This window comes from Hirundo rustica, chromosome 6, assembly GCF_015227805.2.
Source record: "Hirundo rustica isolate bHirRus1 chromosome 6, bHirRus1.pri.v3, whole genome shotgun sequence".
Classification (NCBI taxonomy): domain Eukaryota; kingdom Metazoa; phylum Chordata; class Aves; order Passeriformes; family Hirundinidae; genus Hirundo; species Hirundo rustica.
Window position 1 is genome coordinate 40,844,151 of NC_053455.1, and position 288,358 is coordinate 41,132,508.

A 288,358-nucleotide genomic window follows, 5' to 3' on the forward strand; every position below is an offset into this window, starting at 1 on the left:
TTCATTGAAGTCATTTTAACAGAGGTAATTAAGGGGCCGCATTTCCCACGGGGAAACACGCACCTTCCTCGAACTGCAGGGAGGCCCTGGGCTCCTGCCCAAAGCAGCAAGCGCCTGTGTGTGCTGTGAGCGTTCGGTGGTGAGAAAGGAGTGATGTATCTGCAGGAGCCCATGGTACTGAGCAGATCACACAGGCTAACAGAGAAGCCTCCGGTCCACCAAGCTTTTCTTTCCCAGCTGTCCCTCCTACAGACATATGAGGTGAGAAAGAGAAGCCAGACCACAATGCTTGTGTAAGCTGTGTCTGAGCACCAGGATAGCATCCATCTGCTTATGGGACGGTCGGGGAGGAGGGAGAACATCCAGCTGAATGGAATGGGAACCTCCGTCTGGAAATGACAGCACGAAAGCCGGGGAATACTGGGAAGATTTAGGGAGGAACATATGGGTGCTGGATGTGTGGTTGTGAGACAGTATCACAGGGATAAAGTGGGAAGCCAGATTTCAAATATAACTGAAACAGTGTCAGGAAAAATAAGCTGGAAGAAATAATCTCTCTCGGTCTTTTCTGAGGGAAATGGCCCAGGAGGAGCCTCCTAGGGCTGTTTCTTTTTCACCCCCAACAAAAGGAGATCGTATGCCAATGCAATTGGTTTCCTCTGGGGAATCTAGATGGAGGTTTTTCCATTCCCAGTCAACACATAAAATATAATGGATCTAAATATATATAATGGACTCTAAACCTCAGGGATCCCAGGCAGACCTGACTGCTCTACCATCAGGAGCTGAATGCAGAGGAGGGCCCCACACAGACTTTGGGAAAAACATGTCCTCCGACCCACACTCACAATCCCATTGGCCTTGGGTACATGCAGACTGCTCTCCAGTGCCCTTATGTCCCTTGCTTCCTGCTGCAGTTAAGAGGGAGAGAGTTTGTGAGACACAGTCTCTGCTCTGCCTTGAATTTCTTTTTTAAGTCAATCAGTTTTCCCATAAGATCAGAGGTGAAGGCAATCACATCTTACCATGTGGTGATTTCACGAACAGATGTATATGTTTTTAGCATCAGGCAGATAACCAAAATAAATCAAGCCCTGACAACCTTGTGATTATATATTCATCTAAGAGCTCTTAAAGCCACCACAAGAAGCTTCTTTGTGTCTAACAACACCTCCCTGCATGAGGCTCCCTCTCGTTTGTGTGGTCTTGCATCCACTCCAGCATTTTCAGCATCTGTACAATGTTTCCCAGGGGAAAAGGAAGTGGACATGTGAGGGGGTGCCAGATGGGAGTTGGGGCACGTGTTCTTCTTACAGGTTGCCAGTTGTCCTCCCTTGGCAAGTGCCAGCACCTCTGGGCAGAGATACAATAAAACCTGCCTTCATAAATGTGCAGCAATGATGGTGCTGTGGAGCTGCTGCTCTTCACTGCTGCAGAAGATCACTGTGAGGGGCTCTCCTCACTGCTGGGGCTGCAGAAGATCACTGTGAGGGGCTCTCCTGACTGCTGGGGCTGCAGAAGATCACTGTGAGGGGCTCTCCTGACTCCCCCCCAACATCATCACTGACAGAGTGTGGGGTAAGGGAATGCAATGGGAACTGGGACAAGAGACAGAGCTGGGCCACAGTTGTTGTGAGAACAGGAGTGAGTTACAGGAGATGTCGGTGGAATGCGAAGACTCTTCCTGCAATTTGACCTACATTTGGTGTCTTTAGGGGCAGCTGATGCTCTTTTTGCCTGTTATTAAAAAAGGTTGCTATGGGAAATTCTGTAGCTTCTTAAAGGCAAAGCTGCAGAAGCAAAGCTGGGAGCCATGTGGGAGGAAACCCCATTCTGCTCCAGGGTGCACCTCCCCCTGCCCCTGGCAGGGCCCAGTTTCCCATGGGCTGCTGCTGTTCCCCAGAGGCAGGCCACTCCTCTCCTTGGCTCCCCCCTCTCTGTAGCTAACACTGAATCCTGAAATGCCCTGTCTACCAAAAATGACCCTTGATGTGCAGCAAAATGATCTCTCTTGCCCTCTCATGTCAGCTTTCCTACATGGTTATACAGCACATGGACCACTGCATGCAAACAGGGACCACAGCTCCTGGCCTCTGCCCTGCCTCTTTGCACACAAGCACGCATACACATGGAGAACAGCTCTTAAATTTATTTTTTAAATGCCATGAAAGAAATTTATTTTCATCCAGAAACTTTCTAGATTTAGTTTGTGTATCCAACCTTGTGCATTAGATGTGGTGAGGAAAACTCCAAACCCGTTTTCCACCCAAACTCTACTGAATGAAACATGGACCCCTCAGAATAAAACCCAACAAACCAACAACTAGAACACTGCACCAAAAGCCCCAAAGTCCAAGCAATTCTATCTTTGACCATAATGTGGTGAAAATGTGCAAGACTCTGGGAATATATCTAGCATGTGTTATTTATTGCCTGGAAGATGATACCAGAGGCATGAGATTCAATATTCATCTTCTGTTTGTAATTATTCTTTAGTTTAAGCATTTCAAGCACACAGCTAGTGAGAGAAAAAAAATGCCTATTGACCAGTTACACGTCTCCAGTCACAAACAGCAGTGTGTGGATAAAAAACAATATGAAAAGAAATGATGGGCTGAAAATTACTCAGCCAAACACTCATGTATAGTGCTCTTAGTCCCAGAAATGAGAATAGGTCTGAACTGGAGCTCCACTCCAGCATTCACGTGTTTTAGCCATCTGCCTTTGGGTTAAAGCATAGAAGCACAGACCCACAGCAGACATTAGGGGGCTTGTCTGCTCAGATGGATGACACCCTTGTGTTTATCTGTTTGCCGTTTATTACGGGTCATGTGCTGTGTGACTGGGTAAGAGCACTGTGGCTCCCTCACACTGCTTGCTGCATTCTTGGTTCAATGGGGATTTCCAGGTGGGGGGAGATATCACACTGACCAAGAGAGAAACTGAGTTTGCAGATGTGAAAGAAGGCATGGACATAGAGGAGTGGGGAGGAGGTGGGTGAGAGGATCTTCATCAGAGAGGCAGAGATTTTGCTAGAGAGGAAAATATGGGCAGTCTGCTGAGATGAGCAGAGAGAAGGTGCAGCACTCACACCTAGAAGAAGTCAACTTTCCTTGAAAACTGTAGGGAGATGATGTGGAGTTTGCTGCTACTTAATGCTACTTTACTTTATAAAGACTCTTTTTCTCTTTGCATTTCTCATTCCAGTGTCTGTCAGCATTGGTTTCTTGTACCTCCAGCAGTGCAGTGTTTGGATCAATGCAGTGGGAGAAGGTTATGGGACACTGAGTCCTTTCTGAGAAGATTAATCAAAGGTGATGCCTGACCTGCAGGATTGCTGGCTGGCTGGCAGCTGGTCCCTCCACTGTCCCCTGCTGTAGGAACGTGTGGCTTCCTGTTTCTTCTAACATGGAGACACATTGAGCTTATTGATGGAGTAGGTGGTGGGCTTGGGGTCGATGAACATTGCAGGACATTGCAAGGAGAGGAAAGAGAAGAGCTGGGTGTGTCAGCAGCACAATGAAAGAGAGGAACACTTTCTTGTCTTCTCTCTTCTGAGCTGCAAGAACACTCAAATACAAAAGCAAATGATTCTGGATAGAAACCTCATATTTATTTCCTCAGTATGGAAAGGAAGAAAATAACTTTATCCCCATAACTTTTTCCCATGAGGAAGACAATAACTTTATCCCAAGAGCTCCTAGAAAGAGCCCCTGGGGCACTATTTATGCAGCAACAATTTCTAGATCTTCACAGGAAGGGAAATATAGTACACTCAAATAAAAGTCTACACCCTAAATTGTTCCCTCCTGGGGAAAAAAAAAAAAAAAAGGCACATATGTGATGCTGAGCTGAAATGCTGGATGATGTTTCAGAAATCACTTGGAGGAGAGAGATGAGGGTTATTTACATTGATGCCTGCAACCTCACAATTCCCAGAAGGCCAGCAGCCTGCAGCTGGATTGCCTGCCTCAAAAATAAACCAAGTAACACTCGGGCAGACACACAAGAAGGTTTCCTTACTCTTCCTGCGTTTGTGGGTAAACATTAAGCAGTACAAGAAAGCAACATTCTCATATCCCAGGAAATGTCTGTGGATGTCAAGGGTCTAAATTATCAAGCATTAATATGTTCCATCTGAACATGCCACCTGAATGCTTGGCAGGCCTTATTTTATTTTGTGTGCTCGGAGCAGTCCCTGAAGCCCTGCCTCAGAGGCAGATATTTCTTCTGTTCGGTGTGCAAGTGGCACAGCAGAGGCTCTTTCTGCAGGAGCGCAGAGCTCACAGAGGGGTCCCCACAGTGCGCACTCCCAGTCCCACCTGAGCTCTTTCTCTGTGGCTGTTTTCTGCAGCACAGAGCAGGGCTGTCTTCCCAGCCCCACTCTTGACTCCCTGGCTTGGCTGTAGGACACACCAGCCTGGTGCAGACGAGGTGAGGGACAGCACAAAAGGGGAGGGTATGGGCTCCTGCTGGTTTGGGTTATTGAGTAACTGGAAGCGCAGCGGAGGCAGAATGTGCAGGGGAGACGCAAGGCTGTCACTGATTGGCACAGATGCATCCTCCAAACCTTGGCAGCTGAACAGGCTTGTGGGTGAACAGTCATGATGGAAGAGGATCTTCTACAGCATCTTCCAAATTAGTGAATCACTGCAGTGAAGGATTTTCTTTGACCGGCAGAACCTCTGGAGCTTTCGTGTTTGTTGTTTGGTGTTTGTCTCTTCCATCCTTAGCTTTTTTTAAAAAAAAGGATCTGCAGGAAATGAAGCTAATATTTCATTTTATCTGTCAGCTTATTCTACAAAGCAGTGTGTGAGAAGAATAAATGTGACTGGACCCTGACCTGCCTCACAAAAAGTCTGACCCTTTTCCTTCACAAACAGACACTTTTTGACATATTTATTTGGGGAAGAACATATACAGAGCCAGATGAGCCCAGGCAAAAGAATTCGTTCATGAGGAAGAAAAACAGCTAATATTCCCATTTCACCGAGGCTTTTGAATAAATAAATAGAGCAATTAATAATTAATAGATTTAAACTGGAACTCCTTACTCTAGGCAGAATTCCCCTTCAATGAGCTCTTTGCTCAAGCGCAATATAGGTCAGAAATGCGTAATCTGACGTGAAGATTTTAAAAAATAATAATTGTCGGTTGATTTTTCTCCCCTCCCAAAAGAAACCTTAACTGAAAGAGCCACGTGGAAAGTAGAAGTCTGTATTGTTCTCTGGATCTTGTCCAATGCTGGGGGAAGGGAGAAGCTAAAATATGGTCTGTGTCCTTCTCACACATCTTTGGTTCAATAGGCAGCAATAAAGGTATCCAGGGGAAGGCATCACAAGGCCTCCTGAGCCCTACTTTTTATAGGGCAGGGAGACAATCTGTAGGAGAGCTTCCTGAGCAGGGAAACCATAATACAGCTGGACTCACCACTAATCCCTTGCACAAACACAATCTACAAATTATCCACAGATATTTCTGTGCTCACTGCCTAAAATGATGGCTAACAGCTTCAGACTAACAATTGGGCAGACCTGGAGCATTCTTGTGAGAGAAATCAAAGCTACAACACATGAATGTCACGATTCAGTAGATTTTGAGGGCCCCTTGTTCATTGCTACCTCCTTCTGATGTATTTTTCTTCAATTTTTACTCTGGAGAGGGGACACTACAGTCTTAGGAGAAAAAAAAATCAGAACTGAGTCAGTAAAGGAGTTTGAATCATCAGTACTTGGATTTTGAGTGGGTTTTTTTTGTTTGTTTGTTTGGTTTTTCCCCTGTTTAGTTCTGGGTTTCTCTGCTTATCAGCTAAATTTCCATCCAAGCAATCTCTTCTGGCTGTACTTCATCCTTGGGTTTTGCTAGTGTCTACATGATGCTTCTACCCAAATTCTCCATCCACACTCAGTCCCCATCCTGTCCTGCTCTGCTGTCTGCTTCCTGTTTAGTTTCCCCAGGACTTCTGATGCTTCTGTTTATCCCACTTGCGCTGTCTGTCCTTTTTCTGCCCAAGTGCTTTTCTTGTCTGCTTCTTGCAGGTTTCCAGCTCTCTTGAGATATGTACACAACTGCTTTCCTGAGCTAAGCCAGGAGCCTTCATCTCCCCACAAACGTCCCCCACAAATCACATTTCTTTCTGTTTGGAAAAACAGCAAGTGAACGAAAAGACCAAACAACACAATGATGACAAAGCTTTCACTTTAGTCAGCAGAGATGAAAGGAGACTCAAAGCAACTTCTTGTAGAATCAGACAGGTAAATGGCAACAAAAGAAATTCAGTGCTATTATTTTCTTTATAAAACTCATTGCAGGAAGGTATTTCAAGTATTTGTATGCTGTAAAGGTTTCCACATTGGCTCTGTCAGACAGGAGAGATAGCAACACATCATGGCAGAGAGAGCTCAGAAAGGCCTTTTCGACCTTGGTCAGCAAAGCTAACTCTTGTAGACTGTGAAAGGAATGGAATGGAAGCATGTTCTGAAACATTTCTTGGACATACATGCTGAAACATATGTTTAAACAATGACCCAGAAATTGCCCCAGGGATGTTTCTTTTCTTTGAAGGAGGCTGTAAAACTGCTTTAATTTCATTAGGTATGGGGCATGAAGTAGCTCTCTGAACTTCATAAACTCTATTAGAGAAGTCAAATGGGCTAACATTTTGTAGAAGGCACCTTCTCCACCAATTTCTTGGCCAGGAGCGAGCCTTCATCAGTGTTTTCTCACCAGTCATGGCTGGGGCAGAGTTGATGGCCAGGATGAGCAGGGAGAGGGGACTGAGTCCTCTGAACATGCATCCACCCTCCAGACCAGGCAGGCTTGGGGGGCTGGTCCAGCTCCATCGTGGGAGTGACACACAAGTACCCTCAGACCGAGACAGCAAGGGGCAAATGATGGCAGGAGGGGACAACACACAATGGTGTTATGTTTTTCTCCAGCAGAGTGACTCATTCAGCCACGGCTGCCAGCCGGGGCTCATTAGTTGCTTTACCTATGGAGGAGGCAGAGTGATTTGCTGAGGAAATATTAATTGCATGAAAAGATAATTACGGAAAGGCAATTCACTTCATGAAATTACTGTTTTGAGAAGGTGGCAGCTCTAGTGCCGGGGCAAGTGGATAATGCAGGAAGCAGCGGGTGTTACAGTACACTGAGCAATTAAACACACGCTCCTGGCTGAGCTGTGTTCATAAACTGAGCAGCCTGTGAATCGCTCGCCCCAAGCACGCTCGAGACGTCAGCTCCATGACAGATTCACCGCCACATAAACACAGCCCCCGACACTGGCCTGCATCGGTGGAGAATTTGGCTTTCCAGCGGAGCCAGGGCTCTCTGGGGACCTGCTGCTTTGAGACAGGCTTGGCCCCAGGCCGGGCGACCCCTCTGCCCTCAGCTGCAGAGGCACAGGCAGCGTCTGGTGGTGCAGCAGCTGCAGGGGCCTGGGTGATCACGTACCCTGCGTGTCCTCCAGCCGGGCGTCCCCTCTCCTGCACGCAGTCTCTCGTCACGGCTGCTTGCAGGCAAGCCCCACTGCGGGGATGGGCACTGCCAAGTGCCCGGTTGGGATGTGGCTGACCAGGCTGGGATGGTGTCTCGGCAGAGCGTGGCTCAGTGTCTGCTGCAGACGGGCTCCCGCCCTGGCAGGAGGGTTTGAGCCCCACGGCTGATGAGATGCTCTGGTGGTGATGGGGAGAAGGTAACTGACGCTGACTGCAGTGCAGCCAGGGCTTCTGCCTGCTTTGGCGTTTGAACCCTATGCACAATCTTCAGAGGAAGAAACAAAGCAATTTTACCCGCTGAGGCCTTGCAGAGGGCAGCAATGCTCTCGTGTGCAGTGAGACTGGTCGTGGCAGTAACAGCCCTATTCCAGCAGCCTTTGTGCCAGGGACTCGAGTGACAAAGGGGCAGAATTACAGGGAACTGAAGTGAATTCAGGGTGGCACATCTGCTGGCTGGCTGCAAAATCCCAAATCCTATTGTATTGCTTCAGCCTTTGTGTCACATGTGAACAACTTGGGTTTCATTAGTAAAAATGTTCTCCTTGTACATGGAAGACAGGCTGTGAAGCTGCAGAGGAGCTGATTCAGTTGAGAATGTCCCAGCAGAACAATTGCTGCTATTTATAAAAAATGCACTCTTTGCAGTGTATAATTAGAAGCTTTGCCTTCCACACAAAAAATTGAGATAATGGTTCTGAAAGAAAGTGAAGGAAATCCAAACAGAACAATTTCTGTCCTGAAAATCACTTGTTAAAAACTCCTTCAGCTTTTCCCCACACTCTCATCTGGATATCTCATCACTCCATGTCCCAGCTAAATGACAAGTGCTCTGGGGATGTGGAAGCACCGCAGAATGTTTTGCAGCCAGGAAGGTAGCTCAGGCAGGTGGAAGTAAAACCTGTGGGTTTGTTACACCCTCATGCTCAAAGACCACTTTTGAAAGCCCCACCTGTTGATGACAGAGCTGCCTGGAACAGAGGAAGCTGCTATGGCTGGAGACCTGGACTTCCTAATTGGAGCAAAATGTATTTTCAAAATTTATTGTGCAAAGGCAAAGCCCAGCTGTTCCATTTTCTAGCTTTAACACAGAAATAGCTTTAATGGATAATTACATTTTAAAATTTAAAAATATTTTGTCTCCATAATGTTAACACATTTCATAGTATGGATTAAAAACATGACATTCATTCCTAACAAACTTTCAGAGGTTTGGTATAAGTGCACACAATTAAAGTGAATTACTAGCTAAAACCTTTTGAAAAGACAGCAAGGTAGTTCACAAAAATCAAAACACAACGAAATCAGAATGTTGCTCAAGAAACCCTTCTCAATCAGCACTTTTCTTAAAACTGATACAAGTATTCCCACAAAGTATCTTTGGTTTCATGAGGCAACACCTTCTGGTGTTGTGCTGTCCATCTACAGTTTGTCCATCCACATCTCAGTAGCATCCCAGTGAGTGCTGCCAGCCTTGCTGTGAGTGAAGAGCCTCCTCAGCAGTTGTCTGGCATTTTGGGAGATGTCTTGGCCCTGGAGCAAGGGAGGAAGGGAAGCCAAGGACCTGGTCAGAGAGCTCTCCTACCAGCACTGTGGCCTGGGCTGATGCAGGCAGGGTGGGGACAACCTGATGTGTAGAAGCAGATTTTAATTAAATCTTGTCATATGGCAAAACTCTTGGAGTCCAAACACCAACTGCTTCTCCATCTAGGCAGAGAGCAGCCCACCAGAGCATGTGAGATGTCAAGTGTAGGTGTGGGGATTGCTGAGTGCATTTGCTTGCCATATGAACTCTCTTTTTACAAATTATAAATTGATAATAATTATATTATTTCCATATATATATATATCATTGCTTTAAAGTCATATAAAAATTTGCTTTAAAAACAGTAAAGGGAATAATCACAGTCCCCTTGCAGAGCAGCTCTTTTTTACTCCTGTTTTGCAGAGAGATAAAATGAGGTGCTGCGGATCAACATAAATATCTGGTTTGGAGATCAGACAAATAGCTAGATGCAGAGCTAGAAATAGAAACCAGGAAACTTATTTTTCACTCTGTGCACAACAGTATCATCCATTCTCCTCCTATGGGAAAGGGAAACAATGAAATTATTATGGGAGTGCTGTGAGTATTTGGAAGGTTGGAAGGAAAGCATTTCCTCCCCACATTTAGCTCCGTGTTGGGTTCCCTTCTCTGTTGACCACAGTGAGCAGTATCAGACACTCAAGTCTTGTGTCCTAAGGAAATGTGTCACTTGCATTTCTGACTTACTGGGTGCCATGAATGCCTCACAGCTACAAGGCTAACTTTACTGAACCTTCCAAGCATCCTTTGGGTGAGAGATGGAAGATCTGGTTGCTCACCAGCTGGGGACAGTGTACTGAGCTAAGCAGTGGCACTCCCTCTCACAACAGCTTTCCTTGAAATCAGAACATCCACCACTGTTTGGAGACATGTTCACTCCTGACCCCGCAGCTACAGCCTCACAGCAAATGTGGTTACCACAAGATTCTTGGAAACTCTCCTAATTATGACCATCTTTGTTTTTAAAAACAGTCGTACCTAGTTACTTGACATATGGTTCAGAATACATGAATTTCTGTGCTCTGTACTTTGATGCTAGTAATTGTTCCTCAAAGTTCATTCCTTCCACCTCGGTTTGCTGAGCTCACAAGAACTTGATTAGGATCGAGAGATAAATGTTTAAAAAAATGCTTCCAGCAGTGTGGACTGAAATTTGGCAGGCTAAATCCTGTCCAGGATAGATACAGGCTGTAATGGCAGGTCAGTCTGGATATGGACCAGTTTTATCAAGCAGAAGGCACAGCCAGTGCAGCCTTCTCCTGCCTAGGACATAGCAAGCAACCCGCTCACAGGACGATGATTACAATGCAGCCTCTATCTGCAGATGGGCTGCTTCTGCAGCCTGGGACCTTTTTGTCAGCATGCTCATTTGACCAGAAGGAAGAGGTTGTGGATAAAACTGGGGAATCACCTATAACCTCCAGTATGACTTAATTTGTTCGATTTAACATGGATAATTCCTTAGGCATCTGGTGATCAATGGGACCTGCTTGGAGCTGGGCCCCTTAATGCTGTTCACTTTTCAAAGAAATGCAGTAATGGAGTAGAACAGGCAGCAATGAAACTCTGAAGGGCCCCAAAGTAGAGCTTCTTTTTCTCTTTCTTTCTTTAATTGCAAGGCTAATGTTCCATATAAATATCTAGCAGCTGGTTATTTGTGTATGTCACTTTGAAAGACTGGCTAAAGAACAAGAGAGAGTACAGCTGGGAGTCAAAAAAATCTTTCAGAGGAGATAAGGCACTTTGCCACCAGCATTTCATGGGAGGGGTATTCAGGCAGCAACATGATTTTAAAAGGTTAAATGCAGAGTTCATACAGAATTTAAATATTTATTAAACACATGTACCAGAGACAGTCACAAAGCACCAGGTTTAAGAGAGGACTCCTGAGATAAAAGGTAAAATACAGGTGGTATATAATGCGCTCTGGTTCCATAAGGAGAAATCAGTCAGACATTGCTAAATGGAAAAAAAAAAAAAAAAAAAAAAAGGCAGAAACCTCTGAAACCTCTGAAATAAGCAGAGCAGTAATTGCCTAATGTCAAAAAGACAAAGCACAGGGTTCTTTCCTTTATTCTCTTTATTATTTATAATTAACTTTTTGCTCAAACCTGCAGCCGTAACTGCTCCGGGTGCAGTCACCGTCTGGGAAGCTACCGGAGGCTGACATTTTAAAGGCAGAGGGGATCTAAGCTAGCCCCTGAAAAGCAGGGTCTCTGCCTCTGTAGACAGTTCCTCTGATTTCTCATGCAAATATATGGATAAATATCCAATTATCTGTATCTGACAGACAGGCATGTCTGTATGAATAGAAACATGCAGCTGCGTGCTCATCTCAGACTCGGTGCTTAAAGACAGTCTCCTGCCTCAAGGAAGTTGGCATTCAAGAGGAGAGATGTGTTAACTCTCAGACATCAGCTGAAAAGCCACGGAAGTTCAGGTGAGCCACCTCCGACAGAGCTGGCTTTCGTGGGCACAGGCGAGCAGAAGACCAGCTAATGGTCCAGCAGCACAGCACCGAGGAGCAGAGGGACGCGCACGGCTCATGTGGCACAGCAAGTTCATGTGCTGGGCTGCTGGGCACCAGTGCCAGTGGAGGCTGTGGGGCTCAGCAGGGAAAATAAGAAAGAAATGTGAAAATAAGCACAAGTAAAGACATGAAAGTGAATACTTGCAGAAGAAGAAAGTCTTGGTTAGACTCAGAAAGCAGGTTTTAGAAAGGGATCAGACACTGCAGATGAGAAACTCTGCGGGGACGTCAGTCAGAGGAACTCAGCCTTAATGTGAGACCCTTTTTTTATGCTCTTAAAAATAACACTAAATTTTGAACCCCAGATGATCTAATTAAGTATGTTCCTGTCATCTTACCTTAGTCTAAGTAATATGAAGTATATGTCTGTTGGTACTTGCCAGCAAGCTGGATATTTTGACATTTTTCTCATGGAAAATCTTGCCTCATCTCTTTCTCTCACCTCCGATATTTGTCCATTACCTAAATTCTATTTCGCTTAACTAAAGCGAGGATGGCGTATGATGCTTGTTATAGTAACTAATTTCTGGTAAACCACCACCCATATTCATATCACATTCTGTTTCTAGTGATTATAAACAATTTCCTCTATAATTTAGGGCTGCTTGCCTATTTATAGACCTACTAAAACAGTTAAAATTATCAAAGGGCCACCACTTGAGAGACAGAACATGATCAATTGCCAGCACCAGTGCCAGGGTGAGAAAAACCTGTGAGAAGACAGCTTGAAGGGGTGATATTGGATGGAGGGAGTTTCCCACCAGCCCTTTCCAAACAGGGGTTTTGCTATCCAGATGCGAGCCCCTGGCATAGCTGTTCCTTGGTGCCACAGGGCTTCCTTTCTCACTCTTCAGAGAGCTGTCTCTGAGGCTTGTTCTGCAGTGCAAGTGCCGCTGCTCTTATTCATTGTACAGGACTTCACTTTCAGGATGGCTGTGTTCAGCCCTTTCCCGTCAAATTCATGTCCTTTAAGTTATCTCCAAAATGGAGAAACTCTCAGTCATTTCCTAACCCCCTGGTGTCATTAACTCAGAAAGCTGAGTGGACTTAGAGCAGCCTAAGCTAATTTACAAGATCCATTTACTGGCAGGATTTCATTTCCTTTTGGATTTGTGAAACACAAAAAAAATTTTAAAGGCTTCCCCCTCCTGTTTTTCAAATGCTTGCCAAATGGTCCTGCAAACACATTGACATGGACGCTCTCAACACGGACAGTCTCTAACTGTGCAATTAATGACTCTCAAATACTTGCACTGTGGGAATGTGGGAGTGCTATTGTTTTTCTTCCCAGGCAAGCATGATGTCCACATCACTCAACACCCCCTTCCAAGGTTTTTGGAAAAGCTGTGAGAATGTGCCCTGCACAAATAGCTGCATGACATTTTTATCTAGACCAGATTTACTTTATGTGCTTTCTTCAAATATTTGTGGGAAATAGATAAATGCATCAGGAATGTATGGTAGGGAATGAACTTTTAGAGAAAAACAGTGTCACGGAGATATTGCAGCTCTTTCTGCTCCAGCCTGCCCCGCTTACCTCTGCAGTTCATCTCGGGGTTTTAAATGGTCTTGGACAAGGCCCCAGAATTCAGGTACTTTCTTCAATGAAAAATGAGGTGGACACCACTCACACATCTCACAGAAGAGCTGTTTTCCTTCTGTCTCGGTCTTTTCTGTGACTATGTGTGCCCTGCCAAGCATTTTCTTATTGCCTCCTCACCAGACCTAATGCAGACCAGTCTGACAGTCATTACCAGGGCTAACAATGCTGGGAGCTCCCACCTTTCCCTGTGCTTTCCTATGAAGGGAGGTGGAAAGGTGGATGTCTCCACAAGATCACCGTGAGGAAATGGGCATAACATGGTCCCACTCCCGTTTCCACTGACAGGAAAGGACATTCAGGTTGCTTGAGCAGAGGTATTTCATGCATGATGAGAAGTTCAAGGGAAAAATGGATTTATTTGTTCAACATTTTAAAGTATAAAGTTGAAAAGGCCAAAAATCAGAACTCATTTTGCCTGGTGAGCACGACTGTACCCAAGAAGTAGCAATACTTGCATCTCTGCCATGCTTTTGCCCATGTTGGTATGAATTCCAGATTTCTAGAAAAAGAGGTGAGGGATAGACCTGCCTAAAGGCCTTTTAATCTCTGATCTTTATTTTGAATGACCTTCTAGGCTAATTTTGACTCAAGAGATGCCATAAACTGGGAAGTCCTCCTCCTGATGGAGGTAATGAAAGTACAGTTTGTGTCAAGCAATACCAAACCGACTGCACTGAACAACTCTCAGACTTCTCTGGGAAACCAGAAACCTGTGGGTGAAAACAATTGATGCTTGACTTTTTGTTTTTTGTCAGAGCTAGCTTTCCAAATGTCAGTGCCACTCAGTTTGCCAGCAGTAGCACCAGTGTGCTAGAAGCTAAACTGGGGTACTGATTTGTACAGCAAAAGCTCAGAGTGGAAAACAAAAACCCTTTTAAACTGCATCATAATTTTATCCAACCTCAGGAACAACCAGGAAGTTTTCACAGTCAGAGTTCAACTGACACATCCAAAGTCCAACTTGAATTTGAGTTTTGCTTTCCAAAAAAAGGGTTGTGTTCAACAATGTGCCTGTTTGAGTAACCTCTGTAGGCAGGAAGTGAGAAGCTCACAGGTAAATGTTACAGAAAGCCCAAAGCCCTCTTTGCACAGCTATTCTTAGCAGAGACTTTATTGACCCAACATCATCTGTATTGCTTAAGATGCCAGTTCTGGTAAAAAGTGCTAGACTGACAACTGTGGGGACTCGAGGCTTGTTTACTCACTGAACCAAGAGAAAACAGCAGCAGGGAATACTTCCTTCCCAGCACTCCCTGCCAGCTTTATTCTTATTACCTAACTTTTGTGCTGAAGCAGTTTTTCAGAGCTCCAACCAGCAGCTCCTGCGGCTGAGCACTGTGAAAATGAACAACCTCTTCCATTCTAGCAAGCAGGACCAGGATAGTAAAGCACTTTTCACTCCCATGAGATTTCCAATGAAATGGCAGCCACGTTCTGTGGATTTTCACTGTCCTGACCAAGACCGGCAAACTCATTTTATGCAGGGTACAGTGTGAACACCTGACATCACCTAATTACTCACCATCTCCGGCCATCAAAACCCTGGTTTAGGAGGACCCTGACCTAAAGCTGTGATATGTCTGAGTAGTACATATGCTTTAGCCAAAAGAAGAGGAACAGCAGAAGGAAAATTAAAACAAGGGGATAATTAGTAGAAACAGTGCATTACTGGGACATCTGCTTGCCACAGGGGCAGCAGAAAAGACAAACTTGTGAAAATTGCCTCCAATGGTCAGGGTTGAAGTTGAAGAACCTGACAATATCTCAATTTGGGGGAGAACTCCAGTGAAAGGAGATGGCATCCCAATTTGGAGTCCATTCAGTTCAGCACCCAGAGACAAGTGCAGCCCTCCAGCACAGATCACTCTAATTGCATCCTATTTACAGTGTAATTGCCCTATAAACAGACACACACATACAGCATAAGATAATTTGGATCTGTAATTATGTGCAGTTAGCAACATTCATTGCTCCCTGCTCTACTTATCCCTAATGAATGGCCTGTGCAAACAGCAGGCTTGGTACTGGGACAAATTTAAGTGTGACACGGGCAAGGGTAGTGCCAGAGATCAGCACCATTTGTCACGGAGCGAGGAAATGGAGGAGTGTCAATGTCTAGCAGGAGCAATGAGCCAGGGGGTAGGGGGTCACAGGAACAGTGCATGACCAAAGGATTCAGAGGACTCAGACTCTGCTGTTGACCCAGAAATGTGGTTTCAGGAAAATAATTTGGGTGTCTTTATGCATCAATTTCAGCACCTACAAGGCAGGGCTGACCTCCTCATTTCTTTGAAATTGAGATGGGATACAGAAGAAATTTTTTATGAAAGAGCTGAAATATTCTGTTATTTTAACAATCCGCAAGGGATCCTTGTCTATTAGAGTCCAGTAAATAGTAAATGCTTTCAAATCTTAGTGGATGCAAAAACATTAGAGATATATGACTTAAAGTTGTTAGCGCCTGATGAGAGAGGCACTGGCTGAAGAGGCTCAGGAACATCCCCAAAGTCAGAAATTTTAGGACCAGACAAAACCAGCTGTGTCTGAGGTGTAGACCATAGGGGAACAGGGACATTCTCATCCCCTCAAGCTTGCGAAACAAAGAAATTTAATGCTGGGAAACTATATTCTTTGTGGCAAAGAAAGCTCTTCTGGGCCTGACAGATGGAGAAAATGGAGTTTTCTGTCCCTAGAAGCTATACTTCTGGGAAACAGAGCTGGGCCCTGAGGGAATCAAAATTGTCTGTGAGGCTCTCCAGCAGATCTGTCATTTGCTAAACAGTGAGATAATGGTGAAAAAATATCCATGTTCTAAAAAAATCTACTGCAAAGGGAAACCACCCAGCTGGGCTTCCACTCTGTGTGAATTCAGGCTGTGGTATTATCTGGGAGGATGCCTTCTGCTGGCAAATGTTAGCCAGTACCTGCTGGAAGAGGAAAAAAAGCAAAACATTTTTTCTGGCCCAGCTCTCCTGTGGAGGTGTAGCCTTTCAGGAGTGACTCAGCAGCTTAGCTTGGAATTGCTCTTTTGCTGCCCTCCATTTCTTCCTTGCATTCCAAGGAATGCAGATCATTTACTTTGGTCTCCCTAGGCTGATCCTCGAGGTGTTTGTTCTCTTTCCCTCCCAGAGGACCATGTCCCCCTCTGGACTGCCCCATGCCATCAGGGGCAGAGCTGGTGCAGCAGGGCTGTCTGGGGTGGCAGTACTCAGCCTTGGTACTCCTGCACCAAGAGGGTGCCCTGTGCAGGAGGCAGAAAAACCTTATATGCACCACTACTTTTGAGGACTTAAATATCTACGAATTAGGCATGAACTTCTGTTCTCTCTTGTTTGATTAAGGTTAGAAAATACCATCTCGGTGGGACTGGCATCCTTTCCCATATACAGCCTCTGGCAGCTAAGGCTTCTCCTTTTTTTTACTCAGCAGCCCAGTGCCCTTCCCACTGGGTGCCCTGATCTATCTTGTTTAATGAAATCTCCCATCTAATGGCAAAGTTCCCTGACAGAGGGACTTTCTAGGCCCCAGGAAATTTAAGAAAAAGCAGAAAAGAGGAATTTTTCCACCCACACAGAGCAGAGAGTGAGCCATGGATGGGTGAGCAGCAGACGGCTTTGGTGGCTTTGGAAGGCAGTAATGCATCTCCCTGGAGAAATGCAACTCCGACCTGCTCTGGGGGACCCATCCTCCCATTCCCTTTGAGGAAACTGCTTCTGGTCCCTGTTCTTTCTGGCATGTGCTTGTCTTTTTGGACCCCTGTTCCCACGAGATTACCTGCATTTTTCTTTGCTGTGCAGAGAAGGTTTCATTCAGCTATCAGCCTTGCCCTCCCATCACACCGCTCTTCTTCACGTTTCTGCTCTCTTAAGCCAGGAGAGCCCCATGGCCTCTGCTGCAGCCCTGGATCACCCCAGCAGGCTGCCCAGCCCCTGGAGCACAGCATCACAGCAGGCCAGGCTCCATGGTGCAGTCCTGGCAGCCCAGCAGCCTGCTGCCAGCTCTGCCTGTGCCAGGAGCCCTGCGCAGGGAGGCATTAGCCAGGCACGAGCCTGTCGACCTGCAGCAATGCAATGCTGGCTCTACTTCAGCTGGAGAGCGCAGCAGGGCCTGGCTCTGCATAATCACAGCAACCTAGGCACAGCCTCCAGGCTCAGCAAATGCTGTATTTAATGTGAATAACACAATTACAGGAGTGGCACTCACTGTAATTAGAAACAAAAAAGACTGCCTGCACCTTCAGTGTGTGTTACCACTAAGGAGCACTGTTTAGTTTCTTAACTTCTTTTAAGAAACTTTAGTTTCTTAATTTAAATTTTATTTAAATTATGCTTCCTGCCCTGGAGCATTTAAGAGCTTTTCAGAACCAGCAATGGGAGAAAAAATGAGGGGAAGAACTTGAAACAAATTCTGTGCTGGGCTCCAGGAGCGCTCTGGGACCAGATCCTTTTCACCTCACCAGCAGCCAGACTTCTGCCTGGACCTAGCAGGAACATGAAGAAGGGGTTTATTGAATGGCTGCCTAAAGGGCAAGATCCTTTTGGCAGCATGAGGAAGAGAAGCAGCCCATTCTTATGTCTGGCACTAGAGCAACAGATGAGCTCTACCATTAGAGTCAGAGAGAGACCTAAGATGATATTTTCAAGTCCCCTGTCATAGACAGCAGTTGCAGTAAGCCAGAGTCTTCTTTAAATTGCCAGTAGATACTGAACTGCCTCATGACAAACAGTTTTTGGCAGCGTGTGAACATTGAGAATGGATCATCTGGAAGCATCTGTGGGCTGCAGATGGGGCAAGTGTTTTGCTGAACTTCAGGAGACCTTATGATCTTGGCTGTGTGCACAGAAGGAGCAACAATTTCAGGGGCTTTTGCAAAACAGCACCCACAGTAACAAGCATTTTTTCTTGTTCTTTCCAGAGCTGCACAAGTCTTCCAGTGTATTAAGAACAAGGCTACCCTGTTAAGTCCTAACAACATCCATCAGGAAGGATGATACAATAGAGCATAGAATAAGGGGATGTAGGAGGAAAGGAGGGGCATGGGGAGATCATCTACATAATTTTAAATACAGGCAGATCAGATGTACTGAAGCAGCTCCTTACATCCAGGCAGATGCAACAGCTGAGCAGGTGATCAATGAGGCCTCGGCTTGGCTGTACTGAACATTCTGCCAAGGCGTGGGAAGAGACACAAATCAGCGAGCTGGGGTGGAGTTGCAAGGAGGCAACTTTAAAATTTAGTTCCATTTGTCAGCTTGCTGCTTGCTCAGCTTGGGCAATTACTCCCTGTCTGGGTTGCTCCAAGCATGGACAAGGGGATTGCAACCATTAATTTTGGAAGGCGCTTTTATAAAAAAAAAATGATCATTAAAATTATTTCTTGATTTTAAAAAGCTAATAAATTTCACAGTAGCTCATAATTGCACCATCAGCAAACGCATTAATCCTCATGTTCCTTGGAGAGGAGCAATGACAAAGATCAGTGAGCCAGGTAAGTTGAAAGAGAGATGAAAGAAATTAACATAATATAACATTGACCTCGAGGAAAGTAGAGGGAGAAATGTGCCATGGCAGGTTATAGTGCAAAAAGAAGGAGGAGAGAGAATGTGCTGGCTGAAGCAGCACAACAGGCCTTGGGAGAGCCATAGCAACAGAAACAGATTGAGGTGATAAAGCAAGAACTGCTTCACAGGGAGAGGTTTCTCAAGGCATAGAGATGACTGAACAGGACTGAACCAAGACCAGCCAAAGAAAATCTCTTTGGAGTCTGCTGGCACTTGCTTCAGAAAATAGACCAGTGGAGGTCAAAGCAGTCTCTTACCTCGATTCAAATGACCCTGGTTTTCTTGGAGCTGAAGCAGTTCTTAGGTCCAGCAATAGTTAGGACAGCATTAACAATCACACTGCTTGGCTCTAGCCCTAATGCCCACTGGAGTGCATATTGTATGATAAGATGTGGGGTCCTGCATGCCTGAGCTATTTTACTGTGCAGTTTCTTAGGCAAGTAATCTTATTAGACTGTGGCAGAAAAGATATGAAAAGGATAATTCATTTTATCACATTATTTTGAAACAGACTGCTGTTGATTTTGAAATAGACAATGTTTCCTCCTCTATATTTATAGAGTCTGAGTTTTTAAACCCAGAAGGCACAGGGCATTTCAGTCTGACCACCTGTTTTAGCAAGCTGGCCAGACTGTCTTACCAACGATATCAGTTTCAGGTGGGTAACCTCTGTTTAAGATCCAGCATCTCTGATTGCTTTCTTTTTCCCAGTCCTCAGTCCATTGCAAGAACAGCTCTAACATTCAGTTGCAGATTAGAGCCTGCTCAAGCTGTCAGGTGACAGGAAACCTTCTCTAAGCACGCCCAGGATTGCAGTAACAAAGTGCTCAGCAAACAATATTGTCATTGCAAGGCATTTTTCTGCTAAGATTGTTTCAACACTTTACTGATGATGCCATCCTTGTGATCTTGGTCAGGCATCATTTTGGGAAGGGGCTGGATGCCGTCCTGCTAACAGCACAGGAGCCTTCCACTTTCTGCTCTGAAGACTTCTACAGACTTTTTGTTCCCACCTCCATGTCCAAAGAGGATGAGGCATTTCGGTCTTGCAGGAGGCCAGTAAGAACTATATCACTGAAGTTTCTGAAAGGCTGGTCCATGGTGGGGAAAAGCCCATCCATCCATTCATCCACCAGGAACTCAGAGACAGGGTGAAATCTTGTTCCCCTCTGAAAAGGGAGGCAAAACTGCTCCCTGGTTTCAGTGGCACTTGCAAGATGCACAATCTTTGGTTTCAGACAGTGGTAAATCTGCCTCTCCCACGAGGACTAATGGGACGATCAATATAACCAGTGTAGATATTGAGGGCCAGAATATGTGCTGTTGGTAAATTGTAAAGGATAGGGTAAGAGTGGGCTTTAATTTTATTTGCTAGCAGACTTCACCACATGTTGTGTGAAATAGGATATTACTAATGCTGTTAATCTGCAGTGACAGCAATCTTTTTTTACTCTGTATGCTGACTGCTCACAATCACTAATCACTGGCGCTTGCTTTTCTTCAGTTCTTTCCTTTAATGAGCAATTAGCCTGTACAATGGTGGACCCATGGTGGATATAATTTTCAGGTGGATACCTATGCCATATCATTCAATTATTATAAAAGCTGCATTAACTGAGTTAAATTATTAAGAAATATTTCCTGGTGTATGGAGTGGCAGCTGTTCTGGGATGAGGGGAATTCTCCAGGCTCATAAAAAGCATATGAAAATGCAGCATAGGTCCTCATTGGAGAAATATCTTTGGCTGTCTCTCCTCAGCCTCTTAGATAGCTCTTAAGTTTGAAACATAATCTTAAGCCTACATGTGCCAGAATGGGGCGGGGCGGGGGGGGGGGGGGGGGGGCGCGGTGGGAAGCCTCAAAACTTGAATTCAGGTCTTGGACCCTGAGTTTTGTGAAGTGGTAGCACAGTAGTCCCCCACGTGCTGGCTGTCCATGTGTTGGCACATCGATATAAAAGGAGTCAGGTTTGTATCCTGATCTTGCTTTGTCCAAATTAAATCTAGACGAATAACCACAGCCATTTTGCCTTTCACAGAGTCAAACTAGATAGGATGGCCCTCTTCTTCTTCTTGCTGCCCCACTGTTCTGCGCATGCAACCAATAAATCTAGTGAATGAAATTGCTTGCAAGTATGGCAGTTCCACTCAGGACTAATTCAGATTCTGCAGAAATGTTGTAGAATAACTTTGTAGAACTTTTTTCTTCTGTGTGCTTTTAGCTTCATGCTTATATGAATGTATTCGATCTCTTTCTTACTCTTCAAATATATCAGAAAGACTAGGAGACATTAATGATGAGATAGATGGCAGGTCTAAACTGCATTATCAACACTGCCTTGTCATCTACCATCTGGGTAAAATAACATGTAAGAGAAATGGAAGTTTAAGTCAAAAAATCTGTTCAAAGGATTCAAGTTTTGCCTCTAGCTTTACAGACAAAGCTGTATGACAACAACTACAAAAAGCAGTTTATTTTCTCTCTTCAGAAACAGAGTTCAGTGAGATGCTCTGCAGGCAGTATGCCTGAATTTAGAATTCTGTGGAAACTCAGAGCAGTGAAAAAGACTCTCAAGGGTCCCTTTCTGTTCCCAAATCAATTGCTCAGCTCAAATGCTGAGACAGGCTACTGGATGCAATATGAATACATTGAATATATGGTGCCCAACTTCAGATTTTGAAGGTCTCAGAAGTTTCGGTTAGTGAGGAAAGATGTTGTCCTGCGCTAGAGGCACAAAGCATCACCTCCTCCTCTTGTCCTGCTAAATGCTTGTAGACACAGTTCAAGAGTCCTCATGATTCTGAAATCCTGGCTCGTTCATCAGCTGCCTTTGCCTGTGACAGCGCCAAAATGAAGCATGAGGGCTGCCACTGCTAAACCTATTTCCTCCCCCAGACCTTATATCTAGCTATAAATAGAGAACAATGCAAAGCACAATTTGCAGGGCATTTTCTTGGTTGCTTAGCGGGATGCCTTATATCTGAACAGATGAATACCACCCAGAGCATGATATTTTAGATAACTTTTGTTTACTTCTTCATTGTGCTGGAGGCCTGAATTGTGCTAAGCCTACTGAAGTGGTGGGCATTGACTATATCCTGCAGCTAAATTCTTCCATAAATTCTTGGGAGATGGGCTGGGCTGGCTATAGGTGTAACTGAGGCAAGTTTGACCTGAACCCTGGGCAGCACCCCACTTTTCTTCTGCTTAATTTTTAATAGTGTCCATTAGCTGCTTTCCATTCTCTGCTGAGAGAGGAGGCTGATCTGAATACAGGAAGGGTCACAAGAAATTTTAAACAGCCAGAAATCTGCTGGTGGAACTGTCTGTAGGCAAAGGTTTCTCTGTGGCAGCCAAACACAGAGCCCCTCTGCCAGTGGGACACACAGAGTCCCTGCTGCTGAATCAGTTCCGTCAGCTACCGGGGTGGGCAGGGAGGGAGGAAACCGGACGCAGTGGATTCACCCCGTTCACATCTTGAGATGTCACCAGTGGACTGGGACATTCTCATCTGTACACACCTGAGATATTTGCTTGGTGGTGGTATTTAAATGTCAGTCTCCTGGAATTTGATCCTCCTGAGTCCTACGGGAGGATGCAGTAGGCAGGATCCTCAACACAGGGCTACCCTGTTGAACACAGGAGCTGAAATTTTGAGATGAATGTACAACTTCTGTTGTGGTCATTTTAGGAGAGTGGTAAGTAATCCAGCACTGGAGCAGGTTGCGTTGAAATAGCTGTGAAATCTCCATCTCTGGAAATATTCACAGCTTGGCAGAACAAAGGGCAAGTAACCACATGAGTTTGCGCTGCTTTGGATGAGATGATCCTGAAAAGTACATTTCCTCCCAAATTATCTGCTGGCACTCTGATGTCATGTCAGGGTGACATGACTTTTGAAAAAACTGTGAATGTTCCCGACACAGGCTGGGCAAAATGTTAGAACATAGGCATCTAAATTTACATTTCTAGACTTTCAGTTAATAAAAGTCACCAAAAGTGCCGAATCCACTGATGTAGATGGGCTCTTTAAACAAAAAAAAAAGTTGCTACTTTTCACAGTTCACCTTGGCCTTTCCTTTGTTTTGTTTTTTCGTGTTTTTCTTGTAACTTAGTAGTGAAGAAATCCAATTTATTTACTAGATCTGACCATAAAGAAAATATTTTTGCAAAGGATCAAATGCAGAACTGTTTAAAGACTAAACAAACAAACAAACAAACAAAAAAAAAAAAAAGAAAAACAAAAAACCAAAAGCATAACACCACTTGCTCCCTCAAACACACCGCCAACAGCCAGGAATTTTTTCTACAGAAGCATCCAGACAGCCCAGTTCTTAAAGCATTTATCTTAGGCATGGGCAAGCCAGAGTTAAGATCTTTACTCTTTCTGGTTCATTAAGTGGTCAATGTTTTTAATTATGTTTGTTTTGGCTTAGGATAGAGTGGGTGCAACCTGAGATCTGCTAGTGGATCAGGGTCTGAGGACAGTTAGAGGAAAAAGCCTGCTTTGTTCTCTAGCTTTCATCCCAAATCATGCTGGCTTGAATTCTGTACCAGGCACAGTTGGAATGAAATGACAGATGTGAGCCCATAAGCCCCAGAACTGAAGAAAACTCAGTTACGCTGGTAATTCATTAGTCTCCCTTAGACAGGACCACAGGCTGACTAACAGAATTCCATTAACCGTGTAAGGGGCGGAGTCAAAACAACACAAAAGTGCAAACCTTCAACGGAGTTGAGCTATTTTAAGGTATTTTTCAATATTTTCAAAAAACATCCAACATTTTCCTTTGGGTCAGATTTTGACTGCTCTTTTTCTGCTCTGCTGCCAGTTGCACAGATGCACAGTCCTGTTTTCTGCTTCCATCTCTGCCGGGGAGGTGCAGCAGAGAGAGAGGCTGCCACTCTAATGACAGGTGACAAACACACAGCAGGTCCTTTTGCAATCCATCTGTGGATTAAAGCATAGGTTGGGTGACCTGCCTTACCAAGATTGTTGGGAACCTGTTAGAGCTACTGTAAGTGGAGCAGAAGAAGCACCATCCTTTTTTTTTAGCTTGAGGAACTCATTTTGGTACAGCCTGGAACACAACTCTGTGAGAGCATTACTTGAGAGTTTGCACAAGTACCTTTCCTTACAATGCTGAATTCCCCAAAAATAATGCAGTCATGAATAGAAACATACAAAGCATTAAATGTTTAGTGAAACCAAAAGAGAAAATTGGCAGGGAAAGAATTGTTCTTTTTAAACTTTTGAAAGAGCACTACAGGCAAGAGGGAGCAAACAGCAATATCACAGCCTAATAACAATGCTGCTTGAGGACTCCTTTAAAGTAATGAATATGTTTTTAATAAGCATATTTCCCCATTTTGGTATTTCTGACTTCACAAAGAGAAGTAGTTTCATACGTGGAGCATGGCTTGAGGATGCATCTGAAATGCCTGGGGTCTCTCCAGATGGGGAGATGTGGGTATGTAGAGGAACAGTCTGTTAGAAGGATTTAATCTGAATTGTCTCTCGAAGATTAAAAAAAAACAAAACACCAACCTAAAACAAATGAACAAACAGAAAAAAAACACAAAAAACCAGAAAAGCTGGCAATCTCCCAGCCCCCTCCCTGTTGTCTCCCTCCCCCAAAGAGATCTGCACAGCAAGTTCTACCCAAGAGTCTGCAAGACCCAGTCACTGAGCAGGGCAGGGCATCAGTGTCCTGGCTGTGCCTCCTGGATCACACCACAGGGTGTGGGGCTTTTCCTGTCCCAGCCCCTGTGCGAGGGCCACCAGCCCCTGGGACAGCCACAGGGAGTCTGCTGGCAGTGCCACAGTGGCACAGCGTGACAGTCCATCTGCCTAGGGCCTCTGACACCTCTCTCATGGATCTGTAATAAAATTAATCTTTCCTCTGCACTATTGGGTGAGGGAGACAATGGGGAGGGGTAGGCAGACTTCAGGTATGATTATCTCGTCTTCCCGTGCTTTCTGCCTTTTAGTAAATAAACCTAATAAGATGCTGGGCAGCAATTCAATCTGTCATGCTTCACACATCAGAATAATTCAGCCAGAAATAGAAAGCGTTCAACCCCCATTAGAGGCAGTGCCCTAAAGAACAGGCTGATTTCTCTGTTTTTTGGCTTGTAATTTATTTCACATCAATTATGCACTGCCAACAAAAGTAGCTTCATGCCAAGCTGTGATCTGCTCTTCTTTTAAAGAAATCCTAACCATTTTACTTCTTTTCAGACTGCTTCTTGGCAGATCCCTATTGACAACAAAATCTTAACTGTGAAGAAGTCACACATGGCACTTCATCCCCAGTGCTGCAAGGTAATTCCCTCTGTGGCATGAGGTTCTGAGCCAGCTCCCCCGAAGTCTTTTTCTCTCATTAAGAGGAATGAAAATTTTGCCTGGCCTCATTCTGATTGTCTCTGAGCAGGAACTAGATGCTTAGAGAAAAACATGACCACCCCTTGGCAGATCAGGGATCCAATCCTTGCAATTTAGGCTCATTAAAAAGAGGTGGCAGAGAGAGGAGCAGGGGTGCTGGCGCCATGGTCCGAACCACCCTGCTGGGAGCCGTATCTGCAGGTTCCATTGCTGGCTGGGAAGCTCCTCCAGGGGGAGAAGGGAAAAGAGATCCTTTTTGCATTGTAGGGCCATTCTACCCCTCTGCCTCTCTCACTGCATTTTCATGGTAATGGGTCTTCTTCAAATGAGAAGCCACACGTGGTTTTTTTTTGGTTTTTTTTTTTTTTTTTTTAATTACCAGATTATTTGGTCCATATTCCGTATTGCTTTGCTTCTTGCATTGCCATTAGCACAAAAAATGGAAACATTTTCTACCTAAATTGCACCTTGTGGAAAAGGCACAGATCAGAACTGCAGTAGAAGAGCAGGGCAGCCACCACTCACATTTATGCAGCATTCCTGAGCTGATGTTTCTGTAAAGCAGAGGTGAAGTACCAGAATGAACCAGGCCTACTGTTCAGCTCACTGCCCAGTGTGATGCTCTCTTGCCTCCCCTGGCTCTCATTGCAGTGTTATCCAAACTGGCATGAATCAGACCTGGAATTCACAGCCTGTGCCAGGAATTGCTCATTCCATGTCATTCAAAGTTTTGCTGAATTGGGCATTCTTTTCAGTCTGTTTTTTCAATCATTTGCAAACACACAAGGGGAACTAAAAAGGTTTTGTTTCTTTGGTGCCATGTCCCCATCATCTGTGCTGTTTTGAGAGCTTGTTGCGGGCACATGTGGAGGTCTTTGTTCTAGGGAGCCATTGGTAGCTGCTATCTTGGGAATCAAGAGAGAGGCAGGCAATAGCCCTCTGCCAGGGAGAAGGTTAAGGTTTTTTATATTCTTCCTGCATGATGCTGGAGCCTGAAGGGAAAGGCATATCACCAAGAGGTGCAGGTAAAAGCCATGCCTGCCCAAGACATCCTGGACTCTGATCCTAAAGAGGATCAAAGTGGGAGTGCTAATTAATTCAGTCATCGAGCTGGCTACCATTTCCATCATTAGCAAGGACAGGCAAGAGATCAGTCATTCTCAGTGTGGCTCTGCCCCAGGGGTGGGCTGGGCAAAATCAGTCCCCCGTGGCACTGCGGTGCCAGAAGTGTGAGTGCATTTGCCAAAGTGGATTCAGAGGGCCTGGCTTGCTGCATTCCAGTGTCTCTGCCCTCTGAAACAGGGGAGTCAGGCTGGGGAGAGGAGGTCTTGACTCTCCTGGTTGCTCTCTGGAGGGAACACAAAACCTCCCAAGTGTCTGGGATTTCCCAAGGGAAAGCAGACCCTGCAGGTACCTGCTGCTCTGGAGGGGATGGTGGCTGGGAGCAGGAGTCTGCTTGCCAGGAGGCACTGAGACTGCTCTGCTTTTGAAGGGTGTTATTTAATTACTTTGCTGCATAATGACATTACCTGTGTGTTGCCTTTGCTAATACATCCTTGCCGGCTGTAGGAGACAAAGGGATTCTTAATCACACCGCTGTGTCAGTTGAGGTATCAATATCTCACTGTGTTGTTTATGAACTATGGCAGTATTCCCTGTACATATATTTTTTTGCCATTTCACTTGCAGGAGGTTGTAAGTATTTCTCCTTTCTAACTTCTTACCTAATACTGTTTCTGCAGAGTGCTTCTGGGAGTTTTGCAAACAAAACTAGCTTGTAAAAACCATTATGAGCTCTTTTAATAGTCAGGGTGAGCTTGACTGAGCCCTCTCCCTGGTGCAACCAGACTGTGAGGTGCAGGACTGGGATGCAGAGCCAGCCAAGGTGCCTGAACTCACCCAGGGCTTCTCTTACCCGTGTACAAGTGCCGCTGTGGAGGGGAGATGCACCTGCATGCACACTAGTTCTCCAGTCTCCCCTAGATAGGTACATAAATATGCATATATAAACACTCTTTTGCTTCCAAGCAATTATTTTCAGAAAAATCTCCAAATCTTCTGGGTTTACAGGAAATCAGCTAGATCAAAACAATTTCCTCTGGTCTATTAATGCTGTTGTTACACTTCAGCTGTGACACTATGAGGTTTGCTTGTTTTCTTTAGAGCCCTGTCCTAAAAGCCCTGCCAGGAGCTCAGTGTGCAAGCAAGGTAACAATGCTGAAGTGCTCTTCCCAGCAGGCTGAGTAATATTTCCATGTCTACTTCTTGCAGAGAAGCCCTTTGCCACGTCTAAATATACTTACAGCCAGCGCTATGTCCTTCTTACCTTTTCTTTTTTTGTTCTGCTTGCTGGAAAAAAATGAGGAAAACTTGGGTGTTCTGTAATAGAATAAATTTTACGTTGTACAACCCCTCCTGAAAGTTTTTCACGGTGGGATAGAGAAAAAGCCAGGTTCCAGCAGACTGGGCTTTACTGACACAGCCAAGGGGTCTGTGGCTCATTCCAGTCTCCAGAACAGGCTTTCTGTGTGTCTGGGAGGACTGCACAGGCTCCCTGCAAAAGCCCTGCTGATACACAAACCCATCACAGAAGTACTCAGACAGGAGCGAGTAATGAAAGATGAAGCTGATGAGAACCCCTGAGCTGTGCAGGGCCCCCAAACACAGCTGAGGTGCTCCTGGGGATAGGAAAGCTGCAGGCAAGGCACTGCTTCGCCAGGTTGCAGCAACCCCGTCCCAGCTGATCCTGGCTGCAGGCATGGTGCTACAAATGGATGTGGTGGCTTAGGTAAGTCCTTGCCTTTTGCCCAGGCAGTGGTTTTATGGAGGTAGCTAGCACCCCAAAACCCACTCTCATTCACAAGTTCTTTAATAATGTCTGATGCCTTTATCATGTCTATTATAGAATGAATTACTTATTTAATACACAGAAAAGTAAGAGATATAAGTCTTAAAACAAACTAATACCACACAGGAGTAAGGACAAAAAGACACTACTAGTAGGTATATCCAGCAGGGTTAAAGGTACCTATTAATGTTACAGCTAGCAAAGAATTAATATAACTTAGGATTCAATGTATCTTATCATCTAAATATTGGTGAGGCACACATGGAGATCCTTTCCCTCAATCCCCATAGAAGTAATCACAGATTTGCATCCAAACTCCAGGGAGAGGTCTCCTACACTTTCAGGGTGCGTGTATAGAAGGCTTCTGCCTCTGTGATAAGTCGTGTGTCTTTTATAGTTTGTAAAACAGTGTCTCTTAGTCAGAATATTTTTTTTTATCTCTTTCCACACCAGCTCTCCAGACTAAGATGTTGATTCTCAGATGAGGCCTGAGCCCTTTTGGTGCCAGAGATGACCCTTTGCTGGGTCTTCTACCCAGGTTATCTCTTTATGAATCAACTGTCTGTGGTAGAGGGGTGTGGGGGTAAACATCCTGCCACACGTGGGAACCTGGAGACCTATGCAACACAACCTAATACTGTACTCACTTCCAAAATAGAGGAAAGCACTGGTCCCTCACATTATGCCTTCTGTTTAAAGACAAGCCAAAGGTCTTGCTGGATCAGGACTCCCGTCTCTGACTCAGTGACCAGGGACAAAAGCACCACCTTAAGCATCAGAGTATGTTTCCAAGAGGGGGAAGGCAGTGATTTCTGATGCAGATGGAAATCAGCCGCATCTTGAAGCACAATGATGGCCTTATCTCATAATTATTTCCTAGTGAGTATCATTTCACATGCAAATCCCAACCGTGCAAAAATTTAATCCTTTTAAAATTTCTGAATAAGTGACAGGGTCTATAATTTCCTGCTGTGGTGACACTGCAGTGTCATCAGGCAGTGTGGTGGTTTCAGCACTCGCTGGTGTCATCTGCACGCTGCAGGAAGCATTGCCAGGAGCTTTGGGCTCTGCTACAGGTACAGCCAAAGCTGCCAGGGTACTGGGCAAGCTGCTCTCTGCAGGTATTTACAGTCTATGGGGTGTTTATAAAACAAGATTTTCTCCAAAAAATCCCATTCAGGAGGCAAAATGCGGCTGCATAAATATAACCCAGGTGCCTGGGGAACTGAAAAGAGTCCCTGATAGGTGTCAGAGGAAGGCTAACGTGGGTCAGGCTGATAGGACCCAGCTGCCAGCCCATGCTAACCTTGGCTTAGCACGGGGCTGGCACAGAACCCTCTGCAGACATTCTGTATACTGTCCTTGTCGAGGCTGGGACTTCCTAGAGGAAAACTATTCATATCCTTCACTAATTGTCCCCATCCCTATTTGGGATGTTCTTGAAGAATTATTTGGGATGTTTTGGGGAGATCTACTTCTCATTCATTGCTTATATCATCACTCTCTTCCTTGTGTCACTGTGAAGCAGAAAAGGAGACAAAAAGAAATTTGGGTAGAAATATTAGTGGTCTTCAGAAGCCTCTAGCTGAGAGGCCCAAGCTGACAGCAGCCTGTGGGCCAAAGCCCATGCTTCTGCTGGGATGTCCTGGTGGTCTGCTGAGGATGTTGTGGAGAGAGAAGTAAATAAAGGCGCCCTTCAAGGAGCTGTTTGCAGCTTTCTGTCCACTATCAAGGAGAAGAATTCAAAAGTTGTAATAAACTTTAAATAGGTTTCGTATTTAGACAACCCAGTGCCTCAAACCTGTCTTCCACACATCAGAATTTTCATGTGTTGAGTACCACCTGTCTCTAGATGTTTGTGTTCTTTTGGCTGATAATTCACATGTTGGTTCATTGTCAAATATGTGCGTGTGTGTGTGTGTATATATATATATGACTCTGTTATATACATGTATTTAATATATACAGCTCACAATTGCACTCTGGGCTCACTGGGAAAGGTGAGAATAGGCAAATACCTGAGGAGAACTGCTTTCTCTGACTGGAATGGGAGCCTGCCCCGAGCTGGCAGCCTTCAACTGTGATCTATCAGTATCAAATTCTTCACCAACTTGCTTTCACGTAATTAAAGCACAAGTGGTGCTAGTTCCAATATTGAAAGCAAAAAAAAAAAAAAAAATCTCATCTCTGTCTCCCAGGAGACTCCTATAAATGAAGCAACCCATCCTGCAAAGGCTTTCCCAGTGACAAACAGAGCGTGCCTAATGCTGAATCGAAACCAAAACATACAGATTGACAAGAAAGAGTATCTTGGACTGGGGACAGGAATACAAAAACACAGAAAGCAAAGCACAGAGACCAGGCAAGGAAGGAGCAGAGCCAAGAGGCAAGTTAATTTGAGAGACATGAGCTGCACCAGGCTGGATGTCTTCTTGCACAGCACCATGACTGCTGGAGTTAATGCTGGATTATAGAACAAGCTCTTGTGCTGGCTGCTGCTGGGGAAAGCTTCACTTACAACAGGAGCTGGGAGAAGGGAACAGTTTGCTGGAGCCAGAACTCAGATCTGTGAGATATCTGTAACCAGGGAAAAAGCTAAAAGGTTTTCCAAATGGCAGGAAATGGCAAAGTAGACCCACATATTGGGAAACCTCGGGTCTGCTGCCAGCCCTGGCCCTTGTAGATTTGTTGATTTATGTAAAGTTAAACCATGACTGAGCTCTACTCACTGCAGTGTTACTGCCTGCCTTTATGCTAAAGAACAGCAGATGAGAGGACAAAGTACAAAGTTTTGTTTTTATGTAAAGATGGTTCATTCAGATTTAGCTCAGAATAAATAACAGCAATAAATTATTGTCTCAGAGCCCTATCTGTTAATCCAGGTAGAGACAGTTTGGTGGCCAGCAATCCATCTCTTAATGGCCCTGCTTGCAAAGCAGGGACACATCCTGCCTGCCAAGCAGGGACACATCCTGCTTGCCTTGTCAAACCAGAACAGGCATTTCAGTCTGGGTTTGTGAGAGAAGGCAGGACATATCCTCTGCTTTGAGGTGTTTCTTTCAAGGCAGGAGGTGAGTAGATTTAAGAACTGCAGAAAAAATTATCTTCCCCACTGGTGTTACACTAATGCTGCAAATAAATCTGCTCTTTCTGAAGGCCATTGCTGGGCTGTCTTTTCTCTCACTGCCCTTATCTCTGCCTGTCCCTGTTGCCTGTATCTGAACAGCATCCACACCCCATGAACCTCAATGTGCGGTCTAAATGACAGCCCTTCCTGGTTGTATAGTGAGCAGAGAAAAAGCTGAGAACTAGAGATAAAATTGATTATCCTCCCATTTCCTGGCCACATTAGTATAAATTCTGTATTCTCCTCTATTCATCCCAAAAGAACTAATATGACTCAGAGGACGCACATTAAGGAGATTCACAACTGCACAGCAGGCACTGGTGGAAGTTATATTATGCTAGGGTTAAAAGATGTGAAGGAAACTTAAATTTGCCATTTTCTTCCTTGTTGCAGTTCTTCAGAAAGATAGATAATTTTACATAGACAAAAGAGAGAAAGAAAGCCTGGGAAAAGCAGCTGTTATCTTCGTACATATGTATGAAGCATGCATTCAAACCCCAGAGATATCCTAGAGGAGCAGCCAGCCCAGAGAGTACCCTGAGGTCCTATGAGCCCTACCATGAATGCAAAATTGATCATCCTCAGTATTGGAAACTGGCTACTTTACAATCTAGAGTTGCTTTATGATGACCTTGCCATGGGATTTATGCCTCAGAAAATGGCCTTGCTGATTAGTTGTAGAGCATCCTGCAGGCCCCTGGGGATCTATGGTCTTGCATCAGAGCACTGAGCAGTGGGAGAGGAGCATTAGCCCCCTTTCAGCCTATTGCCCCCAGCATAAAGGAAATATGATAGCATGCCAATCCCCCGAGTCACCCTCAGCAATAGGAAAGCATTAAACTAAAAAAAAAAAAAAAAAAAATTTACATTGCCCTGACTGCAATTAAAGGCCTAATGAAACAGTTACTATATTTAGAGATAAGAGTCTTATGACTGTGGTCTCACTGCAAGGCACTTTTGCTCCTAAGTTTTGTAGCTAGTTACTCCAACTCAAAAAGCTTCAGAGTAAAACATTTTATTCCAGTAGCTTCCCAAAGCTGAGTCCTATTCCTCTGCCAAGCTTTTCCTCTTACTTGCCCCCTCTTTCCTGCAACTCCTGGTCCTGATAAACAAACTGCTTAATCCTCTGCTCTGCTCATGGTACTCTGCCTGTCACAGTTCTGCAATTTTCAGGCAAAAAGAATGCCTGTCCCAGGGCTCAGCAAATCCTGTCTCCTCATGGGATACAAATAATCCATGAAACCTGCTTCTTCTGAGCAAACAGATGGGTAGCATCAAATTTAGTATCTCTAAATCGATGGGAGCTTCTGTTCCCCACTTCTTATAATTTATCAGTTTACTTTGGAAACAAATATATGTGAGGAGACAATGGATATCCCAATGCCTGATAAAGACAAGGTAACATGGGTTTGGGGCTGTTAGGTACAGAAAGTTCCTAAAAAGAACTTGCCAGAGTTATCTGGCATAACTCCAAAATATATGGTCAAGGTGTGGAGGTGGTACACATTGATACACCTATTTCAGTTTGAAATTATATTTTAACTGAAATGATATAACTGGGCACAAATAACAGCACTGCTCTGTTCACTCTAAATTCCTATCAGCCAGCAAAATCCAACTAAGAAGGTGAATAAATCTCTGTATGATTAGCTTGTGTTGATCTCTATGCTAGACAGACCTATAAACATCAATTTATGGCATCTGAGGTCTATGTAACATGATATTTTGTGCAAGCTGTGTGAGGCAAGAATCCAGCACCTCAAACAACTCTGGAAAATACAAGCTCAGTAGATGCTGAAGTATATGCACCTGTACACAAGTCTTTGTCATTTAGCCCTAATTGTTTTATTTAATGATACGATGTGATTTGATGGTTTGCAGTTTATATAATTATAGCACTCATTGTACCTCCTTTGTTCAAAGAGCTTCCTTATAGGAGAGATTATTCATGTGAATGACACAATTTGTTCTTTTTCACAGATCTTAATAATAAAAAAAGCTAAATATAGAGTGGCTGGTGGATCTTAAACAACTTTTCAATGTTGCTTGCTGTAGTGGAAGAAGTCATAAGTGGGATACTCAGATTCACCATTTCAGTACATATTACACTGCAGTATACAATGCATTAGAGCAGGAGCAGGCTGCACTGGTGTAGAGGGGAAGTAACTCAGGTAAATATTGACTGTATTGGCAACCTCTTTGTGAAACAGGTGAGAAAAGGCAAAAATCCATGCAGCTAGCTCTAGGTAGAGCAATTTAGCTACAAATCTCTGGCATGCAGCATCTCTGCCTAGTTGTATGATATTGTCAGTGGCAAAATTGTGTCTCTAAACCATCTCAGAAGGGAGCATCTGCCCACAAGAACGAGGTATTTGTTTATACGATTACATGTCCTAGCTATTGCCAGACTGGATAAGGACATCACTTCGTCAAAACTTCTCCAGCCTGCTCTAATGCACCAATTTTATGTCTTACCACATTAAATTGTCAGCTATGTTTCCCGTAGCTAATATCTTTGGAGACAATTAGTTTCACTCACCATAAAATGTCACATTAATTACAAACAGAATGAAATGTAATATGCATTTACTTCATCCACTTTTCACATCAGGCAGTGGGTTGCACTGGGCACAGTTCAGTAGTTTGCTTTAGAAAAGCGTCTCTGATACTGCAGAACTGTGAAAATTAGAAAAGCTTGTTGGAACATGGTTGGACTTTGATCCTCAACAGGGCAGACAGCAGATCTAATCTTTATTTCACTTTTTCTGAGTCTAAAACTGACTCTGGGAAGTGCTGTGTGAGAAGCTCTTGCCAGTTTTCTAGCAGTCTGTGCTTCAAACTAAGCTGGGAGTACCAAAACAGCAGATTCCAGAATGGCAGTCAGTACATTTTGTCCTTTGTTCCTGCAAGGTCACCTTCAAATTTTTCCAGGGCTTCAGGGATTGACTCATTCATATTCATAGCCTCACCTGGGAAATTTAGCCCACAGGAACCCTGAAGCCACAATTCATGACCTGTAAACCTGACACATCACACATCCTGCTCTGACATACATTCATTCACTCCCAGATCACATCCCAAGATCAGTTTGGACATGTCTGATTTGCCATGCTGGAAACAAATGCATTTGCCAACATTTCCCTTTCTGGGGGAACATTTCATTTAGAAAAATCCTCCCATTTTTGTTCATGACTCCATACATATGATGGGAGGCAATCTGCCCTTGTTCCACATATCTCCGCCCCCCAGGTTGACACACAGGCAGTGTTTTCAATCTGTGGTGAAAGATGAGGAAACTGATAATTTACTTGACTGACACCCTGTGTGCACAGAAGAGACTAGTTTAGGTGAAATCTGAGGATCCAGAAGCAAAAGAGGTAAGGAGGAGAAGGACAGATCAAGCTGCCTGACTCAGACTGTCTTTAAGAGTCACAGAGCACCCCTGGCTCCCAATTATCAAAATGACATCAAATCATAATGTAGGAGAACCCCCTGTTTTAGTAACAGGTGACACCTTGAAACTAAACGAAACTACTAACTGGTAGCTGGTGAAGACAGGCTATGTCATGGTGTAGTCACTGTACCTGACCTCCCCGTGCACAAAATGTGGACAAGGTCCTTGACTTTTCATGGTAAATCTTATCTGGTTTTGGTTCCTCCCCTGAGGTTCCTGAACAATTCCTCAGTGAACAGCATGTCAACACTACAATTTGCTTGAGAGTGTCCTACTGTGAATAGTTGCCTATTTGCTCCTGTGATTATCAGGCCTCTTCCAGTAACCCAGAGAAGATGTGGATCAAACAATCCACAGCAGGTGTTTAACAATACAGGAGAAAAATACTCTCCAGTAATGCTTTACTGATGCTTCAGAAACGCAGGCTGAGAGAGCAAGAGAGACATCATTAAGCTCAATGTGCTTTTACGCTCTTTGTGTCCAATGGTCCATGTGCCTACTGACTCACCTTTATTTTCTTCCTTCAGCTTCTTTTGTGCTCTCACCTGCTGCAAGACACAGGCAGAAGACTGAACTGACCAGAAAGCCTCTGTTACATCGACAGAGCCTGCCACACTTCCTCTCCTCCACCCTTTCCTTCCCAGGCTGCCTTCCTGCCAGCCCGTAGCCTGTAGCACGTGTGGCCCCTTACTGAAAAGAAGAATTACAGAAGTATTTTGACCTTAAACCGAGTTGACAGCATCAGTACTTAAACCAGAAAGATTCAGGTGGGGGGATGAGGAGGCCAAATGGTTCTTCCCAGAGACTTTGTGCTGACATGATGAATCACAGCCCCGTCCCTTTCCATTGCTCTGGGCACAAACATTTATTCACTGTGCTGACTGCTGAACTGTGAGCATCAAAGGGATTTAATATTTCAGGTCTGAATCCATGTCCAGGATTGCTGCTGCTATTGCCATGACATCATTTGGGTCTGATTAGACAAGCTATTTTGTAAAACACTGCTGCCTACCTGCACAGGGTTTTCTACCAGTAATAGGGTCTATTCATGAGGCAACCAGCTAAGGTCAAAATGACAATGAGCCAGCTCAGTTTAGTGGTAGATGTATCCAAGTCCTGTGCACAAATGTCCCATGATAAGTCACGGCCAAATCACCACCCACTTGTCGCAACGTTCTTGGAGGAAGAGTTAGGTCAAAGAAATATATATATCCCTTCAGTCCTTCAGGGTTTTGCTTAAATCAGAGGAAAGAGATGCTGCCTGTGCAGTAGGCAATATCCATTTCTCCCCAGCTGCAATCCTGCTTTACATTTATCTGAACAAATAAGAGCATAATCAGCTTCCCTCAGAGCTCCCAGCACGGCTGACTCCTTGGTAGGGCTGTCAGGCACTGCTGGTGTAGTACAGGCATCCACAGCATCCTGGAGGAGGGCTCTGCTCTTTGAAGAGGTGATGGCCAAACCTGGGAAAGTGACACATGGGCCCCAGGCAGGGCCTCCTCAGCAGGGAAAGATTGGCTCAGCTGGAAAAGAGGGAAGGTATCCAGCCCAGCCTGCAGGGGGAATGCTCCCTTCTTGCTTTCCTTCCAAACCAGCCCCCAGTGATCCCTTGGTGACTGCTGTTCACTTGTGAGTGTAGCTGGGAACATCCATGATGGACTGAAATTGTGCTCTCTGGAGAAGCTGCTCCGGGGTGGCCTCTCTGAGGGGCAGCAACTGGGAGAGCACAGCCACGCGAGGTCAGCATTTGGGGCCAGCCCCATCTCACGGGCCGTTCCTGCTTGCTCTGAGGGGCAGGCCCTGCGCAGGAGCAGGCGTCGGCCTGAGTTTTGGAGGGACTGGGGGCAGTGCCGAGGGCCGGGGCCTGCGGCGGCGCGGCTGCGGAGCGGGGCAGGGCTCGGGGCTCTGGGCCTTGCGCAGCCGCGGGCAGCAGCCGAGCTCACCCCAAAGCGTGGGGAAACACAGGAGGGGTAAGGGCACAGCTGTCCAGCAGCCCTGGGGTCTGCTGCCCCTTCACAAGGAGCCCCGTCTGCTGCCCTTCCCGGGAAAGGGAAGGGGAGCTGGGTGGGCCAGAGACAGAAAGCTTTCTGCTCTCAGACAGGGAAGACCTGGCAAGAAATCCCTCGGGAAAACTGCACCTCTAGCCTGAGGTTCTGCATCCACATTCTCCTTCAAATATTTACATTTCTTCATTCCTGCGACCTATGGACACCAGACTGGTAAAGCATTACCATTGAAGCATTACGACAGGGTGAGGCTTTTGCCTACACATTATAGAATCACTTTCTGTTTCTAAATGCAGTTAGAAGGCAATCTCCTCTACCACACGATGGATTATATCATAATGCTGAAGTTTACACAAAACATTTTTCCCTAGAACGGGTGTCCTAGGTTACAATGTAAAATGTGCCCAAAGTATGTATTCTATCACCATCTACATGAAATGTTGAAACTAAGTTGTGCACCACTGTTTCCCGTGCCCCCTCCCTCCAGACTATCTTCTGTTAATGGCCCATCAATGCCGTCCTGCATGACTCATAGATAACTCTCCCCAGGAGCTATCTCTGTTTAATAGGCAATCAAGGACCCATTACAAGACTGATAAAATTATATCAGTCCATTGTGAGATGCTCTGCCCAGGGGGAGGAGCCAAGCATTCCCACCTGGATATAATCTGGGATTTGGGACAGCACAGGCAGCCTTACCCACTGGATTCCCAGAGGACAAGAGCTACCAGACCTTTCTGCAAGAACACTGCTTCAACAAGACCACTTCATCTGGACTGCTACCACCACGGTTTCAGGTTGTATTCTGACTCTGTCAGTGATCTTTTGAACCATTGCATGTGTTTTATTTTATTTTACTTTTTTCCTCTCCTATTAAATTGTGTTTTCTGACTTGGAGTCTCTCGCTGGTTTTGCCTTCAAGCCAGCACAACGGGAAAGAAACTGGGATCTACCAAGTACACAAGAAATACAAACCTACTTGGAAAAAAAGTATTTCATTTTTCTTCACATGGCCGGGATGTGGCATCAGCAATTGGAAGTGGCATTGTTCAGCATAAAGGGAAAGGCAGGAAAATGTGACAAGTCACATAGAAGGAATCGTTAGCTGATGTAGCCAGTTTACACTGAAAAAATGTGTAGGGCACAACCTTCTTAAATTTGTGCAGTTTCAGTTTCTTTAAAAAAAGAACAACAAACCATCCCACCCTATTGGGCATGTTGTTTCCTTTCAGTCTGGTTTGTGGTTTGGGGTTTTCTTTCTCTGTTTTAAATATTTTTCATGTAGGTTGGCGGTGGAAAAACCCACTTTGCTCACCACCCTTTCTCACCAGGCAACTCCCGCACAAGCCAGCACAGCTGCCAGCTCTCCCAGCTTGTATCAGGCTGGTTTTGCAGCAGTGACTGCCAGCAAGGGAAGCAAGGAGCCTTTGGATGCAGGATCAGCCTCCTTAGAGGTGCAGATCATGTCATGCAGGTTCAGATTTGCAGATCTCCAGCAGTGCCCTTGATGACATGCACAAAGTGGTTGGTACTTGACTTCGGCTGGAAAAGCTCAGCTCTTGTTCTGTGGTGACAAGTAAACTGCTCTCAGTCAGACAGAACATTGTGGTGGTGGCCTCCAGTCTGTCCCTTAGATTGCCCATTGCAAAGCAGGCTTGTGAGACAGAGCTGTGTGGGTGATAAAGACCTGGAGGCTGTCTGCAGCTGCCTCAAAGGGGCCCACACTGCAAACTTAGGAGAATGGCAGCGCTTAAGCTTTCACTGCCATAAATTAATTAACAGGACAGAGCAGACTCATCCCTTGTGGGATGCTTTGGAAGCTGAACAGAGACCATCATCTTGCTTCAGCAAAGCACAGCTAGACACCAGCCCCCAGAGGACACGTGTTTGTGAACGAGGAAGGAAGTAGCTAAACACCATCCTTTAGAACCTTCAGTGAGGGATAAAGTGCATTGGAGCAGTGACAGTGATGGCAAGGGCAGCCAAGGCTGGGTTGCTCTCCTGCAGAAGCTGCTGCGGAGCGATTCCTTGGCTACAAGTGACTGCATGCTCTGGAGCAGAGTGAAGTGCCTGGAGGTACCTGTCTGGGTCATGCTGCCTGTACCCCTGAGAAATTCCTTTCCAAGGCAGCCCAAAGACACCAGATGCCTGGTGTTTAGCAGCTTCTTGGAGCACAGCTCAAAAGCACCACAGGCTCCCTCCTCTTGGCAGGGATAGAGAAAGCAAAAATAAACCAGCTGGAAGAGACACAGGCACTCCTGGTGACTGGAGCAAGTGCCCAGGTTTGTTTGGAGTACCCACAGCAATAGGAGACAAGACTGGAACAGGAATGGCAGTGGGGAACAAATAAAGGCTCTGCTGGGGACAAAGGGCCCCTTGTGCTCAGCCCTGCCCACTATCTGGGGGTATGCCATAGGGGCAGAGCATGGAGCAGCTCTTCCCAGGCAGACTGCTGGTTACTGCCTACTCTTTAATGCCAAATAATACAGAAAAATCTACTGGGTTTTTATTATCAACAACACCTGCTCACTGTCAACACAAACTGGAGCACTGAGAGAAGGGATGAGATAGGCAGGGGATGTGGAAAAGGCTTCAGTCGCCTTGTTATCTGATGATCTCAGTGATGACCACATCCCTCATTTTTCCTCAGCATGTTTCTTCATTCACATGGCTATGGCTCTCCCAGTGACATGACTGTGAAGCTACTTGGAAAGGAGTGAGCAGAGAAACCCTCCCTGCCTCTTTGATCCAAAAAATGGGGAAAGTTGGGCTTTGTGCTCTTTAACCTCTTGTTAGGAGGCTTAGTTAAGTGTCTGTTGTAGACTCTTTTCCGGATATACACATCTGGTAGCTTAGAAAGGCAAAGCTATGTTTGCAGGAAATACACTTTTCCTCTCCCTCCACCCCTTTTTTAATGATCTCATTCCCAGAGCAAGAAATGGCAGGTGGCTTCACACCACATATGGCCAACTCATAATGTGCATATCCACAGAACTAATATCCTGCCATCAGCAGTGTGCTTTCTTTGGATCAGATTTGGAAGGTGATATAATCCAGAATGAATTGTTGGAGGGAGACACACAACAGTTTATCTGCCACTCTTCTCCTCTGGTGCCACAGTGGTGACGCTCAGCCCCGGGCTCCTGTTTGTGTGGGGCTTGTGCTCAGTGTGACTGTGTGCTGAGATTCCTCCCACTTACTGTCAGCTGGCCAACACCTGGTTTCTGTGTGAGAGCGTAGAGCAGGTGAGGAGAGCTGTGCAGTGCTCCTCAAGGGGAAAAAAATTGTAAAAAAGCCTGTATTAGGGCTCACCCCTCCACAAGCTGGTGGTAGAGGCAATGGTTAACATTTCTTCAAGTTCCAGTGAAATAGGAGTTCAGTGTAAACACATGATTGCTAATACAAGAATTGTTAAAATAAACGTGTATGTGGGAGATGATTTAAATAAAGAATATTTGTGGGAGAGAAGGAAAGGGGTAGACAGCTGTGTCATCCTCACAGCCCTCTCAGCACAGCAGTAGGGGAAGGTGACTCTCAGAAAAGCACATGTATGTTGCAATAGTCTCCACTGACATCATACCACCCTGTGCCTGTTTGGAAGACGCTGGGATGTACTGGAAGGGGGTTTAGTGGCATCAGGCCACTTCCTAACTCACAGGGAGACAACCAAGTTCATCTTGTGCCACCAGAACTGACTCACAGCATGCATGAAGCACTGTTCCTTTTCCTTCTGTGGCACTGGGGTTTGGTGCTGCTCTCCCAAAGCACAGTGCTCTGGTTTTATGGTTTGTTGGTACATCAGTCAGGGGAGTTTGTCCGGTCTGCATGGTAATTTCTGTTTGACTTGAATAGTCTTGCTGGGAGATAAATCTCTTGCTAGCAGGGCTGTCTGTATCTCTGAAACATATGAGCTTTCTCAGCACCTCCCAGGGCAGTTCCCAGGGAAGAAGCGGAGAAACAGAGCTAACTTAATTATCTATCAACTAACAGTGAATAAACACATCTCACAATGAGCAAACAGCATCTCCAGGCCCTTCTGTCTCCTTCGCCTGCAAATTGTAGAGGAAAGAGAGAAGCCAAATGGGCCATCACTCAGTTTCCTGGTCTGGAAAAGATCAAGACTATTCCTATTTGATGTTGTCATAACATTTCTATGTAGGAGAAGCAATATTGTGGAGGCATTTTTGGATTTGCAGAAAATGTTTGGAAGTTGCAGGGGTTTGTTTCAATGAAAAATTTGAAAATATTTGAGGGCGTGTCAATAGATAAGAGGCCCCCTTTTTTGTTTGTTTGTTTGTTTGGGGTTTTTTTTTCTGTTGTTTACTTATGGAGAAAAAAGAGGTAGGATGTGGGTATGGACTAAGTGGAGAGCTACTGTAACTCAACATGGGAAAGGGAATCTGACACATATCCACAAAGCCAAACAGATGGAAGTGCAGTTTATATAAAACCTGTGTGCAGAAGGCAGGGAACAATCTGGGGAAGGGAGGGGAAGATCCAGAAGCAGCGTAACTGATAAAGTGTGTTAAGTGCTATATAACTTTACAGTACTTTATGAGCTCTAATGCAGGCTCCCAAAGGCTCTCCCAAATGACAGATACAAATGCTGTCCTGCAGAGGAGATGTCTTGTTCTGCCTGAAATAACCCTATGTCATAAAACTGCACATTTTACAGAACAAACAAAACAGGGAAACGCGACCCTAGCCAGCAGGAAATCCTCAGATGCATGAAGGGAAATAGGCTGTGCTAGTGAGATGATTCCTTCATTATGTCACCTAAGTCAAGGCAAAATATATCCCCAAGGTTATATTACAGGGAAAGGCAAGTAACCTCCTTTTGATAAGCACTGTTGGTGAGGGTGAAGAGACATGGGATGGCACAAACAGAAATATATGGATGGTTTTCATTTTGACAGTTTCATAAACCATAGAGACTTTCATTCATTTCTCCTTTTGAAGGCCAGACTGGATGGGGCTTAGGCCAGGCTGCATGAGGCTCTGAGCAACCTGTCTGGTTGAAGGTATCCCAGCCCATGGCAGGGGGTTGGAAATTGATGATCTTCAAGGTCCCCTCCTCACTCAAGCCATTTCATGATTCTATAATTATGATTCTATGATTATTTTCCCTATTACAGTTTTGGGCAGGGTACATCTTACCTAGCACGGCTATCAAGTGCAGGGGGTCATCATTGGGTTGGAAAAGCCGTTCGAGAATTTCCCTCTCCTCCTTTGACTTGTTTTTGGCAACAGAGGCTCTGCCTGCCCTCTGGGAGCATTGCTGTCAGCCGGGGCAGGCAGAGCCTTCCCTCCACCTCCAATTGCCTCACTCCTGCCCCTAACTACCATTGCACTGGCTGTGGAGAGTGGCTGAAGCCCCAACACACGGAGTCTGGACTTTCCCAAACCACTTGATTACAGCAGGGAAGACAGAGGTCCCTTGCTCGTTCTGGCTGTGCAGGTGCATGCTTTCTCTCTAAGCCATGCTGCTCTGTTGCTTCTCCTTTAGCTCTTGGTTCACAGGCATGTTAGCCTCTCCTCCTGGCTTGTCTTCTCCAGCTAGTTTCCATTTCAGTGAGTCATCACACTCTTCTGTTTATTCCCTTTTTCTTGTGGAAAACCAATTTTTCAGTGGATCTCACCATCTGTCAGGTATTGCTGCCATTGCCTGGATGGCTATACTGACAGCACATAGCATTTTCTGGACAGTAATCCAAGCACTGAAGAATAGCTCTTCAGGCAAAAATGGCCAGGAGCACAAAGACCAGAGAAAAGTAATGCAAGTTCATTCTTACACATTTTCTCTCCAGATTTTACTCATATCCACCTTCTAGCACTGTCAAAAATAATGTAGCCCAGTGTCATCCCTGAAACATGGTTAACTTGTTATTGTCATGACACCACACTTCCAGGGGAAGGTAATATCTGATTTCCCTGTAAATAACTGAGGATAAACACAGGTCCTTGAGCAAATCTCAGGTGTTTCAGGCAACAATTCTCAAATACTGGCAGCGATATTCACGGGTCACAGGTAATCTCTTACACAGGTACTCTCTTACATTTGCAAGTTAGGAAAACAAGACCCAGAAGGACAGATTTGCATCCTTCTTCAGATGAGCTTCCAGATCAGGTGGTGTGTGAACAGCTATTCCCAAATCAGGGAAGATGCTGTGTGTTTGAGCTAAAGCAGATCCATCTAAGGTGACACTGGCAGGCTCTCATGCACCAGGTACAAGAAAACAATAAGGAACTTGGGCTGCTGTGGCCTGTTTCTCACTGCTTACTGTAGCTAACTCATGCAGCAAGACAGAGCTAGCCTCCTCTCAAGGTAGGAAGAATATAAGAAACAAGGAAGACAAATTGCAAAAAGGGAAATTTCGGTTGCTTATGAGGAAAACTATCCCTCCCTGTGTCATAGCATCATAGAAGCATAGAACAGTTTGGATAGGAAGGGACCTTTAAAGGTCATCTAGTCCAACCCCCCCTGCATCTTCAACTACATCAGGTTGCTCAGACCCTCATCCAACCTGGCCTTGAACGTTTCCAAGGTTGTGGCACCTCTCTGGGCAACCTGCAACAGTGTCTTACCACCATAGTTGTTAAAAAAAGTTTTCCTTATATCTGACTTAAACTTATTCTTTTTTAGTTTAAAAGCTTTACCTCTTGTCCTATCAGCACACACACTGCAAAAAGTCTGTCCCCATCTTTCTTAAGAGTCCCCTTTAGGTACTGGAAGGCTGCAATAAAATCTCCCTGGAGCCTTCTGTTCTCCAGGATGAACAACCCCAGCTCTATCAGCCTGTTTTTACAGGAGAGGTGCTCCAGTCCTTGAATGATCTTCATGGCCCTACTCTGTCCACCCTCCAACTGTCCTAAGTCTTTCCTGTGTCTGGACACAGCACTCCAGGTGGGGTCCCATGAGGTTTCACAGGCTCTTTGGCAGTAACACCAGCCACAGAGACGTGTATTAATAGACTGGCTTCATCTGCTTTTTCCAATGTCACTGCTCACAACTGTAACGAGAGCTGAAAAAATAACCTGTGCTCCAGATTCCCTTACCAACCATCCCAAAGGCCCAAAGCTTCTATGATTGTCCTGTAATAGTGTTCACACACTAGAAAGGGTGCCCCAGGGGCCTGCAGTATTTCCACCCTTGGAGAAACACAGCTGAGCTGGACACAGCCCTGATGACCTGACCTAACTGTGAAGACAGCTGTGCCTTCAGGGGGGTGGTCAAGCTAGATGACTTTTCAAGGTGCACTCCAACAAAAAGCATCCTGTGACATCCACTAGGGCAAAGAGAGACAGTGGACAGCCTGGACTGGAGTGAGTGACTATGATGGCAAGAACTTCATCTCCTAATTCTATTCTAACTACTCATTCAGGAATACATTATCAATCTTATGGTCTCAGTTCACCAGCAGAATAATCTCAAAAGCAAACAAGTTTAAAAAAAACCTCGGGACACGCTAATACTGAACATCAAGACACCCTTGCTTGATCTTCACCTAGACACAGCTCCAGTGACATTGAAGAAACTTGAAAATGTCCTAAAGACACAACTAATTACCTCCCTTCACTAGGCAGCAATGTGCTGTTTATAGAAAATCTTAAAATTAAGTTTGTTTGAAGGTATAAAGAGTGGTGGAGAGGAGAATTTGTCAAATGCGGTGCTGACCTATGGTGCTAGATGTGTGCTGTGTAAAATGATCCTTTCTCAAATTCTTGTGAATCAGTCACCAGGTGAGAGAAAAGTGAAGTGGTTCCCTTTTGGATAAATCATTTGCAGCACCTTACCCTCAGGTCACCACCAAGGAAAGAGACAGGACAAGAGAAAAGGATCTTGTCCGGGATCTTTCTGCAGGAAGCCAAAAGCTCAGCATTGCTTATGAAACATATTTTTGACTTTCTGAGGAAATATTTCCCAGCCAAATGTTTTTCATTTTTTCAGCACAATTAAAGGAAAAGGAAGAGGTATGCTTGGTTTGACCAAAATAGACAGCAGATGCTGGAGAAGAAGAATGGGAAAGGTTGTCAACTGGAGCAAAGAGTACAGAACAGCCAGCTGTGCATGGGCACAGCTGGAAAGTGCCATGGCTCCACAGCCTTTCTGTCTGAGTCTGCAGCCACTTCACCTTTTCATGTGGAAGAGGACAGGTTACAATAACTCTTGCAAGAAGGGAAAAATAATTCCTAAGCCCCAGGGATGAAAGAGATCAACACTAAAGTGAAGGCAGTTATTCCCTATAACACAATTAACTGTTCCCAGGATCTCATTTTACAACTACACCATCCAACTTCCGTGTGACAGGGAAGGCATTTTATCTCTAATTAAGTATATATTCTTTATTGTAATTTTCTCTGCAGGCATTCAAGGTACTCTATGCAAGCATAAGAAACAGGAGGTCTTGAGCTAAATAACTTCCCGTCTAACTGCAGAAAGTAGAAGAAGGGAGATCAAATAATTTGGTGGACATGATCTAGCTAGGCAGTACTGCATCTAGGCACAGAAGTCAGGTGTACGGAGTGATAGCAGAAATCCATACACTGTGAAATAGGTACCCTTCTTCAGGCTTCCCGAAGTACAGCTCCAGTGACAGAGAATGTGCTCTTGTGCACAGAAACACACCAGGTTACACAAGGCTGTTAAAAACTTCCATACCAGCCTCAACAAATCGCAGCAAAACTCACTGGAAAAAGCACCTTTGATCAGAAAGCATCTGCCTCAAGGTGGTGGGAGAAACCAAGAAGAAATTTATAAATGCCATTAAAATTTGTTCTTTGTTGTTCTTTCTTAACAATGACAGAAGTGGCATAACTTAGTGTAGGTCTACTTGTGTTACACAACCAAGAGAACTATGAAAATCCTTCCAACTTGCAGTAACAGGCAGCAAATTCCTATTTCTGTGCTCTTATTGTTCCCCTACTCAGCAGGTCTCAATGGGCTGGCAGCTTCCAAGCTTGCAGAGACAAGTATGTGGCAACCTGTTCAGTGTGACAAGGGATCAAGGGATATGTAGAAATATCCTCATGTTCTTAGTATTGCCTTGTTAATGAGTGACCCAACATGGCCCTATTTTGTGCACTGCTATTTCTTTAGATCCCCGCTGTAAAACACGTACAGCTACCACAGCTTCTTCTGCTAAAGGCCCCATCAGCTAAAAAAATGTTGCTACTGCCTGTGATGATCCCCCAGACACTTTCTCACCACAACAAACATAATAATCTTTTGCTCTGAGAGAAAATATACCCCAGTTTTTCCAAGAAAGTACAAACCAAAGCATCCCAGCACAAAGAAACCATTCCAGGAAAGGGCAGATGTGAGGAGTTCTCTTTATTCATTACCATTGTATGAAATTATTTCTAAATGAAAGCCTTTCAATCTAAGTCAAATAATAAACACAAATATTAGCTGAGTTGGTCTTAATGAGTTTCCTAGTACCTCAGGGTTTGTCATTATTGTGGCTGAAAACAGGGAGAGGGAGAGAAAGGGAAAAGTTGCCATTCTTCCTCCTGTTGTTCAGAGAAAAAAAAACCTAAATAAATCAATGAATAGTTCCCCTGCAAGTGGTATGTATCAAAAGCAACAAAGACTGGCTATTAACAAATGTCCTTTGTTACAACTTGAGCAGAAATGTCACATCACAGAAAATACTTAAACAATTTCATGCAGGAGCGAGGAGTGATTTTCTATTTGAGCAAATGAAAAAAGAGGAAAGGACTTCAACCTGTTCTTTTCTGACTTCCCAGACTGGCTTCATTTTTATGGAGAATAGTATAAACTACAGATACTCCCAGCATCTCCTCACTCCTGCTTTGACGTCTCATAAATTCTGCATTTTAACACCCGCATCTGCTGAAGGCAAGCTTTATTTCCAGTTCTGCACTTCCAACAAAACCAGTGGAAAATGGTTTTTGTAATGGTTTGAGTAGCAGAAGGTTAAAAAGCCTCCTGAAGTCTTCAACAACAGACTGCACTTGATGGCTGTGCCAGCGCACCGCCCCCCGCTCACCGTGATGGCAGTGGGAGATGGATGCAGCTCCCAAAACAACCTGCTGCCTCTGGCTTTGCTAACACCTGATACCAGCCCTGTGCTGGTGTGAACCACTTCATGGCACAAGTGAGCACCACGCTGCAGTCCTGTGCCACGCTGAGGTGAGCACTGGCATGCAGACCCCCTGCCAAGGAAGGACTGATCTATGTGTTTTAAAAATCAGGTTCCTCCAGTCTTGCTTCACTGCATTGCGTGGTTGCTGCTCAACACAGCCCTGTCCAAAACCCTTCCTGCTAGGAAGGCTGAGGGTGGGAGCACATCTCATCCTGCTCCAGACCACATCCCAACACACCCAGAGGAGAAGAGAGAGGGCTGTTGTGGGCAGTTCTGCGGGCAGCTGGTGGGTGCTGCCCTGGGTGGGCACTGAGACACATTCCTGGTGTCTGCTGCTCTCCCCCAGGAGAAACCTGCCCGTGCCACCTCAACACCTGGTCTTCTCTGTGAAGCACTAGAGGATGGAGAAGTCAGAACCAGGGAAACACTGCTCTTCCCTCTGCACACGGGCCTGTGTCCCAGTGGTGCCTCGTTGCCTCCCATGCAGCAGCAGCCGGGTCTGTGTCAGCCTTGGAAACAGTGAGTACATCCTTCCAGGAGCACCTCCAGAGGAAGATGACCTACCACATATTTTGAATTCCTGATATTTTTGGAGGAAAAGTGATAAGGGTCTTATCTCATTCTTTTTAGGAAATCAGAACCCTTTTTTTTTTTTTTTCAGAGAGGGGCTAGATCTCATGACCCCTGTCTCTAATAATTGTACGCTTGGACTTCCAGCACTGTCCTGTGTCTCTGTGATTCATGAAAAATCTGTGGGGCTGCATTCATAAACACATATTTCTGAGCCCTTGAACACTTTCAGAATCAGAACACTTTCAGCCTTAATTAGGATAAGGCTGTTTTCTGCTGTTATGTAGAGTAATAGAAGAGCAGGATGAAAAGTGGTTAGAGGCATGGAGAAACTTTCATAGGCAGACATTTGAAAAGAGATAACCTGTCTAGTTTGAAGGGAAAATGAGTAAGAAGGACATGCCCCATAATATATGAACAGGCTAGAAACAGTAAATCCTTAATGCTTTCTTCTAGAAGAAAAATAAGATGTTCAGCGAAGCTGATACTCAATAAATACAAAACCCAGGAAAAAAAGTAGTTTGCACACAGCACACAGCGAGCTTGTGAGACTCAGGATTTAATCCAGGAGCTCAGCAGAACAAAGAGGGAATGCGTGTTGTACAGAGGAGGATATTATTGAGTACTATGGCAAAGGTTGAATTTGCAGCTGGAAATTTACAAGAATGTGGGAGGAACATAAACTGTCGTGTTCCAGGACATAAGATATTCACTAATAGAGAGTAAAGGCAGAAGATTCACCTGGAGCTATTTATTTTATAATAAATTGCTACTGATTGTATGTGCTGTCCCCTGAAGCATTGTTGAGAGCCAGAGGCAGCCAGAGCTACACCAAGAGCTGCATTCTCTCAGGGCCACAGTCCCCTGTGGAATCCATATATTCATTTCTGGGAATGGCAGGACAGCTATGGAACATCATCCCACACACACAACATGGATTTAAGCAGTTTCCAGCACAAACCCATCCCACAAAGTAGGTCAGAGATGAGTGGAACATGCAAAACCAAGAGAGACTTCAATAACACAGGCATGACCTCTGATCCAGCAGGATTAAAATGAAGCACATTTTAGAATTTATGCCATTGCCCAGTTTGACTTCCACAGGAAAGTCACAGATCTTTATTCATTTATGACTGTAGTGAGGGTCATATTCCTGCTTAAGTAAAAGATAAGTTTTGGAAAAACAACCAGACTGCTCTGAATAATAGAATTAAAACCCTTTTTCTTCTGCCTGTTAATTTTCCATGTTGTCTCTGTTTCATCTATATATATTTCTGTGAGCCAGAATACTCTTTGCTGTAAGTGAACAAAACTCTCATTATTATATCTTTGTGGCAGCAATAAATCTTGCACCTCAGTGAAAACATACCCTGTGGTGCAGGCTCAGTCACAAGATGATGTTTCTTGGTACTAATATAGGATTTTATATATTAGAAGTACTGTGGCTAATATTAGCTAATGATAAGGCAATTAAGCCAAATTTAGATGCCAATATAATTTCATTTTTGTTTCTGAAAGCTTTAAAGCTTTATACAGGCTATGCTGCTCAATTAGCTGAACCCTCATTAAATATTGCAGCCTGCTACTCATCGTCTCAGACAGAAAAAAACCAACATTATTAACCACTGATGGTATTTGATACAAATAATAGCTTTAGCAGTTGTCTTTGTCAGTGATGACAACCAGCAATTCCTTCTCCACATTAACTTTAATGATGACTTCTAATATGAAGCTCAGACATAGTGATGGAAGTTCTCACTTGCACAGAACCAGGGGAACCAGGATGGCCTCATGGCTTTTTTTTTTTTTTTTCTTTTCTCTTAGGGGCTAGATAGGAGTATTTTGTAGTGCAATCTGATCATCATATTCTGTCTTTTATCAGTAGTGCAACAGGTCCCAGTCAGACGGTAGAAATTTGGCATTTTGGGGGCTGAAGTTTCTCAGACAGTTCTCTCCTTCTACAAGAGCTGTCACTACTTAATACTGATAATCTAACATCAGACTTTCACAGGTCAGGTGGCCTTACTCTCCTCAACCACTTCTTTACCTTGCAGCATACTTGTCTGCACAGGGTTTGGTCACCCACCCCATAAAAACTGAAGTCAACTATCTTGTCTTTAGTCTTGTCAACTTTATACCACGCTGACCCCCACTGATTTTATACTTAGCCATGCAGTTGTGGTCATTTGGGTTAGCAGCACCAAGACCAGGGAGATGTCCCACTGAATCTCTTGGGTGTATAGGTTCTTTCCAATGCAGGTATTCATCAGCTGCAATCACAAGCATAAAGTGGAGCAGGTACAGCTGTGACCTTCTGAGTTACTCTGGTTTCACTGCGACTTCAGCCCTTCTTTTCTCCCTCAGCTCCACCTAAATATTTAGGGACCACTGCTGGCTCCGTAGAGCGCCCTGTGCACTCTGCCAGCTGTGAGTGCACCACAGGCTCAGCCAGAGCAGCAGCACTGGGATGCACTGAGGGTGGCTCCTCACTGAGGGGGAACTCATCAGGTACCTCCTGAATGAGCCACTGTCCTCAGGGGCGCTTATGCCACATCTTGCTGTAAGGTTTGATTCTTCCCATTTATGTGAGGTTCATGTCACCTCTGGGAAAGAGGAAACAGACTCTTTTATGGGAGAGTTTCCACATCCTTTCTGATACTGAAATTCTCAGCCACTAGGAGGGCTGTCAGATTCCTCAGCATTTCAGCTCAGGAGAAAATGGCTCTGGGCCCTGAGCCATATTGGCACAGTTTTGCAGCTACAGCTTTGAGAGCATCCACACCTGCCTCTGTGTTACCAGCTTGTCACTTCTGGACTGCAATCCAAAGTGCTGATGGTGTGGAAGTGGGGGTAGGAACAGCAGGCACTGCACAAGTTGGAGGGAGTGAGCTGGAGATGGCCATCAGCTGTGACAGGTTGCCTTGCCTGTTCTTACCCAGAGCAATGATCTCACCTTTCCATCTAGCTCAGCCACTCTACCTTTGGAGGCAGGGAAATTGATATTTCTGCTGGTTTCGCCTGCCCTACCAAAGTGCATTTCACGCATGAAAATGTGAGATAGTTTCTGTACAGCACTTATGGACAGTTGTCCAAGACACATCCCCAGAGAGTCCTTATAATAAATAAAGCCATTCAGGGATGACTATCTTTTGAAGGTACTGCATCCAGCTAGCAGAAACACTTTGGTGATGCCATTCCAGTACAGCACATTTAATTTCTTCTGGCGCTCAGATCAGCTACAGGACAGGTCTTCCTGTACCCCTACAGTGCTCATGAGGAAATAATCCAAACTCTGAAACATAAAAACCTGCTATATCACCCAGCACTGGTGCAGATGGAGCAGATCCAGCACCCTGGTCATGTAACGGCCATCAAGGAGACAGAAACCAGGTTTCATACCTTACACTAATTATTTTTGCACAGTTGGACACGTATCCCTAGGACAATATACTCCTTGTATCTCCTTAGTCTTTTATGTACACACAAGCTCAGTGAAGTCCTTTTAAAAATTTTTAGAATGCATAATTAATAACAAAACCAGTTATGATCTATGGAACAGGGTGCATGCTCGCATTCCTGCCCAAAATCCAGGAAGAGTATTATTAGCCTTATCTAAATAGAGCTCTTCTGTTTTCTCTGTACTCTTTCTGAAATGCAATCTGCCTCACAAAAAAGGCAGCAATTATCCCCATTTTTTGATTCTTTTTGATTCAGTTCTGTGGTACTCATGTGCATTCCTATAACACATCTGATGTTGATGGAGGTCTTTGGGTGCAATCACATGAAATTCACTGCTCAGAAACCTGGCAGTGTCTCTGTTAATTCGTTATGTTGTAGATGTACACGTTGCTCTACTCAGTGTAACCTAATGATAATGAGTTTGCCACATAGGTATGCTTTAATACTGTGATAAACACCTTGATTATGGTGTGACAGAGGGCTAGATCTGCTTTTCAAAACACTTTATTTCATAAATTATCTATTTACTTTCTTGTCACTATGTGAAAAAAGTTTGTTTATTTTCCCGCTCTATTAGTGAAGAATTACTGCTTTGATGACAAAAAAACCTGAGCGTGGGAACCAGGACACAATTTCCAAAACCAGAACTGAAGGGGTGATCTGAGAACCACAAACCAGCATTTCTGTTGTTCATCCAGTTAGATATAAATGGTACGAAAATGAGGAACGACGACGAGTTTTGCAGAAGAAAGACATACCTTGAGAACTGCTAAAATCCACCCTCACTCCTGGAGCTGTTCTAGGCTCGTCTGGACCCAGGCAGCCCAAGTACCCTGGTCCAAGCTGGCTCTGCTTCCAGTGGGCAATTGGATAGACAATATTCACACATCCCTTCTAACCTAAATAATTATCTGGTTCTATATTGTCTCAATGATGAGAAAAATGCATGAATGCCATATAATAACTAAACTTCAAAATTCATTGTCACTGGACATTATTCTGATTAAAAGCAGAAATTCTTTTAAAGATAAAGGCATCTCAGTTGTGGAAATACCAATAGCATTTAAATACCAATGTCAATTAAAGGTAATTTGTGTTCAACTTCTAGCACTGGATGTCCCTGCAGCTAAAATTACATGGAGCTAAAAGCTGCTGCCTCAGAGAGCTCAGTCTTGTGAACCCGGGCTTCTGCACACCCTTCCTCTGAATTCTTGCTGAAGTTGCTGGAAATATGGCAGCATTAAGTGGGCTTTTATCCTGATTAGTGTAGCTGCTTTTATGTACAAAAGTGATGAAAGCGAATGGTGCACGAAGTGGTGCAGGGGTGGTAAGCAAGGCAGCAGCAGTACCAGTGTGAGGCAAGGCTTTTTGAAGCTAATCGTCTTCAATTAGCCTTTCACCTTTGAATAAAGACAGACTGTTACTGCCAAAAAATGCCTCTTGAATATTCATTTAAATTAACTTCCCTCGACCTGGTTGTGTCCTGATGGGATTTGCTTTCTCTGAGCACTCACACAGGATGGTTGCTCTGGCATGGAGGGCTGTGAATGGGACTGCCAGAGCTGTGTGCCCAGTTGTTTGTGAACGAGAAGCTTTCCATTTATTCACAAAACATCGATGTCAGAAGCAACACATTGGAGCAGTGTGGGCTTTTTTTGAGCAGCCTCAGTAAAACAACTTGATTTCCAGGGAGTTGTTATTGGCCCAAGGGGATTTTAAAGAGCAAACTGGGAATGCTGCTTGGCTACAAAATTAAAAACAAAATTAAAAAATACATGAAACAACACAGTCAAGGGAGAGAAGACTAAACAACCCAAGTAAGTCTTACTCATTACAAATTGCTTGCATGTATTTTCACCACTGGGTTGAACTGTACCTTTCTCGTAGTCCATCACACATTTTGGAAAGCAAGAGGTTGTGTAGTGACCGAAACCTGCAGTCTCACACTTTCCTAGATCATGTATTCACTCCTTCCCAGTCTTCTTGAACATCCCTTCAGGAAGTCCATGAGTTGGCCCATGTGGGTCAGAAGTGCTGACTGACATGGGGAGATACGACCCCAGAACTGAGACACGCAAAGTAACCAGAATAGCATTGGAAACACTGTGTTTTAAATGTAGCCTTGACATTTTTGCTTCCTTACACCATTCTGCCTACAGTGTCAGGCTGCTTCATTCCAAATAAACCAGAATCACAAGGCCCAATATATCTTTTCTTAAAAGGCAAAGCTCAAAGGGCCTTGTGTGGTGGGTTGACCCCAGCTGGATGCCAGGTTCTCACCACAACAGCTCTATCATTCCCCTCCTCAGCTGGACAAAGAAGAGAAAATACAACAAAAGGCTTGTGAGTCAAGATAAGGATAGGGAGAGATCACTCAGCAGTTACTGTCACAGGCAAAACTGACTCAACTTGGGGAAATTAATTTAATTTATTACCGATGAAATCAGAGTAGGGTAATGAGAAATTAAAAATAAATCTTAAAACACCCTCTTCCTGAGATTAACTTTATCCCTGATTCTCTCTCTCCCTTCCCCACAACCCTCCTCCTTTCCTGCACCAGCAGCACAGGAAGGCAGGGAATGGGGGGCTGTGGTCAGTTCATCACACGTCTCTGCAGCTCCTTCCTCCTCAGGGGTAGGAATCCTCACACTCTTCCCGTGCTTCAGTGTGGAGTCTCTCCCATGGGAAACAGTCCAGTCCTTCAGTAACTGCTCCACCATGGGTGTCTTTCCATGGGGTGCAATCCTCCAGGAACAGTTCTGACAACACACCTGCTTCAGCATGGACTCCTCTCTTCATGGATTCACAGGTCCTGCTAGGAGTTTGCTCCATCACAGGCTTCCCAGCCTGCTTTGGTCACATCCTGTGCTCTGGTGTGGGCTCCTCCATGGGCTGCAGGTGGATCTCTGCTCCACCATGGACCTTCATGGGCTGCAGGGACACAGGAGCTTCACCATGGCCTGCACCATGAGCTGCAGGGGAATGTCTGCCACAGTGCTTGGAGCACCTCCTGCCCCTCCTTCTGCGCTGACCTTGGTGTTTGCAGGGCTGCTCCTCTCACACAGTCTCGCTCCTCTCCCCTGCTGCAGTTTCAATTGAACAAGTTTTTGTTCCCTTCCTATCTCTGTTATCCAGAGGCACTACCACCATTGCTGACAGGTTCAGCCTTGGCCAGCTGGTGTTGTATCTTTTGGACATAGGGGAAGCTTCTGGCAGCAGAAGACAGCCTGAAGCCCTGCCACTACCCAAACCTTGCCACACAAATGCAGCACATCTTGGCAGCGTACCAAGCCCTCCTACCCCATACCTAAGTGGCAATAGTTACACCTGACTGCCGTACAGAACTTCACATGCAGCATGTAATAGACTTCTTGACAGCTCCCCAGTCATTGGAAACCCATATAACTATTCAAGGCACATTTTGTTCCTCCACAAATCATCCACACATTTCCTTTCCTCCATAAATGCTGTGATAACAGCTGAAAAGTGAAAGCAAAATAAAGCTGTGTGATACATACGAAATGAAAAATGGTTGCTCTGTGCTGGTACCATTTGTACAGTCCTTTTCTCCTATCACCCACAAAAAGGGGGTCATCAGTAGAACAAGGCAAGAACTGTAAGGGAGGGTGGTGCCTCGTATTAGATGCACTGGTACAGTCTATCTAATACATCTGGTACAATTTATCCTGATAGCAGATTATTTCAGCCATATTTGCATTGAAGTTCCAGGCTTGGAACACAGAGATCGGAAGTTCAGAGATAATTAAAAACGGGAGATACACAGAACTACAGTGCTGCCACTTGGGTCTCCTGCGTAGGAAATAACTCCTCTGTCTCCTGAACAAGATGTGAACAGAAACCAACATCAGCTCACAGACAAGCAGGATTCAGGGCAAGCAGAAAGCTGCAGCTGGAGAGAGCTCTTCGTTCAGAGCCTGGTCCTGTCAGATGCCATGTACAGTGAGAGAAAGGCTAGCAGCCTCGTAAGTCCATTAGAGAAAAAATTGCAAACCACTGAAGTCACTATTACTAAAGAGGACCAGCATTCTCTAGAAGGATCAGGAACATGATTTCTGCTCAGAATAGCCATCAAAAAGTTCTGCACAAGATGCAAAGGGGTACAACCACTCTCTTAGGGTGAAACAGCTCCTGGACATGAGAGGCATTTCCAAATATTTTCTGTTTTGGAAAGCCCTACAAGCTTGCTGCCTTCCTGGTGGTCATGGAAGCTGGTGAGAGAGGGTCTCTTTTTGCACATTAGTGCACTTGTCACTGATGTGTTGACACCTGGAACCTTGTAGAGCAACAAGGGAACAGTAATTGCCAGATGATTTGTGGGAAGATAAATGCTTCGGTGTTAGAGCCCTCGTGTGACTCTCCATCATTTATCACAGGCCTTTCAAGACTCTGGAAGCACAGGGAGACAATGTGGTTTAGGCAGAAGGGGTTGATGTGGAGGTGAACAGAGCTGAAACTGTCTCTGTGTACACACAGACATGTACACACATATGTGGACACGTATAAATGTGCACACAAGCATGCAAATTTATTTTCCCATGAATTTCTTTTTATACGAAATATCTGTGGAGAAGGATCATGCTGAATCTCTGTTTAAAGCAACAGCATGGGACTGTAAGCTCACTTTTCTTATCTGTCTAAAATTTATATAAAAGTCCTTTTCCCATTCCCTATCTGTAGGAGTGCCCATTCCCTATCTGTAGGAGTGGATAATCTTCTGTCCCTCTGAAGATTCATCTTGATAGTAATGGCACCCATCCTGAGAATGCTTTTTTTTTTTTTTTTTTTTTTTTTTTTTTTTTTTGGAGCCAATTCCAAATCTCTCAGGGGTTAAAATTCAAATAGGAAAGAAATCTGTTCTTTGTACAAGTGGTTCACACTAGATAACATCAGATCTGGCTGTCAGATCTCTAACACATGACTGAGAATAATAATAATCATGAGCAAACATATTGTGCATCCTCTCTGGTCCAACCAAAACAATCCCCAGGCTCTCTCTTTGTGCCCTGTGGCCCCAGCCAGAGCTGAGATGGTTAGATCAAGGGGAGGGTGATCATGGCCCCTGTGGTGGAGCACAGCAGGGCTGGGCTCATCAGCATGCCGACAGAGGCCCATCCCAAAATGGAAAGCACCACAGAAGGCTCATTTTAATGCTCTAGAGATGAATAAGACCACAAACCAAAAAATATATCATTATCTGGGCACATCTTGTCATTCTTGTTCAAACGTTTTAAGTAATTTGCTGCTACTTTCAACTTCTCTGTCCCCTGTGTGGCAGTTTTTGACAAAGGGGAAACAGTAAATGATCTATTCTTGGAACATTTTCCATTGCTTGTTCAGACCAGACTCTAATTCAAAGGATAAAAACCCCATACAATCAGGGGTATGAATAGAACTGTCTGGTGGAAATCAGTCTGCCGTTTAGTAGCAGACTGGTTATGGCTTTTTACCTCTCACCCCTAGAGCATTGGGGACGGGAAGGAACCTTCCAGGGAAGCAAGATGAGTCAAAGATCAGTCTCATTAAATACAGCTTGAGCACACGTCTGTCGCCAACCACTTAAAAATGATGAAGAAAAAGCAAGGAAAGGCACAAAACCCCTACATCTTTCTCCTACCCGCATGCTCGTCTGGTAATAGGATGTATCTGATGCAGCAACATCTCGAAACTGCCACGAAAGATCACTTGGGATTTTTTTATATGATCTAAACCTTGCTCTGAAGTTTCAGAAATTTTTCTTACTATCAAGAGAATCTCTGCACTGCCATTAATAGATATGCTGAAAAAGGAGGGGCCACGGTCTTGCTTGCAGGCTGTCTTTGCTCTCCTGTGAGCAGTTGTGGGACTGAGCTGCTATCCTGCCAGCTGAATGGAAAGAATTCTGCATTTTCCAGGGACAAGATTCCCTCTTCAGTGGATGCAGATGTGGGCAATGTTCGACATACAGAATTTGGTACACATTTTTTAAATGTCAAAGGTGTAGAGAGATGGGATCCACCTTCAGAGTAAATTAGTGATTTTGGTGTTCATGGGAATCAGAGAATCATGGGAATGATTTGGGTTGGTAGGGACCTTTAAAAGTCATCTAGTCCAACTTCTGTGCATTGAGCAGGGACATCAACTAAAATCAGGTGGTTCAGAGTCTCATACAACCTGGCCTTGAATGTTTCCAGGGAGAGGTCACTCACCACCTCTGTGACCAACTTGTCTAGTGTTTCATGACCCTACTTGTAAAAAACTTCATTCTTGTATCTAATCTAAATTGATTCTCTTTAAAATTAAAACCACTGCCTCTTGTCCTACCACAACAGGCCCTGCAAATAATGTTCGTCCTTTCTTGTAGTCCTTATTAGGTATAGGAAATCTTTGTTAATGTCTAACTGGAGCCCTCTCCTCTCCAGGCTGAACAATCCCAGCTCTCTCAACCTGTCCTCACAGCAAAGTTGTTCCAGCCCTCTGATCATCTTCACAGCCTTCCTCTGGATTCAATCCAACAGGTCCAAGTTGTTCCTGTACTGAGGACCCTAGAGCTGGATGCAGCACTCCAGGTGGGGATCTCACCAGAGTGGAAAACAAAAGGTGACTGATTTTTTTATCCCCTCGAAACAAAATCAAACCCAAAGCACTAATATTCATGTATAAACACTAAAACATTTGTTGCCTACAAGTAACTATCTAACTAATTCTAATCATAAACACATTTCATCAGCATCATCCTTTTTTCTTTGATGAATTCAATTGCATTTTTCTCTGTATCCAATAAATGTTATTAAAACCATCCCAGGGGGGATTGAGAGTGGCTTGTGTCATGTGTTGACACTTCCTTATTTGCAGAAGATGCTGAGAGATTATTGAAGCACTTTATCATTGTTTTGGGCTGGCACAGGGTGGTTTCAGCCATGCTGCGACTTACAGGTATGTCCTTGTTCCACGGCTCGGCTGGGAGCTCTCCAGTGGAGCAGTGAGAGGGCTTCACCCCTCACCTTCCCTCTGTTCCCCATGGCAGGTGTCAGGTGCCGCTCTGTGCTCTGCCTTTATTGCACCCAAGCTCCATCCACACTAAGGGGCCATCTCAGCACGTTAGCAGGGTACAGACAACGGTCAGCTACCGATGCTTGCACGATTTTCTAGGAAACCTCTCTGACTGCAAGCAAGGGTTTAATAGAATTGTCAAACTGATTTACAAATAAGGCCGCTCTCTGGTGCTGATACAATCTTTGTGGCCCAGAGTTTACTTACAGCATGGATATTGGAGCATATTTATTTGACAAAGGGGAAGAAAATTACTTGGGCTACTGCTGGATTTGTTTGAGGCTGATATACCAAGTCAGGCCAAGTCAAAATCCCCACATGGTGTTGCAGATAAATGATGGACAGATTGGTCTTCTCTGGGCAGAGTTCCAGGGCATGTCCTAGGGAGCCCCACTACTCTCTTTTAAAGAGTGTAGTAGTAAATAAAACGTGGATAAAGTGACCTGTTGAGTATATACGAGGAGCCCATTTACTCTGTGTTCCCTAAACTGGAGGCAGATAATCTCCTTTAACATTGTTCACACTCAGCTGCACACAGGTTTATTGGGAGGAAAGCAGCTTTCCTGGGACTCAGAATGCAATTATTGCGAGATTTCCCTGTGCCTCCAATGGCTCCCAGCTGACAACTGAGCCACAGGCGCTGCCAGCGAGGAGAGCTGCCAGGAGCTTCTCGGGGCTATGCTGGCCCTTTGCACCTCACACTGTGACAGGCTGGTGAGACATGTCCGGCTCTCCTGCTCCTGGGGAGTCTGGCAGTGGAGAGATGCAAAATCAATCTCTTTAGCACCAGTTCTTTCATTTTGTTTTACTGTCTTCTGTTGGTGTGACTAATTCCTTCCTTCACTGTTGCTGTTGTGAAGTGTTTATATTCTCCCATCTCTCCCATCAAGTCTCTCCTCACCCTGAGCAATCATTCTACAGTGCACAATTCAGGTTTTGCATGTCTAGCTTTTTCTTCTTATATTTCTCTTAATTCCTTGCTGCCTGGGTAATTTCCTCTTTGCCTCTCTTAGCACTTTTTAACTAATTTTTAATGCAGCTTTGTAAAGAGACATAAATGGAAGAGCAGGATCATGGAGCACCCTTGTCTTCAAGAGCCCCACCCCGTTCATCACCCTCATCCCTGGACAGCTCTGATAGTCTCCATATCCCTGTGTAGTGTAACAGCACGGGCTCTCTGGGGTATACAGAGCACTGGCCAGTGTCTCTGCCTAGAATCCCTTGGCTCTCTGGACTCAAGAACGTATATTTTTAACCCTTTGCATTGTAGGGCTACACCAGACAAAGTCAACCTGACTTTTGTCAGAGGCACCTGTGTTAGTTATTCTGATTGCTTAGCTTTCAAATTCTAATCACCAGAGGAATTGCGTGAGCTCTGGGTTTGGTGTGGGGTTTTTTATTTCTATTTTTTTTTTTTTTTCCTTTGGAATCAGACGAACAAAAATAAAGTGACTTTGAATAGGTATTTCAAGTTCCATTACAGATTTCAAGTCTGGTTTAAGATAAGTCGGGATGATTTTGGGAAAGGACTGAGGATAGGCAGACTTACAAAAAACAAATGAATACACTATCAAAACCCATGACAGGTGAATAAATTGTGGAGTAATACAAATAGTCAAAATAAGGGAGGATGGTAATCATAACTGTCAGCGCTGGCAGCAATTTTATACCAAAGAAGCACTGTTTAGTGGAGAGATAGGATCAGCCACAAACTAATAAAAGAACTGTATGAACAAATTGTACACTGAGCCAGGGGAAGCAGCTGGTAGGCTCAATGTCTGCTTAGACTTCTCAGCAATAAAGCTCAACAATATCTCAAGGGTGGCAGTGATGGGCAAGAGATCCCCATGTGCTTCTTTAAATGGGCTTTCTGACACTGAGGCCACAAAGCATAGAGGCAATGAAATGATAGATGATATTCAGCTTTGCTTTCTCTGCTCCTGGCACTGTATGAGATTTGCTGTCCTAAATCCCGAAAACCAGAGGGCAGCTCTTGGCTTTGGGATGGGATGAGGACCCTTTTAAATGCCTTTCTATGTTCCTCAAGGCAGTAAGGGGACAAAATGTTCCTGTATTGAAGGTTTCATGTTTGCTAGCCATGCTGGGATTTAGACATGATATTTATATGTCCACAAGCCATTAAATGTGCTGTTTCCCTGCACAATCTGCAGATTTATGCTTTTGACCCACTCAGCTCTGTGGTTTATATTTGATAGCAGACTTTGGCTTTATATCACTAAGAATCAGCAAATTAACAGAAGATTACCCCATTTCTTGAACAAATTAGAGGACTATCACCAGTGTCTGAATGAGAGAAAAATACATGGAATCATCTTTATTTAATCTAATTTGAATATGTGTGTAATTGTTAAAGAATAATCTATGCACCTCTAGCTGTAATCATTTAAAAGGGCAAAGGCATGGCAAGCATTTTATGTGCAGGCCTACACAAATAACACCAATTATCACCCTGGTCAGTTCTCTAGAGAAAAAAATGTTATTGACGAGTTATCACAATGGTAACAACTGCCAGGAGAGAACACTTCCCTGGAAAAAAAAAAACAAAAAAGACATAACCAAAGATTGCAGCAAGAAGAAAAGGACAATGAAGTGCCAGGGATAAGAACTAGCCATGTAGCAACAATATTTGGAAGTTTTGATTGCAATTTTCAGTAGGAAGCCAAGAAAACCAGATTAATTTGTCAAGGATGCTCTCACTACTGTGAACTCAGGGCCTCTGGTCTGCCTGCTTCCAGACACTGGGACTTCCTTCCTGCAGGCATGAACAAAAGGCAGTGGCTGGTCATTAGCTGGTCTGGAGACGAGAGTGGGATCCGGCTTTAGTTCTTACTGGATCATTATCTCCTCTTAATTAAAATGCCCTATAACATTATTTCTCCTTTAGAAGAAAGAGCCTTTGAAAGCTGTTAAACCTCAAGGCTAGGTAGGAGAACTTTCATCCCCAAAAATTTGAGAAAAGGGAAGGGTTGTTCCTCCAAATTAGAGAAGCAAATCCAGGAGTATATTTGCTGACTGGTTCCAGAAAGGAAATCTTTATCCTCGAGACGAAGCCAATTAGTGAAGCTCATGACTACATGTTCCACAAAGAGTATTTTGTGGGAGGAGAAAAAAAAGAAAAGCCAGCATTAGATTTTGAAAAGGTGATGAATTTCTTGTCCCTCTTTCCATACAGTAGGCACAAACAGCTGCAGAGCAAAGCCTTCAAGATGTCACATTGACCTGAGCCCACTGCTTTTCAGGCTAACATGCAGCTTCCCAGGTGCTCTCCTCTGCCAGCCATACCCCCAGAACAGGGCCCACCAAAGCTTGCTCAACCCTAAGTCACAGTCCTGAGAATAAGTGGCTTGTTTTTGGTGACTTGAATGCTAGAACTGACTCATAGTCCCTATTTTTTTTATATAGTCATCATATTTGCTTCCCACTTACACATCACTCCAGCTTATGCCACAAAATTAGAAAACGAGACAGACTTGTTCGAGACCAAAATGATCTCTGGTTTGACTCAGCAGTGTTTATGTGGAGCTACCCAGACATAATGTGGTTTGGCACATTGATGATGACAGAAAGGACAGGTTATAGTATATTTCCAGTCTGTATCTCCCCCCCTGAAAAAAGCCCAGCCCATAGAAATTAATTGCCATCCCCTGACATCTTCATTAATAGCAGAAATAGATACTTAACGAATATGCCTTTTAGATCTGAGTTCAAATTTTAAGACTCCCTGCAAAAGATTGCTGTTTTCTCCCATCTGTAGGAGTGATGCTCGTGACAGGTACTACCTCTCCCTCCACAAATGCTCTTGCTCATTGCTTCACATATGGGAAAAGATCATCCCAATTTCACACTTCAGATGTCTGCAAAAGGCTGAATCATCTTTATCTCTGGCTCTGACTGTGGCTGGTTGTTTTAAGCTCTTGTGCAGGTGCTGATGGATGAAGCCACCGGGAGTGGTGTTTCCCACTGTGTGTGGTCAGTGCCATGCTGGCAGGGGCTGGCTGCCTGCACCCATTGCCAGCTGTGGCTGTGGCTCCAGGTGAGTCCACAGGGACAGCAGCTGCACTGAGTCCTTCCCTAGCATTTGTGTGGGGACCAAAATGGGATCCAGCGGCCAAAAGAGCAGATTTGTGTAGCCAACAGAAACTGGCAATGAAGGCAGTGGCTCCAGCTAAACCAACGCAAATATAAGACGCACAGCAACAACACGATTCTATGGCAAGGATGGGAGATAGCTATCAAACTGACTCAAGCAACCAAGCACAACCCAGCTGCACAGGGCACCCCTCAGCTGGGGAGGGAAGATGGGTAAAATACCCCTTTCTTGGCCCTGGAAACATGGTATTCTGTGAGGGCAGCAGATTGCCAGCACAGGAAGCGATGATCAGCTTAGAGCGTGGCTCTGGTGAGGGTCTTTGGCCAAGATGGCAAATAGCAAGGACACTGTTTGAACTTCCTGCCTACCAGTTAGGCAATTGACATGTTGCATGGCAAATTTTTGGCAAAGGTGATACTCCACCCCAAATCTACTGGGTCTGTATCCTCTGCTTTATTCAAGTATTTGACCACATTCTCTCTATTCATTTCCCTAAGAGAAGCATTGGCTTCAGACCAGCACTGCCTGGTTAACAGGGAGGAAGCAGCCACGGGTAGGGTCCTGATGGTCCTTCTCTTGAGGCTGCATCCCCATGGCTGAGCATCCTGCAAGGACTGCAGCAGCAGTGTTGGGGCTGGATGGTGGAGACACATTCTTGGCCTGAGAAAGTCTCTGCAAGTTTAGTACAGGGTGCAAAAGAGCCTCGGAATGGCTGAGCCAGGTGGCCTGGATCGTATCTCTGTGGAAACAAAAACAGATCTCCTTCCCTCTAAACACTCTGCCAAGGCAGAGACCACACTGGCCTACTCACCAGCACTCTGGGAGATGTAGCCAAATTCAAGACAAACATTGACATCAGCTTTTGAATCCTAACCAGCCTGTGCAAAGATACCCTTACTTACACTTTGTTTTCTTTCCAAACCCATTTTCTCCAGAGACCTGGGAACAAGCTGCTTTCTCACACTGTGTGAGAGTGGAGTTAAGATGATCTAGAGTTCGGGAAAAGGGAACAACACATCTTAATGGGGTCACACAGCCTTGTCTAACCTTTTATTTTTCTATGGGCCTTCTGTTTTGCTGTCTCTAGCAGGGTTTCTGGATGACCCCAAAAGCATAAGTCAGAGCAGTAGAGCCATTTGTGGAAAACACGTCACCCCAGTACAGCTCACAATGTGCTGCTCTTTTGTAGGGCAGCATGGATCTCAAAACAAATTGGACCCACGTTTCTACAGCATTCGGCTCCTCTTTCACTTTCTCTCCACCTCGCTATTGTACTTCTCTGTCTTGTAACAAAACAGCCATCCCTGTGGCTTCCAGCTGGGATGTTACAAACACAGGATTAGGACCATGGCCACTGTGCAATTTAAATTCCCTTAGGGTTAAAAAAAGGTCAGTGAGATGACATGCAATGAGAATAATAACTTTGTGCCATCAGATGTTCCTTGGAACCATGCCATCAAACTTGCAGGGTTTTAAGCTTTTGAACAGATGGCTTGGAAGCACTCATTGGCCTTGAGGGGCTGTACCTATCAAGGTGTTCTGTACCGCAGGGAGCTTATCACCATGAGCAGCACCAGGCAGCTCAGGGCATTACTCAGTAATCACCTTGGTGGATACAGCGAGGACAGTCGTCACCTGGCCTGGCACCCTGGCCTGGACTCAGGGGAAAATGTTCAATAGCCTGTGACTGAATGAGTTGAAAATGGGAATTCTTTTGTCACTTTTAGAAAACTCAAAAAATATTCCTGGCAGATAATCAATCTCATCTTCTTATGCTGGAGAACTACCGTGCCCCTCTATGATGATTCTCATGACATGGAGCATATGCTGTGCTGCTCCAAGACCACCTGTCATGGCCAGAATAATCCTGACCTCTTAAAACAAAAATGTGTCCTTCAGTGTTGGTTGGGGGGAAATTAAGAGGAGCCTTGCCTGAACACCTCTTTCCCCTCACTCTAGTTCTGTGGGGAAAACATTGGTATAAAGGGTTGGATGGATAGAAACAAGAGGTATTAATGCTCTAGATGTACTGCTTTTGGTGTTTGCAGAACACTATGCACCTGCCTGTGATGTTAGTGCTATTTTAGGGGCATGGGCCCTGTTGCAGCATGGTGGGCAATTGCTGTATGGTGCTGCATACCATGGGCTTGTTAAGGAGCTGGTGCAGCTGAGTTTCCCCAGTCCTTGCTGGGCTGTTGGATCTGTAACCACGACAGCCAGGAACAAACTGATTTTCATCTGATCCTTCGCTTCCATGTCCTTAGAAGGTTTAGGCCACAGACGGACATTAAGTTTTCGTTTGGTTCACTGTTTCACAAAGTGCTTAAACTGGTGGTAATCAGGAGGAGCAAGCAATCTTCTCTGGTGTGATATAATGGTCTACTGGTGATGAGGGGCTCCTCTTTTGGGGTTCTCTCTATGCTTCCTACTGATAAAATAATCTGTCTGTCGCACACAAGGAAGTTGGTCCTGTGCAATGAAGGTCCTAATCTGTCACATGATGCTTTGAGGGTTGTGATGTATAGAGAGGTTTCTTCTGGACCCAGCTGGATGAATGGCCTGGGGTGATCACAGAGGTCCCTCCTTCAGGGATCATAACCTTGACTTGCACTGTCCGTGCCTGAAGCCAGTCCTTGAGCCAGAGATTATGATACTAAAGAAATGAATGACAAAACCTTTCTGCCCTTGGGATCAATAATAACAAGAGAGGCGGACATGCCACATCCTTTTCGAGGCAAGCATTATTCATATAACCCCTCAGACATACAAATCATAGCAGAGACTATCTCAATGGGTCCCACACCATTCTTGTAAGAATAGATGCACCTGGATTTTATTTCTTTTTCAATTCCATTTAAAGAAGGACAATAATCTTCAATATCATGGAAAGGCTTTTTAATCCCTCACAGACAGTAGAGAAGGCCCTGAAGAGAGTGGCACATGAAAAATACTATTCTTCCTTTCATAAATCAAAAATCAGAACAATTTTCTTGAATTCAGTCCTGTTATTGTGGTTTTCCCTTTTTCAAATATGAGCATTAATCCTCCTCATTTTGTGCAGCTATGTAATTGCATTCCCCAATCCGAGAGGACAAGTTTGTTTGTTCCAGTAATTCCTGTGATTTGCCATTCCACTTGCAGCTTGGAGACTGCACAAATAGGAAGAGCTCTGAACAGCTCCTGGTCCAGGAGAACCTCTTGGGACAAAACCAGCTTAGAGGCAGGCTGGGGAAAGGAGGGAGCAGCACAGCATCTCAGCCACTGGAGGACTGTGGATGCCTCCTTCGGACTTGTAATCCATTACCCTTACACGGATCTGTGTAACTGCTCTCCAAGGAGAATAAAATGGAGAACAAAATTGTTAGGGTCTGACACAGAAGTTGGATGTATCTTATTAATTCAAGTAATATTTAATTTCAAGTCCAAATGCGTTTGATCCTTCATCTCATTTGGCCGCTTTCATTTCCTCTTTGTTGCACGTTTTCAAGTCATTGATTGTCTCATTCTGCAGCTAAAGCTGCTTAGTTGGGAGGCGGGGGGTGGCAGGAGATTGCTCTGCCTGAAATGCTCTTATTTTATTGCTGCTTGAGTCTGAATTCCTTCCTGCTCTTAGAGTCAGTAAATGTTAAACATTGCTTGCTCTCAGTATTTACCTGTTTTTAACCCTGACTCATTTTGTTTATTTCCATAATGTGTGCCTCTCTGTGCCTTATTTCTCAATATCCTCATTCATTTTTTTTTTAAATCACAGAATATCCTCACTTATTTTCATTTGTGAGCACTTGTGTTGTTTTTATTTTTAGTTCACTTTTTAACTATTTTTCTTTTTTCCTTGTCCAGTTCTTGGAGGTTTTTTTTTTCCTGGTATGCGTGAGGTTGTCTGGCCCAGGAACACAAATCTCTCTGTATCCTCAGCTTGGAGCTGCTATCTACCTGTCAGAAACATTCATCTTGCTTACACTTTCCCCTGCAGAGAAACTAGGGTCCACTGCTTCACCACTGCTTCTTCCAAAAAATACTTAAGCATCTCATACCCCATTGTATGGCAAAGGCAGAGCTGGAAGCGTCAGGAGACAAATTATCTGCGTAGCTCAGCTTACTGCTTAGAAAAAGAAAATCAAAAAGAAGATTTTAAAGGCCGATCCTATGGGAAGCCAGCATGGTTAGCAATGGAAAGAAAGCCCTTCCCTTCCCACTGCTAGTAATGAATCTTCTTTCCCTCTCAGCCGGTCCCAGTCCTCCCCTTGGAAAGCTAATTACCAGTGTAGGGCACTCGGGAGCTGGCCATACAGCGTTAACTCTCAGCCCCTAGCGAGGCAGAGTGGCAGATGCTGGGGTTATTCAGAGGTCATGGGTGACCCTCCAGCCCACGAGGGGAAGCTCTCCTGTGGGTGGGGTCACTACAGGCTCATGCAGAGACCAACCAACAAAGCAGCAACAAAGGGTTAATGCTGCTCAGTAAATGAACCGGCATCAAACAAGAGAGGCTTGGATCTTTCTTCCCCTGTAATATAATTTGTTGGCTGCTGGGAGCCTCCCGTCATTTAACTGGGGCTTTTCTCTCAGGCAAATCAGGGTGGGTGCTGCTTGTACAGCTGCAACATTGATTTCCAGTTTGGAGTAAAAAAGGAGTTATTTTCTCCTCCTTTGTGTCATCCCAGAATGAAAAGGAGGCAAATAAATAAAAATCCCCTCTGTGCAGAATATGACACTGAGAGACCGTTGTGCATGGCACAGCCCCCTCCTCCACCCACCCCTCACCCTCTGGATACAATGCTCCCTCATTAACTGGACTTTTCATTCAGAGGCTGTTGTCCAACTTAATTTGGAATAATTTATTGGATCAGATTCATATCAACTTAATAAGGCTTTAGTTGAGTGCAGAAAATCCATTTTTCACCAGCAGTAATTGCCAGCGATGTTAGAAGGTGACTCCCTCCAGCAAACACTTATGGGGCTGCAATGCCACAGGGTAAGGCTCTCATGGGCATCACTGGAAACTAGATGGGATGACACAAAGGTATCCCAAAGGCTTAATTACAAACAACACATTTGTCCCCCCCATCCTCCCCCCCTCCTCCTGCTGACCTCTGTTGCCTGCTTCTTTGTAGATTTCTCCCCCAGCTTCTGCTGCTCAGCTCCATATTGACCCCCCAGCTTTGCCCAGACTTGCACCTTGTCAGACCTTCCCTGGAACACATCCTGCCTCTCCAAACTCAGTCTTGCTTTCCCACTGCCTGCATAGCCCTTTCTCATTCTGTATCCAGCCCTCCCAAATGACCAGGTACCCTCGCACTAGCGTTGAGGGATTCACATCCTTGCTACCCAGTGAAGAGTGGGCATCAGACTCTGCCATGAAAAAGAAATGCCCAGGATTCACTACAATCCCACGCCTGCTGCTCTCCTTGCTGCCCCCAGGAATTTGGAGAAAGGGGTAGAACTCTGCTACAAAGTAGTTTTGGACATTATAATTCCCTCTCTTATTCCAAGCCAAAGAAGCACTCCTGGAGAAGAGGAGGAGAAGGGCCCATCCCTGTGGGCACAGCAGCAGGAATGCTCCGCAGTGAGGTGGTACATCATCCCACCGCAGGTGTCACCGGCAGCGAGGAGCGAAGCCTCCCGAGGGATTATCTCTTCCCACGGCGGCCTGCAGCCACCGCCTGCTCCGGCCATTCAGTCTGCAGCAGCGACTCCCTTTTATGTCCCAATCTGTCAGGCTGGGGAGGGGTTAAAGGGAGAGGCTGGCCTCGCCATATGCCAGGGCCTTTGCGGTGTCTGACCCCGGAGCAGCTGAGCTGCTGTGCCTTAGCAGCGCTGACTGAAAACGCTTTCATTTCAGCCGGGCGTCTGTCTGGACAATTGTTCACATCTGCCGCCGACTGCACCCACCGAAGCTCCTCACGCAAACTGGTTTTCCTCGAGGTGCATCTGTCATGAAGAGGTTTTGGATGGACACATAGCAGGCTCACCTCTCCACTGCGGCACGTCTGAGTGTTGCTTCTTCCCAGTGCTCCCAGCACCGAGGTGTACTCTGCTTCCACTGCCGATTAAAATGCAGTGGGGAGTGGGAGGTCGAGGGAGAACAGAGAGACTTCCTTTCATAACTGCCTGAAGCCCTCTGACCCTTTATTTGGAAAATTAGCATCACAATACCTGCGCTGTTAATTCTTCTCTCATTGTCCTCCCGAAAGATGCAAATGGCCTCACCCATTACTAATTCTCAGCATCGGAGTTCTCTTTAGAACAAGCTAAGCGATAAGAAAGTAATTCTAAAATCATCCTAATGGGCTTTTGCGGAACCTGAGCGCAGCTGGCGGGCCTGCCGACGTGCTCGCACATTCCGAACACAGCGGTGGGTGAATGAGTGGGCTTGCTAGGCTTGCAGCAGAGCATCTTTTTTCCTGCTAGAGCAATAGGCTTTAACTGCTGCTGAGAGAAGAGGTAAAGTCCTCCTGTATCCCAAAAATGAGTAGCATTAAAGAAAGGCATTGCAGGAACAACATCTCCTCTGGTTTTCATAGTCTTTTGTGCAGATGGAGAAGAGATTTTTCAAAAGCCCAAAGCAAATATTGACCTAAGGCTACTCTCTGAAGATAATGGCCACCGCGGAGAGCTTTTGCAAATCCGGCTCCCAGGCAGGGAAAAAGAGTTTCATCTGAATAAAGGGAGGGAGTGACTGAAGTCAGAAAATTATAAAGCCATGAGCTGAACTATTTCTGGAAAAAAAAAAATCCTAAAACAAATAATTGAAGATTTTTTTTAAGCACCTAGATAATAAGGCTGAGAAACTTTTAAGTTAATAGGAGTACGTCACGAATAGGTTGTGTCAACACAATCCAATTTCTTTCCTGACAGGTTAATAGGGTTTGTGGATGAGGCAGGAGCAGTCAATGTCATATGTCTTCAGTAAGGTTTAAGACATTGCGCTTATATGACACACTCATAGAAAATTTAGGGCAGCATGGCCCAAAGGCAGCTTCTATAGACTGAATATAAGGGTAGCTTAAAACTGCTCACATTTAATTGTCAAGCTGGAATGATTCATCAGCTGAGATTTAGCAGTGATCATTCCTGTAGCAGATGTTATTCAATGTTTTCATTAATGGTTCAGATGATGGAATGAGAACAAACTTATTAAATTTGCAGGTGGCATTAATCTGGGAGGGATTGCTGGCACATCTGATAAGATTAGAAGTCAAAATGCTCTTGACAAGTTTAAGAAATAGCCTGAAACTAACAGGAGACACTTTAATAAAGACAGGTACAAAGTAGTATCCTTAGGAAGGAATAATCAGATTCCTAAATATAAGGTGGAGATGGTGGGATGGGTAATGGATTAGCTGGAGGAAAAGGGCTCATAAAATGTCACACATGCAGAATTTTCACAACAGTTAAATTTTGGTGGAAAAAAATCAAAATCATATTGGGGTGTATGAATACACTTTTCAAGACAAAGAAAGCGAGTCTACTTTGCTGGAAAAAGACATTGATACTCAGAAGTGGCTCATGAGCCACATGGATGTCCTTGTCACTGCTGGGCTGGTCTGCAGAGGAGTGGAAAATATCTAGGGAAGTCATTCTCCCAGTCAGAGCACTACAATCAATGGCTAAATGCCCAAAAACCTCCCAAAAGTAAACCTCCCTGGCAGCCTAAACTGTGTAAAATTAAGGCTGTGTTCCTCCGCCCTTCTCACTTCCACACAGCCCCTGGGGTGGAACCACTTGTGTGATGGGGTAGCCCAGGCAGCTGAAGCACCAGCCCGGCAAAAACAAGTGTTTCCTTTGCACTCTTTTCCCAGCAACTGAACTGCCTGGAAATGAAGCCATCTTTTTTTTTTAACTTCATGGGGGTAGGATTCTGCCTGGCTCAGTTCTCTTAACCCTCTGACCCACCCGGCTGTGGCAGCAGTCCCACTGGCCACAAGGTAACCAATTCTCAACGAATGCCTGCAAACCATGGAGGTGCTGGCGCTCCACTGGGCGAAATGGCACGTTTTTTCAACCAAGCCAAATTTCACAATTCTCCTACACTTGAGCAGGGATCTTTGCCAGCTGCTGATTGCAGCATAAGTCCAATTAGAGGCTTGCCTGCTTTCCTTGGGGAGCCTGTGACCGGTGATATAATGATAAAGTCTCCCTAAAACAAGCTTGTTTGTTTACCTTCTCTGCTCAGTTCCATTTGCTAATAAACTGCCCACTCACATATTTAGCCCCATACAATCTTATGCCTCACTACAAGTGGAATGAAAATTGTTTTCTCTCTTGTATTACGTGAAAAAAACCTGATGCGACCTACGTTATTTCTAAAAGTGAAGGACCCATTGGAATTCAAGCTGTTTTATATTGTTCTTCCTGTCTCCCACTCTCTGTTTCCTCAGAAAAAAAAAGCAGTCTTCTTTGCCTGCACAGCAAACACCCTGGAGTGTACCCAACCTCAGCTACACCACTTGGGTTTTGCCACAAGCCCTGGTTTCTCCAGGAGACAGTTTCAGGTGCAGCAGAGAAAATCCAGCTGTTCCCCACCTGAGAAGAAAGTCCCTCCTCACATCTCTATTCCCTTCCTTTGTTCTCTCGCTCGAGAGATGTGCTCTGGCCGCCTCCTTGCTTGATTTGACTCCAAGATGAGCCCAGCTCCTGATGTGCCATACAATGGCATTTTGTCCTCAAGTTAGTTTGAGCAAAAGGCTCTTTGGTGGTTTGTCCCAGCGGACAGCCCCACAGCCTTTTCTACCGTGTAGCAGCAGTGGGGGTCTGTCATGCTGGGATACCACGCCACCAAAAGCAGCACCAAGGAAAAACAACACGTGTGAGCTTAAATCTCATTAAACTCCTCTGAGATTCCTTTTATAGGATTAAAGCAGGTAGGCCTTAGGTAATTCATTGTCACTCTCCTGGCTGTCCCCTTGCACCAGGAGGCTTAGATCAGCCCTAATGAGCTCACGTCTGCAAAATAGGAGCCCACCGTTTATGCTGGGCACATTGTGCAGAAGAATGTGAGACTTAGCAAATGCTCACAAACACTCACAAAGACAGTTCAAACACTCATTTTTTACCTTAAGATACACATTTCCTTAGATAGCTTAGAATGCCATGGTGACTGCTGTTTGTTAAAACACAGACAAAGGTTCTCTCGAGAGCCTAGAGGCTTTTTGGCCAATTAAGCAGAGATCTTTTGTAACCAGAGGGGTTGTTTCACTGGTGCAAGTCCACCTAAAGGCATATGTACAGGTATTATTAAAACCCACTAAAAGACAAAGGGAAAACAAAACTGCAAAACTGAATGTAGAGCTTTGGGAGAGGCACATGTCCTTCTGTGCCCTCTGTAAGCTCTTGTACACTCCTTAAATCATCCTTCGGTGAGAGCAGGAATGTCTCTCAGGAGCTGCCCTGAGCAGCAGCCTCAATGTTAGTGCTGTTGCCGGGCTCCTGTCTCCAAAACTCTGCTCACTCAAGTGGATGAAGGGTTGGTACAATTATCCCAAAGCCTGTCCTGTTTAGATCCGGGGACGTCTCGGGCTGAGATCTCCAGACAGGGGAGAAAAAAGCCTTTAGATCCAGGGACGTCTCGGGCTGAGATCTCCAGACAGGGGAGAAAAAAGCCTTTCTGTGGGGAGAGGGAGGCTCTGCAGGTGGTGATGGAGGCATGTGGCCGTGGGTCAGACCGCGCAGCATCAATAATGCTGGGAGAGGGCACGCGCCCGCAGCGCTGGGCACCGCTCATCGCAGAGCCGCCGCCGCCACGGCGCAGACCTGGCTGAACGTCTGCTGACATGCTGTTACCCTAAAAGGGCAAAGGAAATCTCTGTTGATAAGTGAGAGCTACGCAGATGTGGAGCTTTGCCAAGTGAAGGTGTTTGGGCTGTTTGCAAGAGCTGTTTCTGCTGAATAAGGAAGTGCAAGGCTTCTTCGCTGTAGTAAAGCACGCTGAGGAAATGATGATATGTATAATCAGAAAGATGATTATATCTTTCTGCATGAATGCACAAAGCAGGTAAAGAAGCTCTCAAAAAATTACCTTAGACAGTACAAGGGTTAAAAAGATAAAGGGGAACCTTGCATGGGGTTTAGGTTCCTCAAAAGCAAGCTAATGTACGTGCAGTAGTCTGTGCTGAAGTTACCAGAGCAAATAACTTAGGGCTTCAGGAACAGAGTGTGAATGTTGTGGAGTTTTTTATTTCCCCAGGAAGGACTTTCTTAATAAAATGAGTGATGTCACCCTGATTTTTCTGAGTTTTTTAAAGCCTTTTGATTGTTCATGAAATGGAGTCAGACTTTTTAGCTACTGTACGATATTAGGAGCAGTTTCTACCTTTTTCTCGCAGATGTAACATAAAAAAATCCTTTGTTTTTCATTCTCTGTCCTTTGTTTGCATATTTCTAACCTGAAATTGTAACTGACAGTTGGTCTGACCATTCGGCTAAGGGGTGAAAACTCCAAAAGCCAATCCACTGCCAGACCCACAAATGTATAAAAAGTAAGAAATAAACAGGCAGAGGGCTCTCCACCTTGTTCTCGGCCTTGGCGCAGCCTTGTGCTCTCTGAGAGGAACCCTCTGCCCTGCGAAAATCTTTCGTCTCTCGTGTGATTGCTTTGCGTATCCCGATCACAGAGTGATATTTGTCAGATGTGACCCTAGAAAATCTACTAAGTATTAATTGGCTTCTACTTCACTAAAATGTTGTTTGAGAGTGCACACCCTTGGTAGATCCATGACCAAACACGAGCTGCAATTCACACGTGTAACAGGTAAAGTTGAATTGAAATTATGAACACCTTTTTTCCCCCTGTATGTTCTTTCCACAAAGGTAAAGGTCTAAACTGCTAACTGCACTTAAAGTAGCTCCCAGTAATTCCTATGAAGTAGGCTCTTACCTCTCTGATAGTGCTGGTTTTATTTTAAATTTAATGACATTTGTTTCCTTGGCTACCTGGCCCTATTGACCTCCCAGGGAAACGATATTTTACCCTTCTTGGAAAAACATCATTGTAATTTTATTAGGAAGCGTGGGCTGAGGCCGGTTTGCATCTCTTTCTCAAGGTGAACATTGGAGAAGAGTTGGAGGCATCTCTGATTACAAGGATACACTGGAGCAGAGTGTGAAGCTGCCCTGCCTGGACCCCTGCAGATCTGGCCACCCCATGACTACGTCCCAGCTCTGCCTGGCCTAGAGGCTGACCCAGATGTGACGAGAAAAGCTGTTTGCTGCGGGCCTGCTACCAGCTGATACAGGATTTAACTTCTCTGGCTCTTTGTGTGGGGAATAAATATATGATGTTTAAAATTCAGGACAAGTCTGCCCTAGGTCAAGGCTAGGAGTGAAAGCTGGACCTCATCCTGAGTAACAGACATTGTCAGAGTCCTGGCCTCTTGTGGTGAAGTACCTCCAGTGATAAAACTGACCCTTTCTGGCTATGGATAGAAATTTCAGGAAGAGGGTGATGGAAAGATGGTCCCATCTAAGCCTTATTTCAAGCTGCCTATTGTTGTTACCATTGATTTGTATTTAAAGCTTAATTTTGATTATTTTGGTTATTAGAAAGCAAGGTGACTGGTTGCTATTTGTGCTGCTTGTTTACTTCCTATATCACTTCAGGTTAAAACTTATTAGGCAGAAGCACTCACTAGAGACAGCATCCTACTGCATCCCTAGTTAGCACAGAAGTAGTTCACAGGCTTGGGGCTGGCTCTTGGCACAGAGGAATACTGCAGATCTGATCCAGAGCTATGATGGACACTTTCACTTACTGTTAACATCTGTTGCTTTAGAGGCGTCTGCACATCCCTGATGCAGGGACAAGCAGGGATGGGACAAAGTCTGTGTCACTTATAGATGAAGAATCTGGATTAATTCTTGTTCCTTCATTTAAAGTTTCTTCTCCCCAAACCTGCCCATGACTTTGAATCCCAATTTTAAGGGGTGAATTTCCCTTCAGCCCTGCTTCTGTGAAATTCTGCTATTTATCCTTGATCTCTGAGAGGAGAACAGGCTCCAGTAACATCTGCATTGGGAACTGGCCTCACTTTTGGCATGAGGGGAGCTGTCAGAGTGCCCAGAGACAAGAAGAGGCCAGATGCAGGAAGCTTTCTATTTACCCTAATGGGACTGAAAACATGTACAGTAAATTGGCAAAATATACTGAGAACAGAACTCAGCACACTGGAAAATGTGGGAGTTGGCAAAGGCATTCATGGCATTAAAAGCGTATATGCAAAGATGCCAAGTGTTATATTTATATAACTAGCAGGCAGTGGAACATTCCCATCCCGCTAGATGGTCACCAAGGCCCTGCTCTCCAAGGGAAATGTGTCCTCAGGATCCCACCATGAGCTACCAAGTGCTCTCAGCTGCACACATCAGTGCCCAACAGGTCAGGCAGGATGCCCCATGGCCAGGGCAGAGGGTGGGCCAGCAGCCTAGTGACAGAAAAACCCAAGTGGCCCTCCAGGCTACACTGAAAGGAGCAGAAGTGACTGAAGAAGAACCAAGTGCTCTGTCCCTTTGGTGTGAGGATCAGATCCTGCCTCTCATCCAGTGTCAACCCCATCAGCCAAGGGTTGTCAATTTTAATTTTGTCCCTGCTCTGTCACCAAGGCAGATCTACATAGATGCTTTGTCTCTTTTAAGCTTTCCCTTGTTTACCCCGACTGAGTTCATACCACTTACTCACACTTATTTTGGTGACCACCATGTGCTAAGGTACAATACTCTCTGCTGCAGTGCTGAACACTCCCAGTCAGCAGGGAAAGAGAAAGCTGGCAAGCCTCAGCCAGCATGGCCTGACCCCTTGGCTGATGCAAAGCAGGGCTGTGGGACCCTGCAAATCCTGACGCCTGGCTGTGGGCAGCAGGTCACAGCTCTCCTCCACAAGGGACAGGTTGAATGCCATCGTGCTGTGTCCCCATCATGTACCCCACACACAGCAGGATATGGTGTTGCACAAGACTGGCCCTGGATCCTGCTGGCCTCAGCAGCTCCTGCTAACTCCCACTTTTCTTATAATGTGCTTTTCCCTTCTTTTGGTTCCTCTTGCATCAGACTCCTTGTGGGCAGAATTTTGTGGGTGCCTGTGGCCCTTCACTGCCCAGCTCAGTAGGGTACAGCAGGGTGTGGGAATAGGTTATGTCCTAGGAACTCGTCGTGTTTTCCCTAAAAGAATCTTTCCTGCTGATGCTACAGTCAGGTGCAGGACAGCCTGCTGCAGCCTCCCCCTAACAAGCACCACTTTGCTCGCAGGGAGGTGCTCTAGTGCACTGCAGACACCAAGGGACACTGACGAGTAATTTACTTTTTGATGTAAATCTTGGCTTCCAATGAGCAAAAGTGCTCCCTTTCCCCCAATGAAGTTAGTGAATAAGCCTTGGGTTTAGTTCACTGTTTATGATTTTTTTTTTACGTTTTTGTTAAATAAACCACTGCCATCAGGAGAAAATCTGTCACAGGTGTATGAACACATCCTGGTTTCTTCTGGAAGAGCGACTGGTTCCTTGTGAGTTTGGTATCAGCGAGAACCTGGGAGAGCGGAGCTACACAGCCCAGAGCAAATGGCTAGAGGCCAGGGAAGTGCACACCAGCCGTGGTGGCTGAGGAGGGGACACCCACCTCTGGCAGTGACTGTTCCTCCGAGGTGCTGCTGCAGCGGCAGTGGTAGTGACCCCAGTGAAAACTTTAGTGCCACCAGCAGGAAGCCCTGAATTTGAGCTTTCGAGATGAGGAGACAAGCTGGGCATGCTCTGGGGGAGGGTCTGCAAACCCTGCTTTGGCTGCGCTGCTATCCAGGCCGGGAGCAACTAGAGGCAGACAGCAATGGTCTGCCGTGCGTGACCAACCAAAAACTCAGCAGAATGCAGGAGCTTGCTTGGGACTTGCCTCTGAGAAGAGCACAGCTGTTGACCAGAGAGGACACACCTGCAGCAAATCACCAGCCCCAGTTCTAGCGAGGGTCCTGCTTTGAATATTCACCTTCGTGGTCATGCAGGGTGTTGTCCTGCATGGCTGTGCCTCTGATAGTGCCATGTAGACAAAGAGGCCTCTGGTGGATGCTCTGCCCATTCTGCTGGAGCCTTCCAGCTGTTGGCAGCTGCCTGGCTTTGTCCAGGGGCTGAAGCAGTTAACTACAGAAACAGCTGAAATATTAAACTAGGTGGCCTATATATGCCAAGAAACATTCACAGCTGCTCTTTGATGTTAAATTTAATCTGTAGTATGCTGTGCAAGTACGGTTGGCTGTGCATCTCATATAAATTAATTACAAAGACCTCGTCGTGCATGCAGAGAACAGCGGGCAGCACTGTAAACACTGCGTGCAGTCATTTAAGGTCGCAGGGGGAAATCCTGTTGTGGGGCTCTGCCAAGGGGCTTTGCCTCCTCCCTCTTTGGGAGGACACCCTGGCCATCACAGCTTCTCTGACTGGTGAGCTGTGGGTGTTTCCCTCCATCCTTGTCAACCCCAGTGGGCGGCACAGAGCCCCCTCCTCAGTCACCAGCGCCCTGGGATTCAAAGGTGAGGCATGCACTTGGTCTGGATCCTGGGGATACACTTACTCTTTAACAAGGAGATGAGAAGAAAACTAGTAGACCTGGGAGCTCTTCCAGAAAGGGGCCATGCAGAATCACAGGGAGGCTGTAATAGGGTCACTCATTGGTCACTCATGGGCCTGGGCTCATGTCCTGCATGCATTTTGGGAAAGTACCCTGGGAAATGAGAGATGCCTTCTTAAGACGCCTCTGCTTGGCCGTGGCACTTGCTTCAGTCCTGTTGCAATCTTTTGTTCTCAGCCTTGTACCAACAAGCTCTGAAGTCTTTACTTGCATCTTAAAAAGTAAATTGCTGCTTCGCTGTTGTTGGGATGTGGGGAACACACATTCCATCTGTACTGTGTGTACATACCAGGGCCATGCCAGCCCCCAGACCTGGCTCATGAGGGGCCCCAGCAGCACCTTGCTTCCCTGCTTTACAAAAAGAGCCGAGCAATTCCTTTTTCAGAAGGGACAAGACATCTCCTTTCTTTCTCCCACCCTTCTGACCTGGAACTTTGGTAGTGGAAATCTATTAAGACAAAGGAAAAGCATCTCACATTCTGTCAGAGATTAACCCAAGGAAATCTCAGCACACCAGGTGAGAAAAGAAAAGCAAAAAACAACCAGAAGCAAGAAGTCAGAAGGAAAACGCTCATGCAACCTCATATTTGTGGAAATCTACTGCAGCGCCTACCCGAACATCTGGTGTTGATTACCTACCCATCCTTCTCACAGCATTTTGTTATCTTTAGCTAAATCAGCTTAATTTAATGTGGAAAAGGGACTGGGAGTATCCAGGATGAAGGGCACAGGCTGCTGGGTGGTGTGGGGAGCACTGGGGCTGTCCTGGGGTGCAGCTTGGGTAAGTGAGCGCTGGCAGCCTGGCTGCCCCTTCCCTACCTCTGCAGTTTGATAACACCACCACTGAGCTGGCACCTGAGCTTTCCCTCCCTGCTAGAAACACTCAGCAGCAAATGGCTGGGGGTGTCCAGGCAGGGAGAGAAGCTCCTTACTCCCGGTTTCATTGGCGTGGCAGCGTTCTCTCTGCAGTGAGAGAATGCAATGGCTGCAACTGACAGCACAGCTGACCTTGGAAGGAAAGGCTCCAAACAAGGCTTAGTCACTAATTTTCCAGCTCAAATCAAAGACAACAGAGCTTGGGAGGGAGCTCTGCCCTTGTTTCTACATGTTCCTTCCACAGCTTCTATTGTTGCAGCACCTCAGAAATATTCACAGCCTTCCAGATGGTGTCAAGAGGATTACCAGCCACCAGTGTGGTGCCTAGGTTTAGGGGAAATTCCACTTTGCCCCATTAGTTCTAACACTTTTGCAACACCGGTCTCCACAGCCCTCTTCCCATTTCGCACTGCTCTATCCCTCCTGTTTTTGGCTGGGAGAGCCACTCACTAGGGTGTAAGACAGGCTCCTCTCAGGTGTCAGAGGACAGGCAGCTTGCCTGTGTCACCTGACTCACCTTTGCCTCTGCCTGCAAAAACAAAGCACAGGCAGCTCTTCTCCTGTGGGCACCTCTCCATCAGCTTTGCTTTCCCCAAGGAAATGCCACAGCAGGTGCCAAAGATGCCAGAGGGGCTGCAGTGGCCTCCCCTGAGTGTAGCTCACATCCCTCCCTGCTGCCATTCCCTGCTGGGGAGAGAGGAAGGCAGATGCCTTTTCCTGCCTTGCCCCAGCCACAATCCCGGCGATAAAGCCATTGTGGTTTCCAGCTGTGGGTGAGGAGCCAGACCAGTAGCAGCGGTGGGTGTAGGGCTCTGGACATGAGGGAAATGGCAGGGGCAGGAGCTGCAGCCCCCACAGCCCAGCCCAGTGCCCACCCACCACACTGCCCACCAGCACAAGGGAGCAGAACCACAGCACAAGCTACAATCATGGACCATTTACAAGTGACAGTCACGTGGAAATCTAATCCCAGGTATAATCACTGCACCGGCACAGCACCTGGGATTGCCAGCAGGCAACAAAGCCTGCTGGGATGGTATCTGCTGACTCCTAACATTGCCACATTTTGACAGTCAACTCCCAAAAACCAACTCTCTCCATACAAGATTCACACTGCTCTCATATCCACACGTGGCTTCTGCGTTTTTCTTACAGCAAATCGGGCTGCCTTGCATTTGCTGAGCACCAAGGAGGGCTTGGGAGATAAATTACCCAGGGTGGGAGGCTTGAGACAAATGCAGAATGTTAATCCAGGAGATGACCCTGTGGTGTCTCATTCATTAATAGGAGATGTAAAATACATATGCTTCCAAAGCAGCCCCCTGTGAAAACTGAACATAAGACCTTTAGATCTTTAGATACAGGGGCCATAAAACTGCTACTCCTGGGGTTGGGGAAGATGCTTGCTGAAAAAAAAAAAGAAAAAAAAAAAAGAAAAAAAAAAAAAAGTGTCCATGAGGAAGAAAACACATGGAGAAACTTTGAGGTGCAACAGCTTCAAATTATACATTTTCCAACACAACTATTCCACATATTTGCTTCACCGCCACAAGCCCATCACGGTTGAGGAGAGCATGTCACCCTTTGCTTCCAGATGTGTCATGTCCTTTAAGCCATCGGTGCAGGATACAGAAACCTCTGGTCACCAGAGATGGATGCCAAGCAAACTCCAATGCAAAATTAGGCATTTTTCCCACAAGGCTGATCAAAACCTGTTTCTGGAAGGGGAGAGGCACTCGTTTGCCTGTTGTAGCAGGTTTTTGTGCCCAGAGGGAGGCTGTGCCTACCTGTAGACTTGCTGTTGGCCTCAAGATGTTGCCTGTAGGACGAGCTTAGCAGGATGACTTTTGCCCCTGCCAGCCACATGCCTTCTGGAAGGCTGTGTGGGGGAAAGCAAGGTGACCTGTGGGTTGAGACACAAGGTCAAACCTGTGTGACCATAGTGGTGACCATAGTCCTTCAGCATTCAGGAAGGTAACTTCTGCAAAGCAGCTTTAAGGTAAAAGCTAGTCCTGACTGCCCTTCTGGAAAGTTTGCTATGGCTGTGGAACTCGAGTAGCTGTGATGGGTAGAAGAGCTTGGACTGCATAGTCTAACCATCCTCCCTGTTCTTAAAGCTTATAAATCTACCACTCAGCACATTTTCTGGAGCATCTTTCAAAGGAAAGTGTAGGAAGTATTTTCAAGTGTGAGAAAATGACAACCTAAAGGGTGAAAATTGAAGTAATCAACTATCTCAACATACTGTAGGGACAACAAGACAATCTCAGATGCACAGCATAAAAGGACTGAAAAGAGGACTCTCATGGATGCTCAGAGGAGCCCAGTGGCTGAGCTGAGCAGCTGAGGGTAAAAGCAGCTATAGGGGAACAGCAAAAAAGCATTGCAGAATTCTGAAAAATAAGAGTGGCAAGCCAAAGGGGTGTGAGAGGCCACTGAGGGGCACGAAAAAGAGGGAAAAAATATTACTTTGTTCTGATGTGACCTTTTTTTACAGGGGATGGAGTCTGTGCCCAACCTGCTGAGATAGCAAAGCTTCTGCAGGGGTCTTGTGCAAGCTCTGGAGCCCCTTTCAGGGACACTCAGTACACACAAGACTCCCTCTGGCTCCTTCAGATGACACCCTGGGAGTAGCTTTTTCACTCTAATTTTTTGTGTTTTCATTTGATTTGGAGGTTTGGTGGGTTTTTTCCTCCTAAAAATGCTATTTCATCAAAGACATTGAATATGTCTTATTCTGCTTCAGATAGAATCTACAGATACTGTTTTTAAAGTCTGTATTCCAGTGACAACTTTTCTGCTTAATTGTGTATACACAAAATCATTTAAAAGACAGATGTTCAAATGCAACCCTTTGCAGGCCCGGAATCAAAATGTCTTGACCAGAAACAAGTTCTTGAGATTTCCTTGAAAGAAGAGCAAAAGGTTTGTGCCAATATAGAATCCACTTTTTCCTCTTTCTAGGCCTTGCCATTTTTCACAGATCAGAAAACACAATTTTCACAATGTTGGTTGTTTTTTTGTTGGTTTTTTTTTTTTTCCTTGAAATCCTGTCCATCTGACTATGCAGCACCCTCAAAGAGCAGCCTGGGGACACAGACCCTGCACCAGATCTCTGCGCTACCCTTCCAAGACAAAAAGCCTGCCTTGCTCTTAAAGCAGTTTGTGTCTTGTTCCCGGTAAAGAAAGTGTCCCGTCATCATCTTCATGCCCCAGCTCAACCTCGGGGCAGAATTAGTTCCTCTCATGAGAAGTGATCCTAGCCCAAATGGGACATGCTGTCTTGCAGGACCTGTGGAGCTGGGGTCACACCTGGTGGACACCAGGGGACAGGTGGCCAGAGCTGCGAGAGGCGCCAATAAAAAACCAGAGCCATCTACAGGGTATTGATTGTTTCTGCTGTTTGAAAGCTGCAGGCAGCTGCCTGCTCTGTGCCAGCCTGCTGCTCCCCTTCCCCAGGCTCAGAGGGACACACACTCTTCTCCTCCCCAAGTCCTTTCCACCCAACGCCCTGCAACATAACTAAGTAAAGTAGTTCTGCACTCATCAGGTGCTGTGTAGGCAAAGGGCTTGCTTGAAGATGGCTCCAGCCTCCAGCCCCTTGGACAGGGACCACCATCGCTTGCTGGGGCCTGGGATGGTGTCTCTGAGGGAGCAGCAGAACCCAGTGCCAGCTGTGGCCCCTCACAGCAGCCTTCTCTCTTGCCTCTCCATCTATTGCCTCACAAACAGGACACACCCACTCATACCCCTCATGGGTATTCCCAGACTCGGCTCTCCCAGAGAAGATGACAGAAGGGGCCAGTCCCCCAGGGAAGAGCAGGGGGGCAGTGCCACTCACAGGTTTTATCTGCCCTCTCCAAAGTTCCAGCTGACCCGAGAGAAAAATTAAGACTCAGCATTGCCTGAGAAAAAAACCAAATCCTTCCCATCAGCATTGCGGGGGCTTTCTCCACACACAGTCTAACAGAACCGAGTCTCTGCTCCAGCCTGCCTTGCATCCTCTCAGAATGTATTTTAATGTGTTCAGCACTGCATATAACAAATCCTACTGATCTAGCTGCCTTAGCACATTTCAGAGGCATCGTGTTTAACAAACTGTCCTATTTGGAGATGCAGAAAGCAGGCTGGTGTTTCTCCAGCCCAGGACTATGAAAAACAGGGCTCTGCCGTGCCTTTGATCTACACAAAAGGCTTTCTCCCCCGCAGCGGAGCGGAGGAGGCTGCTAGACCCTTCTCCTTTACAGATGCTCCTCCACCAGATATTCATGAGCACTGCTTGGGAGGGACTCTGGACCAAGCTCTCCCTTCCCCACTGCTGCCTGGGGCCTCTGAGCCCCCATCTCTCTGTGTCCCACTCTCTGTGAGTCACTCTGTCCATGGACTCTTATCAAGCATGGACATTCCTCAGGGATAGTTCACAAATTTTTCCTTTCCTTTTTCTTTCATTCAAACACCAGGCTCTGGCTGGATCGTGCACGTTCCAGGGGCAGGTGCAGCCCCCTTCTTGCACCCCTCTCCACTCTGGTTTGCAACGCTTCTTCCTCCAGGTCCGGCTTGGAGTTTGTTTTCCATCCTTCCCTCTCTCCTGTCTGATTAAGTGCCTCAGCCGAAGCTCCTGGGGCACAGCGAGCTGGTGACTGAGCCACTTGATTTCCTTGGTCCCGGGGACCAACGCTGCACGTCAATGTCAGCCCCAGGCCACTGGTGCCTGCTAGAGATGCTTCAGCGAGGGTTTGATTGCGCACTTCCTAAAGCTGCTGTGGAGGAAACTAAAGGCTGTCTGGGCCCTTGTAATACAGCAGCGTGGCGCAGGTGAAAGCCTCCCTCAGACCAGCTGCTGCCTTTTGTACATCTTCTCACAAGTGCCTCCTGCTGCAGAGAGCTGCTGACCCCCCTTGTGAGCTGTGTCACACCCCACGCCAGCCTGCGAGGAGTCAGGAGAGATCTGCCTGCGCCCATCCATCTGCCTGTTGCTGGGGGAGCTGGGAAAAAAATGTTCCTGAAAGCCTGAGGTTACTTATCAAACGTGGTCACACAGACCAGTATTAGTACTGTGACGATCAGCTCTGACCAAACAGCATCAAAGAGAGAGGGGAGAGTGACAGAGCTGAAAGCACATCCTGTGGCATCTGTCTTGCCATTGAAACTCAGCAGGGAGGACAAAGGCTTGACCCAGGCTTCTGCATTAATAAAAGGTGGGAGGGTGGGTGGGTGATGTGGGCAGTCTCAAACAATGCAGTTGCTGCAGAAGGCCTCTGGCTCTTGTTTATGAATTCAAATCTTGGCTGAGGTTAATATTTTCAAAAGCACATTTATACGTGCCAGAAATAACCCCAGAGTCCCTTGTGACATCAGATGACACAACTGTTTGAATGACGAACATTGAAAAGAAACGTTTACTACTTTTGAGACTCTCACCCTGATGCAGCAGCCTGAGCTATCCTCAGAAAACTGCTCATTACTTCTTTGAAACAATCCTGAGAGATCTCCTTGAATGCAAATTTCTCTTTAAAAAAAGCTAGCATGACATATTTTGACTTTCCTTGTTTGGCAATATCATAGTTATTTCATCTCAATAATGTAAAACGTGATTGTTTCGGCTGCGCCTTCTCATTTTGCTCTGCGTGTTTTTGTATTTCATTATCATATTTCAATGCCACAAAGCCCAGATGGAGTATGTATAATATTTCATTTCTTGTACATGTTCTGGCACAATCACACTGAAAATTTTGAACTTTATTACAGTAAAATGTTTGACTAGTTCCAAGGCAGGATTGAATTTGTTCTAGAACTTGGATTAAATAAATAAATAAATAAACCCCCAGCGTTTCCCCCACTGCTATGCAGCAAAACCAGCTACTGAAATGTCAGATATTCCCTCTGAAGAAATGTTCTATTTCCCAAAGATTCATTACTCGGCCTCTGTGAAATGATACATTTCAGCCCAGTTCCCAGTGGATAAGCCTTCAGTTCCTCAAAGGACACCCTTGTGTTTGCAATGACCTCATCACACTGTATGTTTGAGGATGTGGTTCTCCGTTAGGGTTTATCCATGGGGTTAAAGTGAGTTCAAAGCTTCCCACTCGACCCCACTCTCTGTACTTCCTTCTCCCTTTCCCGCACGCAGGCTTCGTCCTCTTCTACACCATCGTCCTCTTCTACACCTTCAAACCGGACCCGTGGAAGGAGCTGGATCAAATCAGCACTCTAGAAACCTACCTCGGAAAAAGGAGCCGCATCAAGATGGGGACAGAACTGCCGCCAGCTCCTCTGCCACCCTTCTGTGTCTAACAGCCCTTGACGCTTGCCCTTTCCCATGCTGTCATCCTCTTTCGTTACAATCTTATCTGCCCTGAGACAACCGCAACATTCAAATGCCGGCACGCTCGGCTTGGTCTCCGAGCATCCTTCCAGAGGGACCCTGCGATGTGAGCCTCGCTCCAGGGCAGGCTCTGGCCAGGCTGGCGGTGGGAGGTGGCCCCGCAGCTCTCTGTGCAACCAGGCTCTTCCCTTGCATCGCTTCACCTGGAAAAACTATGCGTGTTCTCCTTCGCCCACTTTTATTCCCCTTTGCCTTTCTCAGGGAATCGTAAAGCAGTCCTCGAAACCACGCGGCCGTGACCAGCACGATCGAGGCCTCATTTGTACCGCAAAAAAGGACTGGGGCGGTCTCGCTGCCGACCCTCGGTAGCTCTAACCCGTCGGACATGAAGCCATGAGACGCTCTCCGGCAGCTCCCCGGCGGGCCGGGTGGGACGGGAGCCTTTTGTTCCTCCCATGGGCTTATTTCCATGGCTGCCCCCGCCCCTCCTTCCCTCGCAGGAACCCGGCCCCGGGACGCCGCTCTTTGTTCCCAGGCGCCAAGACGCGCTCACAGGTGTAACCCGCGCAGAAGGCACACGGGACCCCGGCGCAGCCCGCAGGTAACCCAGCGCTCCAGCGCTGCTGCGCGGCGGGCGGGGGTGCGCGGTGCCGGGCCGGGCCGGGCCGGGCCGGGCGGCGGGGCCGCTCCGTCGGGCGGTGGCGGTGACAGTGGCGGTGGCGGGTCCCGCCCGCCGTGGGCCGGCGCGGGCGGGGCGGGCGGGCGCGGTAAAGGCGGCGCCGCGCGGGGGCCGGGCTCAGTCTGGCCGCCTGCGGGCTGCGCGGCGCCGCGGCCGCCCCCGGAGCGCTCTGCCCATGGGGCAGCCGAGCCGAGCCCCCGGGACTGGCCCCCGCAGCCGGGACCTGCGCTAGGGCGGTGAGTGCTGCGCGCGTCCCCCCGCGCCGCGGACTTTCCCCGCCGCCCCTCGGCGTCCCGGGGATCGGGGGCGCGGACCGTGCGCCCCGCGGGAGCCCCGTGCTGGCAGCCGGGCCCCGCTGCACCCTCGCAGTCAGCGCGGACGGGGGAGGGATGGATGGACCGACAGACGGAGGGACGGCCGGACGGACAGGGGCTTAAGCAGAGGGATCAGCCCTTGTTCTGGATGCGCATGGCTGCTATGGGACCGTCTCCGTCCTGGCCGTGCCCGGTGCGGCTGGGATGGGTGGAGGAGGTGGTGGAGCGTTGGATCCTGGCTGGGAGGGTGGCAGGTTACTCAGAGCGTTGGAAGGACAGCAGCCGTGCCGCCTTGCGAGGTGATGCGCAGGCGGCTCCTCGGCTTTCTTCTGGCTGTTACTCGACCCAAAGGCAGGGGTCCGATGTCACTTCTTTCCTGGAAGTGCTCCGTCCTTTTCCGCGTGCTCGGGAAGCGTCGCAGGAGGACCACGGTCCCCAGATGAGTACTTCAGGTGCCTGAAAGGGGAGGCTGAGTCCGGACCACTGCACAGGCTGGGCGTCAGCCTCGGTGGCTGACCTTTGCGTCGGTTAGGGATGAGGGAAGCTAGCACAGCGGTACTCCCCGTGGGATGCAATCCTGGGGAATCCTGGCTGCAAGGAGGGCTTGGCCACGGTGGACAGAGTGCTGCTTGGGGGAATGGAAGGAGAGGGGCAGGGTGCGGGAGCCGCGATGCGGGAGGGAGCCGGGACAGACTCCCTGCCATCACAGAGGGGAAGGGTGAGGAGCGCCAGCTCTCAGCGGGCTCTGCATCCCCACAAGAGTTTGCACGTTCCTGCGTGCTGAGCGGTTTGCTGTGCCTCTAGCAGGGTCTGGCTGTCCCATCTGAGCAGGTGCATTGCTCTGTCTAGGGTGGCAGCAGCTATTAGGCTTCTCTGTTGAGTTCAGCTCTGACTGAGCAAACCAGGCTGAACAAGAAGCAGCACCTTATTCAGAACCTGCTCCTTGCCCTGCCTCAGCGCTGCTTGGACTTGGAGTTCAGGGAGCCTTTTACCTACCTGAGCAAGTAGCCTGACCCTCTTGCAGCTGCCTGAGAATCAGGGCTGCAAATCATTAAACGGGTACCATTTAATCTCCTCTGTCTGCAAAGGCTGGGAGTTACAAATGCCAGCAGCAATCAAAGCCTTGTTGACATTAGGGTACCACTAGCACAGCTGAGCCATGAGAAACTACAGAGTATGCAAGAGCACTGGCTATTCTGGACTTGGCATAAATAACTTGTTCAGTAACTATCTGCAGTACAGCAGTCCGCTGAACAATGGCATTCAGGGCCTGTGGGTGAGGAAAGTGATTTTTAAACAAATAAATAGTGGTTACATTTCAAGCAGGGGAGTCTGCCTAGGGAGGAAGTTTTCTTAGAAAGGTTTTGGCAAAAACCCCAAAATAAGCACTGTCTTAAGACTCACTTGTGAAGGCACCTCAACTAGCCCTAGCCCTGTCTCAGCTAGGTTGCATAAATACACACCTGATACGTGCACAGCAGAGTGTGAGGGACACCATGAACCTGTGGTGTCCTGGTGCCCTCAGCAGTGAGGGGCTGGATGCTGATGGCAGCTGGGAAAGGGGGACTTGGTTGCTTTAGTATGTGTGTGTTCTTTGACTGCAGTGTGGAGCAAGGTGAAGAGAGCTCTTCCTTGGGTAGGTGGTTGTCCCAACCAGGAGGCTGAGGTGAGGTCTGCTCTACAGTCTCAAGAGAAGTTGGTCCTTTCTGCTTGCAGACCTGTAGTGAGGTTTTATTGTAGAGATAGGAACACAGCAGCACGTCCAGAAATGCACAGAAAGGCAAAGCTTGGGGTGGCCATTGATCTCTTGGAGAATAAACCACAGATGTGCCCTCCCCTGAGGTTTTCAGTCCATTTGGAGCTGCTTGGAGGCTGGGGTGTGATCCAAAGGGAAATGTTTTCCTATTGTTCTCATTGAGCATCAAGTTCTGAAGCATGCAAAATGCCAGGAGTACATCTGCATCTGGTGTTCTCTTGTCCTGCAGATCTCTGAAGGTCATCATGTTGAATAGTAGGGGCTGGGAGGGATGGTGCCACATGCCGGTTACAAATATCACTCTGTGCTTTTTGGATCATGAAACGTTCCGTGCGAAGTGTGTGCTTGGTCCTCACCCAGTAAGCTCCCAAATTTCGAATGTAAACTGCTCAGTGCCATCAGAACACAAAGAGTATCCCCCTCTGACGCAGGCTGGATTGGCTGCCGTCCCACTGGGCTGCCCAGGAGGCTGTGTGTTGACCTGGGTGGAGCTGTGCATGAGGTGGGGGTGTCGGTCTTCTTAGTTCTACGTTTTTGGCTACAAGCTTTCCCTTGGCACAGGATAAAAGCACACGTGAACCAGAAAGATGTGGAGATTGTTTATGTTTGACTTCTGGCCTGGTGCCAGAGGGAGCAGCTTGGTGACCTTGGCACTATTGGGACATTATTTATAGAACGTAGATCTTCTGGATTTTGTATTTTTGATGTAGGAATGTGAAAATAAGTCTTGGGAGGAAAAGACGCAATGGTGGCCACAAAATGCAGTTGGATTTTTTCCAGAGCAGGAAGAACAAGACTTAAGAGGTGACCAGGTGTTCCCTGTTCACATTGCTTTCTGCTTTCCCTTGGAAAATATGGGTTTGGTGCTGTCCTGGAGATCACAGGTTAGCATGAGTTTGAAAAGTTCTTATTCAAGATGCTAAAAGATGTTAAAAAAGAAATCCACCTATAACCAAAGGCACCACTCTCAATAGTTTACAAATCATAAATGACTCTCTGGCCCTCTTGGGCTTCTTCTGTTTGTGAAGCTCTGTGTCATCTGCAAGGCCTAATGCATCTCTGTGTGTTTCAGTGTCTATCTGTGATGCTGATTAGTGTGGCTGACCCCAGATGACATTTTTAGATGCACAGGGTTTTATTGGAAGGCCCACCACACAGTGCTGGCCCCACAACTCTGTCTCCCAGGGCTCTTGTGAAACTCCAGTAGCAAACTTTCCTTCTGGGTTTCACAATGTGTGTAAGCCTCTCATCCTCATTCTGTGCAGGGGGTGTATGTTCCAATTACCTAAATCCGTAAGTGTCCTTCTATCCCTCTGCATGCAAAGTAAGAACTTATGGAGCACATTTACATATTGGTCTTGATGGGGAAGCTCTTGCCTAGGCTGTACCAAACTCATTTATACCTTGGCTGGACCCTTACCCAGCTCATCTTACAGGGCAAAATCAAGGACCAGTGTCTGTAAGAAAGCTCTGCTCCAGATTTATACTGACTGCTGCTGTCATTATGGGGAGGAGAGATCCATCACCAAAACAGGGAAATTATCAAAACCATTGGAAGTTGGATTAGTGCTAAAGGTTGAGCAGCTTCTGCTGATGTTGGTGGTCAGGAACCGTGTGCTCACTTTCTGAACCTAATCGGCCAAAATCAGAAGCCTAAGCATAGGGACTGGGAGCTGGCTCCATTGGTGCAGAGTTTCCTAGATGTTTTTGTTAGGGATTTGGATTAACATAATTTAAGTCAACGACACAGAGGAGAGCATGGGGAGAAAAGCAGTTAGGAATAAATCCACGGTTCGGTAGTCTGGTCTCCCGAGGAGTGGTATTACAGGATAAGTTGGTGTCGCGGGAGACGTGCACAGAGGAGTGACAGATAACACTGGCCACCGAATTATTTCTTTGAAGGGATTCTGTATTTTAGAGGGAGATTAGTGTGCAGTCCCCTTTGCAGCTGCCTGCTGCTGCAAACCAGAAAGGAATCCCTCCTTTTTGTAGTAAAATTAGGCAGCAGCGCTTTGACTGCGTGGCCCAACGGGGCAGGTGCAGGCAGAGCAGCACACCAAGGCTTGCAACCTCTCATTTTTACTGTATCCTGCCTGGGTTAAGAAAGTAAACAGTTTGAGTCTGTGTCAGCAGCCAAAAAAGAGACGTACAGAGAAAACCCACAAGTATTCAGGAAACTCCATGGGTGACTCAGACGGTGTTTTTGTCTGAGTACCCATTCATTCAGTAACCCATGATGGCAGCAGAAGCACTGCTTGTAGTGATGCCACCTTATGAGTGAAACACAAACCTCTGGTGTTGGATGTTTATGGTCATATAAAGACTTGAGAAGCCCTTTCAGCCAATAGATGTTGTTCCAGGAATTCCACTGCTGAGCCTTAAAATAATCCCAGCCCTTTTTGGGTGCTGCAGTTTCTTTCTGGGCTTCCAGCTAGGACTGCTGTAGATGGAGATAGATGCGACAAAGAGCAGGCAGTTTCCCAAGGACAGCTGTGCCTCCTATCCTTCCTGACAGCCAAGAAGGTGCCTTTAGTTCAGCTTTCCTGGCTGTCTGGCCCTGCCTTGCCGTGCGTGGCATGCACCCAGCCAGGCAGCAGCCTTGCTAATGCCCCGTACTGTGTTGCTGCAAAGCTGAGAGATGTGTGGGCAGCGCTGGAGCACAGCCTGGGTGAAGACACTCTGCCGTGTTCTATGGAGGCCTCAGGAAGGACTGTGTTGTGGAAATGGAGGGCTCTCTTAGCCAGAGCTCCAGGAAGCAAGCTGTTTTCTGAAGAAACAAGACTTCTTAAAGGTCCATGGTTTTAAGTCCCTCTTAGTCTCTCTGTTGAACATTTCATTTTAGCTGCCTGGCATGACATTCATGGTTGATGTTTGGCATATTCCAAGCTGCCTCCTTACAGAGGGGAGAGGGAAATTCAAAAACCACTATACTGAATCCGGGGGAGCCAGGTGGTATTGGCTTTTCCCTAACATTTTCTTTGTGGCCTAGCATGAAAATTTTCTGTAGAAGCTGCTTAATAGCAATAAAGAGCATCCAAACATTACTCCACAGAAAGCAGAAATCTACCAGGAGTCAAAGGTTTCACAGCATCAAAGAATTTAGACCATCTGTCTGTGTTTTCCCAGGTTGTTTTCATGGTAAAGTGAGAGTAAAATTTAGCTGATTTTAATATCAGCATTGCTGATGGAGTCTCTGTAAGTGCTGACCAGAGATATGGTGTGCTTCTGAGCAGCACCAGCAGGTACCTATGGTGCATCCTTCTGCCCTACAGCCCTATTGCTTGACCCAGTGCATCTGTTTTCTCCTTGGGGTGTATGAATGTGTTCTTGCCTTGTCTGCCGGCAAAAACCCATCAGGAATTCTTCCAATCCCCTTCCATGAACTGTGACAACATCCACTGTTTAAATCTCTGGACAAGCAGGATACACTGAGGGTTGATTAATGGAGGAATAATAAAGGAGTTGAGCTTATTCCCTCCAGCCAATTTATTCCCTGCATCACATCACCATGCAAACCGAGTGCCTGTCATTAGTCAAAGAACACGGGGGAGAAGAGGCCAACCTGAAACCCCCAGAGCCCTGGCTGCATGGAAATGACATTACAGTGAGAGGTAATGGGGAAGGGGTTGACTAAAACCTGACACTTCTGTGTCACGAGCTCTTCTAAGCGGGAGGCTGTGCTGTATGTTTGTGGACAGATGTAAATATACACAGGCACAGTAGCGCGTACATACACACACAGAGTCCTGATGGATGATCCTGATTTTACTGGAACTTGTTGCACACAAGTGTCTGAGACTTAAAACTGAAAAAGAAGGGAAGGTCCTTAAACAACCCTTGATAGCAGATATGGGACATCTGTCAATGCTGTGTTTTCCATGGTTACTTGAGACCTTGATTTGTCAGTAGCACTGACAATGTAGCAGTGATGCTGCTATCATTTGGCTGCCTGAATCTCTCTGTTGCCTCCTTGTCCCTGGGTAGAGGAATCAAACAAAAGTAGGGAGAAGAACAAGCCAGTACTGCCTTTAGAATATTTTTTTCCTAAGACTTCTCTTGCACATGCCAGGCAAGATGGAGAGAGAGCTCTCAGTTCTCAGATATCCCTTATCACCAAGGCTGTTTGTGCCACATACCGGTGTCCATTCCTTTGCTCCTCTCCGCTATGAAAAGAGAAATCTTGCTTTTGCTCCTTAGGCCGATGTGTGTCCTTTGTGGCTGTGACTATAGGACATAGCATCTCCATACCCTTACCCTTGTAGCTGTGACTATAGGACACACCATCTCCATGCACGCTGTTGTCTAGTTTTTTTCATAATCCCAAAGTGTGACTCCATGCTGTGAGATTGGCAAAAGTGATACAGGGTTTGCCTAGGATCCTGCAAGGATCTTGATCTTGTCCATCCATATAAAAGCAATCAAAAGCCTAGTCTTGCTCATCATCCAGGCTCCTCCTATGGTATATGGGAAGAGGTGAACCATTGCAGGGGATGATGCATCTTGTCCTAAAATGGACACCTCTGGGGATTGGCTCACCCTATCTATTTCTGAGGGAGGTGAGGAGATGTACAGATTCAAGTTACCATTGATACTTCCAAACTCCATGAGGTGCTTTTACTCTGGGCTGAGAGCAGACTGACTCTGTGTGTGCTCCTCACAGTACACATACACCGGTCTTTTGCGGAGGCTGGAGAACCTGTCATACATCAGAGATATTGTCTATTTCAATCTCCTTTATATGAGTTCCATTTTCTGATGAAAGCTTTCTAAAGGGCACTTGTGTGCTGAATAGCCATTGTTGATAATGCACGACATGAAATCCAAAAGGAAGGCTCAGATTAAATGTCACGCACTTCACAGTCGGGGAATTTGAAGAGCCTTGTTGATCTGTGCATAATTCAGGGCTTGACAGCCCATGCATAAACAAACGTGCACATCCACATACATGGGTGCATGCAGAGTTTTCCCCTGACTCAGCAGCACATAAAAGCAAAGTCAGGTGGGTGAGTTCCAGAGGGGTGAATGCTGTGTTCGTGGGGAAAGTCTGTAGGTTCTTCAAGACTGACTTGATAACCACACTGGCAAATGCAGTCACTTCTTGTTAGTGTGGTGGGCTTCCTTCCGCCTTCCTCCCCTGTACAGATCTCTGCTGAACTGTGGCTTTTCTGATTTTCTGCATCTGGGTTTAATCTGACCACGAGAATTTCTCGAGGGTTTCTGGTGTATGTGAAGGCAGTATCCATATGAGGTTCACCCCAAGGCTTCCACAGTGCTTTCTCCCACCAGCAGTGAATGAAGACAGACAGAAAAAGTCGATGTCAAGCTAAGCTGGTTGTTAATCAGGCCAGGGAAGGGCATTTCTGCCTCTGACATGTTGTGTGTAATGAACCAAGTGCTGTACAGGAGTCCACAGAGCAGGCCGAGGTGTCACGACCTGGCACTGGTGGGGTACAGTGGCTGAGCCATTGCTTGTAAGATGTCTCACCTGCTGCACATGAGCTATATGAACTTCTCTGGTAGATTTACTTTTCATATACGTCTGGGAAAACTAAGGTCTCAAAGGTTTAATGACCCAGTCTTGATTTTATGAAAGGAGCAGCAGTACTGCCAAACCTATAATCTATTAGTTCGGCTTTCAGGCTTCCTACTCTGCATGCTGTGCTGTAGTTTCTGTTCCTAAAAACAGCTGATTTCACTTCCAAGTGCCTCATTGCAGGAGAGGGGGATGCTGTGGAACAGTGCTCCACAGACGTGTCCCTGTGCAACATGTGTTCCTCCTCTAGTGGGTTGCTAGAAGTTTCTTTTAAGTTGTTTCACCAACTTGTGAATTAGCAGAGCCCGTGCTAGCTCTGGCAGAAGCTATTTAGAAGTTTTCCTCTTCTAAATCTGTCCTTCTAGCTCCTGTTTGCCCAACATGGGGAATTTTGCATCTGACATTTTTAGCAGTAACCTGTTGCTATAGAAACTGCTAAGGTGTCGGAGATTTTTTTGCCACGTTGGGGTAGGCTACCAAGTAGTTAAAGTATGTGTTTTGTTGGGAGGCCTTCTCCATCATGTTTTTGCTAAGCAACTTCCAGAGCCTGTCTGCATGTCTGGACTTATTTCATGTCTAAGGAGCCATGAGGGAGTGATAAACCCAGAGTTCTAATTGTGTGTGAACAAACAGGAAATATTGGCATCTTGCTTAGGGAAGATGTGAGAAGGTGTTCCCAAGCTGTGGTGGTTCCAAGTGTGTAGGTGGTGGTAGTCCCGGGCTGAGAGATCGCAGGTGGTATCAGTCTTTGGGGCAGTAGATTGTTGACATGGAAGCAGGAGTTGAGACTCTAAATGACGTCTCCTGGGAAGGAGTCTGGGACAAGCTGCTCCCTTGAGACTAAAACACAGGTCAATGCCAACATACATGATAGTATGAATTCTCTCTACTAACCAGTCAAGAGATCGTGCAGTGGGACCCAAAGTAAGTCCACACAAAGCAACACATGTCTCTTATTTGTGTGTGTGAGTGCGTGTGTATATATATACTATATATATTTATATACATATATTCATGTACAAATATATATATTCATATGTATGTATATGTACATTTTTATTGGATTAACTTATTAATAAATAACTTATTTATAAATTAAATGTATTTCTATAAATAATAAACTTGTATTATTTTTTCCAGGATGTGGATGTAACCATGTATGTGGGAACTGCTCTATAACAGGGTTGTTAACAACTCAGCTGTTGACTGATAATTGCTTGGGCCATTTCATATCAGGCCTGATTTACAGAACTTCTGTGTCATAGAGGAAAACTTTATTGCTTGTACAATAGAGGTGTGAGTCCTGTGGGTGCCTGTGTGCCTGGAACTCAGGAAATATCCTGGCTAGACCAAAAGGCAATCTTCCTGCTTAATGCAAATTTATTCATCTGCCCTTTTTCCTCCCTATTGTGTTTGCCCAGACTGCACATCTGGTCATATCATGACAGACTATGGAGATGAGAAACTCTTTGTTTTCTACACAAATGGAGGAAAAGAATCTGATGCTGCTGGGGTGTCCTGCAGTTGTTCTCAGGCTGGGGTTGCAAACTGGCCCATGAAACTGGTTGGGAATCTGCTTTTGCAGTTCTGGAGTAGAACAAACCCATTTCATCTTCCATTTCATGGCTGCAGACAAGTTGAGAGTGTATAAATTGCAGTTGTTGTATTGTGCTGAGTAAGTTCCAGGACTGCAGATAGAGAACTAATGTTGCTGGAGGTGCAGATTATTGTCTTGGGGGAGGGAATCCATCGAAAATGCCTTTGAAATCACTGTTTCAGTGACAGTATACAGATGGATGTTGTACCTGTATGTAACTCGGGACTTAATGTCCAAAATTGTAGTTTCTCAACAATTTTCTTTTGAGTTCTGGAAAAGGACAGAGGGAATTGTTGAGAATAAAGAGCATTGGCTTCCTGGGGCATTTATGGAGGTCTCTCGTCAGATGCTTGGGGGCACAGTAGAAAGAAAATTTGGGGAAGTTTGAGGTTGTCAGGAAAAGAGGTGCCAAGAAGTCCCATGTTACTGTGAAGGTGCAGTGTCCAGTGGTGTTATGGATAAAAATCATGTGTATGGACTCCTCCCTGCTCCTCCCAGGGTTTTTCCATAGAGTTCCTTCGGTCCTCTGTTACACCTCAGGTGCGAGGCAGAGGAGATGAAATGCAGTTGCGTCATATTTTCTGTAAAACTGACCTGTATTACCCTGTTTGGTTGAAGGGCTTTCCTAGCTTTTTAAGCTGCTCTTTTTCAGTAGCAAAGGATGGGTTTTTGTGTGTATGTGTTTCTGTGTGTGTGCGTTTCTGTGTGTGTGCATATGGGGTTTATTTTTCCTTCTAATGTTTCCCTGTAGAAATCATCTGCAGGACAGATGGCCCGTTAAGCTTCTGGGTCTGTCTCTCACAAACACCTGTCTAAGGCAGCTGGGAATCAAAGAGGAATTCTCCTCTTTTAATGCCCTTAAAGAAAAACAGCACCCTATCCTAATATGTCCTATTTCCCTCTCTCTCTCTCTCCATTCTCCCAGCTTCCTGGGAAACTTAACTGCTTGGTTGTGGCCATCTGTTGAGACAGCGAGGGGCTGGGTGGGGAGGTGGCAGCCAGAGCTTTTGGGGGGAGCAGGGGCAGCTTGGGGTGATGGATTGCTGTGGCTGGCTGAGCTGGGGGGCTCGGTGGCAGAGAGGAGGATGGTGCAGGCAGTGGACCTTTATGTAAGTAAGACAGACGAGAGCTGCTGAAGCAGCTCTTGTGCATTGTTGTGCTTGTACCTTGCACCCTTTGTGGGGATCCTTGCATGTGGGGTAGATGAAGGGTGGGGTCCGTGTGTCCCCCTGTGGCGGCAGTCCCCGGAGCCCGTACAGAGGGGCCACGCTGGGGCCAGGTGTCCAGCTGGGCACCCGTGGGGAGCCCTGAGTACCGTGCCAGTCACCGCAGCTGTGCAGGGCTCCTGCCTGAGCACATGCAGCATGGCACAGGCTGCCCTGCCTGCTGCTGCAGAGGCAAACAAGCATTTCTCCCTGAGGTGCTGCCCAGGCTCGCATGGCGGGGTCAGGAGTTGCTGCTGCAGGTGGTGGTTGGCAGGCCGGCAGCAGTGAGGTTGCTGTGTTTAATTATAGCTCCCATTTGAGAAACTAGTAGGGCAACAGAGCTTTTTTACCGTGTTCTGGGGAAACCGAGCACTTTATAGGTTTTGATTTGCTGTATAACACATCCTGTGACACAGACAGAAACTTTCCTGTGGTCTCTGCAAAAGGAAATTTGAAACCTCCGGGCAGTAAAATTGTGGAGATGGGCCGTGCCTCCCAGCTGCAATGGGATATAGCCAGTAGTGGTTCTTCTTGGGGCAGGATGTTTGTACAGCCGCGGGGAGCTTGGGGGCAGGAGCTGCTGCACCCGGGGGCTGCAGAGGAGCAGTGGGGAGGAGGGTACAGGGGCTGAGCCTGCTTGAGCTAAAGCAGCCCTGAAGCAGGTGGAGGAGAGGATGCATGAAAAAGGCCGAGCAGACTTTGGATGTCCCGTGTTTCGTGGAGTGGTGACTGAGTAAGCAACACAAGTTAACTCTTTCCTCCCCAGCAGGCTGCAGAGGACTCACTGTCCCCTGTTGAGGGGTGATGCTGGCCACATCCATTACGGCTGAGAGCTCCTGTAGGCACTGGGTGCCACTGCCTTGTGAGTGGAGGCTTTGTAGTCAATGGGCAGCTCTGCACCTCTCACAAGCAATGTTGGAGGGCATTCAATGGTGCCTGGCCATAAGATGTGCTCGGCCTGAAGGGTGAGCTTCAGATGTGCCTGAGGCTCTTGGTGCATTGCAGATGATTTGGGAGATGATCTGGAGGCAGCCAGTGGAGATATCCTTTGACCTAAGGATCTTGCTTTGCATGTAGGGGCAGGAAATCTACTGCCTAGATTTGTAAGAATTCCCTAGGGATGACCCTGTGCCTTTTAGAGTTGCTTCAGGGGCTGTGGCAGGGCTGAGGATGAGCCTCTGTGAAGGCGTGCTTCCTGCTGGTACTGCAAAGAGCCTTCTGTGCTGAAGGGGCTGGTGTTTATGTGGGAACGGAGTCCTGTGTACCTGCCTCGTTACAAGTGGGAAATCTGAAGTCTCCCTGTTGCTTAGGGGTACACACTGTGCCAGACGGAGTGGGAGCAGCCACCGCATTCTGCTGCTGTGGTGGCTGAGTGCTAATTGTTTTTACTCCCTGAGCATCAGGTTATTTTTGGCTTGATCAAGTTTCATTCCCTGCTGGCTGGTGGTAGAGAGGTCCTAATATTCTAAGTTTCCACGCTTGATAGAAATCTAGGCAGGGAGCTGGTTTGGTCACCGTGGGTTTGGGATGTGCAGCTGCAGAAATACAGGAAGAAAATAGCTATATTTTGGTAGTTACATGGGACATGGGGAGTTCTGGCCCAGGGTCTGCTGCACCATGGGCTTCCAGGAGAAACTCTTGATAGGCCATCTAGATAGGATGCACAAAGATATTTTGTGACTCTCAGGTGTGGTTTTGGGTTAGACACATGGAATTTACCTCATCCCTCAGGATTTCAGAGTCCTGAACTGTCTGAGGTTATTTATGAGCAGATTTTAAGCATATAAAAGTGAGCAGACTGAACCTTCATGTGTGGTGGGGAAAAAGGAGTCCCACTAGGCCCCATGCGATTAGGTAACAGTGTAATGTAATTTGCAAGGACCAAGGTCCTTGGTAGGTCTGTGGATCCTGTCCTTAATCCACCTGTGTTTCCACTGCCTCTCCCCTTTACTGTGCACATGTGTTTGAGCCCAGGCTTTCTCCAGCACTCTGTGGCTGACAAGGTACAGGGTCCAGAGCAGCTGCTATGGATCTGGTACTGTCCTCAGCGGCAAAGAAACAGAACTGCCACAGCCTGGAGGAACATCAGAAGAGCTGGACAGATCCATTACAGCTGCCAGGCCCTTGCAAGAGAAATGCTGTGGGCATCAGCCCATCTATGAGGGCCAGGTAAGCACAGCTGCCACGGGGGATGACCCTCTCATGTGCACACTTCCTTGTGCTGCTGCAGTACTGGAGAACTCCCCTGGGCTCTGCCAGATTGCTCCCAGAGAGCTCCTGTATTGGAAAGGGACACTGCCTCTGCTTCATCTGCCTCATACCTGGTGTCGGTTCTCAGCCTGTGCTCTGGAGAAGATGCTTAGGCATGGCAAGTGCCCTGTTAGGCTGTTACAAAGGACATACACCCACTGAACCTTTTTGGCTAATTGGCATAACAAATCAAAGCGGGCTCAAGATGTTGCATTGTCTTGGGCGTCCTGACTTAGGAAATCTAAAACAGGAGAATAAGAATCCTCTCACTGGCCTGAATGTGATAGAGCTGAACAAACTTGTGTCCAGCTTCAATGTATAAACATTTCATTGTCCCAGCTTGACTCATTTTGTACTCTCTTCCCCTGCTTGCAGTCTGTAAGTGCCATGAAACACTTGGAGCAAGAGGTTCTGTAGTGCCGCCTCTTTAATTCAAGCACCACTGCTTTGTTAAGTAAAAGGCTGCACTGTGGATGACAGTGCCATCCAGCTTAGCAGTAGGCAGCATCCCTGTCCCCAGGGCCCTGGGGAGCCGTGTCCTCCCAGGCAGGCAGCTTGCCACCCACGATCAGTTAGGCTCTGGCTTGCAGGAGCTGTAGGCAGTCAGCTCCAGGCGCTGCTGGAGCGGGGTCTGGTTCTGCACCTCCGCGCTGGGTGCACAGCTCTGGCTGCTGCAGCACTGTGGCGTGTACAGTTGAGTCTCCTCTCTCCCACGCTGCGGAGCTCTCCTTTCCAGACGCTGGGAGGGAAGCAGAGACGTTAGGAGAAGAGCTGTGGAGGTGGGAGAGATTGAGCTATCATTGGCGTGGCACCAGTGAGGTTTCTTTGCACCACTAAGCAGTAGCTATCAAAACTGAATGCAGTATGCTGAACAGCTGAGCAAGCGAGCAGACACTGAAAAGAGCCTGCGAAGAAAAGGGATCTATGTGGAAAAAACCCTCTTTCAGCTGCACATAGGCACTGCCCATCACAGAGAGCTGTGGCAGGGAGCAGGAATTGCCTGTTTATGGTGGTTGATCTGCACAGTCCCTGGGATGCTTGGAAAAAGGATTAAGGAGGAGGGAATCGCAGGAGAAAGAGGAGGCGGAGGTTTCCCTTTGCAAACTCACAGGCTAATAGAAACCATCCTCTAAATTGTCAGTGTGTCAGGATACATTAATGTAAGTATAATGCTTTCAAATCCTCAGCATCTTCTATCTGAATGTCACTGAATTAGCACTAATTGCATTCATTAGCTCGTTAGCCATTAATATTCAGCATTCGTTCGACTGGCTCTGTCTCTGGACGATGGGGATAATGAGATGTGGGACTGGCTGTGGGGCCATGCCATAGCTGTGCTGTAGGAGTGTGGGTTTATGCACCAGATTGTTTTATTGGCATTTATGTCTGGCCCGTGTTGTCCCAGCTCTTGGCCAGTGGCTTACCACAAATTAGTGGAAACTCTTAATGGGAGAGCTGTGTTAATGATGATGTGGATAAATTTCCACCAACTCCTGCCCTGAAAGCAACAGGCGAGACAAATGATAAAGGCAAATTTTGATCTTTTGGCCTTGAGCCAGTTGTTAAACTGCCTCTGTAATCAGAAAGCTATTCAGTGCAGTCTTCATTGGTGAGTCATGGAGTCCCACCTTTCTTTGCTTGTTGCTCTCATGAGAAATTCTCTATTTTTTTTCTTCCTTCTTTTTTTTTTTTCTTCCTTCTTTCTTTATTTCCTACTTCTTTTTTCTCTTCTTTTTTTCTTCCTTCTTTTTTTTCTTCCTTCCTTCTTTCTTTTTTTTCTTCCTTCCTTCTTTTTTTTTTTTCTTCCTTCCTTCTTTCTTTTTTTCTTCCTTCCTTCTTTTTTTTTTCTTCCTTCCTACTTTTTTTTTTCCTTCCTTTCTTTTTTTTTTCCCCTGTCCCATCTTCCCTTCCTCTGTCATTTCTGACCATGAGTCCAGAGCAGAAGGTGTGGGCATCAGGCTTTCCCTATCAAGAAACCAGGAAAGATCCAGAAGCGCCAGGATGGCATGGCCAGCACACTCAGCACCCCAAGTCCTGTCAAGACCAGCAAGCCTCAGGTCTCTTATCCCTGAGGAGAGCCAGTAGGACTCCTGGTCAGGCCCTCTGCCATACTTTTCCCCTAACTTTAGAGATGTGGGATGGCTTCAGAGTGAGAGAGAGGAGCATTCACCACAGGACTGTTGCTTCACGATTGGAATGTATGGCTTTGATCAGAAAATGCTGGGCTAGAAATACCACAGCAACATGTCATCTCTGGTTTCAGCAGTTCTGGTGGGAAACCACTCAGCAGCCAACCTTGTGCATCTGGGTCAGCCAGGAGCAGAAAAAAAAAATGCAAAAACTGTCACTAGTTAAAGAGGCTGAGCTTTTCTTTGAGACATATCACTCTGGCTTTGGGGTGGATTTTGTGTGTAGATTATCCAGACTTGAATACACACAATTTGTTGTGACAGTTTAGGTTGGCAAACCCTAGACATGGTAAGTCTTTCAAACTTTTCTACTGTCAGCTACCATTTGAGCTTTCTGCCCTGTGCTCAAAGGTAGGCCTGAATATTCAGCTTCTACCTTCGTCCTGTGCGGTTCTTTTCCACTGTCCCAATTCTGAAATATTTCTAGACCCTGACTGCTGCATCTGGCTTTGTGCTGCCTTTCCAGGAATGTGGCCTTAGTTATTCAGTGGAATAAGAGCAAAAAACCCACGACCAAACAAACCCTGCTTCCAAAAGAAGTACCTCCAAAGCACTGAGTAGCTCAACTGGCTCACTGAAAAGTGTTTTGCCTGATCTGCTGAAAGGACCTTATTAAACCCTTGATCATGGGGTTCACCTTTTGCACCATCCCAGCAAGACCTCTTAACTTTGCCTCAAAGAAAGAGTTACATCGGGCACTTGCAGACAGGACTGGCTGTTCTCATCTGAACCACCACAGGGAAAGGTTTTCCTTTGAGAGGGAAATCCCTCGCAAGGCACTGGGACAACATTTGCATGCACAGTGCCAAAATAATTGTACTTCATTTTATTACTCTCCAAAGACTTGTGAAATATTTAGACATCAGCATAAATTGTCTCCTCCTGGGGCAGCTCTGGGAAGGCTTGGCTGGGGCACAGGGCTGCTGGTGCTTGAGGCTGACACTTCCTTGGGCTGGATTAGCTGTGCTTGGTGCCTGCAGGGAATTTCTGTGGGTCTCTGGAAGGGTGACGTGGCCAGTGGAAAAGTGTTCAGCTGAGTCAAGATGAAATGAAGACAAATTGGAAGAAAAGGCTTTCCAAACTGCGCCTTTCCAGGGTCTTATGATTGCGTGATGAGACAGAGTGATTTAATGGGACTCAACATCTGTACCTTTATACGCACGCCAGGGCAGAAGTTATCATTTTCAATTCTTGTTGTCTGTATTTAATTATCCCAGATAGTATTTGTAGTTTCTAATTGCCATCATTTCCCAGAAAGCAAAGTGAGTGTCTTCAGGGAAAATCATGCCTCTGGCTTCTTGCTGTTCAGGGGCTATGTTCAGCCTGCAGCATCTGAGAGGGGCACCCAAATAAATAATTGATACTTGTTTGGGGTTTGACCTGAAATGGCAGCTGAAGAATGTGATGTATTGCATGGGAAAATAAAAAAGGCCAAGCATTACTTAAAGATTTTAATTCCCCTAGTCTGAGACGCACTTAATTCCCCTAATCTGAAAAACAGCAAAGAGGTGCTATTGGGCATTGTCTCATGCTGGGATAGACAAGATTATGGTTTGTAGGTCAAAAGCATTTATAACTAAATGTCCATGCTAAAGCCTTTTTTCTTTCCCCCCACCAAGGCAGATCCCGGAGACAGCAGGATCATTCTGACATGAGCCACCTTTAACTGGGGCCGGCCTCGTTGCCAGGGCTCCCTGCCCCGCGAGGATGAGGAGCCGTCTGCCGGCCTAACTGAAAGATTTTTTTGGCGGCGGTTGCTTTATTTTTCCCAAACGTGGTGAGATTTCATGTGACAGCGGAGCCGCTTCCTGCACCCTCCTTGTGCCACCTCGCAGCCAAGGGCTCGGTGGGGCAGGGCCACCACCATGGCGGCGAAGCAGCCCCCACCACTGATGAAGAAGCACAGCCAGACCGACCTGGTGAGCAGGCTGAAGACACGCAAGATCCTGGGCGTCGGCGGCGAGGATGATGACGGCGAGGTCCATCGCTCAAAGGTAAGGGCAGCAGAGAGGGGAGCCCGTGTGCAGTAATGGCGGAAAAGGGGCCTTCTGCTGGGCAAACCAGGGTTTGCCCATGTGTGTGGCTTGGGATCGTCAAAGCCAGGCATTGTGAACAGGAGCATGTTCACAGGAACATGAGCAGCTCTGGGCAGTGTGCACTTGACAGTGGGATAGATACTGTGACATCCTGTGGGCTCTGCAGGGGCCTGTGCTCCATCAGGATGTGACACACAGGTGTGAGAAGTCAGTTCCTTTCTTCCACAGGTAAGAGAAAACAGGAGGTAGTGTTGACCCTTCCTCAGCTGCATGCTGCAGGTGGCTGATCCCAGAAAGGGAGCAGCAGAGGCTGCAGCTCTTGATGAAAATCAAAGCAAGTGTTGGGACCAAAGAGTCACAGCTGAATCCTTTGTCCTCCTCCTCCTTCCAGCCCTCTCAGAGATAAACTGCCACATGGGGGAGTAGATATGTGGTTTTGGGCTGGTGAGTACTGCCTGAAGACTGGGGAAGGATTTGCTTAGCTTGTGCCTTTCATTTGAATTTCAGATTAGCCAAGTACTGGGAAATGAAATCAAGTTTGCAGTTCGGGAACCACTGGGACTCAGGTAAGGTACTGGATCACCTTGGAGCTAGGTCATCTGAGGCCCCTTATCCACGGCATCCCTGCCAGCTCTGGTTTCTGACACCAACTCTGCTGCTGTGCCAGCATCACTGCTCCTTGCAGGGGCTTCTTGCAGGCTGTGGAACCAGACCAGCTCTGCATTCTTACCCCATAAATGAGCTTGAGGCCCTCAAGTTCTTGTCTCATTGCATGTGCAGAGAACTACAAAGGCCACGTGGGGCTGCAGGAGCTCCTGTTCTACTGTGTGACAGGGTGGTGTGTCCTGTGAGACCCTGCTCTGCACCATCCTCTTGGCAGGGTCACTTCCCTCCTTTGCCTGGGTGAGGGGGAGTCTGTCTCTGTCTCCCCAGCAAGGCTGGTCTGCATGTTGAGGCTGGAGCTAGTGGAATGTGGAATGCTGAGTCTTTCCACAGGAGGTTTCTGGCTGTCTCGCTTGTGCATGGGGGAAGGATGAAGGCTGATGAAGGAGAAGGCAGCCAGAAATGCTTTGTGAAGCATGAGTGATGGGGTCACCTCCAAGCTCACGCTGGGTCCTCTGTCTTCCATCTCATGCAGGGTCTGGCAGCTGGTTTCCGCCATCATGTTTTCCGGGGTCGCCATCATGGTGAGTGAGGGATGTGGTCCTGGCAAGAACCAGCTCCTGACTGACAAAGGGGTGCCTCAGCATGGCCCTTCAGTCCCTGACATTTAGCTTCCTCCCTCACTGCCACTTTCTCCTGTGAGGCCTTTGCCCTCAGTGTGTCTCAGTAACAGGCTTTGCCCACAGTGTCCCTGACAGTTTGTTCCCATCACCTGAGTCTGTTTTCATCAGCACGGCCCATAAACCAAGGAACAGCAGCCTTGGCCACAGAAACCAGCCATGCAGCTGATAGCTGACATGGTGATATTTCTGTGCCTCCTTAATTTCCAGTTGCCTGGCCAGTGGCTCCAATTCCCACAGAGGCATGATGCTGGAGCACTGTTGCCCAAGAGGACAGGTGGCCCTGGCTAGTTCAGGTTGCTGAGTTTCTCTCTCGCCTCTGCCAGGCCCTCACTTTCCCTGACCAGCTCTTTGATGCCATCTTCGAGGAGGAATCGGTGAGCAGCAAGACTCCCATCCGGCTCTATGGAGGAGCCCTCCTCAGTGAGTGCCGTACCGCTGTCCTGGGGCACGCTGCTGCCCCACGGAGTAAGGGGACAGGTGGCCAAAACGGCAGCGGGGGACAGAGTCCGTGCCCAGCCGGACGCCTGCGGCTGGAGAGCAGAGCACATGCTGGTAGCAAAGAAATTGCTGAGGGGTATTTTGAAAATCTTGGCTACTGCTGCTTTTTCCTAGCAGGGAGTCAGGCGTGCTGCAGGTAGGGTAAGAAGGGTTGTGCATGCTCTGGATCCCCGGGGGATCCCCCCATGTACCCCAGCAAAGGGAGCCTACAGGCGGGCCCGGGGAGAGGCGCTGGGCCGCGGCTGGGGCTCCGAGGGAGCGGCAGGGGAGATGGGGCAGGCGGCGGCATCCCGGGAGGGGCCCAGGGGGAGGCGGGCGAAGGACAGGGAGGTGCTGGGAGGGGGGGAAATGGTGTGGGAAGCGAAGGGAAGCGAAGGGGGCCCGACCCGCGTCCTGCAGCGGCACCGCGCGGGGCGGGCGGGAAGCGCGGCCCTGGCCGCCGTCCGGCCCTCGGGCAGCGCGCCCCGCTGTCCCCGCAGGCATCGCGCTCATCATGTGGAACGCCCTGTACACCGCCGAGAAGGCCATCATCCGCTGGAGCCTGCTGGCCGAGGCCTGCTACTTCGCCGTGCAGTTCCTGGGTGAGTGCCCGCGGGCCGGCCGGGACCAGGAAGAGGGTGAGAAAAACTGTGTGTGGTGGGAAACGGGGATGATGGTGGGCAGGGCAGTGGTGAAGCATCTTTCCTGCCGGCTGCTTGCCTTTTTTTCTCCCTCATGGAACAGCCTCTGCCCTGAGCTGCTTCTTCAACATCACCGTCTGACAAGTCATTAATTTTTCTCCCTGAAAATGTCCTGGGCTTCATAGCCAGCACAGGTCATTGCTGGAGCAGGCCGCCTAGATGCAGGGTCTAACAAGAGAAGACTTCAGCAAGCTACACTAAAAAGGGGGATGTTCAGAGTTACCAAAACAGAGCATAACAGTTTGTTTCTAGGGAACTTATCTATATTTAACAATGAAGGGGGTTCTTGTAGGTGTGTCTTTGATAGCTCAGTGTGTAGCTGGTTTAGACATGAGCAGAGTGTTGGTGGCCAGAAAAGAGAATTGTTCAATAGAGGTGACTGTGCATAATTTGTAGATGCTCCTAAAGCTGAGAAATGTTTATCAACACTGAAATGTTCAAGCCACAAAGCAAGCTCAGGAGGTTGTGACTCCCAGATTAACACCTGAGCGTAATGGAAACTCACATCTGCTCGAGTGACAGTTTCAGGCTGCCTGAATGTGGGGCTGCCTTGAAAGCAGATTTTTGTTAAGTGAGAGCTCTGGGGTCCATGGCAGGCTCCAAGGCAGTGAAAATAAGCTAGTGAAGAGCCTTTGCTGTGGGTCCACTGTGCATATGAACGAGCCTGTGCTGAAAGCTCCTGTGTTCACAAGGCTCAGCAGTTCCTGCCAAAGCTCTGCGTTAGAGGGCAGCAGAAAACAGCGTTGTGCTATTTGTCTCCTTTTGGTTTTGTGTCACCAACCTCTGCCTTGTCTCCTTCCTTCTCCTCCAGTTACCACTGTCTCCCTGGTTGAGAGCAGCCGGATAGCCACAGGTGCCGTGCTCCTCATGATCAGCCGAGCCCTCTTCATCCTCGTCAGCATTTATTATTATTACCAAGTTGGACGTCGTCCCAAGAAAGTCTAATTCCTGGGCTTCTTTGTTACGGGAAAGGTGGGAGGGGGGAGTTTGTGTCGGTAATTTTGCATTATAATTATAATTTTTTTTTTTAATTTTTTTTTTCTGTTAGTCCCTTTTGGTTCTAAAGTAGTTTCCTTCTTTACCGGCATGAATCAGTGTGTAACCTAGTGCTGGTGGCATTGCCAGGTGAAACGGGGGGAACAACATTGGTGGGACCCCCCAGCCCCTCTGCAGGAGGTGAGGAGCAGCGGGAGGAAGGCTCAGGGAAGTGTGTGGGCCTGGCAGGCTCAGGGAAAAAAGCCAATTTTCTATGGGGAACTGGCTGACAGGATCACAGGCTCTGAACCCACTGGAACAAAGCACAAAATAAGGCCAGCATATTGAAACCAAGTCCCTGAGGAGACAGGGCAGTAAGACAACCAAGAAGGGACTTGGCTACCCTGCTTGGTAAGCCTTGCACCTCCCCTGGTTTACAGCCCATTCCGCTTTTAACAAGTACGGACTGTCTAGGTAGCCAGGAGCTGGATGGGGTCAAGTTCAGTTCTTTGCAAAAAGCTCTTCTTTCCTCACTGCCAGAGGTGCATTTTTGTGTAGTTCATAGTTTTGCACCAGATGCTGTGCAGAGCTTGGCAGGAGATACAGCAGAAGAAGGGGGAGAACCCTTGCTTGTTCCCTCTGCAGGGACAGCACTGGGAACAGTGGTGGAACTTGAATTACAAGATGCAAGAAGTGAAGGAAGCTATTGGAAATAGTCCATTGAGCACAAAGACAGCCCCTTGTTTGGGGTGTTTCATGAAGTTTTTAGGCTGAGGTCCTGTCCCTTTCACCCCAGAACACTTCCTACAGTTGAAGCTTTACTGGTGGTAGTAGCAGTGGTGGGTGTGCAGTAGCTTTATCTGATGCTTTAGTTGAGCAGGGGCTGGAGTGCTGTTGTGTTTAGCACTGGTAAGAGCAGAGGACTGTAACAGTAAGAGCATCTGCAGAGATGCTTGGGTCAGTGGGCAGCCTCTAGACATGGGCTCTGGCTGTGGGAGATGGTGTTCCAACTCTGCTAGTATCTGCATCACATCTCTTCTGACCTTGAGAAGAGAAGTCCAAAGTTTGTAGCATTAAGGTATTTAATATTTAACTGGGATGAAGAACAGCAAGGAGCAGAGCATATAATGGCAAGGACAGACTAAATGTGCTTTAGTACTCACCATCCAGTTTCTCCAACACCTCCTGGGCTTAACAGTGTTGACTGCCCTGCTTCCTAGTGCTTTCCTTGTGGATTATCACTGTCCACAGCTTGAGGTAGCATTTTTTATTCTCTATGGGACTAAAGCCAGAAGGTTTGTGTACAGTACATGGACTTGTTACTCATGCACTACTGTTGACTGGATCAAAGCATGCCCTGGAATATAGCTGACATTCCAAAATCCCAGTAGAAAGGCTCCTACACGAACAGAACTGCTTGTGTGAACAACACTCCTCAAGCCACTGGTAAGACTGGGATCTACAGCTATTGCTATTTAATATCTTAGTAGAGTTAGGAGAAGGTAGTGGGTAGTTACTGTATGTTGTGTTAGTGCTTTTGGCATTTAGAAGCAGCTGCATAAGCTTGGGACACTGTGTGCATTGTACTTACTGGCCATGCAAAACGTCTGTCACATAAGAATATTGGAAATTGTTGAATCAGGAAACATCACAATGTAACTTAGCTTTTTGCTTAATAAGTAAATCAAATGGAGAGGCAACATCCAACAGCAGGCTAAATTCTGGAGCCTCACGACAATACACGCTTGTCAAGCTGCTTTCAGCATGTCCAAAAATTATACTGAGCAACTAAAACTTAAAAGGAAAGTTCCTGTTCAGATGGAAGAATTGGGGTCTAAGAGGGAAACCCTGTGAGGCAGGTACTGATCAAATGCAGGCTGGAGAGGATCAGAAATTAGACCACGAGGTGCAGCATGCAGGAGCTGGAGCATGGCATGCTGTGGCTGTTGCTCTCCCCCTGAGCATCCCCTGTGTGGGCAGCTGCAATGGCCTCAGTGTGGCACTTTGGCTGTAGTTGTGGGTATAGGTACGTGAAGCTTGATTCTTTGTGTTTTGGGGCATCACATGAATGTATACACAGATTGATGGTTGTTTTTTGGGGGGTGGGGGAGATGGGAAATTATATTTCTAGGACAGACAAGTAAAACCTACCACAGCAAAAACAATCTTACAGAAGAAGGAAATTGAGTGTCTTCTTCAGGCTGCCTCCCATCTGTGTTGGCCACAGGTGCTAGGAACTTAGTTATGACTTGGGTCTGATCAGCATACCTTAAAATGTTGTCCCATAGGTGAGGGACATGAGTTACTGCACTGTGTGAGAGCAGTACTCAAAGACTTCTTGATGGTTAGATCAGGTGGGAGGGTGGGGGAAGAAGTTACAGCTCTCCAGGGCAGCTTTAAATAAGGTGAGATCAGATTTGTCTGGTTCCTGATTAGCAGCTGCCTCTGCAAAACTTGAAATAGTCAGCCAGTCCTAGGTTTGCTGGTCAATGGTTTTTTCTGCTTCAACACAGAGTAAAGCCTAGGGGAGTGGACACTTAAAAGATTTCATGCTAATTGGCACCTACTCCTGAAAGTGGAGAGATGACGTTTTATTTTGAGGCTTCTTGCTCCATCTTGCTCTAAGTGGACCATGTGGAAAATACAGAGCTCTACACCTCCTCTACACCTAAGTTGTGGTTCCTGGCATGTCCCTTCTCAGCAGCAACGAGCTGCAGGAGAAACATTGCCAGGCCCATCGGAGGTGGTAAATGCATAGCAGGTGAGGTCTAGGAGGGAGATTCTCAGGGTGGCTTGAGGATGGAGCCCAGACAGAGCAGCTGTGGCACTGCCAAAAACCAACTGCACCTGGTTGTCTTCACTCTGTAGTGAATGGGGAGAAAGGGAGGAGGATGCCAAACCTTTGTACAGAACTGTGTCCCCAAGGATGGAAGTGCTGACATCACAGCTGCAGTTGAGAACATAATTTGGGATCAAAAGCCTGAAGTGTCACTTCAGGCTTGACTACTGATCTGCTGCCAAAAGAACTCCATCTCGACAGGCCTCAGCTTCCTCATTTGTTACACTGTGAGAGAGGGCTTGGACCGATGTCATCTCCCAAGGGAGGCTGCAGTGAACTTCCTGCATTTGTACAATGCTGTGCAGGACTGGGGGGGTCTGTTCCCCAGAGAATTGTGCTCCAAGCAGGCACAGGCCAGGACTTAAAGCTGAACCCCTTTCTCTGCCAGGGTTGAACCCAAACTGTTGCTATCACAGAGCCCTCACTTTGGAGGGTGAAGAAAACTCATCATTCACTTAACTCCCTACATCATCTTATTTGCATCTACCCAATATCTGGCAAACTGGAGCTGGTGACACAGGAGGGGCTCTGTCTGTCCCTAAGCTGGCCTCTTTTCTGGTCAAGGGTTTTTACTTGGGAGGGTATGGGTGGGGGGTGGTGGTGCAGGGGAGAATGGGACACTTCAATTTATACCTCATTTTAGCTGCTGTACCTGAATTTATTTCTCCTCTGGTAAGAAGAAAGTGACTGTACTTAACACCAAGCAAATAGTGAAAATTAAAGCTGTTTCACTTCACTGTCACAATATCTTTCTTTTATTTTCTGGGTTTTTTTAAGAAATGCACACAAAAACCGTGCAGAGAGTGCTTCAGGCTTGTGTTCTGTTTTATATTACCAAAAAAAAAAAAAATTTCAATATAAAAAAGCATTACATTAGGGAATACAGGATAAATTAGCTCCACTATCTAATAAAAAGAACATCTACATTTTTTTTAAAATAGATTTCAAACATTATTTCACACGCAGCCCTTTTCCCAGGCATTTGTGATGGTCATTGGAGCGTTAAATAGCAACCAGGAGGCAGGGATGCTGAGAGGGGCTGGGGGCTTGCCCAGGCTGGTCTCTACTACTCCCTACAAGGTGCTTGGGCCGTGGTCACAGTGCTACAGCAAAGGAGACGGAAGCTCCTTCTGCTCTCTGGCCTGCCCAGAGCTCTTCAGCCAGCAGTGACTTCAGCTTGAGCCCCTGATCCCAAAATACTCACCAGAGCTGTTATAAACAAATACAAAAATACAATTGCTTCTCCTGCCAACAGTTCTGAAAACTACTGTACCACAGAGGGGGCAGCCACGAAACCAAGGGACAAAATCAATAACTTTACATGCTTTGCCATACAGTAGGAGTCTGCTTTCTGGGCTTGCTTTTTCATTAAATTCCCCCAAGGAAAATTCCTTCTGCATGTTACCAACTGCTACAGATCCTCTCAGACTTGCACATATCTTTACAGCTATCTCCAGTTCTTGTTTGGAATTGCTGCCTGGCCTTTTGAGCTGTGTTCCCAGTGGCACATGAGCCAGCCTGCAGAGAAGATTTGAAATCTTCACACAGCAAAGAGCAGTGGGGGATCAGAAAATGTAGAAGAGGTGAAACAGCTGTGCATAGCCCAGAATAACAGATGAAGAAGAGATCCTTTTGAAGATATAGGGACTACCATTAGGGAGAGAAGGAAAGCAAGAAAGCTAAAAACAGACAAAGCAATGAGTACAGAATTAGGAAAGCCAAAGAGCAACAAGCCAGCAGAGTTCATACTTCAGGCACCTATACTTAGTACTTTGTGCTCTGGCTGCTTTGGTCCAGTTCCCCTGGCTCTAACAGGTTTTTTTCCCCTATACCACTGGTGGCAGAAAAAGGCTTTAAGGCTTTTTTTCCCCTTCAGCCACCCACCACGCACAAAGGAGGATATTTGCCAGACAGGCTCTGACCTGAGAACTCTGCATAATAAACTGAGGGGAAAGGAAGAAACTGGAGACTGGGGAGGCAGTTCTACTTCTTTCGATCACCTCCAGCCAAATTACCAACTCTGCTGACAGTTTTGTTCCTTCCCTGGGAATTGCTCTCCCAGAACAGTCACTAACACCAGCTCTTGAAGCAGAAGGAGAACAGATAAGCTTGCTTTCTGCTCAGCCCATTCCCTACAAGACTGGTAGATGGAACAGATTTTTTTGAAGTGCAGCACCTGCTGTCCAGTACAAATACTGCTGGGTTTTGGCTAACAAAACTGTTTTTCTTTATTAAGCAACACACCAGAGTTTAATGCTAAAATGCTTCATTACAAGGAGATCCGGAGGGAAATAGTTCAGAACAGCTTCCCACAAGGTTTAATGCAACATCTGATGCTGCTCAGCTGGAAAATGCTGACTGCAGCATGGGGGGGCTGCAGCTCTACCTGCCCAGCTCTCTCCCACTAATGAATAAATTGTTTTTCTCAAATGAAGCTTGGAAAAGCTTCTAATGCTTCCTTCCTGTTCCCTAGTATCCTGATTCCCCAACTTAGATACTTAGTCATGATCTTTGTCTGTTGTGGCCCAGGCTTTCTGCTGCTTCCCTTCCTTGCCTTTTAGCCTGTGCAGTGTCACTGGGAGAGCTCAAGGGACGCAGCCCCAGGGGTCTAAGGGAAGAGCCAGAGGATGAACATGGTGCTGCTGCAAAACCTGGGCACAAAGTTTAATGCTCTGCTCCTTCCTTGCCAGAGATTACAGCTTTTAGAGGAGCTGGCTTGAGCCTATATAAAAGTGCTCCCATAATCTGAGCCTATAAAATCTATAAAAAGACCTGATCTAAACAAGAAACCACAGTCCCTTCTGTCATTCCCCAAGTAAAATGAGTTTGGGGTCAGGGAATAAGTGACCAGATGAAAAATTAAGGCAACAGAGATTGATGATTCCAGATGAGAGAAACCAGTCACCTGTCCAAGTCAATAGCCACAACCATAGGAGCAACAGCTGCAGAAGTTTGGCTGCATACAGGGTGTTCTTGGATCCTGCCTGGGGTCTCAGTATCTCCAGCGTAATCTCTGACCAAGGTCCAGTCCCAGGCATTTTTCTCAAGTTCACTTCCAAATAATTGAGCAGATGACCATGTTAGTTAAATACCAAACTGTCCCAAGGGAGGAAACACTATCAACTAAAACAATTCTGACTTGATGATTACTTTCATCATGAGCCCATAGGAGAATCGCAGGGGAAATTCCCTGACCAGAAATGATTCCACCAGACTGGTCCGGGAAAACAGCATGGGAGTGGTTGACAAACTTCAGCCTCTTCAATCCAGCACCGTGTCTGGACTTCCCCTTAGGGCTGGAAAAGCATGCAGGAACCACTGCAAATATTTATGCTAGCAGAGCACCACAAACCATTTTTTTGCAAGCATCAGAGGAAAGGCAAAGGCTGACAAGATTTAAATATTATATCCCTCCCTTCTCAGGAAGGCAGCAGTATCAATGATGCTTGACCAGAGTCATTATTTTTCCCAGGAGATGGGAACACAGCAGGGAACCATTTGGTCTCTTTCACAACAATGAACAATAAATCTTAGTAAAAACAGAAAGGTAGGCACCAAACTCTTGACCCTCAGCCAGCCTTAGCTGAGTCCCATTGCTAAGTTAGATCACGCTGCCCCTGCTTGGAGTCCCAGAGAAAAGCCAGCCTCACTGAAGTGCTTGACATCTCTGACAAGTTTCACACGACAGGGGCAAAGCTGCCACTGAAGAATGAGCATTTTCATCCTGTGGTTGGAAATTAAAGCCAGAATCACGCAAACGTTGACTACACCTGCTTGGACAAGCCACTACTGCTTGTTTCAAACCCACCTCAAGGAGAGTCAAGGCCAACCTGGTGCCTTATGCAGCCCCTGAATGTCTGTTCTTGAGTCCTTTGTTGTCTAAAGCACGATAAAGTGGCGAATGGTAGGCTCAGCCTGGTGTGAGAGGCAGCTGTGCTCATCCTGCTGCACACCCCACCAGCTCCATCCGTCTCTAGTGCAATCGGCTGCGCTGGGCTCCTGCTCCATGGCTGCTGCGGGTGGCTCTGGGCAAGGGTCCGGTGTACAGTGTAGTGCACATCACCTCAAAGTTCCAGCCCCTGAAGTACAATCCTTTTGGTCATTCATATATTACAACCCTCTTTTTTTTCTTTTTATTTTTTCTCCCTGTCCCGTTTTGTTAAAAAAATAAAGTTTTTTGGGTGTTTTCAGGTTTTGTTTCTTCGGGTTTTCCTTCTTCCTTCTGAGCACGTGGGGAACGTGGTGGTTCATGGGCCACTTCTTACTGGATGCCTCGAAAGAGACACATAGCAAAGATCATGGCAAACAGCTGGGAAAAGGAGGGGGGAAGAAGAGGGCAAAAACAAAACAGAGAACCATAAATGTCAGCTACATCAAAATTGGCAAAGCCCTCCCTGGCCCTGGGACCACCCCCATTGCTTTCTCCTGCCCAACAGTCTGCCATGCAGAGATGGGGACCCTTACCACCTATGGGAGGCTGTGGCAACACTCTTTCCTTTGCCCCTCCCTCCCCCCCAGATTTTTAGTGGTGACAGTAGCAGCCTGACTTCATTCCCAAGTTGTTCTTGGTGTCACAGGGTTGCAGGATCCACACTCCCTGCTCTGCACATCACTGCTGCTGCCTGGCATGGGCACAGCACAGCCTTTGTGGGAGACTGCTGGGCCTCTCTGCCCAGATGTCTCTCCTTTGCACAAGATGGGGGGCTTTTAAAGTACCCAGCCTTTCCCTGCAATGCTACAGGGACATAATTTCTGGGCTAAAGCCATATCTGGTGGATGTCTGTTCCTCAGAGATATCACCAAAGAAGCGGCTACAAACGCAGGACGATGGAAGTGCTCTGGGGCCCATAGTTTCAGTCTCTAAACAGAAGGTTTTAAAGCATAGGCAGGGCTTGAACACGTTAACCAAGTGCCAGATTAGTCAGCTTGCCGGGGCACTTTGGCAGTGGGGGCAGCGGCTGTGCAGGGCCCCGTGGAGAGCGGTGGGTCCCCAAAGCCCCTGTGGCCAGCGTGGCAGGGCACGGGCTCTGTACAGGCCCAGCACGAGGTGGCACTGCAGGCGTGTGCCATCGGTTATTTCCCTGCCCTTTGTCTCAAAGGATCAAGGAGCCTCTTTCCAGGCAATTAAAACCACAAGCTGATGGCCTGCTTGCACTTTGCCAGAGCACCCTTCCCTAGGAAGGGGAGCAGCTGCCTGTTTGCCTTGCTGCTGGCACCTTACTGACACTGCTTTTGTTCCAGTCAGACAACAGCAAGTACCTCAATAGCCAGCACTCCGATGGCAAGAGCTCCTGCCAGGTACACGTACGTCTCAAAGGAGTTCAGGATCACGGTGTAGCAGCCCTAGGAAAGACAAAACACGGTGACACACACCTGAGCAGCACATGGTGGTGTTCTCACAGCAGAGCCCTCGCTAGGACACGAGGTGCTCTCAGACCCAGGCACCACGAGCACAGCTCTCTCTCATCACCTCACCCAGCCCCACAGCACAGGAGGCAGAGGTCCACGGGGCAGTGCTGGGGAGGGGAAGGTGTTGCTGTAGTGTGGTGGGAGTGGTTCACACCCCTCACTGACCATGAGGAACTGTGAGCTCCTGCAGGGCAGAGAAGAGCAGCCCAGGGAGGAACCCCATCTGCAAAGGGCAGATTGAACACAGAGAGGACACTCAGTGCAGGCGACACGCATCCAAGACTGGCTAGAGAAAAGGATGATTTGTTTAAAGCCGAGGCAGGAGATTCTTGATTCATCTCTCACAGCCAGCAGCTCTTTAGTGGCCCAGGACCTTTTCTCTGTGCTTTCCCCCAAAAGAGGCTGGCTGAACACCTGCTGATCTCACTATAAAAGAATTTCATTAAGAACTCAGGGCCATGCACGATGGCAATTATTCCACATATGAAACACAGCCGCCATCACCCTTAATTAAACTTATTACTGCTAATACAATTAATGGCAGGTAGATCTTCCTGCAAAGGTTTCAGGATACTTCTGGAAATCACCAGGTTATCCTGGCCTCAGTTTTCCCAGCCTAAAATTTCAGCCCTCTGGGAAGTTTCTGCAAACAGGTGACACATAAAGAGAAAAGTAGATTGGAGTTTGTCCAATATGAAAAGTAGCTTCCTCTCCACTGAGAATATACTTCACACATACATTTTAATCCTATCCATACTGCTAGGATGATTTGATCACCTGGGTTTTTTTTCCTTCCTCCCATAATGAAAGTGTTGAAACTGCAAAGACAGCACAATAGGTATGTACCTGTGTCCATGCCAGACCCTGCTCACTGTGAGTGAGGCACAACTGGTGGAGAGAGAGGGAGGGCATGGAGAAGATCCACTCATGAGATCACCCCAGGGGACCCAGACTGCTGGGGCAGTAACAGAGCTGTTTAAAACCATGCTCTTGTCAACATGAGACTGCTCAGCATCAGTTCTCTTCCAGCCAAGTTTCAGCCAAATTTTTAGAGAAAAGCATCCGGCCCAGCAACAAATACTTGTGTGCTTGCCAGACTTCCAACCTTAACCCAGCCTCCAGCATGCTCTGCTCAGCTGGCTACAGACAGGAGTGAGCACAAGTGAGGTCAGCAATGTCCGACCAGCATGGTGGGCCAAGACCTTGACTTTGCTCCAACAATGCCTCAATTCAGCTTGGGATTGTCTCTCCTATTTTTCAGAAGTGCACCACTCTGTGCTTGATGACACTCAACCGTGCACACAGCTTCCACCAACACTCTGGTGACACAGGCTTGCAGGAAACATTCCCTTTCTATGGGAGTAGAAAGCTTCAGCATTACCACTCAGGGAAAACTTTAACCCTCTTTCTCACAATGCATTTATCTTTCTCTCCTTGCTGTCTGTCATCTCTTTCCTCCCCATCTATTCCCAGCAATCAGACCTGGCAGAAGCAGCATGGTGCTGCCTGCTATGATCTCTCACCCAGAGTGCCTTTGCCAACCATTTCCAGCTGCCAGTCAGGGAACAGTTCACATGCTGCTTCCAAAATCCTTTCCTCTCTTTCTCAATCTGTTCTTAAGTGCTGAAAAGAGGACCACTGCCTAGTCTGGAGTGAGAAGGAGGCTTGTACATATGGTCAGTACAGAGCTCTGTTTGTTTAACTAATGCTGAGGTGAACACAGTCAGGGACTTTCCTGGAAAGTTTCTTTAACCTTCTGTCTTGGTGATATTGGAAGGAAACTTGACCCAGCATCAATGGGATGAACTGTCTTGTCATAGTCGAGTATTGCAAAAAAATTGCCAAGCTGAGAGGCCTGGCAAAAGAATCATAGAATAGAACAAAATAATGGTTTGGGTTGGGCAGGACCTTAAAGATCACCTTGTTCCAACCCCTCTGCTACAATCAAACACCTGCCACTAGACCAGGATGCTCAAAGCCCCATCCAAACCTGGCCATGACATTTCTAGTAATGAGACATCCACAACTTCTCTGGACAACCTTATTCAGCATCTCACCACCCTCACAGTCAATAATTTCTTCTGTAATATCTAGACTAAAACTACACTCTTTCAGTTTAAGGCCATTCCTCCTTATCCTATCATTACATGCTCTTGTAAAAAGTCCCTCTCCAGCTTTCTTGTAGGCACTGGAAGTCAGCTATAAGAAATGCCCTTTTTCTACAGTGAAGAGTAAAGAAGCGGAGAAATGCAGCTTTCCAATATTTCTCTTCCTTAGAAAACAGACATGGTTTTCTGTGGCTGTTTAACCCTTGATATTTTGATTGTATATATTGATTAGGAGTCTTTGTGAACTAAATTGGAACCACTCCTGCAGCCAGTTAGAGTCAACTCCATCCCATCCTACCTGACCTGTGCTGGCTTGCTAGTTAACTTCTCAGAGGTAGTTCTAACCTTCATAAACACAGCAGAACTTGATCTAAATTTCCACCTTACCTCTCAATCCCTTAGGAAAATCTTAATATTTCTGGTGACACAGCACAGTATCAGTGTATTCAGTGTATTCAATGAAAGGAGATTTTCAAAATCAGCCATATGCCATCAATTCAAAAGCTGTCAGCAGGAGTGTAATCAGGATGTGAGGTACAGTCAGGACCTGCCAGATTCACCAGTTACCCATGAACACTGCAACCCACTGTGAAGCTCTTTTTCCTAGCATTTGGCATCCCTTACCTGCCGGTTCTGAAACCTCTCATTGCCTTTTAGACAATCTTCCTTGTTGACAAACATCCCTTCCCGGCTCTGGAGCTCTCGCTGGCAACAAGCCTCCGGTATCGCATTTTCTGAAGAGGAGTGTGGAAGGTGAGGAATAGCTTCAAAATCTTCTGGTCCATTCACTCCACAGCAGGCAAACTGGGGAGAGGCACAGGGAAGAAAGGAAGAGAGAATTGTCACCTTTCCCTGAAAGCAGACATGAGAAATCTAAGACCTGTTCTCACAGGGATTGAAGCTTTAGTCAAAGCAGAGACAAAACAACCATTTTTTCCAAAGAAGTGGGTTGTGCTTGTACCTTGGAGCTTCTGTTTCATTGAAGTGTATATGAAGCCCCACTGTTTCTATGTCGTACTGTAGATTCTAAGGTACTACTGGGAATTTTGCTGCAAACTACGCAGGGCTTTGGGTTATATCCAGAATGACTTGCTTGAGATCACACAGCAATATAATCCAGGCTCCCAACCACCCTAACGGCCAGGATTGTTGCTGTTCAAAAGCACTGCTAGGTGATTTGAGTAAGGTCCCTCTTTAGGATTCCAGTCAGATGCTTTTTAAGGATTCAAGTCATACTCTGACTCTGTCTCCTTTCAGTCAGCAAAAGGATATGTCTTTATTAAAGTCCTGAATCAGCATGAAGGGTAGCAATCTTCCTTTCCTTTTAAGATTAAAATTGACTTTTCATCTGCAGAACCTGATGTCCTGCTTTTCAGTCCTGAAGGGATACACCGTGGGGTGTATGGAGCACTAACACGTGTACACACACACACATACACACACAAACACAGAGAAATTAAACTTCTTGTGGTAGGTAATAGCAGCTGCAGCTCCAATGACCGTCGACCTGTAACCTGCCCAATTAGGGATGTAATAACAAAGTCAATTGTGATGGCTAATATTTCTATAGTGAAAATATTTCATTAGGCACACTCCTGCCTAAGCAAAACATTAGTTAATGCCAGCTTTTGGCTGCTGTTGGCTGGGAATAATTCTGAAGCAGTCTGCAAGATGAAAGGCCCAGAGCAAATGAAGTGATATCCAGTTGCAGACACCTCCACTGCTCTCCATGCCCAATATTTTAAAACTCCAATGCCTCAGGCTTTGGCAAATCAGGTGACCTTGATGCAGTCACTAGGAGTGTCTCTGTCTCAGGACTGGTGGCAGCTCCATTTGAAGAAGAGTGACTGCCAGCCAAAGTCTCACCTCCCTCCAACCACAAGCCCTGGCGCTAGGCTGGACACAACAGTGGAAGCAGGCTGACCCTGGGAGAGCTGAGGGTGTGGGCTGAGCAACGTGTTGGTGACCACTGACCACAGGCAGAATGGGACTGGTGCAGTCTGACTTACTGTGATCATAACAGAGTTCCAGGTGGAAGAGAAGACGTCCGTGTCGTTGTTCCTCTGGTAATGCTTCTTCAGCTCCTTGGTGAAAAACTCTCTGGTCAGCTGAAATGTACAGACAGGTGGAAATGTAAAGGCTATTGCCAGCACCTTTCCCAAGCATTTCCCAAAGCTCCCTTCTGTGAATGCTGGGGTTTCTTTGGTTTTTTGGGTTTGTTCTTTTTTTTGCAAACCTCAGAGGAGAAACATGTGGCAAGATTTTGGCTGAGCCATATCTATGTAGAGGATGAAAGGGACCTGTGGAATAAAACTGTCACTCATTAAAATCAGGGACTAAACTACACCTGTACTTCTAAAATAATGTTTACACTTAAATGTTGCTTTGTTTTAGGTTTTTTGTTTGTTTGTTTGTTTTTTGGGTTTTTTTGTTGTGGGGGCTTTTTTTTTTTTTTCCCAGCACTATTTGAAAATATTTAATTAATTGAAACAGTCCTAAACCAGATTTCAGAAAGGTTGTCAAATCCACACCCAAACTACTTTTTCACTTGCTGTGCTTCATGAGGACTGCAAGCAAAGCATGATTTTCCCCTCCATTTTTTGGTCAAACCAGTTAACTACCTACTAACAACAGGGGAACTGCTCTGAATTTACTTCAACAAATGAGAAAGCAGAATGAAGCCTTAACATGAAACTTTCTGGAAATGAAAAAGAAGTAAAAAAAAAATAATGAATAGAATCTAACAAAGACAGCTTATTAATCAGAAAAAACCCCACCATTTGCTTGACAATGCTTTTGATTACCTAAACTAACCTGCATACATGAAGAAAAACATTCTCTTTGTATTTGTGTTTAGATGACGTAAGCATTTTCCTGAATGTCAACAATATAAATTATTTGAATTTCATTTACCCCTGTTTATATTTACAGTAAAACAGAATAAATCCCCAAACAATTTGTTTCAGAGTCTTCTCAAGAAGTTAGACACCTTGAAATTACATTTACTTAGGATTACTCTCAGGAGGGATAGTAAACATACAATCCTGATAATCTTGTTAAACTGAACATCCCAGTTCAATCTTGCTGTCTTTCTGTCTCTTCAGGACAAAAACTTCAAGAAATCCTCCATGTTCCCAATAGGTCTGGACTTGTGTGTTCTCCAAATTGTCTTGTGATTTGTGATCCACGCAGGCAAAATCTTCTGCCACTGCAAAAGCCACAGTGAAGGGGGCTGGACTTGGCTGGCTAGAGCGCTGCTGTGATGTTGCATATTTGTAGGATCAGGAATTAAGCTGCCTGAAAAACACCCTTTTAATTCCCTCCCGTTGTTCATACAGCACTGCTGACGCAGTAACAGCGACTGCTACAAGCTGGCTTCAGGTTCTTGATATGCAACGTGAAATATCTCACACACACATACATATGTATGAGCTCCATGGGCGGGCACAAAAGCACAAGCACAATACTGTTTGTTTTGCTTGTATCACAAAATGTAAGGATAAAAAAAAGAAAGGGCTCTAGTGAGTTTTAAAAAGACCCTGCATACCACCTAATAATGACTTCTCTTTTACAAATATAAACAAAGGCCAAATATAATTACTACATCAGTACTGGGTAAAACTTTGTCACAAATACTTGAATCATGCAATTAGCTCAATCTCAGTACCTTTAATTAGTTATGCTCTTAAATTCCTAAATTACTTTTTTTGGGACGGAGATTAACTCTTTTTTTTTTTTTTTTTTTTTTCCCTATTGAATATTAAAATAGCACAGGACATGGCATTTTTCCCTTGGGAATTTGTGTGGTTAGAAGATGCTGAAATATGTTCTTGGTGTTCTCTTTTCCTTCCCTTTCTCTGTGTACTTTATCCACCCAGCATCCAACCCTGCAGACAGCAGCACATTTTTCTGATGCTCGTCTGTTCCTGAAGCACAGACTTTGAAATTGATATTACTGCTGGTAATAATCCCAGCTGGCTGCCTTTGTTGGGGTCTAAAACAAAAGAGTAATTTAAATATAATGTGAAATCTTTATTTTGACAGCAGCAATCCCAGAGGAAAATGTTCAGAGTTTGTGTGTGATTTTTACAACACTTGGCCTAAAACAAAGCCTAGTGCTGGAAGAGTACATTTGCCAGGAAAATAACTGACTTCATTTTGTTGGTCTTAAACTACTTATCCTGACCATCTCAGAAGAAGAAGAATGGGGCCAAAAAAAAAACCAAACCAAAAAAACAACTTCTTCTTCTAAAAAATTGCTGACAAGGGAGGATGAAATAAGACAATCCTACTGCCATGCCCATGGCCCTCCTCTAGCCAAAACAAGTACAGGCCCTGATGAGGTCGGTGCACGTTGGATATTTACGGCAAGAACCATTCAGAAGGGAGCAAAGGACCTACTGATAAAACTAGAGTTTCACACACACTTTGACGACACAGTTGTGGCAGCTGAAGCCATGAACAGTAAGGGGCTGCTCAGCTGTGTTTTGGGTGGGTGCCTCCAACGCATGCATACATTTACATGGCAGTGAATGAAGCGAGACTGTTTCGTCACAGCACTCGAAAAAAATAGCTTTGCTGGGATTAGTGCAGCCAGATAAAAGGTGTTTAGAAAAAGAAGGGCATTTCTGCACAGCAGAGGCATGCTGGCACGCCCCAGGAAGGTCACAGCCTTCTCATGCTGCACTGTGCTCAAGGATACTGAATGCTGCGCAAGAGGCTGCCTTCATGGTGCCTGCTTGGGAAACAGGACACGCTTCTACCCATCTACATCGGCCTGGAGCATTCTGATGTGGCTGGCAGACTAGGAGGCATGGAGGTGCAGTCACTAGGGCTGCCCTTCCCATTCCTGCAGTGCCTTCCATCTGAGGCCTCTGCTCAGCTGAGGAAGGTTTGTGCTCTTTAGCTTTTGCCTCCTGTCTGAGGGAATAGAGGCACCAGCAACCAAGGTGGTTTGCTTATTAAGTGCTAGAACTGGGGCTAAAAATCCAAACATCTGGGCTCCTTCCGAAGCCCTGCCACTGGACTCTTCTCTTTCCTACCATCCTGCTTTCTTACTTGCTAAGACAGTTCACTAATAATCAAATATCTCTCCAGGGTTTTTCCCTCCCAGACCTCTGAAGGGCACAAAAAGAGCCATTCCTATTGCTCTTTCACAGTCTCTCTGTAGTGTTCATGAAAGTCATTATTTTATGGGTGAACTTGTAGATGAAAAAGGGTTCTCCACCCCCAAAACCTTCTTTTCAAAGGGAAAGAAACTCTGGTAATCCCATGGCTGATGAACAGTGGCCTTCCTCTTCAGAGACTGCTTTTAGATAGCTCTTTGGAAGTGCAGCTGGATTTGCAGGTCACAGCAGCTCACCTTCACAAACACCACCTTCACTTATTCCACCACCTTGCTCTGCTTTGCTGACTCCTCCTCTCATGTCAAATCTCAATGGAAAACATCTCTTTTCTCCCTTATTTTTGGCTCTTGATTTCTCTCACTCTCTTAGCTGTTAATAATTTAATCCCACTGAGAATTTGGGAGCTGGTTTGGATGTAAAACTGTACAAGAGAAAGCTGCACTGAACATTGTCTGTAAAGCAAACAGATAAAGTATCTTTTGTCTCATTTTATGTACCCAGAGAGGCCACAGCCATATGGACTGGTGCAACAACAATCACAGAATCCCACTTGGTAAGCTTTGAAGAAATTTAGATTGGCTAAATGTGCATTTGCCACCATATGCCGTAAAAGCAATTTATTTTGCAAGGAGAAGAAAAGCACATCTGATCTTGACCTTAACTTGCTACTCTTAAGAATTCTTCCTGTCACGGGATCAATGGAAGACCACCTCTGTCCATCCATCTAGCTCACCCTAACCCAAAGGTGACAGCAAAATTGGCCATGAGAAGCTTCCAAGTCAGACAAGCTACCACTACAATATACAGCAACACCAAAACAAGGGCTATTTTTTCAGAAGAAACCTGAGGAGAGAACAAATTACAAGAACTCGCAGATCGAGTTTGACTTCTGCATAGAGCCATTTCCAGCTATGCTGGGATCTGACGCTCTTCATTCCTTCCCATTTAAGCCCTTACAGTCAATCATTCTGACAGAGTGGGAAGCTGGTGATACAAACAAGGAGTCAAGCTCTAGAAAGATAGAAGTTTGTTCCCCTTCAAGTTTTATCTCACAAAACACTGCCAGATGCCACAGAAGTCTAGAATAACCACTGTGAGCTTATCTTGCAAGATAACATGACCTTAGATGTCCTGTGGCTCCCATGGGAGTCGAAGGTACCGATGCTTTGCCCAGAAGCAAGCTGTAAGTGAGGAGGACACATCAGAAATGCAGTCACCCCACACCCAGGACTTGCAGAAAGCCTGGGCAGTTTCTTGTACCTTTTCCAGGTTTCCCACAGAGAAAGGGGGAGGTGGGAGCCATCAGCTGACAGCTGCCTGCCCTGGCCCTACTCCCCAGGGATCATGTTCTGTCACAAAGCACATACCCGGGTCTGCAGGGCAGTTTCTATGTGTGCAGTCTGCCCCTTGTGCTGAACCAAAGGAATTCTCTAAAAATTCCTAACAGCAGAGCTGTAATGACCAGAAGACACCAGACCCCCCCATACTGCAATATGTTTGTAGGTGTTCCCATAAGGGCATGGTCTCGAAGCCTAAACTGAAATGGGGCACCCATTTTTGTGCAGAGTGCCATCCCTTCCCCACTGTCTTCAGAACCGAGGCAAAGACAAAAGACCACCAACTCATAAATAGAAAAAATGTCCTCTCACTACCTCTCCCCCAAGCTGATCCTACTATACAAACACCACACTCTCTTGCTGTGAGCCTCCTCAGTTTTTATTATTTTCTATCAAAAGCTTTTTAAAATGAATAACCTTAAAAGTATATCCTGATTTAAGAAAGTCATCATTATACATGGCCCTGCTTTGCTCGTACCACATTTCTCTCACGTTCAGTACAACAAATGTGCTCTATGTCCTCTTGCTACTGGCAGAGGCAAAATAAGCAGTCACTAGTGACCACTTCTACCAGTCAATGTCTTTTCACAGCCATCACCCAGAAAAGGATGGGCCTACTTCAGTCAGCCTCTCCTTTGCACATGTGTGAACATGAAAAAAAATGCACCAACCTTTGCTGTTTAGAGAAAGGAATGAGAGTGTGGTTACTACTACAGTAGTAGAAGTTTGCCATTAGCACAGGGGAGGGATGATGGCCATATAATAATATTCATTGCAGAAGAATAGAGAAAGGCTACATCATATGAAGCTTTGAAAAGAAGAAAGAAACTAAGCAGGGTGATAAGTGGGGAGAGATTTGCTTAGGGCAGGTCAGGGGGATATCTTACAAGCAGCATTGGTAGGAGTCTGGTGGGCAGCAGAACATGCAAGATCAAGAATTAATAGGATTAGATTTATATGAGATTTTTTTGCACTGAAGAGCAAGCATTGGCTCTGTCTGGAAAACGGGAGTTTTCAACTATTAATATTAAACACATGTTACATTGAAAAAGGAAAATAGTTGCTTTTAATCAGAGTGTGACTTTATTATAAAATTTCTCTCTGATGGAATGTGCAGCTGGTTTGGCTGCAAGAGAATCAGGAAGGCTTTAAAAGACTCTAAAAACTTCAGGAGTAAGTGTGTGCCCATAAACTCTCCATCCTGCACTAGCCAGGTTAGTTAGCATTCCCTGACATGCTGGCAGTTCTGCAGACAGGGTAGTAACGAACGAGGTTTGGCTGATATTTGAATCAGTCACTGTACAGACAAATCAGCCACTGTCTAACGCCCTGCTCCAGCAATGTATAACCCCACTGGGGCCCAGAGATTGCCCACAACAGATACTTACATTTTCTCTGAATATAAAAGCCAGGATTGCAGCTGAAAGCTCCGCCAGGAAGATTAACAAAATAAACATGAAGAACTGGAAGAGAGAAGATAAAAACAACAAACGTAGCATTAAATGTGTGCAGTAGGTAGTAGGAACACGGGATTTTGCTAGTCACCAAAGAGATGGAAAAAATAACTAAGGAAACACTTTTTTCCCTCTGGCAATTAAGAAACCACATGAGACAGTCACTTGAAGCACACACATTCCCTCTCTGACCTCATCACAGGACATGGCAACTTGTGACACTTTTGCCTGGTTGTAATGAGTAAAAGCGTGTAAGGTTACAGAACCCGTAGTATCCCTTGATAAACCCACACCAGGTCAAAACAGTAAAGTCTACTTTGATGGAAAAGTTCTATAATTGTTTATAAAACTTCTATAATTGTTCTATAAAAGTTTAACCATGCTCACACAGGTTAAACTGTCCAGACACAAGTATAGGTATCACATGTAAATGGACACACCCCCCTGATCTTAATACAAACAACACAAATTTACTGTAATATAATCACAGCTTGTTTTCTGTGGAAGGAGGAAGTGGGATATACCCTCAAATATTTATACCCATTACCTTAAATGGACTGTTTTCATTTCAGGACAAAATTAGGCTTGGTTAATATCCCCTCCACACAATGGGGATGCACTGAGTTAAGTCCTAATGACACAGGACCTCTACAGAAAGTTGATAACACACCATAATAATTTAATTTGATTATGCAAGAATCATCCCTGTCTTGTGTGGTATCTAAAGTGTGCATATTCACATCCTTTAAGATAAGGACATGCTGCAGACTTGACAGAAAGCACAGCCTGCACATTGATAGTAAAAGAGAAACAGGCCTCCAGGTTGAAGTAAAACTCTTACACTTATGTCATCATAATTTTAGGAGAAGGGAAGGAAAGCAGAACAGAGAGGCACACAGCTGTTCAATCTGAGCTGGAACTATATTTCATCCTGTTGTCTTTGCAACATACCACTGCTTCTAAAAGTCTGAAAGTTTGGTTTTCAGTCTTACCAAAGGCACCTTTTTTTGGTGAGGTTACCAAGCCTGAGTGATCCGCTGTGCCTTCACTCCCCATCCCACAGAAGTAAATCAGATGCACTTAAGGGGTCTCGTCCTGCTGTGGGGGTGCTGCTCCTGGGACCTGAGCACTCAGGTACTCAGCAGTGTTTCCAGCCCAGGATGAGTGATGGGACTCCTCAAATTCTGCCTGTTCTTGTGACCAGTTCTCAGTGACACTGATGCCTCATGTTAATTTGATGCTGTTTCAGTCATTATGAAACAGTAAAAAGAATAGACAGGGATGCGCCCTTTAACATCCTTAAAACAGTGAATGTTGGTGCTGAGGAATAGATATAGGAATGGAGCTGAAAGTGGCTAGATTCACACTCTCTCCCAAAATGACAATTATTTCCATTCTTGTTGACAAAATCATGAACTTGAATAACCATAAGTCTGAACTAGGTGGACATTTTTACGTTCTTACTGCCATAAAGAGAAATTACCATTTGAATCAGCCTGTCTAAAGTTCAAACAGCCCAAGAATTTGCCCACAGACTTTGAGATTATTTTACAGAACTGAGTAAGTTTTAAGACATTAACTCAGATTTTGGCATTGTGTGAGAAAGGCAAAAATGAATGAAGAACCCTATAAGGCCACATCATGTGGAGGACAATAAACTTGGTACTTGTCATCAATGAAGGTAGATGAAGCAACAAGTAAAAATAAACACAAAAGGAGTCTGGATTTTATATATATATATATATTCTCTGTGTGTGTGTGTGTGTATGTGTGATTGTGTGTGAGAAGTTTATGGAAGATCTTTCTCAAATAGAAAACAGGCAGACAGGGGCAGAAGTACTATTGTGAACCCCAAACACTGATTTATAAACAGCGTCTGAAAGGCTGTGCATTGTGCACTTCAATAATGGAGAGAGAATTCAAACTATCTGCTTGGAATGGGCAAAATTTTTTTTGTTGACAATTATCAGAGCTGTAAGTGGTTGTTTTTTTTTTTCCCCCACTGGAAAAGCACATGCACCACCCTATTGCATTCGTCTTCCTACTTCTGCAGTGGAAACAAAAGAAAAGGAGCCTGGGCTCAAATGACAAAACAAGAAAAGTCAGATGAGCAGGGATTTTGGTTTTTAACAACATGCTGCTGCTTGATTTTGCTGAACTAGTTAACTCTCTAATTTATTCTTACTGCTGGAGTTTTCTGTGTGGCTTCTTTTTTTCCTGCTCAGAGGCAGTTTTAATTTCACCACAGGAGGGCAAAGAACAAGTGATGAGAATGAACGACGCTTTGCAAATTCACATCATCATCCATCAAGGGATCTCAGCATAGTCACTAAGGTCTAAGGTGGTGATCAAGTGATTAATCCCATCACCCTGCTAATTGCATTTCATTTACTGATTACTGGGGGGCACATGTTCACCCAAGCTCCAGCACAGGTCTGTGCAGAAGTGGAAGCAGTCATTCCCAGATTATCTGTGATAAGCTTCATTATCATTCCCAAACTGATTTACACTTACATTGTGCACTCTGCATTACAGATTTGTAAGTTACAGTAGGAAAAAAACCCACAAGCAGCCATTAGGGTTGATGAGAAAAAGATGGATCATCAGTGTTTCAGAACTTGCTCCCATTCTGCATTTGAAGGAGAGTCAAAATCGGCTTAACGTGTTTTCCTTCCAAAATTTAAATTGATTCCTGATATGTGAGAGCACAAAGGAGCCAGCTGGTTAGTGCGCGGGACACAGCAACCTCACATTCAAATTCAAGCTTGATTCTTGACATTTGATCACAGACACTCCCCACATCCAAGGTGAACATCCTGAGAAATGGGATCTCTCATACTTGTCAAAAATCTTGCCTCAGCTCCAGGTGATGGTTACAGGAGTTTTCACACAAGTGGTCTATAAGAAGTTTCCACAAATTAATGCTTTGTGTTTATTTTTCACAACTCATCCAACGTTCCAGTTTCAGAACTGCTGTTCCAAAAACAGCATCAACCATCTTTAACTCAAAGGACATGCATTTTCATGCTGAGAAGTTTGAGGGGTTACTCTATCCGTTTTACAGGGCTGCAAAACAGGATGTCTGCATTTGAAACTAAGATTTGAAACTAAGCCAAATGAAGCTAACACGGGCTCTTCTTTTAAAAAACCTGAATTCAGTCCCTTGGTGCAATGTTGTATGTTCAATAGTACTTTGGATTCTGATTTTTACAGTGTTGTTTTGCAGTCAGAAGACCTTCAGGACAAGTTATTCAATGTCTGATTTGCAGGCCACTGTTTGTTCCTTTTTTTTTTTGTGACCTAGGTCCAAATGCCAGGAAATCTAGAAACGCTTCACAGCCTCGTGCTTAATGCAACATGTTAGGTTCTGTAGTGATGGGAATTTTTTTAACCAAAAGACAAGAAGCTTAATGAAAAATAAAAGTCCTTGCAAACACTGAAACCAGACACTAGAGAACATGCATCTGTCTTGTCCCTTCTATTTTCTGTTTACATTTGGCCTAAAAGCTTCAGGCATACATTATGCATCACTGTGAAATCTCACTCAAGCAGCTCTCTGGCTCATCAATTCTTTAACAACTTTGTAAGTGGACTTGATTTGATCTAGCAACTTCTCCCCAGGTACCACCCCCACAAAGACTTAAGCTCTCTGTTTTGCAAGTGTTCCCAGTCTCTCTGGCGTACAGTCAGGAATCTTTTGCCTATTCAATGTCTCAAACTTACTCCTATCAGACTTTGGGTTTCACAGATGTTTTAAGATCAATTGATTTTAACATCAGCTGTTGTGGCCCCAAAAAAGAAGTTAGAAATATGTTTCTTCTCCCTTGGTAACAGCACAGGTCCTCATCCATGTGCTTCACACTGCTGAACATGAGATGGTTGGCTGTTTAGCTGAGTGGGTGTTGATACAAAAAGCCCTCGAAGATCTAACTGATCAAAATGGAACAATAATTCTTTATCCAGTAATTATTTTTTGGAATTTCTTCTAGTCTAGGGCATTACTTCTAGCTCATATTTTTCTCACATTTTGTTCAAAATATAATAATAATAAAGGTAAATAAATAAAGCAGCAGGGCTCAGAACTATCTCTAGGAGTAAAGAAAGTAATAACCATAAAATTGAGTGTACTGGAGTATGACTAAAACACATGGAGAAACATTCAAACCTGTAAATGATGCTAAATCAGGAAAGGACATGGCCCAGAGCTCCCTGTCTGCAGCCAGGTCGCTAGTCTGTATGCAGCAAACTGAAAATATTGCTCTCCCATTCAATTGCAGCAACATTTCTCATCCAACTTAACTTTTATTTTCTTAATCTTACAAGAATAGGCTTTGAAGTAACTTCAGGCTCATTGGGCCTCATCCTTTCCATTTTATTAGGTTCCTCTGAGCAGATCTCCACAGACTTCACAGGTGATACATTTGTTTTTCTTATTTACTTCTGAGATGAATCAAACCCAGAGCAGCTTCCCCAAAAGGGCTCTCATTTGAAGGCTATGAACTCAAGGCATATGGGAGCCGAGGGACAGAGAGAATTTATCTCAGTGAATCCACACGCATCTCTAGGAAAAATGGGTTTGCAGTCAAGAAAGAGGACTTTCCTATCCTGTTTAAAGTTAGAGACAAGCCTTTTTTGAACCATGAAGCTGCTGTGCAAGGCACAATCTTAACAAAATACAATAAAATCAAGATTAAGTAAAAAGAAAAGAAAAAAAACCAAACAAAAAACCAAAAAAACACCCCCCAAAAAACCCACAAAAAACCACCAAAAACAAATGAACAAAACCCCACAAACAAACAAACAAAAAAAACACCCCACCAAACCAAAACACACAACAAACCCAAAGTGCTACCAGACTCATTGGGAGAAACAAAAGATCGTATTTCACAAAAGTGAAAAAGGAAAAAGGAAAAAGAAAAAAAGAAAAACAGAAAAAAAGAAGAAAAGAAAAAAAAAGAAAAAAAGAAAAAAGAAAAAAGAGAAAAGAACAAAAAAGAAAAAAGAAAAACTAATGGTCTTTGTCTTACTGTACATAACAGGCAATGCCTTCCAGTAGGAGATAATGGCTGGAAATCCTTCAGTGTCAGAACTTGGAAGGAGTGAGGGGCAAGGGCAAAAGTGACTTATTTTAGCTGTTTGTAATTATGGATGACCACCATGGGCTGAAATTTAATCCTGTCATTCAGGGGAAAATTTGTCCAAAGATAACAAATGTGGTTCATTTTAGGAGCAGAGTAGGCTGCACCAGGGAGTGACCAGCTATTGAGAGCAGCAATGACAGCAATGACTCCTATGATGCTGTTCTGGGCTTGGCCATTCTACTGGCATGGGGGGGCTCCCTTGCACAGAGACTGTGCTCCAGTGTTTCCCTCCTTTTTTATGAACCCCCGAGGAATGAATCTACAAGTGTAAAGCAGTCAAGAAAGGACCATTTTTGGTCACTTTATAAATGTAGAAAAAGACCAAACAACCAAATGGGATAAATTAGAAAGAAAGCTTAAAAAGGTCAAAATACACTTCCAGACTGGGCTCAAATCTATATAGGTGAAAAAACAAATTATCTGTATTTCTAGCAGTGTATAAAAACATCCTAAGCCTTATCATCTTATCATCTGAAGGAGTAATGGCTACAACAACAGTCACCCATTCCTGTGCTTATCCCAGCATCATCCATCCAGTCACCCGTACGGGAAGCACCAAGAGGCCAACAGAAATTGCAAGGGCACTTACAAATAGCAGGAGGCATTTGTTCTCACGGATGGCACCACAGCAGCCAAGGAAGCCCAGCAGGAAGAGCATTGCTCCCATGGCCAGCATGATGTACGCTCCCGTGAAGAGCAGGGGGTTGGCAGCCACTATCTCTCGAAAACCCGTGGGATCCACAATGACCCAGATTCCGAGTCCCAGCAGGCATGCTCCTCCCAGCTGTCACAGCACAAGGGCAGGAGAGAGAGGTAGACAGGTCAACATGAAGCAACTGCTGCAGAAAAACTGAATTCATTGCTATCTTTTGATCAAAGACTTTAATTTGGAGCATCTGTGTTTCTCCAAGGCATGCATTCTCTGCTGTGCAGGTGACTTCTGACATGCTGCTCTTAGTATCTCTTGCTCAATAAATGAATCATTTTCAGTAAAAGCACCTTTCTTTCTTGACACATCACTCTACCAACTGTTTATTCCCTCCGTACTGGTGAAAGACAGTCTTGGTCTGCTGCCACATCTGTAGAGGACAGCCCGGTGAAGGGACTCACATGAACCATAGCTGCCACAGAGGCCAGGGTGGCTAGATACTCCCACCCTTCCTTTCATAAACAAAAACAGCTAAGAATGACTCCACATGTGGTAGGAAAATTACTGGTTCCGAGTGAAAACCTCAGCAGGGCATCCAAGAATAGGAAAGAATTTCTTCTGCCATTCAAGGATGAACCATGTGCACCATTAGTTACAGCTTTCCCTGTAGTTTCCCCTGTCAAGGACAGCACCAACTCTGACAACAGTGACCACTGTGCTGCCTTGCTGAATGTCTGAGCATCTTTGGATGCTGCAAAATGCTAGGTGGTTGCTAGTGCAAAGCAGAAGGGATATTCTGTATTGTGGCAACTTTACCGCACTATAGCCTGTCCTGCTGGGCAACAGCAGGCTGCTGGAAACAGGGGGATCCAGAAAAGAAAGTGAATTCCAAATACGTACAAATATAAAGAAATTGAAAAGAAACATCAAGTATTTCATGCAGCTCAGACAGTCTCCCTCCATGGTCTTCAGGGTCCTTTGTCCAATTCCTCCTGCAAAACAACAGCGCTTTCTTAGCATGTTCATTTTTATTGGAATGACACAAAGCTATCTCCAATCTATTTGTATTTCCCCCAATACCCTGTGGAGTTCATTACACAGAAGAGCTTTTTTCTTACCTGAACGGGGAACATAGCACCAGCTAGTAAGAGATAATGATTGCTGCTTGGTCCCTTTGTGTTTTTTGAGGTCTGAAGGCGAACACACAAGTGAAGGGGAAGGTTGAAGGAGAGGAAAGGTCTAGCTTTACTTGCAGAGTGAGATACTGGGAAAAATATATCTCGCTGCACACAAAGAATTTTTTTTTCCCATTCCTTAACATTTGTCAAGTCTAAGAATCACTGAATGTACCTGTGTATTTCACACTGAGAAAAGGTCATATTGAAACAGGAGCTAGAACAAGCTGTGCCCACCCAGAAGACACACAAAAAGCATTTGGGAGAGTTATCTTCATACAAGGTTCCTCTACAGGATGAACACCACACAAACATGGACAACAGCTTCAGGGAAACTTGTAGACATTTAGGCTTGGAATGGCAGCAGTGTGTGGACGTGGCAGGGCCCAAGGAGGTTGTCCTCACATGGTTACTCAGCCTGGAGCACAACACCTGCTTGCCATGCAGTGTGAGATGTGCCTGTGCCAGTGAAATCCTGCTGCTCTATGCCCCACCCTGCACAGGTCTTTTGCAAGAGGAACCCATGGATCAATGTTAGAAAGCTTTTGAGGCCAGGAAAAAAATGCTAAGGAATCTTAACTGGTTCTGAAACTCAGTGTCTGATTTAGACAACAAACTGCTTGGCCAGTGGTTCTATTGGAAAAGCAGCAATAAATCCCGACCAGGTGAGGCTACACTGCAGGAAATTTCCTGCTTGCTGTTTAATGAAGTGACTATGTGTCCAAATATGCCAGTATATCACCAAGTACCCTAGAGGGAGAGACAAATAAATACATGAAATAGTAAACCTTCCACTGAAACAATGCAGTCATGGCACTGTGCACAGACGGAGCTATGCATTTGCAAACACAGAGGCCCAGGTTTGCTTGGCTCCCCAGAGGAGCCTTCCCAAAGCCTTCTTAATGCATTTCATTCCCTTTCTCCACTGCAAATGCCATTCCCTAACAGACGTGTATCTAATGACGTGCTATGTTAGCAAAGTCCATTTAATTCACTTAAAAGAAAAAGCTGAAATTATCCAAGATTTTCACCAGGCCAGAAATAAAACTGCCTTTCACTTCATTGTTTTTGTTAAACCACAAAATCCGTGAGTGCTCCAGAGCCTCACGAGGTGCTTTCCTCTGTGACCATAGGAACTCCTCTGCTTTAGCCTGAGAGCTGAGAAAACCCATGGCAGGCAGAGCTCCCAGCACAGGGCTGCCTGAGGTAAGAGCCAGATTTCTGTTACACAGTGTGTGTTTGGTATACTGCTTCCACTTGATTTCAAATCAAATCAATTCCCTCTTTGTGACAAAACAGGCTGAGATGCAAATGGTGTGACACAGAAGCTCATGTGGACAATCAATTTCTTTCCCTCTGCAGCTGCCTGTACCTGGGGCAGGACAGCAGTGTGCCTCTGCTGGCTGGGAACTGCCCAGGGAACCCCCTTTGCTGGAGGAATCCTGAGGAGATCCACCTTTCCTCTGGAGAAACACAAACCTGAATCTAAACCTGAGCACAGAGGCAATATCTTTTCTTTACAAAGTTTATTTTCTTATACTCCTGATACATAATTGTTCTGCCCAGAGAGACTCAAAGACAAGACAGGGACTGCAGGAGATGGGGAAGGGCACAGAGCTCTGATGTGGGCTTGCAGGAAATGCCCACAGCTTCCTGACACTGTTTAAAGCCATGTCTGCAAATCTGACAGAGGAAGGGGATCTCGAAGTCCAGAAGGCTAAGGAGCTGGGCAGGGAATTCTTCAGTTTCATGGGAAAGGTGAGCCTTCAGCTCCACTAACACATGAGCTGGACACTAGAGAGAGATATGCAAATGCAGACAAATCAACGGAGTACTGCGATTTCAAGAGTTCCACAGTTAGTGTCACCGAGATGTTCCCATCACCACACTAAAAATTCACGCTCCAATGAAACAAAGGATGGCTAAATCTTAGTATATTAGCCAAAGTCTTCAAGTTATCTCAGACATTTCAAAGTCCTGCTGCCTTGAGCACCCACCTGTGTGATCCATGTTATAGTAGCAGCCTTTGTCAACTACCCACCCCCCCAAAAAACCCCAAAAACCCAAACAAAAAAACCAAAAAAACCCTCCAAACAAACAAACAAACAAAAAACCAAAAAACACCAAAAAGAACCCCCAACAAAACAAGTTTAGCCTTGTTGTGACACTATACATAATTCACACACCCCACGACAGTACCCCACATGAAAAACAATGCCTGTGGTCCATGAAGCAGCAGCTCCTAAGCCTAACACTGTCTTGCTGTTTTGTAGTGTTGATAAATCACATTTCTGCCTTACTTTCCTGTCCACGTCTGGGACTGCTTCCTCTGCAACGTGAGCAAGCTCCCTTGCAACTGCTCCGATTTACAGGAGCTGAATACAGGTCTACTTTTATTTTCAAAGACAAACATAGGCTATGCTTCTTTGCATCTTTCCTGCCTGACCATCCACTCAGTATGTTAAAACGTTTTCCAGGCATAAGTAGGGAAGGGAGATTGCAAATCCATTAAGCAATCAGATCCAGAAAACTTGACTGTCCGAAAGAACCAGTCAGTCACAATAACTTGAGAGTCGCACGAACACATGCACACTCAGCTTTGACAAACAAGGGCTCCTTCTTCTCTGCTTGGGTGAGAAATTGTCCCCAGTGGTGGTACTGGGCTCAGATCTGTAATTCCTAAACCCTCTACACTTCACACAGCAAAGCAATAACTAAATGCAGCCTTACTCATTGTGCTGTGCTTCAGATCAAGACCACACCCGCTGGGGCCTTCAGATTCCAAACTTCTTCCACTCAGGACGTGCAAATGGAACTTAGGGGCAATAATGTGAGGACTGGCCTGGTAAAGCCAAGAACAAACCACACCAGAGTTTCCACATCAGAAGAACTCAGTGCAAGCTTACAAAAAATGCCAGGCCATTGACCTGATCTGAGAAACAGGAGCTCTGAGCAACTCTTGGGCTGGTGGAACTGGGAGAGCTTGGAGAAACCCACACACACCAGCACAACACACACTTTCCAGTTTCTGCTGGGCACCCAGATTTCCGGACTGCTCATGCAAGGTCACCGTTTGGATCCTGTGATTGCACTGATTCAAACAGGGGAAATCAACCAAAAGCATGGTCTGATCTCTTATGAGGCACTTAAAACTGGTTGTCACAGTTTGGGTACTCTATTATATAATACATCTAGTTCGTATTTACAGCGGTGCTCCAGACTGAAGAGTATATAAGTATTGCTGTTTACAAACAATGCAAGCAAAATGCAAATAATATGACTTACAAATAACATGATTATGAATGCACTTGTGTCAACTACTGCTTTGCTAATTAGCTGAATGTACCTGGAGTTCCTGATGACAGGCTTCATGGCTAAAATAACTGACATTAAAGGACGGTCCTGACCCACAGAGATGGGCTTTCCTTCTACTTTTGTTTTAAAGCTATACACACAAAGAGCAAATTATCTGAGTTACTCTTACTACACACTGATACAAGTGTGATAAAAACTGAATGCATATGTCTTAATCTACCTTTTAAAAAAACCTTCACTCCCTTCCTCCAGGCCCCAAATCTGTGAGAGATTAAGTTCTTCTCTGCAGGAGACATTTAATGCTAAGCAAACATTAACAGTCAGAACTGCAGAAGACAGCGGCTGACAGATGCTCTCCCTGGCTTGTCCTATCTCAGACCTGTGAGACACATGAGATGCATTTGTTTTTGTCTGAAATGTAGCTATAAAAGTTCAGCTTTCTCTTAGGCACATTATTCTACATTTGTCTCTCCCCTGTATACCCCATGAATTTTATCTTGCAAAGGGATGGGGAGGCTAAAAGTCCTCAGCAGTGTAGCCAGGAAACACAGCCCAGCTGCTGTAATCAGTTAGGAATAAACTAGTTTTTTAAGGCAATGCATTTTTTGTTCTCCAGCCACTTCCTTCCTTCTGTCATTTGCTTTGCAGCTGCCTTGAACTTCACATTTCTAAAAGCAGCTGCCCAACCACACCCCTACAAAAGGCCTCCAATTTTCTCTTTGCTGCCACTGACAATTCCCTCAACCCTCATATCTCTAACACTGGATTGAAACTCATGGATTCACTTTGATTGCTTCTTTACTTTTGCTTTGAAGAAGGAATCACTGAAAAACTTAGGTTGGACAGGACCTCTGGATGTCAATGAGTACAAGCACCCACTGCCTCCAACCTGAGCCAATTCCAAATCTGATTCAATTTCAAAGTTAGAGCATGCTGCTTGGGGTCACATTAGTTAAGTTTTGAATATCTCCGAGGACTGAGATTCCCCAGTCTCCCTGGACACCTCCTCCAGTGTTTGATGATTCTCCTTGGTAAAAAGAGTTTTCCAAACAGCTGCCCAAGCAGTGTCTGAGTTACCTTGGAGCAAATGGAACAAGAGCATCTCATGGATGTGCCAGTCTATAAGAACTGTCAGGAGCACCTCATCTTCACCAGTCTCAATCCTCATATCTTCTGTATTTTATCACTCCTACCCTCTACTGAAAAAAAGAGTGTGAACCACCTTCCTTGCCCATCCCTACAGGCCACTGCAGACAATTTGTGTTTTGGTATGGAAATTCAGACAGATTGATTGCTCATCACAGTCTCCCCATCTCAAATACTTGATAAAAAGCACAGGATAACTGAGATTGAGAGAGATGTCTACAGGTCCTCTTACACTCATGCAAATCACTTTTCAGTCACTGCTCTTCAATCACATGATCCGTGTATATCTTCTTTCAACATAAATATCTGTTTGCTGTCAACATGCATGAAGAACTTGTTCACTGAACTGATGCTGAACTGTTGCTTCCTCTAAAATGTAAGAGCCTGTTCTGCAGTACTTCCTACAAAATATTAGGCTGTCTTGAGCAGGAAATGATGCCAACTCACACCTATATTCATAGCCATACACAATGTACCAAGTAAAAGCAGAGATGTGTTTGAAGTTCTCCAGAACCAGTGCCAGGTAGCCTTTAAAGGCATTAGAAAATATGGACTAGATTCTCTCTCAAGTAAATGTATTGGCTTCTAGAGGCTGTCCCAAATAAGACGTCACTGGACACATCCCTGAAGCTCTAAGCTGCCCCAGTGGTGAAGGATCACTGTCACTTCGGATTGCTCCATTGTGTCCTCTCCCCAGCAATGTGGCAGGCCACCTTTTGGCTTGCAGGCATGGAGACTTGCCTCAGCATGCTTGGCTTCCTTCCCAAATACATCTGTCATAAGAGGATTTCTCTGCTCACTATCTGCAAGCAGCATTCACCTTTACACCAAAGCGGTGGGATCTCCTAAGAGAACGTATCTAACAGGAAAGCCCTTCCAGAAAATCCTCTCAGAGCGTTATTTTCACACAGTCTGCTCCTCTAGATACAACAGAGATTAGGGGCAGTTTCATGAGGAAGGATGACTTTCTGCAGTACCTTACTGGTGATAGAGTGGCAGACGAGCTGTGTATTCCTTATTGCCTCCAGCACACCACAGCTACCCTTAAGCTGCCCCGACAGAGAGATAGGACCTGGCATGCAGAAAGGGCGAGACATTAACAGCACTCACCTTTACTAATCTTGGGACTTGAAGCACAGTGTCTCTTCCAGTGTTTAATTGTCTGTGTGTCCCATGTATCTCCTTCTATCAGAGCTTGTCCTGTAAGAGAAAAATATGCAATTACTGAAGTCAATAAAATGCAATCATGTTAAATACACAATTTATTAAAACACACCATCCTGATGAACGTGCTCAGTCTAATTGCCACCTTAATTTAGCGTACATTAGCACTAATGAAGAGCTTTTAATACCCGGTGAGGGATTCAATTCTTCAGAATCCCTTTAACAATCTTTGGGGTGTTTTAAATGCCCACAGACCACACGTAAATCTATAGTCCCATTACACGTGTGCTTCATACCACAAGAGGACTAGATTAATACCAGCTGCACCTTCAATATTTTATAGGAGGTTTAGACAAACTTTAATCTGCTGTGACTTTACAGCCCATTTACTGGGAAAATGGAAAAGACAGGAAGGAAGATGGAATGCATCTTTGGGAAGCCCAGCCGTTAGGAGCAGCAGTGTGAAATCTTGGGTGCTATCCCTCTTTCTTCCAGCCAGCTGTCACGCCAAGCTGAGCAAACAATTTCCTCTCCCTCTGCCTCATTGTGACTGCCTGGGAAGCAATAACAGAGAGGGACAGCAAAACCACAGCCCTGTCCACCCAAAAGCATTAGATGCATGTGTTAGACCTGAGGGATTCAGGGGCAGACTGCCACTGTCCTCAAGGAAACAATCACAATTTTCTCAGTAAGTTTTAAATTCCGCCCACACAATGCTAATGATAGCCTTTGACTAGGCAAAGGTGAGCTGAGACTACAGACTAATGTGCAAGGCACGCAAGTTTGACTCTTGCTTTTTCAGGACACCCGCTCCTCGATTGCTTTTTCCACCTGTCTGACACAGTCCCAACCCCATATTGCAGGGTCTGTGGGGAAGGGGCAATCTTTAACCCTTCAAAGAGCACCCCATGCCATAAGAGTCCAATATTCACATGAGGCTCAGCACTGTAACTCACTCACTCATCCTTCAAAAATGGTTTTGGCACACTAGCAGCTTTGCTGGAGCCGCTGCTTCCCCGTGAGGCACCAGATAAGTCACCTGGGTCTCTCCCTGCTTTCTCACTGCCAGCATTTCATCATGATTTCTGGAGTGGATGCATTTAACATGTTTCTCACAAACATTTGTAAATGTGCCTTTGAAAATTGCCTGCCATTAAGACTTCTGTGAGTAAAAGTTTATCGTTTTGTTGGCAGGAAGCGAACAAGGAGTTTCAAGGTGGATGAAACCATTACAATATAAAACATACTATGAATATTCATAGATGTTTTGTTTTGCATTAATCCCTCACATTTAATGTCCTTCCTCTGTCACTGTAAACCTACATCTCTAGATGAAGAACAGGGATGGCTCACCATTTGGAATCTGGAGAGTGCAAACGTCTCTTGCCTATCCACCTGTCTCTGCTGTGAAGTGCTGAAGGCATGAGCTGAGCAGTGGCTGAACTGCCCTACTGTACAATGCTGGGTACAAGGGCTGCTCTGGCTCAGTGCAGCTTTTCCACCAGTGCTCAGAGGGTGCTGTGTCACTGCCTGGGAGAGGGCTGCAGCAGGTTCAGCAGGTCTGAAGAGAGTGTACATCTAGGACAAGGGACAGTGCCTCACAGAAAGAGTTTGGCAGTCAGAGCACAGTGCTCTGACTTCACACGCTTCATCCTGTGTTTTGCAGGTGTGTTTGAGAGACAATTTTTTGGTTGTCCTGTCCTGTGATGCCACTGCCTTGGGATAGATGCTGCCAAGAGAAGAAGATGGTTCTACTTTAAAACAGAGATGACACTGTGCTATATAAACCTATCATTAAGAAAATAACCAGAATGATAGGATTCCTGCTCCTACTGTGTGTGCATATAATTACATTCTTACAAGCCCTCAGAGGTCTGCGTGGGAGAGGAATTTTATTTTTTTTATCCATCATAAGTCACAATATTTTAAAGAAATTACAGCACCCCAGAGAAGAAGAGCTTAAATGCTTCAGTAGGTACCAGCAGGTACTGTGTCAGAAGGGATGAAAGACTGCATTTAGTGCCAAAGAGAAGCAATGTTCCACCTGACTCTGTTGCCTTAGGAGGAAGGGAGGAAGTCCCTGCCAAATAGATTCTCTTTGGTTAATAGCTACGATTTTGTCATTAGGGAGAATTGCACAAACTGCAAACCCAACATGCCTAATTGTGACTCCAGCAAGCTGATGCCTTTAATTACAGTCTCTGGAGAAACACAGTGGGAGCTGGAACGACAGCTGAGGCTAAGCCTCTACCTTGGGCTGGCCAGCTGCGGCTGGCACATTGTCCACAGCCACCACATCCACTCTCCTTGCTGAGCATTGGCTTCTTTTCAACATTGTCATTGCAGCCTGTTGAGGAGCTGGCTTTGATGAAGGAAAAGCAGCTAAACATGTGCCTACTGCTGGTATCATGCTGCAAGGAAGGCACCTGGAGCTCCAGAGCGAAGAGGGATGGGACAGAGAGGAGCTGAAACAGACAACGGGCAGCAAGTGAAACAAGAAGCTGATGGAGTGTGCAGGATGGAGAAGCAAGGCCTGTCTTTGTGAGAAATCCAGCCTGTTGACTAGAACAGGAGGTGCCACCAGATGAACCCTTAAAACTGTCGTGTTTCACAAGGGCTTCTAGCTACTGCCAGTCCCCTGCGCTCACTAAACTTGCAGGGTCCAGAGACACTTGAACACATGCCAGCCCAAATGTTCAAACAAAGGAGAAGCTGAAGGCAGAAGTCATGTCCTGCTGGATCTCTATGTCAGGTCAGTGCTTTCACAGTGAAGGGTGAGGAGAAACATCTCTGTGGAAGCCGGATCAAAATAATTCCGTTCCCTTGCAGTGGCTTCAGAAAAAAGGTGAAACACTTTGATTTAGAACTGGACCTTGGCACAAGCTGTCAACCAGCCCCATGTGTCATCCTGTAACTATTGCTCCTACATAAATAACTAATTGTTCTGGAATTTCATAGCACTTGTGCAGCAGAATCGTTGCTATGGCACAACTACTTTAGTGCTTGTAAATCCAATTAGATCCCAAAGTGCACTGTGTAACTGTAATCGGCCCCTATGGAGCAGCGAGGAGGGGACCTGCACAAGGCCATGCAACTGGATACTAAATTACAGTCAATCTACCTCCTCTTTAGTTGCATTAAAATGCTAATGTCGCTGTAATATGGGCCGGTTTACCAGCGAGGACTGCCTTGCCTTGCAGCGCTGGAGTGAATGAGACTGCCTCGGAGCATTTAATTCCTCAGCACAGTTGAGTGAGCAAAGCCCTTAGGGGCGTCTTATACCTTCAAATAGTAACCTGATTGGCTTTCATAACACTAAAAACATATGAGGCTTGTGACAGTGTTTAAATGAATCGGAGCTGCCTCCAAGACTACTGTAAGTTTCCTACACAAGCGGAGCAACTGGGTCCCATCTCATCCTGATTGCTTTTAACAAGAACACATTTCTGCCACCAAAAGCCTGTGTGTGTTAAGAGCACATCAGTCTCATACAGGAGGAAAAAGAGGGCTGGGCTGAACCCCCTAAATTTTCAAATAAAAACCACCATATTTGCAACAAAACTACTAATATGACTCTTACCCTCTGTTTTATATTTGCAACTTTGCACAATGTGTGCATAGAATACATGAGATCATGTGGAGGTAAAATCTCCCACACGTGCACAGCCATTCAGAATGGAAATTCCAAAGTCCCAGAGCAAAACCAATTCTAAATGCTGTAACATTTTGAAAAGTGCCAGATTATGTGTTCGAAGTGCCAGCATGGCTTCAGGCCACAGACCACTCCATTTCAGCTGGTGCAGAAGTGCACACTGCACCGTTCAAAACATGAACTGCTTGTTCACTTTGGCCCCTTCCCAAGGAAAGTTCCATAGGTAATCACATCTGGCTCTTTCATACAGCTTCTCATACACAGGCACCAGCCGTCTCAGAAAAGAAGATCCTGCATACAGAACCAAAACATCTGATAGCCTGCAACTCTTTTAAGTTCTGTTTCTTTATAAAAAAGCCCTCAGATAGCTCCCAGGTGTATTTTCCCTTGTATGAACTGCAGCACAGTGGAACCGTATGGTACCGATTGTCTGCCTTTCTAAACAGATGACCCAGAGATTATATGCACTGATAATATAACAACATTAACTTTGTTTATTAGATGAGAAAACCAGGGCTAAAAGGGGAATGGATGTGCTAAAGCTCCTGACCTCCAGTATAGCTCTCTGCTCACTGGTCTGTACTGAGACCAATCCCAAACCCATCAAAAAGCTGATCACTTCTGGCTGACAAGTCGCACTCTTTGCCGGGCATCCTCTGTCCCAGAAAGCTGTCATTCAGCAAACCAAAAGGGAGGCAGCTAACTTTGGCCTCCTATTTCAGAAGGTATTTCCCTTCTGGATGAAATAAGTGTCACCCTCCTGAGCGGATCATGGAGCTGCAACACAAGCCAAGTGACATTATCCACTGTCATGTCAGATACTGCCGTGTGTTGAAACACTCCATACGCTTGCACGGCGTTCCAGACGCTGAAGGGATTTAACACAAAATCTAAATGCCTGACACTTTCTCCCTGAGCCTGACACATCTCACCTTTACAACTGGCTCCTCGGTGCTCCTTTCTGAGCTCTTTTCCTATAGCCCTGCTTTGTTTGCAGCAAGTGCCTCAGCAGTTTATAGCATTTGTGATGGTTTTGAGAGATGCAGGAAAAAAATCTCAGGAACACTGGACAGTTGCTGTGGCAACCTTGTCCCCCTCAGACCATGATTTTCAATATTTTAAGAATTTTCCTGATACTGTGCAAGCTTCAGGGAAGCAAGGCAAAGGAGAAAAATTATTTTAAAGTAAGGATATTATGAAAAGGGATTACTATAAGCCTCAGGGCTTTGTCCTATCAAAAAGATGATGATGTTGATGTCCTTAACTAGGAAAAGAAGCTGTGACTGTCTGAGCAGAGGCAAGGGGCCATGGGCAAGGGAATTTGAAATCCCTGCTTGTATCATCTGTTCTAACACAGAATGTAGTTGCAGATCAATAGGTTAACTTCTTTTTATTGTGTTTATACTCAGTGTTTCCTCATAAGGCAGAAGTGTGAGAAGTGTGGAAAAACCAACCCACTATTTAGGATCATTTAATTGGGGAAGTAATAACTTTAATTCCTTTTTAAAACAGAAATCCCAAACAGAACTTTGAATGCATTAACTATTGTACAAAAAAAAAAAAAAAAAAAAAAAAAAAAAAAAAAAAAAAAAAAAAAAAAAAAAAAGGCAAACAACAACAAAAGACCTGAACAAACAACCCCCACCAAAACCGGACAGAATCCCCCAAACTCCAGAAAACTAACAAATTCTCTGCTTCTCTGCTCAAGGTAACAGCCTACAGAGATATTTAAAAAACCAGTCAGTTTAGTCAGGTTTAGTCAGTCCAGAAAAGCAAAGGCTAGGGAAAAGAGCCTGTAAGAAAAGCAGATCTTAAATGGCTGACAAGTCGCACTCTTTGTCGCAATCTTTAACTTACTCTAACACATAAAATTGCAGCTAATATTATTTGAAAGTGAAAGATCTGTTTGTGACTGATCTAAACCACACCCGTCCCAATTAAGCTATGAACACCCAAACATTCAACATCTTTTGCTATGCTATTTTTAATTTCAAATTAAGAGAGAGAACCATGGCCACAGCCCACAAGAGGGCTTCAGATGTTCTGCAGGAAAATAAACGAGAGTTAATAAATCCCATAATCTTGGCATACATGTTTCTAAATATTCTCTCTTTCTCCATAAGACATACAATCTAAGTCTTCCAGCAACCATCAGGTTCCAGGCTGACAAAAGACCCCAAGCACAATTCATACGTGGATGACAGGACTGGAGGGACTAAGTGAGATATGAGCCAGGACTCGAAGGCTGGCTCCCAGCTGCTTTTGCTTTCCCAGTGGATAACAGATACTGCATCAATACACACAATGTCATGCTAGTGAGTTTGCTGCTCTCTTAACGCCTCATTTTTTTCTCCATCTAACTTATTTTGAAAGCATGCAGTTCACTGTCCCCTTCTCCTTCCTCTCTTGTCCTTACTCCTGGCATGGGAAACATGAAAGACGGCACCGCTGGTTATTGTTAATGCATTTGAAAGTGCAGACCTTTAAAAGGGGGTTATTCTGGAACATGCCACGGTTTTCCTTGTTATTTGCACAGGCAGCTAATGATCATCCTAATAGCTTCTCTCTCTGAAGTCGTAATAAGCTTACAAATGAACCCATTCAGCACATATTAAAAAGCAAGGGATGCTCCTTTGATTACAGCCTTTATGGAAATCTCCGAATATTTGTTTTGTTGCCGCACAGCCGCAATTAGGACATGCTGCTGGGAGCCGGCTCAGCTGCCAGAGCGGTGGGGTTTGGAGACACCTCCAGTGCCATAGCAACACAGCCACCTCTCCTAGCATCGGACACAGGGAGCCTGGCAGCCCTTCAGCCCAGGCAAGCCACTTCAGCTCTTGCAGAAATGAAGAAATAAAAGGTGCTTAATTAAACTTGCTCGGCTGACGCCTCACCTGCGCCTCCGAAGCAGCACGTTCAGCCCTGTGTGCAGCCCTGTGTGCTGCACCCACCACGGCCCTGCCACCAGCACCGTGTGGGTCACACAGCCCCTGAGACATGGCTGCACAGCCCACTCGGGGGTCCGGAGGTTTCTCACTGCAGGAAAACCGGGCAACAAGGGGAACATATGCTGGGGAGACCTGAGGAGGCAGGAGCTTTACATTGCTGAGGGGCCGATAGGGGGGAACTCCCTTCCATTGCCACTTCCCCCTCCATAACCTCATCCTTCCACATGTGGGAGGGGGACCAAATAACTTTATGGGAATCTCTTTACCACTTAACTGCTCAGAGGTTGATCTAAATCCCACTTACATTGCTGACAGACTTAAACTTCCCCAAGGAGGGGCAGGGGGAATTAAAGGATGTAAAAACCTGCAAAACTGGGGTTCTAGTTTTTAGTCAAGATTCGATCAAGCATTCCACGACAGCTAAAAGTTAAAAGACCATATCTTTTTTTCCCCCAAAGGAAACACTATGAACAACATACCCTCTTTCCCAAAATATCCCTATTCCCTGAGCACAGTGCAGAAGTAGAAGTCTTAAGTGTAGGGACTTGGGGCGTAATTTATTTTTGCAAACAAAATCAGCAGCTTACGTGCCGATGACATGGATCCAGAGGCTTTCAGACAGCCTCAGTGGGGTGACTTTCACCCACAAAAATATAACATCTCCTCTTGCAAAGCTGGGACTCTAAACAAACCGCTTCTACTTTGCCTGAAAGCCAAGACCTTTGTATGGAACAGATATTTTCTAAATCTCCAGGAGACTGGCTGAGGTTAAAGCAGGTCAAACCATGTAATACAGATATCTTTGTGTTGATACTACCCACAGTGCCTATTAGGAAGGCCACAATTGTAAGAAACCTTTTCTCATCAAAGATATTTAATACAGTGCCAGAGAGTCTCCCCAGGCAGACTTTGTTTTAAGGTGTGTGAGTTTTGGGGGGAAGGAATTGTGTCTCTGATTGTGAAGTAGGTTTTTAGCTCTATTGTAGTCTAAATTACATTAGAGCAGCACTGGAAACTTCTCTGCCAGCATAGCTTGCAAGAGGCCTGGGTATAGCCTGGGGCAAAACCTGGAGCACCATCCATCATCCAGACACATAAAAACTGGCATGCACTCACAGGGCACCGTGAGGACTCTCACAAAACCAAAGCAGCAGATTTAACTGTGGAAATACTCTGGTTGCTTTACTCAGCCTGCACTTCTATTTTACCCACAGGAAGTCAGGACTTAGAAACTAAAGGCATGAAACCTTTTCTAATTCAAATCAGAAGGGCTGGAATCATCACAAATGAATCAGTGAATGATGAAGGCCCAAGCTGGTCCCATGGCCTCAAATCAGTACAAAAAAACAATTTGTAGATGGACTGATGTGCACCTTCCTCTTCCCACCCAAAAGAAGAACAAACACAGTGTGACCCCACCTGGCAATTCTGATTTTGAAAGTTCAGGCAACCTTCTTAGATAGGACAACAAAATCAGCTCTCTTACAATGAACAGGACTCCACAGGCTAACTTTCACATCAGTCAGGACTAGGCTGAATTCTGAATGCAAAATCACACCAGTTTTCAGTGGCTGGAGCTCACTATACCCACATTTTGCTATGTCTCTTTTCTTGATCAGCGTGCAATTTGAAAGAAATTCTGCATTTCAGCTAAATCCGTATTTTAAAAGTGCCAAATTCAGGTTTGCAGAGCAAAGAGCCAAAGAAGCCCAGATTAAGGCTGAGAAAACATAGGAAACAACAGGATGTTCAAGCTATCCTGAGCATGGAGAGACAACCCTTTGGGAACAATTTCCCAGTTAGGTTGCAGTGTTGTTCTGCATAAAGGACAAGAAAAGTTGTCTCAAGAAACACAGCATTTAACAGCTTCTTCTCCCATCCCTGCTGTCAGCATGGGGAGAAGAATCTTTCTGAAAACACTGTGGAGTCTTGCCATGAAAATAAATTTTATGGCCAATTTCATTACAAGATTTGTGGTTACCATTCCTCATGTCTGATGCACAAGCCACCTTGCATAAGAACATTAATACCATTTAAGCCTTAGATTGCTTTCCACATTAGTCTGAAAGCCCTTTATGAAGTTGTGTCCTTTATAAAGCTGATGTGGCTTTGCTCCAGGATACCCAGAAGCTGTCCCGGGCAGCTTCTGTGGTCTCCTGCCTAGTGCTCAAAACACTTTTATAGTTCCAGTTCTGCTAACATATCTCACAGAAACTCACAGACATTAGCAAGTCATTTCAAGCTGGTGTTCATCATCCTCCCTCACTGCCTGTATTTAATATCATTAACAGCAACACTTATCTGTCACCCATGGAGTTTCAGAGATTTAGTTTAGTATCCTATGAGAGTGCCAGGCTGCCTGTACTGAAAACAGGAAAAAATGTACAGGGACAGAATTCAAAGTGTTGTCATTTTAGATGAAAACAAGTATTTTGAGTGACTGCCAGTATTTTTAAAACTGTTCAAGTACAAAAACCCCAGGTGGGGTCCTTCATATGGACCAAAAAATGTCAGATGGTTTGTGCTCCATGTTCCTCTCAACAATGTGCTCAAAACTGTAGAAATACCCATTTAGAGCTGATGTCTCCAAAAGTGCACTCCTGCAGCCCTCAAACAGATAACCCCTTTAAGTTTACTCTACAGGTTTACACCACGAAATTTCTCACTAGGGGAATCTCAAGTCAATGAGCTTCTGATGAGGACACAGCAAGATTTGTAATCTTAAAAACGGACGTGGTCCACAACATAGATGAGGTCCCACATCAACCAGCACCACCAGGAATGTGAGAGGTTGGATCACAGGGGCTGTGCATTGGAGGGGAAGAAAGCCTTGGTCACAATATAAAGGGCCACTGCCATCTCAATGCACTTTGAAACCCCATGTTCAGCACCACAGCCCACACACCACCCTCCCTGCCGTTCCCCATTGACAATGGTGTGAAGCAGCTCTTCCAGGGGGCCAGCAGGGACGTGAGAGTCTTCAGGGCATTTGGGATCAAGTATCAGTATCCTGGAGGCCCCAGTTGCTAATAAGGCATGGGCACTGGATGTGGGGACCTTTTTGGAAAATGTAGTTCCTTCAGAAGTACCTAAGGAACTGAAGTTTTCCAGTCAGCACAATCAGGAATTGGAAGCAGGAACTTGCAATAATCTCATACTCATAGCACAAAAGCTGCAGAGCAAAACTTCCCCCAGTAAGGGATCACCTACTTGCATGGCTTAGAAAAACAGGTTTGTTCATATAACTTTTGGATGAAGCGCATTAATCTGAACACAGGATGCATTCATGTAAATTGGCTTTCCAGTATTTCTGTTTCTGTATATTTGCACTAGCCTCCTCCAGCTCAGAGCCCACACTTAACCTCCATCCTTTCAAGCTGTGCACCCAGGTGCTCTAGAGGTGAGTGCAGCGTGACTCTGATGAGATGGAAGATGAAATACCAGAGATGCACAGAGAAATATGAGAGGCAGGAGATGTGATTAGGGATCTATCATTTTGATAGGCTGCGCTCCTTTTCTGAGCCTGCACACTCCCTATGGGCAAGGGGAAAGCAGGTGATGATGCTGGCCCACTGTGGAAAACCCTGCAGAATAGCTTTGACTTGGTTTGTCCTTCACCAGCTTTGCTGTTTAAATGCTTTGACTCATTGGAGCTGAGCACACCTCATCAGCAGAGCCAAGTACTGCCCTTTCAGCCCCTTGAGCCCCAGAATAGTGAGCACACAAGAGATGTGCAACCTTTCCCCAAAGTTCTGCAGCTGCTGAAACAAGCATGGGCTCACCTTGCCCTGATTGACTGAACTGTCCCCCCTCCTCTCCTCCAAGTAGGGGCTTGTCTGTATTTCTCTTCCTCATCCATTCCACTGCTTCAAATTGGGGGAGGCTCTATTTCACCTTTTATTTCTTAAGTTTCCCTCTCTTCTGCAATGCATGGTGTTGACACTGTTAGCTGTGCCATATATCTCATACCATATTAATCTTTTCTGTCATCTGATTTTTGCTTAGGAGTTGTCATTTAGAAAATCTGATTTTGCTCAGAAGAATCCAAACAAATCTGTGAGTCAAAAAGAATGAGAGAACAAAAGTGAGTGCCAAGTAAGCTCCCATTTAAGCACTTTACATATCCTGTATGAAATATCAACTCCTAAAATTCATTTTTTGATGAGATGACATTTTATATGCTATCTTTCCATTATCCCAGGGTCACACTGCTCAGGTATCTCAGCCAATACTTATCTGCTGCTTTCCCTGTTATCCTGGGAAGATTACAAATGAATTAGGTAACTCCAAAGCATTTTGGAGTAAAAGCCAGGATATCCTTCTTTTAAAAAATCATACTCAGAGGTGATCAGATAACTGCAGTCTATCAGTATCAACCCAGAGAATTCATTTCTGTAAATCAATGAAATACTGCTAAATATATACCAAACACCCAGAATAATGATTTTCTCACTACTTAAACTTTGCTACTGACTCAGTGAATCTGAAATTAGTCCTTTCAACTGGACCATTATTTGGTCCAGTTGGAAAAAAAAAAAAAAAAATCATTCTAGGGTGGGATATTCCTGTAATGTCAGATCTCATTCAGCCATTTAATTAAAAAAAAAAAAAAATGATCACACTGGAGGGTATGGTATAAGCTGTTAACCTACAAAATTGATTTTAGTTAAGGCACAGACGTGCAAGATTTTGGCTGAAGAATTTAAATATCTGCTTCAAGAAGTATGATACATTTATATGAGTCATAGGCAAGATAGGGAGGAATTTGCACATTCATTTCTTTAAGGACTGAAAATGCAGGATTTAGTTCATGAAGGCAGCTCTAAGTCACCACCTGTGGTTATTACCCCAGCTTTGCTTGTAGACCTGCATTTTACAGCCTAGCTGTAGTGACTCATATAAACAAGGGAATTCACCTGGGGCAAAGGGTGCTTAACCTCGGTGGGTTTGACAATATCTCCAGTCAGACTGTGTTTCATTTTCCCAACTACACAAGCAGACCATGGCCTCATCAGGGAAGCAGCTTCTGCTCCAAGCAAGGACACATTTTTCCAGCTGAAATAAAATGATATGTCATGACCCTGTTCCCTTTACAGCATCAGTTTCCTTCCTACTGTACCTGAAGGCTTAGTGAGCAATTTAATAGAAACTTTATAATGTGAGTGCTTTTCTCCTTTTAAAAGATGATGTATCTATCCTTTTTGTTAAAAGATCTAAATGGAGGTACACCAGAAAAAAATAGCTCATTCCCAAAAACTGGAGTTAAGCCATATTGTAGTAGGGGATATTGCCACTTTAACTGTACAGATAAGAGTTCAGCTAGCAACCCTGTATAGCATAGACCAAAGTTTCTTAGCATCTGTCCACTTCACACATTGTACAAGAGCTCCTAAGTCAATAAGCTCACTCCAAACCCTGAAGAAAAATACCATCAGCCTTTTACCAAAGCCTTTTTGCTCCACTGTTTTAAATACAGGCACTTTAGGCTTTACATGGCCACTAAAAAAAAGGTCCATGTAGGCCTGACTTGTGAATGCATTACTTCACTTATTGAAGAAAGAAAGTAGCATTATTACAAAGCCGAACAGATTCTGTGACCACCACAAAATGAAATAGGCTCTTGTAATTGCACAATTGGAAAAACAGAATCATTAGGAAAATACACCAAACAATAGCTAAAATCAAAGTCTATCAACCTTTCCCCAGCTCATCCTCCAGGTAAGCATGAGTGGAGACTGACTTTCCACTCAGCCCCAGAAGCCAAGTGCCTTGTCCCACCCCCAGATGAGCCCCAGGCGTGAGTGCTAGGATCCTCAGCCAGCACTCACAATGGGCACTTTCTGCAAAAGGGCAAATGTGACACCTGGGCCACATGTGTGCTTATGCTTGGAGCTGCTTCAGGAAAAATGAGAAAGCCACCAAGCTGGAAAGCTGGGATAACACTGCTTTATGGCTTTTCTCTTGAGAACACACTGCACCCATTAACACCAGCGGCATGTTTCCTTAGAACATGAAGCTCTGCTGAAACCCAAGTGACATTGTAAAGAGCGAACAAAGAAACTTCCAAAGCACGTTCAGGATGCCTTGCACTGGCATCTATCCAATGTACCTTTTACAGGGCACCATCCTGCAGGAAGGCAGCCACTGGCATTTTTACTGGTTAACTGAGAAATGTGGTGTCTGTAGGTCAGAAGGAGGGAGATATGTACATACTTTAGTGTTTATTTTTAGTATTATGCAATATGCCAGGGAAGGATGGGACTTCTAGTCAAGGACACACCACAACTTCTCCTTTCTCTTTTCAATGCTCTAATGTTACTTTCCAAATCAGTTGATAGCATATTCAGTCAATCTAGTGATAGGAACTTCCTTCTAGATTGCTCCAGCCAACAAGCACCTGGGAGCCACAGGTTGTAGGTAGTAAGATTTCAACTATGCAGTATTCAAAGGGGCACTGCACTGGCAACCCCAGAACTATGTAAGAAATTGTGTGGAAAAAAATGCACTTTTTACCCAGGACAGTACCTGAGATCATTACATTTGTCCATGGCAAAGTAAAAGGACCACAGAGCAACACACCCTACCCTAACAAGTGTGAGAGCACCCTAGGCAGGCTCACGGCTCTCAGGGAGGGTTCCAGGTTTCCAAGTCTGTCCTGAGAAGACAGTTTCCATGAGGACACTGACCTGCTGGGCAGAGGTTAGCAGCAGGGAAGTGCCATCATTCACAACAGCAGGGTAATAAAACCACCTCTATATTTTGCAGCCTCAGTTCTTCAGCAATTTTGGTTTTCAAAATACCAAAGATACCAGGTGAAATGGAAAGGTCTTTTTTTTGTTTACAGCTTCAAACAATAGCACAGTGATAGGAGCTTTACAGACCTTGGATATTACATGACCTACTCCAGCACTCAGACCCTGAGCTCTTTGTCACAAGGTCTCTGTTCAGAACAAAGCCAAGTCCTTTCAGCTCCATTTAAATGACACTACTAGCATTCATTAAAAAGACAGTAAAAGGGACAGCAAACGGTTTGCTAATAAAGACTGATTCTGAAGTACACCATGGATAAAGGAGAGGTAGCATAATTACATTAGTAAAGGTAACTGAGGTCACTGCCACATTGCTGTTCACTCTTTAATTTAAGCAAAAATAGTGTAAGGTGGCGATAGTTAGAGGGAGAAAAAAAAAAAAAAGACAGGAGAAACTATTCTGCTTTTGGATGAGTCTGACTGCATGATTATAGGATGCTGGTTATGTCTAAGAGGGAGCTACTGAATATTTAACCTTAGAAATGGAAGCTTGGTTGTCTCTTGTCCTGTTAACATCCACGCATATCTTCCATTAGCTCTAATTAGGGCTAACAGGGTCTACACTAAGTATCTCCATAATTAACGTTAATAGTAGTTACAGGCAAATGTTGATAGAAGATGAAATGCCAAGGTTCTTCTCCAGGGTTAAATACTCAGCGGCCTGTCTGTCTCTCATTTCCATTTCCTCTTGTAACGGCTCTTTAATCAATCGCACGGAACGCAGACAGCCTTACACACCCAGTCTCGCAACAGGGAGACACGTGCAGCCATAAGTAACGGCACATGCTGTTATTTATACGAAATATAAACACGGACACACAATACCTGACACATATTAGGCTGGTTCATGTCCGTATGCTCCCCGCCGTGCAGATATTCCAACAACGTACTAACAGCACAGACTGACACGTCCCTTTTTCCTTCGAGATGCCCAGGCTTCACAGGAAGCAATATTATTTCTATGATTTATTAAGATAAGTAATTTTTAATTAACAAACCAAAGAGCAAACTGATCATAGAAATACCTCAATTACCCTTATTAATGCCATTATGCCACTTTTCGTTGATAGACTATACTATATTCCCAAATCAGACGTTATTAACAAACCATTAAATTTGTAAATGAGAACAGAACAATTATCAGCCATAATCAGAACAGCTATAATAATGCACTTTCTATTGTGCTTCTGGGTCAAGCCCTGAGCAGTAGTTCATGGAAAAATTGTTAGCAGACTGCCTCCTGCCAGGGTTCATTTGCTAGCACAAAATCTTACTCTCTGCTCTCCTATCCCATCATAAGTGGAGAATATTCATCAAACGTGCAATTCTGTGGCTGAGTAGATTTATAAAGTGCCTTTAGTTGGGAATGTATTTATAAAGCCTCAGGGAACCAGAGCAGTACTCCACCGTTTCCCCAGGAACTGCAGATACTATTTGTAGAAACCTTAGGACATTGACGCCTTTACCAGGGATGTCTCACAGAGGCAAAAAGCATCAGAAGAGGTGTGACGGGACAGCCTGTGCAGGCAGCCAGGAAGGGAGGAAGGACCAGGACAATGTCCCACTGGAGCTGGCTGTTGGAGCCAGACAAGGAGCTGTGCTTGTGGAAAATGTGACTCAGGCATTTGAACCCTCCCTGCACCCACCAGTGCTGGCAGTCTCCGGTCCTCATGCGCTTTGGGGCAGCTCCAGGAACAAAACACATGCAGACATGAGTCCCACAGAGAGGAATAGGTCCTCTCTACAAGCAAGGAAAAAAATCAATTTGTATATTTATCAACTCACCTATACTGGCCCCATGTTACATTAAAGAAGGAGACGGCTCCCACGACTCGTCTTAAGTCAGAACTGGAGATGTTTTGGCTCTGCTATGTGAAAACAAACCTTTTTTTGCCTGCTTTGTTTTCTGCCCTAGGGAATTAGTGACTCAAGCAGGATGCTGAGGACTCAGTGGGATTTATTTTTCATCATGTTTAAGGAGGGTTTTCTTCTGCTAGGCATGCAGGCTTATTAACACAGCTCCACTCAGTACTAGACTTTAAAAAAATTATTTTGTCCCGCCATTTTTCTTCATAAGTTTGTGGGGGGAGCATGGGTTAGCGCTGTTCAGGAAAGCGAGGGAAAGCACAGAAGGCACTATCTGAGGCATGCTGGTTCTCTGCAATGAGGTCTGAGCCAGCTATCCTTCTGATGCATCCCCTTCTGTCATTCCTCTCCAGCCCTTCTAATAAGGGGGATGATCTCACACAGGGCAAGTCTCACCCTGGGCACCCTCACATTGCTGTTTTTGTGGCACTCAGTCCCTGTACCACATGCCTCCTCTTCTGGTTCCACATTTCTCCTCTGACAATACATCCATGACTTGCATTGAAGCGCCCACTTCACTGCTGGATCCTTGGACTAAGAAGCTTTGTGAAAAAGGAAAGTGTCTGTAGGGTAAAAACCTTCCCATTTTCTTGGCCCGTCTGATTTACCAGAGGTGCTTTGCCGTATCCACCCAACTTTTCTCAGAAAAGGAGCATAAAGTATTCTTTTCCAGAGCTATAGGGCTAGTAAATATTTTAGCTAGAGGCATTCTGACCAAACATAATATTTCTTCACAAATAATGAGTTGCTTTCAATATATTTTGAATATTCATTATATGCTCTTTCTTACAATTACCTAAAAGAGAGGAAATATATTTAACAGTAGCAGAAACAAGAATAGCCAGAGCTCTGCATTACCTGTTACAACACTGGTCCCCTTTCCAGCCTGCTCATACTCTTGGCATGTAGAAATGCACAGTGAAAAAGAAAGTGTAGTCAGTAAAGTAACGCTTGTAAAATTGTATTTTAAAATCAGAGTGTTGTAAAGCAGCCGCTACAAAATGAGCTGAAATCCTAAGCAATGACTTGTCTAGACATTTTTATAAGAGTTGTAATGAATGTTGAGTTAGTGTTCGAGGAAATCTGAGTTGATTGAAACATCTGACTACTCTGTATTTTAACTGGATGGCTGGCGCTGCTTCAGCATCTTGCCAGCAGGATGAGAAGGATATTAAAATAGTGTGCAGGAGGGGATCAGCGAAGAATAGTGAGGATAGTTCATCTCCTCTTCATTATTACTTAACTTAGTGAAAATGCTCTCTGATTGTGTTGATATCCAGTTAATTTTATCCAGGTTTCCATAAAGAACAAACCCACTTTGGCAATACAGGTCGCACAAAGAGATGAATCGTGTCTGAAGGAATTTTCTCTCACTGGATTTTTTTTTCTTTTTTCTCATCACAAATGGAAACAACAGAAAAAGGTTTGAACTGAATATTTTCTGTAAGACAGTTTAGCCAGAAGCTGAAAACATGAGCTCTGAGATGTAGTTTCTAACTTGAAATATTTGTCTTTTTGCATTCTGATGCCAACTCATTCACCTATCATTCTGCATGATGGAATATCATGGACTTCCTGAGAGCATGTTGCAACTTCCAGAGGAAGCCTAAGTCTGAGCTGAGAATTTCTTTCAGTTTGGGAAGAGACATTTACTGCTTGAATTTTTTTTAAACTCAAACCCAGGTATTTTGTGATATTTTTGTCAATCTAGGTTGGAACTTTCAATCAAAATAAGATAGACTGTTTGAACTAGCCAGATATGTGGTCAATGTGTGGTCAATTAATGCAGGACACAGAAGGTTCAGGCTGACATTCCTGGTCTTCCCAGTTATTACCAGGGAACACAAGCAACCTACTAGCTAGGCTACTGACCTAAAATTAGATGAAACAGAACACACCTTTTCTACACAACCCTAACTTAAACGTGTTGCAATGCACTACACAGATTAAAGTTCCTTGTCCTTCCACTCTGGCACTGTCCTTGCTCAAAAGGCCACTTGGAATTCCATTGTGTACAAGTTAGGAAGCATTTGGGGAATTTAGGATTAGTAACAGTAATACAGTGAATAGTATATGAAAGAACTAACTAGCTAGATAGATCACTCTGACCAGGCATTGAGAGTTATTCTCCAACTCCAGTGCACTGACAAATCCATGCTATAAGAGTCAGAAACAAAACCAGCTGCAGACCTACTGATATACCAGAAAAAACAAAGTTTCTGCAGGGGCTTGAAGCCCAACTATCCCCTCAGAACTTCACACCAGGGTAACAGCGGAACATTTTGCCCTAGGAGATCTACGTGTCTCTGGCAAAGCCCCTTGTCTGTGCAGCCCCTTTGCTGTCCCACTGCAGTGGGGTGAGTGCTGGGGCTCTCCTCGCACTGACCAGCCTCAGCTCCCTTTGCAGGGGAAGGGCACGTGACAGCCAGCAGCCCAGGCTGGCTTAAGAACCAAGAGCAGCCACTGAAGTCAACCACATCCAGGAGCCACAAAAATATATTTATTTTCTTCCTCTCTCTAAAATAAAATAAACCCCAGTCGTGATCATCCTAACCATAACGCTTCAGTTTGCAAACACTCTCAAAGCTGCAGCGGGCAATAAATCAGACATGTCACTTCCAGCAATTCATCTCTGGAGTTGGTTGCTACATGGCTGTAATATATAAAGAGGCTTTTTCCTGGTGATCCTCAGAGCCAAGATTCTTTTTGTTGGCTCTTCTTTAAACAAACACTCCTGTAAATTGCAGTTGAATCTCAATTTATCATTCAATCCTAATTATTTTCCTCTAATCAGTGGTTTGAGAGTGACTTTGGTTTTGATAGGCTGATACATTGTCATAATCATTTTAAAAAATTAATTCAGTTAAGCCAATTCCAAATGCACGCGCATGATATCTCTGCTGCAAACTCATCATCATCACATAAGTCACACCGAAGGCAACCAAGACCTTTTGTTTTCATGCAAATTGTTTCAAAAGAACAACAATAAAAATCAATAAGGGACAAAAGAAACTTCTGCAATGTCATGAAAGACCAGCAAAATACACTGAGGCTCTGTCGAAACACAGCTGTAACATCCCACCCCTTCCACATCACTCAGAAGGATATGAGAGAATTTTCAATAAAGCAACAGAACATGAAGCTTTATACATCTTTGATGTCCCACAGCTGGAGGGAAAAGACAACAGTTTACTAATCCTGTACCATTTCCCTTTCATTAGTTTAAGTTTTCAATTTTGTATGGCGCTAAATTTAGAAAGAGAGGTTAATTGTTTAACCTTAGAAAAATAATTATGCTTTTTTTGGTGCTGCCTTAAAAAAAATCATATTTTTAGTTGCCCAAAGGATTTAAAGCTCAATGCAATGGTAAACTCTTTAGTGGAGACTGTATCTGTGAGTTCACTAAATGAAAAACTGAGACTAGATTAAGTTTTAGGGATTTTGGTCCTGCCTGCCTGTGCTGTATGAAAAAACCACCCAACATTTATTTAAAACAAAACTGGAAATCAGGTTTGGGTGTATTTATTTCTGGTGGGGGTTTTTTTTGTTTGTTTTGTTTGATGGTTTAATCCAGTGTTTCAATACTGCACATGTTCAATTCAATTTCTATTCTGGTTACTACTGTCACTTGGCTGGAAGAGGAGGTGATGTGGCGTAGCTAAGTCTGGTTTAGAACTTTCAAACAATTTTTCAGTCAGAACTTCTTGCAGTCCCGTAACTATTTGTCCTGTATGTTGTGAGCTATGGGGCTTTTTCCCCCAGTAGAGGAAGCTGAGTAGTGATAATTCCTTAATCTCTCAACAAAACTGGTGTTCAGCCCAGCCTTGTCATTCACACAGATCTGTGTGGACAGAGGTAAGAATTTCAATCTCCATTCTGGTCACTTTCTTTTCAAGTTCATTGATACTAATATCAATGTTCCTAGAAATGTTACTCCACTCTCCATTTCAGCAGGCACCAGAGTGAACATTCACTCCTCCCATTTCAATTTTCCAGAAATTACAGAGGCCTTTCTATTCTGCATATTTTCTCTACTACTAAAAAGAGAAATCAGGGAAGAGAAAGGGGTGTGGTTTTAATTTAAAACAGGAAAATTTATGTGGTGGAAGTGCTTAATCAAAGGGTTTGTTGGGATATTAACACTAAAATTTGATTAGGAGATGTAATTTTATTGATTCCCCTGGTTAGCATATACTTGGTTTACCTAAGTAAATAATCTGGTAAAACACCTGATAAATTTATTTATGAAGACAGGAGGAAGAGAGCAATAAACAACTTACATGACAAAACCCCTTTACCGAACTATAGCAATTTAACATCTAACTTCACCTTCAGTAGAGAGAAAAGGGTTCCTCATTTCTACTCACAATAGATACTAGACTTCTGTGAATAGTTATTTACTGACAATCAGTGGCTTTGTGTGCGCATTTTCATACATATACATGTATGTGTATATATTTGTATATTTATACACACGCAGAGCCAAGACAAAGCAGATTCACCTTCAGCCCAGCCTTTCAACAGTCACCTCACAAGGAGCCCCATCTCTCATCCTCTGACACTCTTCATACATGTGTAAATAGAAACACAAAGCGTGGACTGCAACATCAGAACAATACGCTTGTGTTGTCAATCATTTGCACTTGTTTTGCAGAGATGCAAATACCTTCATAAATGAGATTTTCTAAAGACCTAGGAAAAACTGTTCACCATTTCATGACCTTCTACTGTTTGTCTTGAAACCCTTTGGGTTTTCAGACTTCTAAGAGTTTTGTTTTTAATGTTAATTCAAAGTTTGATGCTGTCCTCCTTCAACATTGAATACGAGCCAATCTTCAATGTGACTTTGCTCAGGTGTTCATCTCCCTGCCACACACATTTCATTATACTAATTTGTTTTCGCATATTGAAGTTGAACATACTTATTCTTAGATCAGGTAGAATTTCTGTCATGAAAATTGACTGTGCTTTGAGGAAGAGGACCCTGATCTGGTATTTGAGCTCTTTCCTGCTCTCTCAGTCTAAAGGTTAATTACCATTACTGCCACAGTTCCTAAGAGCTGTTTGAAATAGCACAATACTCTACAGATGTATTCAGCATTGCAGTACGAAATAGCCCAAATTTAAACTAGATGAACTTAAAAATTATTTCCAACTATTCTCAGTTAGTGAAGTTTATAGACATTTACACATATGCCGTACAACAGGGCGTCCTCCTAACGATGAGCTTTCATGTGCCCAGCAAAGGAGAGAGGAGAAGGTTTTCGCTCTACAGTCAGCAGTCCCCTCGGAACACAAGAATAATGCATGACTTGGCCAGTCACTGTCACCAAGCTGTGATGTGTATGAACTGCAAAGAGCATTTTCATGTTTAAGATGAAATAATTTATTTTTAAATATTCAGTGCCTTCTCCGTATTGTACTCACAAGGTCTCAAGTCACAGGCTGTGACTCCATGTTGCCAGGAAGGCTACTTGTCAGCAGCTGTAGTGTGAGCAGCAGCAGGAGGCTCAGAACAAGCCTGTGAAATAAAGTGCATACGCCAGAGACAGCACAATGGCTGGTTTGCTAAGTGGCACGAAGCGCTTCACCCTGCGGGAGCCCTCAGATCTCTGCGCTGAGCAGCTGGGCTGCACTTTTCTCCTATCAATAATAATGATAAATAATAATAACACTAGCAAAGAAAAAGGAAGCTCTGAGCTTGCAGGCTGCATCAGGTGGACTTTGTGCTCCTGCTTCCAAGCACACAGGGATTACTTCACCCAACTCTCCCCCCACAATCTCCGCTTTCGCAGGGCTGGCTGGGGGGCTGAGATGCAGGACTACCCTGTATCCAGGCAACAGGCATCCCTGAGGCTCTGCCAACCTCTGCATCACACAAGAGGAGAAGCTGGGACAGGTACCTCCCCAGACTTCATGGAGCGTGAGATAGAAGGAGCTTTTCCAGTTTTAAAGAGTAAAGGCAGAGATTAAACAAGCTGCCAAGCTATTTTCTGTCAATGAAAGCATGTTCCAAGGTCTCCCCGGGACTGCCTGCTTTCCCAACACTGCTCACCGGGAAGGTGCAAAACTTGCTCTGACCTCTTTTCTTTCTCAGTGCTCTGTATGCTCTTACCTAGGTACATCTCTTCCTACTGCAGGAATTTTCCAGATTTACTAGCTGCCTCTAGGCAGCAGTCTCAACTCCTCGAGCCATGTTTTGGCCAGGCAAAACCTACCAGTGTCATGATTAATGGACACGCACCCACATCACCAAGCTTCAGAGATGGCTTGTGGGAGGAAAAGATCCATTGAGAACAGGTGATTCATCAATCCTTATATTCACAAGTTTTTCATCAGTAAAGGGATAAACTTCTAGGGCCAGGGAGATATGTGGGAGTATGTACACCGACTCCAGTGACATTCAGATTTCATACGCAGTGCCTTGGGCAGGTTTACTCATGATGCACTGTTCCACACAGTTTCCAACTTCCACTGATGTTGACAGAGACTGGGACAGTCTGATGGAGATTTCATATTTGAGGAAAGACCAAAGAACAACATGAGCTAAGAAAGTTATAGACACAAACCTGGTCCCCGAGCGTCTTCCATTCTCAGATAATCTACAGGCCACTGATATTCAAAACATCAACTGCAGAGGATGAAATTATTTTACAGACAACTGGAAATATGGTCGTAGAGCTTCTGCAGTGTTCAGCCGCCTTTCCAATGATTTTTCAAGCTGCCATATGGGCATTATGTAATCGCAAGATATACGGGGAAGAACAGTCACGAATAGAAAAGAATATGACAAATTGCTGCATGAAGATGCTCTGATCCGAACCAGGATTAATTCAAAGAAACCCTGTGTCTAGGATGAAAAAGGGATCACAATGGCCCTTTCCTACCTTACTGGATGCTGTGTCAGCATTTGAGGTTCTTAGCCATAAGCATAATTTGTGACACAACAACTCTGCACAGCAAACACAACAGGTAGCCTAACCTCCCTCATCATCACAGCACTAATACACTATCCAATCAGGATTTTTACTTTCATCCACCATCACCAGAAACATTAAACAAACGTCACCCCCAGAGCTGTATAGAAAGATAAAATCAGGAACACGCTTCAGACCTTGGGAATTCTCATGACTCCTGCTGCAATCTCAGCTCCCTGCACATACTTTTCCTTCTCTCTTACCAACTTTTACAGCCTCATTGTTTTGGCAAATATCTTATTTTTCTTCTAGCACTGACAGCTGTTATTGTAGGAGACAGCACAGTATAAAGTTACTCATTAAGGGAGGTAAAGAACTACCTCCCTTCAACTTCAGTTGAACTCTGGGGAAAAATAAGTACAGTCCATCTTTTCTCCTTTGTGAGCAATGACATGGAACATCAGAAAATACTGGCCTAAGTGCACGTTGTACAGGTGTCTCCAAGGAGATTAAATCAGGGCATGCAATACCCATCCTTTGCAGTACAGGGTGTATCTTCCCAGCCAGCTACACCAATTCTACAACAATTTGCTTAAGTCGGAAGGGTGAGGTGGGACCAGGTCTCCTGGATTTCAGTCTGAGCTCACCCACTGAGAGAAGAGCGGCAAAGCTTTCTGTCTTTTAAATCAGACCAGCTTTTCTCCCCAAATTCTTGCACACATAAAGACTGTCTTGAATCACAGAAATATTTTTTACAGCTTTTCCCTTCCCAACAGGTCCATTTTGCAGCACTGCCTCAGGAAAAGCAAGAAGAGCTGCAGCAAAGAATCTGGAGGTATGGTAAGTGGAAGGACAGAAAGATAAATAAAAGGGAAGGACAGTGATGTGGCACCACTGCAAAGCTGAAGCAGAGGGGTCCCTTCTGAGATAAGGTGTGCTCCAGAGCAGAGGTGACAGCAAAAATCCAAGGGGACATCTTAATCTTGTGTTAGGAAACCACTGAGATCTTCAGACCACACTTCAGCAAAGCACTACCACCACTATCTTCTTCAGGACCTACAACTTAAAATACCCATTTAAGTGCCTCAGAGAAAATAGGCCAGATGCTTTCACCCATTGCAAAACCAACTCTTGTGCCTGCTGCTATTTTGTGCAAATCGATCCCTCGTTCAAAGACTAAAACCAAAATGAGCAGCACTGAAAGACACATCAGCGGAGCTCTGATTGAGAAGGAACCCCGAGCGATGCTGATTGATTACTCCCAGAATGCCTTTCCCTGAAGCAATAATGAAGTACGTGCCTGGGACAGAAGCCCTGAGCCCTGCATGGAAACACTTGAGCAGCTCGCCTGCACCCACAGACCTCCCTGCCTGAGGAACGTATTTAAAACAGTTCTGCAAAGCACTACAGCCAGGGTCTCTCCTGAAAAAAAAACAAACGTTCCCTTCCTTTCATTCTCCTCCCCTTTAAATCAAGCTCAAACCCCAAATCTGGAGCATCTCTACCATGTGTGTAATGGTATCTGTCCAACATTCCTCAATAACAGAATCACTTGGGATGGGGAGGAGAGTGCTGCTCATCCTGGGCAGGCATATTGCAAGGGAGTCAGGGAAGATAAACAATGCCCTTTGGAGGTTTCAAACAGTGCCTGCTGCTGGTGCTGAAGGCAGTTATTTTAATCCTCAGCTGCAAGTCACTGGGACACAATAAAAGAGAATTAGCAAAGAAAACATTTGATGATAACAATGAGCATTCATGCCTTATTCCTTGACTTGCAGCTGACGCTATTCAGTAATTCAGAGGTGGATGAGAAAATAGGAAAGGAAATCCTAGAGCAGTCTCCCAATCACTAAGAGTGGCAAAAGCAACTCAGCAGCAAGAAGAGTAATGCCCTAATTGTCATTTTCCTGCCAGACAAGCCCCAAACTCTTTCAGAAATGGGGCACAAAAAGAAATTTTACATTAACAAAAAAAACAAACAAACAAAAATTACTCTTCATTAGTATACCCAGAAAGAACATAGCAAGATGTTCAAAAGATTCTGTTGTTTGGATGACAAAAAAGAAAAAAATAAAAAAACCCAAACCAGATGGGAAGAATTGCTTCAGTTTGAACTGGTAGAGATTTCTTCTAGAACAAAAACCCACAAAGGTATTTCTTCACATTAATACCCCAAAGTTTTGTTTAATCTAAGATGAAATCTTATTTGTTTATATTTTCTAACTTAAAAAACACCAACTATCCCAAACAAAATACCACACAAAACCTCTTTTTATAAAATGTTTGGACCTAATATTAATAGGAAAATGTATGTTTTATTTTTAGATATTAAAAAGATCAGCTTCAGCATTTCTAAACAAAAAATATATATTGCATTAAAAGTCTGGAAGTAAATATTTTAATGTTTACAAATGTATATATAGATATATATACGTATTCCTACTGTTGATTAAAACTATTTACTTAATTTTAACTTGATTTTATGAAGATGTATGGTCTCAGTAAAGATCCTTGGATGCAAAAGTTTGTGTAATTTTTCATAAAAAATTGTCTTTCATAAAAATTGTCTGCTACAGAGATGTGATTCACAGACTTGATATGCACAGCTGTTTTTCTGTTCACAGGAAAAGAACCATCAGAACACTAGACTTTTCATCAATTGTCATTAATACTGATCACTAGAAAAAAAAAACAGCAAAAGACCAAGACCCCAGGCAGGTCAGGCAGTAGCTTGCGATTTGTGCACCTAACAGTCAGAACTCTTGAGTATCCCTGGGGATTTATATTGCTAGTCCTTAATACCTGGATTTAGATTTAGCTAGTTTAGAGTTTTCCAAATGAGTTCTTTCTAACTGCATCTTGGGGGAAAAAAAAAAAAAAAAAAACAACAACAAAAAAACACCACAAACAAACAAACAAAAAAACCCCACCCAAAACATAAACCATTTCATCACTGCATTTCAGAAGTCACCATCACTTATCCCCATTTCCTGAGATGACTTGTGGAATATACACAACTTTATCCACTGTGTGGTCATACTAAGTCTCCAGGAAAATCAGAGCTTTGGCATACTGATCTTCAGGTATTTTAAGCAACCATAAATTGTGCTCATGTGAGTAGTCTGTTCTTAAGCCTTTACTTTGAACACTGACTTTTGGCAGAAGGACCCAGAATAGCAGAATGCCAATTCCTGGTTCCAATCAGTTCAGAGAGATTTTGGCCTTCAGTGCTGCTACCAGATAACATGCAGAACTGGGAGATGGAAAGGGAAATGGAAAAGTAAAGGCAGTCCTGGCAAATAATTACACTTTCCAGTAACGTGATCCATACATGAATCCAACTCACAGGCCAATAGCTTGCGATAAACTTATAGCTCCATTCTGAGAGCTGAGCACTTTAGCATGGGGGGAAAAAGAGAACAAACTCTTTTCTTCTTGTTAACTGAATCCTTGTGGGAGAAGTAAGTTAAAGTTGAGGATATTATTTTTAGCTTTCTTGGAATGTACTCTTGGATATACTTTGCAGCCAGAAATGTTATAAATGGTCCAGGTCAGTTCTAGGAGTCGGTGACAAACTCTGCCTTGCCAAACATGTCCTGTGTACTGCACTGGGTGTCCATTGTTCTCTCTCTAGCACCAGCAAGGGCTACCCAGACAGCAGCAAGAATACCCAAGCCTGAAAACCCTGCTGCAGAACATGGGGAAACCAGTGGGTCGGATAGCCACAAACTCTAATATCCTGTCCTTAACAGCCACGAAGGAAAAGCGCCAGAAGCAGTTCAAGGTGGCAATTACACAAAGCCAGCTCACAGGAAAAGCTCCCTCCTACCCTCCTGGGCTCAGGGGCTGGCTCCTCCCATGCTTCAGGGAGGAGCTAAACCTGTTAAACCTCCAAGATACCTGAAAATGTCAAGACAGTGCTACAAGTCCATCTGAAAACTAGCACCTGTTTAGTGATTGGGCATTTGAAAAGAAACCTTTCACAGATGATTAAAAGAGGTATTTTATGTTAAACATACTCCTTTGAAATATATTTATATTTGCACATGCTGCTGGGGGTGTTGGTCCACTCATACATGAGCTGTACTCCACGTTTTGGGGAAAGGAACAGCTGCAGACAGTCACATATTCAGCTCAAGACCTCCATATGCTGGACGCTGGAAGCTAAAATACAGGCAGAGCACTGCCATTATAACCCCTCCATCTCCTCCAGCCACAAAATGCCTGCATGTCCGCTCTACCTCAGCTCTCCTGACACCTGCTTCTGAGGAGAGCACCCCTGAATGTCCAGCACAAGCATGTCCAAGGCTGCTCCACTTTCTTATCTGCCAACAACTGTCAACAAATGCGATGTCTGCCAAGGATACGGCTCCCACCCATTAGAAGGTAACCAGAGCATGAGTCATCTTACAAAGGACAAGCCAGACATTAGATTATCGTCACCATAATCTTTACTGTGCACAAGCCTGGCCAGCAGCTGGCCTATGTGTAGGCTGCTCTCTCGAAAGAGCTCTCAAGACTTTGCCCTAACTAGATACATCAATGCAAGCAAGCAAGAAACTCCAGCTTAAAACATGTCAGGGCACTCAATAGTAATAATAACCTTTTTCATGCTCTGCAAGTTTAAAACCCAACTAGTTTTCAGTTTATTTTCTTTTTAATGTAAGACCCATGATATTTTTTCATGTGTAGTTTTACAAGTGAGGAAAGGGAATTTCTAGATTACTTCTTTCATTTTTACTTCCCTTCCTTGTTCCTGTTTTGTCACAGAAAGGAGGAAAAACAGGGAAAAGTACGAACATAAACCCTCCAGAATTAAAATTTTTCATCATCAGATTTCTCTGTAAAGACATGCAAAGTGCCACAAAGCTAGTTTCTGCACAAAATAAAATACATTTCCTACAAGAAAAAGCTTATCAGCTGTTTTAATGACTTTATATATATGAGGAAAGAAGGCAGAGAGGAATCAAGCTACTTCCCACTGTCAGTATGCAGTCTAGGCACAGAGCTAATAATTGAATGCAAAATTCCCCAAACCCACTTCACTTCTTAGAGGGTAATACTATCCTTATTACTGATTTTAGTAGTTATCACCTTTCACTGATCCCAGCTCTTACTCATAAGCCCAAGAATAAAAGCTTCAAATACATGCACATATACGCCTCTTATATATCTGTTTCCTGAGAAATCTCCACAGTGAGAGAATAGTTCTAGCGGCTTTTAAACTAAGTCCCCAGCTTCACTCAGTAGTTTTCAAGCTGCACAAATCAAAAGCGAACGTACTTTTGTAGGTCTCAAAATAAGCAATGCAAAGCCTTCCCTGCCATTCTCAGTGACACCCTATCTCAGCCGCTCTGCCCAGGACGTGGCACAGCAATGAAAGGCAGCTCTGCTTTCCTGTCCTGTCACATTGGGTAAACCTCATTGTCCCTTGACAAAGCGCTTTACCCAAGATAGAGTTAGTCAAAAAAGCTTTAAATTACTTTGTAGCATTAGATCTTAGTGACAGGAACTGTTAGAAATATATTTCTAATGACAATTTCTTTCCTCCTCCATCATGATCATTTCCATGTTACACAAGCTCACAACTTCACAGGGAAACAGCCCAAACCATGGTTAGCATCAGAAGGATTAGCTCCAAGTCTCTGGAGCAAGACCTCTGAAAAGCTCAGTCCTCTGCTGGCAGAATCAGCTCTAGTGACATGTGGGTCCTCTACAGCCAGTAGAGACAGGAGCAGCAAACGCATGCCACATTGTCAGCAGCCACTTAGAGCCTGATGAGCACCTCCTGCAGCAGAAGAGCAGAAGCCTCTTGCTATCCCAGCTGAGATCCCAAGCGCTGCTCCTCAGGGAAGGCTCTTGGGATGCATGGCTGACCTGGCACTCACCCTTGACGCTCTTCTGTCCCTCGTTAGCGCTCGCACAACAAACGTCGGCCACTGCAGCTCGTGGGACAGCGATAATGCGAGCAGGCTGCAACCAAAACACGTGGCCTGGGAGTTTGCAGGGAGCTTGCAACAATGGCTGCCAGGCCAGGAGCATTCCATTTATCTGTGCAGTGCTAACTCAGATGTCCCATGCCAGCCATGTACATGTCAAAAGTCATTTGCCGCTTCGCTGGTAATTTGAGAACCGAGAACATGGGGCATCGCATCGTTCCACACCACTCGCTGTGATATCTCCTCCTGATACCACAGTGGACAGCATTTAGGAGGCACCGAATTACCTTTCATGAAGAAATAGCTACATGAGCACATTCTCCTGTTATGTTGGTGCCAACTCAAGCACAAAGTAAAGTAAAGCCCAGAAGGCTTCCCCTGTTTTATCTCTAGTATAATTACAATTTATCATAGAGTAAGATTCTCTTGGAGGCTAATTTTGTAGACATTTGAGAGTAGCACAGCTTCTCCAAACAATTTAATTTACAGCCAAAAGAAAAATTAAAGAAAACTAGAACTTTCTCAGTACAATATCAGATTCTTTTGGTCAATGCAGCCTCCATTTACAGGCTTATTTAAAAGACACTGAACCTTCAAAAAGTCCTTACTCCATTCTCACAAAATCACAGTTTCTTTAAAATTTGTCAAACTGTTCAACATTTTAATAAGGAAAAAAGTGTATGTTGTCAATGCACACGCAGATAATCATCATAATAATATTGAACTACTATTATTCTGGCCAAAAATGTGTTTATAGAAAGTACTTTCCCTTTTTCCACTTCTGTAATCACACCTCAGCATAACACAGATTGAATATTGTAACATAATTGTGGTAAATGGACCTCAAAATTTATTGCTTCTTCTTTCTAAGAAGGAATTAGGTTTTTTGTATTTTGATTTTTAACAAGTTTGCAACATTATCAGTTGTTGAACAGATTTTTATGGGGGAGCATCACAAGGAAACAGAATTGATGGCAACCGCAGAAAGTGCAACTAAAAACTGCATCCCAATTCAAGAGGCTACAAAAGAGTGCCCAAACCTCATGCTCACGTGCACAAGCACTTACTTATTCTTCTCTGAGAATTATCTTTTTCCCAACTTCCAAACCTATGCTTTTCCTACTCCAGGCTCTGCCTCTGCTTTCTGGAGCCGGGGGATTCAGCCTTTTTTGGGCTCATGTTGCTACAGCTGTTCCTTTGTAGAGGTTGCTAAGTGGATGTGTTTGAAGTTCAGACTTATTTCAAAAAAGCAGGCAGTTTCTATTCATCAACAAGTGACAGTAGCACCAGGAAATGATCCCAAACTTCAGGAGTTCTTTTCCTGAGCTGGTGCGTGTTTAGTCTGACCCTTGTCCCCGCAGAACTTCGGCCCCCAAAATACTGCTGCTCACAGCCTTGCTTCCTGCAGGCTCAAATGTTTCATCTGCCCGCTGGGATAATTGGGCTGTGGTCATCCCCAGCAGTGGGCTTGGTCATCCCACAGAGCAAAGGAAGCTGCTGGCCCAAACTGGTGCATGCCACTCCCTCAGCACTTCAGCTGCAAAATATATGAATACAAGGTAGATTGTGAATGAGGAGGGACACAGAGGGGTGCTCTGTGCCTCTGTCCCATGGCCTGAGCATCCTCGTATGCAATAAAAAAAAAAAGAAAAGAGAATAAACATCATTATTACTCTTTATTACAGAGTTCAAGATGCAGAGAAATGCAACAACCTCTCCTCCTGTCATAGTAGCTGCACCTCATAATTTGCAATATGCCACTTTGCCTCATCGCCTGAACTGAGATAACAGAGACAAAGTAAGTCTTTTGCACAGCCCAAGATGCTATACCATGGGTATCATGGGCCACCACTTTCCTTTGCCTAGAGCTTACACCAAGACAGAACAACTTTCAGCAAGGGGGGAAGAAAAAGCTACTGGAAGAAATCAATTATTAGAAAGAATGCAACATTATGCCATTTTCCTTATATGGCCACTGTATCCCATGTGGAGGCACAAACAACAGCCAGCTTGGCAGGGGGTGGAATAAGAAGAAGACCTGGAGGGGAAAAAAAATAATTAAAAAAAAAAAAAAAAAAAAAAAAAAGAGTGTGTGTGTATATATATATATATATATATATAAATAAAAAAAATCCCTGCCGGCCCTCACCCTCCATTTCCTCTTGGATTTCTTTGTGACTGCACTGAAAGGGGTCAATAGCTCCCAGCTTGAGAAATGCAGCTTTTGAAAGGACTATCACCAGCATCTGTATTTAAAGCATGCCTTTTACTTCACAGCCCCCCAGCTAATGCAAAGCTTTTAAAAAGCAAGCAGCAAGATAAACTCTCAGGGTAAAGAAAAAGCAAAGGGGAGAGGAGAAATAGTGCCTATCTGCCTTGGGTTTACTGGCACTTCCAGTGGAATAAAGCTTGACTGGCAAAGCAAGGACAGGGAACATAAGCTGGAGATGATCCAGAGTGCTACGGATCATTACCCCTGGCTTTAGTCTCCACCTCCCCGTCCTTTAAGGTATGTTATGAAACCACATGAAGCAGCCAAGCACCAAGCTGGGAAAGGGTTTCAAGTGATTAAAAACAATAGGAAAAATAGCACAGGACTCACTGAGCATATCAAAACTCTTAAACAAGTGTTTAAGAATTTTGTATCAGACAAACACAGGCAACTTAGTAAAATTTTAAAAAGCTTGATTAACTTATCTTAATAATGAAAGACTGGACCAGTGACTAAGATTATATTTAGGCTTTCTGTTTGAAGAAATACTCCAGAAAAGCTATGGTATGTTAGAGGCAGGATTTATTGAGAGGGAGGAGGAACAGGATTGTAACCTCCCCCTTCAGTGCCAGAGGACAGAGCCCATGTGGGCTCCATTTCACATTGAAGTCTCATTCAAACATCCAGTGGCAATTATATTGCAGTTGCTTTCTGTATTAGGATGTTGCTTTTAATTTGCTTTGGAAGTGGGCAAATCCATATATCCACGCACGGAATTTGTACAGCTCAGCTGTTGCTGTACTCTCCAGGTGTAACCCAATCACCTGCATTCCAGCATTCATCTCCTTTAGAAATGAACTGTTCTCCCTAATAAAATTGTTCCAAATTTGAGGAAAAAACCCCAGGTGAAATGTCACTGAAAGATGTTCTACTTTGTATTAACTAAATACAACAGCTACGATTTTCCAGCTCAACTTTGTTTGGCTTTATCTGATTATTTAACTGGAGCCTTTCAGTAAACATTGGAAGAAGCCCACACCATTCATCAGAGACAAGCCTGAAATTCACAGACAGAAATGTACAGTGGAAAGGTACAGCGGTACCTCCAGCAGCACCACACACAGCAAAAAGGTATTTCATACTAACAAATCGTCTGGGAGAAAAGCCAAAGAGACCAGAGAACGCTCCCGAAGCACAGAAGTAAATTGCCTCTTCAAGTCTCTAGCACTGGCAGCGTATGACTTTGCATTTCACTTTAGTTCCCAATCATACTATCTTTCTCACAGGCATTCAAATACATTAGTCTGTGCCTTATCAGATCTTGAATTACGATTGTAGGAAAGCTCCTAAGTCTGAGAAATGTAGTTCAGAGACGTTTATGGGGCAGTAATGAGTACTGACAGATAAGCCACACTCATGCAAACACACTTGCAGCTGATGTCTGGTTTAACACAATACAGACCTAAGCCTTCATAATACAGCATAGGAAACAGAATCCTCCCATCACCTACAACTAATTGCATCTGCAGCGGTCAGGGGTTGAAAGAGAAGTAAGCAGATTAATTCTATTAGTCTGTGCAATAGTATCCCAAGGGGACAAGGGAAAATCCCATCGTTTAAATCAGGACTGGTAGACGCTGCTGGGAACGATGTTACATGCTAGTAGGGGATTAAGAGTTCGGACTAAAGGGCCTCATTTCTTCTAGATCTGGTTTCCATGAGTCATAGCAATTGGAACTGCAAGGCTTTTGTGTTTGTTTTTTTTTCACTTACGGATGACTTGATACATCTTCCCGAGTTGAAAACAATATTATTAAATTAATTTCTTACTAAACCCCTTCTCCACAACATGCATTCCTTTAGTCCTTTTTCTTTAAAAGTTTTCTGTTTAAATTATTAAATTGGAAATTGTGTTTCCAATACAAAATTATTTTAGAATACAAGATCCAAGTATTGCTTTATTAATACCTCGTATGCAACATTTTTCTTTTTTCAGCCTACTCCTCCCACACTTTTAACCTATATTTATCTCAACCATATGGGAAGTCTTGATCCTCTGAAAGTACATTTTTGCTGAGAAATGTTCCCAATGCTGTAAATACATTGTAAAGTTTCATCCCTACTGACAAGGTAGACAGTGGTGACAAAGCCCCTCTTGAGCCAAATGAATGGAAAAAAGTAATTTGCTCAATCCAGTGCCGGTGAGCTGGAGCATCAGAAGCACTCCCTTTACCTGTGTGCTGCTTTGAGGGGACAAGCTTCCAGAAAAATGCTTGTTCTCCTCAAGAAGTCAGGCTGTACTGAGTATGCATCGGTCAGGATCCTTGCTTCAGGTCTCTAGCACTGTGATCGAGGCTGGTCAACCTGTCAGAAACAGCAAAGAAAACATATAAGGCACATACTGGACCTGAGGAGAAGACTGCCACCTTGTTTTACTTCCTCCTGCTTGGATAAAAAACAACTCTTTCTTGTACACCTGAAGAAAAAGAGGGGAAGCATCTCTCATTGATCTTGTCAATACCAGGACTAAAGGCAAATTCTTCTTCCTTAGTTTCCAGTTCTCTAAACTGAGCAGAAAAGGGCTTGGACCAGAAGGCAGGAGGAGGACAGGACTATTTCCAGCAGAGTAAGAAAGAAGCAACAGAGTTGCTCAGCATCTTACCCCCCTTGCTCCTCTGCACAGCAGAGGAGAGTCATGCTCAGGAAGAGGTGCTGTGAGTCCCCAGATGTCCAGTTCCAGAACAGAGGGTGGAGAAGTGTGTGATAAAACACACTTAACTCACACTCCCCATTTCTGTATGCAACAAACATGCACACATCTGTTCACCTACTGGATCGATGTTGAAGTACCACTTACTCTGAAAGGAGGGAGCCAGAAACGATTGAGGATGAAAAAGAAGGCAAGGTGATGGAGCTAAGGGGCAGGAAGAGGGTGGGAGGAGGACACCCACAGGTGCTCAAGGGGTGAAAGCAATAGGGCAAGTGAAAGAAGAGAGATCAGAGCCTGCAGAAAGGCATGAAAGGCCAGTGGGAGAGGAGAAGGGATCATGCCAGGTTGTGTCTGTTTTCTACTTGCAGAAATCAGCCAGAGACGGGGCACAGAGGCGGAGCCATCACTTTAACTGAGCAATCGTTCCGTAACAGCTCCTCACTGGAGAGCAGCAGCAAGTCTGGATCTCATTCTCCCTGACAGCTCCAGTTCAGATATGGAGACGGCGCCATGTAAATCTATTTCATGAAATTAATTCTCTTTTCTCTAGTCTATCTTGTTGCTTTGCTCTCTTTTGAAGCCCAAATCCTCTGCCCTGCCCAGCCACTCCAGATCTCAGGGCCAATACCAACTGTCCATATGAAACATCAGGTAGCATCTCTGACCCCTCGGCATCACACAATGCTTAGCACCTCCCTCGAGATCAAGATAAAAAGCTGGGAGAGAAGGTTTTGTCACAGCAACTCCACCCATCAGTGCCATAAGACCCTAGACAGAGCTGCAGCAGGACGTGTCAAGTTCCCCTTCTCTGTCATGCTGTCTGAAGATGACAGCCATACTGCGCTGAACTGGCAGTTGTCAATCCAGGGATTACAAAGCCACCTACAAGCCAGCTGGAAAGTGCCAATGTCACACCAGACCACATGAAAGGAAGTTCCTCCCCCGCACAGGGTATCAGCCCTCCATCAGCAGCTCCCTGCTCCCCAGTGGGGTGTTATTTCACACTTCCCCAGGACGAGAGAGAGGGATTAGTGGGAACGCAAGGGCATTTGATGAGGAGAGCTCTGCACCCTGGACATTCATCTCACATACAACAGAGGGGCAGCACGGCCTGGTGAGCAGAGCAAGGGCCCACCAAATGGTACTTGGGCAGATGTTCTCCATGTCTCCACTGGACTCTTTCAGCACTTTCAGCTGTGGTCCATCCAACCGTGGGTGTTTGTTTACAAGACTCTTCTTTGCTCTGTACAACCTAGCAGTTCAAATACACACATACCAGCCACATCATGGTGTGATCGCGACACGCAAAGCAACCACACGGAGACGAGAGATTTGCAGGGCAGAGTTGTTCCTCTGAGAGAGCCCAAGGCTGAGCCAAGCCCAGAGCCCCTCTGCCCGTTTATTTCTTACTTTTTATACATTTGTGGGTCTGGCTGTGGATTGGCTTCTGGAGTTATCACCTCCCAGCTGAATGGCCAGACCAACTGTCAGTTACATTTGTTTTCAGGTTAGAAACATGCAAACAAAGGACAGAGAATGAAAAACAAAGGATTTGTTTATGTTACATGTGTGAGAAAAGGCAAAACCTGCTACTAATATTGTACAGAAGCTAAAAAGTCTGACTCCATTTTATGAACAATCAAAAGGCTTTAAAAAACTCAGAAAAACCAGGGTGACATCATGGTTTCTTTGAAGGGGAGGGGCAAATATTTGAGAGGTGCAAGTGCTTGTATGTAGAAAATGCACATCCATACACTTCTGCACAGGACAAAATGCCTGCTGCCTAGCAAAACATTGAACACAGTCCTAGTCCTTTCAGACGTAAGTTATTGGATAATAATTCCCAGTCTTTGAAGACAGTGAGGGAAAATAAAAGTTTATTCAAGTTTGTAAATTATCTGAAACCACAATATGGAAAATGTCACAGGCAGGCATACAGAGCCATCAAAATTTGATTCAATGGCATCTTTAGTAGCAATTTTCCCTTTCCATTATGGAAGAACAGTCCTGTCCTTGTAGGCAAACCCCGTTCATCCCCTATTACTATTCCAGCTGATGCACCACTGTGATCAGAAGCAGAGGGCTCTAATATACTTAGGGTCACTAATAATGTATTTTGTCTTCTGAGCATGCTTGCTCAGATGAGGGATTTCAATCACCTCTATTCAAGGAATATTAAGAAACACAAGATACATCAGATCATATAAATCCTCCTCTCCAGTGGAGGATGATGCCTCTCCTCTCTCCCCTGTTTTGTTTACATGTAATCCAACTGGAAGTATCTCAGGCAGCAGGAATATTCTCCTTTCTCTCAGCAGACTCCAGAAAAGCCTGATAGCTGTCTTAAAGACTTCTTGCATACATCAAGAGTCTGTCTGGTTTGGTTTTTTTTAGAAAATGTGATTCCTTAGTATCTCGTCAGAGCAAAAGCAGTAGCATGTGAGAAATGTGAATAAAGAAAACAAAAAGCAGACTTATTCTCCGAGACTGATGCAGAGGAACATAGATGGACAGCTGCACTAGAGGATCCAACACCCCTCTAGCCTGCAAGTGAATTTTCTGTAGAGGAGTAGGCCCAGTGGACTGTGGGTCATCTGGGCTCAATACATTTTCAATATGAAAACAAAAATAAACAAAAGCTTAATGTGGAAATTTCTCCCAGTTGTGGCCCCGGTCTTGCATTCTCTCTAATCTGTGCTGGCTGCTATCAGAGACAAGACCCTGGCTTAGACATGACCTGACCTGGACTAGCAGCTCAGGGGTGCTGCTCCCACAAGACTGCACTGAGCCCCACACCCTTGGGGCTTTAGACTCTGCGGCTCCTGAGTTTGATTTAAGGCACACAACTGACTCTACTGGAATTTAGTTTCTAAAAAAAATTTTCTTTTAAATCCAACCCTCATCACAGCTTTCTCCCCAGCTCAATGTTTCTATCCTTTGGGTTCCCAGTGGTGGTATATTTTGCAAATAACATTTTTTTTCCTCCATGTATACTGGTACAACCACACACATGGGTTGTATAAAGCCACTTAATCAAGCATAAGCAACAAGAGTTTGCACTACATACTGACACAGACATCAGGAGGAGCACAAAGCATTCCTGTTTAACATTTTAGGCACCAGAAAAAACACCAAAACAGATGTAAAGCAAGCCAACTCCTCATTACTTAACACAACACAAATCTTTGTGCATTAAATACAAGTGAAAGGGAGCTGTGGAGCTGGCATTAGCTTGACAGATGTTGAGATGAGCTGCACCAGAACTGAGTGTGCCAGCCTGAAACAGTGCATGTTAAAAAGGCGTCTGCTTATTGTTTGATATGTGTATTTATTTATATAGACAGCTTGCTGACATGCTGAAAGGTTGGGGAGGGTGGTGTAGGCTGGCATTTTAAACTCTCAGCAGACATTCAGCAAGTGGTTCTTTATCCTTTGGTCATGTCACAAGCTTCCATTTTATTGCAGAGTGGTGGCAAAAGGGGGGAGCAGGGAAGGAACCAGGATCCCCTCCACTGTGCAGACTTAACTCCCCTCCAGGAGCTTGCCCTTAACACACAAGGCAGCGTTTCCAAGCTCAGCCTCCACAAGCATGTTGCCCCTAGGGCTCAACCTCCAATTTCTGGAGCCTCTGCCTTTGATACAGACATGAGAAGAGTCTCTGAAAAGCAAGTCAAGCACAGCTCCTTGTGCATAAAAAGAGATCTTTTTTAACAAGAAAGAAAATTAATTAAGTGGGTAAAATCCCACAGGTTGGAACAGCAGCTGAGGAATTATCTTTCTATCAGGTTGGTAATGAGGACTAAAAAACCTCACACAAACATTAACAGCTTTATATGGGCTCATTGGCATTTCAGATCAGATGTGAGATTTGGCATTCCCAGGAGCACCAGATGCAACTCCAGTTACAGACCAGACTATGGGCAAATGCATTTTACCCTTCTAAAAACAGTCTTGTCACAATGCCTGAAAATTAAAGGTACATCTCCATCTACGCAATATATTTTTTCCCCCAGAAATTACTCCCAGGGGGAATGTAGGTCACTACATCCAATGCCTCAGGTTGATCTGACTCACCTCTGAAACCTGAGTTTAGATATGTAAGTGTGAGAACTTTTCAACATGCTGCGGGGAACAGCCAGCACACATCAAATGACAAGATCAGACACTGGCCAAATCCACCACCTCTATCCTACTGAATTCATAGAATCATAGAATATGCTGAGTTGGCAGGGACCCATCATGGATCCTTGATCAGGGATTATGGAATTCAACTCCTGGCCCCATTCAGGACATCTCAAAAGTCAAATCATGTGCCTGAGAGCATTGTCCAAATGCTTCTTGAACTCTGTCGGGTCTATGCTGTGACCATTTCCCTGAGGAGCCTTTTCCAGTGCCCAACCATCCTCTGGGTGAAGAACCCTTTCCTAATACCCAGCCTAAACCTCCCCTGACTCAGCTTCATGCTGTGTCCTTGGGTCCCTGCCTCTGGCCACAAAAGAGATCAGTGCCTGCCCCTCCACTTCTTGTGAGGAATGCGAGTTCCCCTCAGTCTCTTCTCCAGGCTGAACAGAGCAAGTGACCTCAGCTGCTCCTCTTATGGTTTTCCTTCCAGACCCTTCACCATAGTTGTAGCCCTCCTCTGAACAATCTATAATAGTTTCATGTCTTTCTTATATTGTGGCACCCCAAACTGCCCCCAGCACTGCAGGTGAGGCCATCCCCATGCAGAGCAGAGCAGGACAGTCCCCTCTCTTGCCCAGCTGGTCATGCTGGGCCTGATGCACCCCTGGACATGCTTGGCCCTCCCGGCTGCCAGGGCACTGCCGACTCCTAATGCACTTTCTGTCAACCAGGACCCTCATGTCCCTTTCCTGCAGCGCTGCTCCACAGCTCCTCTCATTTCCTAATCTGTCCACACATCCAGGGTTGTCCTATCGCAGTGCAGAATCCAGCACATGCCCTTGTTAAACTTTACATGGTTGGTGAATGCCCATCTCTCCAGTCTGTCAGGTCCCTCTGCAGGGCTTCTCTGCCTTCAAGGGAGTTGACAGCTCCTTCCAATTTAATGTTGTTGGTAGACTTACTTGGTATTCCTTCAAGTCCTGCATTCAAGTTGTTAATGATGTCGAGGAGAACTGGGCCAGGCATGGAGCCCAGTGGAACCCCACCAGTGACCAAATGCCAGTCTGATGTCACCCTATTCCCTGTAAGTCTTTGTGCCTGCCCTGTGAGAGCCGGTTGCTCACCCATTATAGGATGTGTCTATCCAGCTGTGTGCTGGATGTTTTGTCCGGAAGGATACTGTGAGAGACAGTACCAAAAGCTTTGCTGAAGTGCAAAAAGATTACATCTACCGTCTTTTTTAGATCAGCTGGGTGGGTTACTGTGTCATAAATGGAAATGAGGTTTGACAAGCACCACCTTCCCCTCATGAAGCTGTGCTGGCTGTGACCGGTGACTGTGTTGTCCTCCAGGAGTCTGCCCACCAACACTGCTGGCTGCTTAAGTGTTAACACTCACAATTACTATTTAATGCTAACCAAAACAATACAGATTTTTTTTTTCCCCCATACCCTGAAATGGAAAATCTACCAGATCTGGGACCAATGACAAGAATTTCAATCATGTTCATGGCAACCACTGCAATAGGGGATCCTACCACAAAGAAGCCACGTGGCCTGGTGAGCATCACGCTGAACTGTGACAAACTATTCAAAGCTACATTTCAGAAATGCTTTAACTTCCCTGGCAACCAAGGCGAAGGAATTTGTCGCTTCCCCACAAAAAGAAAAAGAAAAAAAAAAGTGAACTATTGGTCATCTTTCCCCAACATGCCTTTGCACATCTTTCCACCCTTTGTTACTGTTCATATCACTAGAGTCCCTAGAGGTCGTGCAGAACCAAGCCTCTTACTGTGTGCAGCGTAAAAGAGCTCCCTGCCCGAAAAGCTAGCTGACTAAACAAATAAAAAGCAGGGAAAAAATAGTATTTCCCTTGTTACAGATGGGAAGCGGAAATCCAGAGAGATATTGGTGGTAAAGATCAGGCAAGAAGCCAGTGAATGACCTGGGAAGAGAACATCTTCTGTCTCAAGTTTATTCCTTCAGTGTGGAGATCACTGTTTCTTCCTTTCTTGTTCTCCTGTTTTTCCCTGAAATTTGTTCCTTTTAAAGCTTGTAAAGTTCATTCTTAAAAGCAAAATTGACAGGCTACTGGTGCTTTTCATTTTCATGAGGAGGAGATTTAGGGATTCTGATGTAAATAAGCACAAGGAATTCTTAGCTGGCACCCAAATATTGCCCCAAAGAGGCCAAATGCCCCCTGTTTAAATTAACAAGTGCTGGCAGGTGCAGTTTTGTGAAGTTTTTTAATATAACTAATCATGGGGCCTTCAACTGACTAATTCTAGTGCAGGTACTTCCAAGGTAGATATTTCATATATTACCCATGCACATCAGTGAATACACATGACAACCCTACCAGATGAAAAAATTATTTTGAAATTGCATGGAAATGAAAGATGTCTCTTTCAAAAGTTTCACTAATTAGCCAGACTTACCAAAGGCTAAGGATAATGGAGTGTTTCCTCTATTATCTGCCTCTATGTCTGCCTTTCATTAATTCAAATGCCCTCTGTGCCCTAAACCTATTGGAAGAAGAAACCAATTGCACTTCTGAGCAATAGGATTAAATTACCTGCCCCAAGGAAGCAGGTTGCCTAACAGAAGCATTTGCAATATTAATAGCTACTTCAAATAATTTTAAATCATCCTTTAACGACTATCACTACTTCCTCAGTTTTTCTTGAGTTTGAAATATCTGTAGTGCATAAACAACAGTCAATCTAACTGTTTTTCAAGTTGTTTTTTTTCTTGTTTGACTCAGAAATGATGCTTTCTGTCAGCCTGAATTGTTAATTTAAGTTTGTGATTGCTGCTCTCTCCTCTTTCCTTGAATAAAGGGCTGGCTGATCCCTGGAATACTGCAGCAGAGCGCTTGGGTTTTCACACTCAAGCTGTCACTCCATTAGTTCTGACAATCTGGCAGTTTTCTACCCTACTTTTTAAAGGCTCTCATCTATCTCTTGTACCTTTTTCCGCAGATTCACCTGAGAAGGCACATTGAGAGTTTTGGACAGGATGTTCCCAGAATTACAAGAGCATATAAGGGGAGGGAGGAAAACAGACATTCAAGGCAGCACACACTGTATGTGCAGCAGGGATATATGACTATTATAGCCATACAAACATCTGTTGGTAATGAGGTTAGTTTGGAAAGACTTTGATTCTTGCCTAGGGAATTTAGAGTCGTTTGCTTGCTCCCTGAGAATGCCATGGGCTTCCTCATGCAGTGTCAGATCCAAATACACTTTCATGTATTACAGAGTTTTATGTATAATACGTGTGTGTGATTCTGGTCCTTCAAAAGATTTCCCAGTGCAAAAGCTAATACAGAATGGAGCACTTAATGGAGTTGTATAGCTCTCCAACTCTCCTTTGGAATGCGTCATTAGTTCTGCATAACTGATATCTCTGTTTTATCTTCTTCAGATCCCCTTCCTTTAAACAAACTCCAGATTCCCCCACTCCCAAAAAATGTCTCCTAAGTCCTGATTGTTTTTCTTGAAACACAATAATTTTAAAAGGCTTAGCAGGAGCATTTCAAGGGGAAAAAACACACAAAATCCAATAAGCAAGTGGTAAAGGCCAAAGAGAAAGCCACAGTGAGTCATGGAAAAGGACATGCAATGTTGTTCCATTATCCTCTTGAAATGAAGAGTTAAATCTTGCAAAATTCCATTCCACCACCTGCCACTCCACCTAAATCCTCCTGACCACTGCAACAAAGCCATTATATAACAAACGTCTTGGCATTTTCATCATGTTCTGAAAATCTAGCACATGGTTCAAAGGTTTTGGTCCTTCAAAGTAATGAAACTTGTGATGAGCACATGAAATCAAATTGCTAGATATGAAGAGAAAAGAAAGTTGATTTTCCAAGACATGGAGGAAACTACCCTCTCGCTTCAAATCCTTCTCTATATTCCCCACTGAGTGGGTCAGGTCTCCTTGCCCACGTTACATCATTTCTGCATCACCTCAGTGTCCAACCTTGCGCCATTCTTAACTGCTTCTTCCTAGAGCTGGAGGTAGCTCTGGCTGTGCACAGGTACAAAGAAGCCACAATAAAGTTTTGATTTTTGAAAATTATTGAACTACCATGGAAGTGCAAATACACCACCTGCGTAAGCCAAATTAGAGCAACTTTTAAAATTACCAGTGAGTAAACTTCCTTGGAACATGCAAGCCAGTCACACACCACACATGGAAGTACAGTTTAACTGACTTGGATGGAAATTGCATTGTCATTGAGCAACTGGGCTGTCCATGGCAAAAAAATGAATCAAGGCAGAGGTGAGCCCTACAGAAAAAGTTACTAAATTTTCAAGTACCAAGAATCAGATGCCAAAATGTAAATACTATTAACAATTTAAATCTTAAAAGCCTCAAAAGGGTCTGCTCTGTCTGCACAACAGAAAGGCACCTATTAATGACAGAAAGCTTGTAACTTTCTGGAATGAGCTAAGCAGGAACTAAGAACATACAGAATCTGCCAAACAAAGAGCAGCACAAGATAAAGAACTCTAAGTTAACACCAGGCAAAAACATCTATCCATCCTATTCTTCTCCCAGAAAAAAAAAAAAAAAAAAAAAAAAAAAAAAATTCATAAGAGCTGTGTTTTTCTTTTTCCCTTCTACTCTCTGTATGTTAAAAATAAAACCAAACCAAAAAAACATAGAAACACAAAAAAATATTTCAGGAAAGAACTTTTTTTTTTTTTCTTTTGACACATTTTTTCCCTGGAATTCTGTATTATAAATGGTCAAAACTTCAAACCTTTTCAATGGTCCAAAACAAACATGACTATCAGTAAATGTATTAGCAACTCCAGCACATGTTAGAAACATAGGGATGAGGTAATTGTTTCTTTAGTTAAGGCTCAATATAGCCATTTTTTTATAGCCATTTTGTGTTGTGTGGCATTCAGCAGAATTACAGCGCATCAGAATGCACTGACTGGGGATAAGGCAGGTATTAATTTCTTGCTGGTACTTTCTGGTGATGTGGCTTTCAAGGACTCATATCAGCCTTCATTACTAGGGCATCTTCCCTATTTGCAAATGTTTTCCATCAGCAGCATTCCCCCCAATCCAACCCACTGTTTTTCTCTTCTGTCCTCTGATTCAGCTGTTTAAAGGGATAGTAATCAAAAACAGTGCAGCATAATGGAAGTTGCAAGTATGGAGCTGCTCATGCAGTTTAGATCAAGGACAATTGTTGTTATTATACGGCACAATGCTCTGGAGATTCTGCAACAACTCTGGATGAATCCCAAAGAATCTCCCAGAACTGGAGAAATGGGATGCTACCCCTCTGAAAGCTGCAGTAATCAAGCTCTTTGGCTCACTGTCACAATGTCTTAGCAAAGAAACATCTCTCCCTAGCTTTCCCAGTTATTAATACAGTCATTAAAATGTGAGACAATGTTTTCTGTTGTAAAAACACTGTATTGTCAGAGAATACCCTTTTGGAGGACTCCAGCAATTAGAAAAGGAGCAATTCTGAGCCTTGAACACAACAGAAGGAGGGATGCCAAGGAAAACTAAAATTCCATTGAAACTGAGGGCAAAACTCTGTGTCTGCAATAGGACCATCACCATATGCCAAACAGATGTATAGAGGCCAGTTTCAAAAAGTTTTAGAAGTGGTCAATGGTTTGAGGATGCATCAGTACAAATGCCTCAGTCTGGGTGTTCAAGCCTCCTGAGGCAAGAAATACTTAGCTGTTTCTGAAAAACCTGGCCCTCTGAAAGTGTTTCAAATGAAACCAAAACAATCTGTCCCACTCTCAAAACTTTAGATGTCACTGACATAAATGGTGGGAGTTCTGCCTTGTTCATTAGCCCACAATTTTAGAAGTGTTCCCTAAATGCCGCACGTGCTGGTATGCCTGTCTTTCCAAGCCTGTTCATGTAATAGTCTGTAGAAGCCAAAACACAACTTTTTACCAGCCTGAACAATAAAGAGGGGTTCTGACTCTCAGGTTTCCTCCTGACAAGTGAGATCCAAGGCTATTCCTTCCAATAAGACTCTGCATTCTGTTTTTCTTTTACAGAGCTGCTTGCAAAGATATATCTTGAAAATAACCATGGCCTTATCTTTTGCCTGACCTTCCCCCATGCTTTTTTCTATAATTTCAGCTTCAAGTTTTTTTAGCATTTCAATGAAGGGCACATCTGCAAATCAGCATTTTGCACTCGCCTAGAAATAGTGAAACTGAGAGACAGGGAGAAAGAAAACACCAACACTACTTGTAAAACAGTTTGGCAAAGATAGTGTGAACTAATATAAGTCTTACAATTGGCAACAAGAGCTTTTACTAGTACTAAAATTTAACAGCAGCATTCCACAAGAATCTAGAGGAAGCAACATCCTAAGTAATTAGGTAGGCATTACAATCAGGAAAACACGACAAGGAAACAACTGCACAAAAACCCTCTGCTGCATTATTTGTCCTGGTCTCTTGGGCCACACAAGTGCTCAAAAGGCTTCCAGAGGAGCTGTGGCATAGCTCATAAGACAGATGTTCTGGACAGACAGCTGTATTTCATTTTGGGAAGAGTTAGATGTTTAAAGGCCATCAGAAAGCAGCTCTTAGCTGGAAGATGCCAAAGAGAGCTCCTGCAAGGGGAAACTTTTGTTCCCTTTGACTCACCTGCTGTTATAATTGATGGTAACTTAAGTCAGCTCTAATGCCTGGCTACCAGTTGGCGAGATACAGCAGTCAGCACAGAGCTCAGGCTAGGACCATGGAGGAGCTTTCTATCAGAGAAATGCCTTTTGGCACATGGAAAGTGAGCCCAGCAACTGGGAGAAAGGACAAAGCCTTGGGAGGCTGTGAAACCTTGCTCTTTCACACCAATGGTGCAATCAAGATCTACAGCCTCTGAAAGGTTTCTCAACACTTGCACAGCTCCAGCCCACCCAGGCAAATTATCAGACAGCTCTTCCAAGGCACAAGCATGTCAGTCTCAAGGCAGTAACGAGAGATGCAGTGTGCATATCCCCCATCTAAGTAACACCTCAGAGTGAGCTTGCCAGAGTTTTTACATGCTGCTGAAGCATTCAGAACACTCCACCTCCTAGCCACAGCAGAAAACAGCTGCATTTAAATTAAAGGCAGGTGGGAAGGAAAGCTAAGGTTCAGGCACCAGCTGCCATCTCAGGTAAAAGCAGTCAGAGCAATGCTACGGCACAAGTGTCTGCAACTAAAGGCTTCTTTCCCTCTTGGGCCTCATCTCAGGAGCAAGACAGGTAGAGGAAGCATTTGGATCATTTTGGGCTTTGCTTTCTCAGTGTCTCCTCTGAACAGCTGCCACAGTGTCCTGCTGGAACCCAGGGCCAGCTGAGTCAGGGATCTCCTTTGACTGTCCTGTCTCCACAGCTCAGTCTCAATGCAGTGGACTCCCTGCTCCAGGGGTTAACTGGAAATGAAGGTCAAACAAAATAATCAGTGTCAGTTCTGCCAAATGAGCTGCCAACCAGCAAGACAAGAAAGCCCTTGCTAAAAGCAGCAATCACAAGATGCAAGAACTACTCTCAGTGCCCAGTTAATGCTCCACAGGGCCCTTCTCCACATGCAGGTCTTTCCAGAGCACGGCAACCAGAAATTCCAAGCGAGACAAGAAGCTTTTCCAGGCAGACATTAAACATTCATTTGTAATAAACACCCTCCTGAGCCCCAGGGACCAGTGAGAGGTGTAGGGAAAACACAGCAAACAGAATCCAGAGAAGCCAGATGCCTTGCGTGGTGGTTATTTGAATATGTGGAGAAAAATAATAGAAGTGTTTTCAAAATGGTCCATGTACTAAGAAACAATGATATTTTTTTATTTCAGACACCTTAGCTCTTCAAGGGCAGTTTTGCCTTATCTCTGAACAGCAAGAGAGCATGGTTCTCACTGTTATTTTAGAAATGTGTACAAGAATTTCAAACACGCTCTCTGCTTTCCTTGGACTGAAATGTCTCCACACTTGCAATCATTTTATCTCTACAGAGCAAGGGGCAGTTGGGGACAGCAGGGGAAAAAGGGATCTGTGAGACCACAAACCAAACACTGGGACAAAGAGCAGCTGGCTATTGCTCATTTAATGGCTCTGGCTTGTCCAGTAAGTGTTAGATTTTATTGTTCTATTGATTTTATATTCATGTTGTTTTAAACAGAACTGTGGAGGTCTAGCAACATATAACAGGAAAAGTCTTGCAGAATCAGATGGAAGGACACATATAAGGCACTCTGCAACCATAACTGAGTGGAAGTCACTATATGCAGTTTCCACAGGAAATGCTTATAACTCAACAATATATATGTACAAATTTTTCATAGAATTGCTTGATTTCACATATGCAAAAAAATATTTAAATTATTAGTACTTTGAGATCATAGAGAGAAGATGGGCAAACACAGTGAAACTAATAAAAATGCAGCTGAGTGCGTAGCTGAAGCTTTACAGCAAATTTGTTCATTTATGGTAATGTCCACTGTGCATTAGCATTTCCATAAATACTCCGTAAATAAGATTAAAAAGGATTGTTTCAGTTTCTGCTGATAATCAAGTGCTAAAGAATGGCTGCAGAATAAGAATTTTGTAATTCAATGCAAATATTCGTGCAAGAAGCTAGATCCTATGAATTATATGCATTTAGTCAGGGAACAGAAATACTATTGTGTGACCTATATGTCAAAATACGAACTGAATCGTGCAGCTGGAAGCTGAACACTTGAATACCAGCCACTGAATACTAAAAAGGAATTGCTTGTAAACAATCAGCAAACCAAGAAGCAATCTACGAATAATTTCAAAAGACTCAAGCATTTGAAAAGTCAGTAAGTTATTTGTAGACAATTTGTCAATAGAACTCACATAAAAATGTATTTTAAAATTTCTACAAATTATCATGTAGATATCAAAAGAGCATTTATGATTCATCATGCAAAGACAAAAGTAATTATACCAGGGGTTGAAAAGGCATTTTCTTTCTTGTATTATATTCTGTAACCAATCAGGTGCGCTAGAATAATACTTTTAGTTATAATTCTGCTGTTCCCCAAGGCATAAGCCATTAGTGTGTGATGGAGGCACGATGATGAAACCTGATGGCTGAGTAATCTGATTCGCTCTCACCAAATTCGAACAAAATCTGACGTCAATGAATCTGTACTTGAATGTACTAATGTCATTATTCAATCTCATTCCTGCAGGTGACCGTACCAGATAACAAATTCATTCTCATGATTTGCAGAAGAGCAGTGACCTACGATTCAATACACAGCACGGCCCTCTTTAATCCTTTAAAAATTTAAAGCACCTGATTTGCCACCATTGTGCAACTGGGGAAAAAATAAAATCCACAAGCTCTACTAGCAATGTTTTTTCCAACAGCTAAGAGCTGCAGGACAGGGATCTCAAACTCTACATGACACCTATGAAAAGAAGATTGGTGACCTTCCTGCACTGCTAAATCAATTATTTGTTGAATTTACCACAGTACTGCTCAGGGAGGCGGCAAGCAGTCACCAACAACCCTCAGTCCCCCAGGTTCATGCCAGCAGTTCCAGATGGAAAATTCATGAGCCTCCCAGTTCATGAGGAAAACAGCAGGCTATGGAATACAAGGAAAGCTGGCCCTGTTCAACTTAATGAGATCTACTCCAGGAGCAAAAGGAAATACATTTTTAGAAGGGTCTTATTCTGAAGGAAAATTCACGGAGTGACAGATCTTATAAAAGAACTAGATTTCCTTAACCTCAGTAATAAAGTGGCAGGAGCCAACGCTGCTGCAGAGATTTTGCAACATTTTAAAATTATTTTATCATTCCGCTTCTCTCTTCGATTTTGCACTTCATTTGATCTTGTGGTCCTCTACTGCTGTAACAATGGAGATCAGTACGTGACATCCTTTGTTTCACACAGAAGCTTTTGCTTCCTTCCTCTTGACCTGAAATTAGGAGCGCTGCAGTGGATGGTCCGAGAGGAATGAATCACATCGACTAAATAACCCAGTTTGCTAAATCACAGAAACCAGAGCAGCAGAAAGGCGGAAGCAACATCCCTCCCACAGAATCTGAGGGGTTTGTGATTCTACACTGGGTCACGTACCTTCATTCATTTGGGGCTCTACCACCTGCCCCTTCGAAAATGTTTAGATCCCTACTTATTACATCTCAGCAGCTCAACATATCTCCAAAGCCTTCCATGAATTACAGATTTGGGAAAATGTTAACAACCATGAGACTTGATGCATTGCCTGTATGTTTTACTCGTACTGTTTCCTTCAGGTCGGATACTAGACCAGATGAAGAACTTGCCCTCAGGCGTGTCTTGATATCTCCCAAAAAGCAGTAGGGCAACCTAAGTAAATGGTTTCTTTTTGCTAAGTACTGCTTTTCCCTGCAGTTGTACCTCTCCTTGTCCACATGAGCTTTACTGGCAGTAAATGTTACAACGAGGACAGATTACAGCTTGCATTAGCACATCAGTGGGGTATAACGAAGCCTTCAAACAAGACTGATGTATTTGGAATTGAGAGCGAGACAAAGTAATTGAAAAAGGCAGGAGAGTTGTCACAAGTACACTATGTGTTTGATTTGGAGTCCAGCGTTTTGGAAGTGGCTCCGGCATGGTTGTCTAGTCAAGATTAATCACGCTTCTGCCAGCACTCAGCCAGGCTTCTGTGATGTCCCTTCCCTGAACACTCTCTTCTCCTGCTTGGGCCAGCAGTTAGAGGAAATCCTAGGAAAACAAGCACCTCCTTTGAGGCTGTATTTAAACAAACAGACAGCTCCTCCTGAATAAATGCCACTGTCATAAAGACATCCAAAATCATTTTTCAGCATTTCACAATGTATTTAAGGAGGAGAGATGCTGTCAGGCTGAAAAGCTCAGGCAGCAGGCCATTAGGAACCAGCCACACTTCTTAGGGTGACGGGATTTAACTCTTTTCTGCACAGTTCTTGCCCTCTCAGGATAAAGTAGCAGTGTAGCTGTTTCGCACCCCCCAGCTGCAGAGGCTGGGCAGAGTTTTCCCAGGAACCCTTGGAGCTTTCCCAGCCCAGGCAGGGCTACAGGCAAGGAGGATCCTAACCTCATCCTCCTGCTAAACTGAGGAACTTCGCTGTCATGAGAACACCAAGCCAATACAACAAAATTTTGGAGCCTCACAGAAAATGTGTCTTTTAAAGATGAGTAAAACACCTTTCTTACTTCTAAAAAAGGAACTGTAACCACCAGAAAAAACCAAGTAATTCTCAAAAACTTTATTCTGTCCTAGAGAAACAAACAATTTTATTATCTCTTCTCTCACTAATGTGCCCCCAACCTATCCCAGCTTCACAACTACATTTTCTCCAACAGATGGTCTAAGTGATTAACATAATATTGCTAAACTTGGGGAAAGTGTTCTCAACATGTATTTATTTAGTTTCAAAGGCTGATGCTTCTATTTCAGATATGAGAAACCACATTTACATGTTTCAAAGTCTGCCTCCCCCAACAGTATCAATAGACCTAATAAAAGATCCAACCTACTTTCCCCATCAACCTTATTCAAGGAGCTAACACTGATAGTTGTGTTGCAGTACTGCTCTTCCCACTGAATCTGCTTACACGTCTCTGCCGGCCTGTGTTCATACTTCAGTCAACAGAGAATGAAACACTGAAAGTACCAGCTTCCCCCTTGAAGCGTACCAAAGCATTTTCCTGCTGTAGTATTTGTGTTTGCTACCAGCACAGGTAGGATTGCGTCTTCCTCCTCCCAGGCCAAGTGCTCAGGGAGGAGGAGATCAGCAGGAGCCAAGCTTGCGCTCACAAGCAGGAGGCCTTGCTTTCAAGTCCTTTGTACAGTATTTATACAGTATCGATGGAAAATGAAGGTGGCAGCTGGTTAACATCCTCTAACACCACTACAGAACCGTTTTATCCAGAAGTTAGCGAGAGCCTCGTAATTAATTGAGGCTGCAGCAGGAATGCAGGCAGACTGACTAATTACCTCCAATACTCTGGCTCAGACGCTGGCTGTTGGAACACGTGTTAGGGGATCTCTAGTGCTCACAAGCAGTCGGGATCTCTGTTTCGTGTCTCCACTAAAGATGCATTTCCAAATACCCAGCACAGCTCCCTCAGCCAGAGCTTTCACTCTGTGTTGCATTGTTACAACCATCACTTTCCTTTGCCTCGCACGGCACAGCCTTGCTCAGAGCTGCCATCCGCTCCTAGCAGCTCTAAGATTTACCTGACACGTACTGACCAGCAGGAGAAATCAAGTGTGAACACTGAGGGCAGCATAAAATAATGTCAGAATTGCCACTGCCCGCCCTCTGAGCTAGACATTTACTTGGAAACAATCAGAAGATCATTCTTGCACTGAGAACCTTTTAAGGTTCAGCAAAGTGAGCACAAGGCAAGTGGAATAAGAATATAAAAAAACCAAATCACGTCTTTCAGTAGAAGGAAAAAAAAAATAGCACAATTTAAAACAAACTTTAATATGGCACTGGCCAAAATGCCTGCTAAGGGTACTTATGCAATCAATCAGCTTCTGATTTCTGTTTAACCTTGTGACCTTTTAAAATCTGTGTGTGGAAAAACTCTCTGGCTAGAAAAAAAGTAAAAGGAGAGATCAAGTTAAATAGTTCACCTGGCAAATATGCAAGAGGCCTAAAAACGACCAGCCTTATTTCCCCAGATTAATCTGCAGTGCAAATGTGAAGATGCTAATGATTTATTTCCCGCCCCTCAGCATCAACTCCCTCTTGGTCTCTTTAAGACAGAAAAATGAATAATAATAATAACAAATTTATGTGCTCTTTTCATCAGCTACTCTGAGCTCTCATTTCTGACTTGGTATTAGAACATCAAAAACAAGCTCCCCATCTCCCATCCCACAGGGTGATCAATGATTCTTTGCCACCTATAGAAGATCTAAAGAGGCACATATTACATTTATTATGTTACAGTCACCAGCACAAATTCTTTTCAAAACATGGTAATCCTGTCCACGTGACACTTAACTCCCTAGTAGGTCCATTTGTAGTCAGGTTAATAACCTTCATATTATGTAGGTAAAGGAAGATTAACTCTGAATATGTTGAAACCAAATTTATAGTATGATACCTCCTCCTTTTGTTCAGTTCTGGGCCCTGCTGGCCTCTGCCTAGGACTTGACAAATCTCATTTGACATTGCTGGCAAATGCTTCTTGATTGAGCATTTGGGATCAAAGTGGGTCTTCTCATTTCCTCCCACTGCAGTACTGCTGGTCTAGTCTCACTTTAATTTGTCTTCCTAGTCCAGCAGAAACAGCTAGAAAGCAAGCAAAATTAATTCCTTTCCCACTAGAAATTCAGCACTCAAAAATTTATTTCTGTGCTTTATCCACACTGGCTTTATAGCAAAATACCATATTTTCAGAACATAATATCCTATTTCCAAACTTCAACAGGCACCACAACTCCTATAAGCTAATAAACCCTTCAATATAAGATGTAGAAAGAGACTAAATATTATTTTGCATTCCTAACAAAAGATAGGTGTTTTTTCTCTCCTATTTCCCCATTCTGAAACAGCAGACAGGCAAGCACAGCTTGCTCTGCCTGAGTCAGGAAGCCCTCAGAGCAATGGCCTCCCCTTTTGAACCAAAGCAGCAAAAATTCTCATTGGGTATTGTCGGAACTCTGGAGGCTGAAAATTTCAGGCTTTCTATTCTAAAAGGTACTAACCCTCAAGCGAGCACTGCATTTGACTTGAGGCCATGGAACAGGCTTCCAAAGTTGAGTGATAACAATGGGGTTGTGGTTGTGTAGTTTGAATAGTATTGTGTGATCTCACAGGGTGAAAAACTTAGATTTGGCATTTTAGCATATAGTAATATATGGGGCGAGATGGAGGATTTGGGGTATTGTCTAAGTCCTTCTTCACCTTCTTCTTCCTTCATCTTCATGGGTTTGCGTGGTTTTCTGTAACTGTTTGGTGGGGTCCGCATTGTGGACTTCAAGTAGTTATTGGGTTTAAAGTAAAAATAATTTAGGTGGCATTTCACAGTTGGATAAATTGTCCTTGAAAAGACCTTGTAGAGATAGAGAAGTACTCCATTCTGCACCTTGTTAACTAGAGGTACTGCAGAACTCACAGCTTGTGAGGTTGCAATATAGATAAACATTAATAAACACCAAGTCCGAACTCGAAAACTGCGTCTTCTGTGTTTCAATGTCAGCTACAGCAGTGGCTGAAAAGCCAAAACCCTGACAAGGTATCAACAAGGTAAGGAACAGAAGCAGCCACCTCCCTGCCCCAAGCAAGAACAAGCCAAGCCACCCAGCTGGGCTGCCCAGCAAAACTTTCCCATCACATCTTTGCTCCAGATTGTTCTCCTCGGGGCTGTTCTGTCAAGAGGCTTTTGTACTGATAACATGTGCGACATACAGGTGCAGGCAAGAGCAACAGGGCTCATTCAGCACAGTGCAGAGACCCCAGGAGGTGGCTGAAGAGGAAAAGAAATAAGGGATAAGAGAAGGCAGCAGGTCCTGAAACTCTGAAGTGCTTTTTAACCTAATGAGAATTTTACAAATAGCAGCCCTGAACCTGCTCAAAATCATAAACATCTGAATGGAAAACACGCTGCCAAATCCCACCTGCCACCACATGCAGAGCTACCAATCGCTCTTCCCCAAAGGAAACGGGAGCCTTGTATTTCAGGGAGTTAATTCTGTTTCTGAAATGGAACACTGATAATAAACAGCTGATAATAAACAAGACCCCAAATAGCCATGAAACACAGAGCCACTCAGGGATACAGAGTCAGACTTCCAGCTCTCTACTTGACAGTGGCCACCAAGGACATATTCTTGCTTTGAGTAAAGAGTAGACCACAAAAGCAGCCAGGGTATAATTTTTATTGGGTGCTGTCAGGAGTTTTGAGCTGGATTAGGCAGAATCCCTAATCCTTTTCATCCATCCACTCCACTCAGATCATGGGCTGCCAGAGATCCATTTTCAGGGCTGTCTAAAATGAGATCTGAGAGGTGGAATTAGAACTTCTTTACCCTAGTCCCCTCCTTAGATGACAGGATATAAATTGACTGGCACCCCAGAGATGGACCAGATGAGCACTGTTGTCTGACACAGGCACAACAGCAGGCTTAGGTAGACAGGAAAAAAGGTTTTGCAAGAAACCTTCACTTTCTGATTTTCAGATGTTGAACAGATTCAAAATCCTGTCACGCTCCAGCCCCTTCAAAACAAAGCAAGTTGGAAGGAGGAGAGGTTATTTGTTTGTTTTAGTGATTGCCTTTTTTTTTCCAATCACAAGCCTAACTGATATTTTCTAGCCAAAAGTTCTTCTCAGATTAAAACAAACAAACATGCTCAAAGCATTAAAAATCTAATCTTACAAGTTTTAGACTTTAACATTTTGACTTCATAGAAATTACAGAGAAAAGAGTGTATCCTCCTAGACCTCGAAATAATTGGGAAGAAAAGACTCGGGCATTTAGGCAAAATGTGTATAGCTGGCTCAAACTAAACTGAATAATCAGCAGAGGTCCTAACCCCAGGCTGGCTGGAGGCCTGGGTTCCCCTAGCTTAGACACTAACTATAGTCACTCATTATTATTCAGCACTGTCTCAGCACAGAAAATACACACACTTAGCATTGTAAAAAAGCAAAGAAATGTACTCTTCCTGCCTCAGTGGATTTATTTTCAAAGGCCATCAATCTCATCCTGACACTTGGTACACGTGGCAATCAGCAGATAGGTAACTGTCAAAGCACTGCATCCTTTTTACCTTTCTTATACTAAAGAGAACACGGCTACATTTGGTGACTCTTTTATGGAAACAAAGCTGGTCAAAACATTTTGAATTCAAACTTCCTCTCAAAATGAGAGAGGAAAAAAACACCCCGTGGTAATCTCTCCTGGTTTTCAACTCACTCTACCTGAAAAGCAGCTTTGAAGAAGATAGTGTTCAAAGAATATTTGGAGCTAACAGAGCACAGCTTATGCGGAGCCAGAGCTCGAAGCATTCTGATTCTCACTTGGTAAGGGGAGCTCATTTTAATGTGATTGCTACAAAAGCAGAGACAGGAAACCCTCTGCAGGGCTGCCATGAGGCACTCCAAACTTGGGAGATTTAGTTGCAAATGTATCTTAATTAAGGGGACAGGATTAGATAAATGGAGGGAAACTTTGTGCTGACCTAGGCGAGGTAGAGACCTTGAGGCGCTAAGCCTGTGCTGTGCTGAACTGCACACCCTTGTGTCACACACACCCTCGACACCCCTGTGCCACATCCGTCCCCGTGGCAGCCAGCAATGGCAGTGACCTGCTCCGCTCGGTGGGCCACACCGGGGCCAAGCCATGCTGCAAGAGCAAACTTCACGCTCCTCGGCCACAGATGAGGATGAGCTAAAGCCTTCGTCTGATAGGGCAGATAGGAATAAACAGACCAGGGGCTTTTCTCCAAGATGTTAAATCTGCGATAATGCACACACCAGAATGAATGCAAGGGGAAATCTACCCCGAGGGAAGTGCTTTAAACATTACTGGAAGGAAGCCTGCCTCAATTCCCACTTAAGGGAGGTGGAGGAAGCAGAGATCTGTCCATGTATGCAGCCACAGCAGCTGACTACATTGCTACAATTTTCTCCAAGGCTTCCTTGGTTCTAACAATCGGATCTATCCTTTATGGATATAATTTTTGGATGCCCAGACCACAGCTGCAAACATCCATCAGTATGGTGCTGTCAGAATACAAACAACCTCCCGTTGCCCTCGAACACAAACTCTCTTTTCGCCAGCAATATTTCCCATCCTGTGGGAATCATTCAGGGGTGGCTAACAGCTACACTGTATCAATGTGGCTGTAAACCCTGTATATTTAAATTCCTAAGTTTCTGAGGCAAAATCTCTAATGACTTTATTTCACGGAGAGCAGAAAGGGATAGCAGAGTAACTAAAAAGTAAGTATCCTGCCATGCAAGGAGATTTCTATCCCCCTTTAGTCTTTGTTTAAATACATAGTGTAAAGGAGAGCCCAGACCAAAGAGAAGAGAGAGACGTTGGTCTGCGTGAAGTTCACTGGAAAGCCTGAAGTTCTTACTCTCTCACAAGACACTGGTTTTACTCCATGGACAATTCCTTCTTTCTCTCCTCTCTTTTATCCCATATGTTGCCTCTGAATTTGAAAGACTCCCTGGCCCCTCCTGTAGCTTTATGCCACTTCACCCTAGCCATCTTAGGCAGAACTGAGTGGAGTTTGATGCCTCCTCTCCCAGCACAAGCACCATGGGTGCTGCCAGGCATTTTAGGTAGGCTGGGGAGTGTGGCTGTTATCCCCGTCAGCATCTTCGGGAAGAGGAGTATGCCCCTTGGAGCCTGTGGGCAGCCACATCAATGTGACATCGCACCAGTGTGAAGTTGTCAATTTAAAAGTTAAAAAGAGACATAGCCCAGCTCTGGCACACTCCACAGGTGCAGTCAAAGGGGAGATAGGCAGTAGTGGAGCAGGTACACACTATATTCCCTATTTCTACCTTCCTCTACGCGGCAAAAGAAGAGACTTCTGGGCCTCTGTGCCACCCAAACCTCTGCAGAGGAAATACCACTGGGTGCTGCCTGAGCCCAGCCACAGCCATCAGCAGAGTCACCAGCCCAGGACAGAGCTGTGTTTAAGGCTGCATTCAAACTGCGATTTCAGTTTTACATTTGGGTCCATGCACTCTGCACAGCAAACACACCCGCGAGTGTCTGGATGCCAAGTCATGCAGGGAGGTGGCGGAGGAAGGGCCGAGCTGCTGGCCAGGCTCCATCCCTGGGGCCTCAGCCCCAGCTCTGACGTAGAGCTCCATTGTGAACGAGAGCTCTCGGGGGAAATGCTCGCATCCGGGCAAACATCCCTTTTGAAAATCCGAACCAATTATTAAGCCCTCGCCTTTCTGAGCAGGCTGAAGTACATGGAAAGTTAGAGTCCCAACTGGCAGAGTAGCAAACCAAGCACTTACTGATCATCACGCCCAATGCAAGGACAGCTACCCTCTAAAGGTACCTTGAACTGAGTATGTGCAGAAGATGAGCCTCCTTTCCATCTGAGGGTAACAACATCCTCCAACCCACTGAGCTGAGCCAAGCGCACCGGAAGCCAGGGTGGCAAATGACAACATTATGCATCAGAACACAAATTATGTAAAATTATGCATATAAACACACAGGGGAGAAGGACATCCAACTTCTTCTCCCAGCTGTGACATGTATTAGCTCTTCAGCATGTGCTTGCAAACTCCTTAAAATCCTCAAAGAACATCTTTCTGGCCTTATATATTCCTATCTACTCCCTGCCCTCCTTTTCAAGAAAATTTCTCGTAGCAAAAATAGCCAGCAATGAACATGCGCTGAAGAACATAACGCTGGAATTCTGCTTGCTGATTTCAGTTTCACAACCCTGTGGCTCCATTTGCCTTTGTGGTGTCACTTCTTTATGAGGGAGGAAAATCTCAGGTCCCCAGTGTGCAACTTAGGCACAGCACTGTAAGTGTTTTCCTGTAAAGTGGTTCAGTCATATGCTCAGAAAATAACTAGAGCCAAGAGTGATTTTATAAGCCTAGAGGAAAGTGTCTCAAGCAAGATACAATGGCTTGGATTGTGAAAGGCACAAAACACCATCTATACCCTTCGCCCTAGGCTCGATGTAGCAATCTCTGACTGCTGACATCTGTTAACTTTAGCAGACTTTGTGTTTTTAAAACAGATAGAAATGAGTAAATGAGTAAACCATCTTGACAAGAAACCCTACTTTCCATGCCCACTATACCTTAAACCCTTCCAAATCTTCTCCAGCAGCTGCAAGCAACTCCCCAATTGTTCCTGGGATGCTTGTTAGCAGGCTACAGAGCAAGCCACAAAAGTCTCTAAGGATTCCCGTCTCTCTCCTTGCAGAAGTAAAGACAGAGATTACATTTGTCAAATGGGGCTAAGAAGTTAACGGGGCTGATAAGGTTAGACATGCCAAGTGATTCAGCAAACAGTTCTGGAAAGAACGATTAGATCTGAGCTAACTAAGTATGATAAATTCTGACTTTAACCCAATTACTTACAATGATTTGAGATGTCTGGGAAGAGCTGAGAGCTACAGCGTTGTGATCAATGAATGTGAGTGAAACTGGGCAGGCCCCCTTCCTCACTCCACCTCCCAAAGACATAGAAATTCAAGTTGAACAGTTTTTGAGGAAAAAAAGGTCTCAGAATTTTTCTGAATCTAAAAACTCTGTCCTGGTCATAGAAGGCTTTAGCAGCAGGGAAATCAAGATCAGTTCCTAGCCTTATTTATTTATTTTTAATTGCAGAAAATAAACTTGTCTCAAAGACTTCCACAGTCTGATGTTAGTAAGAAGCCAACAGAGACAAATGCTTGATCTCCCTTCTGTCTGAAGAAAGCCTTTTCCCCCTAGAAATGTCATCAACTGGAACAGACAAAAGAAAATATTTGTCTTAGAGAAATGCTCTATTTCTTTTTCTCTAACCTACAATCTAAAGACCCTGAGGTAATTTTCTCCTCCAGCCAACGCCTCCCCACTTTCTGTGGCTCTGCACCATCACCCTGTAAGAGTGAAAGTCACCCCAGAGAGAGGCCACCCTGAGGTCTGGGGTTCACTTAAATCATACAGGCTTAATGCAAAGATCGAGGGAGATTTGAAACCAAGACCATTTACATCAGATTTAAAAAACTCTAGATGAGAAAAATATCCTGGTCTCCTAGCTCCTCACCAATGCGTGACATTTAATAACAGCAAAGACAACAACTGTAGGTTAGGCCAAAAAGTTTCTCAGTCAAGTTGGCTTTGATGTACATGTCTTCAATAATAAACTCATTTGCTGTTCATGTTTTCATGCTGAGGCCTTATCCAGAAGGAATACTGCCTCTCTGTTTTTCCCAAAGCATCTTTCATTTCTGTCATGAAACATATCAACCTAGTTTTTTTCATCTAATTTAATTTGTGGTCCTGGCTTGTCCTAGCACCAAAATATTTCTTCAGCGTGTTGCTAAAGAGCATAGATACTTTCACATGAGCTTCAACAAACTGTTGTGCATAGGGAAGTTTTTGGGGAAATTGCTTGGAAAGGTTTAAAAGAAATTAGTGCTCTTTTATTATTAGGCTTGTGGAACATAAATACAGCTCCCAGACATTTTTCCTTTTTCAAAAATTCTGCAGTCTAGGAAAAGCCTTGAAGGTACCACAAACTGGCAAACTGCAGACCCAAGGATTATTTTGTAGAAAAGAGTATGAAAATATTTTTATTGCATGCATTCAGAGCTACAGCGTTCTTGAATTATGCCGGATGTCTAAAACAGACCTGAATGTAAATAGGATGAACTGGTATGGCATGTGTTGAAATTAAATACAAAGCATATGAAAGAAAAGTTTTCTTCAAGACTGTGCACTCTCTTACTGCACCAGAATTACACTACCTTATGTGTATTCTCTCTTTGTAATGCCTTCAAGAGCCAGGGAACCTGAAGACAGTACAGAGAGCATCTGAACAGAGCTCAGAGGTCTCTGGCTGCCCAGAAATCCCTGTGCTTCCACTCTGCAACCACATGCTTGGTGTCTGTGTGCCCAGGGTAGTGCCTGCCAGCAGCCCCACCAGCGAGCCTCTTGAAGACAATTATTTATTAGTAGAAGCAGAACTCTGTGTTTCTAAGTCCAAATGACTTCCAGGCTAAGATAGCATGCAAATAGTAGTAAAGAAAATTCCTCCACGTCAGCTGGGATAGACCCTAAAACAGCACCATGCTCCTTGGTGTGTGCAGGGACACAGACAATTCAGGACCAGCAGCAGAAGGTAAGAGCAGCTTAAGAACCTAAGGACCTGCATTGTTCCTAAAGAGTTTTGTCTAAGGAATTTTGGCTGTCAAGCAGGTGAGGGAAGATAAACTTTGGATGGATAACATTAGTTGATTTAAAAGATTTTGCATTTCAGTCACGGTCAGAAATCTATCTACCATAGAATCATAGAATATACTGCATTGGAAGGGATACATCTGGATCATCAAAAGTCAAATTTCTGAGGACCTCTAGGGTGCTGGGCAAAGCTGAGAGAAGAAATGAGTGTGAAACAGAACTAGCTAGAAGAATTATCCAAGAATGAACTACTGAGATGCACAAGTAATGCATTATCTCCAGGAAGAGGGGTGTAACATTTAAAATGGTGTGGGAAAGAAACCAGGAAAAGTGATGAGTCAGCAAATAATCGGTTAAAACATCCAGCTTTAGCTGTGAGGCACTGGCCTGCTCAAAATCATACTTGGAGCAGAGCCTAATACTCTGCAGCTGCTCCCTTCCACCATGAACTCAGGAGCACTAATTTTGGCCAAAAAAAGCTGGGGCAGACCCAGGAGAGTCCTAAGAAAATCCTGGAAATATTCCCATGAGAAACAAGCTGAACAAGGCACGCAGCTACTCCTTCATTCCCCAGTTCTCCGGGTGACATGGACATGCTAGCTCTGCTGGGAACTGGTGCAGCACCGCAATTATTTCTGTTCTCTAAACAAAACTCTGCTGCACATGGGAGATTAGATGCTTAGAGCCAAGGAGCAGGTGGAATCATTTTTTTTGGCAGTGGTTCAGATCTGGCAGTGCCTCAAGGGACAACAAACCCGAGCAATGTTCAAGGGTTTAGCAACGTTCCGTTCAAGGCAAATTATGAAGACCAGAGAGTGGCGTGAACTGAGAAGCCCCCGGTACAGAGCAGATGTGTGAGGAGTTCTCCTGGTAGGGCACAGGCAGGCACAGCAGGTCCTGAGAGGAGAGGTGAGGGGCAGAGAAAGCTGTGCTGGCCAACTCTGCCCCAGCCACCAGGATCACAAACTCAACCTGCCCCATGTCCACTCGGCGCTGGCAGTGAAGTACAACCGATCTAAGCTGTCAAAAGCAGTTTCTTTATTAGTACAACCAAAAAGTCATCTCTGGGCAGCTTGGCTCAAAACATCAAATAAAGCTGATATCAATACCAAAGGGTTGGATTTGTCTATGCAGCCAGAAAAAAGGAATTAGGAGAGCAGTCTCCAAAGAAATTAGCCTGCCTGTAACCCTGCTTATTGTCAATTAGAGCATTTGATGGCTCATTCAACAAAGGCATAAGTATCATTCCGCCCTAGCCCTAAATTCCCACTCAAGATCTCACATTTGCTTGGCCCACAAATTCAAACTTTGCTAACAACTTTTCCTGCTACATGGGCTGTACCCATAGGAGGATATTATTTTGGGTAGGAGGCACTCAAATCCAGAACAGTGGTTTTGAGGCTATTTGGCCCTCTTCATTCTGCACCTTGTTTTGCTGTACTCCTCAAGGGCATTGAAGAAGATATTGAGACAGGAAAGTAGGGAGAACTACATTTACAAGAATTCCTCACAAGCGCCAGCTCCTGAAAAACAGACTGGAATACCGCTGCTTATAGGAAAGCAGAAATTAATGCTTTTGCTATATTGCTTTCTCAAAGGATTAGAATAACTTTCTTTTCATTCCACATGAAGATTTATAGTGGGCTCTAATTCCCTGCAAAGGAGCAAAGATTACTCCATAAAGGATGGACATGGAAACTATGCAGACAAGATTGCTGTTGGGTTAACATTTACTTTAACTCTAATTTTCTGGTGACACATACAAGTGTTTGAAAATAATAAAGGTTGTCAAAATATTTTCCATAATAAACTCCTACGCAGAGCACATGTACGAGACCAGCACAGTTTCCTACCCAGCTGGTGCACTAGCTGCTACCAAGATATTATCTGATTACTAAGATGCCATGGCAGCTCGTGTGGGAGCTTGCCTTCTCACGGTGGGCTGAAGCATTGCCCCTCCTTGTCCTTACAGCTCTTAGCATGCAGAATGTCCTGCATTCTCACAAGTGGCGACATTCAGGAAGTGGAGGATTTCTCATGTAAGGGTAACTAGTGATCCCAAAGCTATCAACTACCCCAAAACCAAGGCAGGGGGAAGGCAGTATAGCTCTGTAATAAAGGCTGATGTATAATGCCTCTGGGCAGACTGTGGAAGACAGCAAGTCACAACTCCCCTGCTTTGCTCCACACTCACATGGTTACTCATGCAGGATGCAAGGGTATGGGGGATTTCCATTCTTGCTAAACACAGTAGCAAGACAGAAATAAAAATAATTTAATATGTATTCTCAATTCGAGAATGGCAGATTCATTCCCTCTACCTCCTATATCTGGCTTGGGATACAAGCTCTTCTGGAACAGGCATCCTGAGGCTCTTTATTTCAGACCTTCATTCTATGCCTTAGTAAAGCTTCTTTCCTCCTCCTTCCCCCCCAGCCACCCCCCTCCCCCCCCGCCCCATGCCCTTTATTAGTTGGAGATATAAAAAGAGTAACAAACAAAAAAGTCCTCAAAAACCCATAAAAGGGTGAGGTGCCCATGCTTTCTGCCATAATAACATTCTCTAATTAAAACACAAAGCAGCCAGGGCTACAGGATTAATGGACATGGTTTCCTCTTTTCAAGTCTTGCCTGCTGACAGATCGCCTCATTCCTTCCTTGCTCTTGAACCTCTCAGGAAAAAAAATAATCCAGTTTGCTTATCTTACAGTGTGGGGTTGCCATGGAAACCGCATCCCCCTGTGAGATGCTCTGTCATAACATTTCAGCACTGTATGGAAGGCTTAAAGACACAGCATCCTCTACTCCGAGGCTCCTGAGCTAGCCAGAGTCTGCAGATGAGCAGCTGTCAAGCCTAGTGGAAGTCTAAAGTTGGGAGGGAGAGAGAGAAGTAACAGTAGAAATACTCAGCTGCCCGGTTCTTTGCAAAAATCCTCTTCTTGCATTGGCAGTTAATATTGACCAAGAAGTCCTTCAGTTTGGTGTAAGACACATTTTGGTCTTCAGAGAATATGTCCCCTGACGGCCCATTGAAAAAAAGAGTTCTGGCACCAAAACGTAACCCATCATTCTACCATGGGGCAGCACAAAGCACCTCTTTAGTCAGGGTTTTATGTCAGATTAGTCTTTGAGCCTTATTTCTCAGTCCTTTTGTATGAAAGGAGGGGAAAAGTAGCAAGCACAATAATTTCCCATAATGGGAACAGGCCTCCTATAGCCTGCTCCTTAATTACAGGGATGGCTTCCAGGCTGTAATCACTAGGGGTCCAGATGGAAGTTCTCCAAGCTCTTTGAGGGACAGAATGTGTCAGTTATTAATTAAACATACGAGGCAATTAGCCTCAAAACTTCGTAGTAAATCACTACAGCTGTGTTACTTTCACTTTTTCCTTTGCTGAGTGCAAGTCAAATGCACAGTGCATTTCCCAGGGGGGTCGCAAAGACTGCAGCCAAAAAGCATTCCCAAACAAGACCTTTGTTGTTGAGTGGAAAAAAGTATCTGCAGAAAGCTTGTTTTCAGAAGTCAGCTACTTCACAGTCACACCCCTCATGAGAGACGGTGGATTCTGTGTACGAAAGCTATTCACCACTCAAGCTGCCTGGTGTGGAAGGCAGCTGAGCCCTCTCTGCCACCCCAAATAGCAGCCTGGAGTTGTTCTGGTACAGCAGCAGGAGGAAACCATTCCTGTGATTGACGTGGCCCACATTCAGCTATCAACTGTAATTAATTGTTTTGGACCATGTCAAGATTTGTTTCTTGGTAGACTCTAGCACATATAGGACCCTGTTTCTGGTTGGTCAAAACAGCTTGAAAATGAGATGCTGTGTTGCCATTCTTTGTCTATCTCCAAGTTCAGAAACCAGGCCAAAACCACCACAGTTGTTAAAACCCAGTTAGTGATTTATTCCAGTATTTGTCTTCGTAGACAAAAACTCTCTCAGTCACATCAAGGCAGCCTGACGTCAGTGCATTGTTAGCTGGCTTTTTACTCCGTGGTTCAGTGCCACAGTTGGAGATTCTATCAACTACAAAAACCTCAGTTAGTTTGCCTACACTTTTCTCACATGTAGCTGACAAAAGATGCAGTAAGTCATAATTGACAGCAGTAAGAACTGGGTGGTGACCTCAGCCCTGTTTTACTCTGACAGAAAAAGAGCTTCAACCCAATTTTATTCTAATATATAAAGAACTCTGACCCTTTCGTTAGACATTTTAGCATGCTTGGAGAAAACACTTTGAGAAAATTCACAGGAAAAATGGAGAAGAAAAACACATGCAGCCTGTAATCACATGTTGCAAGCTCCCCCTGGTACTTGACAAAACACAGCAAGAGAAGTCAAGAAGACTTCTTTGGAGTGAGCAGCCACTGGATCCGCAAGAAGGATCAGTGATGATTGCTTGCCCAGTTCAGGGAACGCAGCAGCCTGAAGGAGACTTGAACCCACTGAAAGTTATGTGAGTCAGAGGACACACATATCCTCTTGCCATGGAAGAGGCTAGAACAGAGCCAACAGCACGCCAAGTAGACGTTTACTACACTTGAATTTAACAAGATGATGGATGACTAATGTGCACAATAGTAAGTATTTTGTGTGCAAGCCACTGTCATTTATAAATTTATTTCCCATCTTTGCTCAGCAGGCCAGATATGAACAAAAATAAAGGGGGTTTCTAGGGCAAACCAGATTACTCTGTTGAGCTTTTATGACAAAAACTGGATCCAGCTTCTCGTCTCTACCGCATCCTTGTCTTGGCATTGTAACACATGTTTGACTGCCATGCAAGCAGAGAGACATTTTTGCAGATTTTCTGAAATTAATTCTATCAATTTCAAACTGAAATACTAAATATTGCTCAAAGTAACACCTTTCAGAATGTTTGCAGTGAACAGGAAGTGAAGCAAAATATTACTATTGTGTCTGATTTTGAAAGTCTGAGTAAAGTTAAGTTGAATGACTTTACAGTAGATTTGCAGCTTCTCTAAAGTTTTATGCTTAGAAAAGTGTAGATAATACTCAATACATGCAGCCACACACCTATGGGAGTTTTAATAGCACACTCTCCCTGCTGTACATTGGAACAAACTCCTCACTTCTTTGAAGAGTCAATGCCATTCTCAATGTAAGCTTGGTAGCATTTGCTCAGCACTCCAAAGAAAACAGACAGGAGTTAAGAGAGCTTGTGTTCCCTAAGAATAGAAATGCACCTTAATATATTTAAGTATTATTTTGAGACATAACTTTAAAGAGTTAAGATTTTAGCTAAGGGTTAGAAGCAATTTATATTGATCAAGATGTAAGTTAGATTAGTAAATGGTGGGTTAATGATTATTAGATGCCCAAGCTAGAGCTAACTGTTATATTATGAGCTTGTTTATAGAAAAAGTGGAGTAAGTGAACCGTCATAAGAACAGATTGAAACCACTAAGAACAATGGCCAGCACCGGGACTTGGTATCAATCAATCATGAAGAAGGGGGCCTTGGACAGTGCCAGAGGGTCACAGAGACCTGATGAAGACTCTCCTGACTTCATCTTTTGAGACACTGACCCAATTCGAGACCACCGACCCAATTCAAGAGAAGAACTGCGCACGCGTGAAGGACTGATAGCCTCATTTTAATAGAGAGCGGGGATGGGAGGTGCTGGGGTTATGCATATGTATTGTATGTAAGAGCTTGGAAAATAAATAGAGAGCAAAGAGCCTTGTTCGGGGTGGCCACGCCTTTCGGAGATGACTCCCGTGCTGCCTGCCGGTGAATAAACGTACCACTTTCTAACTTTAACTAGTTAGAGGGTCTTTGTCCGTGACTATATCGGTTTTCAATGACTCAATTTCGGAAGGAAAAACAGAACAAAACAAACAAAAATAACACAAACAAAAATTTTAAAAAAGCACAAACAACAACACAAAACAAACAAATTAACAAAAAATAAAAATAAAAATAAAAATAAAAAAAAAAAGAGAGAGAGAGAGAAAGGAGGGAGGGGGAAAAAAAAGGAAGAAACCTCACACCTGGGAACTAAGGCACTTGCCCTAATCTCTTTATGAAAACAGGGCAGAAGGAACTTCCAGCAGACACAAATTTTAAGCTGGGTGTAAGAAGTCCATCATTGTACAGGCCTGCCCAGAGTAGTTAGAATGTCGCAGTAAAGGGGTAATTTTTTTCCCAAATTTTAACCAAAAAGAACAACATGAAACTAATAAAATTAAAGTGATTTAACTGCACCAGTGCATTTAAACCTTGAGTGTCTTTGACATTCATGGAAGCAGGGAAGTTGTTCTGTATACAGAGGGTTACCCAAGAATGAACTGATAAAAAAACAGCCTCAAAATCAACCCAAACATCAAAAGAATAATCTCTAATTAAATATGCTGGGGGGGGGGGTTCTGCCTATTACTAAGGTCTTGATGATCTTTTCTGAATTCCCAGGGCTCAGGCAGGAATAACAACATTAAACATTCTGTGTGTTATTGGAAAAAAAAAAAGAAATAAGGGAGAACTGACACAAATTGCTGCAAATTCCTTTCAAGATCCTCCACCTTGTACTTACAAAAAGGTGGAACTCAGTTCTGATCAACTCAGAACATATTTTTGCTGCCAAACAAGCCCCAAGAACACTGTGGCCAAGGAGCTTCTGTTTTCTGGAGGTCACTGGCAAGATGTTACATCATTTTGTGATGCACAGGCAGACTGCTTTTGTCCTTCAGACCTTTTTTTCTTTGGTAATGGTTCTGGACCTCTCTGCCTAATTGCACCCACTTCATCTGTGGAGAGAGATTTATAATGGAACATAATTTTGAGGGATTAACTTGGATGCTGGTACATGGCCCATGCAGAAGTGACAGCAAAAAAATTTATATTAGCTGTTGCTCCTACCAAAGAATAACAGAGCAGCTTATTACACAGGCAATCTAACTCCCAAATTAGTGCTGATTTTCACCCCACGGCACTTTACTGCTGTTGATGATGGGAAGCAGCAGCAAATATGAAGCAAAAAACCATCAGGAACCTAACTGCCAATTTTTATTACTGAATGGGGTGACCAAAATTTTTGTCCAGGAACAAATCTCAAAGGCAGCCAGAGCTGAAGACAGAGCACAGAAATTACTGGAGGAGTCCGGGTCCTTACCAAAAGGTTCTTGGGGAACTTCTAGTCCAGCATTTCTAATTCAGAAACCTGGCAAAGCATCAGTCTTCTGCCTTCTTCCCCGCTACGGAAGAATTCCCCTAGAAATTGTGTCCAAGGCAAAGCTGAATGCTTTTGGGACCCACAGCCACTTTTTACCAGCACTCATATCTCTGGGATGCAAGAGCTTCACCTAAAACTGCAAGATATGCTCTTTAACCTAAGGAGACCTGAGTACTAATTATAGCGGCAGCAATCATGGTCCCACCTGCAAAAGGATAGAGGTAGGAAAATGGGCCTCCATCTAGACTTCCCTGCCACAATTCTCTTGGAACAGAGCTCAAGTGGACAGGACATTCACTATGAACAAACTGGGAACTGTGGGGCTTCAAATACTGCCAGTGCTGCGATTCGCCTCTGGTGTGATGCTACCAACAGACCTAGATCACTGCAAGCAATGGAAGAGAAATAAATCTGGAAAAACAAGACAAACTGGACCCCTTTCTAGTATTCAACAGCAGAAAGGTGGGTTCTCTAGCATCTGTCATTTGAGAAACACCTAAAGGCACAAAACAACCTTAAATATTCACAAGATTATGTGCTTAAGAGAAAGAGAGGCTAGAAACTCTGCCCTGGAAAAGCCATGACACATTGTAACCAGAAAGTTTACATTTGGTTGCACTTCAAAGGAATCCTGATTCCCCGGATCACCTGAACCACTTTCTACACCGTGGGTTTTCCCGTGTGCTCTTGATGCCTCCCTGTAATTAGTTGAAAACTTATTTCCTCTCTCTTAACATTTATGCTTTAAGGGGTAAAGGCAATTTCTGTGATAGAAGTGTCCTGTAGGACTCAAATGCCCATCTACACAAAATAATTTCTGCTGAAGTTCTCTTACAAAAGCAGGCTAATGCCTTCTGCGACCCCCATGGAAATCAGCTGTAGTTCTACCAAGTTCCAAGCTGGAGCCATCTTAACTGAAATGGTGTGTATGTATGTAAAGTTTGTTCATAGTTTGCACAGATCCTCTGAGGATTAATCCAACCAAATAAAGATCGATATCGCAGATAATTGAAGACCCATAAAAAATGAGACAAATCTCCTTGCAACGCATCTAATAGGTTACAAGTGGGATATTTCTTCTTAGTCTTTTATTTTCTGCTCATTGATACTATGTTTCCCAGTTTCCCATAGATATGTTGTTGGCCTCAACGATAAATCTATGCAATCTCTCTTAAAACTATCGCTTAGCAAGTCTTGTTACCCCTGTTTACACAGTGCATGGCTATCCTTATAGCTGAGTAGAGCTAGTTTATGGGGAATTCTCAACTCTCTCAACATCTCCAGCTGCTACTGAAAGGCAGCATAGCAGATGGAGGCATCAAGTGAGAGATTTGTCCTCAGATCAACTCCAACAGAGGAAATCCTCAGTCACATCATGTTCTCCTGAGCATGGTAAGACCAGGCTGACAATCTGAGCCTGACAGTCGATGACATCTCTTGTGTTCACTTGTTAATAGAATCTAGAAAAGCTTTGTATGGTAGCTGACAGAAGCCATAGTAGTAACATAAGATAGGTTCATGCTACACTTATTTTGCTAGTGTTTGGTTTTACTTCCATAAATTTTCAAGGTAGACCCCACTCACCAGAGAATGCCCAGATTAGACAGGGACAGGTACCTTAAGGGATTCAAAGACCAGCCTTGTAATTTTGCTAGAGAGTAACTGTGACTCACACTCTGAAAAGTGGCGGGTCAGTCCAAGGCCCAGCATGAAGGGGCTACAGAGAGATATTTAGCCCTATGGCTTAAAAAACCTCATTACAATGGATTGAATAAGCAGAACCCTGGGTGCCAGATGGGAGGGTAGCATCAATCAGGGCAGATGGAGCCATGAGCTGAGGGAGCAGACACAGGTTATATCTCACACTCTGGGCACTGCACAGGGCTAACACTGCAGGGAGCAGGCAGGGACTACAGCTCACCAGCCCCTCCAGAGAAATCTGCTCCCACCCTCCAAGAGTGTGCTTTTCATAAATCAGCCAACAGCTCCTTAATGTGCAACTTCACCCTCAACACCGCAACATGGGGAGAGATGCATCCAATCAGGGTTGGAGGGCTATGCCAGCAGAAGTAGCCAAGTAAATTACAACAACTCTCCTCAGGGTCATTACAGAAAAGGAACAGCTGGAGACAACATCCCGGAATATGAATGGTTTACAAAGAAATACAGATAAAAAAGCACAGTGAATGTATGTAGAGCTGTGGTGTCTGATAACATGAGAGCCCATTAAAAGACCAAGGGGTGCCAAAAATATGCTTCAAGCGAAAAAAACAAAACATAACCACAAAAAAAAAAAAAAACCCATAAGAAGCAACACATACAATGGAAAAGGCGTAGGGCAAAAAAGAAAAGAATTCCCTAGCATGAGGCCGCAAACCATACAAAGGGGCCTTCAAGACCACAAGCTCTACTGCTGGACACTGATTCTGTGGCATGTGCAGCAGGGCCAAATCAAGCACACCACAGCTGGTTCCAAGGAAGGCAATATGGCAGCTTTGTGTGGGAGATGCAAACTCGAGTTCTGGAGGCAGTAGGATGGCAGCACCATCCTACGTGTCTAAGGCTCTTTTTACTGGTTGCCCTGATGTCGCTGTATTACTTCCAGTTCCAGAAGCACTTTTCTAAACACAGTCTCTGGCATCTCTTCAAAAATAGACAAAAGCAAAAACAGCTTTTCCATCTCTTTCTATCTCTTTCTGCAAGTGTGTTTCTCTCTTTGTAAAAAGGAGAGCAACATCAGTTAAGTCACCCAGCAAAAGGAAAGGGGTTACAGTTTCTGCTAAAAAGGGGGCACTGTAGCCAAGAAACTACCACTAAAATTAGTGATTTGAAGTCTAATGGAGCAGGAAGCAGAAAAGTATGCAATAAAACTTTTAGAGAATATCCACCCTAAGCACACCAAGCACACATTGGTCTAGAAACAGCTGTAGCCGTACCAAATTCAAGGTCCCCAGGATGACATTTGCCTGTGCCTGAAATAAGCTGCATCATTCAACATCCTTTAAGCCTGATTGAATCAGACAGTCCCAGCAGTTCTCACACATGAGCCACCCAAGTTCAGCAGCTCTGAGCACTCTCTTCAGTTGTATGCCCTTGCCCTTTGAGCTTGCTTTATGCATCACATCCAAAAGCTCTAGAGATTCCTCAGACTATCCAGGGATAGAGCTCTGATCAAGTCAGACAACATCTCTACAGCAGCAACACCACTAAGGGCAGGACCACGTCTTGTTTTTCATACAGTGCTGGTGATTGGAGCTGGGAGAAGATAATCCAGACCAGAAATCAGGAGTGCTTACTAGCAGTGCTGGCTCTGGCACAGACCTTATCCACACCACGCTTTGGCAGCTCCCTTAGCAGCCCATGGCACATGTCTGTCTCGGTTTTCTCACCCATCGGTATAACATGGGCAGCACCCACCATTTCTGTATCTCACTGGAATGCTGCATTCATTACCTATGGTTTGCTCACTTTGACAAACAGACCAAACAGCAAATTTCCTCAGGTAAGCAGATCAAGAGACAAGTTCTAGTACCAACTTGAAGGGTAGAGGAAAAGTTAATATCTTTGAGTTTCCTTTATACCCACCAGCAAAATCCACCCACTTCTGCAATTTGCTTTGAAATAAGGCAAAAAAACACTAATTGTTCAGATTTATTTGCTGGCTGAAGCACCTAAGAGTATGCATTCTCTGCAGACATGAACTTGTTCTGTCCCAGGGCTTGAGAAAATACCAGTTGTGCTAGTGTACAGCATTATCTTTTGAAAGATTCACCACAGCATGCACTACATGCACTTGCCTGACTAAGCTTACACTTTAAATGAGAACAAATATATTGCTATGAAAAGCCCAAGACACGTCTGAGCAAGTTATTTCCAGATGATTTTCCTGCGAACATCTAACAAAAGTGAAGTTTACATTAAATATAACACTGAGGATCTTCTCTTTCTTTTGAGGGCAATCAACATCCAAGTTCCTCTGCCCCAGGAGGCACTGGCACAATCCACTCTGATTAGATTCAGAAGGGGGAGCAAACAGACAATTACTCTGATAACAATCTTATCTGAGGACAGAAATGAGATTAGCAGCCTAACTGCAATGATTCTTACCTAGATACACTGTTAAATTCCCACTAACCCAGCATGGGACTGAGAAGGAATTTCCCTCTTGGAGCCTGTTGACAAGTAAAGTGAGGTGCAATTCTTCCCCTACTAGTCCTTGTCCAGCAAAGAGAATTATCTGTTAGGACCCAGTGGCCATGAACAACACATGTTCCAGGCTAGATGTGTTTCTGATATTTCAGCAGCCGAGCAATTTCTTTCTTCTAGTATCCAACTGTTACACAGAATCTTGTAATCAAAAAAAAACAGAGTAAAATTGGCTGGAACCCTTTCCTGCCAATAGGGAACAATTCCATCCTGCTGGCTCTCCTGTTATTTAATTTTTGCAAGTTACTCTCAAAATTCTCAGAAAGTACTCATTAACCTCTCATGAACCTAATGACCAATGATGTTGTGAAGTCCTCCGTGAGCAGTTTTGATTGTACTTCTGTAACTTGATCTCCTTGTTTTTAGTTATTTCACTTAAAACAGCCAAATTAACTCCTGTCACCTGGGTGTTTATTGCCCTCTCATCTCCAGAACAATGTCCAGTAACAGTCAGGGCAACATGGTGGGATGCATCAGGACTTCTCCAAGATAAGGATCCCAAATAAGCCTGCACTTTAATCTCACAAAGATAGATAATTAATACAGTAACAGGACAGAAGCCTAGCTGCTCAGAAGGTCGCTTGCAGCACACCTGTACCAACAGATTTACACAGGGGTCTTGTAAGTACTGTCTGCAGTGGGTACTGCACATCAGTCCTGAGATGTCAGCTGTAATGCTGATCAATCCAGATGCTGTAGGCTCTGCTCTGCAGCTGGGGGAATGTGCCTGTGGGTGGGGACACCTTCAGCAACTGAGACACAAATTTTGTATCCCTGATACTGTTTAATGAACTCTTCACATTGCACAATTGTAGGAAGAGGTCAAAGACAAAAAAACCCCATAGGTTCACCAGAAATGCCATACCCCAAAAGGAATAATAATTTCAACAGTTGGGGTAAACCAAGCTGAAGGTGATTTGAAAACTGATAAAAGGCAGAGGGTTAAACTTTCTTCATGCAGTATATGACAGCATTGTGCTTCAGTATTTGCAGTTTTCTTTACACATCTATTTAGACTAAGATCAATAACCTTATGAAAATACATAAGTAAGCAGCAGAAGAAATGGGCCAACTGCTGTACTTCTGCTTTGCTGATCTGAATTCACGGCATTTAGTTATAATCCTTCATATAGGAAGTTTATTTATACAGACAGGGATTTGGGGAATTCAGCAGGATTAGTCAATCCAAAGCATTCTCAGGGCATGAATTTTAGCATCAGAATTACACTGCCTGGATATTCAATGCCTAGAGTAAATATTTGGGTTGATGAAGGTTAAACAGATTAGACAAGATGAAGCCAGGGTTCTCTGCTTATTTACACAGAAGCTTAAATATTGCTGCTCTTCATTTAAGAAGCCTAATTTCAAAGAAAATCCCGCAAAAGCAACAAACAAAATATACTTACCCAACCTGAAGTGAGATAGCACCAAGATTTCTATCATCTTCAGCCTGGGTAGGCATGTGACAAAGCCACACACTGAATCACGAATCTCACACTCCTTAGCCTCCTTATGGGAAACATGCAGAGGAAAAAACAGCTTCAGCACAAGCTTGCTGCTCTGGGTTTCAGCTGCACCAGGGAAATGGGATAAACAACCCCCCTCTTGGTTCCATTCAAAAACAAGAGGGAAATAATTGGTGTGAAAACCATTTACAGTTCAGCTACACTTTTGTAATGTGAAGAGGCAGTTATGCACAAGGCTGTCTGGGACCCAATCATGTCCATAAGTCCTACTGTGGAGAGGATTTCCAAACGTTCCCAGCAATGACACACATCAGCTTTCATCAAAATCAGCAATAAATTCCCAACCATAATGGGCAAAGCAGTGTTAAATTAAGTCCAACGCCTACGTTCACCTGCTGTATCCTCCAAGCTTAGTGACATTTTTCTGTCTTATCAAGTCCCTGGTCCAAGGCCCCTCCACTGCCAATAGATTTTAGATCAGCTGGTAAAGGACCAGTACATTAGGGCTAGACACAAAAAGCAAAATTTTGATTTCACTCTTTGATAGACACAGATTAAGCTTGAAAGCAATTTGACAAGGCAGATACGCCAGCAGATACACAGCTAGCACAAGCTAGAAGTTTGAGGAGAGGCCAGGCATTAGCTCACATTTCAGTCCATTTGTTCAGTTTCAATTTCTGAAAGAATTTTATTAAAAAGAACAGACATTAAACTGTTTTCTATTACAGCATCAAGAAAAAAAAAAAAAAAAAAAAACACAACCAAAAACAACCACCACCAAAACACTTGTGTCTAAATTAAATGCCTCTGCAGAACACTACTCTCACTTGCTGGATTTCCACCCTTCACTACTGCACACCACTCAGCCCTGACCCCACCGAGGTTATGTTTTGTTTATCACAGTCTCAAGAAAAATTGTGTACAAATTTCAGACACTTTGGAAGAAGAATTTCCACCAATCCATGTTTACTCTGGACAGATATAACATTCCTAAGAAGCTCTCAGCTGACTGCCTTTGAAGTCTGAAGAAAAAGGGAGGGGTAGGAGGGGTTGGGGGAGCATATTTAAAAAAAAAAAAAAAAAGCTCGACCTTGAAAGCTGTGTTTCTTCCCTTAAAACAATAAGTCTCCAGGGATTCTTGAGCAAAATAAAAAGCAAATTCTCCAGATCCTTATCTTATGTTATTTTTGAGAGCATTTTCTTTTGTTCCTTTACTCTTGTCATATCTTGGATTAAAGCACTTTCAGAGACACAGCACATGAGCAAGCAGACCATTCACCACTCCAGATCTGTGCCCCCCATGCCAGGTCGGGACAACTCCTCCCGCTTCAACTTTTCTTTTTCAGGAAAAGCACGGCCCAGCCTAAGACCCAAGCATGACAAGAAAAATCGGATGACAGGCAGCCTGCTAAGATGAGTTTGCAAAGGTAAAGCATTGACCCAAAGTGAATTCCCACCCATAAAAGCAGCCTCACGGCCCGAGATGGGTCAGTGTCTGGACAGCACTTACACAGCACTCAGACTTGCACACCGACAGCCCTCGGAGCTGCACGGGGACTCCTCACCCAGCCAGGGCTGAATATATTATCTCATCAGACACAGCTTGCACTTACCCCAAAAATGTCAGTGGGGACTAAGTTAACTTTAACAGGGCAAAAAGGGGCTGCTTTTCCTGTTTCGCTTCTCTCTGTCTGCTGCCATGTCCTCGGTGCTCCTCTCCTCCTCTCTCAAACTCAGCTCCTCCTCTGTTAGCCTGCCCTATAACCTTCTCCATATCCCACCCACCCAAATTTGCACATTATTAAGCATCCAGAGCCTTTTGTTCAGGTCCTCAAACAAAAGCACGGCTACTGCATTTCCTGGCAAGAGGTGTCTCATACCCGGCAATCACTTAGAGCGGCTCTAATAGACTCATTACTCCCAAACACAAAATCTGGGCACGCCAGACAGGCGAATTCAAGGACGTGTCCTTTCCCGAATTCCACAGAGCAAGATAAGCCTGCAGCCTTGCGCTCACTTTATCTTAACTAAGAGGCTTCCCCCGTTTTCTCACTCAGTAAGAAACTAATTATTTGCCACCGAGGCATGGAATAGGTTAAAGTTTCCCCTGTCTTGTCTCAGTTCCCTTTGCAGATTAGGAGAAAACAATGAAGTCTCCGCACTTTGTGATATTGCTAATGCTTCCTGTGGGGATAGCAGCGCTGGCTGCAAAGAGGATTATGATTACACTTTAAAAGGAGTGTGCGCTGTACTGCCGCAAGAGGCACAGGCTTATCAGGAAAGAAACCGAGCTGCCCCCAAACTATGCACTTGGGACTCCTGCCTGCCTTCGGTTCTGGCTGATGGCTCTGCCTCAGATCACGCACCGGCTTATCGGGAGTGATAACGCAGGAGCTGATCGTGGAGGGGCCGGGGGGATAAATGAGTAACGCTGTGCAAACAGCTTGCAAACATTCACCATCAGAACACACAGCAATGTTTACAGATCGTCCCACCACATTCATCTGCAACAAAACACCGCGCTGGCCGGGGCACAGCAAGGGCAGGGGCTGTGCGCTCCCGGCCACAGCCAGGGAATTCGAAAGAAAAAGTGGTGGAGCAGTACTGGCCGTGGGGATGTCGGCTGGCCTTCCACAGGCAAGGCTGCAAATGCTTAGAAAAGCACAGCACGGTCAGTGAGATCTGTTCCGAGCAGATTCAGATTTGAGGTGCAGGGCCTCTGCCAGTCTCAGTGCTGAGCACAGAGTGGGCTCATTGAAGGAATAGTAAATTGCTGCTGTGGGTCATAAGATGCATTTCTATCACTGGGCTCTCTAAGGTACCAGAAGCAAGACACAAGTTTATTCACACCCATTCACCTCTACCAGCACAATTGCTTTTTTTACAATGCCAAGGCTTTGGCCAAAACAGAAATCAAAAATTTCTTGACTTCAAAGCGTGCTTAACCTACATGTCGGGAGGCAACTACAGGTCAGCATGGCACTTTTTCCCCCTTGTATAGTTCAGCCAGCATGAAGGCCTGTATCCTCTTGGTAGACACAGCCTGATGTGTCAGGAGGATTTTGTTGTTCCCGTCGGCTTGATTTTTTTTTGTTTGGTTTGGTTGTTGTTTGTTTCTTTTTTTAAACACTATGCCTGTGCTTGCTCTCCTCCAAGTAGTTTGTACAACTGGTGCCAGGTGAAGTTATCAGATATTCCCTCTCACTCCCATTTCTATTCAGAGGAGTTTAATAGCTCTCTATCTGCTTGCTAGAGGCTACAACAAGCAATAGCATTAATGCATGTTCCCCTGAATTTTTACAGGCTTAAAAATTGCTCAGTTTCACCCAGCATAACGCTGTCTCATTACACACTGCTGTTCTCAGCAGTCTTTGCCACCTCCCACAACTCACCAGAAAAACCACAGACCAAACCTTCCAAACAGTCATAATACTGAACAAAACAAGAGTTTTAAGATGCTCACAAGGCGCTTCCATGAATTGCTGCATGCTTTAAACCAAACTGTTTGGCTTCTGCAGAGGGATAAGGTCTCTTCCAGTCAGCAAAAGCAGGATGCTTTTTGCCAATCGGAATAAACCTTGTTCTGGTACAGTTCATGCATCTCTACTAACTTGTGCTGCTGGCTGCCAGACTTGCCTAAGTTCCCTCTCTATCCACTGTTCCTTACCATTAATCTCTGTTGAAGAGGGAATAGAGCTGAAAGACCAAATACTTTCCTGGCTTATGGCTGTCATAAAACAGAACAGAAATTTTCCCATCATCACGGCCTCAACCAGCTTGTGCTTTAAGGGACTTGAGAGCCCCAGCAGAGACCTAATTTCCAGTTGGCCTAATGTTTGAGGTGCTCCCTTTAACTCTGAGAACAATGGGTGCAGAGACACGCATTATTACATTAAATAAAGTCGCTGTCTTTCAAATTTTAGTCAGGTCATCATCGTGTGGGCCCCGAGCCTTGGAAAGGACAACCTTCAGTGCATTTTTCAATTTCACATGCTGAGAGCCAGGTGACTTAAGGTATGCAAGGAAACTTCATACCTCAGAAAAAAACATCCTGCTTGATGGTGTTTTAGAGATTACTGAAAAGATTAATAGGGTTGTTTGATAACAGGTTCTAGACAAGGCAACAGTGAGAGGAAAAGCAGCCTGAGCAAGGAGGAACAATGCAGAAGAGAAGCAATCCAAAGAAATCTATCTAGGTGGAATTTGAATAAGTAGGCTTGAGAAAAAACAAATTTATTAGACTGGATTTAGGTCTAGTTAAAGGCACTTCATCACCACCTCTGCTGAAAAGTCATTCTTCTTCACAACATGGATATTGAATTATATCAGCAGCATTCCACAATCCTTCCACTCAAATTTAGTCAACGTGTCTCTGCTTCTTCCATCCTCAGTATCTCAGAGCCCCTTTGACTGATAGTGGCATCCATAATTATACCGTAGAGATTCTTGATGCCCCCCATAAAGGGGACGCGCCACAGGATGAGCTGCTGATTTAAAACAAAGGAAAAGCAGACACACTTTGCCAGGCTATCACTGGCAGTGATAGGGATAGAAAAGCATTTTGCAATGGACAGATCTCAGTGGCTGTGCAGAGCCAATCAAAACTTTTCAAAGAGAAAGCTGGAAACAAGGAATCAGAAGTAGCTATACAGGCAAATTTTACACACTTCTGCCCTGTTTGACAATGTAGGATGAAGCCTACATAAGGTCTGCCTTAGATTTAACTGAAAAACAAGTTATTTCAATAACTAAATGTCCGACTTTCAGAAAAGACTAGGTGCACAGAAAAATTTCAACCACAATAAACCAGAGAATCATCAACACTTCATGTTAAAACATGTTATTTTCCAACATGGGCCTTAATGTCAAATGCAGTGATTCATTTTACGACCTGCACAGACTCAGCAATGCATTTCTCACCAGTCATGTCTACCACAGCAAAAAATTAACCAGGCTGAACTGTACTGACCACATCACACCCAAGAGCTCCACACTTCTATGGACTCCTGGGCCTGCTTACCTGAGAGACATTTAGCACTCTGAACACTTTAAACAGGGAAGTGTTCGCTGCCTTGCTTGGATTTATCTCTGCCTATACAGAGGCTTTGGTATATCAGCTTTCAGAATGCAATTTATACATTTCTCAAATCAGTCAGAATCCCTAAGCTTTTACAAAAGGAAATGAAAAATATTACTGTCAAACGTCCATCCAACCTAGAAGCCTAGGTGACTGCCATACATTAAAGAAATTAAAAGGCTGCATTTGAGATAGTATATGCTCTTCCCATCCCTATCTTGAAAGGCTACGATTAAAGTGCTCTAAGAATCAAAATTCAATTTATTTCAGGTCTTGGAAACAACATCGGCCTTCAGCTGAATGCTGCCAGCCTGCCTGCAGCCTTTGAGGAGATTAGGCTTTTACCAGCCAACTGCGAGAATCTTAAATCCAGTATTAATCCTAATTCCCACATCTTCATTGTGCAGGAAAAGCAGGCTGTGCATGAACTTGCACATTCATTCTTCTGTGTGCAATGATCTGTGTCACCCACTACAGATGCTAAACTTCATGTATGTTTAAGAGACACATTCCAACCCTGGTTTACAGAAAATCACGGTGAAAGAGAGACTGGAGCTGGAAAGAGAGTTTGTCACACTGGGATGATTTCTGAGAGATTATATGAATGGGAAATTTTCAGCAGAAAAGCTTTTATCAGTCAATAACAGGAGATTTTGGTCCTGGCTTGGAAGAAAACAGGATGAACAAACAGGTCACAAGGACACAGAAGCACCTGTGGCCCTGACTCCATAATCACGGTGCAATGGTGCTGCCAGCATCACCCTACAAGCTCCAAACCACCGAGATGACAACCACTGGGACTGCAGAGAGCACTGCCCATCGTCACCATGGTCATGGTCACTGCCAGGATGAGTTTCTGGGGACAAGAGACTCAGCATTTCCTCTGAGCAAGCCCTTGCTCCCCTCTCCTCTTGGAGCTTCTGAAGCTGGCATGGGCCACCTTGCCACCCTCACACTACGAGCCCCAGGGGCTCAGGTCAGACCAAGGTGGGAACTTCCCACTGCTCACCAGAACAAAGGCATCGCCTGCAATTCTTGGTCTCCCGAGGCTGAGCTGGCACGGGCTGGCAACAGAGGCTTTTGCTAAAGTTGTCTCTTCCTAGTGTCAAGGCCAAGGAGCCAAAGTGGATATTCCTATGCCCTTTCTAACATCATTTTACACCAATTCCCTTTCAAGTCCTATTATGGCAGTCAAACTGGACACATCTCCAGGCTGCCAAGCTTCTTGGATCATCCACAGCAAGGTCAGATCATTCAGTGCCTCTTGGTACTCCTAGGCAAGGGATGCTGATCTCAGAGACAAAGCAACTGAAAGTGTGGACAGACTGCTGCTTGGTCTGCTATCAAATGGGACAATCTCAATTCATTTACAAAGAATTCTCACAAATCTTTGGGGAAAAAAAAAATATTTCCTGCGTTTAAAGCACAAGAATTCATTGCAGATGAAAGGAATCTTTCAGGAAACACATTCCCAAGAGAACAAAACTGTATTTGGCACCACAGCCTGTTACAAGCAAAAGAACTTCCCTACAGGCAAGGCAGCCAACATCTACTGGAAATGACAATTTTTTTTTTTTTCTTTTTGAAAGTACAATAATTGCTGAAAACCTCCACTTCCATCAACCTCAGAATCAGCTACCTTAACTTCCCAAACCAAAAATGTGATGAGATTCAGGGACTACATTCTGTAAATGGAGGCACAGCTATATTTCCTTCTCCTTGCAACTGGCTATTATTTGTTGGCTTTTCACTGGGACTCTCCAGCGGAGATCCCAACAAAGTTGTGGTGCACTGCAGTAAGCTGAACATCAGCTGAGCTCTGGTAGCTTGCTGTGTGTGTGCTCATCCCATGCAGATGATGTGAGGTAATTTAATTTAGCAGTGATAGAGCTTAGTTAAATTGCATTACCTTTCATTTGCCATGGGCTAAGACCACACACATGGACAAGAACCACGGCTCATCCGATAAATAGTTTGAGTGAGTGCCTAGCTTCTGGAATACTGCAAACTGGGTCATATAGACTTTTTGCCTGAAGTTCAAGCCCATATTTGAACAGAGAACCTTCTCTTTCCCAGAAGGTGTTCTACCCATCCTGCTGCTACATGTCCTGGGGTAAGGCATCTTCAGTCTTGGGAATCTGGAAACACAAAGATTCTTGGTAGAAATAATTGCTGCTGCACTGAAGATTGAAATCAACAGAGCACAACAATTCCAATGTTTTAAACCTCAGTTTCTCTGAGAGGAGAGCACAGATATGTCCATTATGAGCAAATAGGGAACTTTGCTTCTTTACTGTCACAGCAGCATCTCCCACATTTTTTCTCACCTCAGAAAGATAGATAAGTATATGCAGAGAATCCACACCCAACTTTGGAAAGATGGCAACTTTCAAGATTTAGACTGTGGTTGCTGTTAACCAGCACTTCTGCAGCCTTTCTTTCCTCATGCAGTCAAAAGAAAGGAGAATTATAGCTTTAAAACTGTGCAGGCATTGGGGGGGGGGGGGTGGGGGGGTGGAAAGGGCAGAAGCCATTTATCAAAGAAGGTGACCCATTCCCTTCTAATAAAAACCCTTTAAAAACCATGCCTGCATATCCCACTGCCCCTTTGTCTAGTCCAGCAACCTGCTTCACAGGCTCATCCAAAAGCCTGACTCTGCATGGCAGGTTTCTTCAGTCACAGGAGAGGATTTTGTTTTGCATTTAATCTGCAGAGATTACGTGCATACTTAATCAGAGAGGTGATGTTGACATGTCATGCACTTACACTCCACTGTAAATCCTGTTTTTCTCACTGCCAACACCTTCATCTCCTAGCATGGAAGGAGGGATTGTGGTGGAATAATGCACCTCAAGTTCCCTTCTCTTTGCACACGCAAAAAGCCAAATGGAAAATGCAAAGAAGTTGCAGTTTAAAATTAATGTCTGCAAAACAACTATAGACACATTAAGAGCCAACTATAGACACATTAAGAGCCACCTGTTTATTCATGAAACCTTAAAAGTTCAAGACTAAGCAAAAAGCACTTTTTGTGAGAAACAAGAATTAGAAAAAGGTAGAGATTTTTTTTTTCCCAGTGATCACAAAAATCAGGGGGGGGGATCATTTCTCATTAAAAAAAAAAAAAAAAATTGTTTGCAATTCCTAAAGACACCCACTGAGAAATGTAAGAATTATAGAGAAAAGAGTCCACTGAAAACAGCCTTTAAATATACATACTTAAATATACATATAAGATTGGCAAGTGAATTGTAACTGTCTATGATGGGAAAAAATACAAGGGGATGGGATGAATAGCTATTTCTTCTTTCACACACACACTGACTTAAAGTAATACAATTGCTGAAAGCCAAAAAAGAAACCATGGTCAACATGATGCTTAGTGCACTATGCATTTTTGTATTATTTAGGACAACCCACATTAAAACAGCTTTCCCTAAAGCTGACCTCCCAAATGTCCTCTCCAACCCACCTTAGGGAACCCCAAGTCATACAGCACCTCAACAAACTCATGTCAGATGAGAAAGGGAAAGCTTATTGCACAGTGTCTCACCGCTATCCAGTCTCTTTACCTTGGACATCATCCAGTGTCTCCTTAGTCCCAACCCCAAACAAATCCCTGCAGCAATCTTTTCCATACTGCCTGCCCTTGCTCCTGCCCCCAGGTGATACATGTTGGCAACCAATCACTTCAGCTGCAAAATGGAAAAGACTGATGCTTTGAAAATTTGAAATAAGTTGGCAGCTCATATTTAACAGTAAAAATGACCTAGAAATAATAAATAAACAACCTTGTCGGTTCACAGAAACCTGAAAGCCATAAGCTTAATGGTCTAGATAGCCCTGCAGCTCAGTGATTTGGGCTCTCCTGAGGGCTAAAATTGCCTGGCTAGTCTTGATTAAAAAGATAAGCACAGACAGACCCATTGCTCTAACAGATTTTAGAGACCGCTAAAGGAATGACTGAGTCCCGTGGGTCTAATAATACACAATTTCAGTTATTTATATCATTGGCTAGCCAAGTATTTACCTGGTTCCAAAGCAGAACATTAACAGAATCTCTGTAGAGTTGAATGAGATATTCCTAACACGTCAAAAACTTCAGCCAAAACCCTGCACAAACAGAACAGCAGTTCCTCACAGACACAGATAGTATCCCCAGATGAATGTGCCTGGCTGCCTCCTGCACAGACTTCACCAGCCCAGCCACTTTGGGCAGCAACAGCGGAGCAGCCACAGCGCTGCAGAGCCACTGCAAACACAGTACCTGCTCAGCATCGCAGACGAGCCTTGCTGCCCAGCTCACGGGGCAGCCACGGAGAAAACATTCCCAAACTTGTGTCCCTCCAGAGCCCATCCTCCCTGGCTTAGGGCAGTGAGGCAAGGCACCCAGGAGGATCAGAGTCTCCTTGGTGGAACACTGGCATCCTGGGCTGCTGTCGGACCCTTGTGTTCCATCTGTGCAGGGGGAATGGTCCATCCCGCCCCAGGGCCCTCAGGCATGACTGGATGAGTTGCTCTGGCAGGGACAGACCTGTCCTGCAACAGAGGCATCCTTGGCACCGTGGGCATCCAGCATCAGCTCTTCAGGCATGTGCTAGCCTTTTCTGTAGGGTGCTGGTCTCAGGGAGCACCTGGCCTACACCACACCTGCAGATGGGCTCAGCTGTTCATGCAGAATTTGTCTATCCAGATGATGGGTGCATCAGTCCTCCTTATCACTGCGAGAAGTGGCTAACAGATGAAAAACTACTTGAAACTTAATTTCTGACCGAACTGTCCTGTTACAGTTGAATAGCATCATTCTCACATCCCCTCCACATGTTGAAAGGGTTAAAAAAGACAGCAGAACCATTAGCATTTTGATAGCTTTCCACACATGTATAGCAAAAAGCCTTTAAAATTCATTGCGCTGAGGTAATCCTTCAAGTCTAGCATTTCCTCCTCAGCTTGAGGCAACCAACTGGTTTTCCTCCCCTTAATACCTTAATAGAAATCTCCAAGGAGTTGCCAGGCTAGAAGTCTCAAATATGCTCGAGAAAAGCAGAGTCCTGAAGTTCAAGAGAAGTCATGTAAGGTGTCTGGGGCTTAATTAAGAAACAGCTATAGGGGGCAACTTATTAGATACTGCAAACCCCTAGAGATCCTGACTTCCGTACATCACAGCTCACAACACATGCACACGCCGTTTTCCTTCCAAAATGCTGAGCACACACAGCTCCCACTAATTTCAGCTGCCACAGAAGGGGCTCAGCATCTCTGAAGAATGAACAAATTAAAAACCTTGACCCTGATTCCACTCAAGCTCAGGGACTTGAGCTCTCATCAAGATCAAGGCTGAATTTTTTTAACACTATTACAACCTCGAGAACAAAGCTGTGATTTTGCACCACTGGCATTCGTACTCAGCAGCTCCACACCTGTGCCTGGGAATTTTTTTTTTTTTTTTTTTTTTTTTTTTTTTTTTACAGCATGTGCTGTTTTAATAACTCCAAAGCAAATTGCTTTCTCAAGGAAGCGCCTGGGAGTGCCTCAGGGCAGAGAAAGAGGCCATCTCACTTTCTGGCTTTGATTAGGTTTGTTGCAGTGAAAACAGGCAAATGCTTCAGGAGCACGTCAGATACCACTAAAGGGTAGAACTCAAGGAGTCACTAACTTGTTAAGGGCTATTAGGCCTGATTCCCAAAACGCTATTTTTGGGAGAAAACAGTCTGAAAACCCCATCTGTTCAAAGGAAAATGCTTGTTGTGAACCTCTGCACATTTCTAAGGAAATTTAACTGGCAAGAAGTTGACATTCAACAGGAAGAAAGAGTAGCAGTGAATGCACTGCAGTACTATGTGGAAAAGAAAGGATCAGATCTCAGGGCCATCACCTGTAGTCTCTCACACTCTAATACATATCCCAAACCATGAAATATTGACTATTTTAGCTGAGGTAAAAATTTCCCCAACTCCATTCCTTCCAAAACTTCAGAAGATTTTTATTTTCTGTGAGAAAAAAACCGAATCAACCAAGCCTTTCCCCTAACAGTCCCCTGAAAAAAATACAAAAACAAAACAAAACAAACACACACACAAAAACAACCAACCAAAAAAACCACCACCTTAAACACCTCATAAATAGAGCTTCATTTACAGAGAAAAAGTTGTCCAACCCTAATTCACAGTAAATGCACAATTAACACAGGCAAAAGAAGAAAAGGCCTTAGCAACTTATCATTGAGTTACTTGGGACATTCCGCTCCAAAAGCACAGAAAAGCAAGTAATTTATTTAGCTGGGAAAAAATCTGTTTGTGATACAGGAAATAGTCCCCCTCACTTTTTAAACCTGAGCTATTTTTCCTAGAAGCAAAATTGGAATAGGTGCTATTCTCTTATTTTCTATTGTTACAAGTTTCCCATGATACCCTCAGAAAGTTATGTAGATTTCACTCACAACAGCAAAATGGGAATTCTCTGCCTCAAAAAGGTGCTACAAAGATACAATCCATTTGCAACAGTGAGAAGTTCAGATAATGTGGACCACACAGACACTCAATAAACAAGTGGTAGATAATTACTGTGACATGAAACAGAGAGGCTGCATCTGCCAGAAAAATTCTGAGCAACTGACTCATTCTGGTGGGCCAGTCCAGGGGTAGTTCAGATGCCTGTCCAATCTGCTCCTTCAGGCACAGGGCACTGCTTCATTATCCATCAGTCAATCTCTGATTTCTATCTCAGGGTGTACACACAACAGGAAACGCTACCAGCACTGCAAATCCTCTTTCAAACGCATTTGCAGTTATTGGAAGGGTGAGAAAATTACCTTATCATCAGTTCCAACTACTGCATCTGTTTCACCACCTCCTGGCTAGACAACAGTGTATCCTGACAAATCCTCGCTTCACTTAGGCAGAATTCACCACAAGGGGTAAAGCTCAAGGACAGTAGAACATAAAGGGGAAAGGAAGACACAACTTGGGTTACCTATGAAGCTACAATACAGCCATGCTCAGGCAGTCTTGCATTTAATCATATTCCATTTAAAAAAAAAAAAAAAATCAGTGTTTGGTCCTACTCCACACTGTTGCACTCCATAAAGAATCAAGGATTACAGCTGAAGGCTGCAGCTTCTTGTTAAAGCATGCTCTACAGATGTAATTTTGTAGAATGCTAAGGGAAACAAATCCACCACCTGGCTTCTCTTGGGCTCCTTCAGCTTTGAATGACAAGTCCTAGACAGTGACATTGAAGTCCACAAGAATACAGCTCCAGCCACAAAAAGGATTTTGCAAGCCAGTCTCAGGGAATGTCTGGAGCACACAGCCCTGCTCTGGGCTATAGCACACCCTTTGCAACACTATCCTAGTGCAGCCTGACTTTATTTCAACAGGACAAACGTAGAGTGCAGCCAAATCATACATCTGAGACCTCAGCTTGCTGGAACTATTTTCAGACTAACCTAATCTTTTTTTTTTTCAAGTCACCATCCCAGATGCAGAAGAAAAGAGTGAAGTCTTACATCAATAGCTTGTTTTTCCCAGTAATTCAGGTATAGTTAAAAAATGGGCAGAATTTCGACATGAAATGGATGCAAAGCAGTCAGGTCATTCTGTGATTAGAAGATGCAAACTGACTTTCTAGGGCAAAAGGTGCAGTCCTTAAAAAGTCCTCATATAACTCCCAAATTACAGCTATCATTGAGAGCACAGCTGAAGGCTCTGAAGAAAGGTAGCAGCTTACCTCTGTCTTCCTGGGGATCTATGGAACCTTAGCAATCAACCTCCTAGAGGTTCCTTTAAAGCTTCCTTTGATGGCTGTAGCCATGAGCAAGACAGGAAATCTGCTGTCATTTCAGTCCTAGAGGTCTTGGACTTGATTAATTTAAGAGAAATATTTTCTTAGGTCAATTTTTAATGAAAACATATTAAGATGTTATTGTCATCTTTATTTTAAGAAATGTATTGCCTGTTTATTGCAAAAAAAAAAAAGAAAAAAAAACCAACAAAAGCACAACAACAACACAAAACAAACAAACAAACAAGAACAAAAACCCCCCACCAAAACAAAACAAAAAACCCCACCCAAACCATAGAAGCAAGGCTTATGGTGTTTTAATTTGTTCTTTCAAACACTCTGTATCTGGGGTCTGCATCTCTGCAGACAGACAGACACAGTGGAGCCCATCTCACATCCAGGACTGCTCTGACATCATATGATTACCAGAGCTGGCTGTTGTGGATCCAAATGCTATGCTGCATCCAAAAAAACTGTATGGTAACCCTGGTTCTGATTTCCACTAGGCCAGGCCTTGCACTGCTGCTTCTGTGTGCTGTAAACACACCTTATGCTTCCTAAATTAACTTGAAGGAAAAGGAGGGGTGATACCAAAAGGGCAAGCTCAGACTCCTCATCTACCACAAGACGAACACAAGACCTCTTAAAACAGTTTAATGGAGGCCATCTGAGGATGAATTTGGCTTCCCTGAAAAAGGAAACTCCCATTTTTTAAACCTCAAATACACAACAAGGGCTTGGAATTTTTTGCCTTTAAGAGGAGTGTTTTGTCTTTGTGCAAGGATGAAGCTTCAAACCTCAGCCTTCCCCTCCACCCTTTTCTAAAAAGAGCAAGAACAAAATACAAAGTAAAGGCAGAGTGGCATTCCCATATAATCAGAACTGGAGTGTGCACCTCAGTTTTTCCATCCTACCTTTTATAACAGAGGGATCTCCTGAAAGATCCCCTTGGCAGCTAAGCAACCCGGAGCACATCACGGTTCAGGGAGCTGAGCTGCACTGGAATAACCAGATTCAGGGTCTTTGGTGGTGCAGAGCACAACCACAGAGAACAAACACCCTCGCAAAGCACACACCCAGCTTAGCTGAGATCCCCTCCTGGCTTTCTTTTCATTATCTCCTTACTCTCCTAGGAGAATTAAGAAAGGATCAAGATAGGACTACTTTCTCCTCTTCTCTGTAAAACAGAAGGAAAGAAGAAATTGCAAGAAGGAGGCCCATGACTGAAACCACGCGTTATCCTTGCCTTTGCTGAGCTCGCTGCAGTCAAACCAGCACAAGAGTGTTTCACGCTGTTCCAAGCAGCTCCTCTCTTGCCCTAAGCATTATTTTTCCTACCCTGCCCAACAACAACAGACCAGGCACAAACATATGAGAGATTTTCCTTGGCTGCTTAAGGTGATTTCCTAATAATATTCCTAAGAGGAATCAGTGGTTTAGGAGTTAAATACCCTTGTAAAGCCTTGACCCTGACAAAATACACCAGCAGTGCTTCAGGGTCAGTCTTTCCCCTCCTGTCACTGACAAGATGACAGCTTTGCCAAGGTCTTCAGAGATTCATTGCTCCACTCCATAAGAGCACAGCCAGAGGAAACACAAACCTGCAGAACCAGTGAGGAAAGATAGTAAGAATGCTGAAGAACACACAAGGACACCTGGATGGGAACTCAGTTTTTTGAGGGAAACACATTTTTTGAGACTTGAAATATTTTTTTATTTCACATAGGGACAAAAATTTGGAATACACCTTGAAATCCTTCAAACATAAACACATGTGCTCTAGAACAGCAGTCCTGTGGTTAGGACAGGCATTTCTGGTGTGTAGGAAACTTTCTTTCAGGACCCTGTTTTGGATTTTTGACGGCATAGGTGAACAACCCAAACCACTTGGCTCCTATCTGTTTTGAATAAGAAATTTTATCCTATATGCCAGAAATTCACCCAAGGAGAACCAAGTAGAGAGACCAACCCTTTCTCACAAAGCAGTAATGGTTTCAATAAATCAGCATTTTCTGCAGGCAAATTGTTTCCTTGAAGACTCCTAGCCCATCCTAGCCTCGAGTAGTAACCAGTGTGGTTTCTGCTTGAAGACACAAGCCTGGAAGCAACCCACCCAACAGAGGTTCTGCTTAGGAACAGCTTGTCTCTTCTAAGTAGGGGCACTGCAACATGGTGTAGAAGAAATAAATCAGGTTTCATTAAATCTGCCCTGATAGCTCAGGATTCTGTCTTTTTCTCCTGTTCCAGTCACTTGTATCATTAAACAGAGGAAAGAAGGTATGGTGGGAAAACCTCACACACTCCGTTCATGTTTACTTTATTCATTCCTTACTCTGGGACAGTAAAAATGTTGCTGATATCCAAAAGAGCATGTGGCATGTGTGTGTGTGTGGCAAAAGCTTTGGAGCCTGGGTTGTACATTATGTGGTCAATTTTACACATGGGGGCAGACAGCATCTTTTTCTTCTCTAGTAAGGAGAAGTAAACCTGTCTCCACAAGGAATTCAAAGAAGAGACAGTAATACCAAAGATGTATGTCGTAGTTTGTCTTGCTGGTTTAAGACAATTCCTATGAAACGGCTTGAAAGAATCTCCAAAAGTACAGTCCTCTTAAACTGTGTTCTTCAGGAAGAATGTTTTTCTACTTCTAAACACAGCAATTTTTATGTGCAGCACAGGATTATCCTATATAGGTCACTGACACTCCATGGAAACTTAGATAAATAGCTCTATTCCCACACTAAATTTTATTGGCTTCTCTTCCTTTATTGCTAAGAATATTTCAACTGGAACAACATATTTGTGCCTTTGAGGTTCTCTGTTCCTGCTGCCACTTCCCCACCTGGAGCTATAATCCTACGCTTGTCACAAACCCAGCCTCTGCTTCAAAACTTATTACAGCTACAATCTGCAGATTATAGCAACTTCTAATAGGGGATAAGCAGCAGGAAAAGGTGAGTTCAAGCTGTAAAGAACCTGCTGGTTCAAAGAGTCCTATTATTAATATTTATTATTTTTAAGCATTCACTGAGTGCTGTAGAAGATAAAAGAATGAATTGAAAGCAAGAACCAATGAACCGAGTTTATGTAAGACAAGACGACGTGAAACCTTAAAGAATAAGTGCAGTGTCTGGGGAGGAGGGGAGCCAAAGAGAAAGTAGCAACAGCAATGGGAAAAAAAAAGCCACACCTTTTATCAGCACAAAGTTCCTAACATTAATAAGTATGAAGAGAATTAAAGAATTCCTTGGTGTCTAATCAGAGCTGTTGTCCATAGGGGATCTTCTCAGCATTATTACAAGGCATTGGCATATCTTTAAAGAATACAGCTTTGATCATAAAAAGCAAGAGTGTGGAGGAGAGGGGGGGGCTGGAAAAACAGCAAAAGGAAATGCAACTGTCATTAGGGGAAAATTCAGCCTGGGACAGGTGCTTTACAAAGCTCCAAATAAATCCATTCAGATTTTGTGTAAAGGGTTAGAAGAAAGCATAATTCTCACTCAGGTCCCTCCATTACAGGCAAACTTCTCCTCTTCCCCACAAACCCTTTGCGCCTGTTGCCAAAGGTCTCCCAGTTGATACTCCTCTTCCCTAACCAAGATGCAAGCTCATGGCTTACACCATTTAAAACCTTCACACTTTCAAACAACAACCCACAACGCTTCACAGTTCCAATGCACTTTAGCAAGATTAGCTAACAAGAATGTTCATCATACCCACATGCTGAGGGTACTGTTTTCATTTTCACAGCTGGTGAAACAGATGCTCAGAAAAGCAACGCAACTTTCCCAGAGCTAAGGAGTGTCTTCAGCAGGCTGATGTTAGGAACCCTGCCATTCACCCACCTCAGTTCCAAGCAGCAAAATCAGTGATAGCACTCAGGAGTGGGTGTCCAACCCCCGCTGCCAAAGCCCTCTGCTCCCCAAGGCTAGTGCAGAGCTTCAAAGCCCTTCCCAAAGTGCATCACATTATAGAAGTGCTGTAAGAAACCCACTACAAACTGAAACTTGGAACTATCTGCAGCAGCATTAACAAAGAAAATTAATGTTTTTCAGCTAATTCCGACTCTTCTCCTGCCAAACCTTCCCCACTGCACTATCAAAATATGAACACACAAAATGTGAAGCCTGAAACCTTCTGCTCACTTCAGCACAGTGAGGAGGCAGAATAAGGCTTCCAAGAGTCTGGCTGGATTAAGTAGGTTTTTTTCTTTTGTCTCATGCCTTCTCTGTTTTTTTCTTTCTTAATCGCATCAGAATGCTGTTCCTGACTGATGTTTCCCTTAACATTTAAAATAAGAAAAACAGTTCATAATTAACAAAGCATCACTGTAAGCTGAAATCCTTATCAGTTTTGTAGGTTTTTTTCAATCTTATGAACTCAGAGTGATTTGTCACATCAGCAAGGTATTACATTGTCAATTCTGAGGCTGCCAAAGCAAAGAGATCTTTTGGTGCTTCCAGAATGGTGCCTCAAGCACTTCCAGAATTATCTCTCAGTTTTTCCTGTATCTTATTCTAAAAACAGCTTGCTGTAACTCTAGAAGATCCCTGTTACATGCCATGTTCCCATCAGAAGGAAAAGTTTTGTTGATCAACACAAAATAGGCACCTCAACCTAAGCAGCTTTGAGAATCCTGTCTGCCATTAACAGGAAAAAAGGCAGTCAGCAGTTCAAAAATACATCATATCCAAAGTTTACCCCTCTCAATAACATTCTGACACACACAATCCTTTATTTGCCATTACTTCTCATACATGTCCACCTTGTACCCAACACATTATTACCACCACTAAGCTCCATCAATTTTGATCAGCAAGACTGACATTAAGACATATTCTGGTTTCAAATGACTACAGAAATAAACACGTCAACATCAGTGACAGTGCCTCCCATTCCAAAATCCACTGAATTTCCATTCAGTGGAAGTCCCATTATCTCATTTATGCTGGCAACAGGTTTTGAGGACTTCATCTGAAAGGTGCCCACAGGTCCCAAAACTTCCATGGGAAACAGGTTCCCAGCAGGCCCGAGAAAACAGCCCAGCACAGGCACAAGCTCCCTCTGTACAAGAAGATCTGGTTTATTTTCACTCCCCAAGAAAATGAGATGTGCCGTCAAGTGAGCCAAGAGCAAACTCTATCATTGCTTTCCCAGCATAGAGTGTTCCAGTTCAGTGCCCTGTGAGGTCCATGTCTCGGGAACAGGCAAACTGCCAGTCAGTTCATTTAGACCATTTTTCCTGAAGAAGTGTAGACACCATAATTTAGTGCAATATTTATTACTCTAGAACTCTCTCCTCATAGGCTGTCTTACACTGAGCTTTCTGTAAGAAGTAAATATAGTAACTGTTTCCATAATAATGTTAAAAATACCCCAACAAATTTAATTCAACAGATGAAACAGGGCCATAAATACGTATGTCTAACAACATGACCAAAATCACCCTTCTTCAAACTGGGCATTGGGCCATGAAAAGAAAGCTGCTAGCATTACAATTTCAGTGTTGAGCCTTAGGAGCATCACGGAGCTGCAGAAACAGTCAGTACAGTAATCATGCACAATATACATAACTCGAGCTGCAGCCAGGGCCTCCAAGCTGCTGAGCCCCTGCCAAGCTGTGCCACTGACCCACACTCAACAAGTCACCGTACGGTCCCATGCCCCATTCCACTCATCTGTCTTGTGGGCTTTCCAGACATCTGGGATAGCCTAAGATGCATTTCAAGCTGTTTACAACTCAAGTGAGAAGGCTGAGAAAATATAAGAGCTGTTATTATCTCTGCTGTATGTACTACACGACTTTTCCCATTAGCAGTAAGGTTTAGCTCCACTCCCTTGTAATCAACAACCACTATAAGTTTTTTTTCCTGAGAGTAACACCACAGCAACAGGAGTAAAGAGGGCACTGGTTAGGCTGCTTCCAGAAGAGTAATCAGGGCAAACTCCAGATCACACCACAGATGACCCAACAAAGTCCTTCTCTAACACGGCCATGCACCAACTAAGTGAGGGCAAGAAAGGCAGGAACAGAGATGAATTAAACATGGTTGATCAGAAGCTGAGCTACTAAATGAACTCAGACCCAAGCCCTAATCCACATAATAATGCAGCCCTTTGATACCCAAGTAATATCAAGCACATAGATGAGATTCAGTTTCAGCACTATTCATTTCATCAAAAGTATCCTCTTTCTGCCTGAAGTGATAGAATGGTCTAAAAAATCTGGACTCTGTTTGAGTTTAAAAATTGACTCTTCTACTGTGATTTTTAATTTATTTCTCAAGAAACAGGAAAATTCCATTTTAGACTAGGTTTTTTTACTAAATACATAACAAAGGGAAGACCCTGATAGCATTAAATAAATAAATAAATAAATAAAGACCAAAACACAAGAACTCCCAGAGACTTGTCAGTCATTGGAGTCCTTGTTGGAAGGACTACACAGTCAGGAAGATTCCTGTGCACAAACAAGATCCTTACTAAAAACCTTTGACTGTCAAAACCCCACTTCCAACTGCTCTGAGGACAATGACAAGATACGGGTTATGGTTTTCTTTGAAATTAATTTGGTGGGGATAAATTTTTTATCCCCATGACTGTTTTTTATCCACCACATGACTATTCTCAATTGTCATGGAATATTTGCCGCGTATCAGTCCACCAGAAAGGAAGCATTCCGATCAGACACTTGGTCATCCAGAGCTTCCTGTACCAAGACACCTGCAGAGGCAGTTCAAATCCAAAACAGCCCACGCATAGACAACTCACCCAGGATGGTGACACTCCCTGCCTCTAGCTCTGAGGAAGACCAATGAAGGACATCCCACTGGTAAAGAACAGAAAGTGGCAGAGGTGCAGAAACAAATCCAATTGTAAGATATAAACATCTTTATCATAGCTTGTTTCTTTAATTTTATCTGTGCAAAAAATAATTAAAAACATGCTGACAAATTGGTTAAGCAGATGGTCTGGTTACCAGAAAAAGATCAACGCACTGCCTTCCTATAGCCACTTCTTTCAGTCTCAGAAAATTTATACTAAATTAGCCCATGAGACACCTTTACCAGTGCAGAAATGATAAACAGCAAAGCAGCTGTTAAACGCTCCAAGACAAGAGATTGGGTGGGGAGGAGACCCATTGACTGTTTGGTGTGAACTGAATTCCCCCTGAATCCCCTGAAACTATGGGATGGGTTAACTCATTCACCAGATTGGAAGCTCAAGACTGAAAGAAGGGTGGAAAGAAAATAAGAAATGTAGGTGTAGGGGAAGGAATGGACACAAGTGGAATGCTGAACTGTGCAGTCATGAGCTAAGGTAGCACCAAATGCAACCTGGCTGCTGTATCAGTCACCAGTGAGGCAGCAGTGACCATCAGAAAGCTAAGCTCTGGCCATCTGGAACATATTCTCATATGAAATACAATTAAAGTTCAATCATCTTCCCAGTGCTGAGAAGTGTATAGTGTGAAGGGAAGGGACAACACAAAACATTAAAATTTTAGAAGGAGTAAGCAACATGAGAAAGAATGGGGTTGTCTGTATTGATTTTTTTGTGCAACTATTTTCTTCCTTCATTTGCCACTTCCAATTAAAATTAATAATTATTTCGGGGGGGGGGGGGGAGTGGTGGGTGTGTGAAACAAAGAAAAGAAGTGAACACATAACAGCTTAAAAGGGAACGAGCACTTTCATATCTGAAACATCTCATTTCTATGCATCTTGAGGGAGAAACACAGGCTTTGCCCTCTCATGCAAATACACTGCTTAGTTTTGAGTCATTATTTTAAAGCGACAACAAAAGACCACCTCTTCCAAAAACAAGTTACTTTTCAGCTCTCTCTGTACCACTCGTGGGGTTTTTTCCCCCATAAAAACCAAGAAAAATGGATATATTTTATTGATAAGTCAGTTTAAATTAAACAAACAAATCATACTGAAATTAGTCAAGAATTATTGAGAAAGCAAAAGCAGGGGTTGTCTTGCAACAGTATTCCCAGACAAGGATTGCTCCAGCAGCCACACAGGGTTAGCAAGGAATATAGATATCCATCTGTTTTAATTATAACTCCCAAACAGACCTTGGACCTACTACCACCTCATGCAATGATTCATCTTCAAGTCAAGAACTATGCGCTACCTCAGGAAACTCTCTAAATACAACTTGGACCACCATCTGCTTTTTTAGATACCTTAGGCCCCTTAGGCCTCAATTTTGTAGCATCTGAACTTTTCTTTTCAAGTCCTTCCTCTCCTCTAAGACCTACAGGCCCATAAATCCAGTAGCTTCTGCCCCAGAGCAGTTGTGCCTGTTTTCCTGCAGCCTGGTGAGAACAGACAGGACTCAAGATAATTAAATAAAAACACAGGAACTTCATTACTTATTTTAAAGGAAAACGTGTTTTCTAGGAAGAAAGTCCTTTAGTTGGGCAAATCTGTAAGCTGTTTATCAGCTTAAACTCATTATCTGTCCATATGGTCTCAGCACAGTGGTTAAAAAAAAATGGGCATGCACTAGCTGATGAAATGTCATCTGCCCTTATGCCAGAAACTACTATTTTTTTCATTGACATCAAATTAGGATCCTTGCCACAAGCGAAGGGCTACCATAAGCATAGTCATAATATTTTAATTATGAAAGGATCTTACAGGAGGCAGCAAGGAAGGCAGGGGCGATGCAAGAAAACCCATTCACAAAAATACAAAGTCACTTCATTCACATTTTGCCTCTGCTCTAATTCTTTTTCTTTGTGGAGGTAGGGTGGAAAGAGAAAGAAAAAAAAGAAAAAAAAAAAAAAAAAGGCAAGAGAATGAGATGCTAAAGCCAATAAACACACATCAAAGCATGAGATGGCTCTGCTTCTACTGCCTACAATACACAACCTGGGATAGATTAAGGCAAGGCAAGGGTGCTATGAGGGAAAATACTGCCCCTACAGCAGGGCAGACCATCTCCCTCACTCACACAGCCCTAACAGTGAGGCACCAGCCAGCTCTGTTGCTTTGAAAGGGGCAAAGGCACACGCTAGGCCTGGCTTTGCAGAAACCCGAATTTGTCCCCCATCATCTGCTGTTGTGATTTGAAGCCCTTCCCAGGCCCCCGCTGAGTCGCTGCAGAGAAGCAGGAGCTGGGTTTATTGATTCTGTGAGTCACAATTAGCCGTGGGACACACGACCAAAGGTTTAGAACAGGACATTAAACCTGACTGAGCTGTCAACTCAGTTATTCCAAGGAGAGAGAAACAAATTGAACTCACAGTAACAGATGTTTCTCATGTTTTATGAACTGCAATATTATTACTAGTTACAGACACAGTTTCTGCCTTTTAAAACAGACCTGTGACGCTGTGCGTGTGAAATTATTTGAACTAACACGCAGAAAACTTGGCAGAGGACTTACAGATAGCATTTTCATACTCGCACAATGATTCCTGTTTCCCTTTCCCTCAGCCCCACCCTGAGAAGTAGAATACATGTTAAAGCAGCCAAAAATGAGATCACGCCAGGACAGAGTGCTTCGTTGCCATCATCTGCAAAGAGGATGCAAACACTCCAACCCCTCTCCTCTTTTGTGGAAAACACACTCAGCCTCTTCTCGGTTTCCACTGGGGGGAAGTTAAGTTGTTGGGATCGTCCTGAGTTTTGAGGGAGCCTGGAAACTGAAGACTGGTGTTCTTCCCAGGATGTCTTATCCTTACACCTCAGGGGCAATAAAGGGATTTCCCCGTAATTTACAAAGGAAATCTGAAACACCCTGTGAACGCAAACCACCCCCGAGCCCTTTCCGCTCCTCCGTGCCGAGGAGCGAGCGGAGGGGCGGCCGGCGCTGACACGGCACAGCGAGAAAGCCCTCTCGTGGAAAACCCCAGCATCACCCACCCGAGCGCTCCCCTCGGAGCCGCCCCAGCCCCGGCCCCAGCCCGGCAGGCCGCCGCTGATCCCCGGCTCCCACCGCGGCCCCGCTCCCCGCGGGCTGCCCTGCGCCCCTCTCTCAAAGAGAGACTCCGCGTTCACCTGCGAACCTCACGGGGTTGCGCACACAGCGAGAGGAGCTGAGAGGTTTGTGGCACGGGTCTGACTCGCAGAAAAGGGTGGAAATTTTGTGTGGATTTTGCTGGCAGTCTGCAACATCTCAGAGAAGTTAAAGCTCGCTCTTTCTCCTCACCCCGCTACACTTGAATTCGTGGCAGCTGTATCACATGGTATTTTAGCTCGCGCCAACAAAAGCTGTACCTCGGCCACAACAAATACAGAGACATTAACTGCCTTCCGAGGAGGGTCAAACATTCGAATCATTTTAACATACTATAAAAATACTTCAGTGAAAGCAGACAATAAAGAAGCGCATCCGTACATTATGCTACACAGTCAAATCTGAAAGATTCGGCCCAAATGATGAAAAAAATAAAGAATATACCTATTTCTCTGAGTGACATCCCTATCGTTTTCTCTCAGTTTCTATACTTTCATGACAGAACAGCTACTGCTCCCTACAAAAACCAAAATAAGTATCAAAATAAGCATTTTACTGGTAGAATCCATCGAACACTTACATACATCCTGTTGAACTAAGACATCTCTTTAACAACTCCAACTTTTTACGCACTAGCAGAAGTCCAAGGCGAGCCCATGGTTGCAATTAGCATATACCCTGCCAGGCACATAACCATCTCCAGCACACTTCTGCCCAACCAGCTTTGGTAGCCACTGGCCATTCAGTGAACTATGTGCCTAGAATCTATTAACTGTATCCAAATTTGCTCTTATTATAGAAATACAAGCAGTAACCTGGCCGAGCTTACTAATTGCTGAGAGAAGATATGGAGGAAAAAAATAAAGAAAAAAATCAAACATACTTCACAGAAAACCACCCAAGTACAACACACACGAAAATGCTATTTACTCGCTCACTATAATCTTTAAATGCAAAAGTTACGTTAAAACTTGAAGTGCCCAGTTCAGCTTACAAAACCCCCATGTGGTACCAGCTAACGTGTTGCTGCAGCTGTAAATCTCTATTAAAGAGCAAGCACTGACCCAGGGTAGCAGGACGGAACATCAGCAAAGTGTGAAAGAGAAAATTCCTCCCAGCCCGGGCTGAAGTAAAACACACGGGCAGCTGTCCCGCCTTCCTTATCCGAATTTCAGGGGTGGTGGCACTCCCCAACGCGACAGACGCAGCGCAGGGCGCTCCGGGCACAGCCTCCGGGCTCCCCGGCTCCTCCGCTTGTCCTTTCGCTAAGAGGGATCCCGGAGGGAGGGGCGTCGGGGCGGAGGCAACGGAATACAGAGATACCGAGGACAGGCTCTGAGGCTTCTCAAGACGCTCCCGGAGCCCGACCCCGGAGAGGTGTTACCAGCGGGGCGAGTTCAGCTGGCCCGGGCAGCGCCCTCCCCCGGCTCCCGTGCCGGCGGTACCGGCGGGCGGGCTGGCTTCTCAGCCCCGCAAACTTGCGCGCCCAGCACCCCGGGGAGCCGCGGCGCTCCCGCACACCCTCCACCCCCGAGGCGAGCCGCCCCCCGTGGGCACCGCGGAGCGTCCCGCAGCAGCGGCGGGTGCCGGGCCGGGGAGGCTGCGAGCCCGGCCGGGCGGCGAGAGGGGAGCCCCGCCCGTTACCTGGCGGCTCCCGCGGCGGCGGCTCCCGGGCACGGACCGGGCGGGCGGACCGAGCGGCGGCGGCTCCCGGCGGCGCTGGGCTCCCACTGCCGTGCGCGCCCCGTGCCCGGCAGCCGCGGAGCGCCGGAGCCGCCAGCGCAGCCGGCTCCACCTCCCGGCCGTGCCCCCTCCTCCGCCCCCGCCCGGCCCGGCCCCGGCCCCCGGCCCCTCCGGCGGGGCGCGCCCCTGCCCGCTCTCCGCCGCTGCCGCCTCGCCGCCCGCGCCTCTCGGCTGCCTTCTCCATCGCCAGAAAACTTCCCGGGTGCCCTCGGCAGGAGCCGCAGAGGGCAGCCCGGGGTGATTCGTCCCTCCAGTACCGTGCCTCGGCCTTTCGGGGTGCGGGAACGGCGAGGGCGGCCCAGGGGCAGCTTATCCTGGGACCTGAGAGCAGCCCTGAGCCCGCCGAGCTCGCAGCACGCACCCGTGGGAATGAGAGCTGCCTGCTCCCCGTCTGCGGGGTGTCCCCGGTAACATCCAATGGGCTTCCGATGCACCGGGGGGATCCTTGAGACGAAAAAGGAGGAGACCAGGGAGGTGGGAGGGAGGTCACTCGTTGACCGGTACCTCGGTGAGAGCTGCTGAAATGCCTTGGAGGATCTGCCGGAGAAACGTCAAAGGATGGCACTGCGGGACTCGGAAACCTTTCCAAAATGAATACCGAACCGAAGGAAGAGCCCATGGTTACGATATGGGAAAAGCCTAAGGAAATAAGGCTTTTGTCATTGTGCTGTGTGTGTGTACCAGTAACTTCTGAGCCAGTTAAATAAATTTCAATAGCATTTGACAGCTACAAATTCCATTAAAATAGATAACTGTGTAGAAGAGGTCATATTTTTTACTGCTCTTGCACATAGAGCGACCTTGTATTTCCAGTCCAACAGCATTTGACAAGGGAATCCACAAGGGGGTTCATTTCAATTATCCCCTAGGAGAACTGCTCTTCACTGTTACTAATACTTACGAAGTCCTTACTGGGCTGGAGTGAAAGAAACTGAGAGAATAAAAAAGAGTGCAGAAGTAACGCCTTACTTTCAGTAACAATCAATAGCTCCGGATTGGTAAATTAGACTTTAATAAATTGGACATTACGTCCTCATACAACAACAGAAAGACCAATCCTACAAGGACCAGATCATGCAAGTGATATGCAGATGTGTCCTGGTGCTGATAAGAAGTCCTGCTTATTTTGTGATCCTTTGCAAGATGGGGTATGCAGATTTGGACCCTCAAAGCTTAGTAGAAGAACAAGAGACAACAAGAATGTCTAACAGTGCAAAGCAAAGGAAAAATGGATGTGCCAGCATCTCTGCATAATCTCTGCTAATGCCTCATATATCTGGTAATGAACAGTTACAAGGCTCCCCAGGTGCAGATATTTTTTGGCATTGGCTTTCTTTTATTTCCTAATGTGAAATAAAAATGGGGAGATACACACAGAATTTAACAGTTATGGTCCCAAATCTATTTCTGTGTAATAGCAAAACTAGATTACACAACCAGACTGTGTTCGAAGCGTATGTTTTGTTATAGTCTATTGCTTAAGACAGGCAATCATTTCAGGGTCTGATATTTTGTAATGTTTGGGCCCATGTTTTCCATTTCTGTTTTGCTATTCATTTATTTGTGTCACACAGCATGATCCTAGCTCTGCTTGGTCTTTGCGGCAGAGTAGGGGATTTCCATTTCTTTATTAGACACAGTTTGACACGAGGTAATAGCCTTGTTCCTTATTTGATTCCTTTGCAAAGGACTCAGAGTGCTATTTTCCAGGAGGCTGGCTTGTCATACCCCTTAAGCAGCAGATCATAGCTCTTTCAGGCAAAGATTACATTTTTGTTCTACAGACCTGCCAAACTGGGTCCATTGGTCCTCCCCCTGCCCCTTCTGTAACAATCTCACACGCGTACCTCTGCACTGCCCTGGACTGCTGCAGGACCCCACAGGCCGAGCAATTTTGCCATACCAGTGAATAAACCATGAAAGCGCGTGTGTATCTGCCTGGCTGCCCAACATCTCCCTTTGTTTTAGGGCCTAATGCACAGGTCTCATGTGGAGGGTTTCCAGTAAACTGACTGGGCTTAGTCCTGATGGAACCACCACCATTTTAAACAGCCCCACATTCCATGGACAAGATCCTCTCCTCATCAGGGACGCTCTTGGCATTTTTTCCAACAACTGCCCCCCCTTTCTCCTCCAGTGACATCATTATTCTGATATTTTGGGGAAAAAAAAGTGCAGGGTGATGTATCCAAAGACTTGTATGTGTTTTCTGTTTTCCATCCTGATTCTATGAAACTGTTTTGTAAATGAACAAGAGTCAACTATATGTGACCCCAGCTTTCAAATCTTCCACATGCTAGCATAGACACAATAGTGCTTTTACATGCTCAACTGTGCAATTTAAGGGGCCACTATTGAAAATTAGCTTCCCGAGTTCATAGTGCTTTCACCGTCATGAAGGAATTGCTTTGTGAATCCCAGCCAGCACTGAATTGAGTTTTGCATTTAAAGCTGAGGTTTACATTCTTTGTTATATGTAAAGAACATAGTATATTGTCTGTGAACTTAAAGCATAACAACCTCTAAAAAAGCCAATTTTGTGATAGATCAAAATGTGAGAGGGCTGTTTTACTTGTTTTCTGATAAACAGGTTATTGAATTGAAATTAGAACAAGAAAAGAGTTCCATGGTTTAGCCCAGAACACTAAAGCCACTTTCTCCTATTTCAGAAGTGCCTAGAGCTGCAGCCCTCCCACTGTCTGAAGGATCTGTCCCCTGAATATTACATCATATGTATCACAATCCAAATAGCCTCTCTGTAACGCTTCAGATAGGCTTGAGTTTTCAGAAGGAAAAACTGCAATATTGGGAAACCATGAACAAATCATGTCAGGTTCCTCGCAGGTGTAACCGTATAGATTTTGAGATAAATTTCACTCCGCAGAACTCACCCATTACTTGTGAATGCCTTCTTGTCTGTGCTTCACATCTTAGTTCTCAACTTCATAGTTTCCCTCTCCCTTCCTTCCCTTGCCTCCCCAGCTTTCCTCCCGCTTCCTTTGCCTTCAGACTGTTCTCTTTCCTATGATTCTCACTCAGTATTTCTACTAATGCCTTTCTCAATTTGATGTGAAGGCAGATAAAGCAGGAGTACAGCTTGGCTGTGATTCCTAGAGCTGGACTGACACACAGCCCAGCTCATTGCCTGGACAGATGGGGAGAAGGAAATCTCTGGCATCTGCATGCTGGAACCTGAATACCAGTCTACTTCCAGATAACCATAGCACATTCCAGGAGCAATCTGTGCTCAGTAAAAATCACACAGTGTTATTAACTCTGCCATGAAACTGAATGGCACTTCTGAGAGCACAAAACAAACAAGGTCTCAGCCACAAAGAGCTTAGGATGACAAACTGACTGCCTGAACCTGATCACCTGCTCCCAGATAAAGACAGCAAAGTAAGAGATCATGTTTTTCTGAAATGTCAAGCACTTACGGTGCTGACTGAAGTTACACTCATCAGTATGTTCTCTCATCTGCTATCAGACTGCTTTTCCAGGGCCCCTCCATCAGGCTTGGGAAAACAGCATGAGGGGGCAGTTGATGTACTGGTAGCGAGAGGTCTGTTCAAGCTTCATTATTAAAATCATAATTAAAACATTGCCAGTGTATTTTTCAACCCAGTTTTGCTTTCCCAGGCTCAGCTGGGAAAACTGAAGCTAAATTGTTTATGAGTTGGTTTCTTTGTCAATATCAGCATTTCCCAATAATTTTCATCCAAGCTACAGCTAACATTTTGGAGGGGGAAAAAAAAAAAAAATCGCAGGCCCTCCCTTTGCCATGTTTTTTCGGTTTTGTTTTTGTTTTTCTTTCTTAAATCAAGAACTAAGCTTCATTTTGAATATTCATTTACAGATTTATTTTTCCCAGCTTTGTTTTCATATTCACTTGATCACATGGTAACATACATGCATGTTTTTCTGAAGTGAAGAACATGTTTTGTCATTATTTCACGTATCACCTCCTCATGTCTTTCTGACCCACAGACCACAAGATTGGAAGTAAGCTTCAGTGGCAGGAGACATGCTTCTCTTGAGATCATCCAACCCATGAAAAACACTTTATGCTCACTGAGATACTCAGATAGGTAGACATAATTTTCCTAAAAGCTTTCGTGCTCACCTCCCTCTTTCCTTGTCTTTGAAGTTGTATGATTACACAAAGAAACTGGCAGCAGTGTCTAAACCTAAAACTGTGGCAGCAAGGACATAACAAACGCTTGGACTCTGCCCAGAAAAATCTCAATTAAGAGAATTCTTTGTAAAAATTTTAATATGTAGCATTGAAGGGATACTTTAACAGAAAAGTGAATGTATTTGAAATGACAGCAATTTCCACAGTTAACAGCAGGTAAAGCTGTATATTACTGAAACACGCCCCCACCCCCCCAAAAAAAAACCAACCCCACACCCAAATCAGAAACTTTCCTGTCCCCTGTTTGCTTTTCTTTCCCCCAGAAGTTTTCTAAAATGGCGATTAAACCAAAACATCAAGATTTCCAAATACATTTTGAGAAAATTCTCATAATTCATATTTCCTCTGAAATGTGCAGCTGAGATTTTCCTGTACTCCTTGAAATCTTTATGGAAACTATTTCTCAGTCTTTTTAGTAATTTTCACTGAGCAAGAAAAAGCAAATTGGAGATCTTCGTTGTACCAGGAACCTTGCAGTTCCTTGCATGTTTAAATATGGCAAGAGTGACAGACACAGAGGAACAGTTATCCCCATTTGCAAACAGGAAATTGAAGCAGGAAGAATGAATGCTGAAGAAGTACTAGAGGTCTGTGTCAGCTGCAGGACATGAGCTAGGAGATCCTGGATCACAGACTAATGCCTTACTCATCCAAATATCTATCCTCAAAGGTTTTGACTCTTCTTGGCATTTTCATCTCTCTTATAACACAAAGGGAGGAGGCTCAAGGAGGCTCAAATGTATTTTTAAAACTCCAGATGACACTGAAATTGTGAAGATATTTTTATTCTCATAAGATTTTACAAAGCACCTTTCTCCTTTGGAAAAAAAAGAAAAAAAAAAAAAAAAGGGAAACACAAACATAGCTTCAGGGTTTATTGTTCCTTGAGATGTTCCAAATAAATAACACCTTATTGGACAGTTAAAGTTCTTCACAATTTTTCTGTCAAAAATGTGGTATGTAGTTCACAGGTATCTACAGAAAACAGCAGTAACTGCCGTGGGGGAGATGTAAGTGTTGAAAACTTCACTTCTGACAACAGTTAGATGGTCACCCTGCAATTTGTTTCAACCCAGCCAGTTGTGTTGCCATAATGTGTTAAACATCTGCTAAAAACATATGGAATCCTCCTGGGGGGGTGTAAGTTGATGCCATTCATCAAACTATTTCACTGCACTGCTTCCCTTCTCCCCAAATGACTCCCTCCAGAGAGCCAACTGAAGGAAAGGATTCCAGTGTCTATGTGAAGAAAGGGATCCCCTAGCCAGAAAAGTGGTGATAGCTCCCTTGGAACTGGAGGAAGTCTTGCCTGAGTAAATTCTGCTGAAGCACGTGTCATGTGGTTAAGGAGAAAATAAAACAGCAAATCATCAGAACTCCAAATCCTGCATGCCTCTCCTTAGGTGACAGGAGGCAGCATGGTGTTCTGCAGCAAAACTAATCCCCACTCTGAAGAATTCTGTTTACATGGGCACTACCAGGTTAGCTGGGAGACTGCTGAAATGATGACCTCGGGCATAGAACGACGTAATGTTTTTCCCAGTATCACACAAAATAGAATGTTATTACATCCAGAAAATCGAACTGTCCAATGCCTAAACACTGGGATGAATATTCATGGCTGTGTAAGATGATTTCAGGAAGGCTGTAAAATGCAACAAGAGCATCAATGACTTAGAGTGGTGACAGTCAATTTTCAAGGTGTGAAGGTTGCTGGACATCACACATGATCCCAGGATTTTTTCATTATCAAATTCCGTGCCTTAAGCAGGATGTAGCTTTCCAGATCTGATCTCTAGTGACAAATGGAGATGACATATCCTAACAAGTCCACAAAGCAATGATTGGATGATGATGCTACTATAACCTCATTGGGATAGCTATTGAAAACTACACAGCTTTCTTTTGTTTCCTGAGGCTTTTGTTGTTTTTCTCAGATATGCTACTTTCTATAATAAAAGATAATACTTCTCTGCAGACCTCTTTTCACTTGTCATTCACACCCCTTTCCAAGCATACACACAGTGAGGGCAGGAACAAAACTGCACAAGTTTTGCTTCTTTTTCCCTCGATCTCAAGAGTCTTTCTGTGCATCTGTGCGTAAGGCAGCCCTGCTCTTCTGTCAACAAAAGGGAACTGGTAAGTGAACACAGCAGCCAGGCAGGGTATGGGAGCTGTGAAATTCCTGAATGCTGTACGGTGGGATTGAGGCTGGCTTGATACTAGAGCAAGATTGGTTATTTTTAAAAATGTAGTCATAAAATTAATGGTCCTTGTGAACCCTTCACCAGGCACTAATTAATCAGCCTTCCATTTTTACAAGTGAGAGCAAATGAATGCCAGGAATATGCAGTGATTTCACCAAGTGGGCAGTAGGATTAGATTTATTAGAATTTAGGGCTCCTAATTTGTGATCAAAAGATGATTGCACCTTTGTGAGTTACTTCAAATGTGAGGTTTCTTTACCTGAAGATGAAAATCCGTTCATTGGCTGGAACTCGTTAGTCAGAACAATTGCTATACAAATAATGTTATTTTGCAGCTTGAAAATACGGATTTTTGTAGACCACCATGGAACACAGGTTGGAACCATGAGAGTCACTTATCTGACTGATTCCTGCTATGAATGTTTTAAACAACACTGTGAGTTATTAGCTGCTGTTTCCTATCAGGAAGAGATAAACTGTGGATTTATTAAATGTTGGAGACAATTTCACCCCTGGTTTTACTGGACTGATTTCAATGAAACGATGCCAAGGACACACTCTCTTAGCTAAGGAGCCCTTAGCCACCTACCGCATTAAACTTATTGTACAGACATCACAAAAACTTACAAAGCAAGAGGAAAGAATTATCTTCTTGATTCCTGTATTCTGAGCTACCCTCAGTGAAGGACCCAGAATCCAGACTCTGTTTGAAATATCACCAAGACTAGCCCTGTAGACTTACAGCCCACTAAAAGTTTGAATCCATCAAGTCCCTGAAAACTCAGAATTGTGAAAACCTGTCAAAGGCTCTAAAGCTCCCTGCACTTCCCTCTTGATGCAACCTCTGTTGCATCCTTTCTGTGCAAAGCCCCTCTGTGCAACCTTTCATGCCACATTTTGGCACTTTCTCATCCTCCTGGCTGTGTTACCAAATTGCAGATGTGGCTGTGAAAGTTAAAGACCTAAAGAAGAAATTGTTAACCAGATTTTCCTGAAATCCTGTACAGCAGAGTCAAGATTAGGGAATTTAGAGGGAAACAGGAGTTTGCCCAAACCAATTCTGCACCATTGCTTTTAAGTTGGTTTCAGTTCCTCTAGAAGAGGTGCAGAGGGGAAGAAGTGGTGGAAGCCCTCGGGTTAGCTCCTTCTGTGCAGTATACAACCCAGACTGTACATTTCTATCTTCCACCTTTTTAGTACATCTCACTTGCCCGCTTTCATCTCCACTTCTCTAGGCTCATTTTCTCTCACTATCTCCAGCCCTGCTGCATTCTCTGAAGCCCTTTAATTCTTTGCTCTCCCCTGTGTAACCCCGTGATAATCAGTCCCTCCCTCCCTATCAGGTCTCTGTTGTCTTCCAGGTGATCCCGTTTTGGTCCTACAGATAAACACACAAAGCAGAGAGTGAGTAGAGGAACAGGGGTCACAGAAATTCAGAAGAGGTTTTTCTCTTTAAACTGACAAATGCAGGCAAATCCCTCTCTTGCAAGCAAAAATAATGACATGTTAGAGAGGATGAGAATGGAAACTCTGCCTTTCTTGGAAACAACCACTGAAATGAAGCAACAGTTTTGGGAAGCCCAAGGTATTGGTAGAGCAGCTGGTCTTCTTCCAACTGGGATTTGCTGTGTTCCAGGGCTATAATCAAGCAAATAGAGAATTTGCCAACCAAGGCTTTATTCAATGTGCCAGGGAGCAGCCATCCCTTCACCTGAGAGAGAAATGTCTTTGCTAATGTGCAGCATGTGCACAAGTCACTAAAGAGCCTTCACCCTTCATCAGTCAGACAAGTGCAGTTGTGTGTGCAGCAGGACAAGCAGAGGCAAGGGGATGGCAAGCTATTAAGAGTGAAGCCTAATGGCCCCTTGAGAGCCCTGGGAGGGGGGAAATAAAATAAAATTAAAAAAACCCTTCACCTGAATTTTAATCATACCCAAGGGAAGACATGAGATTTAATACAAAACATTACACAGCTGCTTTGCTACACGAGATTAACTTCACGTAACAGGATGAATAAAAATATTCCCACTCCAACTTTCTGAAACACTCTGCCCTAAGGCAGTGAGAGAAATGGCACAGAATGCAGAATGAGGCAGAGGGATGAGCTAGAGATGCTTTTAAGCTCTGTGCAAGTCACCCATCCAAAGCTGGGCTCTGACACAAATCTCCCTCAGCATCTCAAATTAATAATTCATCCTTAGCTGGGCGATCATTACAAGATCTCTTTCTGTAGACAGACAGTCAAGAGAACAAATGTAAGAGTTAATGCTAGCTGGCAATACTGTGAACCTCTGAGAGCAACAGGCTATGACAGCACTGCTTAAGTTCTCCTAGTGCTGTGCTGAGTGCCTGGGCATCTGCTAAAGTCTGTAAATGTGCACGGACGAGGACTGACCCACTTCTGCAACTGAAAGTTGGAAAGCCTCCCAGAGGCACACATGACGTTTGGCGATAGAGAGAGAGAAGTTCAAGGAAACTAGGAAAAGAGTTCAGAAGAGGAGCGTGAGCAAAAATACACAAACAGAACAGAAACAGAAAAAAAATCTAGTTCTAAACTCATTGTTATCAGTCATCCAAGATTAGTTGCTGTGAAGGTCAGTAGAGATTTTTGTGGTAGAAATGAGGCAACTTTCCTCAGCCAGCAAGAGAAGTTGTAGGTTCACATCACAAAGTGACGTGAAAGTCAGCAGGGACTTGGTCACAAATTGATTTACTGGAACAGCGGCTGGAGATACAACCTTTTTACTTTCCAAGCTGTAGAATAAATGCATGTCCCTTGACATGCATGTAACTTTTCCTGGTAACCCCATCAACCATTTATGAGGCAAGAGTGGTATTTGCTTAGTGCTCAACATGACAGGCAGTGTGCATTTCATAAAGTACACTTCCTTCCATAATCTAGAAATTTAGAAAATTAACTACATACTATTCTTGCTAAAAATTATCAGAAGCATCCAAGTGATCATTGTGCACATTTTGTTCTCGTTCTTTGGGGATAGCAGTCCCATTAGATCCTGGAAATCGAGGGGCTTCTAGCACTGACTAGGCTTTGGAAAATAAACCCAGATCTCAACTACTATGAGTCAGATGTGATTTTCTTCTGTTATGCCAGATGAGAATTCACAACTTGAGAGTGATGCCAGTCACGGAAATAGAAAAACACAGAGTTGCCTAGGACAGCAATGTGCTCAGGGACACTGTCGTGCCTGCTTAGCCTCTGTGGGAGCTCTGCAAAGGCGGGCTGGTGGTGGCTGTGGCTGCTCAGACAGAAGTCAGGGTTATTCACAACAGATGCACCAGTCACCTACCTGATCTCTCTCAGGTGTCTGGCAGCAGTGGTTGTAGCAATCCCAGTCCCCCTGCGATCACCTCTTCAGCCTGCAATTATGGTTGCACTCCTTCCTGTTACTTTTCTCTTGCCAGTGGAAACAGCAGACTCACACCAGTCCCTCATCTTGGGGGCTGAAAAATTCAGCTTTCTGTTTGCTGTGGAGAAGCCTGGCGTCACCCCCGGGCACTGGTGATGCTCTGCAGCTGGAGGTGTTCTGAGTGAGGTGTAAATCAAGATACTTGGTCATAAAGCAGCAAGTGACAAGTCTTGGAGGAAAAAAAAAGGTGTTATCTTTAGTAACCAGGCCAAATGCCAGCTCCAGCTAAGATAACAGACATTCTACTGACTTCCTGCAATTTTCCTTCAGTGAAATATTATCCTCTTTACTTCCTGCCAGAGTGTCATTTAACACTGCTTTGCCAGTCTACTGTGATTTGCTCAAAGAAAGCTGCATTTCAGTGAGGACTAAACTAATTCCACTACATTAGAGAGAGGTGCCCAAACTGTGTGATTCTGAATAAGATTTATATGCATATTCACTAAGCTACATGGATTCAGTAGTTCAGTTTAAATTTGGTCAGTGAATTTAGCAATTATCCTTTATTACAGGAAAAAAGGCAACAAACCAGTTACACACAGGGATGACATGAGCATTCTTGTTTGTATCTGGAGAGTACATGTCACTAAAATAATTTTCTCAGAACAATAGCAAGACCCTTGTCCTGTAGCACCCTGACCTCACATTCCAATAATCACTAATCCAATCACCTGGAAACAACTGCTGCTCCTAGAAAGAGTGCTGAAGTGCCCTCCAAACAGGAGGTACCAGCCCAATTCCATTCCATGTTTGGACATGATGATCTTAAAAATCTTTTCCATCTTAAACAATTCTATGGTTCTGTGACATTGCACACAGCTACATTTGCTGCATATATTGAAGGGTTCAACACCAGGTGGGATGGGGCTTTGAGTAACCTGGTCTAGTGGGTGGCATCCCTGCCCAGTGCAGCAGGGTTGGAAAGAGATGATCTCTACTGTCCCTTCCAACCCCAAACATTCTATGGTTCTATAACACTGCAGTTTTACCTCAGCGATGCCTTGCAGACACCGTTGGGTGGTTACAAATTCTTTGTGATAACATATTACTTGAACTCAAGGTAAAACTACAGCAAAGCAATTTATTGTTTCCTGTATATTTGCACTGGAATATGTCAGTGTACCTGAAGAAGATGTAACAGCTTCCAAAGTAGGGAGGAGGAAATGTTGTTTTTCTGTTCACAATGGGTTTCCTCATCATTCAGGCATGTTCATTAAAGCTTGCTTCCTTTAGCAGGATAACTACAAAGGGCAGATGTGGAAGAGGAAAAGGAGTACAGACTTACAACATGCCATTTTCCAGGATTTGTCCTGAAGATTAATTTTATCCACCTCTTTAATGATGCTGAGTCCTGACGAATGGGTGACCAACATCTTCACACTGTAGTGTGATAGTACAGTAACAAGACATCCTCTCAACACATGTGAGGCCATGCCTTTGACAGGAGAATTAGGTACTGAGCACAAATCACAGGCCAAGTAGGAAAGGCACAGCTATTCACTGCAATTCAGGTGGTGTCAGAGCCTCAGGATCCATAAGGTCAGAACTGCTATAGCTAATAGGCAATTTCTCCATCAAGTGTCACGCTGTTCACATGTTCCTGCTTTGCCCTTTCCTCCTGGGGTGTTGATGGTGCTGTTGATGAAGGTGGGACTACAGCCAGCTGTTCTCTGGCATGAGGTGTGCCAGGCAGTGGGATACTGCCCTCAGCTCCAGAAGCTGTCAAAACCATCATGGATTTATATTCTGTGGAAGTAATTAGGGACTCCCCGTTGCTTCTCCACTCGCCTCCCATTTGTAGGGCAATCACATCAGACAAGAGCCGTGCTCCGTGAACGCTGCCAGCCTCCCCTGAAGCCAGTGGGGTCTATTAAGAGAGGTTACTGGGGCAGATGGAATATTCCCCACTAGGATGCACACACAGAGCTATAGATTTTGCCTTTGAACATAGCCTGTGGCAATTTCCAGCAGATAAATGAAAGATGCTATTCTCATTTGTTTGGGTTTTTTAAATAATGATTTGCATCACTTGTTGCTTTTAGTTATAGTAATCCCATCTCTAGTCTGTAGTAGAGACACAAAATAATTCTTTCTCCCTTATTTGCCCGATTTTTTCCATTCACTTCCTCATTCTCTCCACAAGCAGTGCAGGCATACAGAGCCTTTGTGCTAAGAGAGGCTGGAAGGGGAGCTGCTGCTGCTCACCAGACTCCTTTTGTTAAGGTTTGCAAGGGGAAAGGAATGGCCCTGAAATGTTTAAGGAGCTTTCTTCAGCCAGCTTTGGTCCTCTCCTCACGACCAAAATTGGACCAGTGGTTCAGAGGCACAACCTGAGCTCATTTTATCCTCCAGCATCAGGAAAAAGCCTTTATAATGCAGTGAGTTTCTGGGGCCTTGGGCTTCCCACTGTTACGTGAAGCTCACTGGGGGATAAGACCCATGAGTTTTGCCAGGATGAAAAGCCAAGCTCATGCAGTTTCCTGTCTAATAGCAGATCCCTCCATCAGAGTCCTTGCCCTCCCCCTCGGGTGAACTGCCATTGACCCAGTGAATTCAATTAGTATGGTTCTTCCTTTATCAAACAAACCCCACATGGCCCAAACCAAACATGGTGCATTTGAAAACAAATGGATTGAAACGGCCCTAATCTAGTCAGACACTGTCCTCTGCACATGTTCCCTCCATTTCAGCCTACCCACAAACACAATCAGGGCATCATCAGGATCCCGTCTGGTCTGCAAGGGGAGCGGGGAGCCTGACACCCTGCAGAACAGGGTATCTCTGATTTGGGCCTGTATCAAACAGCCCATCACAGTGCCTCCACAGTGCTTTTGGGGCCAGTTTTCTCACTGTCTCCACTGCTGAGCCTGAAAGGAAAGGGGAAGAATGCCTCAGTTGAAGTCCTAGGAAGAAAGCTTGTGTAACCTTGACTCTTTCTATTTTTGCCGTGCACAGTGGTGATGCAGTATACTGTCATATGCAGTCTGGACAAACCCCATTACCTAAAGCACTCATGTAAATCTCCAGAGCAGAAAGCACTGAACCTTGTCTGGAAGGCTCTGAATCACTTCAGCCACCGCATATGTGAAGATTTTTCCTTTGTACCACAGGAAGGTTGTCAGTGCTCCCATTTCTGGGGCCCACTGATCAGCTGCATCTGTCCCAGGATGCATGCCAACAAAAAGGAATCCCACATCAAAGTGTGATTCCCCACCTGACTTATCCAGAAGAAGAACCCAGCTATAATGAGGAGAAGGGAGCATTCTTTGCTGGCACATTGGCATAGACACAGATGCTGCCCCTATTTTTGCCATCATAAACAGCACAGACTTGTTTGGGAACCCTCCTCTAACACAGCGCATTGAGGCAAGGTTATCAGAAATTCCTGGGCAGCCCTGACACCTATTCAAACACATCTCCCATTCCCCACCTTCTCTTAGCCAGAAGAGACCAGGTATGGTCCCTGCTAGCTCACAGGACATGGACACAGAGGGCAGCTGGGGGATCTCCCTACCCAGCAGAGATGCCCTTTTTCTTTGGGCCACAGACAGAGAACAGCTTAAGAGCAGTCAGGCAGCACATGTTGGGCAGATTTCCTTGGGTGGTTCCCAGGGAAAGCCTGGTAGAAGAGGATCAGGGACAGTGCAAGTGTGAGAGGGCTCAAAGAGCACTGCCATCAGATGTGGAGGGATGGTGACTTGCCTGAAGCCAACCCTTGTGCAGTACACTGAGGACACGTTCCAGAGATATGCTGTAGGACCACCGACACACATAGGAGTTTCAAATCAGGTCTGTGCAACTGGGTAGCCATTGGGGCTGCAAGGACACTAAGGAAAAAAAAAAGTAAATCAACCTTTCTTAGCACAGCCCATCCCAAAAGACTTCCTCCATTTGGACAGCAGGACACTTGAGCTGTCTCCTGTGGCAATGCCCATGGTGGGCAGTCTCTCCTGATCCACTGGGCAGTCCTCATTCAGCCTTATCCCTCTTGGAGGCAATCTAACAGCAAGAAGGAGGCAAGACAGGGGCAAGTATTAATTCCAGGAAGAGTCAAAGGCAGTGAACACATTCCCTTTATACAGCCTTTATACATCTCTTTTCAGTGTATAACACATGCCTTAGGTGAGTTTAACAAAACTGTGAAAAGAGAAATCCTGTGAAGCTAGACCAGAAATCTTAGCAGAATATATTTGAAGAAACTGCTGAAAAACATAAATTAGAAGCTATCACATTTTCTATTCCAGGCTGCCTAGAAGGCATAACATACATATCCCTGTGTGGAAGATGTGAATTGTCCCACTGGAACCAGTAGCCAGCACTCCAAATTTCTGAGATGAGCCATTCTTTTGAACCCCTTCCTTTGCCCCAAAAGCCCTTGACAGGTTTTCCATATTCTTTAAAATACATGTTCACATATTTTTCTTTTTTTTTTTTTTCTGTCAGACTTCCCAAAGATGAAAAAGGGCAAAAGCCAAAGAGGAGTTTCTGTTGCACTACCCAATCCCATCACAGGTAAGGAAAAACTGGAAATTATTGCAAAGCTAGATGCTTCCCCAGGGGCAGGGTGCTCCCTAGGAGCACTTATGGGCAGAATTCCAACTGCTTCTTCTTTTTCCCTGCAAACACAACATTCCCTACAGAGCACTCACACAATGGTGCAACTACTTCACTGAGAACAAACTTAAATATGGCTGAGGAGGCTTCTGGAAAGGCCTTGAAGAAAGCTGAAGAAAGCAGTACCATCAGTAGTATAAGTGCACCAGCACAACAGAATCCACTGGAAAAATATATTGATCTGGCTCTTCTGATTTTGAGATTTGAAAAACTCGCAAGAATGCTTGAAGTTGCTCATTTGCATTTTGTTTCCCAGAATGCAGTTCCAACTCATGTATTTCCCACAGGCACCAACATCAAAGCCGTGGAAACAAGCTATCTTTGCACGAAGGTTTTCTTTTTTTAATTAAACATTATAAACTAAGGCCAGAAATTCCTTCTTCTTTCACAGCTGGAGAAAGCTTGAAGGAGCAGTGAGGCTAGAGAAACAGAATCCATCAGTCACTGTACAGGGAGAGATTGCTTGGCCATGGATGCTTACAATTGCCTTCTAACTGCTCGGCTCATTCGTGCAACATATGGCGAGGTATGGAAAGTGCACCTATAGCCCAAAGGTCACTGTGCCACCTGCAGACCCCAGACAACATGCAGCCTTGCACAAATACACATGGAAGTAATTAGGCAGGCAAGGGAGCTGGGATTTGAAGCGGAACCCCCTCAAGTCTGCTGCGTTAATCCTTCCAGCTGAGTTGGAGAAGAAGTCTGAATTCCCAGGGGTCTGATTGCTGCAGCTTGTAGCTCAGGGTGGAAAAAAGGTAATTTACTGTTTCCTTGCCACAAACATGCCAGTACATTTTTGGGGTTTGGTTGGAGAGAAGAGCGTAAGGGAGGTCCAAAGGGGCCAGGTTCACTTCCCTCATTATCTGCACAGTCACAGCTTGGCTGGTTTCTTTCTTAGTGTTGCTCTTCCACGAGCTTTCAATTTAGAAACTACATTTGAATTTTATGAATTTTCAGTTGAAGATGACAAGATTTTGGGACTAGGGTGGTAGATTTCAGTGAGTGGATATGAGGATGCAGAATGACAGGAAGTTTGGATTCGGTCCCATCTTTATAATGTTGCAACCTCTGGAAGTCCTAAGTTGCAGATTGTGCCACCCTTCCCTGCATTACACTGATAAAAACAATGTCTTGTTTTTCCAAAGATCTTATCTTATAGCTGAAGCACCAGCCAAGAGATAAGAACGACAAGGATGCAGCATGACAAGGAAATCATGGTGGTTACAGGGATGGGATAGGTTTGGAGGGGTGGATTGAAAACAGGCTAAAAGGAAGAGGGACTGCAGAAGGGTAAGAGGATAACAGTACCCACCAGGAGTCCAAGGTTCAGATGTCAGTAAATCTTCAATCTGCTGCCTCAGCAGATCCAAACACCTGTGTCCATCCTAAATATTTGCTAATAGGCAGCTTGGGAAAAGTATGCCAGTCTTCATTCCCTTCATGATACTGGCGTATTCCTTTTGTCTCCACCCTACTTCACTTCCCTGGATTCATCATCTCTTGCACACATCTTCCTGTGCTTTTTCCCTCAAAGGTTCACAGCTCAGGCCACTTCTCACACACAATTATAACTCCACATAATGAAAATATCACCTAGAAACCAGTGAGGGTGGCTCTGGTATGGTTATTGGATGGAAAAAAAAACCCACAAAAACCTCATGACCAAGACTTCACTTCAGTCCCAGGACCAGCTTCTCAGTTCTGGAGTTGTTCTTTTCCATGCAGCTCTATGAGACAGGACTAAGAGGCAAAGCATCAGACAAAAATGAGCAACAGGGAGAAACCACCACACACTGATCATAACCCAAATCCCCTTTGTGTTGTCTGGGGAAAGTAAAGGAGTCTGGACCAAAAGAGTGAAGTTGAGCCTGGGCAGGAGCAGATGCAGGTGTTGTTGTAAGGTTTAGTATTTTTCATTTTCCATTACCCAAATTAATAATTAAATCTAAATTGTCAATAAAATAATTTCCCAAAGATATAAAATCATGTGACCATTTGGGTGGGACTGGACCTTAAAGAAGACCATCTTCTTCCAGCCTCCACTCTGTTGGGCAGGGACACTGGAGGGTGCAGTCTCAGCAGACTGCTGGCAAGTGGCACGTCCTGCTCATGTCACTTCATCAAGTTGTTCACATACACTTAGTGAGTGATAAACAAGCCACTGCATTCATCTTTGTGCCTCTTTTACTAAGTGAGCATACATCATAAGTGCAGCCATCTACAATGTTTCTGTTTCATCATTCCCCTAGAGGTTTTCTATCTAATTTTAAACTAACTGTTTACATTTTCTGGTCTGTGTCAAATAAACAGACACCACTATATGGAAGCTAAAGATACAGGAAGAGACAGGGATGGGGAGCACTGCTAAGCACTCTCTCTTCTCATCTATTCCTGGAACATAAATATTGGGCCTCCAATTCCTGGTACAATTGTCTCTGTTCTTGTGGAATTGTATGGGTAAATTCTCAAGCATCACACAGAGCTGTCTCTGCTTTTTAAAAATCCAGTTGAATGCGTGGGGAGCAGTTCCGAGTAAACAGCAAGGATGTTTCTATGCTACCTCTCTGCTGCTGCTTGGCCAAGGATTTCCAGGCACTTTTCATGATGCAGCCACTCTTCTATGGGGTCAAGATTATTTCCTTTTCATGGTGCTTATCAGGGAGGAAAAGGCTTGGTGCCTGCTGTTCCTGCTGAATCTTCCAGCTCTGCATTTTCTACCCACCCCTCAATGCGGGTAAAAAAACCCAAACTCCATTTTATAAAATGTTCAGCCTCCTGGTGAGAGAAAAGAAAGCAAAATATGCTGGGATGGCATCAAAGTCAGAACTATAGGAGCTGCTAGGAGAAAATCAAGATACAAGGGTACAAGCTACCCAGCAAATCCCTTTACAGAATTAGAACTGAGAAGCTGATCCTAAGTTTTTATCTTGGACTACCATCTTCAGCTGTGGTTTTTTGGGGGTTTTGTTTGTTTGTTTGTTTTGGTTTTGTTTTTGGTTTTGTTTTCCCTACATTTGAAAATGAAAAGAAAACCCTAAAAATGCTCTGGAAAGCTTTTACTTTGCATATAGTTGGCAGAGTCACACATTGCACAAAGTAAAAAAAAAAATAATTGTGTAGGGACAATGGACCTAAACCTTTCTCTTGCTGATTCAAGCATCAGAGCAGAGCACAATCGGTTCCATAACCCAGACTAAGCCTTTTGCTGAATGTCCCCAGACTGCCATTTCAGGGACTGTTTGCAGAAAGTTAATGCCATGTCAGCATCCCCATGTGGGAAATGGCAAATATTTAGGCAGTGGGAATACAGAAATACACGCTTCCAGAGGCTGCCTAAACAGACTTCCATTTTCACTGAATGCAGTGCTTTCCAAAACCAAAAGTAATTCACCACTGGAAAGCTAGATAACTGCAATTCAGTGCTGCTTAATTTCTGTGCGAGCTGCGTGGATGTATCTTAGTCCACAAAGCTCTGACATTTGAGGAACCAGTTTTCCCCAAAAAGGGATTTTCCATTCTACCTGGAAAGATGCCATCTCTCTGGTGAAAAGCAAAATTTTCTAGCAAAGGGTCAAGCACATGGTCCATGTGAGAGAATGGTGTTTTTCCTGCATTATCAGTCCAATTCAATAAATATTAGATAAACATGGAATAACAGAGTTGATGCACAGCTCTCAAAGAAAGACACCTCATATTTGAATCTCTGACTGCCATGGTTAAGACATGTATCTGACCATCTAGTAGTTTAGGGATTTAAAGCACCTTACCAGGGTGATTTGAGGCCAAAACCTCCCTCATTCCTGGCAGAACATTTTTCACAGGCAGTTCAGTTATTTTCAGGAAATAAAACAAGGCGGTGCCTGTTTTCTCCACACACTTTCTCTACTTCAGTCAAAGGGGACAAATGCAGTTCTGAATCACTTCCCATCAGTGCGAAGAAAGAGCTGTAAGTGGTTAATCATACCCAGCCAGCCTGGTGCCTCAGCGACAGCAGAATTGCTGAGATGGGGTCTGAACAAGCCACTCCACCTGCTCTTCAGTCACTTCTTAGCCCTTGTGTGTTACAATCATCGTCAAAGTAGCTGGAGTCATTACTGCAATGCTGATTTGTGCTCCAGGGTCTGGGCATATGCTTTCCTGTCTCTTGCCCACTCTGAGGTGCTGAGGAACAAGATAAGCTGTCAGGTCTTTATCAAGATGCCTGGTCCCACTTACTAAACAGTAAAGATTTTCACGGTTAAAAAACCTATCTTACAAAAAGCTTAATTTTAGCCTGGGCACAAAAAACCACATGGGATTCCTCCTGGAGGAAGTCTCCATTAGAGTGAAATAGATATGGGGACATTATCCAGTGATCCATCACCAAGGATTATGTATAACACAGAGAGAAAAACTCAGAAAGTACATTTTGACCCCATGACCAAAATTTCCTATGAACTCAATTCCTGTTTAGGTCGAGAAAAAGCTGAATGCCTGAAATGCCTAGTTGTGATTTAAGGCATACTTTTTAACTCATGTTTTAGCCAAGGCTGTTTTTCCTGTCTTTGATAAATTGGTGTCTTAGCCCTTCCTTCTATGCCAGGGAAAGGAAGGTGTGGCATTATTACAGTTTGCAAGCCTCTTATTTAGGGCTTGGAGAGACAATTTTAAGTAAATTAGTCACTACAGCTTAATGAGTGTCTATCGGCTGAAGTAAGTGTGCACACTCTGCTCACAGTGAATGCCTTCATTTAATACACTGATATAATAGCTAACCTGCCGAGTCTTTCAGCTGGTGACAGAAATAAGGACCTGCCTTTAAACTCCTTTCTTCTGGTGACCACACTTATCTGTGCCATATTTTCCCCCTTCTAAATAAATCTCTTTCAAAAGCAAATATTCATGAAGAGGAACTCAGCCAAGCAAAGCAGCAGCCTGAGGCTCTGGAAACATCTACCCACTGAACACACCACAACAGTGGCTGTTACCTTCTGCTGTGCCAGAGACCTGAGGTGTACAGCTATGTCCTCTCCCAGGCTGTAGGTGTCCCTGGGCTGGCTTCCACACCTGCAGGGTTCTGGGCAGCACTGTGCCCTGCATCACTGTGCATGTGACAGGGCTGCCGTATCCCCAGAGCTCCTGGATATTGGATGTTTGCCACCAGAAGGGTACGAGGAGGCATGGTGTGATGAGGGGTTGTCAGAAATTAGATCCTAAACTATTTAGGTCAAGCACTCATCTGGGTTTTGCAGCTTCTTGAACATGTTCACCAAGAACAAGCTTGTTACTCTCAGTGCAGCAAAACAGTATTAGTAGGAATAAAAGGTATAAAGTTTAGAAGAGAGAAGGTAACAGGAGGTAACACTGCATTCAGAGTTTCTCAGCCCTTCTCACATCTGCCTAGATTCTACACTCTCAAGAACCTTAAACCTTAAGTAGGAAAATTATTTGAAAATATTTCAGCAAAAGATGAATCACTCAACTTTATTAAACTTTAATGACTCTTTTGATTGCTCTGACTGAGATGACAGGACTAATTCCACTGTATTTACAAGACTGCTTTAAAATCATATCAATAATTTCAACATTAGACCTGCTGATTTTCTCCTTGTTCAACACTTGGCCAGCAACCCAGAGCCTTTGTGTTTGCAGGCTGGCTTATGGAAAATGAGATGGCATAATGCCACAGTCCAGGGAAGCATCATCACCCAGATGAGAATGATTTATTCAAGAAATGAAAGTCAGCACTGCTAGTTAGTAGACTAGCAGCTGGAGAAGAAGTCCTTTACAGCCCTCTCCCATTTAAAACAGTTTGGAAACACTGTGGAGTTTGGTGTATGGGCATTTTCCTTGGACAAAGAAGAAAATCCCACTCATTTTAATTTTGCCAGATGGCTTTACACATTCTGCTACTGCACCAGTAGCAGCAATTTTATCACATTGAAGGGATTTACAGAGGGGATAAGAGGAGATGCTTATTACTGAGACTCTCTGCAGTTATGCTCGCCCCAGTTGTCTGTTGTGAAGAACTGAGATTGCCCGTGTTGTGTGTCACACTCTTTCCTCCAGCAACAGTGGAAGCTCTTGTCACGGAGTATTACATTACACAAGATCAAACCTCATGGGCTGCTCAGAGTGGTTACTGACTCTTTTTTGTTCCATTTCAAACCTTGAGTTACTGAGGTCAAATACAGTGACCCTAGCCTTCATTTGGCATCAAAGGGAGGGATACAGCCTTTATACACTGTGGGAACAGCAGCTTCAAAGGACGTAGCGTCAATACATACAGGAAAGTGCCTCCAGCACTTACCCGTTACTAGCAGGGGGAAGGCAGGATTTTCCTGGAGGTTCCCTGTGGGCCCAGGCACAGAGCACACCCTCCCAGCAGAGCAGTTGCTCCGGCTGAGGTCTGCAGAACATGTATGGGAAGGGCTTTTTGCAAACCTTTCAGATACTCAATTCCTCTAGGATGTGAGGGACTCCTAGGAGGCACATGAGAGGACACACATGAGACTTGTAATATCCCAGATCTTTTCAGGTGTACTCTAAAATTATCTTAAGTATCACCATGGAAGAATTCCTGGGATATCTGCCACCCACTCACTACAGTGAGTCAAGGGCAGCACTCACACGTATTTGTTTTCCTTTGAAAATCTTTCACATTTGCTGAAGCTGAAGCACATGGCAAAAAACCAGTCAAACAAACAAAAAATTGCTTTACCAGATGATTTTAACTTTGTAGGTCTGGCTTCAATTCACACTGCATGGACTGCACCTTTCACACTATAGCAAACCACAGGTACAAACCTGGTCACCAGACAACAGATGCACTTAATATAGCAAGTTTGTCCTTATAAAAATGCTCCTGCCTCCATTCTCAAACAGCTGGGTCAGCCTTTGGATTTCTGAGTTTTTCAAAACTGAAGAGAAGCTGCTGTCAGCAAACCTCAAAGTGACACAAATTTACATAGTAGCTGGGGCTATGAGCATACTGTGGGGTTTTTCCTCCAGTTCGTTCTGGGGGAAATGTATTATTTTAAAGGATTTTCTTAATATCTTCTCCTTTCTTTCTCTCTCATACCGTAGTTCTTTGTTTTGTGACATTTCTGTTCTCTGTTAAATTATACAGTATATTTCTCTAAGAGTTGCTGAGATGGCCTAGCTTTCAACGTAGATATGTTAATGTAGAGAGAAACTCCTGTGACTGTGGGACTTCTCCTGGAAGCTGCATGTCTGAATTAATGCAGCTGCTCATTTAATTTATTACAAAACATATCTCAATAAAATATAAAGCAAAGATTTAAAAAAAAAATAAAAAAAAAAGAAAATAAATCCGAACCCTGTCTTTTCCATCTCATTCAACTGTGCTGAGAGTCCTTCAGCAGCAGCTTGAAGATTGCATCTTACTAAATTCAGATTTTCATTTCAAGTACAGCTGTGCACCTCTGCATCCCCTTGGTCACTCACTGGGAAGGGTTAAATCTCCTTTTGCTCTGGTGTGAAAGGATTGGTCTGATAGCAGCTGATATAAAGGATACTCACAGACTCCTCAGGTGATCTGGAGACACCCCGTTACTAGCTTAGAACATCTATGTGTTGTATCACTCAAATCTTTTTTGCATATATAGTAATCATCATCAGAATATATCAGAATAGTAGAATATATCACTGTCCTGAGAAGGGGAAAGAGCAGAAAAAGGGAAATAAAGGGACAGCAGAGTAGTTTATCACAGATGCCTGGTTTTGAGAGGGCTAAAGAGGGCCAAAACTCATTACTTTACAATATATCCCACTGAACAGTATGCATCACTATCTAAAAGCAGCTCTTTCCAGCTCTAGTGTACTGCCAAAAATTAGTGGTGAATGTTCCTTTTTAACTCTCCAAGCCTTTGTCCACGGCTGCTTCAAACAATGGCAGTTCACAAGGATGTGGAACAAACCACCACAATTCCTTTCTGAATGCTTGCTGTGGTGGGAACATATAGGGAGGGCTTAAAGGAAGCGCTGCTTGCCAATAGCACAGGTGAGGGAAGAGCTGGCACGGAAAGGCTTTTGCAATTCCATGCCAACATTCTTTGCTCTGCAGCAGAAAGGGGGGAATCTTCTCAGCTGGGACTGTGGCTAAAATGGGAGGCTCTTTTAGGTCTGAGTGTGAGGCAGTGTGAGGATTTCCATGGCTGTTTAGAGGCCACCAAAGGCTGTGGGGGAAAGAGGGGATAAAAGTCTCTTCCAAAGAAGTATTCTCTAAAATTTCTCTGTTTGGAGTTAAGTGAAAAACTGACGGGGGTAAATCCTAAGCAACAAGAGAAGAAACTTGCAGCCTGCAGAAATTCCTCTAACAATGCCTTGGGATCACATAAACAAGGTTATTAATAGAAGCCTGCCTCTCCAGCAGCCCTCAAAGGCTCCTTCCTCCCATTCTTCTATCTGCACCAATTCAAGGCAGAGAAGCCCTAGCTTGAGAAAACCTCACTTGCTCTCTTATTGTTTTTATCTTTCCCTCCACTGTATTTCCTGTCAAGAGTGCAGGTCAGAAAAGCCGGAAATCTCTTTGTACCTCTTTGTGCCATGGTGTGACCAAGGAATGTGCCTCAGATGGAGCCCAACTGCCCCTGCACTCTGGTGCCAGGCTGCATGGGGAGGAGATTGCTGCAGGAGTGAGGTGCAGAGTGGAGAGGAGTGTGGCTGGCCACTCGTGGCTGATCAACACCAGCAGTCCAGACTAACAACACAAGGGTGGGTGGGAGCTGGGGCACAGACTGCTTTTCCAATTACTTCAGAAAAGCCAGCATTCCTGCTTCACAGCCACAGGACACATGGAGGACTTGACCTTGCCTTTCCTGAGCTTTCCAGTCAATGTCCCAGCAGACACCCCCAAAACATTGGGTTTTTATTCAGGCTTCACAAATCCCAGGCATCTCTTTAGTTATTTTGCTAGCAAGAGGAAGAAGTTTATGCACCCCTGGGGTTTTCTGAGAAAATGACAACCTCTGAGAAAATGAAGTATTTTATACTTTTCTACCATTTTTTCTGTTCTGTTGTTACAGAGGTTGCAGCCATACTTTCTCTAAAAGTTAATTTTCTCAGCTTCTAGAGTTACAAGAGGGCTGGGGAATAAAGTGAAAAAAAAAAAAAAAAAAAAATTACAGAAACTCTAGGATTAACACACAAGACCAGCAAATGTACCTACCACAGAGAACACAGAGGCAGTCAGACTCACATTTGCACACACAGCAAAGAAGAAACCATTATTAATACTGCAAAACCACAAAAGGTCAGGCCAAATTTATCTACATCTACAGACAAAATATTCAAGAAGACTTTCTCTTCCTGGGTGCTGATTTATTCAGAAGGTGTTAACAAACAGAACAAACTGAAATACTGCGCCCATTTGACCTGATAGCTTTTCTGAATTCAAACCAAGCAAGGTGTCAAAATAAATGCTTCCCCCGGGGTTAGACTTCAAATAAAACACAGATAAGTAGGCATATGCTCTCTGCCACTCTCTCTTTCCATACATGATCTAGACTATCTGGGGTCTCAAGCTCTGGTGTGATGCACAGGTTGTTTTAAACTCACAGAAAAACTCATAGCACAAAAAAAGCCTCTTCCAGTACACATACAGAAGCAAGAGCTGCCGTTGTACTTGCCACTAGCACCTCAGCAAAATACATTTAAGGAGTGTGTTCTAAAATCAGTATCACTTTGCATAAGGAAACAGATTTTGCATAGATTTTACGTGGTCCTCAAGGACTCAATCTTCCTTTCTTCAGCCTCAGTAAGCCCTTCTGAGTTGAAGCAACCACTGTGGGTCTTTAACTTTCTTTTGGAGGCCCTTACAAATTTCAAGTGAAGGCAGGGGAATAGAGAGAACTCCTTTCCCAGTCTAAAGTTTTGGCTCCTTTGTTACTTTCAAAAATCCATCTGCATTATTCAATGACAAGGTAGTGTACAAAAATGTCTGTTGAGCAGTGTCTGCTGTGGCTGTGTGTGAAATAATAGAGCCCTACAATCTGCAGAATAGAACTGACATTACTTCTGTTGCTAAAGAATATTCAGCTGGAGGAGCTGGTGCTGTTTGGCTGTCCTGACCACAGAGCAGCCACCAGCAGGACATCAGCGCACCACGGGCATGGTGACACCCAGCCCACACCTTGCGTGATGTCCTTGGAGCTGAAAAATGAGAGCGCAGCTTGCTGAGGCACCAAAGCTGTGAATTATCTTGGGTTCAGGAGGAGCACAGCCACAGCACTTGGGGCCACTGGTAAGCAAAGAACAGGGAAACTATCACAGTGCTCTGCTGCAGAAACCTCTGGGTTCAGAACTCAGGACTGACTCTTCACTGCTTTCCCCACAGATGCTACAGACATGCCTCAGCAGCTTTGCTGAAAGCTGAGCAATGTGTAAGCACAGAAGGAAATTTTAAAAATTGAGAAACAGGAAGCCAAAAGCAGTACATCTATGATCAGAAAATATTATTAACTGTTGGGATTGACTTCTACAATTATCACAGAAGTCAACAGATTGAAAGCACTCAGAAGACTACAGGATGCTTGCATGGATAATGGGACATGCAAGGTTATTGTAAATAGCATAAAATGGATAAAGAAGTCATAATCCTATAAACCAACCTATAATTGCTTACAGGAAAATGGAAATTGCTCCACCCTAGTCAAGATTGGTGACCCTACATTTTCTGCATTCTTCTTTGAATCTCTGCTTTTGGGTACTCTCTGAGACAGGCTTATTTTCACATACATATAACTTATTTTCATATCGCACTCTGGGTAGTTATTGCATGGTCCTCCATAATCCCTGGTATCTGTCTGCATGGAATGGCAAAAAGACAGGAAGATCTGATTACAGGGAAAGCAGGGAGGAGGCCCTGCAAGAGACTGAACATTTTAAGGAGAAATATTCCTGGATTTTTTTTCACTTTTCCTTTTTTTTTTTTTTTCAACTCCTGTACTGCCGACAGAATCTGGGAGAGAACAGGGAGCATGTATGTTGGAACAGGGAGAAGACCAGTTGTGATGGCAATCTGCAGTTGGGCTTAATCCTGTCAAACTGCAATCGAGAAGATACATAGCTAAACAGACAGGCCAGAACCTCTCTCCTGTTAGACATTCAAAACTCAAAGGACAGCTCTCCAGGCACCTCTAATGATAAAAGTCGTGAAAGAGCTCAGGGTGTGCAAGAGCAGCCCACAGATTTGCAGTGACTGTTCTCTACAGACAGCGTTACTTACGGCAACCAATACCAAGAACAGTCACGCTGATGGCACTCTTCCAGCACAGTGTTATCAACACTCTGCTTCTGTACACAGCTAATTATACCGTGCTTAAATGCCGCAGGGAGATGGCTGCTCTATCAGGAAATGCACAGAAACATATGCTGCCATACGGAGGAGATAGTCTTCACTGGGACCAATCTCTGTGTGTACAAGGCCTCCCAGCCCTATTATATTATTGTTTATAAAGCAAGTCCCCTAGAAGGTAAGCAGGAAAAGGGAAAAGAAAAAAAAAAAAAAGAAAAAAAAAAAAAAAGTGGTAAAGCATTTCTGTTCAGCTTTTGGTACAAGAACAGCAGCAAGTAGGAAGGAAGGTTATCCCTTCTCTCTAGAAGGAATAATAAAGCTTTATGAGCATGTTGCTGAGTCCTGTTCCCTAAACAGGAACTTTGCTTTGTTGCTAAAAAGCATTGAGCTATTGAGCTGATATATCCTATTTAGGAAATTTAACCTAACTCAGAACATATACACCACTTAAAGACCACTTAAAACTCAGCAAGGCAAAATTAAAATGCAATTGTGACCAAACTAAATGCCTTGATTTCTAGTAGCATGTTTGTAACTAGCCAATAAATCTTAATTAGAAATAATCAACCTCATTCTCAGCAGAACCCACTTTGATTTTTTGTCCTCAAGGAGCAATGCTAAATGTTCAGTGAGGCTGATCTTATTTGCAGATTGAGTGTCTGTCCATCTTCTACTCTCCTCCAGACAGGAGAAAATGAAGAGAATCTTTTGTTGCTTGCCTACACACTCTTACTAACATCATACTTGGATGGCTGGTGTGACTATCAGTTGTCAGCAGTCATTTACATCAGGTGCAAAGTGACTATAAGATGATACTAAGTAAGAATGGTAGCAGCTTGCATCGATGTAAAAATTACAAGGCGTTAAATCATGAAGCTGTCCCACTCCTCATCTCCGCTTGCAGTCCCAGAGAAGAGTTTGCCTTTTACCTTCGAGCCTGTTAAACTGTATCTTCGACATTGCTGGATCTTGATGCTTTTAACACTAAAGTCTTTGGGCTCTCTGCACCAGTGAGGAATCAATATGTCACTGTTAACCGGTGCAGCACAAAATCAGAGTAGAATAGAGCCAGTTTCATTACACACATGCAATTTAGTTTGAAGCCCTTCTCATAAGCCCTTCCTCCCGTGTCTTGCATCCACTTCACATGCAATTTTCCATCAATCAGGATGAAATGGATTAAGAAATCTCTCAAAGTTGTAATCTGCAAAGCAGTAGCTACCAACAAGAAGCACTTAAATCAGCCAGTGATAAAAGTGCTGAGTGGGATGTCAACAGGAGCTACGTGCTCCATCTTTCCTGTTTCCTCTTCCAATTCTTGTCCTGGGCCTATCACAAAAAAGTGTGTGATCCAGTTCCACTGGAGTTTGCTGTAAATACAGCAAACAAAAGACAGAGGCAGCTGAGAGAATCAGAGAGGAGAGTCACTACGGAAACGTGATTCACATGGAAAGCGTGTAACAAACAATTTCAGCCCTGAGTAAAGGGGACGAGGCAAGACTCTTTCTGAGTACCACTGTCAAAAAACCCCAAAAATCTTAGTACCCTGACAAGTCTTCCTGAAGAACCTTTAAAAGAAATGGACTCTTTTTCTAAAAACAGTCAGAACTTGAAGCTTCTGTGGAGTTTCCACTGACTCTCTATAAAAACCAAGTTATTCTGTGCCCTATCTCCCTCCTGTCTCTGTCTGCTAACAGGAACAGTAATCCCTATCTTACAGAGGTCTTGTAAGATTTAGTATCTGCAGAAAAAATCAAACTGGTAAAATGGAACCAGACACTGAAGTGTTACTCTGTTCTGCCCTTGATGGAAGGGATTTAAGCCTTTCAATTATTGGTCTCCAGCACAACCTACCTTTTGTCCATGGATGGATGCACTAATGAACAAAGCTGGACATAAGCTTTCAGATAGAACAGTTTTCCATTTGAAAAATGCCAGTTTAACGGAATCAAACTACTTCATGGGAATGTACTTGCTTAATTGAATTTTCTGGCAGAAATCTGCCTGTTTCCTCACAGGTTCTCCTGTCCACCTGATCAGTGGGTAGAATTGAGAGACTGGCAAACCTAACTCCAGCTGGGATACTAAAGATTTTCCTGGCAGGAAGCCTGGAAGCCAAGGAGCCCTGATTGAGCTAGAGCAACCAGAACTGCTGGGATCCCAGCTGTGTAGCAGCAGGCCTGAAAGGAAACTCATGGTAACTTTGGACAGCCGCTTGGACAAACTTGCTTCATTAAAAAAACTAAAACAAAACAACAAACAAAAAGAAAAAGACCACCAAAAACAACAACAACAAAAACCCCACAAACAAACCAAACTGAACAAACAAACAAACAAACAAACAAACATATATATAAAGAAAAAACAGGAAAAAACAAACAAACAAACAAACCAAAAAACCTCAAAGAAAGGTATTTGGATGGCATTTTTCAAGTTGAACCACTGGAAGTTACAGCTTTTGATCCGATGGAAGACAAAGAGTTTTGCGGTTTGACGTTTTCCCAGGGTGGGATGCTGGGCTGCAGGCAGACCCACAGTCAAGGCTCTCTCTTTCTTTCCCTGTTGGTTCATGTTCACACCTTAATGGGAGAGAGGAAACAAGACCAATCCATCAGGAGAAGCGAAAATGCCTCTGAATATGTTTGTGCTGGTAGCAGCCTATCTGGGCTTTTTTCAAGGACAGGTGGTAAGCAAGGGCCACATTGATCTTCTTAGAGATTTTTCACTGCTCAGTCCACTGGTGCTGATAGATTATGTGAAGAACAAAAGCAGAAGGTCAAAAGCCACCAATGATCTTAAAAAAAAAATCCAAAGTGATAAGTGGCCAACTGGCCAGCTAAGCAGCAGACATCAGATGACCAATATAATAGAGCCACTCTCCCTAGTGATCTCCTGAGGGAGTCAGGAGGCCAGCAGACAGTTTTATGCAGATGCAGATGTATGTTTTGATAGACCTGGTATCCACTGTGCTTAACTGCAGTTCCTATGTCCCTACTTTGATTCTTTCTTCTTTTCCATGACTTCTAGAGGAGTTTGAATCAGACTCTCAGTCACTGGTGCCATCAAATGCACGTGTTCCCTTCTCTCTACAAGTTTCTAGAGCTGTTAATCCAGCTGCTCCCACAAGTATTCAAGCTGTGTAAAGGACAGATGAAGAAGAGACAGTGGGAGGAGAGGAAGATGTTCATAAAGAGCAACTGCGAAGCACTACAAATGAAAAATGCAACTCAATAAATAACTGAAAAGGCCATGCTTCCTGGTGTGTGTCTGATCTCAGTTCTCAAGCTCTGAAGCCTGTAGTTGCATTCTATTTATAAAGAAAAAGTCATTTTAAAAGCCTCAAAACTTTTTTTTAAGCTCCTTCTTTTAGAGGGCAAATTGCCTGACAATTTCAATCTGTGACCCCTTAAAAATGCACATCTTCCTGCCAAGATACCCAAAGCTGTGCGTAGACTTTGAAGATTCAGTGCCAGAAGAACCTTCCCTCTTTTCATCACAAACGCACAGTTAAAATTAAAATATTACTGAAAGCATTGGTGGTAGCTCTGACTACACATGCAGAGTGGAGTGGAGAGAGATGAATGGAGAATCAGAAGGTTATATTGATTCTCCCCTTTTGACTTCAGGTTTTGTTGTAAAAACAATTGCTGACGACTTGCTAGTACAGTTACAAATTTACAGTTAGAAAGAGGTCAAGAGGGTGAAAATTGTGTAGAAAATGTTCTTGTTTTTACAAGATTAAAACATGTAATATTTTCTATCTAGTCTATCAAGAAAAGGGTAAATAACCCAGAACGTTCTCACAAAGGCATGCAAAGCTTTTTTTGGAAAGCCCTACTTTTTTTCCACAGATTTTTCCTTTAATTTCCAAATTGAGGCAGCTCTTGTTGCTCATATACCTTTATACACTTCATCAATAAAGTACACCCATCTGAGGAGCTCCTGCCAGTACTGTCTTGAAGAACAGGACACTGGAATGAATAGTAACAGAAAATTGCAGGGGAACACACACACAGAGCTCTGTAAGTGAGAGAGAAGGGATGTAAGACCTGGTGAAGGCAAATTTGTCTCTAGGGGGTTTTTTTTATCTCTCTCCCTTTCATGCTCTCTGTTTTTTTAACAAGTGCTGCCTGCCTCTGTGTTTTTTGAACTTCCCGCAAAGGGAGGCTTGTGGCTTTGCTTCAGAGAGGGGAGCTGCCAAAGAGAGCAGCCCTGTCCGGGCACGGATGACATCAGCCTCTGGAGAGAAAAATGACAGCAAGAGGAACAGGAAGTTGAAGATTCAGAAGCAGATGGTGCCCTCTTCCTTTCACCTCTTCTTTTTCCCCTCCGCCCACTTGGACACTTCGATAGTGTGGGACTGTAGTTCAGTCTGGATAGCCACTGCTAAGGTGAATACCCTTTCACTACTCTCCTGTCGTAGCAGGAGAACCATTCCTCTCTCCACCTTTTTCTTGCTATAAGAACAAGCGGTAGTCTATGTTTGAAACAGCAAAAGCTTCTGAAATATGCAGACTAGGGAATACATGCAGAAATGTGGAAGTGAGAAGAGAAACTCAGGTTTGGAGTAACTGGAGACTGAATTTAGAGCAGCCCGACGTGTTGGTGTGCATCAGGCCTACCTCCAAGCAGCTGTTAGCTCATTTCGCCCCCAGTCAGTCTCTTAATAAAAATTACAATGCAAAGCAAGAAAATCTAAAGACCACCTACAAAATTCTTAGAATACCACGACAGAACAGAGATGTGTTACCTTTCAAAGAGAGCTCAAAAGCTGTCACAGACCTAGAGGCAGTGGCTGAGGAATAGCTTGGTCAAACTGACAGACCCAAATCTCACCTTCGATAGCTCAACCCTGCCCCACACTTTTTGCTGAGCAAAAAGCATAATGTCGTGTTAATAATGAATAGCCCTGTGTCTCCTGTACTTAACACTGGAGCTTTGAGCAGATCCACAGCACTTCATAAATTATCTATTGCAGCTGATTCAAGGCCCGCTGGGAGTGTTCGTGCAGCAAGCATCTTGCTCGGCTGTAATGGAATCATACCATTAATGCAATTTCAATTAGACATACATTATAGTGCACAGGTGTCTAAGCAAACAGCCTACAGGAAGCCTCCCCCAGGGACTCATATCCAGGGAAAAGGTGTGGAAGTGGGACACTTTCCAAGGGAACCTACAATTGAGCTCTAAAGGCACTAAAGAAATGAGCAGGCCGCCAAGCTAAAGTAGGAGGAGGAATGTGTCTGTAAGGAAAAAAAGGGTGGTCTTCACTTGCTGGTAGCTAATTCCAAACTTTGACCTTTTCGGTTATAAGCTGAAGGACTCTCCCATGCTTCATCAAGTAATCTCCAAGAAACAAAACCTGGCAACATCCTTATCAGCCTCTGAGCCTGTACTTATGTGGTAAAGTGATAGGAAATCCTCATGTCCTTTGGAAATCGCATAACTGTCATCCATGGAACAAATATTTAGTGGTCCTTTGGTCTGGCTGAGACTTTGAGCCAGCGGGGTTCCTGGACAATAAAGAGATGCTCACCATACTTACTCTTGGATTAACAGTTCAGACTCCCAGAGAGCTGGCACCAATAGTAGCTGGCTGCACCTCTTGCCAGCTGTCTAGCCAAACAAAACCTTTGGTGTATTACAAACAATGCTAGTCTCCCTGCAGCACAGGAAATCTAAGTCTCATTTAACTCTGTATCAAGATAAGCTCTTCCAGGCTACTGCTCAGGTCACCATTCTATACCCAACTTGACCTGCAAGGGCCCTATGCCTGAAGGTGTTGATAACCCAAGGGAAAATGAGAGCATGGTCTCTATCAATTTTTTGCTCTCCCTGCAAGTCTGCAAATGAGGTGTCTAATTAGTGTCAGTTATGGATGATGTTTTTCTGAGGGGCACTGAATGAAGGATTTGCTAATTTATTCCATGCAGGGTCTACCAAGAAATATAAGACACTAATAACCACCAGTCACTGCTGAGCTGAACTGGATTTGAAAAGGCAAGTTAGAGATAAAAACTTCCCTGGCTCCTCTGTTGTTCTGGCTCCTGCTGATCAGCCTCATTAACAAATCCTAATATCAACGGCAAAAATATCAACTAGACTGCATTCACATAATGATAATGCTGGCCTGAAAGAGGCAGTTAAGGCAGGACCTTTCTCAATGATTCAGTAAAACCCTCTCTACTCCCATTTTTTTGGGCCTGGATTCACCAGCCTTTGTCTTTCTTCTCCCATGTCTGTGGCAACCAACACCTTGGGAACTTCCAGTTGCAAGTTACCAATTGGTGCTTGAACTCAAAGGCAGGCCACTCAAATCCTAGGGCCATTAACAATTCATACTCTCATAAACTGTTTCAGACTTGTGGGGGGCATTCAGCAGTAGTGTGTTGCAGTTCCACACCATCATGGCTGAAACCACTCCTAAACCCTCATTCTTCTGTTTTATGAATGCAAACACTTTCCCCAGATGCTCAAAAAAATGGAGTAAGAGGGATGACATGATAGACAGACTTGTTCCCCCCTTAATGTTATTGAGGAACAACCCAGAAAGCCAAAGAAAAGGAAATTTTAATTTGCAGCCTGCTATCTAATTTCCCTACCTAGCAAGTGCCAGTCAGGTGGTTTCTTCTCTCAGTTACCTTTCGCTGATCGTTTAAAAGTAACAATGCAGTGCTAGGCCACGAGAAAACCACTGTCACACAATTCACTGCGCTCATAAAGGACATTTGATGCTGCCACCTGTTAAGCCTTTTTTTGACAAGTAACCAGAGTACTCTTCCCTCACATATAGCCTTAGTCATGGAGAAAGCAAGCCACTTCCAGCTTGTCTGATACTGCTCTGGGCAGATTCTTGACAGCACTAGTCATGTGGAGGCTGGCTCCCAAAAGAAGGACAGCCTGGACAGATGGGGTGGCTACTGCTCAGGGCACCAAGGATAACAAAATCTGCCCTCTGAGAGCAGTGGCACAGTGGTCATGGCCTCAAAATGGGGCAGAGCATTAGGTCGTACAAGACACCTTCCAGACCTCACACCAGAAATGACATTGCGTATTGAAGAGCTGCAGGGTATCACCTGAGGGATGATGTTATCTCTTACTCTTCCAGAAGTCGAAATACATTTCTAACAGCTGTCAGAAACTGCAAAACACACAATAAATCACCTTCTTCCTCAACTTTTGATGATACCTTAGTTATATAAAAGGTGTCTTCCAAAACTACTTATTTCACCCTCATCATGATTATCTCTGAATTGTGCTAATCCTCTTAGCATACAAGAGTCTAAGCAGAAGGCCCAAAGCCTTAAGGTGGGGTTTTGACTGCTCTTTGTCTTTTCTTAGTGTGAATCAGGTGCACATTATTTCCACTTTATACATACACAGGGAAAGAAACTTCTTTTAACTTGCATATCCTATCCAGCGAGTGACCCTGCAGATCCTCCCCTTAGTACCAGTGCTCTAAGAGAAATCCAGAGGCCTTGCACTGGAGTGCAAAAGATCATCTCTCTGTAATGCCTTCCCCCAGCATGTGCTGCCCCTCTGACAATGCATCCTGCTGGCCCTTAGAGGATAGTGCAAGGCCCCAGTTCTAATTAGAAGCTTCCCCTTTTAACACTACCAAAGATTTAAAATAATGGGAAAAAAAGTAGTCAAGCTGTGTTCCCTTGAGGCTTGACAAGCGGCACAGGGGAAAGGGATACAGCCCAGGTGAGATGGAAAATTTCTCTGGTTCTCAACCTCTCTGCCCTAAATCTCAAATATTTTGCAGACTGTTACTTTAACCTGCAACCCTCCCCCCACTAACCTCAAGGCTCAAGAAGGGCTGAGGTTATCACCTCACTTCCCAAAGTGCCTGTGGGGGGAAACAGCTGGAGTTGTCCAGCTGTTCTCCCAAATAAAGGAAATTATAGAAGAGGAAGTCCTGTGAGTAGGCGTGAGCAGGGAAGACTTTGCAAGGAGAAGGCTCCTCTGAAGGAAGCACCTTTAGAGGAATATTTATTCTAATATTTATTCTACTGGAGCAAAATGGAGCAAAATAGGTTGGGAGCAATGAGATTGCCTGTGGTATCCACCACAGGATTGCTGAGGGAGGCTTGGAGGAAGCAGCAGGGAGCTGAACTGAACTGAAAGATGGCAGTGGCTGCTTAGTTGTGGCCATAGTTTAAAGACTGTGAGCCTTGCAGGCAAACCACACATGAAAGCCTCAGATGACCAAGACATCAGATTAACATCCAAACAGCAAACCAGCTATGTTTCTTGGCCCAGAGTACAGTAAATCACATGCAGAGGTTGAGCCACCGTCTGCTGTAAGTCTATCCAGGAGCTGGGGCACCCTGCACTCACATTTAAAACCTTGCATTGTTGCAAATGAATGAAAGGAAAGGCTGGTTTCAGCGTGGTGCCCAGCTGAATCAGAGACTGGTTCTGTCCTGCAGCTCAGCTTAGCTCCTTTCCACTGCTCCTCTAGTTCAGAGCCCACTGCACCCTGTGCCTCAGCTCAGCCAGTGCACACAGACTGACCCTGTCCTTGGGCTGGACTCCCTGCTGCCCCAGTTTTGTCTCATCTTGTTGGAGGTTCAGTCCTGAGCTCTCTTGTTCCTGCTCCAGTTCAAGGTCTCAGTGGACTAAAAGTTACTGACTGTAGCAAAACAGTGTGAATAAGTCCGTGGGGGAGTCTGCACCAGCAGGACATTTTGAGAGGATCAGATAAACAAACTCCTCTGCCATGAACTTGTCAAAGCCTAATCCCAAAGCTGCAGTGGTGAGATGCTATTTCACACTTCCACTACCTCCCTGTCTACTGAATTTTCATGACATCTTAGCTTTGGAAACAGGAGGCTTAAAACTTCAGTTCCTGATGGCTGGTGAATTCAGACTCTGCTTCAGCCCATGTGCAGTGTCTCTAAAACACAGAGAAAGACACAGTCTCCTTTGCTTTAAATAATGTATAAGGAAAGTTAAGACCAAACTTCTCCTGGACTGACGGATTAAAGTTGCATTTGAAAGGCTTGAAATGATTTCAGGAACAATTTGGAAATTCAGAGAAAAATAATATTTATTTCTGTCCAAAACCTTTAATTCTCACTGAATATATTTAATCCACATTTCTTTTTGAAGCAAACTTATAATACAGGAACCTCACACAAGAAAATTCCCAAATCATGATTCAGAGAAATTGCATGTAGACTGAATTCCAGTGCATTTCTTCTGAAAAAGGAGTGAATCAAATAGTTAGCCTTTCTTCCTAGGATAATAGAAGTCTTAGTCCTACTGGGCATGAAATAGGCAGCTAGGAGTCCCTTAGACAAAAAAATGTGGATAGATTTCCCAGTTCTATAAAATCTTAAAAAGCTTAAGAAAACTCCATTAAAACGTACTGAAAAATCTCACAAATTCTGAGTGACACAGAGCAGTTGATTAAACATTGGACACCTGACAAGAGTCACACAAAATATGTGTGTATGTGGTGGTGAAGGTCGGGTTGTGAGAAACCTGCCTTGCATCTGCTTGAAGATTTTGTGCGTTTTGTATAGCAAAGTATGCTATGAAGATCTATGTCTTATAATGATGATCTCTAAATTCACTGGAAGGTTCACTATCCTTGAAAATTCCAGCATCCACAACAGACCTAAGTGAGGAACAACTGAAGTGTTTCCTTCAGAAATCAATGGTCAGCCACAGAATCATCTAAGTGTAAAGCTTTTGTATTCCTCTTAAGTAGGAATACATTGTAGGATCTTTCCGAGCGTGCCTACCACCTGCAAAGAGTAACTATGAGTGCACGTATTGATTCTCAGCAAGCCAGCAATCTTCCAGCCCTGTCAGAGCCCCTGTTTGCCTACACTCTGCCTGTCTGAGGCTGCTCAGAGGTACTGGGAAGAGGCTGCAACACGCTGTCCGGAACAGCCACCTCCTCCCGAGAGCCCCTCCTGGCCAAATCAGTATTTAGTCAGGGTGCCTAAGTCTTGGCATACTGCCAGACTGTCCCTCAAAGGGCACTGAGTCTGCCTTCACTTGCAAGAAGACATACAAAAAACTTTGGTGAATAACAAAATGATCCCATCTTCGTACCAAGTGGTTCCTGGACAAGGATTGGGATACCATGAGGCTTAGCTCACTCAGCTCACCGCAAACTAATGATGTGCAAGTAGTTCTTTCCTACGAAAGCTTGGACCTGCAAGCAAGCATCTCATCTCTGAGATTCTCCTTTACCAAGCAAACCTTCGTCAGGAGATGTGAGAGGAAGATACATCATGTGTGAGACACGCACAAGGCCTTTCTGCTGGCCTTTGGGGTTGCTGCAGAATCTCATATCTCATACTGAAAGGCACAGGCCCAGTCCATGACTAACGATCACCACATCCTCCCCACAAGCTGTGGTTAGTTATGGGTTTCATTCCTAACCTTACTGAAAATGTCAAAACTTCTAGTCCACCTTTACCGACTCGCTAACAAATTGCAGGTGTTTTTCTATGTATCCAGGAATATTAAAAACCATAAAATTGCACCCTTCTTCCCACCCACCTTCATCCCAGCACACTATTAAAGACCCAGAAATATCCCCAGAAAAACCTGTTATCAGGTATTGTGTTTTTATTCTACTGTTGGTGACCCTGAAAAATATGAATCTGAGACGATATAGTCTACACAACAGAAATGGCTTCAGTGTATTCTTTAAGCTCCACGAACCCATGAAGTCCTGTTTCTCTACAGCAGAACAACTTTTGATGATATGCCAAATAGTGACTGGAGCTGGTTGGAATTTTTCATTCTAAGTTGTTTTTAGCCTGGTTTACTAAGGAAACAAGGATTAAGAAACACAGTTCTCCTTTTGTCCATTTACCATCCCAGCAAAACATTGATTCTGCTGGCCAGTTTAAGCCAAATGGAAGAAAGGGGTTTATCCCCACACTATGCAGCTTATAGAAGTTCAGGAAAAAAAAAAAAAAAAAAAAAAATCAGTGCCTGGGTGTAAGAGAAAAATCCTGCTAATCCTGTGCTGAAGTAAAACTGCAGTGTGAGCTTGAGACTCAGGAGATACCAGAGACTCCATGGGAGAGAACATTGTTATAAATGTTCCCACCATGAGAACACCTTTGAAAGCTACTTACCTGTTATCACACCTCAGAAAACCTTGTCAGTTTTGAGAGAACGGGAGAAAGCCAGGCATCACTTGCCCAATGTGGCTATTAGATTTTTTTATTAGATTGTTTTGCAGAGCTGTAATGTTAACTAAAACCAGATTTTCACTGAACAACATATTTTTAGCAATATTTTTTTTTTGCGTGACTGATGTTCTTAGACTGTTAGAGAAGCATGTAGGCATCTTTATTTGAAAAAAAAGAGAAGTAGCACAATCAGGTCTGAGACTGGGACCTAGACATCTATCCCTCCAGTACCCTGTTCCGTCCTTTTCGCCTGTTGGAGACCCACCTGCATTCCTTCACAGCTAAAGTTATTTACAGCTGATTGTTTTTTACACCTACATTCTCTCAGAACATAAAAGGACACGTGAGTGCTATTGCACTGAGGATCACAGCTCCGCTGAAAATGTTCAGAACATGAAACCAGTCCAGTTGGAAAGCAATACCATGAACAGGCTGAAAACACTGATAGTTTGTTTCAGCTTCCAGCTGGCTTTGACACCTACAGGTACAATCCAGTCCCAGCGATGCACCCACTCGTGACCCCAGCGTTAGTGGTACCCTGGCACACAACTATTTCACGGATATGAGCACTGATGCGCCAAGTCCCAGATGCACTCCAGACCCATGGCAACAACGTGCTCTGGGCTTGCTGCCATTCTTGTGAATAGCTTCTATGTTAATCTTTGTACAAAGAACACTGCATCACTCTAGACCTAGAGTGTGAAGACTTCCATAACTGTTCCAAAGGAAATGTCAGGATATTCCTGTGTCCACAAGGTGAAGTTCATGATATAAAGCAGTCAATACATAGGCTACTGCTGGAGCTATGTCTGCTTCATGGTTTGTTTCTAGTCTGCATGGATACTAGAAATTGAACTTTTCTGCCTTCCACTCCTCGATTTTTTGTTCCCTCTTCTTCCTGGCCTGTGCAGAGATAGGCCAGTTTATGAATTGCTCCATTGTAAGCCATCGCCCAAGAAGGCTGGAGAGAGACACAATGCCTCCTCTTTAGGAACACCCCTTCTGTGTTACACAGGCTTGTAACACACACAGGGACTGGACCACTTCTTCAGGTGTCTCTGTCAAAGGGAAGAGCTCCCACTTGATCTACTTTTTCCTCCTTGTTGCAATCTTTACTCTGGGCAGCGTTTTCTTTCTTGCAAGTTGTTGAACCTCCCTCAAAAAGAAACTTATCCACGTAACAGAAATAAAAATGCTTCATCATGTAACGTTGCCCTTTCATCTACCAAAGTAAACGTGAGAAGGATGGGGAGTTTGTCTAGGCAAACACAGTCAGGATCTGCCAGACTGTAACCATCTCCCTTTCAAGCTTTTGTGCTCCTAACATCTGTCAGTATCAAGCTGCTCTGCACCTCTGACCTATATCCAACAACCCTTCTAATCTGAACTCTGCTTAGCCAAAGAGTATTCAAAGTTCCTGGAGAGGCACATGGTTGGGAGCCACATAGAAAAGGATCATCAGACCCCATCCCAAAAGAGGACTGTCCTCCATCTCTGGAAATTGCAGCATCTCCAGCAAAAGGCAGTGACCCATCAGGAGGCCCGCAGTGCCAGTTCTCAATTTGCTTTGCCAGTCACCCATGCCACTGGCATTAAAGGCAAGGAATACTCACCCATGGAAAGGAGAAAGGGAAAAGAAAGGGAACGAAAACCTGCTTGAGCTACCTGAAAATAATTTTATGTGAGAAGGCTTGAAAGACCTTGTCAATATTATGCAAAAGATGGGGCCGAGTGGCAACTGAGATACTCTGAGAGTTTCCCCAATAACCAGAAAAGTCACCTCTCATGAAGAAAATGACTGAGCAGTCTGGTCCTTAGGCCAGCCCCAGAGCACATACAAAGGGGAGACAGGGAGATCAGAGCTGTTTTGGATGAGCTCATGCCAGTTCTGCCGGCAGTCTCAATCCCTCCCACCTGCAAACTGTAGCCTTACTTAATGGATTATTTGTTCAGATTGTCACGTTCCTTTCAGCTGGATGGAGAATCTAGTTCTCATGCACTTTAGAGTCACAGTTGTGCAGCTTGCAGTAAGAAAAGGAGATGGTCAGGGCCTTTTGAAGGGATGGAAGAGGGAGATTCCTGCCTTTCAATCGGCGCAGTTACCACCAAACACTGCCTGGGTGCACTGCCTGTAGCTCCGTGCGGGCTCTGTAGCACAGAGCACTCCGAGCTTTGGAATGATAAGTGAGAGTAAATACTGCAGTAATTCACGTGCTGCCCTTCCCCCACACCCTGACCTTAATGGAAACCACATGAGGAACACAGGACACGGGGAAGATCACTTGGAAAGGCAAAGCTATGCAAACGATTAGCCACTGAGCTGATGGCATGAAAGCCTGGCAGCTACTCCACACCCCTCTCGTGCCAGGGAGCCCCTCTGGCCCCAGCTTTCCTAAGGACAAGCTGCACCTTCTGTCACTGCTCCGAGGTGGGAAGTCAGTGAGGACACAGAAGAAGGAAGAGAGGCAGAAGGGGAAACTTGGCTCTCCTGCTCCCAGTCCTTCCCCAGCTAGAGGGAGTCTGCTACCTTCATATCCCCAGTGGAATACTGTTACTACTATTACTAGACTCTCAAGCAGACGTTCATTTTCTCATGACCTAAAAAAACCCCAAACCAAAAACAACAGCAAAAAAGACCAGAAGAAAATAATTTCTTCAAACTTTCCTAAACAATTAAGCTTCAAACAGACACCAAGCCTGAAGCATTTCAGCCAAAAAGCAGATGTTTAAAAAGCTCTGCACATACATCAAAATAGAGCTTAGAAAGTCCTGAAGGAAGGGGGTAACTACCTTGACAAAGCAGTCACACTCAAAAGGGAATTGACACCCAGAAGAAGAGATAATCCACAGGGTGAAGCTGACCTACAATAAATATGTCTCTCTGAAGACCCTGTATGAAATGACTGAAGCAATGATTGCCTCTCACAGAATTAAGTGGGTTAGCACAGTCCATTGGAGAAAGGCTGCCACCATCTTAACGAGTCTCTGATTTACTGTCTTCTTATATCATTTCCCATTCATGGAGTTTTCAAGGAAAGGTGATGCAAGGAATCACTGAGTCACAGTAAGGTAGAGGAAAGCACATCAGTGGGTGTATGGGGTGTGTGTATGTATCTGCATATGAGCACACATGCCATATGGCTGCTCTTCCTGCAACTTTCTCATTGCATTCAGTGGATTACTGACCTCAGATGACATTCTTGCTGTGTTCTCTCACTCAATAACGTGAAGAAGCTCACACACCTCTGGAATCTAATGAATTATGTAAGAAAGATGTTTTGTTATTCGTGCTATACTCTTAAATCCTGGGGTTTCACAACTCAGTTTACAGTTTAACCGCTGCCCTTGCGCGTGCCTCACGGGGAAACACCTAACCTCACTTTCCCTTAACCTTTCTTTAACATAGATACAATATCATATGTATCAGACACTTTAAAAGAATCCTGTCTGCATAACATGAGAGCTTCGAAATCCTCAAAATGAAGCAGATGAGAAAGAGGATTTTTCTTTCAGTTATTTTGAAGGCTCAGCTGACAAAGATGATGCCAAAAGAAAGGAATAGGAGTCAGTTTGTAAAAAATATTGTAAGGTGAAGAAAATGTGAATTTTATTAACTGAAACTCATCTATTCAAGTAACCTTGGAACGGAAACCACACTGGAAACAAGAAAGATGATTCTGTATCGATCATGGGATTCATTATAATTTTTCAGTGTATGCATTTGAAAGATGCAGTGTCTACAGAAGTGCTCCCTAATGTATAAAACCCACTAGCTGCCACTCTCAATTAAATGTAGTTAATGAGATCTCTGTTCACCCTATAGAGAAGAGGGCTGTGTCTCCATAGTTTATTGAAAATGGAGTTAAAACATGGCTGGGATTTTAATTGGTTATTGTGGATATCACCACGACATGTCTCCTATGGTCTGTCTGGTGTATCTGAGGTTCATAAAACCCAATAAAGCATTTAAATAAAATCCAATAAATGCCTGAGGCTCTGGGCTTTAATACCAGAACATGAAGCAGACGTACACAGAAATGACAATTGACAGGATATCCCTTGCCGATCTATACATAACAAAGGAGAAGCAGCTTTCACAGTTGTATCCCCTCCCTGAGATGTAACAGGGCATGGCTTTATCCCATGTCGAGCAGGTGCAAGATAAACAATTTAGAGCCGTGGTGCGCTGATGTGCGCCAGAAGGAAGAAGTGTCGCCTGGGAGCTGCCAAAGGACAACAGCTCACTTTTTCTTTTGGGGACTCATGGGAGACAAATGGCCTGGAGGAAGGACACAGCTATTGTGATTCTAGCAACTGGAGGCTGACAGGGATGGGTGCTGGTGCTGACAATTAGGACCCTGTTGTCTCCTGCGGTTTTCTGGTTAGAGATTCTTATGGTCCAATTTTAAATGGACAAGTGAAGTTCACCTCACTTCTCCGTGGAAGATTTTTTTCCATAAGATGACAGCATGGAAGGTGGTCACCAGTTCATCCCAAAAAACATACTGACCCTTTCCACTGACCTCTTTCCACAGCTTACTGAGAGTTCCCTTCTTTTCTGGAAAGGGAGCAGGAGGAAAGGCCAACTGGGCAACCCCTGCCTGACTCGCCTTGGAAAATGAAATGATTTTTCTTCTGGTCACCAGTTGAAAAAAGCAAAGCAAAACAAACAAAAAGCCAACACTGGAAATTCAATACCTTTTTGTTGGTTTGGGGGGTTTTTTCCTTTTTTTTTTTTTTTTTTTTTTTTTTTTTTTTCATCTCAAAGGGTCTAAAAATACTCTGGAATTATTGAGCTGAAAGTCACAGTTATAATAAAGTGGAAATGATCCCATCAGGCAAGACAGGCCAGCTGTATCATTACTGTTGCAGGGCTGAATCCTCAGAGAGACCATTACAGCATCAGCTGAGCAATTACAAAGTCTGTAACTGCACTCCCTGCAATAACTATCCTTAAATGGGCACTGGCCGAACAGATCGAGCAGCAGCCAGGCAAAGAGCTGAGCCCAGCGGCTGCAGAGGGGGCAGGGTGAGGACTGGATGCCTTGTAGCCATAACCTCAGTGCTACTGCATATTGAGCGTTAGCAATTTTCACTCACCTGTTTCTCGTGCAGATTTCCTATTGACCCTCATATTTGGGGTTGTCCTCAAAACATTGCTTTGATCCACAAGTGATAGCAGCCCCAGAGGTCTCTCCATAACATGTGTGGTTCTTATAAGTTTCCAAACTTTTTGGCTGTGGCCTGAATATGTTTCCATAGGCTCTAAGTTCCCAGCGAGCTGTACTGACTCAGTATGGAGAAGCTGCCACATTGGTTAGCAGCAGCTTTGTTAGTTGGTGGTGCTAACCAGCCGTGGTAGGAGCCACAAGCTACAGGTGACAGCAGCAGCAGCACGTCTCATCCTGCCACAGCTGAAAGGAACTTTCATTGTATAAAGTCGAGGTTGGCCCTTTCCTCTTCAGTGTTTTCCTCTCCATTTTTCCTTCTCTTCTCCTTTGCTCCTGGAACAAGTCTTTGCAGTTCTTGTTAGGCCTCATCTGAAAACCTCTCTTTTCTTACTCTCTAGTTTAAGGGGGGCTGTTTCTGTCCTGCGGTGTGATTCGGCTGCGCTGTGGTAGATTGCACGTTTTGGGATTACTTTGTTTTCCTTGGCATAGCAGGGGCTGCTGTGCAGCTAGGGGAGGACTGGAGAAAGAGAGCTGCTGATTCATTGCAGCTGTTTAAACAATCCAAGCACCTTATCCTCTCCTCTCCCTCCAAAAGCCCCACTCAGCATTTTAAGGGCAACCTGGTCTCCTGCTTGCTTTTGTTTTCCTGCCCATTAGGATTGTGGTAGCAGCAGAGGCATGTCCTCAGGTTGTTTTTTCTTTAGCCAGGATCCACCTCCAGATCCTACAGAAGCCAAATCCACAACTCAGAAAAGATACAGCACCAGCACTGCAGCTCCCCTTGCTCAGGGTTCCATGGACACTGCCGAACGCAGGCTGCATTTATTGCCACATCAAGGGTGATTCTGTAGAGAAAACAGGAAGATGTCCAGAGGGCACACCTCAGCAAAAAGCTCCAGTTATTAATCACACTGTACCAGGAATATTTTCAATCTTCCTTGAAGGAAATTTTGGCAGAATATACTAATTTAAGTTTTGGAAGGGAAGAAAAATGTAGTGGCAAGACCAACAAGAGAAGTCATTCTTCTGCCAGTAGTGGAGGAATTGGTCTGCCAAACACCAGAGGCTCCATACATTTTCAGCATCAGCTTTTCCTGAGACCAGGGGCTGAATATGGTATTTATAGCATGGAGATTCATGGCATTGAATCACAACGCAGAAGTCTGAGAAGGCAAACTAAAGGACTCAGAAGTAAAACTTGGTATGCTTAGGACCTGGTTTCTAGAAACCGCTGGAAGAGCAGGGATTAAGATATATTTACATAAGTCCTGTGTTCTTGTGGGGTGAATTGTATGACCTTATGTTTGGAAGATGTTGGGAAGGGTTGAGTAACTTTGGGGCACGGACATAGGATTAAAGGAATATAAAAAGCATTCTGTCACCTGGACTAGCAACCCATGCAAGTGGACAACCACCACAGTGGATTTACAGAAACTGTGGTCTAGCAAGTGATCAAACAGATTTTAAATCTGTGGATCCTGGTTCAGGTCCCGATTTAAACAACATTGTGCAAATTGTTTCACTGCTCTGATTTTGTCTTGCCTTTGTCTTACTTAGCTAAAAATCCTTTGGGTAAAGCTTGCTTGGATACAACCTGCTATAGCAGCATCATTAACTTCATCAGCACATACAGACACCTTAGTAATAATGATAATTGAATGTGTTCTGTAAAGATCACACTGATCAGTACATTAGAGAGAAATAGGAGAGACTTAGGATGCTTAGGACTTAACAGGATGCTAGGAGACAGAGGAAGGGAGGGAGGGATGAAGGGAGAGAAACATCCCTATCTGAGTGTGCAAAAGAAAATGGGATTATCAGGTTGACACAGAGCATTTATGCTTTGCTCACTGAAACATTATCATCTTCACATTATGCACAAAGACTCAATGGAAACAAAATGCTATCAAGCGAGGCCAAAAGCAGACTTCCTACGTGTGGCTGTGGTTTGGGACACGTGTTCCCATGTTCTTGGCATCTTTCCTTCCCGTTAATAAGAGAAGGAAAGCATGTGGAAGCTGAGTTCTGCATGGGAAACTCGTGTATAGCTTTGGGCACTGGAAGAATGAAGTTATGTGCTGGAACTGATCTCATACATGGAAGACCTCTGGAGGGAAGGCAGAAGCCAGGGAACACTGGGAACATGCTCAGTACTGCTTCTCCCCAAGGACTGGATTTTGTCATGAAAGGACCACTATTTTCGCAAATTGTATGCTTTACTTGCGGATGAGAAGACAGTGGTGAACATTGTTTTACTTTTAGTACAGAAATGTCTTTGACATGGTCTCCATGGTATCCTCACAGTCAAACTGATGACATTTTGTTTGAATAGGTAGACAGTGAAGAGAAAAACAGAAGGAATGTCTGGGCTCAAAAGGTTGAGCCTGGTGACTGGTTGTCCCTAGGGATCAATACGGGGGACAATGCTTTTTGATGTCAAGTGCTGTCTGTGTAAATAAGCTGGACTTTGGGACAGAGTGCACCTCAGCAAACTTGTGGATGGTACCAAATTTCAGTGTTACAAGACTGAGTTATTATTCAAAGGGTCATTGGCAAGCCAGAAAAATTAATTGAGAGGAACTTCTTGTAGTTTCAAGAAAGACAAATTTAAAGTCCTTCAGCTGATACAAGATAAAAACCAGCAGCTTAGGTATCTATATTTCAGTCAATGATATCTGTCTTGACCACAGCCAGGGAATAGTTTAACCCAGACAGGTATTTTTTGACAGTAGGTGGGCCAGCCTTCTCAGGGAACCAGGCAGTACAGAAGGACCTGAACTTACTCCTGCCATCAAATGACTCCTGCATTTGCCTTTTTGTTTTGAATACGTGGAACAGCTCTTAGGATCCCATCAGTCTATTTGAATTCAGTCAGCATGGGATTAGCTGGAAATATGAGAAACATTTTCAAAAAATCCCATTTTTACTGGCCTGTGGATTACTTTCTTCCAGTAACATTTCTGAGAAAAATAGCATCTCTCTAAACAGTAATGCAGCCAGAATGGACACTGAACTACAGCTGTTATCTCAGAGTTGGCCATGTATATATATTACACATTAGTATAATAAACAGTTGATGTAAGCCAGAGTAGAACCAGGCCCTTAGATATTTATCTAAATTAACAGAATCACATTACTGTTTTGATAGCAGATGCATCAAAAGGAGTTTCATGTCTTATCGCAAGCCTTTCCCCCTTCTCTCCCACTTCTCAAGGAGGCTGTGGGAGAGTGTATGTATCCCACCCCTGCTTCCCACGCAATTGCTATCTCATCTGTCTTGCACCAGTTGTCTGGAAAAATCTGTGGGTTTTTGTGGTGGTTTTTTTTGTTTGTTTGTTTTGGTTTTTTTTTTTTTTTTTTTTTTTTTTTTTTTTTGTTTTTTTGTTTTTTGGGTTTTTTTAATCAGTAAAGGTTCCGCTGAAAAAGAAATTTAATTGTTTCAGTTTGGATTGGTAGGATCCCACCCCATGTGGACACAGGCATCTTGAACATAACAAACACTTTAGAATTAAATTGCGCACTTGGTTCCATATGATTGACTTCCCTGGGATTGTGCTGACAGGAATAAAACCAGAACTCCTCAGATTTCAATTAAGTAGATAAGTTATTGTCTATGCCTCCCTTCCTGTTACTTTGAGAAAAAAAAAGTTCATTATTAACTTACAAGATTGTCGGACTTGGAATTCTGCGGTTGTCAGGTTCTGTAATACAATATGTATCCTGAAAAGATGTTGTGAAGACTAAATACACACATGATGTGAATCAGAGGGCTGAGCGAGGTCAGTGCACCAGGTATGAGCCCCCTTGGTGTTGCCTCGACAACCCAGCTCAAGGTATTGTTTACAGTTGTATTTTGCTCCACACAATGCACTATGGAGGAGTGTGTGATGGAGGCTGCTCGCTCCCAGTAGCTGGCCACAGGAAGCCAGACCATAGACATTGGCAAAGATACGTCGCTATGAATGTCTCAGACTGCACATCACCAAAACACTCTGTAGACTCATTTGGCCCATTTACTTCATTGCAGTGCATATTTAAATTTAAATGGCAGCTAAAAGCCCGGGGCACTGACCTCATCATCATTCAAGTATTTTTTCTATTGCTTTTCTCTTTCTGTATCTGCTGCTCTAAGGCAGGTCCTGCTTGACTTACCTGGTGACCCTCTAAGAGGAGAGGGAAAGGCTGTGGATGTTGTGTACCTGGGCTTCAGTAAAGCCTTTGACACCATTTCCCATAGCATTCTCCTGGAGAAACTGGCTGTTTATGGCTTGGATGGGGGCACTGTTCACTGGCTAAAAATCTCCTGGGATGGCCAGGCGCAGAGAGAGGCGGTGACTGGAGTTACATCCATCTGCTAGCCAGTCACAAAGGTGTTCCCAGGGCTCAGTGATGAGACCAGTCCTGTTTAATGTCTTTATCAACAGCCTGGATATTTGAGTGTACCCTCTGTTCACAAGTCACACCAAGTTGTGTTGGAGTGTTGACCTGCCAGAGGATAGAAAGGCTCTGCAGAAGGATCAGGGTGGGCTGGATCGATGGACTGAGGCCAACCGCGTGCGTCTCAACAAGGCTCAGTGCCAGGTCCTGCACTCGGGTCACAACAACCCCAGGCAGCACTACAGGCTGATGGAAGTGGGGCTGGAAAGCTGCACAGCAGAGCAGGAGCCAGGAAGGTGGTTGACAGCAGCTGAACATGAGCCAGCAGTGCCCAGGTGGCCAAGAAGGCCAAAGGCATCCTGGCCTGGATCAGCAATAGCGCGGCCAGCAGGACCAGGGCAGCCATTGTCTCCTTGAACTCAGATTAGATTGGATAACAAGAAAAAACTCTTCCCTGATGGGTTATCAAGGAACAGGCTGCCCAGTGAAATGGCTGAGTTTCCATCCCTGGAGGCATTTAGTAGGTGTGGCACTAAAGGACGTGTCTCAGCCGTGGATTTGGCAGGGCTGGGTTGGACTTGGTTGTCTTAGAGGTATTTTCCAACCTAAATAATAAACTATCTTGCTGTGTAATAGGTTAAGTTTTATCCCCAACACCCTCAGTACATGTGAGAAGCACCAAACAGCAGGGAAAGAGCACGCTAGCCTGAGAAAGGTACAGAGCATATTCCTCAGAGAAAGGTACTTCTGTGCTCTTCACAAATAATATAGCAAATAAAGAAGCAGAATAACTCCTACACTCTTTCAGAAATATACTGTATTATTAAACCTAATACTTCCTCCTTCACAGGAAAAGAAAATATTTCAGGTCCTGGGTTTTAATCTGCTATAGACCCAACACAAATTTTATAAATTTTCCATGCAAAGAAAATCCTTTTTGTCTACACTCTCAGAAAGCATTCATTCCAAAACCCCAAAATGTTGTTCTGAATGTGTTTTCACAGTATTTCAGGATATGAGAGGAACTATGACAACTGCTGACATAAAGCTTAATAGAATAATGGAAATACTCTATTACATTTAATCACTAAGGGCACCTGCTACTTAGTACTGATTGAAGCAACTTATCTTAATTTCTAGATCAAGTGTCTTCTTTTAGTGCCTTAATGAAACAGTGTGACATACAAGAAAAATTACTTTGCTTTGCATATTACCGTTTAAATGATTCAGGGGGGAAAATCAACTCAAACAAATATTTCAGTACTTTCCCTGTTTTGTAAACATCTAATTTTCCATAAAAACCCTTTCATGACAGAAGTGTCTCCTGGGTAACTTCGCTCTGTGCACAATACGAGCACATCCTTGGGAATGTCCCATTTCAGTGCTGTTCAAGTCACCTCATGTTGGCTTCAGCGGGGTAAGTGCAGGCTCCCTGTACTCCAAAGCAGGAATGCTCTCGCTGCCATGGGGCACCAAGTGGAAAATAGCTGGTTTAGTTAAGGAGGGTCACATCTATATATACTTCAGGCATTAAAATGAAGGATCTAGCTTGTTAAAAGCAGGGGGATATCAGGAAGGACGTTAGTAAGCATTACTTCAAAAGCAGAGGTGAGATGACAGGGGCTTGGGAGGAGCCACGTGAGGGAGGGATCCAGGCACTAGCAGTGAGGAAGGAGAGTAAGGGGCAGTGGAGTGGCACCAAGAAGGGAAGCAGCAGCTTGCAAGCACCTTCCCTGAACCACATGGGAAGCTTTGTGTGCACATCCCAGCTCACCGTGAGCACCCTTGAGGGTGCAGTAGCCAAACAACTCCCAAAATCGGTGTACATATTACACAGTTTTTCAGTTTCTCTCTTCCTGTGCTGCTTCTCTCCCTTCTAAGACAATTCCTACAAGGGAGAGCAGTTGCATTTTGCCCTCAGCTGCTCCGATTCTTGTCCCATTTCCTACTCCTGTGTGTCCCCTGGGGGCCAGTACTGGCCTGCTCTTCCCAACCCCACCCTATTTGTGTCTTTTCCTCTCAAGGTTTAATTTCCCTGACTTTGATCCTTTAATTGGCTATTTCCCACTCTAAGCCATTAGCCTGCTTCCCTGTGTGCTGGCCAGCATCCCATTATTTATCTACATTTTGAGAAAAGTGTAAGTCATAGGACTGAAATGGCACCCAGGAGCACAGAAAACCAGGAACGCGTGTTTCTTAATGAGGAGCTTTCTGATGAGCACCAATCTTCATCTTCCTTGTCTTAGTCCAGTAGTTTTGCAAGTTCTTGTAGCAACCAAGACTGTGCCATCCGCTGCAAAACTGAATGATGAGAGCTCCAACAAGAAAGATTTTGTGGATAAAGATTGTAGCCACTGGCAGTGTCACAAAACAAAACAACCTAAATACTTCAGTGTATTGTAGGATAAGGAGCTAAGACCAAAATGAAACCCTTATAAACTAATCACAGATGGGCAACAGCCAGTGAGGAAACCATTTTCTATTATGTGGGAATCATTGACATTTCTTGTATTTTAGAGAGGGAGATGCATACAACTTAGAAGAAACTTCCTGAAATGTTATAAATCCACCCTCAAGTTCCTTGTCTACCTTCCAGGTGAATGTCAGACTGTAATGATCTCTTTCTCACTTTTCTGCCATTTTAATCAAACCCAGCATAATTGTAAATTATCTCTCTAGAAAAACTCAATATGTAAAAAATTAGCAGCTGCTTCTCCAAACAATTCTTTGGACTTGGAAAAATTTCCTTCATGATTCTGATAAGTCTTCAATCCATGAAGTTGGGTGTGGGGAGAATAAAATGAGAGAGCACCAGTTTCTAAGGCAGCAGCAGGGGAAAAAAAAAAAAAAAAAAAAAAAAAAAAAAAAAAAAAAAAAAAAAAAAAAAAAGGTAAGCTGAGATGAAAGGGAAAACAGAAAGGGAAAAGGAAAGAAGAAGAAAGGACCATGGGATGCAGAGCAGTGGGGAGAGCTAATTCTCTTCCTCTGTCAGGCCAACAGCTAGATTTTTTTCTGAGATGGATCAGCCCACCTCACAGCTGCTTAGAACACGAGCTGGGGGATGGGAGGGGAAGCAGAAAAAATAGCAGTTCATTGCCAAGCAGAAATTGCACTGGAAACAGGCACCTGGAAACGTGCAAGATGGGGTTTGCAGGCACAACAACCATGCAAGGTGAAGAAAGAAGTCATATTCTGAAAGGTAGGAAATGCCATTGAAGACGGTTCAGGTGTTCAGTGTGATCTTCCTGCAGAGTTAATTCACAAAATTTGGAAAAGAAAACTGCAGTAAAAGAAAATGGCAATAAAAGTTATTCTTTTTTATAGGAACATCTACCCTATTGGTGCTTACCCTCACAGTTTTGGGTCTCCCTGACCTTCAGTTGCTTGCTGTCCCTTCAGTGCACCTGGGCAGTGACCCAAGTCCAAACCCACAATACACTTGCTGCCAGAAAACTCTTTCCTAGGACACTTTCACCCATTGTCACAAATCTCCTGGACAGTAGATTTCACGGGTCTGCTAACTGTGTGTATTTTTATTTGGGACCGTGTAAAAGCACAGACTGTTCATCATTCAAGGTTTGCTCTGCTGTCATGATATCACTGTCTGGGACTGATATTTTTGGTTATGGCCAGAAACAGCAATAACATACTTTTCCTCATGTTTTGATTATACAGGAAGAACTTACATGATAACACCGACTGAAGTTTAGAAAGAGAACTAGTCAAGTTACTGTAAAAGAAATTTCTAAGTGAAAACTTAGAAATTGAGTTTTGAAAACTTTATAAAGAAAAGAAACACTTTGGAAATTTGATAATTACAAATATTTCTAAAAAGAAGGTAAAATCTCCAACTTATTTTTTTCTCTCTCTTTCTAGTAAGAAAAAATGAAAGTGAGAATAAGAGAAAAAATGGACAAACTTTAAAAAGTGAATATTTAACTTTGAAACTGAATTCTAATCTAAAAACAAAACTATTTTAATATTTTAGACAAATGTATGAATGTTTTATTTGTGAAACCACATCTTAGGGGGGAAAAAAGCGTGAACAAAACTTTCAAAAAGAACTTGGTAGACAAGGTATGATTTTTCAGATAGTGCCACAATTTACTGTTTTCAATTTAGAAGTCCAGCAGCAGAGGTGAAGCTATTTTCCCCAGAGAAACGCAAAACACTGAAGTGCACAAGGTGAGAATTGTTTAGAGCCACAGTGATGGACACCAGCTTTCTGATAGTGCTGTAAGACAACAGGTGGCATTCTGTAAAAAGGGCTCTAAGTTGTGTTTATCTGAACTGACAGCAGTTAGAAGTACATCTCATCCTTATCTATCAACTCCAAAGCTGATCTAACTGGAGAGAGGACCATTTCCATGGAGGGCTGCTGCTCACTGTTGTACTCAGACAAACAAATCAGATTTCATGCGGCCTGAACCACATACAGACATTTGCACCAGCACAAATTAATGGAGAATGTTTCTCTATCCAGAAAGAAACGCTTTACATTTTCTTGCACATCTTCAGAAGAAAGGAGTCCACAGGGTCAGGACAACACAGGACAACAAAGAATGAAACAGAGAGAGTGTCTGAGACAGGGAGAGTGAAATTATTATGATTTACAACGCTGTCAGGATTAACGTGTCTCTTTAACAAAATGTGCAATGGAATCTCAAGCCATTAAACTGTCTAGCCCCTAGCTATTACATTTGATCCATAAACAGTACCTTCAACAGTACAGTGCCCTCTAGCACTGTAATAAAGTATCAACCATTTGTTAATACTTACCCTCCAAATTGCTACTTAGAAGCTTCTTTCAGTCCTCCCATTCAAAAACCAATCAAAAAAGAACAGCTGATTCTGAAAGGGCTGCAGCCCCCTTTAGAATCGGTGTTTGACTGTCTTCAAACTGTTAACTCTTCCTCATCCCCAGGGAAAGCAATACAATCCTTCGTATTTTACTGGTTTCTAATTTAATGTTGTGATTAAACAAGTAAGTTTTCAACAGCTCCTTATGACAATGCAGGTTACTCCCTGAAACAGGAATGGAGTAACTGAGAAGTGGGACCAGAATTTAAGAAACCATGTTTTTGAAGTGTGGCCAGGAACAAAGAACTAGATAAGAAAAGAAGTGGATAAATTGACACCATATTATGGAACTAGCCATTGCTGACAATGGTAGCTGGATAGAACCATAACAAACTGGACTCACATTTGAGTCAGGATGAGCTGAGCTACCCCCTCACCTCCCCGTGTCCAAATGCAGCAAAACTGTGTGAACAAGACTCTCCTGAGAATTGGTCAAAAGAGCTAATTTATAGAAACAGGATCAATCTCAGCTGCTTTGATCCCAGACCCCTAGACTTGAGGATGACAAAGCTTGGTGTGATTGTCCTGTAGAAAGAGACCAGAACATGGCACAGAAAAATAATTTTAATAATCATAGAATCATAAGGTGTTAAGAGGCTGGAATGAACATTAAAGATCATCCAGTGTCACCTGCCTTGCCTTGGGCAGGGACACGTCCCAGGCTGTGGATAAGGCTCAAGGCCTTATCCAAACAAGTTCACTCTTGAGGCTTGTAGACCAATGGGCCACAGGTAGATAACTCTACTCTTAAATTGTCCCAATGGCAACGAGGGAGATCATCAGAAAACAAATTATAGCTGTGTACTGCAGCCTTTGGGCAAAGTTGAGTGTGTGTCAGCTTTTCAAGAGGAACTTGCAACTAGTCCTACATTGCAAGGCCACAGCAAGGGAGCATCCATGTCCACACTGCTGACTTCTACTGCTGCCCAGGGGGACAGCTGAGGGTCTGTTGTAGTGTGGATACAGTAAAACGAGTGGGTTTGGCGAACTCAGACTGATCTCGAGAGCTTGATTTCATACTACGTGTCTGTTTGCAGTGTTAAACAAATGCAATACTCACTACATAATAAACTTTCTTCTTCAGTGAGGCACTTCTAACTGCTTCTTGAGTTGCTGGTCCTGCCACATCTGTATGGAACTTCAAGCTTCTCCCAAGTTCTTGGTATTTAGAACTTCCTTGTAGATACAGGAAGGGACCTTATAATTGCAGTCACACAGAACCACTTACCCAGATTCTGCTGCGTGGAAGGGGGAGCTACAGAGACAGAAAAGTTCTGTGCCTTTCCTCAGTCACTTATTTTGGCAAGATACATTAGACTGTGTCTTTGAGCTCCCATCAGTACTTTCACCTAGTCCTGTTTTGACTGTAGAGGACACCCCCAGTGACCAAGAGGAATGGATGAGATAGCACACAGAAAAAGGAGATATTTCCCCACCTTTTATTTCAAATATCTATGATATGGATGACATGCACAGCAAATCATATCTGCGCCTAAAAGCAGCAGGCCACTCAAGGGAAATTGCACTAACTAAGTGTTCAGGCTGATTGTTGTCTCAGTTCCTGTCAATTCTGCCCTGAAAGGATTCAAAGATATTGTGGAGACTTCAAGAAACATAGATGAGTTTTTCCCACAGATCAGGATACTTACATGTTGAAAAATCAGGAATCAGTTCAGTTGCTGTATTCTTCTTCCCTTACCTGCTTCATCTTAGGAGTCAGGGCCTGTTACTCCAAGCAAAGTCCATTCAGTCAATGTGGTGGGGACTCTTGGCAGTCAAGAGAATCTCTGGGCAGTCAGAGAAGAGTCAGCCCTCCCCAGCTAGCAAGCTACTCCGTTTGCTGATTGGAAAAGGACACACAGATTGCCCCAGTGGTGCTAGCATCTGAATCTGGGGGATTAGGTGGAATGCAGAATATGATAAGGACTTTGGAAGCAAGAAAGGGAATCACAGCCAGAAAATCCCTCTTCACATGGCCTCCTTCTATCTCCTCCAGTGGGCTCCAAGATGCTTTTGTTTCAGTCTGTTTTCAGTCTCTTCGGTCAGAAAAAGCAGCTGGAAAATACACTTCTAAAGGCTGTGGTAAAGTAAGTTTGGCCCAGCCCACATGGAAGACAACCAGAGCAATTCCTATGTTTTGCTGGAAGGCTTCTCTCACATGATCTGCAAGATCTGTGAAGTGCTGTCACTGTTATGTGGAAATAAAAGCTATAAGAGGGTCCTATTTTAACACACTCTATGCATAGAACCCTGTGAATACATGTGCAGAGCACTGTGAGATACTGCACCTATTGTACAGTTTGCATCACTCATTAATGCATCGAGGCTGGACTGCTGATAACTGACTTTCCATAAACCAAATATATCTAAACAATCCCACAAAAGGCACATATCACCTCTCAAAGTACTCCATCACATGGAACTATTTTGAAATAAGTCATGTGCTACTGGTGCTAGCTAGTGGACTTTGAAGTTGTGATATTATGTATGAAAAGCCGATCTTGTCTTTCAAATATCTCACTCCATCTCTAATGTACGCTTTTCTTTTCCCTGGAAGCTTGAACACCACCAAAAAAGCTTGGCTTAATGGAAAGGAGGTGATTAGTATTCCAAATCAATCCTTTAACCTCTTGGATGCATTTCAAAAAACACATTGTGGTGAGGGATGTTGTAAAGGTTTTATTAGTACAAGCTTGGGATGCCCTGCATATCTCAGTTGTAGCTCTGCCAGATGCAGGGTGTCAGAGCAGCAGGAGAGGGCTGCTCTGCAAGGGCTGGGGGTGACAGCAGGGCAGGCAGGGCCGTGCTCCCACCCACGAGTGCAGGGCTGCCGTGCAGGAGCAAGGAAGCAGAGCGTGTCCAGTGACTCTAAGCGGGGTTGGACTCAGGCCAGCAGTTGCCAGACAAGTCTGCCAAGGCCAGGCAGCTCTCGAGTCAGGCTATGAATTCCAGTCACTGGCTCGGGCACCAGGGGGTAGCGACATGGTCAGCATATGCACAACACAGCTCCAGCAAGGACAAAGGGCCTGAGCTTAGCAGTGGCTCTCACCATCCCCCCAGGTCTCGCCAGGGGGGACCCTGCCAAGGCTCCACACGGACCTCAGACAGCTCATTTCACAGCGTCTCACCCCAGGTCACAGCTGCACGTAGCCAACCTGCTCCTGGGCACAGGCAGCCAAAACCCTTGCTGGGGGCAGGGAATGTTGCAGAGCCTGTTGGTGCACTCTGGCATAGGAAGGCAGCTCTTCCTAATCTCAAGAGGTGATAAATGTGAAATCAGCGGATGCGATACCTCCACCAAGTAGTGCCCAGTGCCTGAGGACGAACTATTTTATAACTGTCTGGAAAACAATACAAAGCTGAACTGAACAAAATGTCCAGAGCAAGCAAGCAAACAGAAAAACATCTGTAGCATGTTATGGGGACATTCACAGAGTCACTCACATCCACGCCCATTCACACAACACATCTGAGGTCATTACAGAATCTTATTTGTTTCTGCAAAAGAGAAGGAGAAAAATGTTTGAAGTTTCCTTCTTGATGCATGTTTAGAACCTCTGACTCAACTTCCTCCCACTCTCCATTTGGTTCGACTCGACTCAGTATACCTTTCTCCTGCATCAACCATTTAAGTAGCATAACAGTCTCTGCCACTTCAACCCACTCACCCGGGACACCTAAAGCTACTAAGAAAGCTCCTGGAGCACGCCTGAAATCAGGGGCAACGCTCCTGATACCAACACCACAAAATACAAGAGAGATTGCAATACACCCTGGACACTAACCCTGGGAAAAATTATAACTACATGCAGGCCGGACGCTGAAGAGCATCTTCTTTGGTGCAGGAAGAAAATAAAACACAGCCCTTGCAGAGTATATCCAGTCATTCTCAAGTAAAACCATCTGGCTGAGTCCATGTCATTGCCCAGACAGAACTTCAGGAGTGTACATCAGCACTGGTATCCAGATCCAGAGTATTTCCCACTCCTGACACCACGCAAGCACTGTTTCTCAGGCGGTGGCACAGACAGACACTGAGAGGGTGAGGAAGCTATTTAGTGACAAGCATTAACACTATGTTTCGTCACAGTCCCTTTGCAGACTTAGATTCAGATACCAAACAAACCCAAAGTCAAGTGAGACTTGGAGATTAGCATCTGCCTGTTATATAGAGGCTGTTATTGATGTGTTTCACGTTTGAACCAATAAAAACTGAAACACTCAGCACTCCAGAGAGATAGCAGTTTTCTAGGCTGAGAAAAAAAATAAAATGAAGAGAGTCACAAAATGAATCTCTGGTCAGAAATGAGAAATGTTATCAGTTTTGTCAGTGGAAAAGCCCACATAATGGCTGCTCAAACAGTGTTTGACTCTAGTTTGTTTCTTCTGAAATTTTGAAATAATCTTGAAACTATGCAAAAGAAAAAGCATCAAGAAAGAGAAGTGAGAAGCAGAGCAGTGCTACAAATTTAATCTTTTGGTGAATAATATCTCTGTGCAACCTCTAATTCCATGGCTGGTGAAGCAGCACACTATGGCAAGAGGAAAAGGGACTAGAAAAACAAGAGAAGGAAAACAAATACTCCTATCTCACTCAACACCACCAGAGACTATTAAAAAAGGGAAGAGGCTTCTCCTGAGCTTGGTACATCCCTCTGTAGTGGGAAGGTCACAGGACAGCTTTTGAAAGTTCCTGACCTGTAGGCCTTCCTGCTCTTTGAGGGCCACTCTTTCCACATCATGCTCTTCCAGAAAAAAAAAAAAAAAAGAAAAAGAAAAAAAAAAAAAAAAAAAAAAAAATTAAATAAAAAAAAAAAAGACCATGTCTCATAATTGCTTTAAACACTAAGTCAAGATCAAGGTATTAGAAAAGCTGTTAAATGTTAACAGGAAAAAAATGTTTAGTATTTTTGGGAGTTTCCTCAACTTGGGAGGGGAAAGATTAAATTAGTAGGTTCACTGATGAAGAAAAACCACTGTCGAACATAGCCTAAAGGATTATTTTACTGCTAATCAGTGGATTTTATTGTAATCTGAATTAAAAACATGCTGCGGGATATCAAAGCACACAGGCTTTATCGCCGAGCTGGGCTATCTGTAGTAGGGACCACAAGAACTAAAAAACAAGACTTCAAATGCAAGGCTTATTCTATTCAATTAATTCAGCCTACAGAAGAGAAGTTTTAGAGGTGACATAATTGCTGAATATAGGGATTTACACACAGAAAAGCATTTAATAAGCGGAGGAGGCGAGCAGACAGGCGTTTCAGTCTTTCTGTCAGAGACATAATGTGAACCAACAGCTGTAAGTTCAACAAGAAAAGTTCTTTCTTATTTAAATAAGCTGTAATTTCTGGGAAGTCAGAACTACTACAGCATAACAGCGGGGGTCACCATCTTTTGGAGGCGTTATGACAAGCCTCTATACCTTTCAAGAACACGTACTTACTATCTAGCTTCAGGGGGAAAACTGCAAAGGGTATGTTCGAGTTGGCTCCTTCCCTCACAAAGTCAGGATACCTCTGTGGTGCATTCACCCTTCAGGACAGACAGTGAAGTTCGGGATGGGGCTGGTGGCAGGCAGAGCAGCCTTTTGTACAGCTGTCAGCAATGGCCATGGGGTTGTGTAAGCAGCCAACGCCCAGTGCCCCCAGCTACCCTTGCACACGTGAGGCAGCAGGCCAGCAGCTTCATGCCACAAAGGTCTAGAAGGATCTTGAGATCAGTTAAGAATAACTCCCCCAATGCAGGGATCGTGTATCTCCCTCTGAAGCATTTGGCAGTGGCCAGAGACAGCATACCAAAGGAGACAGCCTCCTGGGCAGGCACAGTCTGGCAGTCGCTGCATCCTTGGCACAGGCTGAGCAGCACACAGGGTGTCCTTGGAGGTCTCCTACGCATGCAGCGACCAGAGCTGACCCTACTTAATTTATGAGCTCGTCTGAGATCACAGCCTCATGTATTATGGCTCCAGGCTC

The 288,358-nt window shown here is 44.4% G+C and overlaps 2 protein-coding genes across 11 annotated transcripts; one reads left to right on the plus strand and one right to left on the minus strand.

Annotated features, from left to right (window-relative positions):
- Window positions 1-84,502: 84,502 nt before the first annotated feature.
- On the plus strand, window positions 84,503-108,275 carry TP53I11 (tumor protein p53 inducible protein 11). 3 transcript variants are annotated; one of them, XM_040068614.2, is made up of 7 exons: window positions 84,503-84,608; window positions 100,840-101,210; window positions 101,760-101,818; window positions 102,391-102,439; window positions 102,862-102,958; window positions 103,516-103,617; window positions 104,528-108,275. In XM_040068614.2, exons 2-7 carry the CDS (start codon window positions 101,082-101,084, stop codon window positions 104,659-104,661), a joined length of 570 nt encoding a protein of 189 aa, XP_039924548.1. In that variant the 5' UTR covers window positions 84,503-84,608; window positions 100,840-101,081; the 3' UTR covers window positions 104,662-108,275. The 3 variants fall into 3 exon arrangements, with proteins under 3 accessions (XP_039924548.1, XP_039924546.1, XP_058277228.1); XM_040068612.2 differs by having other exon boundaries at window positions 84,508-84,608; window positions 100,836-101,210; XM_058421245.1 differs by lacking the exon at window positions 84,503-84,608 and adding an exon at window positions 96,931-96,946 and having other exon boundaries at window positions 100,836-101,210.
- Window positions 108,268-231,034, minus strand: TSPAN18 (tetraspanin 18). 8 transcript variants are annotated; one of them, XM_058421241.1, is made up of 10 exons: window positions 230,966-231,034; window positions 168,131-168,261; window positions 135,501-135,590; window positions 129,655-129,746; window positions 128,695-128,889; window positions 122,899-122,973; window positions 117,057-117,155; window positions 115,672-115,851; window positions 112,790-112,873; window positions 108,268-111,839 (listed from the first exon to the last, which is right to left on the minus strand). In XM_058421241.1, the coding sequence occupies exons 4-10, from the start codon at window positions 129,715-129,717 to the stop codon at window positions 111,792-111,794; spliced, it is 744 nt and encodes a 247-aa protein (XP_058277224.1). In that variant the 5' UTR covers window positions 129,718-129,746; window positions 135,501-135,590; window positions 168,131-168,261; window positions 230,966-231,034; the 3' UTR covers window positions 108,268-111,791. The 8 variants fall into 8 exon arrangements, with proteins under 8 accessions (XP_058277224.1, XP_039924542.1, XP_039924544.1 ...); XM_040068608.2 differs by lacking the exon at window positions 230,966-231,034 and adding an exon at window positions 230,386-230,586; XM_040068610.2 differs by lacking the exon at window positions 230,966-231,034 and adding an exon at window positions 229,363-229,381.
- Between the last annotated feature and the right edge of the window lie 57,324 nt (window positions 231,035-288,358).

Bases quoted from the DNA above. Each gene is read 5' to 3' on its own strand.
- TP53I11 (XM_040068614.2), top strand. From the start codon at position 101,082: ATGGCGGCGAAGCAGCCCCCACCACTGATGAAGAAGCACAGCCAGACC. The intron at 101,819-102,390 runs GTAAGGTACTGG...CATCTCATGCAG, and splicing joins CGGGAACCACTGGGACTCAG to GGTCTGGCAGCTGGTTTCCG. The intron at 102,440-102,861 runs GTGAGTGAGGGA...CGCCTCTGCCAG, and splicing joins TTTCCGGGGTCGCCATCATG to GCCCTCACTTTCCCTGACCA.
- TSPAN18 (XM_058421241.1), bottom strand. From the start codon at position 129,717: ATGGAGGGAGACTGTCTGAGCTGCATGAAATACTTGATGTTTCTTTTC. The intron at 115,852-117,056 runs GTAAGTCAGACT...GCCTCTCCCCAG, and splicing joins GGAACTCTGTTATGATCACA to TTTGCCTGCTGTGGAGTGAA. The intron at 112,874-115,671 runs GTAAGGGATGCC...TGTCTTTCCTAG, and splicing joins AGAGGTTTCAGAACCGGCAG to GGCTGCTACACCGTGATCCT.